We start from the raw sequence: 274,393 nt of genomic DNA, 5'->3' as shown, positions 1-274,393 counted from the left end.
GGTTTCTTTCCTCATTTTATTTCATTGTTTAAGCACTTCAGCCCCAATTGCTCCTATGATTACAAAACTGGCACGGAGAACAGTAAAGTTCCTTTAGAGGCATACATTTAGACAAAAAAGGATAGATCAGCGATGTTGATGATCAGAAATCAACTTAGATGTACTCTTGAATTTTCTTTTCATGATCTTGTTGTGAGCTATAAGGATCAATTATTCTGCTAATGGAAATTAGAGAATTATTCTCAAGCTAAACTGTAGATTCTCACTTCAAGCGCAATCATTGTTACAAAGTATCCTGACATTCGATTTTCCACAAAAAGTTCTCTATCTGAGACATGTTCTCGTTCTGCTAATTGGATCATGTGTAAACAAACATATGCTAATGACAATTTCAAGATGTTTTGGGTTTACTCCAGCTGCTCGGCTTGTCGAACAACATCTTATTATCCACACCAAACAACCTCGAAAAATTTCTTGCTTGTTTGTTTTAAGTTGAGCTGTTTCTCATGCTAATACAAACTCCTCTCTCTGTTTAACTCCACACGGTGGCAATATCCTTCATTTTGCAGTATGCTTGCAGAAAGGCTTTGGCAGAGAGTCAGCCTCGTATACGTGGAAGGTTTGCGAAGATGGAGGACACGTATGGTTGCAATGATCGAGCGATAGGAGGTCGCAAACTGCAGCAATGAAGTATAGATAAATGTACAAGTAGCTTGCAGCTAGTACTGCTTTCTAAGCACCCCTATGGGTAATGTGCGCTTCCGATATCATGTTATAAAGCTTGTTCAGAACTTTGAATTATATTTGTTAGAAATAAGCCTATGGTTATCGGCATCTCTTGCTATACCGTCGGTCTGTATCAATTAACATTTATCTGTAGCTATGTGACTAGTTTGGAATGAATAAGATTTGACAAAGTTTTGACCTTTCAAGTGATAGTGTTTCTGATGTGTGCGGTCTTTAACTGCTTATATTTCACAATGGTTCAACTCAAGATGCAGTTTCTGCAGGTTACAATCAACCATTTGTATCTTTGACATGTATGAAACATCCTATTCCAATCTTTTTTCCTGAGAGAAACAATTTATTCAAACACCGAACCACCCAGAACCTCTCACAGTCACAATCTAAGCTCCAAGTCGAGTTCTTGCAAGGCCTGGTCCTCGTGAAGTCTGTTCATCTGCATTGATCCAGTCCTTTGTGTTATGGAAGATCTTAAAGTAGCAAGATAACAATGAGGTCAGCTAGATATTTAGGCAATACCTTCTGCATGCTTTGTTCTAAGGGAGGCAGTGCTGCAGTAGGTTGCACTGCTTGATGAGAAGAGGAACACCAATTGCATCTTGCTGTGGCACCAGAACTGAATGCACTTTGTTTGATGTCCATTTCTGCTGTGTCTCCAAAGCCTCTATCTGAAGCTCCATAAAGCTCAAAAAAATTAAAACTGGGGAACTACAGCTCTTATTTTACTCCTGTTGATGTAGCATGTTGAGTGAAGCTTGACATACCATGATACTCTGGTGAAGCTCAAACAGTGATGATGATGATGATGATGATGAGGCAGTAGTAGTTGAAGAGGGAGATGATGCATATCGCATCTGTACTCTAGCAATATGCTGCTTGAACACAAGCATCAAGGAACTAAGAATTGGACAGAGAAAAGTAGAGATAATTGTCACCAAGAAATACCTTGTGGAGATCACAGTCAAATTGAGAGAGGCAGGTTGCTATCATTTGATTCTGTAATATGATCTTCTCTAATTGAGCCACACCAGGGCCTCTTTGAGGATGCTTTGGCTTGTCTGAGTTCTTCTTTCTCCTCCTACAGGACCCATATCTCTCACTTCCTAAGACCAGCTTCTGTGTGTAGTTTCTGCTTTCCATCACTTCACCACTCAACACCACCCTATCAAACAACAGAAGTATATATATATATATATATAGAGAGAGAGAGAGAGAGAGAGATAGATAGATAAAGAGAGAGGAGGAGGAGGAGAGAGGGAGGGACATGTAAGGACAATTGTTAAGGACTTTTTTTCTTTTTTCTAAAGTGAGCTGTCCCAAAGGTAATATATTATTGCATTGCTTGACTTGATTTTTGTGAATATCTTGATGTAATATACCTAAATTTCTCTTTCTTTACTAGAAAAGCTCATCATATTCAGCAATAGAAGGACCATGTGTCAAAGATGATCACAACTTTGAGCCCATGAATGCACATAAAATCAAGCTTCACAGGTTTGAGTTGCCAAAGATGATCCTACAGAATTCTTTTTTGTGATTAGGAGACAAACAAATTCCATAATCTCATGGTACTTGTTAGGCAAACACAAGGTGAGATCCTAAGGATCATTTTTAATCTTATTGTGACATATGGAAGTACATTGACTTAACAAGCATATGATTATAGTATCAAGAAGCTGCACTGGCAATTCCACAAACCATTTCAGTGAGAAATATCAATTATATTATCTCTGACCAACAGCACTTATATATATCACACTGCTTTATTTATAGACTAAATGAAGGATTCTACATGTTGAGTCAACCTCAAAACTATTATTTCTACTCAGAATTCCTGTATTACTAAATGCTAAAAACAGATCATCTACAAGATGTCGCATGCATCACCAACCTGAGGATCATCAATACCCTTTTGATAATGGTTCCATCTAAATGCCCAATAAACTACTTCCAAATACAGAATAATGATAGGACAGTGGATACACAAGATAGGGCAGGATGGAGAGGAGACAAGTAATCTCTAATCTAGATTATACCCACATCAAGTCCTAATTAAAGGATTAACAAGAAACTAAAGAAGAAGACAACAGAAGAATCCAAATCTTCTTACAGCTATAAAATAGATTAGAAGCCATATATGCCTGCTGTAAGCAAATTGCAAAGCTAAGTTGACCATAAGAATGCAAAATATAACCTTATTCTTTTATATACAGAATTTGGATAAAACTCAAGTAGCATACTTTTAGCACTAGTGTGAAAATGTACATTTAGGCAGATGACCAAGTTGATACCTCAACAATGTGTAGGTGAGAAATTGTCACCACCAAATGAAGTTGATCCCTTGCTATGAACATGCAATGATTAGAAGTATGTATATAGAATTTATAAACAAAGATGCTATTAAACCAATCTAAAGAAATTGTCTTGGAGAATCTAATTGAAGTGGTGAATTATATTTAAAATGTCATTACAAAATAAGTTATTAGTTTTGAAGCTAGAAGTTGACATGAACCCCAAGCATTCTTCACAACATTTAGAGTTCATGACTGCAGAGGATCCAATAATTGGGACTACAAGTGAACAAATATATTTATTCTATAAAAATAATTAATGTGATTAGAAGATATTGACCAACTTAATTGATGTTGACATCTCAACATCACCACTTATTTTTTAAAAAAATAATAATAGTAATAATAATGTGATTACTTGACTATTCTTGCTTACTTTGAGAGCAATAATCAGCCTCTCTCTCTCACACACACATTTTATAGTAAACAACTGTTCATTAAAATGGTATACAAATGTCCTGAAAACTTAACATGTCCTCTGAACCTAAACAAGAGATAGAGATGGGCCTGATGATGATGAATTATCATTGGAGTCTAATGGTGATTACACAAGAAAAATTGGGTATCTCAACTTCTCTGATTATAGTGTAAGCAGTAAAGAGAAATCCTCTGGGAATACCTTGAACAGTGTCTGGTACCAGCCAGAAGAGACATTTCCAGTCAATGGAGTTCCAGAAACTAGACAGCATGCTTTCTGGGTTTCTGTTGACAAGCATTACTATGAACTCTCCAAGAAATTAGAGCTGATGCATCCATGTTCATATGCTAGATTCACGAGTGCTGACTTTTCATTTCAGCTGATAACACAAAATACTAGTTCTTCATAGTTGCAATATTTCTCGGCAATAATTGTGTTCCAAAATTGACATGATGAACAATATCAGGGCATGAAGCTACCACAGTGCATTAACACTACAAGTTTGGTGCAGTGCCAACACATTTGTGGATCATGCAGCTTACAGAGTTCCTGAGATCCAAGTTTGGTGTTACTCCAATTGACATGGAGAGTGCAGCTGCAGCACTTGTATGCCTTCAGCAATAGGTCCCTTTCATAGCCTTCAGGCTTCTCTCTGATCAGGCTGGTGGAGGCTTTTCCTGGTCCAATGAAGCTTCAATTTTTGGATCGCTGGCAGCAGAAAATGCTGTACTCGTCGCCATTAAATTCATCTCCTCATTAGCTTAACCTGCATCCTAGAATCAAAGTTTAGTTAGTTGATCTGCAATCAATAAGATTTCCATGAATGTAAGGTTGCCTTCTATCTATCAATAAGGCCTCGGGGACTTCTGGCATGAACATTAGCTTCTTTGTTACTCCTGCAGTTATCTTTGTTATTATCATTGTAAGGCTACCTTTCTATCAAAATCCCTACAGTTATCTTTGTGTATTGATTCTGTAGCATGAACATTATCCAATTTGAAAATTGATAACTCTGGATAAAGCCAGGTATAATCCCGAATTAATGATTACTAGATCACCCTTAGAGAACTTTATCCTAGCACATAATGCCTTCAAGATCATCTTTGCTCCACTTTTGACAATGAGAAACAACACGATCTAATATGGTTTGGCAGCTCAAGACACATGATTTGATGAACACATTTCCTTTGACTTATCAAACATTTGTTTACAGGGCTTCTCTGCAAACTAATTACACTGATTTAGGAATTTCAATATCAATCCTGAAGTCCACGATGGTGAGCCTTAAAATCTACTGTATCTAGCTACACACGACAATGGACATTCCAAAAGATAATCTACTAATAAAACTCAAAAAATAGATCTCACATCATCCTTCACAAGTAACAGGAAAAAGATATCTCAGCTACAATCCAAAGACGGATGTTCTAAATTCAATGAAATTAATCAATTTATATTGAGAAAATGCAGCAAATGGCAATCAGTTGTTTACACAATCAATAAAGCTCAGAACACTTGCTTTAACATACGTAATGACGTAGGCATAATGGGATGACTAAGCATTTCCTCAGCAACCATTTTTCAGCAATCTCATCTACATATTGGGGTACCTTAACAAACTATAAAATCTCAAATCTATGCTTTATTCATATGCTAAGCCCACTACCACTTCTGACGCAAAATAAGCTGTTTCTAATACAAATGCGCCCTCTGATACTTTTTCAGGATCCCTAAGCCAAAAGTTCATATTTGAAATTTTCAGACTCATCATCAATGTCACACATCATCAAAGCATCGCCTTGTGCAGGTTCACAATCTTTAGCCAAATTCGGTGGCCTAGTGATACATGAAACATGTGCTTGTTGTTAAGTCTATCATTAAAAGTACCTTCAATACAATTACCAAAGACTGTAAGAAATGTCGATAACAACAGAAGAAGATTACCGACAAAGAAGGAAATGACCCATTCCACAAAAAGAGACCATAAGCTCGTATTTGTCAAAAAGTTCATTGGACTTGTGGATCTGATGACTACGCTACTAAACCCAGCATCCGAAATGCAAAAATTTTACGTCTTGCGGGAGTCTGAAAGTGAAACAATACGTCTGAAGCAACCAGATGATTAATATTACGAAGATGTAGTTCACAGACAAACCTTTAAGTTTAAATCACAAGCTTCGAACCTTTAAATTCAAAACACAAAAATTCCAAATGATTTCCAGAAAAAAAAGCAAACCTACATAATCCATTTCCAACATCCAGAACAATTATCTAACGTTTGCAGTAAAACATAGGATCGTAAAGAAAAAAGTCAACTCCTTCCCACGTATTGCAACTACGCCGCAGCTGCGGGCTTCTTCCTGGGAGCCGCTTGAGTGCCTATGAACAACCAATAGCAAGAAAAACATCAAACGACCTGCAAATGTATCACGGAAGCTGAAAAAAATGACTTTTTTCTAAAGGATCCGGATTGGTGACCTTCGCTGAAGTTGCTCTTGAAGCGACGCGGAACATGGCGGAGGTACCTCATCCTCCCAGTTCCCGTCGTCTTCCTCCGGATCGCCTTCACACTCCAGTTATCTAATCCAGACGAACCAAAAACCGATCATAAGAGATCAAATCCCCGAAACAAGAGAAAAATCCACATAAGCCAAGAGTAACAAGAACAGAAAAAACAAGGATCGAAGGGGTAAACGGATCACATTTGCGGATCCGGCTGGATGGGTAACCGCAGGCTCCACAGCGGCTCTTCTGAAGGTGGAAGCTGCGGCGGCCGCAGCGGACGCAGAGGGTATGGGTCTTGTTCCTCCGCTTCCCGAAGCTGCCGGTTCCCTTCCCCTGCAACCAATGAACAGGGATTCATTCTGGTTATACATCTAGGGATCGAGAGGCAACGACGGACAGAAGAGGAAGAGGAGAAGAGGCAGAGGCGTTTACCATCGGAGCTGCTCTCGGTAAAACCCTAGCCGCGAAGCGAGAGACCGCCGGGATGCCATTTGCTTCGGGATTTCATACGGGGATATCGGGTCAAACCAAGCCTGTGGAGCCCAACGAAGAGGCTCAAGGCGCATTGGTTGGGCCGAGCCGGGCCCATAATAAAGGATGAGTATTTTCTTTACGGCGACCCGTTCTACATTACCAGTCTCGTGTACCTGCCTTAGAAGCAGACTACAGGTGGGTCCCACTCTTCATCGAGATGCGGGAGACAAACGTGCGTCTCGGGTGTCAACCTCGAAGTCTGCGTGAGGTTAAAGTAAGCCATAGATCAAACTTGGTGTTTAGTCACCAGACTTGAATACCCGTTGGGCTTTCCCCTCTCGCCAACCTGCCATAGAAGCAGACTGGAGGCGGGTCCCACTCTTCATTTGTATGTTGGACGCGAGCACGCGCAGCTTCACAACAAAACACAGCAATAATAAGTCCCATCCTAAATCTGTTTGAGGTTAAACAAGCCATGAAAAGCCTCATGTTTATCATCGGTTGTATAGCTCAAACATAATCGATCATTAAAAATATGTAATCATCATTGGATATGCATAACTATACAAATGATTAGATAGTATGATGTAAAGTACTTGTATTATAAATTTTATTATCTAAAAGTCAATGCAAGAGATATGATCTCGGGATAGTGGTCACCTCATAAGAATAAATCATCAATCGCATGATCAAAATTCACATGGACCAAGACATCCATAATGCATATAAATTCATATTCAATGTTATTTAATTTATATTTTTAAAAAAAATATTAATAAAATTATATGTCTTGTGGCTTACTATCTAAATATGATAATTCAATTTGATATAGTCTTAGAATGTGATCATATTTATTATTGATACTAAAAAATATTATATATCGACTCTTGTCAAATACTATCGATGTCATTATGGAGGGTCAATCATTTCAAGAAATAATCGATTCATTTCTCCAATTGTGTAGTTGTATCGTATCATTATAATTTGAATTCGGTAAAGAAAAGTTACACATATATTGATTATAAATAATATTTAATATTAATTATTTATTATGCTAACAATATCTTATTTATATTTTTTTGCATTCGAGTGCGGCTATAATTCGGAGGAAATGTACTAAATTTAAGGAAGTATTGTTGTCCATGTACTTTCACTGTTAATGACATCTAGTGATTACGAACGTAAATGTTCACATTGATTCACATGAAAGTTTGTAATATATTATCATATAAATAATTGAAAAAATTAGTATATATCAACTACAACATGCGGCTAAGATTACGGTGTGTCGACACTTGAACAACAAGCTAGAGAAACCAGAGATTAACCCATCGACCTCTAATACTATAATGAAGATTTACAATCGATGTTAGAGTAAGTTAAAACAATGAAGAACCATGAAGATCCTCTATTTCATGAGGCAAGAGATCCTCCACATCCTTCGTGTTTTATTACCGAGGTAATAGAAAAAGAGGAAGCACATTCCTAACAGAAGGAAGATCACTCTTGATCAAAATTTGATAGAAGGAGTCGGATAACATCGAGCAAGACTACTCAAGAAACTAGAGACACACGATCATCACAATCATCCACTCAACATGTAAAGACAAAGAAGAAGACAGTAGCATCAACCACATTATTGAAAAGAATCGATTCAGGTGATGAGACACCTTCACAATTGCATTCAATAATTCGTTTAATCCAAAGATATGACAATAATGTTGACAATAGTGTCCAATCAATGATGGCGATAATGCTGGGGAGTTGATGGTTTCATTTATATAGTTTGAGGATGATGTATGGATTGAGAAATAGTATTTTACATATGCCACCTAAGATTCAGATCATAAAGCTCAACGAAATACTAGTTAAGTTTATATACAAAAGGGAAAGAGGAAAGTAGTATATGATTTTGAGCCGATGCGATAGAGCTTATACGACAAATATAAAGTGAAGCTCATCTTATTTACAATCGTCGTATTATGGAGAATATTATAACCAACGTCAGTACAATGATAGTTGATTATTCTTCTTTGAGCTGAAGTATGGTGATTGATCATACGATACAAAGCAATAAATCACTGGCGTAGAAGTTCCGGCATTATCCAATCTCTACACCAATACATACCATAATTATAATTATCTCATCAGTGCATTGATACAACAATGATATATGTAATCATCATTGGATATGCATAACTATACAAATGATTAGATAGTATGATGTAAAGTACTTGTATTATAAATTTTATTATCTTAAAGTCAATACAAGAGATATGATCTCGGGATAGTGGTCACCTCATAAGAATAGATCATCAATCGCATGATCAAAATTCACATGGACTAAGACATCCATAATGCATATAAATTCATATTCAGTGTTATTTAATTTATATTTTTTAATATTTTTAAAAAAAATATTAATAAAATTATATGTCTTGTGGCTTACTATCTAAATATGATAATTCAATTTGATATAGTCTTAGAATGTGATCATATTTATTATTGATACTAAAAAATATTATATATCGACTCTTGTCAAATACTATCGATGTCATTATGGAGGGTCAATCATTTCAAGAAATAATCGATTCATTTCTCCAATTGTGTAGTTGTATCGTATCATTATAATTTGAATTCGGTAAAGAAAAGTTACACATATATTGATTATAAATAATATTTAATATTAATTATTTATTATGCTAACAATGTCTTATTTATATTTTTTTGCATTCGAGTGCGGCTATAATTCGGAGGAAATGCACTAAATTTAAGGAAGTATTGTTGTCCATGTACTTTCACTGTTAATGACATCTAGTGATTACGAACGTAAATGTTCACATTGATTCACATGAAAGTTTGTAATATATTATCATATAAATAATTGAAAAATTAGTATATATCAACTACAACATGCGGCTAAGATTACGGTGTGTCGACACTTGAACAACAAGCTAGAGAAACTAGAGATTAACCCATCGACCTCTAATACTATAATGAAGATTTACAATCGATGTTAGAGTAAGTTAAAACAATGAAGAACCATGAAGATCCTCTATTTCATGAGGCAAGAGATCCTCCACATCCTTCGTGTTTTATTACCGAGGTAATAGAAAAAGAGGAAGCACATTCCTAACAGAAGGAAGATCACTCTTGATCAAAATTTGATAGAAGGAGTTGGATAACATCGAGCAAGACTACTCAAGAAACTAGAGACACACGATCATCACAATCATCCACTCAACATGTAAAGACAAAGAAGAAGACAGTAGCATCAACCACATTATTGAAAAGAATCGATTCAGGTGATGAGACACCTTCACAATTGCATTCAATAATTCGTTTAATCCAAAGATATGACAATAATGTTGACAATAGTGTCCAATCAATGATGGCGATAATGCTGGGGAGTTGATGGTTTCATTTATATAGTTTGAGGATGATGTATGGATTGAGAAATAGTATTTTACATATGCCACCTAAGATTCAGATCATAAAGCTCAACGAAATACTAGTTAAGTTTATATACAAAAGGGAAAGAGGAAAGTAGTATATGATTTTGAGCCGATGCGATAGAGCTTATACGACAAATATAAAGTGAAGCTCATCTTATTTACAATCGTCGTATTATGGAGAATATTATAACCAACGTCAGTACAATGATAGTTGATTATTCTTCTTTGAGCTGAAGTATGGTGATTGATCATACGATACAAAGCAATAAATCACTGGCGTAGAAGTTCCGGCATTATCCAATCTCTACACCAATACATACCATAATTATAATTATCTCATCAGTGCATTGATACAACAATGATATATGTAATCATCATTGGATATGCATAACTATACAAATGATTAGATAGTATGATGTAAAGTACTTGTATTATAAATTTTATTATCTTAAAGTCAATACATGAGATATGATCTCGGGATAGTGGTCACCTCATAAGAATAGATCATCAATCGCATGATCAAAATTCACATGGACTAAGACATCCATAATGCATATAAATTCATATTCAGTGTTATTTAATTTATATTTTTTAATATTTTTAAAAAAAATATTAATAAAATTATATGTCTTGTGGCTTACTATCTAAATATGATAATTCAATTTGATATAGTCTTAGAATGTGATCATATTTATTATTGATACTAAAAAATATTATATATCGACTCTTGTCAAATACTATCGATGTCATTATGGAGGGTCAATCATTTCAAGAAATAATCGATTCATTTCTCCAATTGTGTAGTTGTATCGTATCATTATAATTTGAATTCGGTAAAGAAAAGTTACACATATATTGATTATAAATAATATTTAATATTAATTATTTATTATGCTAACAATGTCTTATTTATATTTTTTTGCATTCGAGTGCGGCTATAATTCGGAGGAAATGCACTAAATTTAAGGAAGTATTGTTGTCCATGTACTTTCACTGTTAATGACATCTAGTGATTACGAACGTAAATGTTCACATTGATTCACATGAAAGTTTGTAATATATTATCATATAAATAATTGAAAAATTAGTATATATCAACTACAACATGCGGCTAAGATTACGGTGTGTCGACACTTGAACAACAAGCTAGAGAAACCAGAGATTAACCCATCGACCTCTAATACTATAATGAAGATTTACAATCGATGTTAGAGTAAGTTAAAACAATGAAGAACCATGAAGATCCTCTATTTCATGAGGCAAGAGATCCTCCACATCCTTCGTGTTTTATTACCGAGGTAATAGAAAAAGAGGAAGCACATTCCTAACAGAAGGAAGATCACTCTTGATCAAAATTTGATAGAAGGAGTCGGATAACATCGAGCAAGACTACTCAAGAAACTAGAGACACACGATCATCACAATCATCCACTCAACATGTAAAGACAAAGAAGAAGACAGTAGCATCAACCACATTATTGAAAAGAATCGATTCAGGTGATGAGACACCTTCACAATTGCATTCAATAATTCGTTTAATCCAAAGATATGACAATAATGTTGACAATAGTGTCCAATCAATGATGGCGATGATGCTGGGGAGTTGATGGTTTCATTTATATAGTTTGAGGATGATGTATGGATTGAGAAATAGTATTTTACATATACCACCTAAGATTCAGATCATAAAGCTCAACGAAGTACTAGTTAAGTTTATATACAAAAGGGAAAGAGGAAAGTAGTATATGATTTTGAGCCGATGCGATAGAGCTTATACGACAAATATAAAGTGAAGCTCATCTTATTTACAATCGTCGTATTATGGAGAATATTATAACCAATGTCAGTACAATGATAGTTGATTATTCTTCTTTGAGCTGAAGTATGATGATTGATCATACGATACAAAGCAATAAATCACTGGCGTAGAAGTTCCGGCATTATCCAATCTCTACACCAATACATACCATAATTATAATTATCTCATCAGTGCATTGATACAACAATGATATATGATACATTAGTATATTATGTCATGGGATCAATTTCAGGATTAGTCTGATAAATATATCAAATTCATATATAAATATATAAGATCGATGACCTCCATCATTCTTTTTAATGATAAAATCAGATATAACTATTAATCAATTATTTGATTTATTTGAATCTTAAATTTTAAATTATTTAACAAATAATATAATAATTAAAATTATTTTTATAAATAAAAAATACTTTAAAATATATCATAAAATTACTTCTCAAATCCTTAAAAAATATATACCACTATTCTTTCAAATTTAAATTATTTTTATTAAAATTATATTAAATTTATATCTATTTTTAACTTAAAAACTTTAATCAATTTTTTTTATTTTTTAAAAAATCATAAAACCACTTTCAATCTTTTTTATTTTTCAAACTGCCAGTGCATCTCACCATACATACACATGATATATCGATAAGTACCATACCAATAATTGGTTGGTACATCATTATAAACCAATAAGACAAACCTTGAATCAAAGATTTCTGAAGAAACTTTACTATCCCTAAAGGACATGAAAATTTCGACACATTATAAAATTCCTTCATTCATTTGTGTAATAAACACAGTTTTCGGCAAATGAGCAAGCGTTAAGATTTCAGAGCAAGCATTCAACAATAGATCATGATTAGCAATTTGATGAGTTCTAAGATCGGAGCTAAACAACTAAAAGACTACATAAACTAATATAAGACAGGGCATGACCACAAGGTTATCTTTTGCATTCAGCTTTACAACATTTGGCAGCCAGGCAATGTCAGAACAATCGTGAAAGGTCGCAGATTCTGTCTTTAAACTCCTCCGTGAATGGTAAGCAGTCGTCTCCTCAAGCAAGGTTCCGTATGTCCCAAGAATAGAGCCCACCTCGAATGACCTCATATGTCAACATCTCCCTCCCTGATAAAAACCAGACAATATAATTTCATTTTTGATATATGACAAAAATAAGCATCTAAAAGGTCACAAGTTCTTAAATTCAAACTCAGAACAAGGACTGGATTAAAAAGAACGTTTCCTTCCTGCATGATGACCATTCACATAGCATATTTGGTTCTACTCGACAAACATTAGTACCACGAAAACCAAATGACAAATTTTGAGGCACATTTAATAGATGGCACCGGAGTAACTTTTGAGGCCTTTAGACTATTATTTAATAAGCTCCAACAGAATCAACATTTTGAAAGGTTTTGAAGAAAACATGGTTATGGAGTATGTTCTATGTAAAAATACTAATCCTAGTTCTATGTTAGGAAGATGACATGACAAATAAATTCAGCTTTCAATAGACAAAATGCAAAAGGCACCCACGAATCAAGTTGGAGCAAAAACAAGAATTCCAGATCAGGGCCTGAAACAGATTCCCACAAATTAAACCATAGCGGCAGCAATTAATTGCATGTCAGGCTCCACGCTATTAGTCCAAATATCAGCAACTTCTACCAACCTAGATGATGATCAGAGGACTATGCAGATTTGCTGATTTATATGCTTCATATTCAGGTTACCAAACACATCCATTCACTGTAAACCATTATGTCAGCTTGCATACATCCACCTTAAAATTAAAAAGAAAAAATCCAAAAGGTTAAGAACTCAAAACACCCAACCCATCAGATGATTTGAAAAATAGGAAAACAAATATATCCCTTAAGACAACTAACATATAAAGATCTATAAAGAGAGTGTGTTCAATGCATGAAAATAACATGCCATTATCATCTTTGGTAAAAGCCACTTAACTAGTGACAATTTTTATGCATGAATGATATGGATTTTATGACCAGTGGGAATCCATTATCTACAATTCTATAGATGAAGAAAGAAATGAACAGTGACATGTGAAAGAGAAGAGTCCCAATAATTATTGAGCAATATCTGAAAAAACATGATTGTAACAAAATATCATATTTTTGCAGAATGATCATCCATAATATAGTATGCAGCCATGACTGGTGAAATGCCAATATGTTCTCCAATTTATTACCTTCCTGGGAGGTGTTCCTGGTTTTAACATATTCCCAAATCCCTTTTTCTTATCAGCTGGTTTAAGTATCTGAAACGAACAGGTCAGAGTGCCATCTACACTCATCAAAGCACCAGCATTATCAAATTCCCCACAATAGTTTGGGGCAGAGAATATTGTCACCAGTTGGCGCTTTGCAAAGAATTCATAGCCATCTTCCACAACCTGCCAAAAGATATTAACCATATGCATTACAGTTGGATTGGATTTTTTTCATTCAATAAAGTTTCCAGCAAGCGGATGGTTACTGAAGATCACTGTCCTATGATTCATCTGCTTCGATGTTAGCAATACTACATCGGAATCACATTTCTGGAGATACTAAATTAAGCAAAAGCATAACAAAAGTCTATCCTTTTCCAGTATGCTGTTTGTGTTTGTTTCAACAGCTAGGCAAAATGAATAGCGACCTAAATGAAATTTCAGTGTACCACAGCTAACCTGGTGGGCACGACAGATGAGATCTAGATCATGCTTCTGAAGAAACTCAGCCACCTTGTCAGACCCAAAAGTATAAGAGACACCTCTATCATTTTCTCCCCAACCCTCGATATCTTTGTCAGGGTCTGACCATAGCAAGTCACAAAGGAGACCTTGGTCTGGAATATCCACTGGACGAGCAATATTTCGGATCTGGTCCAAGCTCTTTAGTTCAGGAGATAAACCCCCATGCATACACAGTATCTTGTCATCAACAAGTGCAGCAACCGGAAGGCAGTTAAAACATTCCGTAAAAACTTTCCACAAACGAACATTATATCTCCTCTTGCACTCATCATAGAATCCATATATACGATTAATAGAAGCACATTCATGATTACCCCTTAACAGGAAGAAGTTCTCTGGGTACTTAATCTTGTAAGCAAGGAGTAGGCATATGGTTTCTATGCTCTGCTTACCACGATCAACATAGTCCCCAAGGAACAAATAATTTGCTTGTGGTGGGTATCCACCATATTCAAAAAGGCGAAGAAGATCAGCATATTGGCCATGAATATCTCCTGCAGTCACCAAAGTTAGTATGTTGAGATGGAGTTCTGAATTGGTACAATACAAACAAAAATTTGTGTTCCGCATCCTTATCAGGGAACTATCAATTCTCTAGGAGAGTAACAACGCAAGCACTAGACATGTAGAGAACAGATCAGGATCAGGCTGCAACTTCTTGTGAAATAGCATTTGTCCCAATTACATATTCTTATGAAAATAGCAGCAATAAACACTACAAAAAAATGCAAGGACAAAGAATCCCAATTAATTTCCAACAAGGCACAAAAATCGAGCAGACATCAGCTTTTTGACATCATTAAGGACACACTAATATACCAAGCTTTAGCACCACAGTTTTCAGTAGAGTAACTAAGAAACATAATACTACAATGGATCTATCAAATGATTGCTTGGAATCCAATCCACTCTACAGTCTAATTAAATGTTTAGCCACCACATAATTATTGCAAGTAGACCAAATTTTCTCCATTATATATGAAAAGGAAGCCTGTTAATATAATGCTTACAATCCTCAACACACAATAGCCACTGCTGTATCAGCAGCTCATCAACAATCATCTTATCGTTTTGAGTTCAAAATGATTTGTGCTCCGACTTCTGATGATAAACTTCTAACATTTCACAACCATCGGACAAAATGCCCGCGCATATCAAACCTTTCATTTTAACATGGATGATTACGTACTGACCTCTATGCCAAAGTGACCAATAAAGACTTGTTTGGACTAATTCAATTTTAAAAATAAATTAAGGTCATCACACAAAAAGACATCAAGAGAATCTCAACTGTATTATGCTACATAAGATCCCTTAGGCTCATCTTCTTTAGATCACATGATACCAGACAAGAACCTCAATTAGGAGAACCAGAGGCCAAACAAACTAAGAAAGGAAAGAGAACTCTATAGCCAAGATCACAGAACAATGAAGGGGAAAAAAGGATATGGTTCAGTTGGCTTTTTGTTTATTGTTAACCCTATCCAAAGCCCCTAACTAGATTATAAAAGGTATTTAAACTTGATTGATTCAAAAAGGTTAACACCTTTGGCAACTATCAAGTAGTGATTAGTATCGGTACCAGTATCATTTTCTAAAAACCTGGACTTTGGAATCCATTACATTCATTGCATTATAGAGACCATATAGCGACAGCCCATTAATCTCAAACTGAGAACAATATATAATATCGAAACACGATTGTGTAATACCTAGAAAATCAAGCATTATTAATTATCAGTTTTAACTTGGACCCCAATTCATAGCTAATGCAAAAAAAAGAGAAGCAAATTGTTATGGCCTGTTTGCTCCAAAGTTTGAACATATATGCAAAGAGAAAACAATTTATTCATATTGTTAAAAATGATATCTTACAGGAACTGCTTAGAGAGTAGCAGTAGGTTACCTAGATAAGAACCGATGTCATACTTTGCTAGCATGTCAACGCAGAATAGAAAAAGAGAAAACTACACACATATTAGCTTAGAAACTTCATGTTTATGGCAGGTATGAAGACATGTGGCAACCATTATGACCTAGTTGTAGCAATTGCGATTAGAACTCCAAGATTATCAAACTATTAGCCAGCGACTTCACCAGCGCGCCGAAGTTCCAGACACCATACAGATATCAACGACATGTGTCAAATGAAAGATATAAGAAATCTGACCAGAAGTCTTTCTTCGGCGCCATAAAAAATAAAACAAGTAGGAGCGGGCCGCATGGCAAAGATAACAAGAACAAGCCATTTCAACTACACATTAAGCAAGGATGACAGTCATGGCATCGGAATTCCTACTAAGATTTCGGTTATCAGGACCAATCAATCTTGGTCTCAGCGGATATCAAACCGAAAACGAAAAGACGCTCCAGTTCGAACGCGTAAGAAAGCAGAATAGGCAAAAGAACACATCGTGCCTCCGATGACAGAAGAAAAAGCAAAGGATTCGAAACCACAATAAAAATCAAATCTTGTTTTGCCAATTTACCGCAGATTTTGATGGGGGCCTCGAGCTCCAGCAGAATGGGCTGGCTGACAAAGACCTCCTTCGACGCGACGCAGAGCTGCCGGATCTCCGGGTCCGTCACCTGCGCATTCTTGACCGTCCGCCCGCCTTTGGTCTCCAGAAGTCGCCGTATGATATCATCCAGCACCGTCGCGTCCATCGGCATCGTCCCTACTCCTCCTCCTCCCAAAACCCCTCCCGAACCCTAATTCCCGCCGTCGCCCGAACGATCTATTGCGAAAGAAGAAGGAAGAAGAGGATCGAGAGCTCGCAATCGCTTCAATCCGGGGACAACGAAACCCTATCGGACTCTTGCAAGGTCAGAGGAGGGACTCGAGAAGAAGGGTTGGGTCCAATTAGAGCAAACTTCCCGCCTCTCCCGACCGAGATCGAGAAAAGAGTCGTCTTTGGAGCCCTAAATAACCCCACTCCGTCCCGACGTATAATACATGCCTTTTACATACCCCCTTTCCCCTTGAAACTGTTATAGTCAGGTGTTACGAGCACCTTCGAATCGTGATATATTATGATAACGCTTTAAGGAACGTAAAATTGGAGTTCATATAACGGTATGCACCTCCAAATCGTTATATTCTTCCGTTATCATGAAACAGTCACTTTTAGGCTGTTATATTATAGTATGTGCCACTGTTACAAACACATGACAATATATATATATATATATATAGCTAAAACTCTTAGTTATTTTTATACCTTGATATATTTTTAATTCAAATAAAATAATTTAACATGATATGAGTTTATTAAATGTTAAGAGTTGAATGGCAATTGAAATAATTTAAACTTACAATCAATAAATAATTCATCATGATGTATGAAAATACGTTTTATTATGATGGTCATGTTGTAATGATCATATTGTTTAGTAACAATGTGGAATTGTTGACTAATTATAGGAAGGAATTTTGTTGTTTTGGCATGCCTTCTTCCACCTCTAGAAGATAGGAATACTTTGCAGCCACGCAAAGAAAAGATGTTATATATATGTCTATGTGATATCATATGCTATTAGTGTTGACCATAATTGGAAAGTGTTAGCATCGATTTTGGTGGAGTTGATCTCAATTTGGAATAAAAGTGTGATATAAATAGTTGACTTAAGAAGTCGATCATAGAAGATGTCTAATAAATGAAGCTTCATCCAAATTCATGACGTGACTTGATTAGGATCAAATTGGGTTCGATCGTCCAATCTTAATTTGGATAATTGGTACAATAATAATAGCAACTTACTTTGTTTTGATGAATCACGCAAAGTTTGACCGAAAAAAATCTTTTCTTCTATCATTTGTGTTAGTGCAGCGGATTAAAACTTCGGTTTCAACAAATCTTTAGTACGATAAGAATGGAACTTGAAAAGCTAAACTTGAAAGCGTATTCTTAAAGTTGTGCAGCAAAGGTGATAAGGAACTAAAGCATTAAGAAGGTTTACAGTAACGTAAATAGCAATAATGAAATGCAAACCAGAGATTACATCGATTTTAGAGTAGTTCGGTCAAATGACCTACATCCACTTGCAATGCCCCTCTTCAATGAGGCTCCCACCTTCCACTAGCAAATCTCTTGAAATGGAAGGGCAAATACCCCTCTTACAACATTTTATAAGCAGTTCAACCTCTTACAAATTTTCAGCAAGAAAGAATGAGGAGAACTCTAGCAAATTGAAAACAAGAAAGGCAAAGACTCTTCTAAGACTTTTCTCTCAATCACTTGTTGCACAAAAATTGTCTTCTCAACTGAGACTTGAGGGGTATTTATAGGCCTCAAGAGGATTCAAATTTGGGCTCCAAAAATTTGAATTCTCTTATGTTCCTAGCGGTGCCACCGCCTAGCCCAGGAGGTGTCACCGCCCAGCTCTCGGGTGCTAGGCGGTGCCATCGCCTAGGCCAATTCAGCTCACTAGTTGGGCTCCAAACTTGGCCCAAACCAGTCCGAACTCGGGCCCAATTGGCCCTTACTTGGGTTATAGGATTAACACATAATCCTATCCCTAATTAACGTGCTAACTACGAATTTAAAGACATTTTTTAAGCTATTACAAAGTTCGTAAGTCAAGACTTCTTCCTGCGAGCTTCCGGCGAACTTCCGACGGTCTTCCGATAAACTCTCGGAAACCATTCTGCGGACTCCCGACAAGCTCCTAGACTTCACGATTTGATCTTGGCGAGTTCCAATGAGCTTATTCGGTAAGCTCCGATCTTTCTCGGTGAGCTCCGATCTTTCTCGGTGAGCTCCGCGAACTTCCAACGAACCTTCCGACGAGCTTCCGAAAAACCCTTCAACAAGCTCCCTACTCATTCTCGGCTAGTTCCGGCAGCATTCCCAATGAACCTTCGGACTTCCGTCGAACTCTCGAACTCCCAACGAATCCTTCGCGTTTGACTCCAGCACTTTGTTTCGCTTTATGTCTTTATCGTTATCGTAGTTAATCCTGCACACACAAACCAAAACTTAACTCCGATCTAGACAATTATTACAACGCGAATTGACATTATGTTGCCCGGCACGTCATTGGTTGGCGCTTCGTCTGATTCTTCGGTGCATCGTCCTCTCTTGCGGCTTGTTGCCCAATCGGCGGTTAACCTCCGCAACCCCGATATCCTTGGCGCAATTTCGCTCTCCTTGGCCCGATGCCCGACATCCGAAGCATTCAGCCATCCAATATCCTGACGTGATCTCTTCCGGCGCAACGTCAATTCCTCCTGCATTAATTGTCTAATCCTGATTGAGTAGACCTACATCACTCAAAATGCAATTTAAATCATAAACACATATAAAGTGGTTTCATCATCAAAATACGAGATTCAACAATTTGTTCAACTATCATTAACAATTATAAAAAATTAAGTTCCTTATTAGAAGAATATTTTCATGAAATATTATACTGATGTATGTAGTATGCACACTTAATATATCGTTATTTCTAAGCTAATTTGACTTTATATGTCGAGCCCGATCGATTATGGATAATGAGTTTTTTAGTTTGATTATAATACATGCTTTTATGATTACGTTAGAGATGGATGTGTGAAGTTTTGAGAAATGTTTTACTTAATTATAATGTATTTGGTATCTTATTTTAGAGCACCCATTTAAAACATAAAATGAATAGTTACACTCATTTTAGAGAAAATTAAGTTAAAGATATATATTATTCTTTTACTTTCATCAATTATATCATCTATTGATCTTCAATACAACAACTCTTTAATGTTCATAAGTAGTGTATACTATTTTTGGATAAAATTATTATTTTTGAATATACTGATTAGCCTATATAGTAGTGATAAATCGGTCTAAATTTTAGGCTCAAATTTCGTTTTCATCATTTACTTTTTATAAAAAAATTTATGTTATTTAATTACAGTATTCTTAATGAGATTTTAATTATTTTTATTAAATTTAAAAATAGCACAATCTTGTTAAATATTTATAATTTCAAATTTATGATTATTTTTATGACTATATATATATATATATATATATATATATATATATATATATATATATATATATATATATATATATATATATATATATATATATATATATATCCTAACAGCCGGAAACTGCTGTAACTACGAAGCCAAGGCGTTGTCTTAACCGTTGTCTCCCCTCCCCGCCACCTTCCTTGTTAAGCAACGAAAAGGGCGTTGGGTCGGCCCTCCATTCCCTTCCTCCAACGATGACGCATCGATTCCACGCTGTTCCCAGCCCTCCCCTCGCCGGCTGCTTCGATCTCGACTCCTTCTCCCCCTATTTAGAACATCCGCCCTCCACATTTACTCCCACTCCACGCCTCCTGCCTCCTGCCTCCGCTCCCGCTCCCGCTCCCCCCGATAACGCCTCCCTCGGTACGTTCCTGACCCTTGTCTCCCCTTCCCTTTCGGTTTCTTCTTCTCGCCCCCTTTGGTTCCGTGCCCTCGATCATCCCGTTGCCGCGGGCTTGGAATTGGTCCAGTAGCATTCTTGATTTCCGAAAACAGATGCCTCCTTTGCGTCAGAGATGCTGTAGGTCCTTGGATTCGACGGGAGCGGTCTCGACCTGAAAGACTTTCAACTGTTGCCAAATCGAAGACTAGGCGAAGTTTTGATGTTTTATAGTTGCTGACTCGCTATTGATTTATTATTTGTTTTTTTTTTCGTTTTTATATTGGTAGGTTTGCCAATTTCTTTCCAATGTTAGGTTTACATTTTTGCAATTACCAAACAGTTCTACCTTTTTCCTTCTTGATTACTGTTTCCAGCTTCTTGCTGCTAAATCATAGATGAACTCGGTATGCACAACTTAAACAGGTCTTTAAAAAAATTGTCGCCATGGCTTTATAATCTTTCTGATGCTTATAGTTAGCTGCTCTGATCTGAAACTGCTTATTCTAGTTGGTTGGTGTTTTGGTGGGTAATAGGAACAGATGCCAGTTCAGATGAAGTGTAAGTTACTATTGACAAATCAACAAATCTGATGTATCGAGCATGACACAGTATTGTCTTCTTCATAAGTCATTCGTATGCTTATGCACATTTGTCTTGTAATGTGAGGATACTGGGACAAAAAACCTTCCAAATATGATGAAAAGTAGTCTGTAGAAAGATAGAAATCTTCTCATAGCCATTTTGTCACTTTATAGGCTGTTAATTAACGTGATTCCTGTAGAAGTAAACCATAAAAATGGAGTTATGGCATCTTCTCTGCACAATCAAATGTCTAACTATACCCCCTCCCACCACCCCCCCCCCTCCTCTGTTTTCCTGCAAGACAAGTATTTGTACAAATGCATCTAACATGAATGGCATCAAGCATATATAACCAACTTCACAGGAATGGTTTTATGCAGAATTTCGATATTGCTTTACTTCATTTTGTTCATATGGTGTTAGTTTATATTTGTGGTTTTTATATTATTAACTAAAATAGAGAGATAGTGGATCAAGCACAGACCAAAATGTTTCATTTAATTTCTCTTCTATAGTTTTAGGGAAGAGGTTACATACACGCTATACCACTCAATTTTCTCTTAGTTATAATTTTTGTCATAAGACCTTTGGCTTTCAAATTGGGATATACAATAGAATAGCAAGTTTCTGTTGCAATTTCTGAAATTTAGATGTTCTCTTCCAATGGTAACTGTGCAGCGAGCAATCATGGAATGTAAACACTCTTGAATTTTATGTTACAAGTGATATATAATTTAAGTGGAACTGATTATTCACAAAGCAACTAGCGAGTTGGAAAGCTGTTATCAGTTTAAGTCAAGGTTTCCTCTATATGCTTGCATGATATTACTACTCTATGTGCAAGCTGAACCTTTCCAGCCATATGATTTAATTCTCAATTTCCTTGTTTATTTTCGTAATAAAATTTGAATCTTGTGAAATCTTGTCTTTGTAGTGCACAGGTCATTAATTATATGTTGTTTGGCATATAGGAAAACATGGAGCAAAATCTGGTGCTGTCGGAGCAGGAACCTTCTTATCATGATTTTAATTCCACTTCGACTTTTTTGCTACGCTGCTCTATTGATTCTAAAGGCACACAAACTGAGTTTGAGTGGACAGATTACAGTACTGCTGTTTTCAGGTTCACAGTGACTCTTGCCAAAACCTTTTTTCTGAAGAGGGCATGCTAATCTTCTGTTCTGATTAAATAAATATTAGATATTAATGACTTCTTTCTTTGCAACAAATTGCAATCAGATATTGACAAAGTGCATTCAAGGATGTCCTGTGTTTATCATTGGTTTATAAGATTTTAAAGAATAAAAGAGTAGGCACAAAATACATCTTATCTCCTTTTTAATGTGAACTTGTTAAATAAAAGAGGTTATGGCATGTTAATTGCAGAATACAACTTTCACCATCGTTTTTCATTAGTCTATACTTGCCATTTGTATCTGCAAATTTAAAGAGAGATTGTACTATTGATGATATTTTCTTGGCTAGCTATGATTCTAAGAAACATTCTTTGTCATCTTAGGATATTGCATTACCATTTAGTTCACTGGGCTGTTTTGTCTCCACTGAATTTACTGTTCTGCATACTCTTTTTGAACTTTTTGTAGGAAACTTCAAGAGTTTGATGATATTGATATTAATGGATACATCGATGTGATACGTGGTCATGAAACCTTAAGGCACCTTTCAAACAAAAAAAAGGTTTCTTCTCTCCATTTATCCAGTGATAATAGGTTTGCCTTAAAGATCATAAGCAAATCTCACATGAAGGTACTTTCATGGTCTCCTTTATGGTACTTTCATAGTCTCCTTTATGGTTCAGTTCCTTTCTCGGCTCATATTGGTTGCTTTATTTGATTTTTCCCAATCATTTGACTGTGTCATGTTTGCTGGAATAGTTGAACGTTGCTATTTTTGCTATTAAAACATTGAAACAACCTTTCAAAACAGCTTAGATGATGTAACGATTAGAAAAAAAGATATGTAACTTCATGATAGATATCTTGTGACAACTATGACAAGGAGTTGACTCAGCCACTCGACTAGTTGTAAATTGTGTTGTACTCATGTGAAATCTATGGTATATGATATGAGTAGATGGAGAGAAGAAAAAAAATAAATGCATTTAACTATTTATTTTTGTACTAGTAAACCTGAGTAGAGAACATTATTAAAACGTGATTAGGTACTAGTAAACCTGGGGAGAAGAACAAAATGCATTTATTTTTTGTTATGTTGCACTTGATCATATTTACCATTACGTAATAGCTGTTAATTATCTACACGATTCCTGCTATCTGGCACTTCTAGAGGGCCTTTTTATCAACATGTTTCTTGTTAACATAATGATTAGCCTTAATGCAAGGTTCATTTAGCACATCAAAAAATATATTGCAGCTGCAGATATGATGTTTATATAATAATTCTTGCAGGCCCTTTTAGAACTACTGCCAAAATATTATCACCATGTGAAGAAGTACAATAACACTTTACTTGCAAAATTCTATGGGCTTCATGTTGTTCAGCCACAAGGTGGAAAAAAGGTAGAACATGATATATCTGAGTTAACTTCTGGTCTCATATGATGATAAGAGTGTTTGCTTATTTTTCGTATGAATTCATCAAATGTTTAAAACTGCAAATCAGTTGTTAAAGGTAGGAAAAGGCTTTATAAAGTCCTATGGTTTTTTTTTACAGAAAATTTGATCCCGTTTAAATAAGTTGGATAGAGTTGATTTCTAATTTCTCATATAGCCTGAAAAACTGCAAATCATATTTTTGGGGCTTGATTGCACCTATTACTGAAAATTGTTTTAGTTGTTGCTGACAAGTACATCAGCAATGACAGGAAAGACTTATTTATATCCTGAGAATTACATTTGAATTTGTTACATATGGGCCCTCCATATAAAATCAACGAGTTAAACGTTTGACAATTAGACTTTACCTGCAACTTACGGCTTGCTATTCCTAAACCACCAATCTTTCTTTGAATTCACCCTAAGATGGATGGACTATTATATGAGGGAGAAGAAGATAACAATAAGGAATATTTTTACAACTATCCATTCTATTGTCTCTTCTGATCTTACCCTTGCAAATTACAGGGCTCTCATAGGCAAGAATTTCCTTGTTGGCAGCATTGTTTCTCCCTCACTGATTGCCAGACAGCCTGTTCATGTCATTATTCTTTGGAACACCATCAAGATGAGAGACAGGCATGCCTGTATTAAAAGGGAGGATAAGAATAAAAAGAAAGAAAAGTCATGCATCCATTTTGTTAGGAGCTAAGAAATCATTGCCATGCCATTATCAATAGTCAACATCAAAAAGCAATCTCTTATTGTAATTGACTAGCCTCAGCTTATTCTTTCTCTCTGACCTTGGCATCGGCAAGAAACTCTATATCTCAGCGAGATCTCCCTTATTGTAAGTTCTCTCTCAGTAGTAGTTTTGACATTATTGATAAAGGGGATCTAGAATTTTAATGTTTTGGATCTATATCAAATATACAAGAAGCAAATTTAAAACTGTCATGATAGGGAAATCTAGGATGCTGTTTGATCATCATGTACCCCTAGACTAGGAAAAGGATTTATGAGACAATCGTAAGCCTAGTTGTATTTTTGTAGGCCAAAGTGTCATGCAATTTGGAAAAAGAAGGTCTCTATATCATGTACAAGGATGTTGAAACGGGCATCTGTTGCTTATTAGAAAAAATGTTAAAGAAACAAATCATTGCAAGTTTGAGATAGCGTGATTACCAATAAGAGATATTGATTAAATTGGAAAATTCATCTAAGGAAATTTGCACATCTCTAAAGAGACATGTAACCTGTGACTATAAAGTGAGACAATAAAAAAAAATTTGAAGGTCACAATAGAGTCAGAGAAAGAGCAAAGAGATCTTAAATTTAAAACAGTAACATGCCATACATTTTTTTGTGCTAGTTAGTGTATTTAAGATCTTAAAGAGATCTTAAATTTACATCTTTTCCCTTTGCCTAAATAGTAATAGGGAAGAGGTGTCAGGGATTGGTGGAAGTGAGCAAAGTTGAAAACTGTGCACATTTTTCTCTAGTTCTGTTTGTTGATGTTTTATGTACTAATTAGTTGACCAGATTGTCTTGTGGAGCCTTGTCATACCATATATACCTAATCATCTTATTGAAAAGCCGACTCAGTAGTTTGAATATGAGAAAGGACAAGTGTGGCAGTACATCCAGTGTTTCACATAAACATTGAAAATATATTGTTAGACAATTTTTTATGTAGAACTTTTTTTAAAATTCGCCACTGTAGAGCTTCTCGATCCTACTGAAGGCAAGATGCAACAAATGAAAACCTTCTCCTTAGAGTGAACTAGGCGGTACATTCAGAAATCTTTGTTGTATTATTGAAGTCTTTTGTGCAAATACTAAAGCTTTATCTATCTATATTCAAAGGGTTAAATTCTTTTTTTTCTTTTTACACTAATGCTATACTAGGATATCGTTTCTATGCTTTATATATTTAGTGGTTGTTAAATAGTAGATCTAAGTTAATCATGTAACATGTTGCTCTTAACAGGTTCGCTTTGTGGTAATTGGAAATATTCTCCAGTCAGATTTAAAGATTCACAAGCATTTTGTTCTCAGAGATTCACCGAATAGCCACCATGTGCACAAAACGGGAGATGAGGAAGATCTTAATATGACTTTTCATTTACATACATCTCTTCGGCATAAACTTCTGACGTGAGTTTCTAAGTTTCTATGGCTTGAAAGATATCATTTCTTGACCAAATCATTTTTGTTAATCCTCTAGAGAACTTAAAATCTTCAATTTCATGATAAATTGGATTTTGTGTGGTTAATTGTATTTCTTCCACTGACAGATGTTAGTGATTCAGAAAGAAACATATTGTAATTCTGTGTAGTTAGGAAAAATTAATGAACTTTTACAATATATCCATCCATTTCTTATGTTCTTGTCGTGTTTGTTACCTTGGGTCAGACAGTGATGAGAATGCCACTCATGTGAGCTTTAGTATATAGGTCTGAGTCCTTTTATGATTATCGGGTTGATCATTGGATTGTATCTGTTTAAAGTCTTGTTATGATTTGGTGCTATGTCATCAATCAGGCATTTCGATAGCTTACTCTTGATGTGCTATACTCAATCACCATTCTGCTCTACTTGATGTTTCTTAGTTTGCTTAATCTTCAATTTCCTTGTTTCAGGCAATTAAAGCATGACTGCAATTTTTTGGAAGAAGCGGGCATCATGCACTACTCTCTCCTTCTCGGAATGCATATTTGTTCTGCACCTTTTGAGGCTATTCTTCAGGTTCACCACTCTTCGGCAAATTCAGCAGGTAAAAACATGTTGAATGTTGTCTTTCAATAATAAAAACTATTTAACTTGGGGAACAGGCTTCAATAGTCTCTAGGTGCCTCGATCCTCTTGATATGACCAGATATCATAGTCCAATGTGGGAGGTCTCGGATGTCTTTTTTCTTAAAAATATGCATTGTCAGTAGGATTAAATTCACATGCTTATCGTGATGATATCAGGTTTGGTTGAGTTCAGGTACCACCAACCATGCAGCACAGGATCCAAACCAAACGATGGACAGAAAATTGAACAGAGGCCTTATCCAGTTATGTCGGATTAGGATCATATCTAAAATAGAACAGAGGCCCCATCCAGTTACTGGTTGGTGCATCATTTTTACGTGGTCGATATATCTCGGGTTCAAATCCATGTTAGAAAAAAGAATCTTACATGTAGTTTAATTAAATTGAAGGATTTATATATTTTTTAGTTCAATCTGTGTATGAGTTAAAGTATAGAGGACTTATTTTCAAATGCACCAAAGAATATAAAGGTTGGATATGGAGGAAATAATGGATGAAAAAAAAATGCAATGAGGAAATGAAACTATATTGGTAAAATAATAATAGGAATGTTTAGGACCTAGAATTTTTTACTAAATCAGATTTTTTGGTTCAATTTCTTTACAAATTTCCATGTCATGCAAAATAATATTGGCGTTGGTATTTTTGAACGGGGGAATTATTACTAAGAAGTGCAGTGCATATTCCGTGCAGGCACAGATGATTGCGACAAGAGTTCAGATGGAGCTGAATCAGAGCACAGCCATGCAGATCAAAGTTTTCCATCAGATGGCGACGACTCATCCTCATCCTCTCCTACAGAGTAAAACACCTTTCTCTCATTGTTGCACTTAGTGGGAACACATCGATAGGTTCTCCGATTAGAACCAATATAGATTGTCGATTATCTTCTAGTTTATTTCTTCTTTGTCCATTGTACAACATATGCTCCATCGATGATGTGCCGTATCGATCAAATGGCGTTGTAATGCAGAAACTGATCTTTGGTTGCAGAACTGAAGGTACACTTGGTGTCAGGATGGCAGCCCGGGCGGTTGGCTCTCGGAAAAAGGAAAGCAATTTGGCACCAACAACTCATGCCACGGGAAAAAGTCAACTCAACAATGTGTTCCTCTTCTTGGGGGTAATCGACATCCTTCAACCTTACAGCATGCTTAAGCACATGGAACACGTTATAAAGTCTCTGCACGCAGACTCTCCGTCGGTCTCGGGATTAAATCCCAGAGCGTACTCGAACCATTTTCAGGAGTATCTCTCGAAAATATTTCCAGAAAATTTTGAAGTCTCTGATGCCAACATGCTTTAGAACTATTTGAGGCTCACCTGCAATGGAACAGCTTTTACTTTTGACTACAAAAGCTGTCATCAGACGTGGAAACACTTTACTTACTGTAAGAAACTATTTATGCACATGTAAACTATTTATGAACATATGGAACAGTTAGCAAAGCTCTGCAGTGCAATAGGTTTGCATGAGTTCGATTGTTGGAACACAAGTTTGGCATTCAATCTTTTCATGTCTTTGTTATTAGGTAAATAAAGTGTGCAAGATTTTGTTATAAATTGTTCAAATTTAAAAAAAAATTAAAAAAAAATATTTGAAAAGGTGGTTTCTTTTGTAGTTATTTTTCAAAGATTGAAAAATATCTATAAATAGATATTTGAGGGTATATAATGAATATATCTCTTTCATACTCTTCATCTTTACTCTCCAAGTGATTGAATTAGACATTCTCTAATTCCTTTTTGAAAATTCTTTATTGTTTGCTCAATACTAAAACTATTTGCATCAAACCGATAATAATCTATTGAGAAGAGGGTGCAAATATCATTTTTAAGAAAGTGTTTATACACGTTTCAAGCCTAAATATATTTCCTATAGTATTCTTGATCTTATGTTTGTTATTTGTTTCCATAGTGTTTTTATCCTCTTCTTTGTCATATTTTTTAATAATTTAAAAATGATATTTTGTGAGTTTATTCAAATTCACCATGATGGCTACAAATACCACCAAATTATTGAATTAAGTTTTTATTTTTTTTGGATCGTTTTGATGGAACAAATTTTACACGTTGATAAGACAAGATGAAGTTCATGTTGACTGCTTTGAAGATCTTCTATGTGCTTGATCCAAATCTTCAACTAATTCCTGATCCAACCGACGATGACACCGATGAAGTCAAGGCTAACTTTTTCGAACATGTGTAGAGGACACATTCTCAATGCTTTTTCGGACTAACTTTATGATCTTTATACAGTGGAACCATCTGCAAAAGCAATTTGGAATGCTTTGGAATTCAAGTATCATGCCGAGAAAGAAGGTACAAAGAAATTTTTAATTTCTAAATATTTTAATTACAAGTTTACGAATGACAAGCCAATCTTGACACAAGTGCATGAGTTGCAGGTTATTGTTAATCAATTGAAGGCTGAAAAAATCGAACTTCGAAAGGGTATTGGAAAAAATCGAACTTCCTAAACTTTTTCGAGTATGGGTTATAATAGCCAAGTTACCTTCGAAAGTGTATAGGAAGAAAATTTTATATGACTCTAAGGATATCACTTTGGAACAAATTCAAAAACATCTTCGGATCGATGAGGAATCGAGGATGAGAGACAAGAGTGAGAACTTTTTTTGTAATATAAAAACAAGTACTGTGAATTGGCCTAAGAATTCTAACAAAGGCAAACAAAACAAGGAGAATCATTTTGACCCCAAAAGGGATTAAAGAAAATTTAAGAAGCAAAAGAGTGGAGGCTGTTTTATTTGTGAAAAACCTGATCATTTTGCTAAGGATCATAGATTTAAAAAGAGCCAAAAACCGAAAGTCAACTCCGTTGAGGGAGATGATAATATAATCGTTACAGTGAGCGAAGTGAATGTCATATTTGGCAAAGTTTCTAGTTGGTGGTATAATACTTATGCTACCATCTATATTTGCTATGATAAGGCACTCTTCAAGACTTACAAAAAAGTCATAGAAGGACAAGAGATTCAAATGGGAAATGAAGTTCGTTCTAAGGTGATTGGCAAGAGAAATGTGGAACTCACTTTTACTATTGGTAAGAAAGTCACTCTTACTAATGTTCTTCATGTACCAGTTATGAGTAAAAATTTAATGAGTGTGAATCTCCTTAGTAAATCTGGAATTAAATTTGTATTTGAATCCGGGAAGTTAATTCTATCGTGGAACTTTTGTTGGAAAAGACTATTCCGCTGAGGGAATGATCAAATTATCTATTGTTGACAATGATTCTAAATTTAATAAAGATGTTGCTTCTATTTATGTTGTTGATTATTATTTATTATAACATGATAGATTAGCACATATTGGAACTAGCACCATTAGAAGAATGATTAAGTGTGACTTAATAAATTATAATTTTGATGATCTTAATAAATATAAAATTTATATTAAATCAAAGATAATGAAGAAACCTTTCAAAATTGTTGAAAGATATACTAATTTGTTAGACTTAATATATTATGATATACGTGAATTAAATGTCATATTAACAAGAGGAGATAATAGATATTTTATTACTTTTATAGATGATATGTCTAGATTCATATATATGTACTTATTGAAATATAAAATTGATGTTTTTAATGCCTTTAAAGCATCTAAATCAAAAGTTGAAAATTAATTAGGGAAGAAAATTAAAATTTCAAGAAGTGATAGAGGAGGAGAATACTTTCCTAATGAATTTAACTTGTTTTGCAACATGGCATAATTCATAAATGTTCAGCTCCTAGAACACCTGAGCAAAATGGATTAGTAGAAAGAAAAAATAAAACTTATCTAGAGATGATTAATGATATATTGTTGCATGCTAAATTATCTTATAATTTATGGGGGAGAAGTTTTATTAGTTGCATGTCATATTTTAAAAAGAATAAGATCTCTTCATATGAGTTATGGAAAGGAAGACAATCTAATATTTGTTATTTTAAAGTGTAGAGATGTCTTGCATATTGTAAGAATAATGATCCTCAAAAGACAAAGTTGGGACCTAGAGGAATCAAATGTGTATTTATAGGTTATACCTTAAATAGCAAAGCTTATAGACTTCTTAATTTGAAGTCTAATATCATAATAGAATATCGAAATATGGAGTTTTTTAAACATTTAATAATTTCAAGTAATAATGTTCATCCTCCAACTAGTGAAGACATCTCAAAAGGTTGGTGAGCAACCTAATATTCCTTTGATTGGACATCAATCAAGTTCACAAGAGGTTGGAAAGTAATCTCATAAATTAAGAAGAAGCACTCATGCATGAAAAGCAAAAACATTAAGATCGAATGAGATTGATTCTCAAAGTATTTTTTTTTACCTTGCAGAAGGAATTAATGAGAGAGTCTTAAAAATAATTCCTTTTGTTTTACCAATGAAAAATGATCTATTCACCAAACCTTTTTAAAATGGATGGGGCTAAAACTCATTGAATAAAAGATCCACCAATGATAGCAACCTTAACATTATGAAATGAGTAATAAAGAGTTCAAAGGTAAGAATAAGTCATTGACATATGGAGTGGTTCAATGCTTTGAAATATTTAATGAGTCTCATCTAAAGATATTAAAGTGCTGGTTGTCACTGAATTATGGTTGAGTTAATTATACTCTTAATGAAGTTCAGTCAAATTAGGATAAGTATCTCAAAGAGTGATAAATATACTATAAGAACTTCACCTATATGAACTTAGAAGTAGTACCGCTTCGATTGAAAGTTAGAGTTTTCTTTCATAAAAGTTCATAAACTTGGATGAGCACAATGTCATATTAAGGTTGAGCGAGATTTGATGAGGAATATAAGGATGTTGTATTTATGTGTGTGGTATCACTGGTGTTGTCATTAGGAATAACAAATTCAAAGCTTTTATGTTATTTGGGATTTCGACTTCACTTTGTGATGCTTACACTAAGATAATATTCAAATCGAAAGATATATTACTTTATTCATAAATAATATTTAATCACTTGGAGAAAATTTTAAATTTGAAAAGTGGGGGATTCTTATAAATTATTCAAATTAAAAAAAATTAAAAGATTTATTTGAAAATGTGGTTTCTTTTGTAGTTATTTTGGTAGTTATTTTTCAAATGTTGTCTTTTGAGAAAAATATCTATAAATAGATATTTGAGGGTAAATAATGAATACATCTCTTTCATATTCTTCTTTTTTACTCTCCAAGTGATTAAATTAGACATTCTCTAATTCATCTTTGAAGATTCTTTATTGTTTGCTCAATATAGATCTTCTATAGGCTTATCATATCCATTAAAACTATTTGCATCAAACTCATAACAATTTTATTGAAAAAAGAGTACAAATATCGTTTTTAGGATAATATTTATACACGTTTCAACCTATAGTATTCTTGATCTTGTATTTGTTATTTGTTTCCATAGTGTTTTTATCCTCTTCTTTGTCATATTTTTCTAACAAATTTATATCAAAAAAAAAATTTGATCGTTAGAAATCAAGCCATTTAGATTAGCTTACTGTTGATTATTTTTCTTTCAGGCTGCTCAATTTGGATGTCGGCATTAGATGATCTATCTACTCATGTAATCAAAATAATGTTTGAGCTTTTAGAAATGGAACAAATTCACCATTAATATTGGAATTAAAGATTACAATTCTTCGATATAGGAATCCAAAAAAATTTCTCAAAGAATAATAAAAATGGAAAAAGAAGAAAACATAAATTGCTGATCGCACGAATCACAACGGAGCAAGAAATCATATGAAAGTTGTCTATCTTCATCCCAACAGGAATCACACATCTCTCTACTCCAAAGTACAAAACCCTAATAGTCTGTGTCGGTGAAAGCTAACTCTCTTTTGTGCCACTTTGTTGTGTCCGATTACGTTTCCCAATAAGAAAGAGAAAGTACAGACTCTGCTTCGTTGCGTGCAAACCCACAGAGTAGAAATCTATTATTGAAGGATGAAAAGAAATAAATAAAAATTCATTGTTGAAAAGTAACCGATTATTATTATACGATAATTGAAATAAAAACACAAAATAACAATAATAAGACTTAATTATCTAAAATAGATTTATTTATTTATACCTTTTTTTAAATCCCAACTTAAGAGATAGAACATCATATTAGATTTATTTTTTTTTAATTTAATAAAAAATTATTTTGGATGATCACATAATAAATATATTCACAGGAATGAATATTAAAGTAAGTAAAAAAATATCCCAAGAGATTTCATTTTAAGAAAACAATTATAGGATTCTGAACTTTTTATCTTTATCTTACATTTTACTTCAGCAAAACAATCTTCACCTCCTCCTAATAAGAATCCCTCTCTCTCTCTCTCTCTCTCTCTCTCTCTCTCTCTCTGTGTCTGTGTGTGTATGAGAGTATCTCGATGGATGGTTACAAAGGAAACAACTACTGGGCGCGAGTGCAGTCCAGTGTGATAAAGTGTCGCCCAGCTTTTGCCTTGGGAAAAGGTGGTAAAAGGACAGCATGGAGAGGTGGCTTCGCAGAACGGGCCAAAGTGGCTTTCATGCACCCCACGTTGCTTGGAACTCCCAAAGTGCTCCACCGGGGAGGCGAAGCATGAAACCAGACATCCGTTTCCAATGCGAGACTGGGAAGATTTGAGGCTTCGTGATCTCTCTTTTTTATTGCCATCCACCTCCCACGGCATCGGGAAAGGAAGCCCCGAGTGCCAGCTTAACCACTTAGGGTTAGGGTTTCATCATCTATCTGCTGCTCTGAAGAAGACGATGACTGATACACATCTCAGAGTAGCCAACCGACCATGCATGGCGTGCTTCAACAACGTCAAGGAGGAGATGTCTTCGAGGCCAACAAACAACGTACGTACGCACTGGAACTCGGAGATCCAATCGATGCAGCTTCTCTTCAAGAACTAACTAGTCAAGCAAAATATACAGACGACACCTCGTGCTTGATTCGTCACATCTCAGTATCAGGAATAGCAACACCAGATGACATTTGGAAGACCAGCATCAAAAGGTAGATAGAGGTGGCTGGCTGATCCATGAACAACTGCAGCTGCTAAGATCTTGGAACTGTAACTTTTGACATGTTATGAATTATCTGTGGTACGAACAAATCGGGAACAGCCAGACACAACTCGTTGCCTTGCACAAGAAATGCATTCATATAAAATTAGGATCATGGAGGCACACATGATCCTCAAGAAGAACAGCTAAAACTTAGATTGCTGTTATAGCTCGAGTGAAGGTGTAATAGATACGAGGAACCAGAAATCTAACACTAGATCAAGGAGTAGACTTGAGAAGCAAACTCGGGTGATAAGTGGTCGGTACCACAAAGAGTTCCTTCTGCATAGGAGTAATACAGTTGAGTGAGGATCGAAGAAGCACTTTCACTTCACAAACAGAAACAAGGAAGAATTACTGACCAAATGCATTCATCAAAGGGCGTTCGACAATTGCGGCCGTGCGTAATGAATGCACTCATTATATGTCAAGCTCATCTATCCTTATACAAAGCTTTCCGTGAGGACATACATAGCAGGCAGGCATTCTTCCTCTTTGGCAAATACATGGAGAGGTTCCGAAAAATAGGCTTTTCATAAACAATATGGAGATAGAATGGGGTTACAGTGCTCTAACCATTTATTTACCTTCTTCATCCAAAAATGTAGACATGACAATCCATGAAACTCGGGAATAGAGACAACAAAGCAGGAATATCTATAGAAATAATTTAGGAGTGCGAGTTAGACAACTACAAAGTGGAATACATCCTCGCAATCTTAAAGGGCAAGAACACAAGAAAAACAAAATTCACATGCAGATGGTGTGCGGTTGTCTTTATTTCTAGCAAGAAAAGCTAAAACTCCCAACAAGAATGATTAATATATATTATGCACATAACCATTAGTATATATAATATATATTCATTCTTATCTGAGGTTTATCAAGGAAACAAAACCATTAGTGCATGATAATGATTATTTTTTGTTGAAGATAACTCATGGACTAAATCTGAATCGAAGAACACATGTTATCCTGAACACACAACTCTCATGGCAGAGCTACAAGAACTTGAAGCAATAAAGAGAAAGCTCAAAAATGATCCTTGTGTTCCAATTAAGCTGGTGGTCCTAGGGTTTTTTACATGCACCATAGAGAGAGAGAGAGAGAGAGAGAGAGAGAGAGAGAGAGAGAGAAGATAGCCTGCATGAAAAAGGACTGGCCTGCATGAAAAAGGACTGTATGTGAATCACAATATAGTCGATGGTTGCCACAGAACACAAGGACCACATCGAGCTCCATATTGATGTCAAAAACAATTTCAACAATAGAAATATGAATCCCTGATCTATACTGGAACAATTGGATGAACTCATCACTCGCTACTTGTATTCCCAGAGCTGGAATAGTCAATTGTTTGTGAAGGAAACCAAAGTCCTTTTAGGTCTATGGCAAGCCAACTGTTTGGTTTCAGAAAATACTTGGAACCCTAAACTAGAAAATGCTTCCTAAAAACTTTCATCGTTTGGATTGTGAACATCCTAATAAGTAGTGAAATATCTACAAAAGGTGTGGCTGTCTATCAAAAGATCCACCGATAAATAGATCATCGACTTACACCAAACCTTCTCCTAAGAGAGATCAAGTAACATCAAACACAGCAAGTCAACCGATGGATAACCAGTTTCGTTGCTGCAAGGGGAGGGGGGAATGGGGGGTAGTAGAGAAGGGAGCTCCCTTCAGTCCAAGCAAAGGCAGCATGGGATCCGACTCACCTCCCGCATCATTCACTCATGTGCCCGGCAAAGCCATCGTCCCTTTTACCGGGCATGTGGATGAATGAGTCGGCAGCTAATCACATCCCATGGCCACCCAAGAGTGGACTGAAGGAAGCTCTCTTTGCAGATCCCATGGCAACCACAGAATCCAGGGAGGGAACCAACTTCACGAGAGAAGAAGCAATGGGAAACTAAAGAGGATGGAAGTGCAGGGCCAGATCCACTGTCGGTGAAGAAAGCTGCAAGTTGCAAGACCAGTAAAGCGGTGGGAAGGGGGGGAGGAGAAGGGTGGAGACAGGGACACGAGACAAGAGACCTTTTCCCCAGCAGCTAGCTCACATTGCTCCACCGTGGCGATGTGTCGAGTCGCAAGACATGGGCGAGCTCTTTAAATAGCTAAGAATTTGGTTGACATCACATCGGGCAATAAAATAGCACCATAAAATACACGATGTTTACATTTCTTTGAGGCCTATAAATTATCACTGCAATTACATTTGGGTTCAAAATCTCAAATCATCATTAGTCCTTAATGTTTTCTTCTGTTTTTTTAGCCATTTATTATTCCTTGCTTTACAAATAATAATTAATATAATTCAATTTATTTAGATATGGGCAATCCATAGTGACTATATGGTTTTGTTGTATCCACATATAATAAATATTATTTAATAGAAAATAATTGAATGAGTATGAAGTGCCGGCAGAGACCGGTGAAATCCATTTCTATCATTGCCGGCACCGTCGATCGGGGAAAGGATCGACGAAGAGACAAATCGAGACAAGTGGCGAAACTGTTCCACGTTGGTTCAGGTGATGCTACTGGATTTTACTGAAAAAGATTAACGTGGACGAGCATGAGAGGATCAGTCGTCTTCCGAGTTTGCAGCTCACTTTGATTCCACCTGTCTGCCACAGTTGTTGGCTGGGAGCATCGGTTCCTCCTGTGCTCGTCGTCACAGGTTTAATAGTTGTCTATGTTCTCTTCCACGCTGGGGTGTCGGATCCCCCCCTACTAAAACCACTGATGCATCCAACAACACCGATGCCAAGTGGCAATGCTATGGGGTGGGTGGCACGGGGGAATATTTCCTATCAATGACATGGCGACACTTTTGACGCTGTATCAGCCTAATCTTGCTGTGACCTAAATAAATAGTTCACCCATCATCTTATCATCCAATCTTAAATGCTACTATTCATTCCCCTCGATAATCCATCATGAGACGTCTTTCTATTAGCTTTCAGAGGCTATAAAGCCAAAGAATAATCATGTTATAGAATAATCATTGGCTAGACCTCCTACTTATTATACTAAACTTTATATGAACTTTAATGATATTTTTGGGCCTGAATCATGTATCAAATTAGGGTGATTTCGAATTTTGTTTGGATCTTAACCATCATGTTCCGTACATGTTCAGTAGATCAGAATATATATATATATATATATATATTCTCTTTCGGATTTTTTTTCTGAATGGTACTAAAGAAAAAAAATTAAACCATCACCCCTTATTTCTAATATTTCAAAAATATTCGTTAAAAAAGTATCATATCTTCCGCTTAAATCCAAAATTTTTTACAACAATTGTTTAGTGTTTTGTGGATCGATTTTTATACATAAAATACTGTATACTATTTTATTTTAAAAACATCATATAGTATTTTTAATGTCCTAGTATTTTTGAAACAAAAACACAATATAGACAATATTTATGGATAAAAATAATCTAAGTTGACGAAAAAAGACTTTGAATTTGTATGGAAAAACAATATGAATAATTGTGGTGTATTTTTAAATTTGTTAAAATTAGAGATGGTGGTTTTAAAATTTTTAAAAAGTTATCATCTGAAAATTTGTTAAAATTATATATATATATATATATATATATATATATATATATATATATATATATATATATATATCTCTCTCTCTCTCTCTCGTGGTGATACAGTAGTTAGAATCCGGGCAGGAAACAGACCTGACACGCATCAACAGCCTTCTCACTGTTGCGTCCAAAGGTCACACAGCTCGGAAAACCAAGTCTCAGCTCGTATTTCCACGTACCCCTTCGCACTCCGGCCACGGCCAAACCCTCACCCGGTCCGATCACCCGTCAATCGTCGTCCGGTTTAGCCAAAGGTTGCGTGCATGATGAAGAACGAAGGGGACAAGAACTTACACGGTTGAGGGCGCAGCTATGCACTAGCCTTCACAGGGAAAGGACGAGGTGTTCTTCTTAAGATCACATCAGACCATCAATGGCGGGGGAGACTCGTTGAGAAAAGCAGCAGTTCTTTTCCTGCTTTGATCTCTACGCTTTTGGATCATATCAGATTCTCGGTGAAGCCTCTGCCAATAGTCATTTCAACGCAAAAAGCCAAAGAAAGAGAGGGAGAGAGGAGGGGGGAACTGACCATGTTGCGCACTCCACGTCCAAGCCAACCTTGTCAACCTCATCGTGGCTTCCCCATGAATAAGACTATTAATATGATCATGTATCGAATGCCCATATGACTGTTGCACTCTGATTTATGATTGAGGCTTTGAGATAGGCAGCTCTGAGAGTCCGATCTCGATGCTCGTAGCTTCCTCGAAGTTGGTAGATTTTATTCCTTTTGGCAAATTACATACATGTCCCTGCAAAATAGAGAACCCTGAGGTCAGTTTACCAATAGAATAATATCCACAGTGTACAAAAGTTTCTTTATTTCCTTACTGAATATAATGATTTTGAGAGTTCGGTTCTACATGAAAAATTGTGTTCTTAATCATCGCAATTGCCTTATGTACCTGAAAGATTTATCTTCACGATGCACGTTCCTTGTCTGGAGATCCGAATCCTTCAACAGGTGGTCTGACAGAAGCACTTTGGGGCAGGTGATGCAACAGAAGAGCTTCTCATCCAATAAATCTAATAGCAGCAGCTTTGGAGCTCTGAAGCTACTATACATGTCTCTCTTCGTTGTCATGCTTCCACATCAACAAGAAATCTCACACCGCTCCCTATAAAGAATGCAACAGAAAAACAAACAAAAAGACTGTGTTAGTGCATTAAATCACCTGCGGCAAATCGGCTGTGTCTACCTCTCCATGTTGGACAAACATATCCGATGGTGGCATAGGCGAAGAGATCAAATCTATATCTGTCACTGGTTGCCGAATCAATCACACTGCCAACCTAGCTAGATTGAATTCATAATCAAATACACCAACGGAAACAATCCACAAGTCGAAAGCCTAAAAGCTCAACACCAACACCACAATTGAACAACAGAACGTCGACCAGAACTTTAAGATACATGGTCGTAATATACTGCAAGTGCAAATTTGTGATTTCTGCATGATATTGAGTACGAGAATTATGATCTCGACTATATCGTGTATCACTGAGAGGCGTTAAGAAAGTGTGCCACAGCCTTGTCAGTATCATTAGTGTACATAGCCAGTGCCTCAGCCACAATTTTTTTTTTAGGAGAATCCCATCTCATGGCGAATACTATATCCTTCTACAAAATCTCTCGCCTGAAAAAGGATAAAGAACAATATGATTTCAGTTTATATATGCATCCTGAACATAACATGTAAAACACCTTACCGATGTCAGCTCTAGCTACCCATCTACTGTATTTAGTTCCTACGTTTAGGTTTAATTGAACAATGTACCACTCTGATGATTATGCACTCAACCACTAGAACAGATTTGAGAGAAATGCAGCATGGACAAGAAACACAGACACAACGAAGAACAATAAATAGGGCATGGGAGATTATGATGGAATTTTGATGTGAGAAATTAGTTTGCCCATGTAAACAAAATCTTCCTCAATTTCCTGTATAACTTTGGAGAAGAGACATTGTAAAGGAGACTGTATCGACATACCTTCACTGGATTGTCTCCACGATTCAATACAGCAAGTGATACAGCTTCAGGTCCAAGCCCTGAGGCAACATAGCTATCTATACTGGATCTCCTGCTGATGCCTTCAAAAAATTACACAAATAAATGAGTAATTCGATCTCTTTGTTAAATATAATGTGGGTTAAGAAGTTGACTAAAATAATAGCAATTAATGGATGGGTACAAAAGGTAAAACAGTTCAACAAGGGATCCAACCACATTAAGGTTTGGGTACAATATTTTTAACCTTCATCACAGAAAAAGAGTTAAATAAGGCAATCGTAATGAAACCAATGTTCTGGGGATAATAATCAACATGCTAGTGGTCAAGGTATATCACAACACATCCATTGCACCACTTATCAGGTTCTTATTATGATATCCACAAAAGGCAATGTTCAGAATAAAAATTCATAAATAAACATGGAGGTGTAAGCAAATATCGGCAACATGATGAGATCATATTAAAAAAAATACATTTATAATCCGATACCATTAAAGATCATTTTAATATTTTATAACCAATTTTAATGATATTCCTTAGATCCATAACTAAATAATATTTAGCATCAAACAAAGTTCTTACTGTACCATTGAAGAGGAGGAAGATGATGCAGATGCAGACTTTGAGGGCTGGTTTTCCAATGTCATTCTGCACTAATTCTGACTCTCTTTCTCAGCCTCAGCTAGTATTTGTCTCTCAAACCCAACATCAAATTGGAACTTGCTTCGAGGAACCTCTGGCATTTGTGGTGCTAATTGAGCCCGTAAAGTCGGTTGTTAATCAGAGATACAAATACTAGTAGAAAAATGCAATGATGTGAAATTTTTAATCAATGAAAAACAACACAGGAAATTTATATGAAAGAACTTTAACTTATAATACTAGGTCGGTTTTAAAATCAATTGTTATTACTCGGCCCGATGGGATAACTGATATATTAACAATAGTAGACCCATCAGTCAATTTAAATTTTTGCCCACTTCGGATGTGTGTTGCTTGAATACAAAACTAAATTTGGTGGTTTGATAACATAATTACAGCATGATAACTGAGAAATCAAATAGGCCCATTTACTAAACTAATATGGTTACATAATTACTTTTAATCAAATAATTTCATTTACTTGTTTGATTTCTCTGCTGTTCAAAAAATACAGATTCGACTACAATTGATCTTCCTCAACCCCCTCACTGCTTGAGCCGAACAGGGATCTCTCTTCCTTACTATTTTCTGTTCACTGATCCTGATGTATATGCAGGTACTGATTTTTGCATTACTGATTCACAGGGCACTATCATTCTAGAGGGCAGCAACGTGCACCAGGCTTCAAGACGTCTTCAGGCATAATGCTGGGCTATATGGGATGGACTTAAGAAAGCTTCCCAGATAAGCTTCCAAGAGAACAGAAATGATGGCAGAAACAATTCCAGGTGTGTAAAAAATTGAAGTTAGAGATATGGATAATCTAATTGGTAACAGTAGCTTCAATGTGTATAAGATTTTGGATCAGTAGAAACACTGTGACAGCCAATTATAAGAAAGCACATGCTATTAGCATCCAGAAACAAAAAGGAAATAATAGAATAAGTGGAACAAAGGAATATCATTTTACGATGATGGATATACATTCTAAACACATTTCTTTTTTTGATAGTTGCTATGCATATCTTGCAGTGAGATGATAACGATTATCTGACAATGGATGTAAATTTTTAATTCTAAATAAGAAGCAAAAGTAGCACATTTGGTCACCCTGCTGTGTTGGATGAATGAAATCTGTCTTGTTCTTCAACCACTCCGTTGACCTCCTCCTTTCATGTAGGTTTCAGACGCACTTAATTAGTGCGAAACCTTTTGACATGGTGTCCAACGGAGCCGATTAAGGACATAATTGAATTCCATCAATCCAATTAGTGAGCTACCAGATTGGATCTCATCAAGAAGATATGATCCTTGGAATTCACAACCTAAGTAAACATTTTTTTAATAAAAAAACTAGAACTCTTAATGAAATAGTCTAGTGAATCATATCTTAACCCCTCTCTTACACACCCATGAGTAACCTCTCTCCCTCTCTCTCTCTCTCTCTCTCGTTCTCTCTCTCTCTCTCTCTCTCTCTCTCTTTATATATATATAATAGAAATCTAAATCAACTCAAGATATATATATACATACATATATATATATATATATATATATATATGTATATATATATATATATACATACATATATATATATATGTATATATATGTATATATATATAATAGAAATCTAAATCAACTCAAGATACATATATGTATACATACATATATGTATGTATATATATGTATATATATAATAGAAATCTAAATCAACTCAAGATTATATATATGCATACATATATATATGTATGTATATATATGTATGTATATGTATGTATATATATGTATATATATATATATATATAATAGAAATCTAAATATATATACATACATATATACATATATACATACATATATACATATATACATATATATACACACATATATATATACCACTCATCACTTAAAATGATTCGAAACTTACAATCTATAATTGAAATCTAAATCAACTCAAGATTTTACGATTCTAACACTACGTTAATTTTACAGTTATAAAAATTTGGGAACTTTTGATACAACCGAAATGACTAATTAAACAACTTTTGAGTTTTCCTTTTTAATTTTTTTTCTCCAAACTTATGAATGCCCTGTCTGTTTGAATAATATGCATGCACACATGCGCACACATAAACTCGCGCTCATGCACGCATGCACACGCACGTGTGCGCGCAGACAGGTGGCCTATCATTGCAATTGCAGTCAGATCGATCAGTGGCAATACCAATTTACAACTTTCGTCTTTCCTCGTAGTCCTTCAAAGAGGATGATTGAAATCAGAGTTACGTCTCATATCAGGGAAACGATTTCTATAAAGAAATCAATTGTAAGCACTATTCTCTTAGTGAAATCGATCCGACGAGAAATCAGCCACAACAACGAAGAAGAATCAACCAATTAAGCGTGAATATCACAACAATAATGTCCGACCATCAGCAAAAGCTCATCATCAATCGAATCATGCTACTAGGGTTTTTAGAGCGGCAGAAAAAGGACATTTACCGGAGGATGAGAGAGGAGGAGCAGGCGAGGAAGGATGGAGGTTAGAAACCTCGCGGTCTGGCTGAGGAGCGACAGACCCGACCCTGCGGTACGGGGCGGCGGCGTCGGAGCGGAAGTCGCAATACATCATGAGGAAAGAAGCGGGGACGAGAAGGGGCTGACGCCAACTCCGCCTACAGGTCGAACAAACCCACCCTTCTTATGATGATTTATTGATGCGTATATTTCTTTAAATAGACTAGCAATTGTGATTTGGAAAATTTATGTAAATAATTATTGATTTTAGTATTTATCCCCTTAAAATTGGTTTTAATATAAATAATTAAACTTGAAAATTACATGTATATATGTATATATTTATATATAGTTAAAGTCAGAGACACACTATCCATTAAAAACTTTATTGACTCAAGAAAAATAAAAAAATATTAAAAAAATATTTTTAAACAGTTTATAGTAAAGAGTACTAAAGACATAAATTTTCTACATCAAACAACAACAACAACCAAGATAAAGTTGACACTCTGATGAACTAATGGAGTTCAGCACTCATTTGTTTCCACAGACAACCACAGCAAGCAGTCCCTCTGCATCTATCTACTCATCATCTGCCAAATTCGAGGATCATACATGAAACTTACGATCCATTTTAAGCTTTGTCAATCTTACTGACTAATACAACTCAGGTGCAAAGCTTTGTTCATTTTGAGCCCCAGTAGAAGCTATACACTGAGAGATTGAAAGGTGTGATACAAAAAAGCAGACCAGGAGATTGAAAGAAGTGTACAAAGGAGTGAGCATGTTAGAGATTTTGGAATAAGGAGAAAGGTAAAAGTCCCAAACTTGTGGAATTCTTTGGCAAATCACAAACCCCTAAATTGAGAGAAGGTGGAGGTCACATGAAAGGAAGGTTACAAAAATTTCCAGTAACCTTGTATGAATATACTGGGTGTTGCTCCACAAGCAGAGTTTGGAGTAAACCTTATCCAAGGCTCCTGTCCATGTCTGGGTGACTGATGGCCTTTGGTGCATCAACAATCTCATGGAGTGTTTCCTAGGCAAAGGCAAGAATCCAAACCATCAACAACACAATGTAGGGGGCATGGCAGGATATGATTGGTTTACTGGCCTATCCAATACTTGATTGCCAAGTTCAAAACCACTGCTTGACTTTCATGCAGACAGCTTGAAATTTCTTGTGCTGAGACCTCATTGCCTCCCCCACAAGAGGCTCATGCAAAACATGGAGAAGTTTCTTGAAAGGCACCATAACTGCTTTTATTGATTCCACAGTGTGTCAGGATGACTTTAAAAAGGACATGTGATGGTCTTTCCCAGCCATATAAATTGGAGTAGGAAGGAGTCCCCATCAGATTTGTCACATGTAGCATGCATTATGCGTGCCACTGTAGACTGGCTGGTGGATAACAGTGGCCTTTTGGTCTACCAGCAATGCCAAGCTGACAAATGTGCCGTCCCACCTATATTAAAGAACTTCAAACTACTTGTTAGAATACCTCAGAGGAAGATAGAAAGAGATTATCTACCTACAGAATCAAGCACTAGACAAAAATATGATGCAGCCAACTTAAAAGTCTCCGATCTATCTAGATAGATAGATATATATAGAAAGAAAGATGTCGAATATTTACAATGACCCAATATAGCACTCAGGTAACTCAAGAAAAGAGTTGAATTCGCTCGATCCTAGGAACTATATTTCTACTTTGATATAGCCCTGAAGCTTTGCCTTCATCACTTAAAACCATACATATACTAATGCATAACCGAAGGGGAAGAAATAAGAAACAACCAGACTTTTGCAAAGCTTTCATAACGTCAGGGCCTAAACCATGACTTGTGACTACCTCCATTACCTCCACCAGACAATTCAGAGGTCAACTGGCTCTGTGTAGTCTTGAAGAGCCAGGCGCTCAGATATTTCTGCCAGTGACTTGAGGTTGCATTTGATCAAGGCCTCCACAAAGTAGCAAGTCTCATCCTTGGTGTTCCCATCAGGCACATCCACTACGAACGATTCGATCACCAGCGTCCCAGGTTTCCCCTCGATGGTCTCAGGATGGGCTGTTACGATGGATGAATAGTTCTGCATAGCCACAAAAAATACAAGGCAGCTGATGGTCAACAGCAATTCATGAATTTTGTATGTATAATTCAATGTTTATTCCACATTTCCGGCGGAACCGCCAGATCAAACAAAAGAAGATAGATGATCAAGAGTCTGAAACATCAACCGCAAACTAACAATTCAAGAAATAAGAATGGTTTTTATCATTAAGCAATTTCTGTAGTAGCTCAAAGGAACCGATCTCTACCCGGTAATAATACTCATCCGAAGCAACGTCACAGAGTTGATAGCTAAGACACATTCTTACCTACCAAACATGTAGATGGATGAAGTGCAAACGAATCATAAAGCTTAGGCGGTGATACTGAAGTTGCCATTTAAGTCTTTGCTATATGTTCTTTAAGCAAAAATACAGCCAAAAGATCTTCACTACATGACAATGTTAGCACCAAAGTCAAAACTAAGGAAGAAATTAAGCTCATATGGGGCATACATCAAAATAAATATATTAATAATTCAGCAGTCTAAGATCACATGCCCCTTCCCTGACTGAGTCAAAAGGTCAGCAAAGATCCGTGCTTCCTCATTTGGGAACAGCAACTTTTCCTGAAAATACATGCTCCTCAGAAAGACAACTCTATGCTAATCCATCATTGCAAGAATTAAGCAAAGTCATGATATTATATATCATCGAGCACAAAAGCTTATCCAGATGCATGAAAGTCGTGATACTTTCCCATGGTGCTCATCGAGAAGCAAACAGATGTTTCATAGCTACATCATCGACAAGCTACATAAAATTCTCTCGATTAAGCTCAAATCTGGCTGCAAATTAATGATCATGATGTGTTTTAATCAGAGGACGCTCTTATTTTTAGCAGAATAGAGGTTGCCATAACAAGAACAGAATGTAACAAGATGCAGTCAGCAAGGAACCAGGGATGAACGACAGTGAGAATATCGACAGACCTTAAGCCTGTGGTCCCCTCCGACGATCTTAAAGCTGAGAATGTGCTCAGTGTCGTCGAGATGCTCCAACCTTTCAGTACTGGTGGTGGCAGGGAGCCCGGACTTTACATTCACCTCCCTCAACCTCCCAACCCCGAGATCCCCCTGCGCAATACACCTGCTTACAAAGGGCTTGTACTTCTGTGGTTCATCAAATTTCCTCACCAGAGACCACACCTATCAGCATAAAAGCAAGAAACAATAACTCAAAGAATTAAAGTTTATGGTACAGCTCTATTCGTTAACTAAAGATAAAACCTTTACCATCAAACCCCTGTCAACAACAAAATGAGAGAAAGAGAGAGGGAGGCCAATCAATCTACAGCTGTATTTTCCTCCTTTTTTTGGGCTAACATGCGACATGATTCGTTTATCCAACACCCCAACATCATTTTTTTGAGGAAATACGGGTTGATTACCTCGTCGATTAGGTTTAGTGTGGAAGAAACTCTCCGAATCCCACACAAACAAGCAAGACCTGGAACAAATACTGCATCCGACTCTTGGAAACTAGAAGATTCGATCGTTTACAAGGAAGAAAAAGACTATCCGTTTGCAGAGTTGAGCACACCAAAGACGAGTCACAGAGAGGAACCAAGAGAAGAGGGATCTTACGAGGTGGACGGGGGCTCTGATGTGCCTGACGACGGCGGAGCTGCACTGATTCTCTTCGGGCTCGTGGCGGTGGAACGCCCTCACGTGCTCAGCCGCCACCGCCCGGCATCCGACGCCGGGAGGGTGCATCTCGTCGGCAAGCCGCCACGGCCGCGCTCCCCTCCCCGCCGCGACGCCAGTCCCGGTAATCTCCACCATGCTGCTTGGATTCAACGCACCGTGTCGCACCCAAATCGAGGACGCTCCCCAATCGCCTTCAATCATTCCCTCTCCACACACATATATTATCCAATACCTTACTCCACTCAACTAATGTAACCTCGAGATCCAAATAATTTACGGAAAAGCTACCTGACGATGCTTCCTAGCTGGTGGCAAGGTGGCACAAAGGTAATTGTGTTCATCGCAAAGGGGTATCTGAATGTAACGTTTTCGTCCATTTCTGCCGCCAGATTCCGCCGCCACTTGATGTACAACTGACGGTGGCCGTCCCTCCACGCGTCCGGTGGGCCGACGATTGGACGTGGTGGGTCCACCTCTTCCCGCTAGGGTTGGGGCCACCATCAATTCCACTAAATCAGGAGTACTAGTAGCATGGAGCTCGTTAAGGTCGTTGAACTATTTCTTATTACAAGATAATTGATTCGCTATTGATTAATTCTCAGAATTATACCAATTAATCGATCCAATTTGAGAGTTTAATTATCATTATTGTATAAATTAATCATGTCCAATTCTGAGTTCCATCTTAGACAAAGATGTCTAAAAATTCAAGATGTCTAATATATCTCTGATTAAATTAATAAAAAATATAGAGAATTCGATCAAATATCAAAGTCAAATAATAATAAATGAAAAATCCCCTATAATATACTTATTTTTTTTTTATAGTGCATCGGCTAAATATTACATCAAGACTAATTACACACATCATACAATCAATCATTAATGAATCACGAGATCATGCATAAAATAATCATGATTATGGTTACGCGAAAATGACTTTATCGAGCCAATTTTTCTATCAATGTTATATTACCAACCATATGGAGCTGATTCGATATACTCATCGACACCACGTTGCTAATTTGTGAGATATCGACGATCGTGTTGGTATCACTTGCCATAGTTAAAAACTTTTTGCACAATTCTAAATTAATAAGAGGATTAGATGTCACCTTGTCACCACTAATACTAAAAATAATATAATAGAAACTTACCCCTCCCACTCTAAGTTGAATATGATTTTAATTTTAAAATTAAATGAGATATATATTTTTATTCCAATGCTTTTTCAGAGCCCACCAATTCATCATGTCGGATTGGTGGAACAAATTCCCATCCATTTTCTTACCCAAAACTATCAGACGGATGGAATCGATTGGACCTTAGGATCATTCGATCATTCTCCTTTGGAACGAGCACATAACATGAAACAAAGAAACGAGTAAAGTCTGGTTGCAGTAAAGTGAAGGAAGCTCTTGTTCTGGATATGGATCTAATTGACAGGTGAATAAGTGAACTACTTGCACCAGCATCTCTCTTTCGTTTCCGACGTGATATGATATGATCGGCAGCATGACATGATATGATTGATTGGCACTCCATGTTCGAAGCACCTCAAGTTTGCAGCATTTGATGGGGAAAAGGAAGGAAGGGTTGATTCATTAACCTATCGAGTCTAATTTCTTAGGAATCTGATTGAACTCTCAGTAAATGTTGCTTACGTGAAGAAAGAAGATGTCGTTGTTCGGCCTATGACAGCTTCTTTTCCTTCCCAATAGATAACTACGTTGATAACTCTCCATCCTCCATAATAATACATTGCCTCGCTTTATTTTATGGCAAAGATTTTATGTATCAAGGCTTACATCAATGACATGCGGTTCTTCAATTCACCCATAGCATCACTATTCTTCTCCTTGTAATCAGTTGATGTCATCCACGTAAACAAGGAGGTGATCCAACGATCTGGCTGAGAATTGGTCTCTCTCTCTCTCTTAGACAAATGCATGGAGAAGAATTCTGGTCCAATCTTAATCTGTCGATGCAAAAAGTTACAAGGAGAGAAGGATGATATTCTTGAACACATCATGATTCTCAGATATGGAAGAAAAGAGAGGATGAATTCTGACAACAAGGCACAAATCTGAGGCATCAAACAAGCATGGGAAGGAACATGAGATCGAAGAGGGCTGCAGTTTTTGGCTTCAGCATTCCCCACGGTGTATCTGAACAGGTAAAAAGGAAAGATCGATGGGCTTCATCTTGTATGCTTTTGCTTTCAGATTGGATGAGCATTTGCAGCATCAAATCAACATTGTTGTAATTGATACTCGTAGCATTCGACGATGTCGTTTGTACTAATTAACGGTATTCTGCTTGTTCAGTGTATCATGCTACATAATCTTCAGAAATCAACATCTCCTTGGTAAGATCATGCATGGTATTATCGTTCCCAGTTCTTGCGATGAGGACAAAACTTAAGCACTGGTGTTCATTTTACATCACTAAGGACAATGACACAATGCAAGAAAGAGAGAGAAGCAATAAACAAACATGCGAGTTCATTGACCAGAATTGCTGGGTTCTTATTTCATCTGATAAAGAGAGAGAGAGAGAGAGAGTAGTTTGGGATAGAACAACTGATCCCTATTAGAACTAAGAGACTAACGACAACCCAACAGTCTAATCCAGAGCTCCAATCTGGTGATGTTGGGACTCCGATGAGCTCGGAACCCCATGAGCTTGATGACATGGTGGCATCGGGAGACCAGCTTGGGCTTGAGGTCGGAACGCAGGCATTCTGGGAGGAATTCAGCTGTGAGCTGGGAACCAATAACCAACCAAACGGAGGATGTAAGAGCAAGTGTGGAGGGTGTAAGGGTGACGCAGCTATCATGTTCTATCAATCTTCTTGCTCTCCATGCAACTGGTCTCCAACCTCTCCTTCCCTTCGATCCTAAACCTCCGCTTCTTCTTGGTGAACACTCTGTCAACTATCGTATGTCTTGCTATATGCTTGATATCGTAGAATCTACAGAAAGTTCTCTTCGCTGCCGCTATAAACTGTCTCAAAGTAGCAGGCAGCAGCGCTCCTCCGGTGCTCAGTTTGATCACGTAGGCCACATCGTGAGGCCATGGAAGGTGACGTAAACGGGTCGAACTGTCCTTCACTTGTCGCACTTTTCTCGAGATTGTTAAAACACACACACACACACACATATATATATATATATATATATATATATATATATATATATATATAATAAGTGGGTGGTATTAAGATTATGGGTGGTGGTGGTTTCGATTCTAATTTCGACTCCAAATTGATGGAGATGAAGATGAAAAAAATTAAATTATTATCTATTTTAATAGAAGAAATTAAATTATTAAAATTAAACGAAAAATAATTTTTTTTATACTTCATAATAATAATAATAATAATAATAATATGTCGGTTTGGGAGTGGATTGATCACCACGTCTTCCCGCCAAACTTCGAATTCTCTCCCCCTCTCTCGCTCGCTGGCGGTCGGCGGTAATGGCGGCCCCGTCCACCTTTCAAGAGAGGCTTCGGCAAATGGAAGCCACCCGAACCCAAAGGCTCGCCCTTCTTCGGGTTCACCTCTTTCCTCCACTCTCCATCCTCTCCGTCCTTTCCCACCAACCCTAACCCTAGGTCTGATCGTGATGGCTCCAGACCGAGAAGGAGATCCAGATCGCCAAGTCCCATCTGCTGTCCGAGAAGATCGAGGAGCTGCGGCGGGCGGAGCGGCGATGCCTTCTCTTGGAGCGGAGGAACGCGGAAATCGCCCACCGGATCCTCACCAACAGGACCCAGATCGATGCCGTCGACGCCCGGTACCAAGCCGCCGCCCGCGAGTACAGGCATGCTCTGATCTTTACCCCTTGTTTATTGATTGATTCTTGTACGAATTGTACGTTTCGATGGAGAGGTGGTTTCGGGGAGTAGGGACTTGAAGAGCGCGATTGAGGAGCTGGAAGAGAGGGAGAAGGAGAGGGACGGGTTTTATGCTGCGAACAGGGCGGAGATGGAGGAGTTCAAGGAGCGGCAGAGGAGGTTCGTTTCGGACACTCGCGAAGAGGTGCGGAAGCTGCGGGATTGGGTCTCGGAAGTAAGGTTCTTTTGCTCCTCTGTTTCTAATCCTAGAATTTTGGTTGGATGTTTCTCTTCTCACAGCATTCCATTTCTCAGATTTTGTACATGTAGAGTTAATTGCATAGGAATCCGATTGCACTATCAGTGAATGGTGCTTAAATGAAGAAAGCATATGCCATTCTTCGGCCTATGACAGCTTCTTTCCCCTCCCAAATAGAAAACTAAGATGATAGTACTCCATCCCGGATAATAAACAGTCCATTTCACATTGATCAAACCTCCTTATGCATGTTATTTCTTTTGTCATTCGTCAGTTTGGGATGCCAATCTAGGGTTCCTTGATTCTTTTAGCATCAAGATGGCCTATTAAAATAAATTGAGACCATAAAGTTGATAATCTTCATTGAATTGAGCGATAAAAAAATATAAGCATGGTAGCCGCGACAAGCTGATATCAGAAGCAAAACATTTAAAATCTTGTGCAAATATATCCAGGTAGTCAAATTTCATGCCAATTTATTATGTGCACCATTGCATCTCATCCTTTCAGAACTTTTGTTAAATCTCTGTCCACATTTTGTGCCACATTCTGTGTACTTAGGAAGTCCAATGATAGATTTCATTGAGAAAGATGCCTGGTTGAAGAAAATGTAGTCCAAATCTTTTCATGATCAAATTTGCAATTAAACAAGGCAATTTCAAGTAATGTTTATTCCAGGTAAACAAAGTTAAAACACTTATTGGTTTGATGGCCCTCTTCAAAGCTTAATGGCAGGACAAAGCCATGCAGTCAAACCAAACAATTGGGATGTTTTCTCTTTCTTGGTATCATGGTAGGTAACTAGAACTAAATATATTTTTAATTTATTTACTAGAACAACAAACGAAGGAGCATTACGTCTAAAGTTTTGTATTTGTTTCATATGTCATACATCCTATCAGTAACGTAGACTTTTTCTACATAATGTATGCTATTGCAGCTCAAATCATCTCTGAAACGCCTTCAAGGAAATGATGGATATCTCAATAATGCTAAGATTGCTGCTGCAGAGGCGAGAAAGTCTGAACTTTTAGCTGAAAAAGAGAAGCTGGATAAGAATTTAGCTTCAAGTTCCCATTTGAGAACGTTGTTGCAGAAACAACTACATAAAATGTTGATATCAAAAGATAGAGAAAATAATTCAACTACATTACTTAAGGATAAAGCTGAGAAATAACGACGAGGGTTGAGGTTGGTGCCGTTATCTCTTTGCTGCTGTCAACTTGAACTAGAATTATGCTCTTTTTCATTGTTACTAGTACTTGATGCAGCATGTCATTCAGGACTCCAACCCCATTGCCATTTCTAACCTTTATTAATTCTACATATCACTGTTTGGTTTTTATTGCAAGACATGTTTTCCTGAAAACAAGAAACAATTTTCTCATTAAAATTGTTCTAGTACTTCCATATCATATCTGGACAAGTTAGCACATCATGCAAGAGAGATTAGAACTTATCCTTGGATTTTTTTTTTTTTTTTTAAGAGTATCAGTATATAGTGGATCGAGCTTGATATATGTCAAATATTCGTACTTTTGACTGCTTTGATCTTTTGACTAGATTATTAACACTGCTTCATCATGTTGCTGGAGCACCCTCATGCATCATTGTATCTGGTTTTTATCATATTTAACTGAATATCTAGTTATATTAATAATAGAGACTAATGTGCATATTGTTATTGTATAGAGCACTAAATATCTAGGCCATCTCATCCTGGCTCCACCTGACCATTAACTGAGAACCCTGTACATATCTGCTGAAGGAACCAATGTTGTCTACTCTTTTATTAGCTGTTTTATACACAACTATATAAGAATCAAACTTGTTCATAAGGTATTTGATGGCCTCCTGCTTTTGTTTTAAGTAAATTCTATTTCATCATGTTAGTATAACTATCAATCAGACTTGGGATAGTAACACGTTAGAGAAAACAAAACTCGTTTTTGACTTTGATGTTGAAGGAAGAGAAGACAAAACCTCTGGCTAAAATTTAAAACGTGGAATCATAAACACTTCAGAAGAAGACATGAGTCAAACGCTGTAGCATGGAATGATATTGTAGGCTAATAAACAATGAAGATAGTGAGAGCAGGTAGGATTTTTAATACTTAATTCTATGGTTAATTCATTAGTATCCTTCTGCGTGGAACGAGTTGTTCCACATCTCCTGCCCTGTCGGCATAGTTGGTCTCAGTGTTATTTGTACTTGCATAGGTGCAGTCTTATACTGTTTATTTCCAAAGCCACCAATTGCGGTGGTTCCACTTGCTCAACGTGGGTGACGACATGAATTGTTTTGGATTTACCTAAGATGTTGATAATTATTCTTTTTGTAATCTATAGTTTTTCCTTTAAATCAAGAATTGATTGTTACTGCTCTTCACGGATTCTTCTTGCTCTCACCTTCTGACCTCTTTATAAGGAATCTGAACCAGGTCATGGATGCATGATAAGGATCTGAATTAAATAGAACAAGCTTGAATGTCTTTTCCTATACATATGATATGGAGACTTAGCTCATAGGTTTTGACTCACTTGCAACCCTAACGAGTAGATCAAACCTAGTTTTTTTTGTTGTTGTGTCAAAAACCTAATTCATAAATACTCTAAATACTAGCACATTTAAATTAAATCCAAGCCTCATCAAGGCCTATGCTTGTCATGGCTTTTCCTGTTCGGCTGTTCTTAATACCCCAGTTTATAGATTAAATAGCCTGGAGAAGACTGTAAGGTCGTATGAATTAATGAATATACCCCAACTTGGTCAATATAGGATCATCTAAAACACATCATGTCCTATCAAAAACAATAAAACCTCATCTTCATAATAGAATGAAAGTGTTTTATGGCAGTGTAAGAACAGGAAGAGGTGAGAGCTCATGGGTGTGATGAGGTGTGGTTGTATTGAAGTGAGTTTATATATGTGTTAGTGGTTGTGAGACATACAAACCTGTTTCTTTAAGCACTACCAAAGCAGAAAAGTAGTACTGAACAATAACTTGCTACAAAAAAATTACTGATTTCATGCAAAAGTTTTGTGGATTGATAACTTCTTTTATCCCTTAAAAGCAGATGTTGCTGATATCTGCCAGCTGCATTAGCCCCATGAGGCCCTATCTTGGAGAGCCAGAAGAAGCAAAGCATACTCGCAAGATTTGTTGAGCTCCTCTCCATGCCTCCTTTTAGCAGAAGTCATTTTTGGGCTTCAACCACACATGGAAAGGTGAGGGGATACCTTACCTTGTTACAGTGGGAGTAGTTGCTCAACTCAGCATGTACTCGAACTCTGAAGAACGCTTAGCATTTAGGTTTGGAAGAAGAAAGAGAGTACATAAAATCTACCAAATGGTTCAGTGAGTAAACCTACATCAACAGAAAGAAATCATAGCGAGAAGAAGAAGAAGTCCTCTCATCCCATTTCCTCGACATTGTTGTGTGAATACCAAGGTTTTCTACATGAGCAAGAGAGGATATGTTCTTACCTTTGTTTACTCCTCAGGGATGACTTCAAGCGCTGGTCTCCATCTACCACAGCTCGATCCATGCCTGGAAGTCTGTGACCTTTTAAGCCTTCTTACGGCCTCGGCAATCGTCCTCTCTTCGCCTTGGGCGCAGATGGCTAGCAGCTGAGCTGCCTCCTCCTTGGTGAGAACCACCTTCACTCTGGTGACACCGTGCTTCTCTCTCTCCTTCGTGTGCTTAGATGCTGGAAGATACGTTGAGTCCCTGCTTCCGCTGCAAGTTTGCGTAGGTTGCTTCGTTTTCCGCAACCAGTTTAGAGGGACATCGAGGAGCAAATTGAGCCCTCGCTTGGATTTGTTCGAGGGCTTCTGTGACATCTTGGCTTCATGAAACAAGCAAGGCAAAGGCAAGAAGTTCCCCATGCAGAGAGAGAGAGAGAGAGAGAGAGAGATGATGGTGGATAAGTTGAGGCCAAGTACATATAATGGGAAGCCAAGTTTGTAATTCTAAAGGAAATGATGTGTAGAATATGTGAAGGTTGGAATGTGTTATCAGAGAGGCTCTAACAACTCCAAATCTATCATTAACGAGGAGATCATCCGCTATAGACGCTGCAGAATATTGTACTCAGTATTCTCAACCTGATACAAAATTTTCTTTTGAATATATACATGGAAACATATAAATTAATTGACCAGCTCACTAGTAATGGTTTCAAACGATTAAATTAATCTACATATACGGAATGGACAAAAATGCCCAATAATTCGTATCCATAACAGGCTTTATCGATCAACTCAGTTTATTGATAGTATAGAATAGATCGACGAAGAGTTAACAAGGCGAACCGATGTTGGGCCAAGACTCCGTTCCAGTTCAGACCCGACCCAACATTTTCTGTGGTCCGAAATCAAAGCTGCTAATGAGCGGCGCACGCACGCGCACTGTCCTACCGGGTACGAAGTGGGGTAGGTTCTGAGAGTAATCGTTTCTTTTCTCTTTAAACCCTAAACCCATATCGATCTTTTCCAAAATAAGTAAATAAACATACAAATCAAATAAGATAGAAATTTGAGTTTGCTTGGGAATCTGCTTGTGGTCTCCATCCAAAAAGCGATTATAAATACCCCGCGGAGGAAGCCCCCTCCCACCACAATTCCTGGTGGTTTTGGCTCTATCTCGCTCTCTCTCTCGGTTATACATAGGACGCAATCATTGATCTCCTCCGCCGACGCAAGATTTCTAAAAAGATCCTCTCTTGGAATCCGTCGATTGCTGCCGGGTTTGTTTCTTGAACCCTCTCTGGTAGGCTGTGACGGCGGGATTCCCGGTCGTTTCTTGGTTCTCTTTTAGATCGAAGCATTGATTCCTCTATGTTCTTCCTCTAAAGGCCCTATTTTCTTGGATTAGAGATCTCAAGGTCTCTTCCCTACTAATTCTACTAAGGTTATTCCAAAATCGATTGATCTTATGTAGATTGATCTTAAGAACTGGGTTTTTGGCAATCAATGGTTGTCTTTCTCTACGTGCTGTTGTGTTATCGTCGTTTTTATACGTAATTCCTTGTAAATTGTACGTGTTGTCGTGAGCACTTGAGGTCACGGTCTTTAACTAGTTATAATTAGTGTAAGGTAACTTTAGGTTATTTTTTTGTCCCTTAAGCTAATTTTTTGCACAATGTAAGTTTCGTTGTTCATGTGCGGTTTGTTCTTTCACGTTGTTGACCATGTAGTGACTATCATGTAGCGTTGATGTTTAAGCCACCGTTTTGTTTTTGGTTAACAGAAAATATGTGCAAAAGTAGTTTCTTAATCTTTTTTGTTTTAATGCATGAAGTTCTTATTGTGATCTTAAATTAATTCCTTTTCTATTCTGAAGTATATCCAGAATTAATTGGTATTCTGTTTGAACAGCTAAGAGCAAAGTTTCCAAATCGAAATAAAAACTCATCCCAAGAATTCGTACGAAAAGAAGGCAGAAAAAATATTTTGTTGATCCTCTATCTTGTTGGAGATTCACTTTCAGCATGGATGTCGCATATCGACTATCTTGGGGCAATGTGTATCAGGAGATTGAAAAAATGTGCACGAGTAATAGTTTAGTTCAGGTTTGTGCCATTTATTTCAACTTTTGTGGTTTCTTTGACTTTTGAGTACATTTTTTCAGTACCTTCTGAGATAAATCTATTAAGTTTGATAAATATCTGGAGCAACAGAAAAACCCAGGTTTGTGTCATCTGTCTTAGTTTCAGTCATTTGTTTTGAGCATAGTCTTTCGGTAACAAATGAGAAAAAGCTATTTAAACTTGTACAGATTTTTGGGTCATTTATTTGTTCATTACAACAATAACAACAAGTCTGGTGTCCAAACTATTTGGGGTTGGGTTATGGATAGTTGACCGCCATTGAGCTTTTTGTAAAAGAAAAATTAGCTAAACTAAGGTCGATATGAGGTTTGATTTTAAGGTTTAATATGGGTTGAGTGAAAAATTATGATCCTATCCCTGATGTCACTCTTTGCATAATCTATTGTATTTTTTTTTGTCAAACTACTCTATCAAAATAGTGAAGGGCTATTTCTGTAAGGTGTAGGATCAGAATCTTGATTTTGATTATTACTATTTGGATTTTGAACATATTGCCAGAAGAGAATTCATGAAATTTTATTGTTTTATAAGGGTGTTTATGATATTATAACTATACAAGGTTTTTTTGTGAAATTCTAGGCGACCTTCAGGGGCATGTGCAGAATTTTCCAAGCGAACTGACTTCTTCTGTGTGCCAATTATTTTTTTTGGTGGGACAGGCCGGTAAAGTTATCGCTGAGAAACTCGATCAGGCTGTGGGAGATTGGCTTGATCCTGATGCTTGTGTCTCTAATAAAGACACACAAGAAACTTATGAAGCTGAATCAAATGCTTTTGCGGATACACTAAATGAAAGTTCTGAGAATGCTTTACCTGTTGCTGAACCTCTTGCTGGCTGCCAAAATGATTCTCTATCAGATGATGAGGCCCTTAAATCTGCATCAGATCAAATTAATTCAATCAAGGAACTTGCTAGCTATATTTCACCAACTGGAGCATGTGGTATCTTTGCTGTTTGATTCTATGGTCTTTTCTTCTTTTTTCTCCTCTTTTTGTTCCCTTGCTTATCATATCCTTTGTCCTCTTCTGACAGATGTGAAAGAAAGCACTTCTATGTTACAGGATTTTACAACTCACATGGAGGAAAATGAATGTGAACAACAGATCGAAGATATTAAGTCACTTGTTTCTGAACAAGACATAGAAATTGGTATGTACTAAAATTTCTTCTTTTCTTGTTTTCCTAGCCCTTCTTATAAGGATGCTACTTGGAAAACTGTGTACCATGAATTGGATTATGAATTCTTATCCTGAAACCAAGTTTGCTTTTGTTTCTTTTATTGATTTTCTAGCAGAAGTTCTAATGGTTCAGCTTAAGGTTATTAGTTTGGGTGGTGCATGGGGTGCCATCTGGCTACTAGAATGAAACATATTGGCATATTGAGCCATGCTGTTGCTTGGCACATGTTGGTCTGGAGGTGGACTTATTGTGGGTGAAAAGGGGGAAAAAATGAGAGAAGAAGATAGAAGGAAAGAGGAAAAAAGAAACAGGGTCAAAAGACTGTTGTCTGGTCAGAACAGTTATTAGGGCCAGGTGGAGTGTCTCTCCATCATGGTGGTCTCTGGTGAGGTCCTGGCTGTGGTTGCCTTGTCAACTCTCGGTTGTAGTCTTGTCTCATGAAAATTGATACTGGAAGGACTGTGAACCAAAATAAAGGTTTGAGAAAGCCATCAATCCCTCTGAATGTTATTAAATGCTAGAGTACCCAAATTTGTTTCTGTGTGAACAATTAAATGTTCTTTGTTATGTTGTTCCCTTTTCTGGAGGTGAAGTTGCATGGCAACAAAACTGAAATTGTTGCTTTTGCCAACCATTTGGCATTTGCATTACCTTATCGTGCTTTTTCTCAGGGGTTTCAGAGAGCTCCCACAGGGAAGACATGTGGAACAACATGCATGTTCTTGATCTGAAATCTGAAGACTTCCAGGATGTAGATCTTCATGATAGCTGGGAGGATGATGATGAAGACTATGACCTTGTTTTGGCCTCGTATCATGAACCGAGGAAGATGTCATGCAAGGTAATTAGATGCTTGCATAGACAACAATCTATTTTTACCTTCTCTTGGCTATATGTTTAAACTGTTGCATGAAACATCATGGAACTAGTTAATCACCAAATCCATTTTCTTGTTTGAATAGTCTAACAGCGAAACCCAGTTTTTGTTTCTTGGTTTTATGTCATGACCAGCATATGTTGGCCTCACATTTTGATTGTGGTATTGGATTACTCAGGGCTGTAAAACCATTGTAGGTAAGGTCTTGCATTTCCCAGTTGATATTCTTCCAAAGATGTTTGTAGGTCTGTGTAATCCCTGTAGCTAATGTCATGCATCTCCAACTTACAGCTACTGATTACTTGGCTGCCTGTTGCCCTGGTTGATCTCTTTTCTTCAAATATCTATGTTTCTATACCAAGTGCTGACAAATATGTGACTGAATGAGACACAAGGATGAATGTAACATATGGTTAAATTTATTACCTTGAATGTGACCTAAACACCGTTTACCACCTTCACATCAGAACAGATCCTTTATGGACACGGTGGGACTTTGTGGACAGTCGGTCAAATAAATTGCACCGAGCCTTCTTGCCGTATTCTAATATTGGAAATCTGAACTTTAGTATTTAGAGAAGTTTTTGTTGTTGCACTCAGTAACTGATGTTTTGTCTTTCACAGAAAAAAGTCGTTGCCTTATTTATTTCAAAATTACGAATGTTGAGCCATTACAAGAAGGCTGGTACCTCCTGCCGTGATCTCAATGCCCAAAAGCAACGTGCACGAGGAGTCCGCTCATCATCAGATTCTGATAAGGGTTCTAATCGTGACTTGGAGTCTGAATGGGAACTCCTATAGATTAAACAGTCATTTCTTTCCACGTCGTGCCAGAAGATTGTCGTCTACCGTAGTCAATGATCGCTAGAGGAAACTTGATGGCCATATCTATTCACCAAGAAAAAAAAACATCCATTTTTATTAGCAACTACCTGCGCTGCTAAATTTTGTCCATATGAGTGAATATTTTTAGATGCATTCTTGTGTAAATTCTCATTATACATGGTTTCATTATGAAATGTGTTGATAGTTCTTTAGCAAAATCGTGTTGCTGCATTGTTTCTGTATGCCTATTTGCATTCTGGCAAAGCACAAAAGGTTCATTCCTTGTTGCTTCAGCAATCACCTCTGTTACAGGTGCCATGACTCAGGAAAATGCATCAGCTTCCTGCTACTGCCTTGCTTGTGTGCCATACATAAATAGCGACCGAGACAGATCAAACCAAGTCTCAGTGCTGTTCTCTAATGCAGCTCTCGATGGTTATTAGTGAGGTCTTATGCTATAATACAGTACATCATGTTTATTAGTTAGTTTATCGAGTTGGATGATCTAACAACATTATTTTGGACTGAAATATATTGAATCATCGGTTCAATCTCATCAATTTATGACTCGATTTTGACGAGAATGTCAAGTCTTAACTATTATCCATTTGGATTTAAGCTATAAGAATGCAAAAGAACACACTTATTAGTAACCATTGAATGGATGATACACAGACATCGAAAGAACACATGGATCCAAAAGCTAAGCTATTGACTTGGATTTGGTGGTGGAACTGTGGCCAATAACATGCACCACAGTAGATCTAGTTTTGTTGCAGGATTGGTGGATTTGCATAGGGACCTTTGAGCCAACCATTGGCTATGAGGCGATAAGCCGCTTCAGTCAAGTGAATCCCATCCCAGCTCACATACATCGATGGATCTGAGCACACATCCGAGCCTGGCTCGGCACACTTGGCCTCCAGATTCACATTATAGTCTCCTCTCCCACCTGCCCCGCAGCACGCCTTTAGAGCTCCGCCATCACTGAATCCTGCAACATTTCGCAGATCTTTAGCTTGCTGTGATGGCGGTCGCCAATGGAGACGAAGAACTCACCGTACTGTGTCGGACTGGTAATGAACTGAATCGTGGGGTCGAAGAAGTCGGCGTATCTGATCCTCGTCCATGAGTACCTCCGCTGCAGCCCGCGCAGTCGCCGGCGCAGCAAAGAGTTGTGGTAGGATGTCAAGTCATTGAACTTGTTCAAGCATCCGATGTCGGTGTAATCGTTTGTGTTCGATGTACTGTACAATGTTAAGAACATGGGGAAGCACCCGATCGGTAGCATTCCCGGCACCACGATCTCAGTCGCCCCATGGCCGATCAACCTCTGCACATTGTTGCCATGAACAACGACGATGAGCGGTAACAGCAGATACAGGTTTGTGATGTGCGATCGAGTACCTCAACACCGGAATGGATTGCGTGGATGACTTTGGGCACGAAAGTATAGACTTGTTTCAAGCTCCTGCCGGCAAAGATGGGAGTGTTATAGTCGTTCCCACCAAACTCTCCGACCACGAAGAGGGATTTGGTCAAGTACTCCTTGCATTCTGCAAGCGTCCATCGTCTCACATGTTCCGATAAGAAGAAGAAGAAGAAGAAGAAGAAGAAGGATGAAGATGGTAGGGAGAGAGAGAGAGAGAGAGAGAGAGATGAATCAGTTGGCACCTTGAGAAGAGTTGCAGAGAGAAGGCATCATCTTCTCGAACGACCTTATTTGGGTGCTCAGGGAGGCGTTGACCCATAGACCGCTGCTGAGTCCTAGCCGGTGGAAGAAGCGGAAGCCGAGTGTGGTGGCGGCAGTGTAAGCAAAGTTGGCGCCTTTAAGGAAGCTTTTGCCCTTCGCGGTGGATGGTGGAAGCAGCGGCAGCCCAAGTGCCTCGGCTGCGTCGATCATAATTGAGTTCTTAGTTACTACGCATTGCCTGTATGTTAGATTGAGTGCAAGTAGTAGCAGTAGTACCGATGAAATCTATGACTAGGCGTCCGTTGGAGCAACGGCCGGTGGGCCGGCCGAAGAAGCTCATGCCGTAAGGCAGCCCGGCGACGACGACGTTGCCGGTGTCGGAGAGCGAGTCACCGAAGCTAAATATTGCGTTGTAGCTCTGAGAGCCGGAGAGGTGGAAGCAAGGGAAAAGGAGAAGGAAGAAGAAGAAGATTGAGAGCCTCATTCTTAGCGCTGGAGTTGGTGAGCAAAATTGTGCTACGGCTTACTGCCTCTTATAATAAGCTTCGTGTCTTCTCTCTCTCTCTCTCAACTGCTGCAGGAGAAGCTACGAAGTGAGGTCCATTGTCGGACTAACGTGGTTTGCAGTAAGGGTCAAAGCAGAATCAAATTGAGCTATACTCTACATCCTTCTTTGCAGGATCTCCAACACTCTGCTCGCGGGAGGAAGACCACAAACACCTGATCAATGAACCATGCTTTATATTTCTTAGTGCCAGCTTCTGGATTCAATGATGAAGAAATATATCAAGCAAATCCATGTCCGATATGGTAGATGTAAGTGAGATGCCAGGCGGCGCGCAGTATAAAGCGGCTGAATGATTGCTTTGCTGAATCATTGAGATGTGAGGAGGATAAGTCCGGTGGGACACGAAGGGCAGCAGCTTGCTCTTGGCCAGCTGCATGTGGGAAGGTGCCGCTTTTCCTGCAACTGGCATCTTCCTCAACCATGGCATCATGATGAGGAGCCCCACCCACATGTGACCCATTCCGGAGAGAGAGGTGTCATCCAACAAGGAAGAAGAACGCAGAAGGAAGTCGAGGAGGAGTTGTCTGTGATCAATTCCTAAGGACTCGAGTTCGATCAGTTGGCTCTACCTATGAAAGATGAAACATCAACTTATTTCTTTTTGGAGAAAAGCATCAACTCCATCAAAGAAAGTAGATTCTTTGGCTACTTTATGATGTGGATCACACTTCGTTGCTGCCAGTTGTGCCTGATCTCTTGCTTTTGGATGTGTCGAGCCATTATTCGCTTGGTGTTCTCCTCGGGTGATTGATCAGCTCAGATACTGAGGGAAGCTTTTGTTTGTGTCACAGATTTATTACAAGCTAAACGAGAGAAGAGAGATGAATAGCAAGAAATCTACAGCAGCGTCACTCATTCACACACCACAGTCTTCCAATGGCAACTCGAGAACAGGAAAACAGGGGAAAGAAAGAAAGAAAGAAAGATAGATGAAAGCAGGATGTCGCTAACAGGGGATCTGCGAGGTGAACCACTCCATGACATGGAGAGGGGCCTTGACGAGCTCAATGGCCACCTCCACCAGCACCGTCACGCACAGACAGCAAGGGCAGATGCAAGACAGCAGCAACCTGCGAACCATGTCATCACCATCACCATCATCACTTCATCGAACTGTGAACCAACGAAACTAGAGGATGATGAGAGAGGTATCAGGATTACCCGACGATCCAAACGGCGACGCCGACGACGGAGACGAGGAGGGAGAGGAAGGCGAAGGGAAGGCCCAACAGCCACCCGAGAGGCCTGCACTCACCATCGCAACACATGCTCTTCCCCTATCGGTGTTCTGAATCGAACCACCAGCTTCAGATACATATATTACGGAGGAAGCAGCGTCAAAGCAAAGAAAGCCCAACACGTCTTCTCGGTCTTGAAGAAGACTAGTAGATTGCTTCCACGGCAAGGAACAGAGGCAGCTGTAGCAGATTGAGATGAGTTGGTGGCAAGTCGAACAATTGCAGAACTCCCAAACAGGAGGATGACACGGGTGAAGATAGTGGGATCACAGGAACTCTCGCAGCAGAGCTGATCCATACCCTCCTGTCTCATTTTACCCACATCAACATCAATTTCCCTCATAGATCGAATTTGATGTCTCAAAAAGAAAGCGAGTGTATGCATTTGCTTAAAGAAGTTGGAATTGGTTTTGTCTCGTAAAGGAATCTTTATTTCCAGCTCACCATATTTGTGTCGGTCAACCTTCAGAACACCCCACGATTTGACTCTCTGCAAGCCGTCGTCTGGTCAATAGGGCCGCAAGAAATCAAGATCGCCACACCACCGTATGTTTCATCTTTTTGATCATTGAGGAGAAGAGGGGAATAACTTCTGATTTACCCACCTGGTAGTGAACAAATGTGTTGTAACTGATAAGTCAGCATGGCCTGGTCCACGGGTTAATGTCGAAAGTCTTTTGTCTACTGAGGTGGATGCCGAGGTCAATCGGGCCCTCGCGTCGAGGTGCTAATCAGCGTTCCTTGGTGTGCCGATCCGGGCGTCGTGTATCCCGAGTTGCGTCTCTCCTTCTTCGGGGTGGTTGGTAGCTCGTCTTCGTGAGGTGATCACGCCCTCAGGAAGGGGTGCAGGTTGGCGTTGATCGGGATCCTGGTCGATTGGCTGCTCTTCTTCGTGCACTGGATGGAGATTCCCGGGTGGTTGACAGCTTGTCTTTATGAGGTAACCGTGTTTTTTTATAAAAATGGCTCTCGTCGGGATCACCCGACGAGGCTCCTCCGACGAGCAAGTCAGTGGAGTGATCAATTGATTTTTTCACATTTTTTTCTTCCTTGGCCAGATGCCGGCTAGAGGTCTTTATATTACTATACGTGGGTCGATCGTACGCAGATTGACGTGGTGGACGTGTCGAGCAGTGCCTTAGTATAGATTCTGACTTGACGTGTCTTTGGAGTCTCGAGGCGTGACGTGTCGAGCAGTGCCTTAGTACGGATTCTGACTTATCGTGTGTTGAGGTTCATGAGAAATAACGTGCCGAATAGTACTCTCGGTACCTCCTCGGGCACGATCGCTGAGGTTGCCCGACCACCGCCCGCGTGTTTCATGACGTAAAACTCGTGACCGCCACGATGAGGAAGTGGCAGTGGGGGCGCGGCACGTGCGCAGTGTGCCTGCGCCTGATGAGAGGGTGAGGTTTCTGATCATATCTCACCTCTCTCTCTCTCTCTCACTCTCTCACTCTCTCTCTCTTTATAAATAAATAAATAAATAAATAAATATATATATATATAGAGAGAGAGAGAGAGAGAGTTGTATGTATAGGTGTATGTATGTGGATGTAAATTTCTTGGTATTAATGGTTAAGAGATAAGGGTTGGTGGGGGAAGTCGTCAACGCCTCATCCGTCCATAAGCAGTATGTCCAACCATGGCAGCACTCCCATGGCTAACAGAACCGCCTGCTGCGATTTGGACACCATACTGGAGCTCGTCGGCATCTCCTTCAGCGTCTTCATCCTCCTCTACCTCGTCATCGTCTGCGCCCGCCACCTTTTCGTCCGGCGCCTGCGGCCCGGAGCTGCCGCCCACGATCGGCGGAAGCCGGCCGGGCTCGATCCCTCCGCCATCGCCGCCCTCCCTTATTTCGCCTACGGGAAAGCCGCTGATGCCGTGGAGTGCGCCGTCTGCCTTAGCATCCTGGAGGAGGGGGAGATGGCAAGAGTGCTGCCCAACTGCGATCACATGTTCCATGCAGCCTGCGTCGACCTGTGGCTACGGAGTAACTCCACGTGCCCGGTGTGCCGGACCGACGCCGAGCTGGGGAAGGCTGCCGCAGAAGCCAAACCAGGTGGGGGAAGCCAAACCAGGCCGCCGCCACCGGTGCTCCATGGCGGTGCTGCGGTCTTGCTAATGGGTATGTGAGATGCATGCATCAGAAGGAACTCGATAAGATGGAATGCAAGTTGTTTTAGAGTTTTAGTAGAGATGTAGATCTCTATTTTTCTTTCATTTTCTTCTGTAAGTATAAATATGATTGATCAGTGTTCTCTCTCTAAAAAAATCAATGAAGTGAAAACAAGTCTGCAATGGAAGATAGAAGAAGAGAAATGAAGAGAAAGAAAGAAATTTGCCAATAAATTGGTTGATTAGAATGTATTTGAAAGGAAATAATCTTTTGGTTGATTCAATTATGAAAGGAAAATAATCCTTTGATTGATTCCATGAGAAAATATAAACAATTCATTTGACTGATTTGATGTATATTTAGTTTTAGAAACTATATAATTGTAATTATAATTTCATGTCTTAATAATAAAATATTAAGTAGAGTATTAATGCATAGTTAATAGAATCTACTCGAACCCAATGGTCAAATCAAAAAAATCAAAAATTAAACTATAAAAAAGTTTGATTCAATTATTCTAATAAATGTGTTGGAAAATCAGAATGTGACCCGATCGATTTTTACATGAATAGAATATGCATAAAACGATTCAGTTTTGTAATATAACAAAATGTTACTTAAATATTTTTAACTTTAATTTTTTTTATTATTGATTTAAGATGACATTTTCATCGATCATAAAATTAGGATGATAATTTTCTTCCCATTATATCATAACTTCTAAAGTTGGATTGTATTTCATAATAAAAATATAACATGCTCTTTTTTTTTTAGAACTGATAATGAATTCCTGCTCATAATTAGAAATGGAAAAGTAAAACTTTCCCATTTCACTTAAGAAGTGTTAGATTCATTTCTATTTTTGTTAGTTAGTAGAATGAAAATTTTCTTCTTATTTTACTATCATGCATAAGCATTCTTTTTTCTAAAATGGGTTGCATTCACATCACATCATGACCTTTCAAATAACACATATCACGTATTCATACCAACTACATCTTAGTTACAATGATCGTTGAGTCTTCTTTAAGCTATTTTAGCTTGTATAGATGAGCTTTCGTCTATTATTTTAATTATCTCATTAGTAATTTGGATACAATATCATCGGAGCTTCTATTGTCCATGATCAATGCATAGATTTTATTAATAAAAATACATTAAGAATGAAAAATTTTCTTATGTCGAGGATCTTCTTGTTTTGAGATGAGTAATAATATATATTATATATTCTCTTTCTTCTTATTTGTTCCAGTATTATCAATATCATCAATCGTATCATCTTAGGTATCTTTTTTTTTTAAATCATATTTGTCATATGTAAGGTTGACAATCTTATCAGCATGACACTCATTGGAATAATAACTAAGCTCCCTACATATGAAATATTTTTCAATCATGGGTCAAGCATATAAATTGTTTATGGTAGTTTGGATATGCTTACCTTATCTTGTTACTCTTATGGTACTTGTGCATTGATTTATAGGTTATATTGACTGATTTTCTCTTATTTGTTAAGAGTATGTCATGTTATCGGAGTAGAGAATTGCTAGGTAATAATTCGAGGTTAAGTCAATAATATTTTATCTTTTAATACTATATTATAAGCTTCTATTATCTATATCGAAGTTAAAGATATTTTTATCTTTGATTATAAATTTTAATTTATTGATATATCTTATTGTTTGCTAGTCTTTTGACTCTAATAAATTATATCTGGTTAAAAGACATATAACTCATCAGTGTACTCGGTTACCGATTGAGTGCCTTGGATGTGATTACCGATGTATTTCCTTATCTTTTTCTATTATTCTATGATGTATCCCATTAAATTATTAAATTATTGTACCTCCTTTCAAGTTGTATGTAACAAACTTGTTTACTATCAAGATCACCCTAAGAAAATTCTCTACTACATAATTTCAATCAACAAAAAGCTGAAGAAGTATGGTTCTTGGTCTTAAAGAAAATCCGTAATAATACATATATGATTGATTTACGATGGGATTGGAAGATCTCAATAACCTTTAATATTTCGTATTTGCATGGCTACTTTCCAAATGAATTTTAATTATATATAAACATAAACTCGATTGGAATTTTCTTCAAATAGAGAGGATTAAAGTAGGAGGAGAAGAAGAAGAAGAAGAAGAAAGCTTTTATAAAAGAATTGACCAAGTAAATTTGAAGAAAAAACAAGCTAAATAAACTTGATCAAAAGCCTAGGAGCCTCAAATCTTTCAAAATATATAAATACTTAAAAAAGAAGTATACTATATTATTATAAAGATATCATGGTAATATACAAATAGGTACCAAGATTCACAATATCATGAAAAAATTATTTTTAAAGAGCCTAAAGTTATCTACTTATCATTCTTATTTTTATGTTTCTTTTAATTATTTGACATTCTTAGTTGACTAATTTTTACTACCTAGAACTAGTACAAACAAAAGTCTTTTGTAAAGGTCTATGGGATCATCGAGAAATAATATCTTTCGTATTATATTATAAAGATCTTCTCTCATTAGTTTGGCAGAATCTTTTGTAATAACATTTTTTTGATTTTATTTTGGTTTTATATTACAAGAACAAGCCAGTGAAAATTGACAGGGATTCGGGCAATTCAGTCGATAGAACTCTGAGATACATGATTTTTTTTTCTTAAGATCAATCGAGAGTGTACACTTACTGTCCTAATTAATTTGCTATTAATTCTTGGAATTGACTTCAGCTCCTTTGATCAAATTTATATATTTATTTATTTCCTGAAATTGATTTGATCAATTCATTTATAAAAAGTCTTCTTTCTTTTCATCCCACGTTATTCTGTATCACCTCTCCATCAATCTAAATTCCTCAAGCAGCGGAAGACATGATGCAACTTCCAACACCTTCAGCGAAGAAGGCAGTCCCTTCTCCGGTGAGGCCACGCCACGCGTGGCACCATCTGCCGCGAATTGACGAGTTGCATGAGATATGCGGCTGCATCATAGAACTATGACCACATCCCTGGTTTACTTAATTATTTTGGTTAATGTTTGGATGCATTGAATTCGTGTATGATGCTCTCTAGTTACTACAACATGAGAGTAGGTCAGGTCCGCAAAGGCTCAAAGGCAGGTTAAGAAGCAGTTCTCGGGCCTTCATCTGAAACCAGGTTAAGCAAACACACCAACCCAGGCATAAATTTGATACCGACATTAAATGGGGAACACTGTAGTAGCAAACCATTGGAATCTGACAAAACTAAGGTTTACACTGATACATTAAAAAAGTGCCACGACTACGAAAATGATCAACACCAGTGCGAATGTTGGCAATTTATGATCAGTTTCCAGCACTTACATGTTAAAACTTCTCTCCATGTATGTCGTTATGCTCCAGTTGCGTACAGACGAGCCCATTCTCTTGCTGCATTATCCAAGACGTACACAACATAAACAAAAGCATAAAACAATAATGTTCCAAGCAAACAATAAGCTGACCTGTTTCTACGGCTTCGGCTTCATTTGTCTTCCAATGTTTTGCAATATTCTCCGAAAGCGGGTCATCCGGGTTTGGAGCACTTAGCAGTGCTTGAATACTGGTACAAAACGTGAAACAAAGAAACCTCAAAGAATTGAGCGACTCAACCACAATGGTAGATTTGATTGGTTTTCTTTACAATTATTATCACTATTGAAACCAGATACCTTACAATCAAGCCACAAAATGTACTACTAGCATATTAAGTATCTAAAACATAAACAAATCAGTTTGTACATGCCCTCATAAAGATTAAATTCAAGTAACTACACCCATCAAGACAACAAATAATTACTCAAGTTGACTATCAAAAAACAATAGCATGAAGTTGCAGTCATCTTTTCCCCTCCCTCCTCTCTCCCTCGTCTCTCTGCTATGTCCTTCATCTTTTTGTTTTATTTTTTGTTTGTTTATTTTGTTAAATATGCCTCAGAGGTTATCTAAAGAAAATATAAATATATATGTCATTTTACATGTTATAAAAATGGAGGGATGCATGAAATTTTAAATTTAGAAAAATCACATACAGAATCTCTTGAGTGTGTGTGTGTGTGTGTGTGCACGCGCACGCGTAAGCACACACAAGTTCCTCTTATTTTTTATCCATAAATAAAACAATAAGGTAAACGAATAGTATATTTAAAACACAAACATAAAATATCTTGAAGCCTTAAAAAATAAGGTAAACATATAGTATATTTAAAACACAAACATAAAATATCTTGAAGCCTTAAAAAAAACACTGGTTAACAATGACCCACTTTAAGTTCTTTTCTTAAAGTTGATAAACTTTACTTTCATAATGACGAGAAAAAAACAGTTAACTAAGAAAAAGTGCTTTCAGAGAAAAAATAATGTGCTAAACACACCCCTGACCATGAAAATCATAAAAAGTTCAACAAGTTATGACTGCAATATAATAGCTCAAGTCACACGTGAAGGTCACCTCAGCAACACAGTCCGAATTTGTAGGGCTGGACTCCATTTATCTTTAAGTATATCAAGGCATATACGTCCAAGCTGCAAGAATCATTTTACCATTTCAATACACTAATAGCACCTCCAAAGCATGAACAGAGAATGATGAGATATCTGCTTGCCTTGTCAATATTCGGATGGTAGATTTTTGTTAGAAAGCGGACCTGTAACAGAGGATACCAGAACAGAATGAACAGAAAGCTCAAACTTCACAAAAGAATAGGCGAAACAAAAATCAGGGACTAATAGAATGAACAGAAAGCTCAAACTTCACAAACAGAAAATCGAAAGTAGTAACAGTAGTAGTCAATCCCACGTATCAGGGCCAATCAGATTGTATTAGCAGAAATTAAAAGCAAATGAATGTAAAACCAAAAAACTGCATGTAGGATATGATAGATTTATGGGTTTTAATGATATGGTCCTTTTCTTGCTAAGATCTGCTTTTGCAAAGAATCAGTTTCTGGGATCACATCTGATTGACAGCAGGCCCAAAGGTGATTCATCTTTTATAAAGTCTCTCGCCCATGAAATTTCCAACATGAACACCATGTTTGATATGAGAAAGACTTGAATGACCATCTTGAAACATTTGCCATCACCTTTCTATGAGCACATGCACACATTCCTACTACTAGCAGAATCAAGGGCAACATCACCACAATAAATTAGCTTACTGGTTTAGCACAAGATGAATAATGGGTGGGGAACTCTGTTGAGTTTAAACAGCAATCCTTAAAAGAGGTTATGCTTTGGTAGAACAAGGAATATTAAATAATTGCTTGTGTCTATTTCCAACTTCAGCTTGCAAAGAATTTCTTAAACTCCTTTCACAAAGCTAATGACCAACAACACAAGGCTAAACTAGAGTTCTTTATCCCTGATTCTCCATGCTTTTCAAATCCATGTAGAGAGCTTAATTTGCATAACGATATTTACACAAAACATTGCCATTATAAAAATCAGCTTTTATCTTAACATATAAAAAATAATAATTATAAGCTTTGTTAATCCTTGGCAACATTATGCAGTCATAATATTCTGGCTTCTTATACATGAATGGGCCTAATACAGCTAATGCTATGACTGTAAACTGTGCAGGAACTTACCAAATCCAACAAAGGGTTGAGATTCTATGAAATGGAAAGTTGCTAGCAGGTGAAGTCATCAAAAGACATCCAAGTAAATCATGTAGAAGTGCAAATAACTTACCAATTTACCATGATCACCAGATTTTGTATTCCAATTGTAGAGTTGCCCTTCAAAATCAACATATAGGCTACCTCTACAGTTATTATCAACTTCTCTAACTACTTTGCATGCCTTTGCAACAGTCAACATGATCTTCCATCCTCCTCATAAATACATAGAAATAGGGGGAATATATGTACCAAAAAGGTGACCTAAATGGCTCAAGCAAAAAATCTGGATGCCAACTTCGATTATTTAGCAAAGTCTTCATCAAAGACTTCCACATGCAAAAGTGATAGGTCCTTTCCTGACTCTAGTATTCTCCCTAGATTGACCCCCTTGAGACATTCCAATGCCATCTAAGATGTGTCTGAACTATATTGCATCAGAACTCTTACCTTCAGGACCAACTCTACCAATCATCAATGCAAGATCATGTCACAGACACAAATTTATTTCAACTTGGACAGCGCTTATCAATCATACTTGATGCTTGGTTTCATGCTAAAAATTCTGATGCTTCAAGTTCACATTATGCACCAACATACTCAATGGTAAAGAAATTTCAAGTTCATGAAGCAATTAGGAGAAAAATACAACAACAAATATGAACTTAAAACGGTAACTAGGTTTTCTAAATTTATCAAATTAAACAACCAAATGAATGGAAATTTTATGGTTTATTTAAATTTCATTTGTAGCATCAGAGTTTTTTATTAATATTGAACAAAGAATAGATGAGTGATTTTTCCCGATCTCTAGGTAATGAAATGTAATGCAAATATTTCTAACTATGCGTGAGCCATGTCTAGATATAGTGATGCTTCATATTTGTGAAGTTGGAAATTTTGAAATATGCAGGGAAGTACATTTCAACTAAGCAAATGTAAAGGGTGAACCCAGTGGACACCGTTCCCACCAAGGGCCTGGGAAGGATCAACATGTGTAGCCTTACCTCATATAGTTTATACAGAGGTGGTTTTTGTGACTTGAATCTTGGCCACTCGAGTTGCAGAGGAGAAACTTCACCATTGCACAAAAGTTCAACCTCGATTCAACTAAGTAAATGTTATTATCTTAATGCTATTGTGAAAGAATGAGTATGCATACAAGACAATTACATTAATCAACTACCAAAAGTGTTATTCTTGTGCACACAAACTCATTGACTAGTAATAAATTTAACAAAACAATCACATCGATGATGCTTGTACCTTGGGGGCAGCCATTGGGTACTCTTCAGGCAAGAACAATTCAAGCTTAAAAACACCTCCTAATAAAGAAATGATATAAAATAGGAGGAAAACAATTAACATAGCGCATGATAACTAAGCATAAATAACATATAATGTCTTTGAGAAGTTACTATTCCACAACTTAAATGTGAATGGATATCCAAAAAAATCTACAATTCACTACTTGAAACAACTTCAATCGCATGAAGACATGTTGTAAGCAATTGCCACTAAACTTCATCAAAAACATGCAGTAATCCACTAGAAAGTACAAATTTCTAATAAAATATAGCATAGAAAAAATTTCCAAACAAAAAATTCAAAGAATAAAAAAATACTGAATTGTAGTGTCAAACAAAAAGTAAATGTTAGCCAGTTTTAGAAAGATGGAAAGTCTGATTGACCTTAAAATAACCATTAACCATCCTCGGTTTACCAACTACTGCATCAACGCTCACTAAGGATAACCTATCAAAAAGTCTGGTTGATCACATATGTAGATGGACTTATCCTGATTAAGTCAGTTAAACATTTATGACACATTCACCCTAAACAAAAAACTAGAATTAATTTGACATAATAATGGTTTCCTTGGAATTTTCTCATCTAACAATTTTCTATCTCCATGCCAATGCAGACTGCTGTCCTCTAGCTATACCATCAACCCATCAACCAGCATACGCCCCTTTGGAAAGTAGTAAATCGATAAACAGAAGGTAAGTTACACTAGAGGGTGGCATCAATGGTAGATCTGACACCACAATGCGAAAAAATAATCTCAACTAAGCAGATATATTCTTGTCTAGATCTAATCCCATCCTAAAATACACTATTCACAGTAACACTTTCTAAAATTCATATACTTCTACTTTTTTCCTTGAACAAACACATGTGGCAGGACCCACAGCACTGCTCGTTCCAATTTAAGGAGGAGGAAGTGCCTCCCAAGATAGGACTACGTCAACTAAAGTCAAAAACCCGAGGTAGGCACACAAAATACCAGAAAATGGTATACAAGATTGATTTGAGTACTGAACATCCAAAAGAAATCCATCTACAGGCAAAGAACCTTCGTAAGGAGACTGTGCCGGGCCAAGGATCATCACGTTGAAGTAGCGCATGTTTTCTTCCGACGGAGATGCACTGATCCCAGGAGCTGCAACAAAGGACACCGAGATGAAGCCGACTAGGGAAAGAACAAACCCTAACACCCCAAACAATCTCCCCACAGGTTTCCAAGCAGATCAAGAACATCAATCCGACCAAGATATCATTAACACACAGAGATCGAACATTACCCGGTTCGCTGAGCAATCTCTGGGTTTCCTGTTCGAGCGAGGCGTCAAGAAAGAAAGAAAGAGACAAAGAGACAGAATCAGATCTTCGACGGAGATCTCGGAGGAAAAAATGGGAGATCGGAGCACAGATCGGGAGACGGGAAGAAGCACCTTGATGATCCTCGGGGGTAGATTGCTGCTCGCCATTCCCAATCGGAGATTAGGGTTTTGGGTCGTTTCTTGGAGTCGACAGAGGAAGAGGAAAGACGAGACGAACAACAGCGACCGCAACGAATAAACGAATGGCGGTTTATATATATACCAGAAAAAATAAAGAAAAAGAAATTAAAAAATAGCCTCATAAATAATATCGATTTACCGAAAGTGACCTCGGTTTTGCCTCCAATACTCATAAAAGGACAAGATAGGAATTTAAGATTAAAAAATAAGCTTAAAATTAAGAATTTTTTAGTGGTCTTTATCTCCTTCAAACAAAACATTAAGATTGCTTCCAAAATGTGGCCTTACAGATACCAAGATTTGCTTGGCGACGACGAGATCACAGCATGTGCTTGATTGGTGACCTCTGATCTGAAATCGACATGCTTGTGGAGCAGATCTTCTGTGGCCTCTCGCCGGTCTCAGCGAGAAGAGGCGGCACGCTCTGCTCGTTGCTGAAGAAGTTATGGGGATCCACCTCGCCCTTCACCATAGCCAGCCTTCGGAAGTTGTTCTTGAAGTACCTCTCACCCCACGCCATGGCCTTCCGGTAGCTCGCATTGCCCTCCTCGTTTCTTCCCAAGTCGAGGTCCCTGTAGTTGAGATACGCAGCTCGAGGGCGTTTGGAGACGTACGGAGTCATGAAGCGGAACATGCTCCTGATCCAGCCCAGATGCTTGGTTGACGCTGCGACGCCTTCATCTCTCCATGTTGAGAGGTAGAGGATGATGAAGAGATTCCCCTTCCTGTGTGGGAATGGGATGTCCGACTCCGAGATCTCACTCATCCTCCCTCCCCAAGGATCCATGTGCATGGAACCCGTAGCTCCCTCCTCGGAGAGCCTCGCCCAAATGGCTTCCCATCCACTCACCGGGATGGGCTCCGTGACGTAGTCGGACTTGCCTTTGTTGAAGTCCTTCGGCTGCAGCTCCCTGTTCACCAGAATCTCTGCAAGTTCTCCGTTCGTGTAGCCGGCGGCGTAGACTGCCGAGTCGATCCAGCTCATCTCTCTGCAGTCATTCCTCTCCACGCCCAGCGCCGGGAAGTGCTCGCCCATGTGTCGGAGCAGCCCATCGCAGTGCCCGAGAAACAAGGACTTGAACGCCGCCTCCACCACCCTCCGATCTCCTCTGTTCACGTGGACGATGTCAACCCTGAGGAGTAGATCCTCGTGGAGCTTGTGAGCAGTGTTCTGCCATCGGTGAACGAGCTCTATCGCTCCCTGCTCCATCGTTCGGCGAACGGTGAACACGCTCACAGTGGCAGGAACGTGGACGAGCTTCACCTTCCAAGAGATGATGATGCCAAAGCTGGCTCCTCCGCCGCCTCTTATGGCCCAGAAGAGGTTCTCGCCCATGGACTCCTTGTCCAAGATCCTGCCGTCAGCATCCACCATCTTGGAGTCCAGAATGTTGTCAGCTGCGAGGCCATACTTCCGCGACAAAGGACCGAAGCCGCCCCCGCTTAGGTGGCCACCGACGGCGACCGTCGGGCAGACACCAGCCGGAAACCCAAGACGCCCGCTCTTCTCTGCAACCTTGTAGTACAGTTCGCCGAGAGTAGCACCTGCCTCCACCCATGCCACGCCATGCTCGACGTCGACGGTCACCGAACGGAGCTTCTCTAGATCGAGCAACACGAAGCTGCTGGCCTTCTCGGATCGGTAGGACAACCCTTCGTAGTCGTGGCCCCCGCTCCGGGCTCGGATCGGCAGCCCGTGACTCCTGCAGCATATGACCGATGCTTGGACTTGGAACTCGTCGGCCGGTGCGACGATGAGGAGGGGCTTTGGCGTTTCAGAGGATGCGAACCGGAGGTTTTGGATGGAGGAAAAGAGGAGGGAGGAGTAGTCGGGGCTGTTAGGGAGGTAGAGGAGCTGAGACAAGTTGGTGGTGGGCGAAACGTGGGAGGAGAAGCAACGGAGGAAGCTTTCATGATCTGACAGTGAAGAGACTGAGAAGATGCAGAGATACGCAACGACAGAAAGCGAGAGATAATAGGAGACTGCTGCCATTATTTCCTCTTTCGCTTGTTCTTCCTCTTCTTATATATTGTCACTTTGTCATCCATGACCTGTAAAGGTCTCAGATAGGCAAGTGTTGTCAGCCACAACCCGTGACCTTTCTAATGTTGTTCATCTTGGCAGAAACCACACCGGTGGAACTCTTTCCATCATTGTGCGTCTGTGGATACCACCGGCGGTGTCTTTCTTTTCATTATTGGCAGAAAGTCGCATTCTCTCATACTTATCGTGCCCGACCCAATAAATAATCGATATGTTTGAAATGAAAAAGGAGATCCACGCGGATCACATGCCATTTTATTTTAGTGAGATTGATGAGAAAGAAGAGTGAATTATTTTATAGGACTTGATGGATCTATTATTATTAATTTAGATCTAAGCATTTCAATTGAGTAATACATATCCATTTTTTTTATATGTATGTGTATTTTGTTTGTATTGTGTATATAGAAAAATAGACAGGAGAAATCATGTCAGAGTTGTATCCATCTCATGGCCGAATAGAGAGCAGTGAATCGACTGAATCCTTGTTAATTTCCACCGGCTTCTTCTTGTATCACCTCTCCATCAATCTCGATTCGAGGGATGTGCCTGATACTTTCCCAGTTGCTGCCACCTTCCTTTCCGCAGCGCCCCTTGAGCAGGGGATGACATGATGCGATTTCCAACACCTTCAGCGAAGAAGGCAGTCCCTTCTTCGGCAATGACTGCATCCGAGGGCAGTTTGAGACGATTAACTTCTTCAGGTAGCGAAGACCTCGTAAGTTCGGGAGGGACCGGAGATTGGCACAACCGTTGAAGCACAGAGTTCGGAGGAAGGTGAGATCCTCAAATGCCTTTTCCTGCTCGGTTGTCAAGGAAGTTATCTCGAGGCAATTGTGGATTTCTAGATTTTGAAGGCAGGCAAGGTTTTTGCTAACGGTTAGTCCTGTGAGCAACGAGATGTCACCGACGCTGAGAGTTTGCAGCGATGACAAGCTGTCTTCTTCCTTCAGTGATACACAGAATCCAGCGATGAGCACAGGGCAATTGTAGATGCATAGTGATGAAACTATTGATCCAACTGGTGCCGTCCTGGTGTCATCAAAGTACGGTATCCAGAATCCATGATCCAAAACGGTTAATTCCGTAAGATTGCAAGGTAAGGGAGGCAATATCTTGAGCTTGTTGCAGTCCTTGATCACCACACTCTGGAGATGTGGAAAGAATCGTCCGTCTCCCAAAAACTCTTCGAGCTCGGGCATGCCATCGAGCACCAGCTCCTCCAGGCGTCTAAAAACCTCGCGACCAGGACCCAAGAGCTCCCAGCCAATGCTCTTCGTTGCATGCAACCCCTGTATCCAGAGTACCTTCAGCGAAGGCAGCTGAGCGAGAGGGGGGAGGGATTCCCAGCGCCTGCAACCACTTAGATAGATGATGTTGAGATCGGTGAGCCATTGGGTCTTTAACCAGCTGGGATATGTGGCACCTCTACAGCCCATGATCTCTAGCCTCTTGAGATTTGGATGTGGCCGAAGGCCTTCAAGAACTTCATCATCATCATCCACCACCTGATTCCTTTCACCAGATTGCCATTGTAACTGCAGAACACTAAGATGCTCTTTGCCGTTTAACATGGCCTCACTTGCCTTGTTCTTACTCTCCACATTCTCTAGATTCCTCACGTAAAGGGATCCTCGAAGCTCGTTCAGGTCCCTCAACTCTCTTATCGTATACCCAGCTTCGGTTCTAACTTTGAAAACTTGTAATCTCTGAAGGCAGGTCAGTCTCCCGATCTCTGCTATGTCGGAAATTAATTGATCAGCCGCAGTAAGATGCCGCAAACTTACCAGGTTCTTCATGTCCCGAGGTAAACCACGAAGCCTGCATCCGTTCAGGTTCAGCACTTGTAGATGGTAAAGCCTGCACAGAGATTCCGGCAAACACTGAATGGAAGTTGACGAAAGATTCAGGAAGCGCAAATGTATACACTGGCATATTACTTCTGGCAGATTATCCATCTTGCAGTGAGACAGATCCAATACCCGTATGTGTTTCAAATCCCTGAGGACATCTACAAGAAGACCATCATGGAGGCCCGACCGGAGGACTCCGCTGAAGGAAATTAGAGTGCGCAGGTTATGAAGGTGGTGGTGGTACACATCTTTAACCATGACAAGCTTTTCGGCCTTGATGGATAGGTGACGCACGGATGGTGGAATGTTGGTGGGTTCATCGTCTTCGACTATGATGCATTCATCTCCGGAAACAGACAGTGCCAGATCGTGCAGTGGGTCATGTATGCCATAGAGTGTGACGAATTCCTTATTCTGCACTTGGAAGAATGATCTGCGCATCAAGTCATTCATGTAGTCTTGTCCTGCATCCTCCATCCTCACATTCTTGTTTCGGGGTTGGATGTACCCTTGTGCCATCCAAAGGTGAATCAAGTCATCAGACTCGAACTTCCAACCTTTGGGGAATATGCTGCAATACGCGAAGCACCGCTGCAAGTGAGCGGGTAGGTTATAGTAACTCGGTTTTAGGATTGGTATGATATGATCCCAGATGTCATTTCTCACCAAAACTGAGTTCCATTCTTCGGCATCCATCTTGTTCTTTCGTAACCTTGCGATTGCCTTTGCTGCTAGAGGCAACCCCTTCAGTTGTTGAGCGACTTCGCTTCCAATCCTCTCCAATTTGAGTTGTTCTTCGTGATTCGCATCACGAAACGTGTGTTCCTTGATCAAGGACCAGCAGTCTTGATCTCTCAGACCCTTCAAATCGATCGAGTGCATCGTACCTAATGTCTCAGACACCGTTCCCGATCGTGTTGTCACCAAGATCTTGCTGCCACTTTTTCCTGCTTTCAGAGGAGCTAAAAGCTTATCCCATCTTTCCATCTCAGATAGCCTATTATTCCTCTCGTCATTCCACACATCATCCAGGACGAGCAGAAACCTCTTCCACGCTACCTGATCCTTGATCGCTGTTTGAAGCCGATTAAAGTTGGTGACACTTGGGTGCTGAAGATAATCACCGGATGATGCACATTCTAGGATCTCTCTCGTGAGCTCGGTATCATCGAAGCTATCAGAGACGCAGACCCACATCCTCAGCTCAAAATGCCGTACGATTTTAGGATCATTATAGACAAGTTGTGCGAGAGTAGTTTTTCCAACCCCTCCAATGCCGACTACGGGGAGAACCGAGACTGGTTCATCGTTGGATCTCAGCAGCAGTAGCAGGTCAATTAGATTTCTGACTTCGTCCTCTCGTCCGAACACCTTGGTACTGATCAGCGAGCTGGTTGCGCCTTTTCTGGTGCTTTGCTTCGGGCCACTACTGCAGCGATCCAATTTAAAGAGTGTGATGGTCTCGCTCACACAACAACTCACGTGATCCAACCTTTCGATTACGCTTCTTATTCTAGCTTTAGTGATCCTATCCCATGCCAGTTCAGGAGTGCCCGGGGGCCTCGAATTGCTACATGGTCTGGGAGCCGAGGAAGCAGCAGCTGCCTCCTGGTTGGAGGCGCTGCCGCCGCATTTGAAGCTAAAGAAACTTGAAGAAAGGAGGCCACCGGCTAGGGTGGCCACATCCCTAGCAGCCTCCAAGTTGGAGACAAGGAAAGCGCTCACCGGACTGCTGCTTTCACCGTCCAGTTGCTGTTGAAGGCGGCGATATTCTAACTCGTCGAGAAGGTCTTCGGCATCATAAGCGACGTCTCTGAGCTCCTTCATCCACCCGACCAAGCCGTCGGATTGGGTTTTCTCTGCGCTGCTGAGTACCGATCGAATCCTGAGCATCGCAACTCGCAGCTTGTCGAGGTCGTTGCCTATGCCGGAGTTGGCCGCCCATGTTTGGAGCTTAGAGGAGAGGAACTTGTCGAAGATCACTTGGATGAACCAGCCGCCGATGGTTATGTAGGATGGCACATCCATGCGGAGGGATCGGAATGGCTACAGTCACCACCACGCCAGCGAAAGAGGGAAAGAACTAGAGAGGAAGAGGGTTGGGATCGAGTCTGTCTTCCACAGCGGACGAAGCTAAGATCCAAACCTTATCCCACCGAACAAAGCATTTCGGCCTCTGTGCATCACTGTCGAAAAGATAAAGGTGGTGGAATGGTCAGCAATAATAGTTTCTTTGATGAATCCATTTAAAATCGGTTAATTTCATATTTTTCGTCTAAATATAAATTTCTTGACCTGTAACTGTTAAGGACTGGACTTTGGGGGCTATCAGACAAGGATAGAGGAGATTTACGTATTATAGTGTAGGAATCATGTGTAAATATTCATGTTTAGAGTTTTATTTGACCTTTAATCCTTATTTTATGTAAAATATTTATTGTTAAATAACAAGAAAATTGGTATCGAATTTAGATTTATTGTCATGTCACCATGCCACATCATCGACCATGTCAACGTTGACCACTGCAGATTTGAGAGACCCAATTCTGTATAAGCCTCGCGGTGAGTCGACTGTGTGGGCTCAATCCATACATTGGCTGGCTATGCAGGCTAAGTGAGTGGGCTAGTCCCAGTGTAAGCTCATGAGCAGTAATAAAAATATAATATAGATAATAAATAAAAATATATATAGAAACAATAGAATAGTGCAGCAAATCATAAAAATATAGAACGAACACTAGAAATCTTTTAGAGAATGTTAAATGGCAAATAAATTAAAAAAGAGATTATTAGATTACTCACGAATTCTATAGTGGTTTAGAATTGATGAGTTATGCATACTATATAAACTTAAATAAATTAAGATTTATGATATATAATATAATTTATCAGTTTACTTTTCAAAATGCATCATGGTTATATTCTATTAACCTTTTTTCTTCATATTCAACATGATGATGATACATATTATTTTATATATACGTGGATGCATGATGGTTCCATGAGACATAATAATGTTTAAGTAAAGAATATTATGTTGAGAGCAATAGACTAGTATTAATAGCAATGTTTGTTATACCGGATCGTACCGTCCGATACAGGCGGTACGTACCGATTTGATAGGCTAGCGATACGCGCGGACCGTCCGGTATCGATCCGCACTGTAGATGTAGCACTATAATAATGTTATGGTGCTCGGTACACTGTACCGTATCAGTACCGAGCCCGGGTCGAAACGTCGGTACGATACGACAGGCCCTAATTAATATGTTGATTTTTTTTTTGATGATTTTAGGACTAAAAGATTAATGGATCATTAGCGATATGAGATTTAGATATCCCATTTGTCAATATGATATTGTATTTTTATATATGATTTATTATATTGTGTAGATTATAAATTATATTTATTTCATGCATTAATCATCATTTGTGAAATCTTTTGCCTATTTAAGATTACCTTATCCAATATTATTACTGAATGTTATTATTGAAAAAAATATCAGAGATACACGACAATAGCAAGAAATAACACATGTTTTTTTTAGTATAAGTATTATTGAACTTTCGACTTAAGACATTTTTTATTAGTTTTTTTAAATCATAATTAAAAATAATTAATATTATTTAATTATATGCATGTCATATATGTCCATTTTTTTTTCCCTCGTTTTGTTACCTAATCGATCGCATCAATCTCAAAGCAGACAAAACAGAGAATTACCAAAATTACACTCTTCTGTAAATCCCCTCACATTCTAACGGAAGATTGCGCGGTGGCATATGTGAAATTTAAGCACTGCAAATCCATGCGCTTTGCCGTTGGATCCCAGAAACACGAATCATGAAGGAAACGAGAAGATATCTCCGCCTTACAGGTCTACAAATGCTTGCAACGATATTAGTGTTAATTGCTGTCATAAACATGCTGCTGATTGTTATTCCACGAACAACAGCCACAGCTTTAAGATTAGGCTACAGAGGGTTGGATTAGTAGTCGAGAAGGGAAATGCTGTGTTGACTTTGATAGATAGATTGAGATTTGCAGCATTGAGTGATGGAAAGAAAAACTGTATCGATCAATAATACAAAATTTTTGAGTGAAATAAATGTCGTCAAAGTCTGTCGGAGAAAAGAGAGAATCTGATGATGAAGCTAATGGCCGACGCCGGGGCTGGGGACGGAGCGCGCCATCTCCTTCGTGTCGTTTTCGCTGGCGCCATGACTGCTGCTCGGAGGAGGTGGTGGTGGGAGAACGCTCTGCATCGAATCAGCTTTCGAGTGAACCTTCCCCTTCCCCAAGTGGATCAGCTTCCGTGCCTGCGGAGTTGGTGCAAGAAGGAGAAGGTAGACGAGCAGAAGTGGCGTTGACGTCTTGTTGTATGAAGCCATGGAGGAGAGGTGTGTGTATATGTCTGTGTGTGCGTGTTAAGTCATGGTGTGGCCTTATATCGATGAAGGTGATGAACATCTCTCTCTCTCTCTCTCTCTGGGGATGCTGATGGAGAATAGATGGCACAACAAAGACAAAGAAGGGAGTGAGAGAATTGAGAAGCGTGGGGAGGTAGCTAATTGGCGTAGTCAAATGGATATGTGTTATCGTGGTCGTACCTCCGTTGTCTCAACCTTTCTTCCCCCACGCTCACTCCATTTCCAGTAGTCACACTTTGGAACTCATCAAACCAACCATTCAATTCATATTAGTTTAATCCAAAGTATTGGCATTTTCATGTAGTCGATATAATATACACTAAATAGATGCCAAGAAATAGCTTGCCTTTGTCCTCATTAGATTCAAGAAATGAGTTCACGGAAGGAACAAGAAGAAGCTCTTCCTTCCAAGCAAATGCAAGTTCATGTTCCTCATGCCTCTTCCTAACCACATAAATAGTTCTGGGCACAACTGTGGCGCAGATTGCGGAGTTGATTCAGCGTGGAAGACACCTCCGGAGGGAAGTGTTTCTTAATGATGGATGGAAAGGGAGAGACAAAATCCCCCCAAGTAATTAATTGTCCGACATCATTGTTCTAAAAGAAAGAAAATGTAATTGATCTTAAGAACGAAGGAACACATTTGATCTAATTAATCAATCACAATCACTTGCCTACGAGGAAAACTTATCCGGATTCCTTTACATATCATCATATCTGGTGTGTCCTGGAATCCACCGAAGCCTCATCATTTGGTGATGTGATTTCATTCACACATGCAGGTTTGGGAGGAAGTTGATTAGACCCCCCCCCCCCCCCCAGTTTGTGACATCAAATGGCCACATATGCACAAAAGATACGTAAGTGTCTGCACTGCACACCATCATCATCCAAAGTGATCACTATGCTGCCAACCTTATACTCTTCTCTCTCTGTCTCTCTTTGTTTGTGGAAACAGCTCACCCATGTTTCATGGTGTGGAAGGAGGAATATGTGTGGTATCTTTGTGGACCATGTGATCTCGACTCGACTCGATCCATGCCAAAACTATCCACATCTAGTGTTGAATTTGCATAACTTAGAATATAAGCTTAATTCATGTACTGGATCGAAACAAATATGTACATAATATCACCATCCATCGTAGTTATGGACATTTTATTTTGAGATCTACATGTGAATCGAGATGAGTCTAGCTCAAAATTAATATTAACATGCAAGAATCCCTGCGTGCTTGCATGCAGCCGAATGGACTTCATCGGCTGAGGTTTATGGGCTGCTGATGCCCCATTAATGGCTCTTTCTAGGTCCATTGTCGCTCCATTAGGTGGATTTCAGGCCCATTGTCGCCCCATGAGGTACCACCTCAAGGAGTCATCGTCTTCGTTCTCGGTTGTGGTCTCGTAAGAATGACAGTAATGGCGTAGGAGTGTCCGAGAATGTTGCACTAGCATACACAGAGAGAGAGAGAGAGAGAGAGAGAGAGAGATCATCGCCTCCTGCAGAAACTCTTCCAACGTTTCCACTGGATGCTTCTCCGTATCTCGATCAAGTGTAGGTGGTGTGTGTTTCTTGCCTCGGGGGTGGCGACTTCACCCGCCTGGAGGCATGTAACCCCGCCGCTGCATTAGCGCCGCCCATCTTTCCGTGTTGTGGTCCCCTTCTCCTTCGTCTCTATCCTCGCGTAGTCCCATGGCGCTCCCGCTCCGGGTTGGGCCCCTCCTCCCCTCCCCTGGCGCCGATCACGTGGTGGACGAGGTGGGTGTGTCGTGCTCCGTGGTCCCCCCCACCCCCCGGCCCCGACTCGACCCGGCACCGCTCCTCGTCCTCCGCCGTACACCCTGCGCCGTAAACGCCGCCGCTGGCTGGTCCCACCGCAGCGCTAGCGAGCCAACCCGACCAAGAACCACCCGCTTCGCCTCCGACGTCCGCCAGTGCCGGACCCACTCGAGAGGCGGCTGGGCCCCAGTCCCGCTTCTCCGCTCCAGTCTCATTGATTTGGCCTCGCAAAATAAAAGACGCTGTGCCGTCTCAGACAGGAAGTCGCGGATGACGTCACGAAGACGTCTTCTGCCTTCTTCGCTGCATGTACGCGGTTACGTTGCCAGCGAACTCAGATTTGGTGCTATCTGCCGTCGTCGTCACCCATCGAGCCTGCAGCTTAGGCTCTGATGAACAGGACTGCTTCCATCTGCGTGGTGTTCGGTGGCAGGCGGCGTCGCTTTTCAGTGTACCATGCGCCACCTCGAGAACCGGGAAAGCTCTCCTGTTTGACCGTGACTCACTTTCCCAGCAGCGTCCCACCCTGCGTTCTTGTCGTCAGGTGCGGATCGTATATCGAAATGGGCGAACACCACCTGCCGCTCCGCAGTCCCTCTTTTCAGCGGGCGAATGATGTCGTCTGCGGCCAGAAGTTGCAGTCACCGACTTCTGCCTCCCGATGCCGCTGCCGTTTTCTCCTCCGTCCCCTTCCCAGCTTCCGAACGTTCCACACTAAGTCTCACACGAACTTATTATTGTTGATGATAAACATCATAATGTGGATCCCAGTAGCCGGGTCGAATCGTAAGGCAGGTAATTGAGTGGGTGGTCCTAGTTACCTTTTTCGTAATTAATCAGAAAAGAAGGGGTGATAACTAGCAGCACCTGCATTTGACTCATCTCGAGGAGGAACCGGGAGTCGGACTCCTCCTGTTTCCTCTGACTCCGGACGTGCCCGCGGCCGCCCCCGCCCCGACCTCCTCAGAGCCCCAACCCCTTCTTCTTCTTCCTCCTTATTTCCATCTATTCTTCTTTGGGGAGCTCGCGACGGACGGGATCGGGCGACCGAAACACACCGTGTTGGGTCGGGGCCAGATCGATCGAGGCGCGGGGGGTTCAATCGTCCGAGTTGACGAGGTGGGCAGGGGATGACGTCGGGGACGAGGATGCCGACGTGGAGGGAGAGGGAGAACAACCGGCGGAGGGAGCGGCGGCGGCGGGCGGTCGCGGCCAAGATCTACACGGGCCTGCGGATGTACGGCAACTACAAGCTTCCCAAACACTGCGACAACAACGAGGTTCTGAAGGCCCTATGCGACGAGGCCGGATGGTCCGTCGAGCCCGACGGCACCACGTATCGCAAGGTCCCCATCCCTCTCCCCAATTTTCCCTCTCTTTTTTCCCCCTATGTTATAAATACCAAAATAATCGAAAGCCGGCGCACGCGCCGCTGCGTCGGTGAAGGTCTGGTCGGGATTGGCTTCCACCGGCGCAGGTTAGCGAAGATCGTCCGATCTGCGCGCCTCATGCAGCTCATTGTCTCATGTGACCTGGGGCTCGGTCTGGATCACATGGGCTTCCTTTTCTTGAATTCTTTCTTCACAAATGAATGAAGGTTTTAATTTCTAGGGATCTAATACCTACTCGGCTACCCAGAAGAAAAGTTTGCATCTTTGTATGTTCGTTTACCACCGGTAAAAACATAGTCTGATTTCATCCTTTTGAGACAGCTTATGCGAATGGATTTTTGCTTCGAGGAACATATGTACGCTGTGTCATCGTGTGTTGAACTCAAGTTCAGTAGCATCGAAATGGTTGGATTGTCCCCCTTTCTGTTCTTCAATCAATATAGCCCTGGTTTTTATTCTTCAAACAAGTCAGTCCTCTTTGGATTCTTCGATCTTGTAAGCTACATGTGATGTGCATTGTATCGCAAGAACCTCTACGGAGCACTTCCAAAGGCATTTCCTTGCTAGGTTTGTACTTGATCTATGTGACAACAAGTTAGCGAAAATTGTACAACTTTGATGAGTTAATTAGTGGTTAGCACTTCTTAGATTGATATTATCTAAGTTGCAACAATTCAATCGAAACAAGTCAAAAGCTTTTGGCGAGCATTTTAGAGCAATGCAGTCGCTCTAAAGTATTTAAAGGATAATCTTTGTTCCTCTTTATTTTTCCTTTGATTTCCCTCTTGTCTCCAAGGTTAAAAGTCATTGGTTTCCTATGATATTTCACAGTCAACACAGAACAATTAAAACCAATGGAAGAAGCCAAAGTGTTTCAGTGCCAGAAAAGGGAGGAAGAAGCTCACCAGTTTTGTCTTCAGCACATAAACAGCTTTCTCATCACTCAACTGTGATTTTGTTTTATTTATTTTACATCATATTTGTCATATATTATTTATTTAATTTAACTCCACGGTGTTTATGTCTTGCATTTACTTGTTTATGCCTCTCATCCTGGAAGATTGTGCTTCTGAGTCGTTTTACTGTAGTACTACTATCTGATGTCTGGAAGTTCTAGTTTAGCTTTAGATCATTGATGAGATCTTTGCAACTGAAAACAAATAAACCTGTGTGAGTTATTGTCCATTAAATCTATCTTGAGTTCTCAAACCATCGATCACGATCCAAGCATTCTATGTAGCATGCAGCTTATTTCATCTTTTGCATCAGCTGTGAATGTCTTTTGACTGCTAATTTGAGTCCTCGAAGGCTGATATATTATTTTCAGGTCTTCTCATGGAATTGCTTTGTCTCTAATTATGGGTTTCGCATTTTTTTATTGCAGGGGTGTAAGCCTCCAGCAGAGTATATGGATATAGTAGGTGGTTCAAATTCACACAGCCCATACTCTTCTAACCAGCCAAGCCCATGTACTTCATACAACCCCAGCCCCGCCTCTTCATCCTATGCAAGTCCTGCATCTTCATCCTACATTGTAGCTACGAACAATTCTATCAATGCTGCTGATGCAAACTCCCTCATCCCATGGCTTAAGAATCTTTCATCGGCTTCCACCAGTGACCTAACCAGGTTTCTACACCAACATCCTTTCTCCATGCATGGTGGGTCGATAAGTGCTCCTGTAACTCCACCACTGAGTTCCCCAACTGCTCAGACTCCCCATATCAAGTGTGACTGGGATGGTTCAAATGCTCAACCATCATGGACCAATACAAGCTACACTTTCCTACCGAATTCGACTCCACCGATTCATGGTCATCAAGTCATTCCAGATCCTGCTTGGATTGCTGGACTCCAAATCGAGACCGTGTCTCCTTCATCTCCCACCTTCAGCCTTGTTTCATCAAACCCATTCAGTTTTTCAGGTGGGGGGTCCTCGAGAATGTGGACACCAGGGCAGAGTGGTACCAGCTCCCCCGCCTTACCTGGTATGCCACACAATGTTGGTATTCAGATGTCCGATAGCATTTCTCAAGAGTTTGCATTTGGTAGCAGCGCCACTGATGATAACCCAATAGCGACATTGGTGAAGCCTTGGGAGGGGGAGAGAATCCATGAGGAATGTGGATCAGATGACCTGGAGCTTACTCTTGGAAGCTCAAGGACCAGAGCTGATTCCTGATTGATCTGAAGAGACTTCATACTCTGGAAACACTATAAGCTCATGTTATTATCCATTCTCTGATGTTTCCACAGAGAGAGAGAGAGAGAGGCACAGGAGACCATCTAATGGTTTCGACCAAACAGCCTCCATCCCTCTTTCAGGTAGTTGACATTTTTTCTTTTTAATCTTTTAGTTGGAAGTATTTAAATGCCACTATGGTGGATGCCAATTGACAAAATTGCTACTGCCCAAATGTGCTCTCCCACTGTGTAATCAATCTTCATTCAAGCTATCAAGAAACATTCTGGTTAAGTTACTCTGCTTCCTTTGTACTAATGCATATTTCCTTTGTGTTCTGGTTTCTCTCTCTATAGTGTTTACAACTATGTCATTAAAATAAGATGACTCATAATTAAAATAATGCTTTACTACTTAGTATACTCCTCATGCTACCCTGTGGATCTACATTAACCTCATTAACCTAATATTGATGTCATATTTGTCCTAATATTTCTAAATCTTTTCCATATCATATAAGAAGGAAAAAATGTTTATTAGTAAAAGAAATATATATTTATTTAAAGAATGCGGAAGGATAAGAGTAACTCAGGCTTATCATGCGGCCCACTAAGCTACCGCCCACTTAAGCTACGGCCCACTTCAGCTGGCCACGTTGCCGACATTCTACCTATTTAAACCGCCTCGTCCACCAATCCTCCGTGGTTCGATCCCTCGATCTCTCAAGAAGAGGGGAAGCCCCTGCGAGGATTTGAGGTGAGTTTGTGACTCTACTCCCTTTCCACCGCTCGATCGATTTCGATCCTCCGTTTCTAATTTGACTGCTTAATTAGAGCTTCAGGTTCTGTAATTAGGTTTCGTTTAATTTTTTTCCCCCATCGTGGATTTTGGTCTCCCGCGAGTTGTTTTTATGATTCTGGCCTATTTCTCAGTGAGTTAAGATTAGATTCTCCTTTTCCATCGCTTAATTATATTAGATCCTTCGTTTCGTATTCTATTCCTGTGTTAATTTCTGAGCTTCGGCCTCTAAATTGACAGCAGAGTTAGGGTTTCAGGTTCTGTGATTAGGGTTTGCGTGAGTTGTTTTTATGATTCTTGCTCATTTCATAGTGAGTTAAGATTCTCCTTGTCCATCGCTTAATTATATTAGATTCTTTCCTTTCCTTTCCGTTCCTATTAGGATATTTGTCCTCGCGATCCGCATGCACGGTGCTGATGGTTTCGAGGTTTTTGAGTGCCCAGGGTTTCGGACTTTGGTTCCGATGTTGCGAACGATTACTTTCTTGGGAATTATTTATGCTCCTTTTCTTGCAGTTACTGAAGTAAGATGGGGAAGAGGAAGTCGAGAGCAAAGCCGCCTCCTAAGAAGCGAATGGACAAGCTCGATACTGTCTTCTGCTGCCCATTCTGCAATCACGGCAGTAGTGTCGAGTGTCACATGTAAGTATGTTGCGATATTACATTCAATGCATTCTTTCACTAAGCTTTGCTCCTACCCTTTATAAGGCTCGTTTTGATGTATGCAATTGCACAATAGTGAAAAAAGGAACTGCAAATGGTAGGATCGTTCTCCCTCATAGTTTTTTAGGCAGAATGTAGATTATAATCTTTCGATCGACCTTTTTGTGCAGTGACATGAAGAACTTGATCGGTGAAGCCTCATGCAGGATTTGTCTGGAAAGCTTCAGCACTACTGTCACTGGTATGATTTATTATTATGATTATTATTATTATACATTATACAGAGTCACAGACTATATGATGTATGCTTATTATTATTATCAGACAAGAAAATTGTGGTTCTGCTCATTATACAGAGTCACTGACTATGTTGTGCACCACACTACATTAGGAAAACTTTCCCATGAAAACTCAAGCAGTGGATAGTTATTTTGATGTGCCGTTTCATTTTTAAGTGCTTGTTTTTTTGCTGATGAGACATTTGTCATATAAACCCTTTAAGAAAGTCATATGTATATTCTTAGAACATAGAAAACCAGAACTCAAAAAGAGGCTACTTAAAAAGACTATAAAGTTTTTGAGGTGAACCAATGAGCAGATTGTTGGTTCATCCATAACCTTGAATCTCCAGGTGCATAGCTCGACTCATCCAGTTTTGACCAAACTATGAACCACGGGAAGCAGGTCGATGGGAAATGTTTGTCTTTAGCTTCACAAAGATGATTAGGTTTGCCCAGAATTTTCCTACTGCAACGCAGAGATGTTGGTCCAATATATGGGGAAGAAAAAGGCATTTTGCAGTGCAGTGTAGTGTGTTCTTTTATCTTTGAACGTTCATCCATCTGACCCCTCTATCTTTTATCTTTATTTATTTATTTATTTACTGTGCAGCACTGACCGAGCCTATCGACATGTAAGTTGATGTCTATCGTGTACTGGGCCATGTGGATGATGATATTTCCAACCATCACGATGACAAGGATGATGATGGTTTTGACTTTTGCAGATACAGCGAATGGATTGACGAATGCGAAAGGGTCAACAATCCGGAAGACGATGGTGCTTGATCATCGTGGCCTGTGGATGTATATATGATGATATATACGCTGGTGTGTTGTACAATATGTCATCTCCCTGGGTTGTGTGCCTGATGATATCTGGGGGGGGCTTGCCTACGGATTATATATATATATATATATTGAATATAATAGCTTAATGTACAAAATCTGAGTATAATTTCACTTCTTCAATAAAAAAAAAAGAGTGCAACAACCTCGCACTCCACAACCTGAAGCAAACAACGCCCAAACTATCTGAAAAGATGCAATCACAGCTTTCATAAGCATCACGCATACCAACTCCTTACAAAAACAAATGTTATAAGAACAAGAACAAGAACCCCAAAAGATGCAGGGAATGATTACTAATAAGGGTTAGGGAAGCAAATACAAATGTTATAAGAACAAGAACCCATGACTGGAACACGCAATCAGATCACCAAACCTATGAGAACAGAAGAATCGAATTGCTTTGCCCAAGATTGGGGCTCTTGCCCACAATTACAAGAAACGCAATGTTCAGAAATCAAACGAAGACCCAAACATCCACAACATAACGAGTGGCGCAGGAACATTAGGGGATTAACGCGATCGATAGCGGAAAGAAGAGAGAGAAAGAAGAGGAGTAGGTTCGGGCCGAGGGACGTATCACCGACTGATTGCATCAGGCAAATCCGACGGCAGAGGGAGAAACAGCGCCAGTGTCATGCCACCTCACTCTTGAACGGTGAAACGCATCAGCAAACACCGCCAAAGCGCTTTTTTGAGGCGAGGAGCAAAAAGACGTATTTGCCCCTCTCTCTTTAAACTATTTCTCTCGCATCATCGATGCATCACGCCAATCCAACGGCAGAGGGAGAAGCAGCTCCATCATCATTGCACCTCACCGTTGATATGTAAAACGGGACTGCAAACACGTCGCAACTGTAATATATCAGTCATGAAGCACGCGTGTAGCAACGTACTGTGTTGCATTAGACGCGAAGGAACTAAAGATGATCGTGCAGTGCCTTTCATTGTTGAGAAGCTGTAGAAAGTTCATACTACGATGAGAGAGAGAGAGAGAGATAGGATTAACCCTCTGCTGTTGTGATGTACTCGGTGCAGATCGATGTCACCAGCTAAAAACAGCAGTGTTTCATGTGGAATCCTACAGCCATACTCGGAAACATCACTATCTCGACATGGAAGAAATCCTAGCTATTTCGGGACCAACCTGCCTTAGTAGTTGATGGAGGAAGTACCAGCAGTACCAACTCATCCTACTACCTGAGCCGAGAAGGCCACGTAAACAAAAGTATAGGAGCTTCCACTAACTCTATGTAGTCGTCGATAAAAGATTTGCCCATGATCTCTATCCCGACTTCCCAATGAGAATCGTCATATTCACTCGTCGTTGATACCATAGCTAATGAAAAGGTTACGTCCTCGCATTAATAATTAGTGTCCTGGTTCACCTCCCCCACACCTCCCTTTTGAATAATTGAAGAAGGGACCACTCCCTACTTGACTCAAAGCAACTAAAAAGACAGACATGGAACGCCGTTTCGATCGCCCAATATCGATGTCGGTCTCGGGACGACACACCGATAAGCCGCCTCCATTAATGGCCCATGATAAACTGGGTAGGAGGGACCCACACCAATCCTCATCCTTGTTGCCAAGGGCCCAAGTATAAAAACAAAGCCCCAAGCCAAACAAGAGCAAGCGAGTGAACACCACACTCTCCTGAATACTATTAACTTTCTCCTTCCCAATCCCCTCGAGTTCAACATCAGATGGGTCATGTCGAGATATCTCCTGACGTTGACCTGTCATGTAAGATCCCCGATGCGGTTTAGGAGGCACTACGAGATGACTCCATTGGTAAGGTGGTCTGTTCTGCTAGACCAGTTCGCTCTTTCCACAAGCAGGAAGCCCCAAGTCAAATAAGGGCAAGTGGAATCCCCAACATAGCTAAGGAGGTACTGCGAGATGACTCTCCCACAAGCACAACGGTCCATTATCCTAGACTAGTTCGCTCCCTCCATAAGTGGGAAATCTGGATCAAACAAGGGCAAGCGGGATCCCTAACATGGCTAAGGAGGCACTACGAGACGACTCCATCACGGGTAAGGCGATCCATCCTCCCAGATCATTTCACTGCCTCCATAAGCAGAAAGCTCTTCACACTAGCTTTCTATGCCAGCTTTTTATGCTAACTCTCTATGCTCATGCCTCATGCCAGCTCTCCATAATAATTCTCCACCTCAGCTCTTCGGGAAGGACTTACACTTTCAACATTGAACCAAGTCGAGCTAATTAGATATGGTAATCTAATTATATGATCATATCAAATTAAGAAAAGATTTCTTAAGAGATGATATTGATAAGAGAACCTCCTAGAGAAGAACTAACTCAGCAGATTATTAAGAATATAGATATTCTTAATCTCTATATTCCTGTGACAAATATAAAAGAGAGGAGATTGTGCATCTAATTCTTCATGCAGATCAACTCTACTATCACTTTTGGATTCGACGATGGTACACCTATAAATTAGATAAAGACTTTCTGAATGACATCAAGAGGTACACATCATAAATTTGATCTATCGTTATTTGATTTTAATTTCTAGCATTAAAGCTTTTTATATAATAGTAGCATTAAAGTTGAGATCAGAACTATGTTTTTGAAATCAAATACCTTAGATCCTATTTATTGGTTTTGATTATTATGCTTAAATTATACATGTATATTATTGATATATTTTTTTAGTCCATCATATTGCTTACTTGCAGGTAATTTAAGGTTTATTGTATTTGATCAATGGATCATCATTGACAATTTACTATCCATGTTAGTATCGTTGAATGTGACAACCTTCGAATGTTACCAACTTAGTCATGGATAGTGACTACATACATAGCGAAAGCACCGCAGGATGCAACAACCTTACGATGACTATGGTGGCTATGTAGTATCGTTGAATGCAGTGATTACAATGACATCGCATACCTCATGCAACGATCATGAAAAGGGAAAGAATTTGGGTTTTGATTTTAAAATTATGATTTTACCTTTATAAATCTTTTTATTGTTCTGCCCTTAAGAAATTATATAATTTTATTATATCCTAACAAAATTATAGTTTTACCCCTTCCAAATTAAGATTTTTTAACTTATGTCCTCAATTATAAAATTAATCAATATGATTTATTTTTAATTACATTTTTTTATTAGACCTTATCATAATTGTTTGATTAGATTTAGAGTATATTAAATAAGTTTTGATAAATTTAGGAAAAATCAAACTTTGATTATTATTTTTATTATTTTTTGACTTATTTAATTGGGCTAATTTAGCTTAATTTTAAACTTGTCTAATTAAATAGGATTGACCGATCTAATTTAGGGCTTCATGCATAATTAAAAAATAAATTATGGTCTTCTTTTATAATTTTCTCACATGACTTATTTTTACATATGATAATTAAACTTAAATTATTATTTTTGAGGGATTTGTTTAGTTATTCATATGTTATATTTATTTTTCATAAAGACATTATTTATATTTTATCATGATTATAATTATCATATGAGTTCTTATTATGTTGATTAATATTTAATAATTATTATAGTTATTATTGTATTATTATTAAACTATTTTGATGTAAATTAGATTAAAGGATACTTAATAAATATTATTTGTAACTTATGTCACCAAGTTTTATCTGATTGACAATTGTTCAAGTCACTGAGGATAATAGATATATGAGATATAAATTATAATAAATATTTTATCAAGTATTAGTCCTAAATGATATCAATAAAATAATTTCATAATTACATATATAATTATGAGATTTAGATAATATTAAGAGAGAATATACATAAATAAAAGAACTGATTACACTTAATATGATGATACTCGAGGGATCTAAGATAATATCCTCAATATGACTTGATAATACTATAAAACTTAAAGTATATCTTAGCAAGTGTACTTGCATAATGATATTACTAAAATATAAAATGATACTCTTATGGATATAATTAGGAATATGATGAGCTATTCTTTTATACCTAAGTGGGGGAAGTTCTTAAGATAATTATGTATATCTTAAATGGGTTCCTCATAAGTTGATTCTAACAATCCATTTGAGTTATGGACCGATATATTTCCTAAATAGAGATATATACATATTTAGAGTTATCTTACGTAGATGAGAATTTTTAATCCACATGAAAAAATATAGGATCAAATAACTATATTTTAAAAAATTATTTATTATCTAGAAAAATCTAGAGGATATAGATTTTATTGACTTGATCACAATATGAATATAGTAATATTTGGTAATATAAAATTCTTAGAAACTAACAAAATTAGTTGAAGTAAAAAATCTCAAAAGATCAATTTGGATATCGAAGAGATACAAATTGATATTTTTTTTATCATTTTCTATTCGAGATATTAGTATTACTCGAATCACTAAGAGACTTGATGATGATAAATAACAAAATAATATTGATGAACTCTCATATGATATTGATGTAATCTCTTGGAGGACAATCACAATAGGTAGTTTTGAGAAGATATCAAAGAGAAAAGAGATATGTCATTTCTAATAATTATATGATATATTTATAAGAATCAAATTATGACATAAGAATAAAAAGAGATCGATTATCATTTTCAGTTATAAAAAGTAACGATTGATATGTTGCGATGAAAAAAGAATGAAATTGATGAATCAAAATGAAACTTATTGAATTACCTAATAATTATATCAAATGACATGAAACTAGACTCGTGGTCAAATATTTTTCTCATAAAGAATATATCAACTATAGCAAGGTATTTTCTCTAGTTTCTAAAAAGGATTCGTTGAAAATTATTATGATATTAATAATTTATTATGATCTTGAGTTATATTAGATGAATATAAAAATAATATTTATAAATGAAGATCTAGATGAGAAAATCTATATGAATAAAAATTATGTGTGGATCAAATTTTTTTTAAAGTTTGATTTTCTGAGAATGTTTCTTATTCAATTTATTGATCCACAAAGCATGAACCGGTAACTATATCAAGCCAATTAGCTTCTAATTAAGTTTTACCACTAGTCTCTCTCGTGTCTACTTTTTCTTTTCTTTTTTAAGTAGAAACAAACAAAAATCAAATCGACTAAATCGCTGTTACGTGAGAATCATTTGGATTTATGCTTTGAGATAGATAGGATGACTTTTTTGTGAAGGAATAAAAGCATCACACTGTTCATATTTATTACCGTACATTTCCAACCTATCAGAAAAACAAGCAAAAACAAATAAAATTAATCCAACAAATCATCTTTATGCCTTTTTGTTAGCCATTCTCTCGTTTTCTCCATCAACACACCCCTTACAGGTTTATTCGCAACGCATGGTGGTTCTGCGAACCCATCGACTTACAGGATAACATTACTCACCAGCAATCACTCCGGTCAAATTGGTTCTCGCCAGGCGTCCCGATTCCTCGGGCACGAGGACCCATCAACAGTGCCCCATGTCTTATCCCACTCCAACAGTTCTACTTGGACACCGAATATTTCAGCCATTAATTCCAGCTTCAGTTCTCTCATGGACTGCAGTGGCAAGACGGCATCGAGAAGACGCCATTCTTGCAACATCTCATTTGGTAGGTAATATGCTGATCATATATAGAACTCACATGTACCCAAACACCAAAGGAAAACTGCACAGCTTTATTTGCGTGCTAATGCCAACAGAAAGAAAGAAGGAAAGATGCAAAAAGCAAGGGAAGAAGATAAGATAGATACATTTTAACTCCATGATTATGAAGACAAACCGAGAGCTAAAACCCTGTGTCCAGATGGAATGAGAAGGGATAAGCTGCTGATCCAACACCAACATCCACCTCCATCCCTCCATACTCACTCCCCGCCCACGCCGGACCGCCGTACAACCCCACGGAGTCGATGGTCCCCAGGAACTCCTCGTCCCCCTCCGCCATGGCCTGTCCATCGAAGGAACAACCACCGCTGCCGCCTTCCATCTCCAGCATCCTCTCGTCGCCCCCCGATCGAAGCCGGGCCCGCTTCTCCCCTGCCTCGATCGCGTCCGTGGCCGCCGCCGGCCCCCCGAGGCGGTGGATCAGCTTGGGGTCCCCGGCCACCTTGACCAGGAAGGCCAGCATCTGCCTCGGCCTGCGCTCCGTCTCCTGCACCCTCCTCCACATCCCCTGCACCGTTTCATCTATCCTCCGCTGCTCCTGTTTCAGCCTTGCTACCTCCGCCACCACCCTCTCCTCTTCCTCCTCGTTCTCCTCCTCCTCTCCCCCTTCCTTCTTCTTCTTCCCGCAGCTGCTGTTCCTCCGCACTATCTGCTTCAGCAGATGCATCTGTCCTCTCAGGAACGACGCGTGCGCGAACTCCCACCGATCCGGATCCACCTTCCGAAACCCCTGCGTTCAACAACATACAGACCGAGTGAGTTCGTGCAACGCGATGCTTCTCGTCACGGAATATATGCCGCGCGTGAGATTGTCCTCACATAAGTGTTGAGCTGGCGAACGAAGCTGGAAAAGTTGCTGTGCTTGAAGTGGGAGGGAAGGAGGGACTGCGAGAAAGCAAAGGGGTCGATGACGACGAAGCTGTTGTTGTCGCAGCCCCAGGCGATGACGGCGTCGGTGGAGGGGTCGTCCACCATGCGGTACGTCTTCAGCACGAAGGGGGCGGCAACCGGTCCTCCTCCCCCTCCTCCATGGCGGTAGCGTTGGTGGTGAACCGTGCTGCGGCTGCCGTCTTCCATGTCGATGCTAAAGACAACGGGGAACGGACTGCACGGACTTGATACCGCGGATGATTTGCCAAACACGGGAAGAGTAGGTAAAGAAGAGGAGGTGGTCTTGTAGTGGCGTTGCGGCCGGGGGGGTCAAAAGCTAGGCGACAGACACCGGTACGTCATCGGCCGCGTGTCCCTCCGTCCCGACTCTTCCATGACCCCGTCCAAGAAAAAGGAGACGGAGGAAGAGCAAATGACAAAAAGACAGTGAAAACACTTGACCTTTTTTTGCATCTCCTCCCCAACGAGTGAGGTCAAAACAGGGAGTGTGATCCCCTAAGTCGAAATATTTTGCGCCCTCGTTCATCTCTTTACCATATCTTTGCTTTTTTCTGACAATGGTCCGGTCGATGCCTTGTGAGCCAAAAGATCGCACAGTAGGTGGTGAACGCCGATTGCTCCACGTCCATGGCAGGGACAGAGCACACCGCGACCCACCACCGCTCTACACTGCGAGCATCTTCCCGTACCTAAAACGCTACAATGGCTTCAGCCGCCTTACAAGTGGACTTCAATCTCCGTGGTGCCTAAATGAATCGCCGTTTGCAGCGGTCGACTCCCGAGTGGAAGTGTTTCTTTCACGTCGTGGTGTAGCCAAACACACGCTCCCATCATGTCCCCTTTGTTGGGATCTTACATGGATTCGGGTTGTCGCTTTGGTGACCGCCAGCAGTCGGTCGGGTGCGACGGTCGCTCTCCGGGCCTCCAGAAGTCGACCGGCACATGCACGCACCGCGTGGCTTGCGGTGAGGGGCGCGACCACGTGGAGCGACTCATGCATTTATTACTGTCCTTATTATTATTATTACATTTTACGATATATCTTAATAATCTTCACATACGAATCGTTTAATATATATATATATATATATATATATATATATATATATATATATATATATATATATATATCTCAAAGGAACGGCTGAGATTTTATGATCCAAAATGCGGCATAATCGAGACGAGAGATCTCCCAAACTACATCGTCTAACTTACGACAATCAACCTGCCGTCGTCTTCTGAAGTTGATCGGTGTGGAGTTGGAAGTGGAGATTGGCATGAAGAGTCTTTTATGTATTTTGCTTGCTATTTATGTGTCTTGTCCAAGGAAGTCGGATCGATCTTTCTGACAGTCGAGGCATGCTGCAGGCATTGCTGTTCTGAGATGCCCGGAAAGGACAGCCGCGAAATCAGCAGCTGCCATGAACAAGAGTCCAGGTTAATGTCCTCCCTGCTCCTGCTAATGTAATGATGACATGAGGAAACAGTGCAGGTAAGTATAGTGGCAAAAGGCATTTTCGATCCTTTAAGAACTTTAGTGATGTCTGAGAATGATACTGTCGTTTAGGATTAAACAGTTGTGAGCGGTAGGGTTAGCGATGATGTTTGCAGAGACTCAACTCAGCTCGATTTGAGGTGTCAACAGCTTCCTCAAATTCCTCCGCTGCTCATTAACAGTCCCGAGTGTCGCCGTCCGCGAAGGTAACGTGTGGGATATTTCGCGGAGGAGTTTAGGATGAAATGACATAGGACGAATCGGCCATCGCACAAATGCCCTTTGCTGTTTGCAGTGACGCATCCGAAGTGGATTCCATCGTTATCTTCCTTCATCCGGGGATGCAGCCAAGTAAATCTGGTCGCCATCCGTGATGGATCTTGATTTGGCTTGCAGAACGCGGGCAGCCGGTGGGAACCGATGCTTTCTTTGTTGGGGTTCCCCAAGTAAGTTGGCAGTGCACGAGGCTCGTGTGATCTGCGGCGAGGAGTTGGATCCATTGTCTGAAGCATCGATACCATCGTTATGTTTGTATGCAGAATCTAAGGAAACAAGCAGCCGTGTGTCGTCAATTAATACTGCGCGGTTGGATAATCTATTCATCGGCATATGTTTCACGTTTTGGAGAACAGTAGTACGCAAAGGAAACCATCAGAACGAGTGAATAGAGCGACATATCAGAACAAGGCAGCAATATTCCAATCTTTCAGCAATCTTTTGCTGCCAATCTTTTCCGCATTGCATGCCGCCTGGGGTAGGGTGTGTGCACCACTGCTCGAATCTAACCGCAATTCGATGAGATCCGACATCCATGGAATGACTGTTAATTAAAATGGATCGAATTTTTCTTTTCAGGTATTCGTATTTATCCGATCCATTTAAATCATTCATGTTCACGGTCATCAAGATTCGTAACAAATCTAAATTGTTCTACACAACACACATGAATCCAATAAGAACTACTTTGTTCTTTTGACACACACAACATGACGTCAATTACTGCTGCTGGCTGATGGTTTTATTCCATGGTGTTCGCTTGGTAGGTTGTCAGATGGTGGATTGCAGTGGGCTTTGAGTACAGCCCAGGATTTTTTTCTCTCTTTTATTTCCTAAATCAAATCTTTTAACACTGCAGAGAATTAGACGAATTAGGGGGTCAAAATTATGCATCGGTTGGTTCTTCGTCGTTCGTTGATCACTGTCTCAAGATATATATACTTATCATATGGATATCATGGTGTATGTGGTCAAACCACTTGATATCATCGAGAGATCGGATCAAAATGGTAAATCTGATTTGATTCGATTTGGCAGATCAAACCACTTTGTGTCATATAGATAGATAGATAGAGAGAGAGAGAGTGTGGAAACGGGACTTGATATTGAGAGAGCAGAGGGAAACGTATGTATCGAATCAAAATGGTAAACCTGATTTGATTTGATTCAATTTGGTTGATCAAACCACTTGATATCATATAGATAGAGAGAGGGGGGGAAACGGAAACATATTTATCGCATCCCAATGTGAGCGTCGTATACGTCATATTTATCGGATCAAAATGGTCGACGCGATGTGATCCGATTTGGTGGATCATATGGGAACCGAAAGAGCCGTCTGAGAACGCCGGGACTTTGACTGTTGACTTCTTTCCCAATCACAATCCCAGTAAGATTCTCCTCACGGTTGCGTTGACTTCCATTTGCGTCGTTCCGTAGGGTTGACGGCAGCTCCCTGCGTTTTTTTCACTTTGCTCCCTCGATAAATTCCTATTTGCACAAAATTATGCTTATCTTGTGTTTCTGATAATGTATTTACTTTGCCCCCATCCAAATACATTTTTATACGTTTAATGCCACCCATAAATAATAATGTTTGAGGCTCTCTAAACAAATAGACGATTAGATTATTTCCATCCTAATTTTCTCATACTTTATAATTAATTCGTAAACAATAATCATGTCAGGTGGTGCGGTGGAAAATAGTTATTTGGGAAGGGTCTATATGCGAAAATGGATCATGGCGAGATGGTTGGTCTGAGGACCAAGACGACGGTGGCGGCGGCAGCGGCGTCCGTACCTTAAGGATTTTCTTCTTCGTCACTTTAGCTATCTGGCGGCTACGGGAGGGCGGCGGCGGAGCGGTTCTTTGTATGCACCAGGTTGGGATCTTTCTGCGGGCGGATGCGGGTTGGGACTTGGCCTCCCTCTTCGAGGTTCTTCACCTCTTTCCCTTTGCATAATCTTGTCGTCGGTTTCTCTTCTTCCAAGATTTGTTCCTTTCCTGTGGTTCATGGATAGCCCGCGATCACGGTTTCGCCCGCCGTAGCGCAAAATAGGCGACTTTTATGATTATTTATTTCGTTGACTACCCGTGAGTCCTTTCGGAAAAGGAGCGATTTTGACGTAATTTGAGCTTTGTTCATCGAATGCCTTTCGTCGTTATCGAATTTGATCTTCGCTCTTTTCCCCATCACTGATGCAGAAAGGGCTTTTTCTTTATTCTTCTTCGTTTTTTTTTTGCAAAATTCATTAAAAAAAAAAGGGGAGCGATTTTGATGTGGTTTGAGCTTTGTTCATCGAATGCCTTTCCTCGTTGTCGAATTTGATCTTCGCTCTTTTCCCCATCACTGATGCAGAAGGGGCCTTTTCTTTATTCTTCTATGTTTTTTTCTGCAAAATTCATAAAAAAAGGAGCGATTTTGTTTCATTCCGTATGTCCATGCTGAGATGATGGTATGATGACGACGGCGACAACGACGACGATGAGTCGTTTACTTCTGGTCATGGAATACGACCTCTTCTTTACCTTTTCCAAATAAAAATCCCTTCTTGGAATCATTTCCTGCTTTTTTTATAGGATTTCCGAAAGGTATATGAGAGGTTGGGATCGCATCTCCTCCTCCCACTGGGGTTTTAATTTTGTTTCGTTGTGGGTGGATTCATCTGGTGCAGGGCATCATTCGAGTCTTCGCTTTGGTGTTCTTCGACCCAATCGGTGGACAGAAGATTTTGATATGGAAGAGACCGGAGATCCGGAAGCCCTTCCTTCGTTGGTTTTTGATGGGATTCGAGGCTTTGCTGCCGGGATTTGATTCATTCGGTGTGCTAATTGGTGGGCAGTAATGGAGGAAGACGGCAGCTCCTGGGTGAGGAGGGCAAAGTTCTCTCACACGGTTTGCCACAGGTTAGATTCTGCTAAGCTGCCATCGATCCCATTGCTCGTCTTATCTGAAAGTAGTCTCGAATTGAGGCCGAGAAGGACCGCAGAAGCATCAAATTTGGCTTCAGTTTCGTTGCCGGTCAATCGAGGTGCAGCACCGAAGGCAACAGGCTCGATCACTCATTCTACTAGCTTGCCATCATTGCATTTGTTGCTACAGGATGGCCATCATGGAATAAAGACAGAGAAGTCGAGCTCGGTGATTCCTACTTCTTTGCACTCTGAGCAAGTACCTAAGACAGGGGCCACAAATTTGATTCTAGAATCTTTAATCTCTCCTCGGAAAAGCGATAAACATCCTAATTTGAAGCCGAAGGGTTTGAGTAGTTATGAGTTTTCGAACTTTGCTTCTCATCCTGATCGAGAAACTAAGGTGAAACCAAAGAATTTGAGTCTGGGATCTTCTGCCTTCACTTCTCAGCGTGATCTAGATCAAAGATTGAAGCCTAGGTGCTCCAATTCTGGCACAACATTGTTTTCTCGGCCTTCAATTAAGTCTCACCTGAATTCTCATTCTCAGAAGTCTGGTACTTACATGGATTGGAAGAAGTTTAAACCGAAGCAGAGGTCTGCGTCTCCTCTACCAAGAACCTCCATTTCAGATGTCTTCAGAGAAGCTAAGGCAAAGAAGAAGAGGTTCTCAACTCCACCACCTAAGAGGAGAGGATCAGATAAGAGTGCCTTTAGCAAGTTGTTTTCGAGAGAAGTCCATGATCATGTGACCTTTCACTCACCACCTCCCGAAACAAGTCCTCTACATCACTTCTCGCTAATGAAAGAGTCAGACAAGCATGAGAGTCAGAAGGAGGCTTTATGGACGAGATATTTCGAACATGGTGGGGGGAAGGTAAATGCTGTCGAAGCTCTGGAAGAGTGGATGGTTGATCTTTCTCAGTTGTACCTTGGGCATAGGTTTGCTTCTGGAGCTCATAGCAAGTTGCATCATGGTATCTATAAGGATCAGCCAGTGGCAGTAAAGTTTATCAGACAACCTGATGATGACGAAAATGGGATGATGACTGCTCGCCTTGAGAAACAGTTCACGAGGGAAGTCACTCTTCTCTCTCATCTCTATCACCGAAATGTGATTAAGGTACTTCAATTATTTAATGCCTCTGTTTTGGGTTCTTCTTCGGTACGTTATTATACCTTTGGATAGAATGCGAAGGCGCACAATGATCTGACAACAATTTATCTTGCTTTGGATACATCAGTTGTATGCTGAACTACAATTACTCCTGAATTTTGTAAAAGGAAGAAATGTTATTTAAAAAAATGCATGTAAAACAAACACAAAACTTAAGGTTTTCTCATGAGTTTTTTTTTTTGGTCTTGTAATTTGCATTATTAGTTTGCTTGTCAATTTCTCATAAGTCATTGTATCTGTTTCTATAGGATACCAAGTGTGGATCTTATTATGTGAACCATGGACATTATTTCATGAGACTCTGATTTCCTTCATTTGGTTGACCATGCTTCAAAATTGATTTGTGGTCGACCGTTTCTCGGTAGTTGACCCTTGAAATATATGTCCTAAAGGCCATGATCTTTGCACGCTCTAGATTTTTCTTACGTTCCTACATTTGTAATAGAAAATACTTTATATACGCTACATTCTCAACTTTATGCACATTATGAGCACTTTCCTAATTCTCCTTGAATCTTTATCAAGGAATAAAAATAAATGCTTGATGTAACACTACTTTCTGGCTTTACAGAACAAGTAATGAATGCATATTGCATGGTTTGTAAAACTTCGATTGAAAAAATATAATCAAAACAATGTCCAACCTCTGAAAGATTCGACTGCACTGCAGAAAACAAATGTTAATATAGCAAGGAGTTTAGTTGTGTTTGATTATGCAGGGATTATAGCAGACTTTTTTTTGCATTCCAGTTCATGTTTTGACTTCAGCTAGGTTCTAATGCCGAGTATATATCCTTTTGCATTTTCTCTGTTATTCAGATGTTCCGTGATGTCCATCCTCATATCTTATTGTATATTTTCTTTGATGCAGCTGATAGCGGCATTTAAAAAACCACCAGTCTTTTGCATTATCACTGAATACCTTTCAGGAGGGTCACTGAGAGCATTCTTACACAAACTCGAACACAAATCTGTTCCTCTACAGAAACTTATTGTGATCGCTCTGGATATTGCACGGGGAATGGAATATATTCACTCGCAAGGGGTTATTCACCGGGACTTGAAACCTGAGAACATTCTTTTTGATCAAGAATTGTGTGTAAAAATTGCTGATTTTGGAATTGCTTGCGAGGAGGCTTATTGTGATACTTTAGCAGAGGACCCTGGAACTTTTCGTTGGATGGCACCTGAGATGATTAAACACAAGCCTAATGGACACAAAGTCGACGTCTACAGTTTTGGGTTGGTCCTATTGGAGATGGCAACTGGAAGTATCCCTTATGAGGAGATGACACCTATCCAAGCGGCTTTTGCTGTGGCTAATAAGGTATAATTTGCGACTTTGATTTTTACTTTCAATTTTCTCATCTCATCCTTTGCACATATGTAATGGACCTGCATAATTATTATCATGAATTTGTTCTTGCAAGCCTGCAGTTATTTTTGTCAGGATTTGTGGCACAGGGATCATTAGGAATTGTCAAATGGGTTGGTTGATGATGTTTGTGGCTTCTTTCTTTCCCTTTTAGAGATTGTTTTCAGTTAGAACTGTGTGTGCATCCTGGATTCATCATCTTTCTTAATTAGCTTTGTCGTATGTTACCGCCGTGCATGGACCATGAATGTGGTGTTATCTATAGTTTCTGCTTGAATCAATGAGGAAAAATAAATGTTACCATGCTTGATGTGTTGTCCTACAATAAATTCATGAAACATCAAGTTTCTAATCTTTCGATATCCTTCAAATCTGATGATACAAATGGATGATAGAAAGATAGCAGTTGGCTGTAGAAACTTATACATTCCTGATATGATCAATTGGTATTTGTCAGAACTTGCGGCCTGTTGTTCCCCCTGAGTGCCCGGCAGCCTTACGAGCCTTGATCGAGCAATGCTGGGCGCTCCAACCAGACAAAAGACCTGACTTTTGGCAGATTGTGAAGGTTTTGGAACAATTTGAGTCTGCTCTCGCTCAAAATGGCACGCTTGACACTGTTGCAAACATGAACTGCGAAGATCATAAGAACCGACTTCTTCACTGGATCCAAAAGCTCAAACCTACACATGCTGATGGGTATGGGTCAGGGCTTCTGATCACCAAGCTTTCGCCTTCCATGCCCAAACTCTTGTAGCGCTTGCTCGGCTCGTGCTACTGGATTTTGTTTCTTCACCGTGTAATCAACTATCTTGTCTGTTTTAGTACCACACCGGGGAAATCTGCATGAGTGACAATGTACATAGATTGACTTGTTGTTACTAGGATCCCATCCGTGTGGGGAACTATCACTGATCTAACCAACCATTCCCTGCTTGTTTAAGTTGATATGCAGAAGGTTCTTGTGGACTCTCTTTCAGACTTCATACTGTAACTATATGTGTGCATATGCAATTTTGTGTTGGGCAGCTGTGGCTCTGCAACATACTAATAATACCCAGCTATGTTGAGCTTCTCAGATCATTTCGAAGAACATTGGCTTCTTGGACATGACTGGTTGATCCTTTTTGCTATATAATTTGCCTGCTTGACACACATCTCATAAGTGGAACCATTCGAGAATTCAGTTCTATCTGATGAAGAGGCTTTTTATGTAAAGCAAAGTAGAAACAGTGTGGAGGCAAGAGAGAAATGCATGTCCTTTTAAGAATTTACCATTCCTGACAGATGACAATATGACCCTACATATTTCATGGATATTTCGAATTGAAGTTGTGCAGCTAAGTTTATCTATGTAAGGAGGTAAGAACTTAAGCTTTTCTATATATATATATACATATAAATAGTACTCTGAAGATTTTGGACTTTAGAGGGAAAAGCTTCACAAGATAAGTAAATCCCAATCCTCAGCATGCATCTGATGTTTTCATTTGATCTGATCTGCGAAGAAGGTCCAAATCAGGTTAAGGTTGGTCCTTTACAACTCGAAGATCAGAATTCGAAGTCTCGAAAATAGTTTCTTTATATTCAGAGTAAAGTTATGTACATTAACTCTCTGTACATCTTATTATATAGATGAAAGCTTCATTTGGTACATTTTTTATTTTCTTGAAACTAATGGAGGACATGAATCATGGAGAGTATACTGACCTTTAAACCTTTTTGAGGAGAATGTTGAACCTTTAGCTTTAAGTCGAAGCTTCTTTTCAAGCATGCACGAAGGTTGAAGCATCTTCAAGCAATAATAATTGGCTAAACAAGTCTCTAATCCCAAAAGAGAAGGATACAGTCCAGCTGGTATTCTTATCATATTTCAAACCTACATGTTTTCACACATCTTACATATCTTATTCCTGGGAGATGAAGCTTTGATCTGCCAACAACAAACAATAGAGTTGGGTTAGTAGGTGTAAGTTGATGAAGCTGCATCCTACCGGCGATTAAAAGTTGCAGTCTCCACTTGGTCTGCACTTCACCTCACCTCAATCGAAGGAGCAAACAGGGGTCATTAGCTCTGAAAACAAGCAAGAAAGATTCAACAAAAGAAACAAAGAAGACATCAGTACAACAGAATAAAGAAAGAGGTATCCTTTGGAAGAACTAAGACGTACTTACTTTTGTACTCACCACCATCGTTAAAGCAAGGGATTGATGAAGGCGAAGCAGAGCATCATCAGGCCACGGTGTAACGTGATACGCAAGCAAAGAAAAGTGCATGCTTTTGAATGGAAAGGAAGGCACACATGCTTCGACTTCTGATCTCATCATGGTAGAAGAGCAACTAAAATATATGAGTCAACAGTGTGGCTGATTCCTCTCTCTGTAGCAAACCCATATATATATAAAGCGTGGGTAAGTGAGGAAAAAATGGCATTGGTTTCCTAAATTATGGAGTCAAAGGTGGCTAGAATCGTCACCTAAGAGGAGAGATTACGGAGGAGCTAATTACATATTACATTTATATTTGAACCCACATAGCATAGTCGTTAATTGAATGATAATATCTTCTTGAGTGTTGTATTGGGATTATTCGCTTATTTTTTAACTTTGAATCATTTCTAAGATGCGTGGTCTTTATATCTAGATTTATTATCACATGATTTACGACGATGCTATTATGGATTTTGTATGTGGATTCCCAAACGAACAAAAAAAAACATAAGATTTGGAATACATCTCATCCTTAATATTTTTTTTGTGTTGGGGATGAAGAGAAAGGAATAATCACTTTTGTTTTTTTATTCTTGTGATATGTGTATATTCTAATCTTGTTTCTTCTCTATATTGCAGGTCTTCGCTTTTTGCATTCATCAATCTCTTGATTGAGTCCCTTGTTCCCCTTTCTCTTGTTGTTCCTCCTAACAGTAGCTCTTATTTTGATCTCAATCATACGATGATCGAATAAATACTCACTACCCTATTGTTCTAAGTTTGAGCAATCGATTAGGCTACCTATTCTTCTTATCCCTTCGTTGTCGTCATCATCATCACCCATGAAGGGTCTCTCTCGATAGCATTTGGGACAATCTCCGCTTCAATTTTATCTCTATGATCTTATGCTCCACGCCTTTTCTCTTTCTATTTAATGATTAATTAAAAATTATCGATCAAAATTAAAATTAAAGTTTTAATTTGAATAAAATAAAAAAAATATCTATTTTGTTTACTGATTTTATATCAATCTAGTATATGATATCACATACTGTATTTTCTGTCAATAGTTTTAGAGAAAATAAATTTAATTATTTTATTTTTTATAATTACGAAAACTCAATATAAATTATGTATAATATCAACAACAATACTAAAGGCTTTAAGTACAAAAGGCGAAAGGTAATATGTAATGAGTGAAGTCAGGCCTATGATCTTATTGATCCAACTATGTTTACAGTCTGGAGAAATGTGCTTCAGAAAGAATATTTGAAAGGAGGGGGATTGGGGAGAACCAAAGATTACTCTTTAGGTTGCCAAAGCCTGTAATCTCTGTCAGTGATTCTTTCTCTCCCTTTCACCAGACATACACATAAAAGCTGAAGTGTCAACAGTGTTTCTTTCTCTCCCTTTAGGGAATCTCTGCTCTGCAGCTCGGAAAAAGATGCTGAAAAAGACAGCAGCTGACAGCATTGTCATAGATTTTGATATCGTTGTTGAATCTTCTCAGACTTGTGTACCATCTGAAAGCTCCATGTTTTAACCTACACCAAACACTGGTGAAATCCTCAGATACGCAGCAATCTGATAGCAGAGTCCTTTGCTTTCACTTGGAACAGGTCAAATGACAACTAAGATCTTGGCTTTCAATAAGGAAGAACATCTTTACATAGCTTTGATTGATCTATCCCATCACACAAAGAACCCTAGAGAGTGAACTCTCTTCACCTTTCCCATATTATTATTTAGCAGCTACTCATGCAAACATCCCCAAGCAACTCTCTGACTTTACTGTCTTCATCACTTGTACTATTTACATGCATGCGTCAAGCAGCAGCTAGTAAATCCATGTGGCTCTCGTAACCTTGGAAAGCCATGACGACGTCTTCCCTTCTAATCCAACCAAAAGTTTCACCGCCTCCTTCATGGATGGCCTCTCAGCCGAAGTGCACCGGACAGCCAAACCCATGGCTCCGATCATCTCATCTCTGTGCTGGCTGACCTGTCCGCTCATCGCAGGGTCGATCCACTCCTCCACGTGGCGCTCGCGGTAGCAGTAGCGGGCCCAATCCACTACGCCTCCGGAGCCTCCTCCTTCCTCGCCGTCGTGGGGGCGCCGCCCGGTCAGTAGCTCCGCCAGCAGCACGCCGAAGTAGTAGACATCGGTCCTCGCCTCCCCTGGTGTACGTGCATGGTAAATATCAGCAGATGCTAGGGGCATTATCGTCCGACAAGTGTCATAAGCACGCGTTACGGCATAATTGCGTTTTTTTCGGTACCTGGACGGACGTTGGCGACGTCGAGCACAAGGCGAGGCTCGCCGTCGCCGTACAAAACCACGGTGTCCGCCGTCAGCACTGCGCCGAGTAAACCGCAGCGGTGAAGGTGGCGGAGGCCCTTTGCGACGCCGAGGGCGACTCGATGACGCTGCTTCCAGCTCAAATCCCTCATCGCGACGCCCAAACATCTCGCGCCGGCGGTCGGCTCATACACAAACACCCACCTACTCTCCGACCTGCATGCCGCAACAAATCCGGCCACGTTGCGGTGCCTCGACCTGCCCAACTTCGTCACCTCTGCCCATCCTAACCCCGGCACCTCCTTCACCTCCCTGACCGTGAACCACCTCCCTTCACCATCGCTGTTGCTGACAGCTCCACTCTTGGCGTTCTTGATGGTCCTCAGGATGGCTTCCACCGTTGACAAAGTTCCGTCGAAAACCCGCACCTCCCAGACGACGTTACTGTCAGTCTCCGCCTTCTTTATCTCGAACTCTCCGCCTCGCCACCACTTTCTGGCTAGAAAGGTCAAGATAACGGAAAGGAAGATGATGACAAGAGCCGCAGCCAGAACCGTGACCGGGAACCACCACGGTGTCTTCGCGGAGGCGGCCTCGCATGGCAGGAGACCGGTCTTGGGCCCACCGCCGCAGAGGCCGGAGTTCCCGACCAGCGAAGCTGCCTCCACGGAGAAAAACGCTTCGGTCGCCGGGACACCACCGATGAGCCTGTTGTGAGAGACGTTGATCGACACCAGCGAGCCGGTCTTGCCCAAACTCGGCGGGATCTCTCCAGAGAACCAGTTCTCTGACAGGTCCAGGGCGCTAAGGACCGGTAGATCAGCGATGCCAGTCGGGATCTCGCCGGAGAGGTGGTTCTTGCTGAGGTCCAGTCTCACCAACCTCTTCAACTCGCCAATCGATTCCGGGACCGCACCAGAGAGTCGATTACCGCTGAGATTGAGATCCGATAGTTCAGTGAACAGCCTGAATCCCGCCGGGATGCCGCCGGCGAACTGGTTCTTGGACAGATCGAGGTGCTCGATTTCGTCACCCCCGAAGGACTCCGGCAGGGGCCCGGAGAACTTGTTTCCTGCGAGGCTCAGCATCCGCAGCGCCGGCATCTCCCACCGCAGGCGGCTAATCTCTCCGGAGAACCCGTTCCCTGAGACGTCGAGGTAGTAGACCGCGGGGAGCCGGGCGAATTCCAGCGGTATCTCGCCGGAGAGCTGGTTGTTCTCGATCCGGATCCTCTCCAGGGTGCGGCACCGGCTCAGACCTGGGGGGATGCCGCCGTGGAGTGCATTGGAGAAAAGGATGAGCTTCACCAGACGAAGCGAGTAGCAGAGGTGCTCCGGCACCCGGCCGGTGAGGTTGTTCGAGGAGACGTCGAGGACGGCGAGGTCGTCGTTTCCGAGGCCGAGCGAGCTCGGAATCGGTCCCTGGAACCGGTTCGACCACAGCTGCAGAACTTGGAGCTGCCGGATCGCCCCGAGCGAACTGGGGATGGCCCCCTCGAACCGGTTCGAGAATAGGTGCAGCACCTCGAGATTCTCGAGACGCACTACGTCCTCCGAGACCTCGCCGGACAGCTGGTTCTGGCTCAAGTCCAACGCGATCATGGCCGTCAGATTATAAACGGACGGTGGGATGGGGCCCGACAAGAGGTTCTGGTACAGGAAAAGGTACTGTAATTTCCCCAGGTTCCCGATCGAGCTGGGGATCCCTCCGGTGAGATTGTTGTACACGAGGTCGAGGTGCTCGAGCGCCGTCAGGTTCCCGATCTCCGGTGGGATCTCGCCGGAGAGGTTGTTGTACCCGAGATACACCCATCGGAGGGCTGTGATCTCGCCGAGCTGGGCCGGGATCGGCCCGGTGAGCTCATTGGAGGCCAAGGTCAAGAATTGCAAGCTCCGAAGCTCGGAGATGGAGATGGGGATTCGTCCTCGGAAGTAATTCCCACCAAGATCCAGGACCTTGAGGCGTGAAAGATGGAAGATTTCGTCGGGTATCGGCCCAGTGAGGAAATTATTGGAGAGGTCGAGCACCTGCAAGCTAAACAGTCCTCCGCCACCGCTGTCGGAGACCAAACCGACCGGGCCGGAGAGGTTGTTGTTGCTGAGGTTGAGGTAGAGGAGGGAGGGGGCAAGGCGGGGGAAGGAGAAGACGCCAGAGAAGCCGTTGAATGAGAGGTCCACGGCGGCGACGAAGGGGAGGGAAAGGAGCGGAGCGGGGAGCGCGCCGGAGAGGTTTTTGCCGGAGAGCCGGACGGCGGAGACGTGGCGGGAGGAAGAGTCGCACGTGAGGCCTTCCCACGTGCAGAAGGAGGTGGTGGAAGAGTTCCAGGTGGAGAGGGAGTGGAGTGGGTCGTCGGTGGATGATCGGATGGATAACAGAGTCTGGAGCTCTTGAGCTCGGGTTGATAATAGTAGTAGCAGCGGCAGGAGGAGAGTATGCAAAGCATAAGCCCTCATCTCTTTCTTTCCTCCTCTCTCTCTAACTCTCTCTCCTATTCGAGCGTGAAGAAAGGGATGGGTGAGAAGAAGTTGGAAACGAAGCGAGAATACATATAGACAGGAAAGGGTGTTGAATTGGGTGGGAAATGTCGATAATGGGGCTTGACTCAATTTTGAATGTGATGGCGTGTCACATGAAAGGTGGGGGAGGGGGGATGAGAAGGATGACACTTGTACTCACTGTGCATATGCTGCAACCAAACTCACGTGTCCTGTCCTATTTACAAATATTTGAACCCAACAATTAAGAAAAAAAATAGAAGGAAAAATAAAAATATTGAAGCGTCACACACTCATGTCTTATCAATGTGTTACGGCTTGTCACATCATGGAGAGGGAATGACAGATGATCATGATCTGATCATCATCATCATGCTTGTGAGTAGAAAAGTTCTGATCATCTCATCAGATTCACAAGCGGACTCTGCAACCCTATACAAGCCTCAAGCACGAAGACCTCCGGCCTGTTCAACCCTGGACATGGATGGCCTTCGTTCAAGGCTGCGAATCTGCCATGGCTCTGATTTCATTCAGTGCCTTCGGCAAAGAGAATATGCAAGGAAAGGAAGACAAGGGAAAGGTGGGAGACATCATGAGAGCCCAGATCTGATTGACTCTCGTACGCAGCCTTTTTCTGTACCCACACCCCTACCAGTCTCTTCCTTTCCCTCGTAGTGCTGTCTTAGTCACACCAAGCACGCTTGTTTGCCTCCTCCCTCACACTCTCCTTCGCTTTCCCTTTGGCCCTTTGCTCCTCCTGGTTCACTGGTTCCTCTTCTCGTGTGTGGCACTGTTTGTGTTACTGTACTATGTTTCAGTTTTCAAAGCATATGGGTCATCCTCTTCCCCAGTGAGCTCTCCTTATCTAGTTCAGATGTCCAATGAGCTCTAGAGTCGGTTGCTATCAGGAGGATTAGGTTTCTCTTACACAAATGCTGGTGTTTCCCAAAGGAGAAGCTGATACATTATTGTGTACAAAGGGTGGCATCCGCTGTTGGATGATTCAGGCATGCTGGTAGTGTGTGGCCACAGCACAAAAAAATAGATACTTAACAATGGAGGAGACAACTTGCATGTATCATGGATGATCTAGATTGTTTCATTAGAGTAGGAAAAATAATGGAAACAACCATTTTGCTTGCAAAGTAAAGCTGTGTATAGTAATTCAAAACATTAAAGTTTTGTGATTTATGCTAAGCCAGTCCATGATAACTTCAGAAGGTAAAATTGAACAGCAATAACAGTCTTTACTAAGTATCTAATGTTTCTACTTCATGTTTAATGATGCATGAAGAAAGACTCAGAAAATTACAAGAACATTGTATTCTTTATCTTGTAAACATATTATGGATTGACTCACCTGAACCTCTTCCAAACTCTTGCCAAAAAGGACTCAGATGATCTTGTCCCCTTGCTGAGATATTTCCAGGTGGTGAAACTGGACTCTGGCTAACAGAAGGATATCCGAGCTTCAGCAATATCAATGGTCCTTCTGCTGATTGAGCAAGTTCACCTGAGTGTGCACCCATGATAATTTATGGAGGAAACACCTGAAAGGCCTTCAATTTGTTCAGTTAATAATTATCCATGAATTTAGTAGCAAAATGGAAGTCAGCATTGATCCTCAAACCATATATTTATAGTTCAACCTTCTCTCTAGCTATTTTTAATCTCTGATGAAAGCTGGAATTCCAGCTGAAAGCTAATTATCACTTTACAGCAAAGAGACTATTATTTATTTTCCTCAGAGAAAGATGGAAGGGAGAACCCCCACCCCACATGTATATATCATTTCAAATCGATGAAAGGTTACAGAGTAAGAACCACAGAGCCAAGAAAGAAAGAAGCCAAAGGAAGAAAAAGTAAACAAAGGAAACACAAAATCACAAGTTTTTTCTCCCACAAAGCAAATTCCAGGTTAGCCAATTCACAAAGAACATCAGAGTCTTGCCATGGTTCATGAAGATTCTAATGTAACAGCATCACTAATTATGATTCAGACTGCCAAAAACTTGGCACCTATTTGCATGCAGACCAGAGATAAAAGATCAAACTGTGAACAACCGATGGAATCTAAACATATATATAAATGCGACCCACCTTTTGCCAAATTCACAGCTTGGCTCATCATCATCAATCTCTCTCGACTGCTTGTTGGTTTATTGATTGGCACAGAGTTCCACAAAAATACACCAAGAAACCCATCTGATGCCCTGTCCGAGATAATTACTTTAACTCAATCAAAGTGCAAGTATTTGTGTCAGATTTGAACTGACAAATCGATTCCGGAGGGTTTTCATCAAGCACGCCATCATATGCGGTCGATTCTCTTCTCCTTGTGCTCGACATTCAAAGAACGTGGAGAGGGTTTGCCAACTGTTGATTTAAGGGGAAAGAAAGAATACAAGTTCAACAAACGAAAGGGATATCCTGCCGAATTTTCATCGAACAACAAAAACCAGAAAGAAAGGAGGTACCGTCGATGTGAAGGACCTTTTTTTGGGCCGGAAATAAAGCCCTAGTGCAGCTGCCGGGGAGGGACCGGAACAAGGACGCGTGGAAATCGAAGGGGAGGGGAAAGGGAGTGGGAATTGCCGAGAGTGTCGCAGCGACATGCGACGGCCCTAATCCAAGCAATAAAAGACAAGATTAGCGTCGCTTAATCCAAGTTGTTAACGGCCCATCACAAGCCCAAGCAATCTTTGGCCTTTCTTTTAGGCAAGTAAATATGATTATTATGCCAAAAATAAAGACAAAATTGCATATATATATATATATATATATATATATATATATCCTTTTAAAACAGATGATTTTTATAATTATTCCTCTATATATAAGTAGACGATTAAATCGCCTTTGTAAAGGAAAAAAAAAAAATTGTCTAAGATAGTATACTATTAATAGTTAAATGCAAATAGCTTCATAATCAACAACACTTGATGGGCTTAGTGATGACCTGTTCAGTGGCCACAGCCTAAGCAGGGCAACATGGCCTTCTTTTGCATGGGAAGATCATCCTTCAAACTACTATCTCTCTCTGTATCATCTTACACCCTACAGCTTGAATTCACTTGCCCTTGAAAGCCTGCACAGGGGGGAATCATTTGAAGCTGCTGCTGATGGTAGCACTTGCAGAATCCATTCCCACACTGTAGGTTTTGTGTCATCCAGGAACAAAATCACCAACTGATATTATATTCTTGCTTCAGAAAAGCACTGCAAATGACTAATTGCAAGGCCTCAGTTTACCATGAACATGCTTCCTGTCACAAGAATCTGAAGCAGCATATATGGAATCTCAGAGTTGAGCAGAAAGTAAGAATTTGGAGTGAGATTCTCTACTCTGCTTCTGAAGCACAATCACCAAATCCATGAGTAATTCCTTAATACTCAACAAATCCAAAAGCAGATTCATTGAACACAACCACTCAGATATAGTTAGAGCTGTTCATTCAACACAACACAAAAGCTTTCTCCTTTGTAGGAATCTTAAACAGAGGGAAGAATGGTGCCAAGGAAAACACACGAGACAAGCCCTCATTAGAAACAGTGAGGTTCTAATAATTTCTTGCCTTTCCACTTGCCTAATCCACAATCCATCTTTTCTCTACCACACAAACTTTTTTCTTTCCTCGCTCTTATCTCTTCTTTTAGACCAGCCGTTGTTGCATCTCCATCCTCTCTAGAAGACCAAAGTCCACATACTAAGGGAAATGAATAATTGATATGGACCCCTTCCCCCCCTTTGTTCTTAATATTATTTTGGAGCAGATGGATGTGCTTGCAACTTTGCTTGCAAAGAAGGTGCATCTTGGCCTACAATCAAGACAACATGTATTACCCATTCAATTATGATCAACTTTTTTACTATTAAGCAAGAGGTATTATAAGCATCTCTTGCAATAATATGGTAGGAAATATGGAGACGTTTTGGCTCAACCTTTATAATTATGCATTAGACAGAGAGAACACCACTTACATACATAGTCAACCAACCTATCTTTTGCACAGTTTCCTATCTTCTTTCATGAAAACTACTAATTGTAATATCAGGTGAGCTTGATCAGTTCCTTGAACAACAGTTTGCACATATTTACTAAACTTATAGTCTCAATCATAAGCTACCTAACTTGTTAGCTTTCTGATATGATGTGGTGCCAACCTCAAGGACCTGAAAGGGAGACTAGAAATGCTGGCTAATCAATCCACTGGCACTTCTCTAGGTTGGGACAAGGGGCTTTCTTCAGTTTTAGGTAATCCAGTGAAACAGTTCAAAGGGAGCTCACATGCTTTGTGTCAGCTCAGGAACACTAATGCTTTCCTTTTGTTTTGCTTTGCTCAGGGAAAAGGTGTGCTAGAATCCCCTTTGGCTATGCTTCTGCTTTGCTAATGGATAAGAACTCAGAACAGAGGATATTCCTGCAGAATTCACATCGGTTTCTGAGTCTTACATGGAGCAGCAGGCTGTGGGAGTCGAATGAACTGTGAGTTAATGCTGGGTTTCTATGCCAAGTTATTTCCCCTGTGTCTTAATCAAGAGAATAAGATAACTGCAACCTAGCTTAGATGATGTCTCTTTCATGATCCACAACCAAGACAACAATGATCGTCTGCACTTCTTTCCAGAAAGTTAAGGTGTCAGATGTCAAACTGCTGATTTCTTTCATACGAAGAAATGACCGAGTCCCAGTTCTTACTGTTGGTTTATTGCTCACCAATACGGTCCGGTATATTCCCACGCGTATTTCTCGCCAATACCTTGATTGGAGTGCACACAAGGCTGCTGCAGAGAATCCAGGCACCGAGCAGCACCACCACCCACCCAGTGGATCGGAAAGGGGAGAAGACCGCAGGAAGGAGAAGAAGAGTATTACTGTTTGCGGCACGTGGTTTTCATGCAGATTCTGAAATTAACGAGGCAAGAAAAACAATAATAATTATTTTTTGGGGCATTTTTGGTTTGAAAAGCCATTCTTCTTAGAAGATGTCTTGTTTTCAGATATAATATTTTTAATCTAATTTAGAATATTAGTATCATCCTTTTCTCCATTTAGAATATTAGGAAAAAAATAATTAAAGAGATTATTAGGAAAAAAATATTAAATAAGAAAATTAAAAACTGATACATTTAGAAATAAATCAAGAAAAAAAGTCTTTTTAACTCAACCAAAAAAAAATTGACATAAATTGACAGAACTGAGTAATTTCCAGAAATTTGGATAACCAATGACTAAAAAAATGTCAATTTGTAATAGAATATTAAAAGAAAGGTAAGAAATCAACATCCACATTGAGAGGTATGATATTGCATGGTTGCATTAAAAGCTGCACACCAATAATATAATGAAGTCACTCTTATGCTTTTCTTTCTCTGTTGGGAGACCAGATTTTGTGGTGTACACGTCAACATTTATGTCTGGGCCTACTTACCTGCCACGTGGATGGATAGGTGTCACCAGTTCCTTGCTGCCAACCTTTTGGAGAAGCCCAATTAGCTGCCTTCTCCAATCAACCCTAATAATAATGTCTTCGACTTGCTAAGTTTAATCCTACCAAGTGATTTCCTCGGCAATTATCACCGTTCTTTTATTGGTTTCCATGCTCTATAAATGGACTCCTCTCCTGCCACCCTTTCTCTCAGCCCAAAAACCTCTCTACTTTCTCCTCTCTCTCTCTCTAGAAAAGAGAAGGAAGCAAGTCAAAGGACAGTACCTGAGCATGGTCCATATGGAGCCGTCCAGAGCAGCCAAGAGGCTGTGGCGCGTAGTGAGGGTGGTGCTCTACATGCTCCGGAAGGGACTCTCCAAGGACAAGTTCATGATGGATCTCCACCTCCTCATCGAGCGCGGCAAGATCGCCGGAAAAGCCCTCGGTAACCTCATGACCTTCCACCACCACGACCCGCGTGAGGACAGAAGCTTCATGTTCTCGGGCTTCTCGTGCCGGTCCACGGACCCCAACCTCTCCTTCTACAGCCCCATGGAGGTGGAGTTCAGCTGCAGCAACACGCCCGCGTACCCCTCCTTCCGTGCCGTCAAGCGAAAGAGCCGCCGCCGCCGCCGCTACTACGACGACGACAACGATTACGATGCAGCTGCGGTAGCGAAGGCATTTGAGATACTGAACTCCGAGTTATCGGATGCCGAGTCGGTCGTGGCATCCCCATCGCCGGCGCCGGTGATCTGGAGCTTCGGGAAGAGCCCAGCGGTGGTGCGACAACTGCGGATTACGGACTCGCCATTCCCATCGAGGGAGGAGGACGACGACGTGGACATCCATATCGATGAGAAGGCAGAGGAGTTCATCAGGAGGTTCTACGAACAGCTTCGTCTTCAGCAGAGGACTCCAAAGACGCCGGAATTCCAGCGCTACCGGCGTCAACCATTGATGGGGCGAGCCTGAGACGATGGTTCTCTGTGACCGATTCTACGTAGACAAGAATGCAATCTATGCTGCTTACAGCTACTCTGCTTTCAGTAATGAAGGAGATATGTATGTATGGAGGTGTACATAACTAGATGTTTTCCTTTTTCTTATTCCCTCTTCGGTGCATCAAACAGTGAACTCCTTTCATGCTTTGGTTATAGACCGAGCGTTCACTGAGAAGCTTCGTTCATGTAAACATTCCATTCTGTATTCTAGTAGAATATTTGTGGTATTTCCTTTTGTCTCTTCTGCTTCGGAGGATCTGCTGGTAGAAGTTCCATTTCTTTCAAGATTCCAGGCAGTATCAGACAATTCTAATAATTGGAAGGGAAGACACTGTCGCATAAGCCAAAGGCATCTGTTTTGTGGTGTCAAAGTGATTGGAAGTCATATCAAATGGATAAGGCCAACAGTCGTTCACAAGGATACAAGACAGTGGATTGCTCTACTGCACATGTGTGTATGTGTGCGCGCGCGCGCTAACAAGAAGAAGACGAAGGACATGTACACATCTCTCTTGAAGAACAATATGGTAGGCTCAAACATCTCGAGGTTCATCAGATCCTTCGTGGATTTCTTGATTGCTTGCTGCTTTTAAGCCTTCTTAAACGCTTGTAGAATTTAGAGAAACAAGATCTTGATCCGTTTCAAAGACACCAACTCTTGCTGAAGCATCAACATGTTCTTGAGAGACTTGTGCTTGTTCGAACAAGCTGTTCGTCTATCAGTCGTAAGCTGTGTTTAGTGGAAATGCATTATCGAAAGAGAATGACAGGCATTAGCCGCAAGAATTCAAAAGTATTGTAGTCATTTTCTCTGCATTAACCCCTTTTGTCCATCCTGGAAAAGGACATGATAATTTCCACTGATAACATTTATTGATCTGACAATGTCAAGAAACCCTACTGGCTAAGCAGGCATCTTTTCTGATGCATCCATGGATGTGACAACCTATACTAAATGAGAGTGAGATTGTTCAGCTATAATATTATATGTTGACCAAAGACTCCTGGTTGATTCATGTCTTTGGAGGCATTGTTCTTTTGCTACACACAAACTTGCAATATCATGCATAGTTAGCAAAAATCTCTTTTGCCATTGCCAATTCCACCTCTCTTGTTGCAAACAACAATCATGCATTCATGCACATCTGGATATGTGCAACCACCCCTCCAGGAAATATATATTCTTGGGAATCAAACACAATGATGCTCCCCCATTTGCAAGGCTTTTTCATGTGATTCAAGTTGGTTCTACTTCATGATGTATGTAGCATTAAATATATAATTGGAGGTTGAAGAACTCACAAAGCTGTTGTCTCCTTTTCATTGCCATTGCACTGATTTAAAATCTCTAGACATAGAATGGAGAATTGAAGTAGGTGGATTGATGATGAGAGCAACATGATTAGACTTGTCCATATATTTGTTCCTTGTTGAAAGCAAAAGACTTTTGGGACCATAAATCTTGCCTTTTTTGGTTGCTTTAACTTTGTACTGCATGCTTGCCCACCCCCCATGGCTAATGGACTGTTACTTTGTGAGAAGTTGCCATTACTTTTCTTATGTTAATCAATCACAAGTAGCTCACAATTTAGTGCACTAACATTAAATTATTTGATCCATAACACCACTAAGTTGCCATTACTTCTCTCTCTCTCTCTCTCTCTCTCTCTCTCTCTGTATATAGGCTACTTAATCCATATAATTCAAATTTCTAGAAGATCTCAAGTCAATTTCAAATTTTCACTTTTTTGGCAATATGTTGTCTTAAGATTAGAACAAGTCATTTTCTTCTTAGTGATGAGGATGACTTCTACCTTCCTTATTACATTAAAAAAAGAACAAAAAAATAAGCGGCTAATGAACAACAATGCTAGTAATTTCTATTTCCTTTTCTCTCTTTCTTTTTTTCTTTTTCCAGCTTCGAATATTCTTGTGCATGCACATATGCATTTTTTTGTTGTGATGATAAGGTTACTCCCTAATCTAGGATCTAAGTAGTAAAAAATATTTTTATTTTTGTGACGATAAACCTATATTAGTGGAAGACTCACACTAGAGCTTTTATTTTTTTTTCCTCTTTTTAATTAATAATTATATCAACTTGATTAAGAAAAGATATATATAATCCTAGATCTTTTATTGTATAATCATTTAGAGAGTCTATGACGTTTATATTTGTAATTTATAGTGTCTATCGAGTATTTACTGAAATGTCTACTTATGAAATCTAAAATTAAATATTTTTTTTAACTCGAATTCTTATATATATATATATATTTAAAAGATCAAAAAAGATTTCGAAGAGATTAATCCTTTATAAACAGACATATAAAAATATTATGACTTTAAATAAAAATAATTAAGTTCATGACACACATACAAGATAAAAAAAAAAAAACTCAAATTTATGCGGCTACAAAATTTATAACGTTTTGGGTCGATTCGCCCTGATAACAACATCAAAGTTTTAGGTTGGCTCATTGACATAATTAGTATTCCTCACTTTGATAGTATGCATGATTTGTAATGTTCTTGTAGTGATGTGATATTGCTAAAAGGATTTGCTACCTTTCTATACCATAACAACGTTTAACTTATGCTACAACTAAACCATAAAAAATCAAAGTTTTTCTTTATTATGTTATTTGATAGGGATTTCATTCGTATCTTCAATCCTTGTCATAGGAAAAAGTTTACATACAAACATGATAATTTGGCCCATAAACCAAACACATTTCAGCATTTTAATGCAAGAAAACAATGAGATCATGTTATAAAAACCGACACATTCCAATTGAGATAAACTCGAGAAAGATGACACTGATATGGGCCTAATATCGGCCCATTAAGGTGACCCAAGACATAGACAAATGGCCCAATTTAGTTATGGGCTCATGAGCATAATCTCGGCCCAATAACATGACACCGAGCGGCACGCCTATATAAGCAGCAAACGCTGATTCGTCGTAGGGTTTCGTATGTGTCAGCCGCTTCGCCTTCTTCTTCTCCGTCGCCGCTCGCTGTAGACAGGAGCAACAGAAAATGGCGGATACGAAGGCTGTCACCATCCGGACCAGAAAGTTTATGACCAATCGCCTCCTCTCCAGGAAGCAATTCGTCGGTCCATCAATTCCTGCCGTCTCCTTTTCTTCGATTTTCCGTGGAAAATGCCCCATCTCGATCCCTTATTGATCTTTCTTCGATCGGTTTCAGGTCATCGACGTCCTTCACCCCGGAAGAGCCAATGTCTCCAAGGTATGCGATTTCTCCATTTGATGCCTCTCGTTTAGGGTTTGGTATCGACCCGGATTTGTTCGCCGATTTCCTTTCGTCGAATTCATTTGTTCTGTGCTTGGTGATGTTCTAGGCTGAGTTGAAAGAGAAACTGGCGAAGCTGTACGAAGTGAGGGATCCCGACACGATCTTTGTGTTCAAATTCCGGACGCACTTTGGAGGAGGGAAGTCGACCGGCTTCGGTTTGATCTACGACACCGTGGAGAACGCCAAGAAGTACGAGCCCAAGTATCGGCTCATTAGGGTATGCCTCCATCTCTCCGATCCATGCCTCATCGAACTATTTTAGTTGCTTGTTTGTTGTTTTGATCCGTGGTTGCTCACTGAACTGTTTTTTCTGCCCTTAGTCGTTTAAGACCTTCTACTTTGGAATTTCTATTATCTCGTATCAGTTGACATTATTGTTGTCCTATATGGCTTGGGCGCTTTCGTGGTCAAGAAATTGCTCAACTAAGTACACTTCCTAAGTGGGCGGCAGTTTCCTTGTGTTTGGGTTGGATGATTTAAATTCCACTTTTAAATTCCTCCAAGGAAGTTGATTTTGATCATGTACAAGTTGCCATCTTCTCATGTTTCCCTATAGCCAACCATGCCCTGAGGTTATGCCTTGTGCTAGAGTGTTAATATTCTTGAGATACAAAGCAAAACATATTTGCATTCTTGATTGCCCTTTTTCACTTATAGCCTTTTGTAATGCTTACATACTAGATTTTCACTTTTTTACATGCATATCATTTTTTTTCTTGGTAATGCTGGAAGTCATCATTCATAGGATTGTTGCAGTATTTTTTTTGTTTTGGTATTTACATTCAGCAGTCATGGTTAGTCATTCTTTGTCATACTTGATGTACTGAACATAAGATTGCTAATTTTAATTGAATTTGTTCCAAAGAAATGGACACCTGGTGAATTTGGTTGTTAAGATGGATTGATATGTTTTACGTCCAGATTAGGGTAATTGATCAGATTGTTTATCTAGGTCTTTCTCCCTTTATAGAAATAGGAGCTATCACATGGAAATCCCCAAACCTATATATCTACATTATCCTATAAACTATGATCCAAATGGTGTCTTTGTTTGTGCTTTTGAATGCTCATTTCATTCTCTAAAAACTGTTGTCGGCATAGTCATCTCAGCTACGTGATGAATGTCTTGACTAGTTCAGAAGTATCTCCATACGTAACTCCTTAGGTTTTCGGTAATTTGGTTTTTAAAAGCGCTATGCGCTAAGGTCCCAAAATACTCGAGGTGTTAGGCGTTCTAGAATATTAAAAATATATGGAGGAAGGTGAGGGAAGGAGAGGGTGGTAAACAAAGTTGCAAACGAAGGCGGTGGCAATGGAGGAAGCTATGGACGAAGGCAACAATGGCAGAGAAAGTTGCAGATGAAGGCGGCGGCGATGGAGCAAGCTACGAACGAAGGCGACAATGGCAGGGGAAGTTGCAGACGAAGGCAGCGACTACAAAGGAAGCTGTGGACGAATGGATGTAGGGTTTCACTTGGAAGACAAAATGGGTGGGTGGGGGGGGGGGGGGGTGACTTGCTTGTTCAGAACTAGGCACAAACCCAGACACGTCGTCACTCGGGTGCTCACCCAAGGTGCCTCGTTTCAGGCAAGTGACCGGTAGCACTTCATCAAAACGCTTTACCTGGAGGTTTTGCGAGGTGCTACACTGATTTTTGCTTTCAAAATAATGGGTTGTTCCTTTGGTGGACCAAAAGTCACCTTGATAATATGATCATATGCCATGTCCAAACGAGTAGGTGCTTACCTGTCATATAGGTTTTATTTTGTAACTATGTGTAATGTGCACTATTTTATGGTTAAAGCTGCCAGAATTTTTTTTATTTCCATGATTCGACTCTGGATATTATATTTGACTATGGTGTCTTTGTCTACTTAGCAGGACGACAATGTTTTTCTTGTTAGCAGGACGACAATGTGCAACTATGCTTATTTTTTAACTATATAACACAACTATTTTTGTAACTTTGTTTCTTGTCTTTTGTTGGTTTTTCTTGTTTAAGTACTATGATTTACTTTTTGCAGTGAATTTAGAACTATTTTTGATCTGCGTATGGTGTTTTGACAGAATGGGCTTGCAAAAAAGGTAGAAAAATCAAGGAAGCAGATGAAGGAAAGGAAGAACAGGGCGAAGAAGGTCCGCGGTGTTAAGAAGGTGAACTGTCCAAGCTTCTCAACTTTTTACAGTATACATCATTAGAAATGTTTTCTGATAGATCAAGTATTAGACTTGTACTATTATAGGTGCAGTGGACCAGCAACTGACAAGTCTTATGGTAGCTTGTTACTTGTTGGTGTGCTGTGAATTTGTTTTTTCTTTTTCTTTTATGATGTTCTATATAGCTTGCTACTATTCCGCCTAACTAAAGATGTTCTCATTTTACCCCATCCAGACAAAGGCTGGAGATGCTGCCAAGGCTGGTAAGAAGAAATGAGGTAATCAACTAGTCTCTTTGTTTTTTTTTTCCACCTTGGTTTGGCTAGTGAACACCACATGCAAGGATTTATTTTTTGGCAAGATACTTTTTTGAGTTGTCTCAGAAGGATGATTTGTTTGTTTGATGTAAGAACAAATGATGTCAAGAGTTTCATTTCCTCGAGGCCTCTATTGAGGTCCAATCATAATCTGGCTTTAAAATTGATTTTAGACCACCACTGATGTCACAAATAGGTTCTAACTCTCGGGAAATTAATTTGACCAAAGTTGGTACCGCAAATAAAGAGCTTGATCGGATTGAGGTAGACGTGCACTCTTTTTGTCGGTGTGGTTCACAACGTATCATACTGGTTTTAGAGATCTCGTTGATATGAGCGTCAGCTCCTTTGTATGCTAGTTCATCTTTTTGTATTCTCCAAAGTGTGATGTTCGAAGACATTACAAATGCATTTTAATTCCTGTTTCCTTGTGCTATCCTGATTGGTGCCTCCCATAGATTTAGAACGCATGACAACTTTGTATGTCATGTTTCCATTCTTATCAATAGGTAAAGTTAATCAATAGATTAATGGGCATTTTTACCAAAAAAAACCCCTAATAATATGCTTTTGTTGGATGGCATCCTTTTTAATCTAAGGGTTGCATTTTTTTTTTCTCCAAAAATTGTGATAATGCTATTGAATCTGGTTAATTTGGTTTTTTTTCAAGTCGATTCAGGTAGAATCTTTTCAGTCGGATTCGTTATATTCAAATTATATCTAGGTTATATTTGAGTCACATTCATTCCAAGAATTTATTAAGTTTTATAGAAATTTATTTTAAATTTATCATAAAATAAAACAATTAGTAATTTTTAATAAGTAATTATTTGAAAAATATCTTTTAAAATATTAATATTAAAATAGGTTAGGTCATCAAATTTAAAATATTTTAATTCGAATATAATTAAGTCAATATAGGAAATTAGAAATTGGAAATATAGAATTTTTATTATTTTTATGAAGAATTTATGATAATGTTATATAAAAATTAATACATTTTTAATGTGTTATGCGAATGAGTGTAATTTTTAACTAAGTCTAACAATTATTTTGAATAATTTAAGATAATTTTATTTTATGATAAATTTAAAATTTTTATATAGATTTAATATATTGTTTAGTATGTTTTGTGAATGAGTGTAATTCAAACATAATTTGAGTATAACTCGAACTTGATAGTGTTTTCGGGATAATTTAGGATATTTTTATATAAAAATTAATATATTTTTTGGAATAACAGAGGGAGTCGGGGAGGAGGTGACGAAGTGGGAGAATGAGATAACGGTGTAGGTGGAGTGAGATGAGGAGGAGGAGGAGACGACATCGGTGAAGTGTGAAGAGGATGAGGAGGGGTGATGGAAGTGGACGAGAGCGAGAGAGAGAGAGAGAGAGAGAGGGAGAGGAGTCGGAGAAGGTGAAGGTGGAGGAATAAGCTATGAGGGAGAGGAGTCGGAGAAGGTGATGTCAAAGTGGGAGGAGGAGGAGGTGGTAGAGGTAGAGTGTGAGGAAGTGATGGAGTGGGAGGCGTGAAGGTGAAGGTGGAGGGTAATTTGGAAAAGTAAAAGAGTAACCTAGCAAGCACACTTAATTGAATCAATCGAATAGTAAAAATTTAGTTAAATGGTTCAATTCATTTAAAAAAAAAATTGATTCAATCTTAAAAAATTAAGTTAAAACATAATCATTAATTTTTTATGATTTTATTGAGGGTATTTTGATCAAAGATTAAAAAAAAAAAACAAACATAATCACTCTTTGCATTTGCTTATTTCAGGATTCAAAGTACATGCTACATATGTAGTCGCTACCGTTCTCCTGATGGCTTCTTGTTGTCGACCTATATATCAGTAACACATGTAGTCAGATCAATTTACAATAATTTCATGTCGATATGAACTAATAACGAATGATGTGATATAGATATATTTATGTACCTTTATGACATGCGTACATATGCCTTTTTTGTTCTTATTTGTTGATTGGTTTTATAGGTCAGGCAAAAATTGATGTATGTGACGGACTTCCATCACGCACATGAAACGTCACATATCTTGCAAGAATATTATAAATATGCAAGAAAATGTGACTCAGATGAGCCTCCCAATCTTCTGATTTAATCCCACATGTCGAAGGCCCAACAATACTTGAGCCCAATCAAATCACGGTCCGCACGCACACGTGTACACGAACACGAGCTCTTCCAACTGATATATCACAATCATCAAAGAGGGAGGACATCCTGATATATTATCACCCAAACAAGCTTTGGTCAAATATCTTGTTCTGTTCCTTTCCTCGCATCGCATGACTGGAACACTAACCTTTCGTACTTTGCTTGGTAGAACAGTTGCACCACAAACACTTTGGGTTCTCACGAGAAAGGAATCAATCACTGCATGGTTAATTGCCAATTTAATTCCACTTGATGCAAAGTAAAATCTTGAAAGGTGGCAATGCATTCTGTCATCCTGCAAGAAGAAGAATGTATCTTAGTATTCCTCTTCCACTGTTTTCAATCCAGGTTTTGTTCATCGGTGCAATGAAGGTGCTCATCGGTAGCATTAAATGTCTTTATGCCTAATCCTAAAAGTATATGCAAGTATGATGGATTGGAGATGCACCAAAGGCGTTAGGGAAAGAGAAGCAACCCAAAGGGCGGATCATTTGCAGAATCCACAAAGGAAACCCATGTTCTATTATTCTCTCCACCACCGCACAATTGTTCCTGCAATTTCTTTATGGGACCGAATCTGGTGAGCCCTCCATGCCCTTTCGAGAGAGAGACTGTGAGAAGAGAGAGAGAGAGAGAGAGAGAGAGAGAGAGAGAGAGAGGCATTAATGCCTTTAGGAGGGAATGAACAGGCATGGCATCCTTTTCCGTCTCCTGTTGGGGAGGGACACACACACACATGTACACGTTGCAAATGCTGTGTTTGGCTCAAGATTGAAGATGATCTAAAGGCATCCATTGTCCCAGTAGTCCATAAGGATTCTTTAATGATTGGAAAGACAAACGCACCCTTCGCTTTATCTAAAGCCTGTTCTCGAGTTTAAACCACGGGAACTAAGATTCATGGAACTGGAATAGGTTCTTCTTCATACTCGTAGATGCATAGATCTTGCTGCAACTGCGTTCTGGGTCAAGTTGCAGTATAAAAATCCAACACCATGCATGAAGTCTGTGGTACTTTCACCAGATTTAGGGTTTATCCAACTAACAAACACCCTGCAATAGAATACTTGGATATCTCTTGATAAGTGCCGACCTTCTTTTGAAACAGGCAGGCAAATATATTTGATATCTTTCTTGATATTATTTATGTGGAGGGAATGTGCAGACAGAAGCAAGCAAGAAAAGGCATTCCTGTCACTTCACCTCAAACTGTTTATGCTCAGTGCAGCTAAGAAACTACGAAGAAACTTCGACAAATCTCCCTTTCATGCACGTCCAAAGCAAATAAAAATGGTGGAAAGAGACCACCATGCACGTTCCCATCTCTCTCTCTCTCTCTCTCTCTCTCTCTTCAATCGACTAAAGGCAGATAGATACCAGCAATCTACTTACTTGACAAGAAAAAGAACCGAATCTGATTCCTCCTCAAGTAGTCTTTAGCATGTTTAGGATGTGCACATATGCCAGGGGGCGCATTAGGGTTAGGGTTTTCTTTCTACAGGTTGTAGTAACTGGGCAAGCATGTAGAACATCACTGGGGAGGCAGATGTATATATAAATGGCTACTAATTACTATTCTATGATCTTTCAGAAATTATCCAAATATTAAGGTGTAAAGAATATTCCAACAACAAATTTAAAGAAAAAATTAATACATTACATAATAATCAAAATCATATAAAGAAAAAGGATAATGAAGTGAGTTAATACATGAGATGAACCTCTTTACCATTTTAATTAATAGCTACAATTAAGTTTGAAGAAGTAGGAAAAAAGACTATCCACTCTTCACTGCCCAGAAGCCAATTTTGACAAACAATTACAAGAGCAAGCAGTTGTTTCAGAAAACCTTCTTCTTCTTCTTCTTCTTCTTCTTTTTCTTCTTCTTCTTCTTCTTCTTCTTCTTCTTCTTCTTCTTCTTCTTCTTCTTCTTCTTGTCTTCTCCATTCCTCCTTTTTAATATATAAGGAAAAAAATTGCACATGAACAACAAAGCCAAAAACAAAAAACAAAATCAACATATTAGTAATGGTTACAATTAAAACAATCAAGCACTAGCATTAGTTGATGATGATTTGCATGCAGGGAATTATTCCAGGTGTGTATCCTTCTTCTGGCAACAAACAACAGCAGCTTTCCTCCTTGTTTTCTGCTCTCCCTCTACTGACCTGAGGCTTCAGCTCCTTATCCAAATCTGCAACATGTTCTCTTTCACTCCCTCATGCTGTAACCGGAAGAGTCTTAGCCGCTGATGAGAGTAGCGATGATGCTTTGTTAGGTTTCCTGGCTTATCCTCTTCTTGGTCATCACCCATGATGATCCGGGTTGGCAGGAGACCAGTATGAGTACTGCCATGCTGTCTCTTGAGAGATTGGAGTTGAGGTCTCCTGCAAGAGAGAGTATTCCAAAGTCAAAAAAGTAGAATATATTTGGCTATATTACTATCATATTCATATAGAAGTTTCACCATGTTCTTTTCTTCTTTAGACCAAATAAAAAGAGAAGATATATTCTTGAACCTATTGTCTAATTTACTCAGGATATTGCTACAGTACTACTAACATAGTAGATGGCAAAAGGTAATCAGAAGATGAACAAAATTTTGACTTGACTTTGGCAATAGATATTAAATCTGTGGACAAGAAAAGTAGGAAAGTGTCTTTTGTTTCCTTTTCCTTTCTCCTTTCTAAGTTAAATATACAAGAGTGTTGACATGTTCTTCAACACTGTGAGGGTTTAGTGTGATGGATACAGAGCCAACCAACAAAAGTTCCTGATTCAATCTTAGTTGCATGCTTAGGTAAAAAGATAGAAATGAATCAAACTGCTTCCTTGTCTCACATTTGTTACTTGGAGCAGTAGATCTTATCTTCGACTGGTTTTTGGTCTTAGCTGCAAGTAATTTTGATTGATGTTTATACTTACTCCTTTAATTCCAGCTGAGGTGCAACTCATAATCAGTTCTTCCAGGCCAGATGTAGATCTATGATGGTCCTGCTTCTGTTTCTGTTCACAATTAATTTCCCAACAATGTAAACTGTTAGTTCTTCTCGAGAAGTAATCATCTAGAGGAAGACCGACACACCCAACATTCACAAAAGAGAAGACAACTAAGATTCCACTCATAAGTTTTATCTCTCGTTGGATTCTAATATAAAGATTTACTGAAATCAAAAGAACGAAGCATCGGAGGCTGGAAGAGATCAAATCTACCAAACTGGATTGCCATACCAGATATTTATCGGGTTGAAGAAGCATCCTCGGGACTTGATACGGGTCTTCAAGAACGATCGATTTTTGCTGCAGCGGAGTCGGGACAAACTTGGAGATGGGATTCATAGGCGGCCTTCTGCTGTGGAAAGCCGCAGTAGCGGTTGCCATCCGCCATTGCTGCTGCTGCTGTCGGGCCACATTATGATACGGTGGTGGTGGTGGTAGTCTAACATGGCCCTCGTGCTCTGCGTGCTCATCTGACGCCTCTCCCACGACCACCTGTTGCATGCACGCTCGTCAAACGGTTGCAGCTCAAATCCTTTTCCCTTTTCCCAACTCTCTACTAGTGTGTTTGTCTTGTGTAGTTTTTGGTAGGGAAGGTGGGAAGAAGATAGTTGGAACAGTGCACTTATATGAATGTTGCGCATACGTGCATATAAGTTGTGTTGCAGATTATTGCTCGATCGATCATTTAAGTTTGGTCGATTAAAATTGCATTTCAAACTCAAGAAAATGGATGAACAGAATGAAACATAAGAACCGATTCAAATAAAAGCTTGTGGAGAGATTACCTCATTAAAACCTTCTGCGAAAGGAGCAAAGCTAAAGTTATCAGGCTTCACGTGCTGGTGCCTCCCCATGGAACTGTACAGGTACTCGTCTCTCTTGCTAAGAACCTCACTATCCCTTCTTTGGCTCATCCCTTCCACGGCTGCTGCACTCTTATCTGACCACTGCCTCGGCTGGATCTGGTAAAACACCTTCGATACCACAAGCTCCCCATCCTTCTCCTCCTCTAACTCCCCCAAGTGGTATTGGTGCATGACCCAGTTGGTCTTCACAGGCTTCCTGTGCTTCCCAAAGTTGGTGTACAGGACCAGTATCTTCTTGCACCCCTTCTGCGTCCCGTTGACCATGACAGGCCTCGTCTTCCCTGTCTTGTGCCACCTGGTCTCACCCCTATGAAGGTCACTCTCTGACTGGATTTTCCTTCTCTTCCTTGTTCCTGTGGTGTAGGCCTTGGATGGCCTGTGGAAGAAGTGCTTGCTCAGGCCATCCCTTGTCACCCCTGGAGTCGAGGCCAAGAAGACAGTGAGGTTAGGTATGACCCATGGAGGAAGGAAGCTCAAATTTTCTTGTCAGATACAACTATATTGAGAGGTGAGACCGAGAAGGGCAGAGAATTCAAACACACTGAGAGAGAGAGAGAGAGAGAGAGAGAGAGAGTAAAAGACGTAAAGTAATACTTGATCTAACCTGGGAGCTTCTCAGGGTGGGTGTAGCAGATGCCATCTTCGCCTTCAATTGTGGGTATGAACTCATCTATCAGGGGGTGGGATCTTGAACCTTCTTCTTTAACCTTCGCTTCTAGGTACTCTATCAACTCTTGATCTGTCGGATCGAACTTTACTCCGGCAGGCAACCCAACCCAGTCCTGCATCATCGACCATAATTGTAGGAGATGATTCATCCATCAGGCATTGCTTGACGTTGAAAAGCTTAAGGGAAATGCAGATAAATCGTAATTTCCATACCAGATTCCGATCAAGCTTGTGGCCGCAGCTAGGACAGCGTATGGATCCACACACCGGGTGCTCTCGGAGCTTTGCGTCGATGAGGCTGGAACTGCTGACTGAACCTATAGAGCTCGAGTTCATGGCTACCTCATGAGCATCGAGATTCTATACCTTCTTACTTGATGTTGGAATTGCTGGTAGGGTTTCAATCGACTGTAGATGGTCATTTGGAGTCGAAGCACACCATCGGTATGTTCCTGCAACTGAAACATAAGGAAGACATGCATAGAGGAGGCAATAGACAACCCACCAAAGGAAGAAGAGAACTGATGGGGGGAGTAGAACAAAAGTGACAGCAATTAAAACCAATCTGAGATTTAATTCAGGAATAAATTAAAAGTTGAATTCAAGAGGAGGAAAAAAGAGAAAGGAAGGAGAGATGCTAACTAGGAAACAAGAAGAGTTCAAAAAGGGAAGAAACAGTATGTGTTCTTGATCTATAGAAGATCTTCGCAAGAGATCAACATCCTAGAATGCCTTTTTTCTGCTTTGACTGAAGCCTGTGAGGAAATCAAGAAGGTTCTCAAAGCAAACCCACACCCACTCTCAAGAACAGCTTTAGACCTATATGCTACATCAAGCTACCTCTTCCACACACACACACACACACACGCGCACTAACAGAGAGAGAGAGAGAAAGAGAGAGCTCCACACACCTTTGGATTACAGTGGTTCAGCTACTAAAGCAAAAGCAGGGAACGGCGTCCCACAGCTGTTTCTGCACATTCCGAGCAACCCAAGCTAACTAAACATGAAAGAAACATGGTGAACAGAACTTAGACATGAAAAAGTTAAAGGCAAACCGGACACCTCCCAGTTCGTCAAGAACTAATGGCGGAATATGCACCAACAAAATAGAATTATGTTGCTGAATGAATATATAGACGGTAGGGGGGTTTGGATCATTGATCTTTTTGTCGCATGAAATGATGGAAATAGAATAGTTTCCTTCCCCTAATAATGGAATCCTACAAAAAGGTGGAGATTGAGGGAAGATAGCTCACATGGGTCTTGGGATGCGCAGATATGATGATCCTTTTGGTGGACATCAAAGCAAGGAAGTCTGCACCTTGCAGAGAAGAGTGTTGATGAGATGAATCTATAGGTTGCTTCATGCCCAAGGCAAAATGAGCAGCAGGACACTTGATGGAACCCTAAATAAAATAATCTTATTATGACACACATATATATATAATATGTCAGAATCCAAGCAGTCTTCAGCTGCACCATCTACCATTTGTATTATACTATTCAGACGTTATAAAACCATTTACCAGCACAACTAGAATATCTGAAATAATTATGTAGATATATACAATATGTTATGCTTTATTCTTGTGTTTAGGTTGATGCAATGAAACTTATCCGAGCAGTGTTAGAGATGAGCAGTGATTGCTTGTCAGTAAGCTATTGTATCGAAAGGAAGACAACTTCAGATCCTGATATCAATTGTCATTTATTGCTCACACTTAGATGATTTAAAATTCCGACTAAATTGAAGAGAGACATCAAAAGATTTCGATGGTAATGATTATGATTGAAAGTGTCATACAAATGATTAATCTAAGAAGTTTAATTTTCGATGTGATTTTGGTATAAATTTTATGACTGCCACGTCATCTTCTCACAACTCGGTTTAAATATAATTAATAAATTATTTTAAAATTTGTACACGTGAGCCTGGTCAAACCTCGCTTGACCGCCAATCGGACGGTTCGGACCCCATCAATCAAGCATTCTATCCCATCCACAAGATCCCGGTGTGGTCAACAACAATGTCGATTTAATGCGACCAATCAATACTCGATCAATTCATTTTGTCTGTGCGTTCGACCATAACAGCAGAGCAGCAAAAGGACCGAGAGGAATGCTGAAACCAAGAACTCCGGCCCTCTTCGGTCTCATGTTTCCTCCGTGCTCGTTTGATGGCTCAGATCTGTGTCTTTTTGTGAGAATTCATTCTGATCTCTTTTCTTTCATACTTGAGATTCATGGTACGTGTATCGGCTTCATGTTGTCGACGTTGAATTTGACGTCGCCGTACCGGTCTTCCTCGGAAGGGTCGCGAGGCGTGGACCGGACGAATGCAGAATCTGTGTCTATGGATATGGCGACGTGGGAAAAAGTTCGACGAGAATAATCTGGAGCTGGGCGGCGATGTTATCGTTCACGACTGTGACTGCGTCGAGCTACATCTAGTGGAAGAGTACTCTCTTGTCGTGAACTCAAGCTCGATCAAAAGATCATGGGTGGTGATGGGGTGAATGGCTGGGTGAGCTCTCGTCGTCAACATATACGGCGGCTGAGGGTTTCTGAGCCATAGTAGGATTAGAAATACATATTTCATATCGAGCTCGACTCCCATTCTTACTATGATTAGGTAAACATATTGCTTCGACTAATAACAGAGACCAATGTATCACAATGCTTATCGTGTAGAGCACTACTACATATCCATGAATCAATCTAAGGTTGTCTATTTATTGTTGACACAAGCATGTGAGTACAAGTATATACATTTCATATATATTTGTCTTAAACGATATCAATGGTGTTTGCATGATGATTATCTTCTTGGTGTGAAGATATCTGCACCACCATGGGAAGCTCTAAACCTTCTCTTGGACTGAGATTTCTGGTGGAACGCCAAAGCACCATAAAGCTTCGGCGCAGGACTGCTACCGATGTGCCGGTCCCGTTCAGAAGCAAGACGATGGTGGAGGTGCAGCCCGTGCAGAGGAAAAGTGCCCAGAAGCAGTCCAGGCTGAGGCTGTCACTCTCCCTCTTGTCGTCCAGTGGGGAGGAGTTGGACAAGGTAATGGTGAACCATTTGTTTTCCAGCTCTTTCAGTGTCCCGTTCTCTTCTAGTTGTAGTATGACTTCGGAGAAGTCGTCCGCCAGAAGAGAATGTATAGGGAACACCTGTGTCGGAGAAGAAGATTGATATGAACAGAAGTGCTCGGTTGGGGAATGCATATTCCTAAAGTATCTGTTAAAATGCTTGGTTAAGAAAAATAAGAAAGCATCTCTATCTGTCGACGAAATGCATGATTGCTAGGATGCCATCTCAACCATGTAGCATAATTGGATCAGCAGAGCAAAGTAGTAATACTCACAAAGCCGAAGCCTCCGAGCCTGTGTGTCTCCCCAATGACACTGAAATCTTGATGCTGGGAGAGGAAGACCCTGAGATACGGCGTCTCGAGGTAGGCCGCCGTGATGTTCCCACTCTTGAAGGCTTTGACGTATTCTTCTGGTTGGCCAATCGTCTCAATTCTGCTCTTGTTATAGAGCAACACTTGCTGAAGGTACTTGAGAACGAACGAGTCTCCATCACAGCCAACCCTACTGCCTGGTGGCACCGGTTCCAGCTTCTCAATGATTAAAATGGAGCTGAGGTTGGCCGTGAAGCTGGTCGTCAAGATCAACACCACGACAAGCCAAACTATAACCACTGTTTTCGTGTAATAGCTATAAACCCTATCTGCACGGTGAAAATAAATCGAGTTACAAGTTAAACAGACGAAGATGCTATGCGACGGCAGGCGGCTCCGGTTTTGCTCACCGTGGGCGAAGAAGATGCTGGAGAGGATTAGCCAAAGCGTAGCTCCGAGCTGCACCCACGGAGTGCCGTGGAACTCGGGGTTGCTCTCGCGCTCCAGGTACCAGACGACGCCCGCGGTGTAGACGAGGGTGGCAAGGATCAGAAACCACACCTCCTTGGTGAATGGCTTCGTGAGCATCCATGGCGTGTGGTTAGGCTTCACAGGGACCAACATGGAAAGGCCGGATGAGAGGAAGGGCTCAGTAAACGTAGCATTCACTGCCCGCTTTGCTAGGATTGTGATGTCCCCCACCACAGCATCCACTTCCTGCAAGAATACCTTTCTCGCATCAGAATTGATATCATGAGAACTGCTCTCTTTCGTCTGCTTCCACGTAGTTTCCTTTTATATAAGAAAGTCTTACGAAGTCGTCTCGGTCGACCTTCTCATTTTTAATGATCTATATAAGAAAGTCTACGAAGAAAGAGTCAAAGTCAACAGAGATGTGTCTGGTACCTGGGAAGGGACCTTATTAACGAGATCATCATAGGAGCCATTGAAAGCTTCGAACTCATAAATTAGATCATAGTTGAGGTGTTTCAGAATCTCCCGGAAGACATCCATGCAGAATCCAGTAGGCTGCAGCTTCCCATCTTTGTCATACTCCACCTTAACGAATTGATCGAAGGATGTGGCATTAGGTATTCCAATCTTCAACGTTCCCCATCCTCCTGGGATCTTGTCTGTGCCTCCCGGCCAGAAAACTGGACGCAAGACATCTACTACTCCCCCAGGGCGGCTTATGTCTGCTTCGTTCTCAAAGAAACCATGTCCTTCTGACCAAAACCCTAGGTCCTTGTAACTCTTCCCTACTACGTTTAGCACACGAAAGGTCGAGTGGCCTCTCCACTCAGGTAAAAGCCCATCTCTTGTGAATTCTATAAAGCCGCTCAAACCAGGAAAGTTGGTCGAGAGGATACCTTGTAACGTTGTGACACTTCCGGTCTCAGCCTTAGTTGCTATTGCTGCTGCTGCGTTGGCGATAGCGTGCACTGCATCATAAGCTCCGACTGCATGCCTCCCTGGTTCGAAAAGATGCTCCCCTTTGAGCTTGTACTCTTGCTTGAATCGATGCCGGAAATCAGAAGAGAAGGCGTGGTAGGAGCTGGTGGTGGTGTTGAAGTAGGTGCTGATTCCGATCACGCCTTGCATGTAGGAAGAGATGAAGGAAGGGGTGAGAGTGGAGTCGAGGAGGGCGGTGACGTCGTCATTCACGATCCATACATGATCCTTGGCCATCATTCCCATATCGTTTGCCTGCTGGAACAATTCCACGGTCAGCTCTAGTGAGGATCGGATGAGGACGAACACCTTCGATAGGTGTCGCGGAATGCCCGTCAACGTTCGGCGGATCATATCGGTTGCGTTAGAGACTGTGCGCAATGGTGGGAAGGCTATATGGTAGTCGATCTGTGAACCACTGTCTCGAAGAGCATCGGAAAAGAGAGCGAGGACTCCGGAGGAACTGCCATATATATCTTTTTCGTAGATGACGATGACTCGCCTCCAGTTAAACGATCTTATGATGGCAGCAAGACAGCGCACCTCGCCAGTGGCTGGATACGACATCTGAACCACGAACGGCATGGTCGATGACCAGGTTGGTGTTGCGGAAAGAGATAGTACCGTTGCGACCTCGGGCCATGTTCCAATGCCGATGATTGCATCCGCTCCCCAGCTAATGAGATCTTTAGCTGCAAACCCACAAACGCACGCATGCATGCCATTAGCAACAAAGAAGCAGCTAATCCATGACACAAGCGGAATCAACGTACTACCTCTTGTGATCACTTCGAAGGGATCGCTGCTGTTTAATTCGCTGACACCCAGAAAAATTGGCGATGAAGAGGAGTTGAAATGTTGGGCTGCGATCTCCATCGCTACCTTCTGTTCCCTTCCGATGCGTAAAGTGGTGTTGACTATCGCACCAATATTAATATTAGCTGCTCCGGTTAGAAAGAGAGCTGTTGAGAGGAAGAGGATCGAGAAAAACAATTTCTGGCTTCCAAACATTTTGGCAATGGTGATGATCATAGAAAAAAAAAGACAATGAACTCTGAGGAATATATCATGGAATGACGGAGGAAGGATCTAGGAAAGTAGTATGTGAGAAAGAGACAGGATATCAAGTATTTACATGATAGAAAACATCAACCAGTAAATTACATACACAAGTTATATGGTCGATCATATAATTGCAAGTTTCTATTTTTTCTGCAGCTTCCTCGCAAGTGCAAGCTTGGAAGAACATAAATACTTGACATTGAAGTTTATGGCGTGAGACAGAAGTCACCATACAATTCAGTATCATCTGGAAGATTGAATTTTTCTTGACAAGAAGCTCAAATCTCAGCCTCGGATGGACGAAGAAGAAGAAGAATAAACTGCACAAAATAGGCTGATAGATACACCTGCAGATTTTTTTGGACACATGGACGAAGGCTTAACACCGAAGTAGTTGACTTATGCAGGCTTATCACCGCAAGTATGCCCGTCATGTCAGTATCATATGGACTATCGGATTGCTTGATACGAAGCTTAACTGCTGACTTCGGACAGATAATAACTGCTGACTTCGGACAGATAACCGGAAGACAGCAGTTTGGGGAATTCGAGCCACTATATGCGAGCCTCTTTATCAAATTTTCCTCACAGTACCTACTTCTTTGCCTAATTCCCAATATACCTAAGATTTGTTAGCCAATCATTTATACATTGTTCCCCCTCCCTTTCCTTCCCAATTTTCTAGCCCTAGTTACAATATATATATATATATATATATATATATATATATATATATATATATATATATATATATATATATATATATATATATATATATATATATATAGGTATTGCTAAAAACACTATAACTAAGTACAAAAATATTATGAGTTTTTTTCAGGATAAGTCCTATACTTGGTATAGGATTCATAAATATTTTGCAAATATTTTTTCATCGGTATACATGAGCAAGTTTGATAAGTATTTTTCTAACTTTTTTTTAATCCATTTCCCTTATAGACCTTATAGTATTTTTTAAAATGTCCTAAACACAATCTAAGTCAAATTATTTGAAAATCTATTTTCGTGTTTATAGCAGTCTTATTCATGGTCAACGAATCGAGAATAAAAAAGAGCATAGTGAAGGTTTCTGCAGAGAAAAATTAATATTATAATAAAGAGTTTCTGCCGAGGAAGGTTCATCATTATCGAGGCATTTTGCTTGTTCTGTGTATCATGCTACATGATATATGGAGATTGAAAGGCTCGGTTTCTCTGGAGGGTTCGCATGCTGCCATGGAAGCAAAATGACAGCCTTGGTAAATCCATGCATATTTTTGTTCTCAGTTCTTATGATGAGAAAAACATTGGTGTTCATTTCATATCAGTGAGGACAAAACGACACAATGCATTAAAGAGCTACAAAACAGGATTTTCTGTATATAAAGAGATATAAACAATGCAATAAAGAGATATAAACAGGACAAAACATCTGATCTAAGTTGCACACAAGTGAGGCCATCGACTCCAAGACGCACTGCAAGGAAGTAATAAGACTTGTGAATACGAGGACGACGACTCACTGGGACACTAAAAGAAGTCATCCCTATACCTATTAATACTCAAAGCTTAACGCCTAACTTTCACGTTCCCCATCCCGGAAACGTATCCGTGGCATGAAAGGGTGTTTTGCTGTTGTCGGGACTCCGGTGAACTCGGAACCCCATGAGCTTGATGCAACGGCGGGCCGACTTGAGGTAGGAACACAAACATCGGGGGGGGGGGGAGGGGAGGGATTCCACTGTGAGCTTGGAACCCGTACTGCCCAACGTAGTTTGGATGATAGGCCATGGCACCTCTTTGATACCTCTTCTTGCTCTCCGTGCAACTGTTCTCTAAGCCATAAAGAACAGAGTCGAACCTCTCGTTCCCTCCGATGTTATACCTCCGATTCATCTCGTTGAACACTCTGCTAATTGATAGACTGTCGTATGCCGCTTGATGAGGGTTCCCATCTTGTTCCACTACCAGTTCTTGTGCAAGCCTCGTCAGGCCAAATTCTCTTCCGCTTAATCCATCGCAATTCTTTGCTATATACTTGATGTCGTATAATGCACCGAAAACTCGCCTCGCTGCAGTTATAAACTCCCTCAACGTAGGAGGCAGCGGCGCTCCTCCGGTGATCAGCTTGATCACGTAGGCCACATCGTAGAGGCCATGGAAGGTGACATAAACGGAGCCGTAGCGTCTATCAAAGAGCTTGTTGCGCAAAACATTGCTCCACTTGTCGCCATTGATCCCGTTTCGCCGGTTTCCCTCGAGGTCGTGGCCGCTCCGGCGCAACAGCTCGAGCGACTTAGGCGACGAAGGATGCACCAAGGGATCGAAATCAGAGAAGTTGAACTGCCAGCAGCAGCCCTGCCATGGAGTGCTGCCGTTCTCATCGAATAACGTGATTCCGAGCTGTATCAGCTTCATGTTGTCGACGTTGTATTTGACGTCGGCATACCGATCTTCCTCGGAAGCATTGGGAGGCGTAAGCCGGATGAATCCAGGGAATTCTGTATCTATGGCAGCATAACGAAAAGATCGACGGAGATCGACTAGAAGATCGAGCTGGGCGGCGATGTTTTCGGTGACGACCGTCACTGCCATGAGAAATCTTGATCTATTGGATGGGTGGTGAGTCGTCCTCATCCTCATTATACATATATATATAAGGGTAAGAAGCAGCGAATCATCCGACTCCGACTCAGAATCGGATTATCCGACTCCCTACTCAGAATCGGATCATCCGACTCCGACTCGGAGGAAGATCGGTACGTTGCGACTCCGACTCGGACTCCGAGGCATAGGCAACAACCTCGACAAGCTGCAAGTTGCGATGCTCAGGATTTGATCGGTACTCAGCAGCGCAGAGAAAACCCAATCCGACGGCTTGGTATGGTGGATGAAGGAGCTCAGAGACGTCGCTTATGATGCCGAAGACCTTCTCGACGAGTTAGAATATCGCCGCCTTCAACAGCAACTGGACGGTGAAAGCAGCAGTCCGTTGAGTGCTTTCCTCGTCTCCAACTTGGAGGCTGCTAGGGATGTGGCCACCCGAGCCGGTGGCCTCCTTTCTTCAAGTTTCTTTAGCTTCAAAGGCGGCGGCAGCGCCTCCGACCAGGAGGCAGCTGCTGCTTCCTCGGCTCCCAGACCATGTAGCAATTCGAGGCCCCCGGGCACTCCTGAACTGGCATGGGATAGGATCACTAAAGGTAGAATAAGAAGCGTAATCGAAAGGTTGGATCACGTGAGTTGTTGTGTGAGCGAGACCATCACACTCTTTAAATTGGATCGCTGCAGTACTGGCCCGAAGCAAAGCACCAAAAAAGGCGCAACCAGCTCACTGATCATGTTAGCGTGAACAACTTTGAGCCGTGACCTCGGCGCCGTCGCGGTTTAGTTCGGGTCCGGATAATAGGGGATCACTCTGGTCCGATCGGGACAGGGTAGCCGTTTCCATCGGGGGAGGAATCCTCGCTTGGGCGTTTAGTGGACGACTTCCGACGATCACCTGCACAAAGGTCGGGTCGGGGAGCTCGACCCGACCCCTCCAACAATCAAGTTAGTGGATCGTTAGAAGGAGTTTCTTTAGCTAAGTTCCTCTCTTTTCTCTCCCTCTCATGAGCGAGGATTTTTATAGTGAGAATTACCGTTGTATGATGTGCCTGCCTGCAGGGAGCGAGATCGTACTTCTGATAGCGTCTGATATTACCGTTGAAGTGGGAGATCGAGCCTAAGCAGGGTGTTAATGTACTTCAGCAGGCATTCTAATCCGTGTTGACCGGGTGCTTCATCAAGTTGACAGAGGCGTGATGTGTCACCCTGATGTAGCTGACGTCACGTGAGTCTTATCGCAATTATTACCCTCATCGGATCAGTACCAAGGTGTTCGGACGAGAGGACGATGTCAGAAATCTAATTGACCTGCTGCTGCTGCTGCTGAGATCCAACGATGAACCAGTCTCGGTTCTCCCTGTAGTCGGCATTGGAGGGGTTGGAAAAACTACTCTCGCACAACTTGTCTATAATGATCCTAAAATCGTACAACATTTTGAGCTGAGGATGTGGGTCTGCGTCTCTGATAGCTTCGACGATACCGAGCTCACGAGAGAGATCCTAGAATGTGCATCATCCGGTGATAATCTTCAGCACCCAAGTGTCACCAACTTTAATCGGCTTCAAACAGCGATCAAATAGCAGGTAACGTGGAAGTGCAGCACAAGGAATTCGTCACACACTATGGCATACATGACCCACTGCACGATATGGCACAGTCTGTTTCCGGAGATGAATGCATCAGAGTCGAAGAACCTGAATGGGTGCAGGCTTCGTAGTTTACCTTGGGGCATGAGGAACCTGGTAAGTTTGCGGCATCTGATCAATTAATTTCCGACATAGCAGAGATCGGGAGACTGACCTGCCTTGAGAGATTACATGTTTTCAAAGTTAGAACCGAAGCTGGGTATCCGATAAGAGAGTTGAGGGACCTGAACGAGCTTCGAGGATCCCTTTACGTGTGGAATCTAGAGAATGTGGAGAGTAAGAACAAGGCAGGTGAGGCCATGTTAAACGGCAAAGAGCATCTTAGTGTTCTGCGGTTACAATGGCAATCTGGTGAAAGGAATCAGGTGGTGGATGATGACGATGATGAAGTTCTTGAAGTCCTTCGGCCACATCCAAATCTCAAGAGGCTAGAGATCATGGGCTATAAAGGTGCCACATATCCCAGCTGGTTAAAGACCGAATGGCTCACCGATCTCAACATCATCTATCTAAGTGGTTGCTGGCGCTGGGAATCCCTCCCCCCTCTCGCTCAGCTGCCTTCGCTGAAGGTACTCTGGATACAGGGGATGCAAGCAACAAAGAGCATTGGCTGGGAGCTCTTTACATCGACGAGTAATCAACCCTCCTTCCTGTAACTTTTTACATCGACGAGTTATCACGCACATGTCAACATCCAAAAAGTGAGAGAGAGAGAGCAGCAGCATTCATCAGTAATTGTTTGTAGCATTCATCGAGGCATTTTGCTTGTTCTGTGTATCATGCAACATGATATATTGAGATTGAAAGGCTCGGTTTCTCTGGAGGGTTCGCAGGCTGCCATGGAAGAAAAATGACAGCCTTGGTAAATCCATGCATAATATTGTTCTCAGTTCTTATGATAAGAGAAACATTGGTGTTCATTTCATATTAGTGAGGACAACGACACAATGCAAGAAAGAGAGAAACAGGATTTTCTGTATCATCCGATCAAAGTTGCACACAACAAGTGAGGTCATCGACTCGCACTGCAAGGAAGTAAGACTTGTGAATACGAGGACGACGACTCACTGGGGACACTAAAAGAAGTCATCCCTATACCTATTAAAACTATAACCCCTAACTTTCACGTACCCGATCCCGGAAACGTAATCCATTGATGTGGCATGAAAGGGTGCTTTGCTCATGTTGGGACTCCGATGAACTCGGAACCCCATGAGCTTGATGCAACGGCAATAAGTTGGGCACCCCATAAGCTTGAAATGGCAGCACCGGGAAACCACCATCATGAACTCGAAACGGGAGGCCGGCATGAGGTTGCAATGCAAGCATCGTTGGAGGAATAGCGCGAGGAGCTTGGTACCGGTAGTGACCATAGTATGCGTGAGGCGCTTGGTACCCGTGGTGACCATAGTAAGCGCGAGGAGCTTGAAACCGGTGGTGACCATAGTAAGCATTCGCATTCTCCCTGTCGCGGACCATGCTGTTACTGAAGCCATAGAGGACGGAGACGAACCTTTCGTCCCCTTCGACGTGACACATCCGCTCCATCTCGATGAACGCTCTGCCAATCGTTACACTATCGTGTGCTGCTTGATGATGGATCCCATATGCTTCTACTCCTAGTTCTCTTGCAAGGCTCATTAAACCAAAAGTTCTTCTGCTTAATTGCTCTCCTATGTACTTGAGATCGTAGAAATGGCCAAACGTTCTCCTCACCGAAGCTATAAACTGTCCCAAGTTATCAGGCAACGGCGCTCCTCCGGTGATCAGCTTGATCACGTAGGCAAAATCGTACAGGCCATGGAAGGTGACGTAAACGGATTCCTTGTCTCCGTTGAAGAGATTTTGGCGTAGAAGATTGCCGCACATCTCGCCGCTGATCCCCTCTAGCAGGTTTCTCTCGAAATTGTGGCCGCTTCGGAGCAACAAGTAGATGGAGTCATTCGACAGAAGAGGCCGCCTTGGAAAGATATCGGAGAAGTTGAACTCCCAGCACCAGCCCACAGTGCTGCGGTGATAGTCGAACAAGGTGATTCCGAGTTGTATCAGCTTCGCATTGTCGACGTTTTGTTTGACGACGTGATATAGCGCTTCTCCGGAAGCATCGGGAGGAGCGGAATCGACGACGCCCGTGAACTCCGTATCTATGGCGATGTAGCGAAAAGATCGACGAACCTCGACGAGGAGATCGAGCTCCGCCTCGAGGTTACCATCCGAGACCGTACGTCGGATGATTGACGTAAGCGCTGCCATGTAACGGAAGAATCTCTCGCGCAAGAAGATTATTGAGTGTTGGGTTTGGTTGAATTGCCCGGTGACCTCTGCTCATTTTATAGCTGCCCCCTTCTGGGATTGACTCCATGAAGAGGATGATGCTGATGATGCAGATGAAGATGCAGCAGATCGGACTGCAATAAAACTATTCTCTTTGTTTCATCGAAATTGCACATTCGATATGTACTAATATTGGATTCCAGTGTTCTTGCAGGAGAAGAAATCCAAGTCTGGAAAGAATTCTTCTGTGAAATACAGCAATAGTGAATACTAGTGTTGAATCATTCTATTAGTGCCAAATCTATCTATCTTTAGATTCATGGAAGAGGATGTGAAAGGATATTGCGAGTGCAATTGGGAATTTTCCAGTGATTCTTTTGAGATGTAAGTGAGAGGATGTATCAAGAGCACTTGTAACTTTGTCTCATATGATAAATGATAATTAATTTTCCACATGAACATGAGAATAGAATGTTGATTTTTCTTTTATTTTTATGATTTCTCTTTTGCAACAATCCATGACCATACTTGTGTTTTATATATACATATATATATATATATATATATATATATATATATATATATATATATATATATATATATATATACTTCAAAATCAAATAATATTCTTCTCAGGAACAAAAAATAATTTGCAGGGAATTTACCGACGACGTCGAAACTAGATAAAGAAATAGCAAGTTATGGAAGTAGGAGAATAATGCTTTAAAAAGAAAAAATATGTCTATTATCAGTGTTATACTATTACTTATCTCATTGCCTTCTAAATGGATTTGTTCTTTAACTTAATATGCAAGTTTCTTTGTTCTCCAAAGGAAACTATATTTTCACATTCACCAATCTATCCAACAATATAATGATTCAGCATACAGTGGAGGAAGTTGAAATATCAGATGCTCCACATTTGCTATAATCTTCATAGCTTTATAATTATGGTTTAAGTTCATGAGATTTTTCTACATTAATCCTAAGATGAGAAGGAAGATTATCTATCTATCTATCTATCTATCTATCTATCCTTTCAACCATTCGAGCACAATGCGAGACTTTTTTTGTTTTTAGGAAGATTTATCATATGATACTTTTGGATTATCTCTAGTCAAAGAAATATTAATTTAAGAATTGAGGCCATGCATGATGATAGTTAACAATTGGATTAGCCATTGACCTTTATATCGTACACAACATCTTAACAATCGGGCACGTCTCCTTAAAGATCGTATGTCTCCTTAATGACATGCTGAAATATATTAAGCGTAAGAAATGATTATGCATATCATTCGATCATAAACATGATGAGATGTATTAAGCGTCAAAATCTATTGATTCAAGTTCATGATTAATATCACAAACGAGAATGAGACATATTAAGCGTCAGAATCTACTAATTCAAGTTTATGATTAATATCACAAATGAGAATGAGATGTATTAAGCGTCAGAATCTACTAATTCAAGTTCATGATTAATATCATAAACGAGAATGAGATGTGTCAGAATCTACTAACTCAAGTTCATGAATTATATCGCAAACAAGAATGAGATATGCCAGAATCTACTAATTCAAATTCATGATTAATATCACAAACGAGAATGAATCTATGAATCTACTAATTCAAGTTCATGATTAATATCACAAACGAGAATGAGACATATTAAGCGTCAGAATCTACTAATTCAAGTTTATGATTAATATCACAAACGAGAATGAGATGTATTAAGCGTCAGAATCTACTAATTCAAGTTCATGATTAATATCATAAACGAGAATGAGATGTGTCAGAATCTACTAATTCAAGTTCATGAATTATATCACAAACGAGAATGAGATATGCCAGAATCTACTAATTCAAATTCATGATTAATATCACAAACGAGAATGAATCTATGAATCTACTAATTCAAGTTCATGAATTATATCACAAACGAGACTGAGATGTGTCAGAATCTACTAATTCAAGTTCATGATTAATATCACAAACGAGAATGAGATGTGTCAGAATATACTAATTCAAGTTCATGATTAATATTACAAACGAGAATGATTAATATTACAACTTATTTGACAGCCTGAACGAATAAATAATGGCATTGAATGATCGATCAAGAAGCTGAGCCACCCCAGTGGACAACACAGATGTGAACAGTAAACATGATAAGAACCTTCACAAGCTTCAAGCTTCATCGTGCAAAGTCCGACGATACAAGCATTCATGAAGCCATCTCACAGCAGCCCACTGGAAAATCTAACATGAAAATGGCTTCTGTATTAGTTGCAAGAGAGCTACAATTACTTGGGACCTCCAAATCGGCCATGACTAGAAAACATTTGCAATCCTTTTGATAAAAAAAAAGAAATAATAATAACAATAATAATAATAATCTGAAGAAGCTGCTGCCACTGGTGGTGGTGGTGGAAGATACGGATTGCCTCGTGAATTTGCATAACATCGTTAGCTGGTGCCGACACCGAACGTAATCATGTAAAAGTGACCTACATATTCTCCTGCACCTTGCTCATTGCATGTAACAACCGGCCTTCTGAAGCAAACCAAAATTAACATTAAAAAAGGAGGAGGCACAAAAGTGACCTTCCTTCCGGTGCCATCTTCAGGCATAGTACATGTACAAACTGTTCATAGCAGCACAGGCTATTGAATTTTCTGTCGGGTGCCATGCTAAATGGAGTAACTTTGTTGTGAAATCAAATGAATTTCCATTGGCATCGACTCCTGGGCTTTCTGCTCCTGTGACAATTCAACACAAGCATGGGACATCATAGAACGAAGAACGCACTTTGAAATCCATCATTTATCAAATAATCTAAAGAACAAAAACCATAGTGCATAAGCACTAACCTCGTCTGACAACACGTGCAAAGCTGCTCAAAGATCTTGCCGGCCTTGAGGGGGTTTGCACTTGTCGCCTATATGATTTCGTTCACAGAAACAGAAAGGGGAGGAATCAGCTACACCAAATGGTTCAATCATAAAGCAAAAAAAATGAATCAGCAAATGAATACTCTGTTCCATGAATCCACCGACATAATTAGATCATATTAGTTCCATAAACAAACTAGAACAAAGGTAGAAAACACATGTGTCGCTCTAGTTCTTGAAAGAACATTGAAGAAACCGACAAATAACTGTGGTGACATCGCTATTGAATGTTCAGTCTTAGCAACAATATATGCATGGTACACCAACTGTGGTGGGCGTAAACTGCCACTTCAGATGTGGCATACCTCGACCATGTTGGATTGGATGCCTCCCAGATGACACTTCAGCTCCTGGCCTTTTGGCTCTTAGCCTCTGGCCTTCGGGCATGAAGAGTTCTGGCTGCTATATCACACACCTTTCACTTGACCTTCTGGGTAACTTGGAGATGAAACTAACATAGACGATATTTCCTTATAGCAACATAGACAAATGACATCCTGAATATATAAGAGTTTCTTAACTTAAACCAATACTGTCTGATGCTAATATACTTGCTAGGCAGTCAAAACTAGAATGTAAAGTTAAAATGTTTTCTAACAGTTTTTGCTCACTTACTCAGTTAACAGTTCGTACACTACAAAGCTTCTAAAAGTACATATCCATGTGCACTACCAGCAATAAAGGACCAAGTTTTACAGTAAGCTAATACCTTGTTGGATTTTTACTGGCCTCCAAAGTTGCTGCTTCGTTGCTTCCAGGAATACAGCCAAAAACACGGAAAAGATTGCTGCAATTACAATAATTATTGAGCATCAATGGATACAAAACTGCAAATAAACAGTGTTAAAACCAAATATTTGAAAAAATATACCCATAAGAACCAGTTGCCACACGTAACCCATCGCCACTTAGGCAGCAATCAAATTTGTCAAAGATCGAATCATTCTCATACAGATCACATAGCTGCAAAGCAATGATAACTACGGTTACCAAGATCCATCCATGTTAATGTACAGAGTACTATTATCTAGACTGGAGGAAGGTCAGCTAAAATTACAAAAGAAAAACAAACTCACCTTAGGCCTTAAATACTCGTGAATCTGAAAAGTTGCTACAGGAGCAGACTCCATGTTTATGTCCCATAGCTGATCGATAAACAAGAAAATTATATGAAGCAAGAAACAATTTGCAAAAAGGAAGAAGGGGACAAGAATTAAAATTATGATGTTCTTTTCTGAACAATCAATGGAGAACAACAAAATTGAGAGATCAGAATACCATGCATCAAGAATGTCATTCAATAAAGCACAGTACCTTTTCCACAAGCCTGTGCCGTACCCACCTCACCTACACTTCTAATGGTTGGAGGTAACACGCGCTACCCAGCTTCATCAATGGTAAAGGCTTGGTTGGGCTTTTAGGATTTTGAGTTTGAAAATCTCCACCCAACACTGTTTGGGTTCAGGGTGAATTCAAACTCCAAACCCTGAACCAAACCTGAATTCAACCGGAACCTAGTCTATACCTAACTAATTGACAATGTATAATGTATCCTATTGCAGAATATTATTTACTATCATTTTTATTCAAAAATTTATGGGTTTCAATTATACATAAATATACACACGCAACCAAGAAACCTGACACAAACCAGCCATTCTCAGACTGAGATTATCACAAACAGAGCCTAGGTTGGTCTAGGTTAGGATTGAGGAACATAAGCGTTGGATTGGGCTAGGACTCATTCAATCAGGATTTAGGATTACTCTACCACTGTGGAACCATGATCTGAGTTCCTCACACAGATGTATGATGAGTTTTGTATCCAACATCACTATAGTAAGCAGTCCAGCATATCAAAATTGTGAATTCAATCTCATTAATGCCATCAATCAACTAAAAGATCATTACATCAATGGGGCCCAGCAGATATTAAATGAAAGAAAAAGGTTGATACCAGAAATCATAGCCACAAAATCCCACATACTGCAGGTACTTGAACACTTATAAGCGATTAAATTTGAGATTTGAAGCTTCTCAATAAAGCAATAAGAGAAAAAAACCAGTAAAAGATAAAAAAGAGGAACCTTAAGAGTCATGTAATCACGACTAAGGATGTGTCTTCCGTCCTTTGCAAATCTAATATCCGAAATTGAGGCAATGATCTCTGTGAAAAAAGATCTTGAACCAGGAGCCTCCCGTTCCTCAAACCTGTTGATAGTCAGTCACTAGCTATACTAACTGACATCAAGAAATTGAGGCTAAAATTTATCTTGAGACAAGAACATTATCTTTAAGACTCATTCTGCCATCGAAGGAACTCAACACACACACACACACACACAAAAAAACTTACATCTTAGAATGTTTATCACATAATGCTGACTGCCGCAAGTCAATAAGCCGGATTGAGCCCTTTGAGCTACTATATGCTAGCATGTTACAATGGGTTGGATGGAATTCAGCAGACGTTATCACCTCTGAAATGTGACAGAATTTACAATTCAAAATGAATTTATCACTGAAAAATTTATAGATAAGGCAAACTTAAAGCGCAAACGGATAAATTAGGAGGGACAATAAAAATAAGGTGGTGCAGAGAAATTTTATTAGAGAAATAGTGTTGGTGAGATTAAACACCCAATGAGGAGCTGTCTCTTACAATTTCCACTGAATAAAAAGTCCCAAGCAAGCATCTAAAGGATCTTAATATTGCCATTTCTTTACCTCCAAAAAGTCATACTCTCAAAATGACATTAACAAAGTGACATAGATGTTGAAGCTGACCACACATCAAAACCGTTCTCTTAAAATGAGAAATCTGCAGTTTGTTACGGTAGGTCCAAAGCTGACCTGGGCCAACTAACTAAAACATAACATTAATCGATAAATGTGTGTGTGGTCATTTCAACGAGAGTACTATAATAGAAAGCCAAAAGTACTTCAAATTATTGTCAAGCAAAGGTAAATATCTTTTGCATAGATTGCATTTTCAACCAGTTAGTGTACTTAATGTTCCATTAATTTAACCATAGCTTCAGTCTATGTTTACATTTAACTTGGATAGTCCTGGCTGCAAGTTTATTCAGGCTAGCAACTAAGAACTAGGATTTCTTTTTCATTTTACCTTTTTTTAGCTTTTAAGGCCTTAAATTGCTATGTCAAATAAATGTGAAGCCCTTATACTAATAGAATGGTGATCTGAGGCCAGGAATTGTTATAAAAAGTACCAACTGGTGAAGTGGCTTCTTGTTTTAAGATAGCTTCTTGAAGAGCCATTTTAGAATCATGAGAATAATGAAGTCAGTTGATAGTAACTTTGACTGTTGTTGATATGTCTGTTTCTGTAGAAGCCAGTTACAAAATGAATTATTTTTAAATATACAAAAAAATAGATGAGTTCTATTTAAACACAAAAGGTCCCTTCATAATTGGATGAAACAACTAACAGGAGGCCATTATTGTCACATATTCATTTAGGAAAAAATATGTTCAAGATTCACAGAACAGCTAACTATGACTCAAAAGTGATACTTAAGCTCTTAAAAATGGAAGATTTAATACTTCCAATAAAAAAAGTGATACCAGTTAGATCCTCCATATTTGCAGGCTTCACATCAACAATATTAAAGCTTTGATTGCTGATTTCCAAATTCCAAAGGTTTATTCGCAGATCATCAGCTGATATAAATGTCTCACCATCACTGGATGGAAGAAAGAAAATCAGCATTTTGTTTCAACAAGGCTCAAAGCACAAGTGGACTTTCAACCATATATAACCACTAGAGAAAATTCTAAAAGAAGCCTCCTGTTTTCATCATATCACAGAATACTTATAAGAAGTACCAACAAAACAATATTGCTGACTTAAATATGCAAAAGCTTCCACAGTTCATCAGGAAAACAAAGAGATCCTATTCGTGAAAGCATATATGCAAAATCATCACCTGCTATTCTTTGTTAATAATTTCATGTTTGCTTGCTTCTGCTGTTCAGAAGTATAATGAGTTCAAAGAAGTTCCATCTTCAATAATAGAGTTTGAAAAGCTTTTACAAATGAAACTACAGAACTGTCGGCACAAACAGGTAAAATAAGTTTGTTGGACACAAAGGCACTTTCTTGTAATTAGACCAGGTTGGTGGCAAGTTAGGTAGCCAATTGATTCACCATGTGTCAGAAGTGTTCAAAGCAACTTGTGCAGTCATTTGCTCATATTAGACAAATGAATCTGCCATCTTTATTATGAGCCTTGGTCTTAAGAAATACTTGGTATAGGAGCATATTTCACTTGGTAATATTAATATGAATTACTAGTTCAATTGCTACTTTATACAAAGCATATGGTCATCACCACATATCTTCTCCCGTTTCCATAAGAGTTGGCTAAGTTGCAGATATAGCAGATGGCATCACCATCACTAAATTCATCGGTGGGGCCATAATTAAGTCATAAAAACTTATGCATGATACGTAAAAGAAACATCACAAGTACAAGAAGTGCATTTCAGCTAATAGAGTGATTCAATAACCAGGAGACTAGAATAACTGGAAAATATATGATTCACCTGTTATTTGAGATGGAATTTATATGGTAATCATGAGCATGGGCATATATCTTCCGGCATCTAGCAGTGAGACTTGTCTCCTGGCACGTCACCTGTGCAAACATATAGAGAGTGACCATTTTCATTGAGTTAGCATAACAGAAAACCTGAATTCACATGACAAAAAGGGATGCAAAAGAATAAAAGAAGCAATCAGTGCATAAAATGTTGGGGAAAATGCAATATGTAGCGACAACAAGCTAGTCAATTTATTGAATGCATACAAAATTTCTTAGTGCCTTTTTATATATATATCTAGGCGGCAAACAATTATTTGTATGTCCAATAGTCTGGGTTAAGCACAACTACCACAGGCAGATGCAGTGATGGAAACCCTCCCGGGGGGAAGGACAAGTCATTGCTTGAGTGACTGTCGTGCCCTTCATAACATCCACCATTTGGAAGACATCTTCTAGGAGTCACACTTGAACTAGCAATGCTGCCGTTTTGTACGGCTTTTGAAGCATCCATGTTCATCTCAGAAATCTTCTTGACTTTTTTTTCTTGGACCTGTAGGGATTCAAGAACAGCTAATATTACAGAGCACCAAAAAGAGAAGGAATCTAGCAGGCCATAGTTTCAGAAGGGTTGAAGGACAGTAACATAATCACAGGTTTGAACAACTATAACAACAAGACATTAACAATAACACAAGCATTTCAAGGCAACCCAATTCAAGTTCCAAATCTGCCTTTATCATCACAGTCCTAACCTGTACTATCTTGAATCCTATTATCAGAAATATCAAGTTCATTTTATTGAAAAATCTCTTGTAATTCAGTAGATGTTCAAGACTAGTACCTTTTTTTAACTGAAAGCAGAGATTTTATAATTTTTATATTTTATGTGTATGTATTTTTCTATATAACAGTCAAACTAATGCTTTTGATATCCTACATTTATATGAACAGAATGGTTTTAGAACACAAATATTGTGATATATCTTCTCTCTAAAATATGTTTCTTGTGTTTAGGGAAGACACAACAAGTAATGAATACAAAGAAGTCAGGAAAATATTGTTGCAAGAAAAGAATGAAACATAAACAACAGATAATATAAGAACCTAGCCAGAAGTTTAGAAACAAAGTATTAGTGAATCAGGGAAAAAGCACAAAAGCATCACTAATGAAAGGACATCAACTCTACCAGAGGTTAGTTTCACACTAGGCATATATAAAAATATCAGCAAGTTGCAATGAATTTAAATATGATTGTACTAATAGAGATTTAACAAAAAAAAAAGTATAAACTAAACACCCCTGTAAAGACAACCTACATTCTTCAACAGCCATAAACGGTATATATTTCCAAAACAATCTACAGTACAGCCATAAACAATATCCAGTCATGCAGGTTTTCATGATGGTGGATTTGCAAACCATTAAAGTAAAACACAAAGTATATATGCACCTTCGTCAAAAAGCCAAGAGGTATGATGCCAAAATCAACAACAATAAAGTGAACTCACAAAACTTGATAGACATTAACATTGCTCAGAATTTCAATGGAATGCTAACAAGTCACTTGCTGTCTGGCTTGGTTCACCATGGCTAGCGTATGCTATCCTAGGATATCACTCTGGAAATAACGGTCAATAGCAGAAGCCAGAAATGGTACAATGAGATAACTGAGAAACTAATAGAAGAAATAGAAATGGACATATATAGAACTTCCTCTAGAATAGCAAGAATCAAAGGAACAGATTTTTTGGATACAGTCAGAATTTTACCAAGTACATGTAATATTTGACTTGAAATAGTAACATCCCACATAACTCAGAATATGAACACAAATTTACAAAAAGAAGGGAAACATTAGTGATAAGAATAATAAAGAAAGATTACAACATCGGTTCGAAAGTGATTAATATCTACCTTCCAGTACTTGATTGTCTTGTCATTAGTAGAAAGAAGAAAGAGTGCACCATTGGCTGTTTGGCACCATTTAATCTTATTAATCTTCTCCTCTATCTCCAAGCTTTTAAGATAGTCAAACTGAAATGTGAACATGAAAAATCTTTATCAATGTTCTATTAAGATTACAGGATCATGTTTCAGATAGTAGTCATTGAGAATAAAGCACCTCAGGTTCATGGCTTTGAAACTCTGTTTTGTAGCGAAACTCAGGGTGTCTAATAGTTGGATAATCTTGCTTCTCCAGGTCTTTTCGGGAGCCATGCTACAGATTCAACACATAGAAAATATGAAAAACAAAGGAACACAAATAAACAAAACATGCTCTAGCTTAAAGATAAGGCAACTGACGTACACTCCTAACATCAATCCTTTCAAATAGAACAACACGCCCTCCTCGATCGCCAGTGGCCAGATGGTCTCCGGATTTATCAAATTCAATAGCTGAGATAATATCAACTGCATATAAAAATAGACATTAATGAAGTCAGCTAACATTGCATAGGATTCGACAAAGCCAGAGGATGAAGGGAAAAAAAAAATACACACAGTATGAAACACAAGAACATGGACAATTCCTGTATTCTGGTCAATCAAATAACATCATACATTAGGCAGTCCCTGTATAAGAATGCTAGCAGGTTCCATGTACCCTTTGGAGCCTAGCGTGATCAGCTGATCATCAAAAAATATCACTTCAACAATAGATACTTATGCAAAATATAACCAATAAAACTGACTCATACTCTTAGAAATGAGAACCTCCGTCTTCCAATAAGCTCAAGTCACACATGAGTATACAATTAGAGGGCCAGTCTTGTTTCCACAGTTAAAATCACTCCATTGTAACCTAAGTGAACAGGGTTTGGATTATGGAAACAACCTCTCTACTGATAAGGTTACTTGTATCCCTAAATCTTGCACTGGACGAAGCCCCATGCACTAATCTACACCTTCTTTTAGAGTATATCTTACCACCTGAACATGTATAACCTTTTCAGTCTCTCACTTCAAGATCAAATAATCTGCTATGGTTTGAAAGCAACACGAAGAAGAATTTTGGTTCAGCCAGCAACACGACAATAACTTTGCAATTGAAAAAAAAATTTGACAAAGCTATGACATTTAGCAATATTAAAATGATGACACAAATTCCATTAAGTTGTTTGTCATTTATTCATCATCCCTGCAAACTGAACTGCCAGACTGTGCTCAAGAATGGTATCAATTAGAGCTGTTAGACATTGTAAAGAACTGAAGCATTTTCACTCTAAGAAGGTGTAGGAACATTATGTGAATGAGAAACATCCAGCGACAGAAAAGGGCATAGTTTCTTCTCTTACCTAATCATTGATGTCGAACTTGGAGAAGTGATGAAAATTACAAATTTCCCATAGTGTTATTTATGACACTGTTACGTGCTTATCAGAAACATGCAAATGTGAAAGTTTTAGTTCACTTCCAGAAAAAATTTCAAACAACAGACCATATCACTGGCTTCATCAGTACATTATGCACTGGTTAATTATGTCCGAGTTCCAACCAATATAGAATAGGTTACATTTCTGGTAAAAGAGAGCAGCCATTGTTAACACACACGGAAGAAGATAGAGAGGCAAGTCAAAAATAACTAAATAGTCTAATTAAAATAGATCAACAGCTAATAGATAGAACTCACCCGTGACTAATCTGCCAATCCACAAAAACTACTAAAATTCGACCAAAGCTTTTAACAAGGAAACATAGTGGTAATCAACAATTTCACCTTTATCTATAGAATAGTTGCAAGTTCACAAACAACAACAGAAGCGAGAAACAAGGAATTCATTAAACAACCACAAGAAGTAAAATATTCATGCAAAAAAAGAAGAAGAAACATATTTTTTTATATTTGGAAAAGTAACAGGTTCCAATCTTTCCCGCAATATGATGGAGAGACCTCAATAAAATAGCATTCCCTGCGGTTGTCGCGGGACAAGGCGCTTCCAGTATTTCTCATAAGCCATTCTATCGGGAAACACGGAAAACGAAGAATGGCAACTCCGAAAAGAACACGTAAACCTGACGAAACCCTAAGCTGACCCCGCATCGTCAAGAACCGATCTGACAAAGGGTAGGGAAAGATCGTACCTTCCTGGACCTCCTCCCCCGCCGCCCTCTCCCCGAACACCTGCGAGAATTTCCACTCAAGCGGCTGCGACAGTCCAGGGGACAAGTCCTCGGCGCCGTTCCCCTTCATCTTACTCCCAGAATTCCCGCGAGATCGGCCCTCTACAGCGGCATCAGCGATCCGGGCAGCTCAGATGCGTCCAATTCGGATCCAATCTCCTCCATGAAGATCTCCAGCGATTGGCAAGTCCACAGCGGCGATCCACACGTTAGAGAGAAAGAAATCTAGAAACAAAAGCGAAGAACCGCTATCTCGCTCGCTCTCGCTCTTCTTCTTTCGCCCTAACGAGGCCAAGTGTGCCTTCTTTTTCCCTTCTCTATCAAGCTCTCAATCATTCACATGGAAACACAGACCGATCTCGTCTTTTATGAAGTGGATGAAAGCCCAGTCCAGTATAGAATAAGGCCGACTTCATCGGGCCTTAGAAGTTGCCGTTACCACCGTATTTCGATCAACTTGCCAATATAATTTTTCACCCTTTTTTTCTTATTTATTGAGGAAATTGGCATTCGGCTAAAAACCGTTATACGTACGTATGCACGTATTATGTTTCCCTCATACCAAATCGAATGAAATAGTTCCCATCCAATTATGTCCGTTGAAAGCCCAAATTGAGCCCATTTAGTTAGTAATCGGTCCATTCCCAGCCCGAGTTGACAATCAATGGTAGTTACATACATACCTCAAACCAAATCAAGAAAGATAAAAGAAGTATAGTTTGGGTTCGGAAACTTTGACCACATCCAAATTTATATACCATGAAATTGGTGTGCACACAGTCTCAGATCCAAAATTGGATTATGTATCAACCCGAAATTGTCCGAAACAGTTCCTTTGACCGACTGCAAAAGTGATGACGACGTGGGTGTCGGAAGGATAAGGGATGGGCAAGCAAACTCCGCGTTAACACCACTCGCATGGCTGTCCGTTTGACTTCTGCATGCATGCGTTGACCCAGGAATCAGGAAGTCGAGGACCGTGGGCTGACGACATTTCCCGACGCTGCATCTTCTTCTGCTGCTAACGGATGCTCGCCGACATCGCGGAGAGACGGTGAGTGATGATGACAGAAGGGAAGTGAGTCTTTCTTCTTGTCGAGCGTGACTTTGGAGGAACAGTACGAAAGAAGAAGACTTGTTAGGGCAATACAGGTCAACCATTTCGGAGTTGTGATACGAACAGAAGCACTGAGAGATGGATTACATCTGAAGGCATGAGCACCAAGAAAAAGAAATGGATTTGACTATCCGCAAAGGGCAAAGCAGTTGCTCTGACATATTATATGTCATTACAGCAAACTTTTGATCATAATCTACTTCAGAAAGATGGCAATCTTTATTATATGTCTAAGAGTTCTTCGGTTATGATGGACGACTACGTTAGATGAAGGAGACATCTATGAATATCATGGTCAAACAATGCAGCTCTTATATCGTATGCTGTTCGAGTTCGATTGCAAAAGTCAACTCAAATGTACATTTGTTGCGTCGCTATGCACAGTGACAAACATTCACGTGTGATCATCATCCCTGTGCTGAAAACTAGCTTGTTGTTATTGACCATGGCAATTGTTGTCCACCTCGTTGACCAGCGACTTGCACCAAAAGTTGCATACCCTTTGACTCGTATCATAGATTATCATAGCTAATAAAGATTGGGGTTCGGTGGTGTGTGCAACATACTAAACCTAATATGTTTGATGATTAGGTTTCTGTATCAAGTGTAATTTAAATCAAGTTGCACTTCTCGTAATGTGGAGGGTGGGTTCAATAATCATGACATCCGCAATACAAGAGTTGACTACACTAAAAATGGCGGATGTATACTTAGTAAAGCCGCAGACATGCAACCCAATGATATGGGAGGAGAACAGTACATATTAAATATTGGGATGACTTCACTCCCCAATTGTGGGCTATACTAATTATTATTGTTGGACAATCTTTCGGTATATCTGGACTATATATATCAAGGTTAGGTTAGACTGGAAGAAAAGAAATACTTGAGACATTAAGAGGAGCAATACAACACCACATATATAGCACTCTAAGACTATCAGGTTAATGAAAAGATATTACGAGGAAGAATCATAATGAAACAGGACCAAAGCATTTTATTCATAGATGGCTAGCCAGCCTCATGATTGTATACATTGAAGATGTATATATGAACTTCCTGTGAAAGTATTCTATGGAAATGCAAGGCTCTAATCAAAAGAGGTGGTGTTTCTTCACCTCTTCAAAAACACAGTCTTCCCCCAAGATAAATCAAAAGGAAAAGAAAAGAAAATTGAAACCAGCAAAATCATGAGAGGATAATGAATGAAGTGGCTGGCTCTGCAGCAAACATTATTTCTCTTGTATTGCCTTCATGTTCTTCATGAAGTCCTTTATTCTCCTCAGTGCAACTTCCAGTGTTTGCTGGCTCATATTAGCAAAGCATACCCTAAACCAGCCTGCTTCCGAACAGTGGCAGGAAGAGCCTGGGGATATGTTAAGCTTCGCCTCGTGCACTATCAAGCTCCAAAGTCTCAGCTCTCCTTCCCTGGTGGGCTCTTCGAGTAATGGTGCCAGATTCATCCAGCAGAAGAGCCCAGCATTCCCTGGCAAGCACTCGATCCCGGCATTCTTGAGACCTTCGGTGATGAAATCACGCCTATTCTTGAGCCTTTCTCTATTTGTCTTCAGGTAGTTCTCGGTGAACCCTCTATCAGCCAGCATCGAAGCCAACATCCTCTGAGTCTGAGACGAGACTAATGTGAAGCTGGACATCCTCCTAGCAGTCGTCACCACTCTATCGTTGTACGAGTAAATTGCTCCCACTCTAAATCCAGGCAGGCCAAGATCCTTGGAGAGGCTATACACGATGTGGACTCGGTCACAATCTTCGTAGCCGCGAGCTTCGACAATCTCCGCGACGCTGACGAACTCATCGGAGGAGAACACGGAGCCTGAGTAGATCTCGTCTGAGATCAAGTGGATGTCCTTCTGCGTCACAAAGTCTAATACCTCCTCGAGTACATGCCTTGCGATCGCGGTGCCCAACGGGTTCGATGGGTTTGTGAGGAGAAGTCCTCTGACTCTAATCTTCATGCCTTCTGCTTTCACGTATGCATCTTCTAAGGCCTGGAGAGTTACTTGGAATCCATTTGAGCTGCTACAGTGGACCGGAATGATACGAACACCAGTTCTCCATCTTAGATCTCTGTCAAACCTGGATTAGAAGTGGTTTTCCTGTTAACCTAATTAAGCCAAGATTAACAAGCGGCACCGTGAGGTGGCCGTAGCTCTTACCCAGGATAATAAGGTGTTGGGATCAGCAAACAATCTCCGGGATCTGCTGAGATGAAGGTGAGTAGCTCGTTTGCGGCGGTTGCACCTGCGGTGAGGACGATGCGTTCGGGATCAAACTTTGCCCTGCCTTCTCTTATCTGTTCCATAAAAGTTGCCATTTCCTGCAGACACAGTTGTAGTCGAGCGTGATTCTCTGAAACAATTACGAACGGATAAGCAACACAATCGTTCCCAGGTTATGCTTATTGCCTGTCTAAAAGTTTGTAGACCATGGTAATCTTGAAACAAAGCGTTTTCTCTGAAGCCGGAGATACCACATCCCAAGCCGGATGCTCCCGGGTGCTGGTATAAATACTTCTCCAGTAGATCAAATGAAACCTGAGAAAGGCCACAAGGGCACAATCAGGCAAGAGAAATGAAGACAACTTCTTCTTATGCTAAAATGAGTATGCATCAGTAATAGCTTACTTGGTTCTCTGCCAAACCCATCTGAATGACCCCTGCAGGGTTGCTTGCAGCATCAAAAGGGTCTTCATCATAAGCTTTCCAGCCAGCAAAGTAAGGGGAGTCCTCCCCGTGGGTGTTGGAAGTTGCCACTTCTGAGAGTGGCACACAGGACTCAGCACCCTTAACCATTTGTTTGGAGTTCCAAGTTAGGGTTGCCGAGGGAAATGAACGAAGTCAAAGCAGAGCCTCCCGAGAGAACTCCCCATTTATGAGTGCCAAAAGGAGTCTCAAACTCTGAAACAAGGACATAAAAATGCAAGGCAGCCAATGATTGCCAAAGGGTCTGGCAAGTTCAAAGTCTTATCTTTCGGGACAGCTGTTGCCCTGCTGCGGTTTAATAGAAGCTTCTTTTTTATCCCTCATTTTCCATGATAATTTTTGCCTAGAAATGGAGACAATGGTGTTCGCATTTCTACCTTATATACTATTTTAAGCAAAATCACTTAGTCAACCCATATTAACGCAATGATAGATCTGTGCATGGAGGAATATATCAATAAGATGAAGCATGCATGCTCCTCCTAAATGACCTAATCCCTGGGATCAAATTAAGAACCTAAACTTAGCTTGTGGAGGTGTTAGGTCGTAGATTGCATGGGAAAAAATCAACGTATCCTCGCAATAGATTAGGATGACAAAAGAGACGGCCACAATGGAAATCCACCACATGTTAGAAAGTACATATTCTTTGGTCATAGAAAAAGATGTATCATCCAATGGCTCACAATACATTCATTCATTCTATTTTTTGCTCATCCACTGTCGTTAAGAAGAGGAGTCGGATAACTTTTCGCCTCGAGATAACCTTCATTCTGTCTCTACAAAGCGTAGTGATACGTGATACTTAGTTGATAGATAGATAGACAGATATCAGGCTTGAATCCATGTAATGTCATGAATGCAGTTTGATGTAGTACCTCAACAGATCACTGCAACATCATACGATGGCTGGATACTTCAATGTATGAAGAGGTAGGTGTACTCCAATATGTCATGCTGACTTCTTCTACGGAGGTGATATTTGTGGTCCTTGTTAGAGTTCAGTCAACAAGACAATGAAACAATACAAATCTCCCGAATTCAACCAGAAAAGAGTAGCAAACTGACACAAAGAAATATTATATTTAATGCCTGGATCTGCCCTTCTCGAGGGATCCCTCAGAGAACCAGCTAAACCAATACCAAGTCATTGACTGTGAACCATGAGCAGTGACTTTAATAGGGGCTGCATGATCCTCAACATCACTACTTTATGTGGCTGTTGGAAATATGCGACCTTCAACTCATTCTTTATCGAGGTCTGACAATTCTTAAGATGTTTCAACACATTCATAGCCAGATATATATTGTTTGCCTCGATTTTTCTGCTCATCTCATCCTGCAACAATTGGCATCTCAACAACTGCGTTATCTAAGATGGTATCTGTGTGGTGTCTATCTATGCCGATTAATCACTTCATTGGCCTGTTGATGTCTACAGCAATCAATTCTGATGTCATGCAGTGATCTACTTGGATTAGAGGCTTGCCAAGATCTAGTTGGTGAAGTTTGATCATCAAGTGTTAGGATTATTAGGTTATGTTTTTGTCAGCCTTTATATAGCTGTTAAAATCAATGATGGTATATATGCTTTGTGGAAGGTATCGATGGCGATAATTGTATCCTTTTCATGTTGTAAGAAAACCTTTAAAGACAAAGTTTTCAGCTTGCTGCCTTGTACAATTCTCATCAATTGTGCGCATGAACAGTTTGGAGATGTTGTTCTTGAAAAGAAGGAACATGCCAAATTTTCCTATTCAATGAAAATGGAATCTTCACATAAATCTTTAAATCCTTCTTTATCTCAATAATTTTGCCAAGGAGATCTCTTGGGTGTGCATCGAATCGGACATTCTCTATGCTAGAGGATCTGTTTGGCTAAATGTGAGAATCAAATCGAATGAGAGACTGAGAAGATCGAGTCGGTGAGTATAATGTCAGTGGCCAAAATAAGTGGAGGAAGATGAATGCGGACAAACATCTCATTCTAGCAAGAGATGCTCTCTCAATTTAGTTCATGAACTATGGCCACTCGTTTATCTGCGGCTGAGCCAATGCAATCTCCATGGTTGGAAGAGATATGCTCTAAAATAATGAAGGCACCGCCACCACCACCACCGACTGCCATTAAGAAGTGGACGAGTATATTAACTCTCGTTAGCAAATGAAGCATGAGAAGAAAGAAAGAAGAATATGAGAGCCAAGGATGGAATCCGTTCTCCATCTTGCTCAGCAGAACAGTTCTCCATCTTACATCTCCACATTGATCGAAGAACATTTTTCCTGTGTTCACTGTCGAGGAGCAACATCATATAGTCTCGGATCACGAAACAGTTCCTAGTGCTGCTAAGTTTTGTGGCTTCTGCAGTTACTGTCTAAAGAAGGGCATCATACTATCTTGTGCAGTAAGGCACACCGAAGATGTTATTAGAAGATTACACTTATTTGTAGATTCCTATCATGTAGATGTAGTCAGTCTATTCTAAATATATGTCAAGCTAAAGCTATGTAGCTGCTGCGAGTTGCCATCACATTGGTTTAACGACTACGTACATGCCATTGCATGCATCGCAAGAAACACTAGCAATTGCATTAGCAGACAGGAGAAGATTAATTGGTGAACGTGTGATGAATAGATGCTTTACGTAACTGGGAAAGATCTTGTGGACGTACGTCATTACCATCTCATGCAACTGCACATGCGATTTGCAAGATCACATGCACACAAAACAATGACGCGTGCTAATATTCCTCTCTTGTTGGAACACATGAAGGCAAGCAAGGCCATATGCTTGTTGCGGGCGTACTTGCCATGAAATCTGAAGCTGAGGCTTCGTATCACTTCAGAATATTAATTGGGAGGAACAACGAATCTGAAGGAAATGTAGGGTTGTCTCTGTGTTCCTTCTTCCTCATGACATTTTATATGCTATTGCATCAAAGAATAGATTGACTTGGATTCTTTCCCCTTCTTATAACCCTGGGATGTGTGGTCTCGCCATAAGACGCGTTGTGGCATAGACCGCCGTCAGAATCCTCATGCCCAAAATGCATTATAGGTTGCTAAATGGTCAAACGCAGTATCAATCTCAAAACCCAGCTAGATTTCAGCGCACAATTGCAGGTATGTTCTTAACAACTTGATTTGGAGTTGCATTAGTGTTCCGATTAATTCTTGTGAGCTTTACATTTTGTTTGCGCCCCTTCTTTTACATAATGAAACAAGATCTGGTGAACTGCATGGAAAAGAGCTGGGAAAATATAATTCAAATCATAATTGTAATTGATTTCAGTGGGATTTCAGGGCCTCGTTTAAATTGATGATGTACTGGAATCCAAAGCCCACGGATGAGAAGAATGTAGTCCGTACTTTGGGCTGTCCAATCGATGTGTGCACAAGAAATTGTCATGTATTTTTCCTTGTCTTCTTCCATTGAATCCCAAGCTAGCATGTTCTTTCTCCGTCTCTTTCATTTTCTCACGTCTTTGAACTCAAAAACAATTTTTTTTCTCAGCGGGGAATCAGAAACACTCTGAAGATTTCATCAGAAGAAAAAGAAAATGTTTTGAGGAAATCTAATCAGATACTTGGAAATCTGTGTATAGCTTAGCTGTACAGAACTGAAAGCCCACCGCAAGAAATTAGGAAGATGATTCAGTAAGGTTCTTCGGTCATCCATTCCCTTCTGGTGAATGGAACACAAACCAAAGCACAGATATACACGGTTGTGCGTCGAACGGTGTGCCCTGTGATAGGCAGGCAGGCAGCCAGCCATTTTGGCATCTCTGCGATTGTTCTCTGCAGGGATGAGCATATCATATGCACTTGTGTCTTCTGCCAGTTTGCACCACATTTTGATGCCATCTCTTTGTCAACAATCTGCACCAGTCTTACCACTTGTATGTGGATGAAAGGATCCAACTTCATGTTACCTTTCAGTGGTAGTTTATGGCACAGAATCGATGCAGCAAAAGCAGACATATAGACAATTCTTAGATTGTTCAGTAACCATACAGGTTAGAGGCATTGCACAATTTTCAACTGCTGATGGCTTGTGATGCTGTTCTGTATCTCAAGTATTCTCATCTTTCGGTGATCGGAATCAGTTCTTTGGACTTGTGACAACCAAAAAACCAATACTGGGGGTCACAGATTCACAGAATCGATTCTTGATCATGGAAGCATGGAGAACAATAGACATGCATAAACATCACAGACATTGGAGTATACTATGAACATCTAACAAGCTTGCTGATGCTAATGAGTTTGTATCTCGCAAATTCCACAGTAGGGATGAAGTAACAGTGGCGAACTAGTCATCCGGCATAGTGGACTTGTCATGCTTATCCTCTCAGCTCGTTAGATGTTCGCCACTGTTTGTGATGTTTTGGGTTACCATCATTTCAGATAAGACTACAAGACGAACAACTCAAGTGAGTCCATGGAAGCCAGTTGCAGTCAAGTGTCATGCGGGTTGGTGTTGTCGAGTGGATCTATATTTAAATATATGTATGCGATGAGCAAAAGAATAGGATTGCATCAAACCAAGTAGCAATGCACCATGTCTGGTTTTATGCATCTCAATTATCAATCCAATATGAACTGAATCAGATTCCATGCGATCCATCAACATGTAGAACAGCAATTTGTGGATCCATCGACATGCTAGCCATTGAAGCAAATAAGTGGTTAAGTATAATGCTTTGCTTCGACGCTATCATGATTATAAATTAATGATATCATGGTGCTGTCAGAGATCTATAATTTCACCACGTAAGACTGTTCCACCGCAACACAGATCCCATTTAAAGAGAATAGATATAGCACTTTAACCACATCATTAGCATTAAGATTTGCATGAGTGGGTTAGTAGTCAGCACTCAGCAATGGAAATCTCTGGAGCGACACCCGAGCCTGCTGCGCTATATATTCCACCGCACCAGACCACCATGCACACAGATAGAGAGAGAAGAACAAGACAGCGCCGAGTGGTTGGAATATGTTCTTCGTTTTTGTGTACCCTCCTAATTCCATGTTTGTCTTTCTTTTATGTCGTTTCGTTTGAAGGAGAATTTATGAACCATGGATTGATGGATTCAGAGGCTGCTGCTTCTTCTTCTTCTTCGTCTTCTTCTTCTACTTCTGTCTCTATTTCTTGTGTTGTATGAATCCAAAGGTTTCTTTGTTTCATGCTCAAACATTCCTGTCGAGTATCTAAACACACAACAAGATTTCTTCAGTTGAAACAGTAAAAAGAAGAAGAAAAATCCCGACTTTGGCTTCGACATGGTTTGAATTCTCAGACTGCAAGTCCTCTTCTCAGTTGATTCCTCTGCAGCGCAAAGCCAGCCAAACACAAGAAAAAGGAAGGAAAACTGCATCAAGATCTCACCTTTGGGGAGGAGAAACCGGCTGTGGCTCTTCTTCTTCCTCCAAAGAATGCAGGATTCGACGGCGTCGGCGGCAGTTCAAGCGGCAGGGCCTCGGTTTCACGAGCAAGAGCAGAATCTGAGGTGCCCCCGGTGCGAATCCACCAACACCAAGTTCTGCTACTACAACAACTACAACCTCTCGCAGCCGCGTCACTTCTGCAAGAACTGCCGCCGCTACTGGACCAAAGGCGGCGCCCTCCGCAACATCCCCGTCGGCGGCAGCACGCGGAAGAACTCCAAGCGCTTCAACGCCTCCTCTTCGTCCTCTGCTGGATGCAGTATCAAGCGATCCAATCCTCCTACGCCCCTGCCTCGCCTCCCTGACCTCCCCAAGCCCGAGCCCTTCTCTGTTCTCTACCCGCCTCTCGACCACGACCGCCACTTGCTCGACATGGCGGGAAGCTTCAGCTCGCTGCTGTCATCCGACGGGCACTTGGAAACCTTCCTGGGCAGCATCCATCCGGCGGGCGGCGGTTGCGCTACGTCGTTGCCGAGCTCGAGCAGCGTGAACCGTCGCAGCGTTCGCGTTCAGGGGACGGAATCGCCGAGCCCAGCCGGCGACATGTCGACGCCAGCTGTGGAGAACGTCGAAAGACTGGAGACCGATTCCGAGTGCTGGTCTGCGGGGTGGACAGATCTTTCCATCTACAATCCAGGTTCGAGCATGCAGTGAAAGAAGATAACTTGCAACATAAAACTACAAAGATCACACTTTTTCTTGTTCGTATAGTCTTCTTTTAATGCAATTTAATAGATATGTTCATACGGATAGATACATAGTGATGAAGAGATGGATTTCCAGGTTCCATTTCCCTGTCTAATCTGTTCGATCTTAGTGAGATTGGTTTTGAGAGTCGAAGTTTTCTGTGTTGTGCATGTGGTTTCGCATTGGTACTCTGATTTCTTCAGAGGAGAATGTGGATGGCTATTTGGTTCACAGATTAATGATGCCGTGAAGGACAATAATCTCCAGTAGAACAGCCAGTGTCTGATGCATTCAGAGTCATATCCTGCTGCTTTTGCACCAACAATAATGGCTGATTCAACATCAGAATCCTAAACAAGGTAGCTGCTCAAAGTCTACTATGGCTCTTTGTTCCCAAGTTGGAGTGCAAAATTGGCCTAATATGCTTGCGTTAATGATAGCTGACTCACATAGTCATACGAGTAATATCATTATAACATGATCCTGCTGGCACTGCACATCAATCCCCATAATTAGATGTCAACATTGTTTCATATGCCAACAATTGAACAAACCAGAACAACATTGTTTTATCTCATCCCACTGCTATGAAGAAAGCTATGATTAGATACAACTATAGAGAAGGCATTAGAGCTACACTGGCATCGAATTTCCTTATCTATGTTTTCTTGATCTTATTCATTATCCTCCATGTGTGAGGAGGCATCACAGTTCTCTTGACAACAAGTAGTGACCAAGAATCAAGAATCTTTGTTGTGCCTCCTTTTACTTCCTTTGCCTGGTTCTTCTTCACTACGAAGAACCTGAAATTGAAACCAAGAACAAGCTACCAAAAAAGTTAAAGCATCCTCGCAAACTGACATAAGATTCTTGAGAAAGAAAGGATGAAATGCCGCATGCATGCTTGATTATGCTAGGAGAAGGCAGAGAGCATCCAGGAACACCAACAAGGAGATATCCATGCCAAAGCTGGGTTTTATCTTGGATCAGAAATAACCTGCATTCACATGATGAAGATAGAGATAGATTCAGAGATTATAATTGTCTAATAATATTCACAAGCTGTGATGAAAGTGCCATTCAGATTCACAGATATGAATTGCTAGATTCTGATGTATCTAATCTCATTGAAATGGGAACATCCTATCAACTTTTTGTCTGCAGAATACAAGATCATAAAATATAAGTTTAAGTTGGGGTTCTGATTACATGCATCGAGATAAATCTGTGAACATGGCTTTGTGATACGAGTACAGCAGCACAAATGAAGCGTCCACAGGGTGAGCATGCAACATCACATTGAGAAATGGGAATCACATCAATCAATCCTTCATACAATAAAGATCCAACAATTTCTGATGTTTGCAGATGCATAGGCCTAAAAAATCTGAGATTATGGTGACAAATCGAAGAGAGGAAGATGCATGATAAAATACCTAAAGGAATCACCACCACCCATACACCACCTGGGTGCATCTGTCCTTGAGCCACCTGAAGCTTCTCCTCAGGCTCCCCTTCATCTTTCCCTCCACAGCGTAAGCCTTGTATCCCGCCACCCTCTTCTTCCTCTGTAGCTCGGGGTCGCTGAGGCTCCATCCACTCCTGGAGGAAGAGGAACCAGAGGCGCTCTTCCCCTTCTTGAGCTTGATCTCCTTAGGGGCCTGGTTGCTGCTGTGAGAGGAGGCGTAGGATGCGCTGTAGCACCTGAGGTCCTGAGGGCCAGAGAGAGAAGGCTGAGGCCTGCTCTCATAGACCTCCATCTCCATCCTCCCATCCCCATAAGACCTTGACCTGTAATCCTCCATGGAACCAAAGGAGAGACTTTTCTACCACTTTCTGATGTATTGATAAAGATTGGTGTTGGAGAGGATCTGTCTTCAGAGTTTCTCAACTGGGAGAAAAGCTGAGCTTTTCTTCTTCTTCTTTTAGCTGCTTCTGCTGCTGCTTCACTTTACCATCTTTTTGTTGTGCGTTCTGAGTCAAAGGAAGCAAAGTGGGGTGGGGGAAAGGGGGTCAGAAGTGTGATGAAGGGAAGGTGGTACAAACAAACAGATGCTCTGAGAGATTATGTTGGAGTTAGTTGCCCATGATTTGAAGCATGACATCCAATGAGCTCAAATTTCTGGTTAGTTGCTTGTAATTGTTAATCAAACGTGCTTCATTTGACTGGAGAATCTAATCCAGTTGTCCTTTTCTTAGGCAAATCTAATCTAGTTGTCCTTGTTCTAGGATTTCTGTTGCTAGAAAAATCTACTATGTTATGCAAAATATATTACAATAATGCAGCAGAAACATTCTCGTTGCTGTACTCTTTACTGAGAAGTATATATATATATTGTATATTATAAGTGCTTACACACAGAGGAAACCCATCGAACACAATTTAGGAAGCACAAACTGTGGTAATAATCAACACAGCCCATTTCATTTACACAAGAGAATGCCACAACACTGGCTTTCGGAACTCTGATTGATTAAGAGGAACAGTGACATGCTTGTCCTACTTAGCCTCTCTGACTACTTGCACATGGATCTGTTATGTGCCCACATCACTGGTCTGGCCATTCATGTCCTGTTTCTTCTCTTGTGTGGTAGGTGTGACTAATCCTTGTCCTCTGTCTACCTTGGATCAACCTGTGGTTGTTGTCGGTGGCATTTTCCAAGAACTGCATGTAGTCCTCCACTCTGAGGAGAGAACACGAGCGTTGATGTCCAACCTTGTCTCCTCCTTTCATTGATGTAGATGGTCTTTTCCTATGGTCTTCTATGATCTTTATGTTAGGAAGAAGAAATGAAGGCTCATGGTGGTGATGCATCACAAGCAAGACCAACTGATTCACGGTCTGGATTTACCAATCAAGATCACTTGGATGAGAAGCTCATAATTGGATGAGTCGAATTCTTTTGTTTCACACGCAAATGAGCGATCTACAACAAAAAGTACAAATGATATTTATTTCATGAACGAGAAAATAAAAAGAAAAAGAAAAATTCAAGTGCTTTGTGATCGTTCACGAATCGCAAAGCATCACGTTCATTAATGTAATAGCCTTCTACTGCTTAGCACGATCGCTAATATATTGAACAGTCATTCGTTGTTAGATTTGTGATCGTTCACTAATCTCAAAGCTTCGTGTGTGTAAGTAACTACGACTGCTTGATCACATGATCCCAGTTTTATTGAACCTATGTGTGATCGTTCGCGCATCTCAAAGCACCGTGTTTCCCAGTGTGGTATCCAATCGGACATAATCTGCCTTTATATTGAATCATCCTTCACCGTTAGATTTATGATCTTTCACGAATCGCAAAGCAGAGGGTTCCCCCGACGACCTATTTATAGAACCCCCCTCCCGTCGCTTCTGAATAGCCGCTCCTTGTGGTCTTCGATCCGGTCAGTGGCGACCCGATCCATCTGGTACTCGTCTCCCCCATCTCCTCTGCTTCCTCCGCCGGATGGTACGAAGTCCCTCTCGATCTGTGATCTTGTTCACCATTCCGCTCTCGAGTTCTTTTAGGGTTCTTGAGATCTCCCGTGTTCTCTTTTCTTTTTCTTCGCCTTATTCTTCTGATGGAATCGTGTTAGGCACCGAAACCGGTGACGAGCCCCGTCCCCGTCCAGTGGTACCCGGCGCTCTCCGCGCTGTTGCTCGTCGGCGGCCTCTTCTTCACTGCCTTCTTCTTTATGTAAGCCCTCATGTAGACCCCTCTTTTTCGTCTGTTTCTTGATTTCTTTCTTGTTGATGCAACCTTTCTTGATTTCTTCTTGTCTCGATGTTAAACTGTAATGTCTTTCTGTATCACGCTTGTGCATTTGGAGTCATTAAACAAAGATTTGAGAGTAATATGAGAGTCCTGCACCAAATTTACCAAAATTAGTTGAGAGAATCGATTTTATGTATACGGGCTACAATCTTCCGCCGATGATGGTTTCGCATACCATAGGGTAAATATCCGAATCTAGCAAAGGATTTACGGTTAGATGTTTATTATTGGATCTTGTTTGTGCTGTAAGCTTTCATGGAATGCGTTGTGCGCTTGTTGTTGACTGAGAGTCTCTTTGTATTGTTTGGCTGCAAGATTTCTTTTGGGATCTTTATTAGATAATTTTTTGACGATATATAATATGTAGAGCGTTACTTGGTTTATTGGAGAACTTGTGAAATCTAACATATGACCTTTGCCTTTGATTCAACAATATGACAAAGTGAAAAAAGATTGAAGTGGATTTTCCTCGGATTGCAGTACTTAGTCATCATTGTGATTCAGATAGATATCACCTCAGTCACATATGAAATGTATAGATTGATTCTTTTCTTATAGAACCAGTAGATTCATATGGACCCAAATTTTATTTTATGTTACTTTTTATGTATACAACCCCGTGGTTCTAGTTGCATTTTGGTCATTTGGCAATGCTGTAGTGAAATATTATTTCACTGCTATGGGGCTGCAAGAGTGCGATTTCACATCCATTCCCTTTTCTGTTCATAATTTGTTTGTTCACTTGCTAATCTTAATTGGAAGCTCCGCAAAATCATATAAACCGCTCCTTTTAGTCTTCATTGTGTTTTTTCTTGGTGATTTTGAAAAGAATGTATAGGCGTTGTTCAGGTTGCTCTTGGTATATTATATTTTAGTTGGATTAATTTATTTCTTGGGAGAATGACTAACCAAGTTATTCAGAGAAAGGCAATTGTGTTGAAGATATTATGGTCATAATCGTCAAGTAAAATTGCTGGTAATCGAGAATATGATCAGCTGAGATTTGATGTTAAACTTGTAGCATCCAGATCTTCATAAGGGAAAACAGGAATGACATGTGATGCTAAGAGTAGGTGGAATTCGATGACGTTTTGGATAGACCTGTTTTGAGGTTTTTGTTTTAAGATGAATCTGAATATTCTATTGTTGAGATAAAAATCCCTGTCTTAGAGCAGCATTGTTGTGTTCAAGGCAGTGATTGCTTTTGCTTCCTAATTCTTAGGAACTATAGTGGGCTATAATGAAGTTTGCTCCCTAATTTTCGATCCACGAACGTACAAAGAAATAAAGGAGGTAGTAGCATAATTTGTAATTTCCCAATAGTTTTACTGAGGAATTTAATGGCGGGTTGGATTTGTATGTAGGGACAACTGAGTTTCTACATGATCCATCTGATTAAAGGACGACTACATATGACTTATTGTGTCATTGACTGTACTTAATTATAGGATCAGTACTTCAGACTCTTTGAATCAGGTCGTGACAGATCGTACTTCAGCAACTCTGTGTGCCTGTGGACTAACAAGTTCCTTGATGAGGTGCTACCAGGATGATGTTTTTGGGTTAGATCCACACTAGAACCGCTGGTCAACCTTGGGCTTGTTTCCTTGCACGTTGACAAGGACATCAAACCATTTCAGTAGAGAAGAACACAATGTTCCAGTAGTCCCACATTGATAGTTGATTGCTAATTGAATAAATACATTTAGCTATATGAGACTACTGTCGCATAAGATATCTTCAAATGCAACATAGTTGATATCTTAATATTTGATTTCGGGACTGCAGTTCAGAGGATGGAACAGAAATTCCCTATAATACTTTCATGTTTAGGTTTCGATTTTCAATTCTTATTGGGTTTGCCTTTCTTATCATTGCTATTAACAAGAAATCTTGCTAGCACGTCTTCAAAAATCAACCTTGCTATACCTTTATCTATGATTAGGAACAATTGTTGACTTAAGTAATTTTCTAACCAGGTGTTACAATTCAACACTTCATATGAAATTTTAGAATATAATCAGACTTAAGTAATTGTAGATCTTACTAGCCGTATGGTTTTAGAATATAATCAGACCCATACTTATATGAAATTGAAGCATGCAATTGACAGATTGGTGTATGAAGGAGATTTCTACTTATTAATTAAAGTAGAGTTTGTGAATAGCGGACCCTGGTTCTTCTAAGAGTTTGTGAATAGTGACCAGTGTTCTGTTCAAATATGAGGTTATGACACATTGAAGTGAAATGGCTTTTTTTGTAATAGCATAAAGTTCAACCATCTTTGAATTGTTTGTCTTCCCAGAAATTTATTTCTCATGCAAATTCAGAAATTATGTATATCATGAGTTGGATTTGTTTGATTGAAATAAACATTCAGGGTGTGAGGTATTACATGGGAGTAACTGTAGTTCACAAATAGCCAGTGTTAAATGTTAAGAACAGTTTGTTTGGCTTGATAATCAATTGTAAAACCAGCCTAGTAAAAATAACCTTGACTACGAGGGGCTTTGTTGTTGATCTTGAGGGAAATGGAGAGAGTAGTATTTTTGTGCTGTGGCAACTGGAGTTTATGCTATGAATGAATAACAATCTTGGTGAATAGCTGTGTTTTGATTTAAAAATTATTGCTTAAGAGACATGGAATCGAGGTTTAAACTTCCAAACCAATATTGATAGTACAGGGTGATACTCATATTGGACCATATTTTGTGCCAATACAGTTTGATATCAGTCGGTGCCAAATGTTAACTCCTAAAAACCTATATTAAATTTTTTTATATTTTTCTTCAATAATGAATGAAAATTAATTTTTTAAAACCTATTATGAACTTTGTATCAAAAACACATGAAAAATTTTACAAATACATGAAATCACATGCTACTTTATTGCCCAAAATACACAAATTAATACCCAAAGAATTTGCAAATACATGGATTTTATCATGATTAATGGGGCAACTACTATCATAGAAACAAATTTCATGTTGCCCAGGTTCATGATTTCATATTTTAATTTTAAAGAAGGCACAAATGATATGACATATATATTGATAGATTACATGCTATTATTGAATTATTCTTGCAATAGTAGGGTATGAGACCCTCATGCATGTGGGTAACATTATACATTTACTTGAATGATCTAATATATGTACAAATTTCTATAACATCAAGATATCCTATCAATCTCATATGGTGGAGACTATACCCAAGGGTTGCAACATGGATTAGTGTTGCATTAGGAGATTTATGGTTGAAATCAAATTCCTCTGTGATTGCCTTACATATATCTCTCTCCTTATCTGGCATATAACAATTATCAATCTTGGTACATGAGGAATGTCATTGGATGGCCTCCTATTGAAAGAGTTGAAGAAACCCCAATGCCCTTGCTCGGGGTTGGGATGGGTGGGTTGACTGTCACGACCCGGCTCAATGGGATGATAAGCCCATTAACCTAATGAGTCCAAATTATTAGCTTAAAGTGCTTAAACTCATCTTAACAATAGTGGATCATTATAAGTCAATCCCAATCTTTATGTACTTCTAATGTGAGACTAAATCATAGTGTTACAATCTCAACACTCCCACTTAAGGGCTCGATGCCCTCATCAGGGCTCAATTTAACTTGGATCAAACTTTAGCATAATGGATATGAGGTCTATTCTGATGTTGGTTCTATGTCGCAACATGCCCTCTAGCCCAGTACACAAGTAATTCTTTCCTTTTCAGGCCACTCACCATCCCATGAGTCACGACTCGGTTTGATGGGATAATTAGCCCATTAACTTATTGAGTTCAAAACATTGGCCCAAAATGCCTATGTCTGAGTTATCAGCATCCTCATTAAGTCTTTAAATATTTGTCCACTTCTGATATGGAATTAGAACTAAATCAGGATGTGTGACACTAACTGCCTTATATTAGCCCTCTGGTTTTGTTGAATGTGATGGATCAGCAGCATTAGTGTGGTGGTGCTATCATTGCAAAGGTTGAACTAGGATGAATTGAACTGATTATTTTCTTATGCATGTGATGGTGCTATGATGATGCATGAATGACGACAGCAAGTTCGGGTCCTCATCAACATTGTCCTCTTTCGTAAGTGTTCTTTGTGCATCCATCATGGCAGAAAATCCATGGCCAAATGTTTCTCATTGGATGCAATTGTTGGCAGTGCTCCATGTGACATATGTGCTTCCATTTCAGATTCATTTTCCATGATAGCGGTGTACAAATGTGCTTTAGCGTCATATATTTGACTATATCTAACAAGAAATTAGCTTTTTGAAACTAAATTGATGCATATATTTAAAATAATAAACATGAATCTAAAATAAAACTAAGCAATGCCCCTTTATCTTGCTTTGTTGGGTTTGAGTCTATCTTGCTCTGGAGAAAAGGGTCCAGATTTCTCGAGGTTGAAGCTTAATTCGTTTTAAATTGAAGCTTGATTGAGAAAGATCTAAGAGTGAGATCCCATATATTTATGTTCTGTGATGTGTATTTAGTCATCTTTTTTGTACGAGAAAGTTAAGATGGATTATGTTTTTTTATTTATGTTCTGTGATGTGTTGACATCTTGGATTGCGTTGAACAATTTTGGGAAGCACTCAAAGCTAGGATGGATTATCTGTGACATACAGTACTAGTATATTTTGGTTGGGAACTTCATTCTCTCTTGCTAATTATACATGGCACATTTCAGCTATGAAGCTACTTCATCCACTAGGAACCGCAGCCTAGCAAAGGAGGTTGTGATTGCTGCTGTGGCATCCACTTTCTTGGTAAATTTAAAAGAACAGATGGTCTTTCTTCTTTCAATTATTAACTGGTGAGAATGATTCAACTGATCACGGGTCCTCGTCTGCTGCAGGGTTTCGGATCTTTATTCTTGCTCCTTGCTACTGGAGTCTACGTTTAATTCTTGGTAACTTGGTCATGCATTGTTGAATATGAGCGGTGCTGAGACTTGGTTAATAGACTTGTAATGACAGTAGAGACGTGATTTTATGGTTTGGTAACCAAAGGGATTGTAGTAGGCTCGCATGAGATTTTTGTTATTGGTTTAGGTTCGTACTACTAAAGCATGACTTTTTGGTATTATTTTTGTTGGTTTTCTTTTCTTATTCTTGTTTGATTTCTTTGGGAGATGTTCAAACGTTACAAAGCATAGGCGGACAATATTCAGAAGCATGCCTAAGATCTCACCAACCTATAGATTCATCTCATCCTTTGCCTTGATGTCCAAAAGGATCATCATATCAGCGCATCCCAAGACCCATGTAAGCCCTCAGTGCGATGCTACATAGAAATGAAAATGGAAGAGGAGGCAGAGTGGTGCCCAAGGAGATGTACAAGTAGCACTGCACTTTTTGCTGATTGCAATCTAAATCCAATGCCGACATCCCCTTTGCCACAGGAATCATATCTTCAAAGCATTCATTGTATCGTATCGTAGCCATAAGAAGCAGCAAAGCTGGCATTCTAATATAATGTTCTTCCTCCTTCCTCTTTCAGAAAACTACCATGGGGAATGAACCCATGGCCATAGTAGAATTGCCTTTACGGTGTGATGACGTGATGCTTACTCTTGGTTTACTTTCTACATAGACACAGATATTCACATGGAGATGAGCAGCCATGAGAAAGTGAAGACTTGGGGTTGAGCCACTTCACTGTAGTGGCCTGCTGTAAACAGAAACCTAATCTACCTTAATTTGGAAGAAGAAAAAGAGGAGGAAGTAGTAGGTTAACCTTTTTAAACAATTATTTGCTATCATGTGTATGGATGCGTACACAACAACCTTCAAGTAAAAAAAAAATCTAATTAACCTTCAAGGAGAACAAAACTGACTCCTCAGGTCCAACAGAAAATGTCCTTGCATCTTCCAACCATTGTGAACAATTGTCATAATATTACTACAACCACAAGCCGTAATGTTCTAATTATTTGAAGTCAGACATGGATTTTGCCTATCAGTGAGATTTGCATAACATAATATCTCTAATTCAATCAAGAGTATTAATACTTTTTATTACTATTAAAATGTTCTTATATGTCTTGCTAGTTGTTATATCATCACTAGTACTAAATGACTCATCTCACCAAACCATCATAATCATAGATTGCCTTTGAACATATTCACTGGTACTAGAACATTTCTTTTTCTATATATTTTTTGAAGTAATACCTCAGCAATCCTCATTTCAAATATACAATTTTTTGGTACATGTTTTTTAACCATCCAGCATTTAAAACTCACAAAGTATGACTAGCCTAACAACCTAGCTTATCATAAAAAACTACCATAAGCCTTATATTTTAAAATTAAAATTTTGAGCTTTCCACCGAGCGTTATATCTAGCTATTACAAATATTCACAAAATTTCTTATATTTATATATTTTTTTCAATCTTTATAGGCATGATCTATAGTAGTGATTGTCATTTGAGATTTCTCACATCACCATCAACTCTCTCTGAGATTGTATTTGTACCCCTTTACATTGTACAAGGAAATCCATTGTTACTCTCCCCATCATAGTTCCAACCGAAGTCCACATTGTATTAATATTATTCTACCTGATGCCAAACCTCCTATTTTTCCATCCAACACTTCTTTTACATCTTACTTTAAAAGCCTTTACACTGTTTGCTTAAAAATTTCACCATCTCATTCTATAAAAACTACTATATTTCTTCTCTCTTTTCTTATCTAATACAAATATTTAAAACCAACAATCTACATTGATTCACCCATCTTTTTTTAGCAAATCTAATTTTATACATGTTACAAGTAATTTTATCAATTTCGTGAAAAGAAAAGTCTACTTGACTGATTACATCCACCCTTGTCAGCAATCAAATGCTCCTCTCTCCTTGAAGTGAATATTAATTATTATGAGATCATAAGATATGCATAATCTAATATCAATCCACCCCCTCTTTGTTCCTCTCCTATCTATAGGCGTCATCCACTTATTTATATTCACCATGGTATTCCTATATGATCATTCAAATATACCTCAATGATTAATTTTCAAATTAAAAGTATCCCTTAAAATATTTTATTTAAAATTTTCTCAGAATTTTCGTTTGGTGTAATCATATAGTTCAATCTTAGGTGCATAAGTACTTATTTACGTTTAAAATATCTTATTCTAATGCAAATTTTAATGCTATAATTCTATCCCCAACTTTCTTTACCTCCACAATGGTATCCATTTATCCTCAAGATCCTTCTCTACAATAATACCTACACCAATTATATATTTAACTATTAATAGATCAAATTTTATATTTAATAATATCAATCCCCTTATATTTTTTTTCAACCCAATTAGCCTATTATAGACATATTATGTTAAATTTTCTTATTATCATCTAATACCAATCCTAACCTTTCCTGAAATTTTCTTATATACCATATTGTTAGTCGAATTTTATGTTTTGAACCAACTACTTTACCTGCACCAATATAAAACAATGGGAAAATCCTTTCCTGTTTTGCATCATATCTGGATATTAATATGACCTTCCAACCAATCTCCTGGTCCATTTTTTTGCATTTAGAGACACCCATGTGGTAAAATTGCCTTGTGTCACTTCTAGATAACATTCCTATAGTAAAAACAATTTAGATCCATACTAATGAATTTTGATGAAATTTTACTGGCTGTTAGCGGCCTACTATAACATTCAAGCTTGAGATTGGCAATTTACAGTAGTTACAACTTTATCTACTTTCAAAAATGCAAAGACCTCCAACAAAAAGGATGAGAAAAAAGAACAAGCAAAAAAGATATAGAAGAATTCCAAGGCATAATACATGTGGTATTGTGGAGATACCAAACAAACACTTGAATGGATCAATTTTCTAGAAGAAACAAGAAAGCTACAAATCAAACTCTACCGACTATGTCAAAATTGTCAATTTAATGTGAGACATGTCGGCCATATTATATGAACATAGGTGTTACTAAAATGCAACTACTATAAGAAAGTAAAGAAACACTCAGACTTATTTATTTGGTTCAGATTACCTCATATGTAATGCTAAAGTACTTTAAGTACCTTGAGTTTTTCACATAAAATATTGAAATGTGAAGTTCCACTTGATTATTTCCATTGAGTTCCACTCCCACTCTCCTCTAACAAGGTTTTACATATTTGTTCAGTATTTGTGCAAATGCAAAACAACATGTATTAACACACAAGAGGAAGTAAAGCAAATTCCACATTTTTCCTTGCGGTAAATTTTTTGGTCACTTGAGCTATGCATAGTGAAGTATATTACTGTTCATTATAATCTCGATACCACTGGGAAATATTACTTTGATGATGTTGAGATTTATTTAAGCTCCCAAGCTAACAATAAGAACAAATTAGACAATCAATTTCTTGATCGAATTAAAATAGGCAAACCCATACTTTGTCATACAAAATTATTAGAACCCATAAATTGCCTAGCAAACAACTCTGAACTTTATTTAAATGGGAAAAGTACGAAATTGCTCTAGGGTTCTGAGTTCCAATGACTCTTTGGCTTATATGTATCCTTGAGATAGAGAGATCTATCTAAAATGAATCAGAGTACCCTCCAAACTGAACTCTTTTCAAGCATAGATGATTTGAACGCTGTCTCCTTGGTTGCACGGGCTAAGCATATAATTGATAGGACATTTATTAACACACTAGCCTTCTAGATATTTTTTGTATAAATCCTTCTCTAAATTAAGTTTCCCTGGATCAAGACATTCACATCAAATTAAAGGGATGATATCAAATTCATAGCCAATTACAAGGTGCTGCATCATCTACCAAATATCTTTCTTAGTTGAAACTCGTGCTTGCATCCTATATCATACTGATGGAAGCAATTTAGGTGATTTTATAGCAGTTTTGCTCTATAAAATCAATCATATATGTTAATCATGGCAAAGCTTTACAATAAATAAACATCATCATAAAGAATTTAATTTCTATATACAAGGGGGAAAAACCTATTTATAACATATGCATGAAACTATAAACGACTTACTTAGGAAGTATTCACTTTCCCCATCGGAAATATCCTTTGTCAGTATGACATCTCATTTCAAATACTAGTTTCTCTCTTGTAGCATATTTCACATTATGCCCTTATCATATATCAAACAGTGAGTTCTCATCAAGCAAGTGATTTAGATATGTCTACCAAATGGTATTCATTAACCGATAGCCGCTTAGTTGAAGAAAACATGTCTGAGTGTGAACATTAATGGCATTTCTTGTTGAAAGAGAGTTTCATTCTGATGACCATGCAAGAACTATTCCCGAATCAGAATCCGTTCTGATTCCTTATTTGCGTATGCAAAGGGTTGGAAGAAATTACTAGTCAGTAATTATTTTATCATTTCTTGCATCCGACATTAGAAGAATCATAAACAAAAAGCAGTTGCTACCATGTCTCATGCAATGACCATCTTGAAATCAAGATCTGTTCTATGCTCATACTTACAGGCAAGGGTTGGCAGCTCCTATTAGGTTTAAACTCGTAAGTTAACATTTCACCGATTAGAACACCTTAATTACTCTCTTTCTTGTTGGGAAAGAGCCATGTAAGCGAACACAAATTGTTGGGAAATTACGACTTCTTGTTGTTGTTTTTGTTCCCAATAAATCAAGATTCAAGATCGCGAACTCGAAAACGTGAGTAGGGAGGAAACCCATAATAAGAAAGGGAAGAGAACGGATCTCACCGCGACAAGAAGTCGGGATCGGACGGGAACCAGGCACTCCGGAGCGTAGCCCCGCGATCGGAGCGAAGGAGAACCCCATCGAGGACGCCAACGACTACGAGCACCGCGGGCCTCGACTCCGTGCAGCCGCCACTGCCAACCTCCCCTGGCGTCGAGGTTCTTGGGTCGGAAGGTATGGAGGGATTCCTCGAGCGGCCCCAGCGTAAGACGGTACCGATCCGCCGGGGCCGGCAGAGAGGAGGAGGAGGAGAATGTGGTGGGAGGAGGCGGTTTCCTCCGTTTTCTTGATGACGTCGTTGTCGTCGTCGATGCAATGGGATGAAAGGGGTGCGGAGGGATGCGGTGGCAATTCGGTCACTAACACATAGTCGTAGTCGCACGGAGAAGTTGAAGCGTGAATCTTGAAGTCTTCTGGAAAAACGGGAATCTTAATGCATCACGGCCGGAAGGGCAATTTCGTCGCTTTATTAGAAAATATTAAGAATATTTGGGATTTATCCCTCATTTTGTCCTTGTTTCGGCCAAATTACATTTATAATTACATGCTTACTCAAATCATTAACAAAATACAATTGTAAAATTGTTTTTCTGTGATTTAACTACATTGATCCTTTAATTAATCCTAAACAAAAGAAAGCTTCAGTTGAAATAATGGAGGTATTCTAATCCATCAGGATCTATTTTTGAGATAATAATCAGAAATAATCCATAAATACTTGAAAATTGTACTGATACTAGGAAAGAATCAGGACATATTTGATTCTTCATCATCATCATCATATATATTATTTATATGCTGCATTCTATGTTATCTTCTGAATGACTTCCTCCTTTGTTCAGGACTCCTATCACCATCTGCGACAGAGACTCGCTTCATGAAATTGATTTATGTACTGTGGTGTGAAGCTTTCACTTATAATAAATTCATCTGAACGTTGTCTCCTGCTGGATTCAGGGTGACGAATCTTCTGACATATTGCATCCTCTGTATATGCTGGAAGCTTAATGAAGCTACACAGAGTACTGTAGCATCGATGCATGATGGATCTTCTGCCAATCAATTCCCATCATCTGTAGACATCAGTCGAACACAAATAATGATGCAGTGACCACCATCGTCCTGGAGAAACTGAGCACAAGGTTTCAGTTGCATTTAAGAGCTCAAAGGTGGATGGACCGAAGCAATCACTAGATGCCATGAGCTGAGGTTAATACCATGATCTATAACCATTATAATTGAGAGGAGAGAGAGACCAATGACATAGTTGAGTTCCATTCTCAAGTATATGACTTTCCTGTGGTTTACACTGCGACATGTTGGTAGTATATCCTCAAACAATCACGAGAGAGAGAGAGAGAGAGAGAGAGAGAGAGTCTAGCATGGTATGCAGTGTCTTGTAGCTGGGAACCATCACCCATGGATATGGGGACACCCATATATATGAAAGGTACACCTGTTGGACTTACTCTATTAATCATTGCGCCTTATACCTCATGTAGATCAAGAATGAGGGACATTTCTTTTACGTATCCACTCCCTCTGTCATACAAATTGATTGCAGCAGCTTCCCACAGCAAGGAAACATTATCCAGAGGTGAGTTCTATGAACATGAAGCAGGTATAGGTTCATTAGTCCATTTCAACTACATACTTATGTCTCCCAACAGTTGCGTGTTCGAGAGTGGTAACTCTTCCTCTAAAACATGTGACGAGTGGTATAGCATTTGGAGCCGAAGAAGAGAGATCTTTATCCACAGCAGACAGCAAAAGATAGAGACATAAGACCACTGTTCCTCTTTTCGCTGCAGAAAGGCAAATCCAGAGAGTGGTAACTCTTCCTCCAAAACATGTGACGAGTGGTATAGCATTTGGAGCCGAAGAAGAGAGATCTTTAGCCACAGCTCTAACACAGCAGACAGCAAAAGATAGAGAGCTGCTAAGACCACTGTTCTACTTTTCGCTGCAGAAAGGCAAATCCAGAGAAGATGAGCCAAGTTTGGTCAGGAGGCTATTCCTGACCCTTTGCCTGCCCTCTCAATAAATGCCTGTTGGCAAATAGCGAGAGATGCCATACGGAGAGCTCTATTCGTATCTTACATCTCTGATTAGTTGCTGGCAAGGAAAGATATATCTTTCTTTTTCCCGTGGGATTTAGCAGACACTATTTGCAGCATCTTGGAATGCCTTTCAGCTTTCGTTGTTCTCGTTTACCTCATTAATGGAAGTTTTTCCCCTTCTCAATCCTTTTTAGTTATGGTGGCTCATTTGTTTGTATGTGACCATTGCACTCTGCCTTGTCTATTAATCTCCATCTCACTTGTGGTACAAATCAGTGCCCAGCTACGCTTGTTTGCCCTCCTTCCTTTCTCACCATGTCTCCCTTGGACTTGAACCAAGTATGTGTTATCCCTATAGAAGAGGGAGGTCACCTCCCTCTCTACACACTAGCAAATCCTTCTTCTTCCTTCTCATGTCCCCATCTCTTCGGTGTCCGCCACGATGAAAGAGGAGGTTACTACTGCATCGGCCATCACCTCCATCAGCCACAGCAAGAGGTAAGGTGCTTTTGCACCACAAGTACACCTCGTGACCTTGTGATCTTTGATGGCTTACGATCACAACACCGCGTTTCCTTTCTTGTTGTAGCCCGAGGAAGAGTTCCAAATAGCTGGATCGAGCGATGAGTACATGACACAACGTCCTGCTGACCCCAGCGATGGCATTACAGAAGAAGAAGAACCGGCGAGGCCTGGTAAATGGATGTCGCCTAAGATGTGCTTTGTGAGGAAGACGATGAATTCGACTCACATCGTAGTAAGCGAACCGAGAGGAAACAGGCTAGTTTCTGAGTTTAGTACATACTATGGAAGTAGCAGCTCTCCCGGTGGCATCATCAGAGTCTGCAGCGATTGCAACACAACCAAGACTCCTCTGTGGAGGAGTGGACCTCGTGGCCCCAAGGTGAGCACCTCTTAATCTACTAAACGGCCATCTATAGATCTCTCTCTCTCTCTCTCTCTTCAGTTAATAGCACCCCTCTCTGTGGTGCAGTCGCTCTGTAATGCGTGTGGAATTCGACAAAGGAAGGCGAGGCGAGCGATGGCAGCAGCGGCTCTAAACGGCGGACTAGTCCCGGCTGATGCTCCATCTCAAGTGCAAAAAGAGAAGGAATTAGATGTCGATCGAACTCTCCCCTTCAAGAAACGGTGCAAGGTTGACACTGCCAGCAGTATGACTGCGACGAAGCTTTGCTTTAGTGAAGCTAAACTAAGCTCGAACAGGAGCTCTGCAATCAAGAAAGTCTTCCCGCAAGAAGAGAGAGATGCAGCGATACTGTTGATGGCTTTATCATGTGGCCTTATTCGCAGTTGAGCTCTTATGCATCAATGAAGTGTATATTTGTGATGGTGTGAATGCTATTTACGTATGTGTTTGCCCAGTGATAAGCTTGTGGAAGAAACAAGCTCTTAGGGAATTCTAAAGGACTATGCTTGTTCTTGAGGAAACCTAATGGTGTCTTGGTATGATATCACATCTTTCTTTCTCCTGAAGAACTGGTTCTCACTACAATGACTCATGGATTTGGAAGTAATTTGCTGCACAAACTACAAATTAATATTGAGCTACAATAACTCTCGTTTGTCAGTATGGATGAGAGAGTAGACATTCAGTCGAACACTGAACTAGAGAACTTGTATTCATTGCATGAACAAAAATCAATGAGCAGAAGCTTAAAAGAAGCACAATCCAAGCACACACAGAGCCATGCACTGATATGCTATGAAACAGGTGACAAAAATAGTGGTTGGAATGTCTGAATGCCACCCTTATACTGACATGACTAGTATTCATGGTTGAAACAGTGGCAAATCACAAGCATTGCATGATGCCGACCACCCGTTCGACGCAGTGAAAATAGAGGACTAGTTGTGCAAACTTAGTCAACTACTGTGCTCTGTCCGCGGACGTTGGGGTCAATTGCTAAAGGACGCTGACCTCCTGTTCAACTTGGACATCCCTCTTGCTCTCTTCAGAGCCACTGCAAGCTTCTTGATCTCAGCCTTCTCAGGAGTGTCACCTCCTTCAAAGTCCCTCGCGGTATCCTCTCGAGAGACCATTTTCTCATATCTGTAGGGTGTTCCAACCTCTTCCTTCTCCTTCCCTGCTTCTTCAAGGTCAAGTCTTTGGATAATAAAGGATGACCTGGAGGAAGCCTGCGACCAAGCATCGTCGTTGTGGCATCGTTCGTCGGCTCCGGCATCGATCCTGCCTGATTGATTGGCTGGGTTGGCTTCCCCCGTTATGCTCGACGAGAAGCTACCATATGATTCTCTTCCTATCATGTCATCGATCGAACAGGTGAAGACGGATGCCCTCCTCCCGGAACTGCTGCCGCTTGTTGGAGTTCTTGGAATTCTGTCAGCAGCCGGAGGTTTGTGGCTACCGGTGTCTTTCCCCAGCACTAGCTTCTTGAGTTTACTGAGAAACTTCATCTTTTTCTGATTTCTCTGTCTTGTCGAGGAGGAGACGTCGGGGGAAGCGTCTTCAGGTTCCCCAGTGGATGCTTGCGATGAGTACGAATACTCCGAGTCGAAGTCCATGGAGCTTAAGCTCTTCGCATCGGCACCCGAGTTGGCGTACTCCAGTATGAGCTGCTTCGCCTTCTCCTCCGACCGGGGACTCAGATTCTTGCTGAGATCTCTTGCGACTGTCTTCCCCGGCGGCGGCTGATAGTTCCTCAGCTCATACCTGAGGCAAGCGTTGACCCATTTAAGATACACAAGTTGTTCGACGTCGGTGCACCGATCTGTTTTGAGCTGTTCGATGTCTTCCATCAATTTCGCGTTCGATTCCCTCAAACAGTTGGCTTCCTCCGATGCATCTGCCTGCAACGGAGTGGAAATTGGTTCATGAACCACGAAGAAACAAGAATCAATGAAACAATCAAATCGGGTGCTACCTTTGAACTCTCAAGTGCGACCGATGCCGAAGCTTGTGATGCCTCCAACTGTCTCACCAAATCCGAGTTCTCCTCTGCTAGCCTCGAGTTGATCGTTTTGAGCTCGACAGCCTCATCTTCCAACTCCTTCAGCCTCTTGTCTTTCGCTTCCTTCTGCTCTTGACACTGCAAGACGCTGATCCTTTGATGAAGGGAAACTATTATTTCCTTTGCCTGCTCTCCATCCGATTTCAGCTTCTTCTTCAGGATCTTGATCGTTGCTCTTCCAGCCTCAAGCTCATTCATCGCCCTCGAGTACTCCATCAGCTGATCTTGGAGTCTCCGGTTGTCGGCCTGTAAAGACTCGATCTTTAAGGAGTACAGCTTAGCCTCTACCAAGTTGATCTTTAGTTGGCTCTCAAGCTCTCTCACGGCGGCCTCTTGCTCTTGCATCCCGTAATGCTCCAGCAGCTGGAGCTCAAGGCTCCTCTCATTCTCCTGGAGGGACCAAACCAATTTCCTAAGGTTTGCTATCTCTTGCTCCATTGCGTTGTGCTCTTTGATCTCCAACTTGTTAGGCGCGGAGGTGTTGGCGGCAATTTCCGGGTCCTTCCCGGTTGCTCTGAATTCTTTCATAACGATATCGTTGAATTCCGACAAGAGAAAGCCCTCACCGTCGCCGGAGCTCTTACTGGTCGGGGACAACAGGACGGTGGTCGTAGTGGTTGTAGTTCTGATGGTGATTCTAGAAGTGGCATTGACGATCTTGGCCAAAGAGTCTTCCTTCAGTAAAGAAACGGACGATTAGCAAAATAGAGACGAATCGCGGACGAGCTCTGATCGCAACAGGTCTTAAATCTTACGCTTTTTGGAATACGAAGCTCGTCTTTGAGGCCAACGCTAGAACTGGCAATGGCTTGAGACTCGGCACCTGACATCAGCAAAGACAGATGGAAATCACCACCGGATAAAGGTAAAGACCATATTTGATTCTTAACCTCAAAGAGTCATCGCGTCTTTTAGATCCAAAAGAGATAAAGATCGAGTTTTGACGAGACGGGGAATGGGCGGACGAAGAACCTGAAGAAAAACGAGGACGGGAAGCCATGGGAGAGGGGCGGCGAGCACGTGCACGAGAGCGGAGCTGGACGAGGACGAAGCCGGCGAACGAGAGGGCAACAGTGACGCCGAGCTTGATAAAGAGGGGACTCACGTCCCGCCTGCCTCTTACCACCAACTCCATCCCGCTGCCACTTCGTCTCCGCCGTCCTCTCTACCAATGCAACCCAAAAGCCGACTCCTCCGGGAAGAAGAACCCGCAGCCTCCGCCGCCGCATCCACAGACAAGCACCGGTCACGAACAGGGCAGCCAAATAAAAGCTGATCGAACTTTCCTCCCGTAAAGAAGACGAGGGCAATGCGCATGCGGGGGAGAAAAAAGGCGGCGCCTTTGGATAGCCACCATCTGCTGCCCATTTTCTAGATCCTTAGCTGGCTGCAGGGTGGGAAAAGATCAAGGCAAGATAAGGAAGAAATGGATAGACATTCCAATTCCTTCTTCCTCCTCCTCCTCTTCCGTGGGCAGAGCTAATCCGAAGGGAGCAGAATGGGAGGTGACGCGGAAAGATCGCTCCACTCTTCGTTCCCAACCAAACCCTTCCTCAAAACCTCGACTGCTCGACGCCAATCGCTGAATGCTGCGTCGCACAGCGCGCACGTTTGTGGTGCTGTCTCTATTGATTTGACTCGTTTGTGAAGCCAAGTCTTAAATGATTTGACTCAAACATCTTAAGTCAACTTCTGTGCAAAGTTTGACCAAGAAACAGGCTTCCATTTGTTTGGTTTGGTAACAATCTCGACAAGAACGAGAGAAGCTTAACGATTAGCGATGGAAATGTTTTCATGAGAACAGCTAATTTTCAGCGAGAAACATTTTTTTGTCTCAGCTTACAAAAAAGGATTTGGTTACACTTGAAATGAAGAACAAACTTAATTTAGGACAATGAATTATAAAAAATATAGAAAGTCCATTGCAAAAATAATTACTGGAGCTTTACTTAAATTCTATCATAGAAGAGGAAAAAAAATGTTTCCTAATGTTAGGATCCTATGTGATAGTACAATTGATCCTATTTGATAAGATAATTTATTCTTTAACTTAATAGGTCTATAAATTACATATAGAACATTCATCCAATCTTTTTTGATAAATCAAAATCTCCTTCCATTTTTTCTAAATCAAGGCATTACTTATAACACTACTCGGTTTAAATAAAGAAGATACTATATATCATAGTTCATCATGGATTCTCTCTCTCTCTCGTGATTGAGGATATATTATAAATTAACAAGAAACCAACGTTTAACAATATAAACTATAAGAAAGTCATATACTTGATAATGAAACTCAGGTATTGTTGACTTCCTCCTAGATTTTATACCTTTGTAGGTGAATCTAGTATTTGCTACTATTGAAAATATAGTTTTTTTTTTTCACCAACACCAATGCGAATGCTAATCTATCGATCGAGAATATCACAATTCAATTTTGATAAGTATACTACTGACATAATAAATTGACCTATGCATTCCGTCCGGAATGAGGATCAAACTAATGATGAGCTCAATTATAATAAAGTATAGGCTCAATGATTTATTGGGATCTAGGAACATGAGTTATGGTAACTCGATTAAATAATTCATTGGGATCTAGATCATTTAGCATTTCTTTGTCCATATGAATTCATTCAAACTTTTTAGCGTTAAAAAAAAAGAGGAGACATTTGTCCCCGAGATAGGAAATTGTTCATAGCCATCAACCTACCTATTGGACCTCTCTAATCGACTTAGGAGGTCACATCTCCATGATTGATTAAGCTTTCTCTATATTAGCATTAATTCCTTGGTTATGCATGATTTACCCAAGGAATTTTTTCAAGTTCATATAGTTTGTGAGATTGAGACACATGTTGAACTATTTTAGTATCTAGAACGTCTTGGGTTGGTTAGTTAGGTGCATGCTGGTCATTTTACTTCTGACAATTATGTTATCCAACATAAACCTTGATGTTCCTCCTTATTTGATCCTTGAACATCTTATTAACCATTCTTTGGTATGTCTTATTTGCATTCTTGATACTAAAGGGCATGACTTAATATCAATATGTTTATCTATTTGAGATGAATGATATATCTTGAAGTGTATGACTTAGTGGCATAACTAAGGATATGATTTAGTGGCAATATCTTCAAGAGCAATTCGTTTTCTATTGTATCCCAAAACGTCATCCATGAACATTCGTAACTCATGGCCCGAGGTGGCATCTACCAGTTGATCAATTTTTGAAATATGTCAAAGTAGAGGATGTTGGCCAAACTACCTGTGTCAATCATATCCCTCTTGACTATAACATTAATCATCATGATAAAGATGACCAAAGAATTATCATGATTAGGGTTGAGGTGCTCCACCTCCTCTTCGTTGAAGATTATTCTGGGTTACTCTCCATCTGTCAATGTTTCTCGATCGTAGCTTAGGCCTAGGCTCTTCGACCCCCATAAGTTATCTCCTCCCAAGGTGGGCCCACCGACTATCACATTGTTATGCCTTTCAATGGGTCTCTCGGGCTCTAGGGAGGGCTCTCTTCTTTGGAAAAATCGACCAAGGTGGCCATGCTAGATAAGCTTCTCGATCTACTCCTTAAGGTTGAGAAAATCTTCCGTGTCATAACCATAGTCTTGGTGGAAATGATAATACTTAGATTTGTCTCTTTTTCCTATGGTAGATCTGAGGGGATAAAGGTTTTGGAGCATTTCTTTTTCTTAGATTTGTTGAAAGACTTCAGTCTAAGAGGATATATTAAGATGGGTAAGGTCAGCTCGTGGTCAAGAGAATCCCACTCGATCTATTGCTTTGCATTAAGATGCCCTAGTTGCTGAGGCAAGGGGGTGCGTTCTAGCCTTGTGTGCTTTTGAGACCCTTCATGTCTCTATGCCATCATTACCTTAACAACTATATATTAGTTGACATTTTGCAGTATCTTAGCCATGCTAGATAAGCTCCTTGATCTATTCTTTAAGGTTGAGGAAATCCTCCGTGTCATAGCCATAGTCTTGGTGGAAATGATAATACTTAGATTTGTCTCTTTTTCCTAGGGTAGATCTCAAGGGATAAGGGTTTTGGAGCATTTCTTTTTATTAGATTTGTTGAAAGATTTCAGTCTAAAAAAATATGTTAAGATGGGTGAGGTCAGGTCATGGTTGAGAGGATCCTGCTCGATCCATCGTTTTGCACTAAGGTTCCCTCGGTGCCGAGGCAAGGGGGTGCGCTCTAGCCTTGTATGCTTTTGAGACTCTTCGTATCTCTATGCCACTATTACCTCAATAACTATATATTAGTTGACTCTTTGCAGTATCTTGAGCATCATTATTGATTCTCTCTCATGAATGTTTGGATTAGAATTGCTAAGTGAGTGTCCGTAACTCCTCTAGCCTCATTGGTGAATCTGGTGGCGAACTTTACCAATAGCTTGCCCTTCGCCCGTCGGATGCCAAGGAGGGGCGATAGTTAGGCATCGAGAGCAGACATTCTTCACAAAGTACTCCTTAAACTCTTTTACAAGTTGAGTAAAAGAATTCATCTAGAGGGGATTTAGGCTAGTGTACCACTCTCGGATTGTTCCCCTATGGGTTGTGGGGAAAGCTCAGTATATCAAGGCATTGGATATGCCATAGAATACCATCTAAGTGGGAAACATTGCCACATATTCCATCAGATTAGTACCTCCATCAAAGACTTCCAAATTGGGGAGTTGGAAGCTCAAGGGAATATACTCCTTTTGTATCTATCTTTCATCATGCGAAACTCACAATGCATGTCCTCCGAGCACTAGTCTATTTATTGAAGTAATGCATGTAGAGTATATTCAGAGTTTGTTGATTGATCCATAGACTTAGAGAGCATCGACTATGAATAGTGCGATCTATTAAATTTGATGATTAGGGATCTAGGGACCCCCTCGATTAGGGCATCGATGGGCCAAGGCAGCTCGACGACCACTTGAGCTTGGGTTGACCAAGGAAGTTTTACGGGAGTCTAGGGTCTCATTGGCTACCGGGGAGGGGCTATATCATCCCTACTGAGCCAATTGAAAAAGTATGAGAATGATTGACTATATCATCCCTATTAATGTATAAACTAGTTATGTGAGGTTTAGGAAGACCTTGCCATCGCCACAAGGGTGAGAAGCAAAGGTCATTAAACAACCACCACATAGGAGTTTGGGTAGAGGTAGAGGCATTGTGCATCGAGAGTATCAACTACTGGCCTCTCTACGTGGAAGTATTATGGGTTAGTGATGGGGCATCCTCGCTCGAATGCTCTTAATGGGAGTTGGTGGTGTGGTGCTCCTATGATTTTTCTAACATCAAAATAATAAAAAAATACTGATAACACCTCTATCAACCAGACTCAATCTTGAGTCGTGTGTACAAGAGTCTAGAAAGAGAGTTGAGGAGATAAATTAGGTATTTAATGATGGCTGACTTGTAAGAAAACTAATGTCAAGTTGGGGTACCTGACTTGATCTTTTCAATGCTTAAGTTAGGGTCAAAGTGAAAAGTGGAGTCATAGGTAAATAATAACTGACCTAAGTAACAATGAATTAATGGGCTTTATACAAGGGTAGGTTTGAAAAAATATTCTGTAATAAGGGTATAATATTCTCTTTGGGTCCTATTGCCACGTCTCTTGGGTCCCATCTCTTATACTGATCAGGCAACCATATGGTGATCTACGACTCAGGGGCAAACTCTCCTCCTATTATTCCTTTAACTGGATCTACTCTAATAAAAAAAAGAAGAGGTACATAGATCAAAATTTACTATTCATCCGAGGACTATATACTAAGATCTATAACAAAGGTATTGGGGGAGAAGCATAAAAAATGATTTGACTAATTTTGTGTCAAGTGAAAACTGAACTCCAAAGTACCTACTATGAATTTTTTTTCTAGATTGCCTAAGATATTAAATAACTATGAATATATTTGGGTGATTATTGATCGATTTATTAAATCTATATATTTTTCCTATTAATAAATGATATTCACCAGATAGATTAGTAATATTATATACGAGAGAAATTATTCAATTGTATAGAATTCTAGTTAGCATTATGTTTGATAGAGATATGAGGTTCACATCAAAGTTTTGAGCAAATTTATAAAAAAATCTAGAGATTTAATTAAAATTTAGTATACCTTTTTTCCCTTAGACAGATGGACAATATAAGAGAACAATTCAAACTTGATGGTAGTTAGGACCTTGGTGGTAGTTGGAAAGTATATTCATATGATCAAATTTACTTATAATAATAATAATAATTCTACTACTTATATGGCTCCGTTTGAGGTTTTGTACGAGAGAAAATATATATCACATGTTTATTAGGATGAGATTGGAGAAAGAAAACTTCTTGGATCACAATCGATTCAAAAGAATGCTGAAATTATAAAAAATATTTATTAAAGACTATTGTTAGCTACAAAAGACTTATGCTGACTAAAAGAGAAGGCACTTATAATTAAAAATAGAAACCATGTCAAAGTGTCACCCACTAAATGTGTGATAAAGTTTGTTAAAAAGGGTAAATTAACTCCTAGATTTATTCATCCTTTTGAAATTTTGGAAAGGAATAGATCTCTAACCCCTCGATTGGCATTGCCTCCGGCACTCATACGCGTATATGATATGTTTCATATTTTTATGCTTTGAAAACATATTAGAAACCATCTCATGTTATTTATGACCAATATTTGAGTCAATAGATGATTTTACCTTTTCAAAGTAATCGATTAAGTTATTAAAAGAAAAAGGAACATGTCTTAAGGAACAAAACTATGTCTCTCATAAACGTTGACCAAGAAGCCACTTGGGAGAGAGAATCAAATTTAGGACCAAAATTTTTTTTTAAGGGAGAGGATATAATCCCCTAAATGTCTTAAATTTGGAATAATTTTAAAATTAAATAAAAATAGAAATATTTTATCTTAAAGGGTATATTCTATCCTTTTTTTTTAACTAAATTTGATAAGAGAATTTCTAAATCTAAATAAACACATTTAAGTTTAGTAAAAAAATAAATTTAGATTAATTAAATATTAATTTTAAAATTTTAATTAGAGACCTAACCAACCTATTAAGATTCTCTCATCCTCTTCAATATATATGGATAGATTATACTTGTTAGTGAGACGACTCGATCCAAATAGAAAGACATGAGACGTCAACAAATAGGTAAGTTGCTTCGTCCTCTCCTAATTTAATAATTTTTATTTTAATATTAAAGATAAATAATCTATTTTAGGATCAGTATAAATTTTCTAAAATTCTTTTATTACTTGTGTCAATGGAAAGTAATACATGAAATATAAGGTTATAAATTATTTAACAACCCAACTATATACTATAAATCTGATTATACTGTTTGATCTAACTTAATGTTAATTTTTTAAGGCTGCTTCTGTATTTTAAATTGTTTAACAAAATTTTTAACACGGATTTATAAGTTCTTTATTATTTTAATTCATGATAAATCGTTTTAGGATTTAAAAATCATGTTTATGTCTATTTAAATTATTATGCATGTTTCTTGCTCGACGTTCAGAGAGACCTTTTACGAAATAAAGCCTGATTCTTTAGAACAAACCCTGGGCTTATAACAATTTTGTGATTAGCGAGGTAGATGATTTGATTTTGTATAACTTTTGATTAGTTCAAGGTTGCTCCTCTTATTCACTTATAGATTGATTCACCCTGCATTTCATCTTGACATGACTCTTGTGTTTGAGTTGACCAATTCCACGTGTTTTGATCTTTTCAATTCACGCGTACTTTTGAAGTCAATCTTCTTTAATTTTCTCTTTTGTTGACTAAGACTTTTTATTCTAATGTATTTTTCCAATAAATTTCCAAAAGAAAAATTATATTCTCTTATATATATATAAATATATATTCGATCACTCTATAGTCCTACAAATTATTCATGTTTATAATTTTCAAATAAAAATACATAAAAATAAGATAAATTTATTATCAAATATATGTACAAGCAAATAAAAACGACAAACGATTCATTGACAAAGATATTATATGTATACAATAATCACCCATGAGAATATGATCAAACGAAAAAATAATAATAATCCCACAATGACATGAGGTGAGGCCTGACAAGCTAGGGATACTCGTAGCACCGAGCTTTGCGATGAGGTTGGTGAAGACAACACGAGACAATACTAATGGTTTTGTCCTTCACTTACGTTAATTCATAAAGTTATCTCATGTGCAAAAGATTCCATCAAAGTAATAAATGTCATTATTAAAAATAAAATAAATCATAATGATTTTGAAACTATGAGGATCCAATATAATTTTTTTTAAAAATAAAAATCACAACACTAAAGAGACCTAAGAGAAAAATATGTAATTAGCTCATAGATAGCTTTATTGAATTATATATTCCAAGTGTGATCGTTATGTAAAATGCAGCGACTAAGTATATTACATGCTCAGTGCAAGCTGCATAGCAGAGCGATCAAGAATACTAAATGCCCGGTGCACAGCATTAGACTTTCTCTTCGGGAGAGAGCTCATTGGTTTTGGCAAGAGAATAAGCATGATCGACGACACCACCGTCCTCCGTCTCCCGATATATGAACAGCCCATAAAACCCACCCACGGCGACGGATCCCGACAATAGCCAGACGACGACAGCCAGTACCAGAGGCATTATCTCCGCCACCCGCCACGAGAACGCGAGGATGAGAGCCGTCGAGAGGGCCCAAACCGGGAACTTGAGTCGCTCCCTCCCCTCCAGTGGCAGCTGTTCCATCTTCTTGAGGCAAAAGAGGAGCATCATCAAGTCAGAGTAGGCGAACACCACGAAGGCCAGCGTCGGGGGATCGTGGCGCGATCGGTAGGCGACGTCCGCCGAATTGACGGTGAGGAACAGGAGGGCGATGATGGTAAGGAAATTGAAGCCATTGGCATCAGCCTCCGGCGGTGGTGATGCTGGTTGCTGCTCTGGCTCGCGCTCTGTCTTCTTTTCCGAAACTGGTAGCTCCATGGTGACCCGTGTCTTGTTTTCCGACGCTGGTAGTTCCATGGTGACCCGTGTCTTGTTTTCCGACGCTGGTAGTTCCATGGTTGGCATACATATATGCATATATATACTATTCCGGTCAACGCAACTTGAACTTCCAGGAAGGAAGGAAGTCAACATTTTTCCGAACGCGTGACGATATTCCAACAAGAAGTAACCACGAAACAATCGAAATTAGCCACACGGAGGAGATTCAAACAACGAGTTTTAGCAGTAGACGAAGTCCAAGACACGGCGCAAGACCAAGACGAAGTCCAACGAGTTTTATAAAGAACATACTTCTTTATGAGATTAAGAAAAAGGATCCAGAAACCCTAAGGCGAAATTGCTTGTGCCGTCCATGGGGAAGCAGAGCGAGATTTCTTGTACAGGCGAAATTACTTGTCCGACATTAAGAAAACCTCAAAGAGGGCAATTTTTTTGGGTATAACATGAATCTTTTCGCTAGGTCTAGATAAACATACCGTAGATCGGAGAAAAGGGGAAGCGAATCATACGACTGTGACGCCCTAACGATGATCCCAAACGCAACTAGGGTTTATTGAGATACCAACAGAGACGAAGAGGAAGAGGAGGACTGGCCGCACCTTGGTTGGGGCGTTACACGCACGCTGATCGTCCGCAAAAAGGCCTCTCTAAATGTCGGGAGGAGAAATAGACGATAAAGAAGAAGAACCTGGATGCTTGTAACAGAGTCACGGCGGATCCGAGGGGTACGACCGGTGATGCAAGGAGGAAGAGGACGTCCACAGGCGCCCGGCGATGACGCGAAGAAGAGAGGGAGAGAGGAAGGCGGCGAAGAGGAATATAGAGAGTCGACGATCTCACGAGACTCCCACCCGATTATGAGGTATCGGATAACGACTCCAACATCATCATCAGATCCGAACCGATTCAGATATCGAGGCTTCGGATTCGGGCGAAGAGGAATATAGAGTCGACGATCTCACAAGACTCCCACCCTATTAAGAGGTATCGGATAACAACTCCAACATCATCATCAGATCTGAACCGATTCAGATATCGAGGCTTCGGATTCGGGCGAAGAGGAATATAGAGTCGACGATCTCATAAGACTCCCACCCTATTATGAGGTATCGGATAACGACTCCAACATCATCATTAGATCTGAACCGATTCAGATATCGAGGCTTCGGATTCGGGTGAAGAGGAATATAGAGTCGACGATCTCACAAGACTCCCACCCTATTATGAGGTATCGGATAACGACTCCAACATCATCATCAGATCCGAACCGATTCAGATATCGAGGCTTCGGATTCGGGCGAAGATAATCAAATAAAATAACCATATCGGACTTGCTTCGTACCCGATCCAGTAAGAAATCGGGTTTTTTTGCTTCTTTGGATGAGCTCGGAATTAATCCCAAAGTAGCTTTAGGTACATAGTTTTTTGTTCCAAAGAGAGAGCGCAATTAGTCGCGGATGATACACTTTAAGCTCAAACCATGATATGCACTTTCGACCTCATATTTCTTATACAATATTGTCCATACACACAAGTATTTACTTTTCATACACGAGTATCAATTTAGTACATTTATTCTTATTTTCCAAACCATCAAGCAAACATAGTGGAAATCTCTCTTTCTCTTTTTTATTCGATGAAAAAAAAATAATTTTTTAATCTTCACATACATACATAGATATATATTTTTGTGTCAGGGACAACGACGTCGTCCACCATATCCATAGTAACCTCCACATTCTGGCGGATATCTGTAGGCATTTGGATTGTGCGAAGTTTGATTCATTGCGTCCTCTGCACAGATGCAAAACCATTGAGAAATCAAGAAGCAAAAAAATCCATGGTTCCTAACAACAATATCAAACTATTCTTTTATCTCATTTTGGATCTCCTCCGGGAACTACGAATCATTATGCAACCAAGTCTAGAGGTGAAGCTATTAAGCATGTACACTAAAAGAAAAAGGGGAGAAGAAACCAATTGGTGATACGAAATAGGATCGATAATTCGGGTTCTGCGTAATCTTCGATCACTTTATCCTCATCCACCATCTTTGGACGATGACTACGGCGAGAAGATGAGTGTTTACTTACTTGGGGTAACATCGTGAGCCAAGTTTCTGGCAGCAAACGCCGGAGCGGCGACGAGGAGGAGCGAGACGAGAAGCAGGAACAGGAACAAGCGTACACAGCGTGCCATCCTCTTCCTTCGCTGCCTCAGGGTTTGTTGAACTTTAATCCTCAGGCAGCAGTGGCATTTATAGGTAGGCAGGCAGCTGATGGGCTTCATTTCATAAACATTTTCTTAATATTATGTATAGTGTTTTTCTTAAACCATTGATCTTAGCATATAAACTGATTGTTTGTATTCTAATGGAAAATGCAACCTTGGAATGACTGAATCAACCCGAAGACTTCGATCCTGCAGCCTCCACCTCTGACTTACATATTATATTCATGTAAACATTTCGAGGAAGTAAGTTAGATCGGTCGATTGTGAACGTGGTCCAGCTGCATGGAGTTGAGAGTGTCAAAGTAATTCCAAAACAAGTCAGTGGTACTCCGACAGAAGAGAATAATTAAGATAGTCTAAGGAATGAAGCTGTCTCATTCATTATGGCTTGCTTGACAACATTTTGATTGATGAACATATTAATCAAAGATAATCTAATTAATACCAAGCCAAAATTGATGCAAAGATCCGCATCACCTCGCCAGTTATTTGTTGTCTCATAGGAAGAAGAAGAAGAAGAAGAACGTATGGAGAAGGGAAGTGCTACCCGAGGCTTTCATGAGACTTTTGACGCTGCAGTCAAGAAACCTCCTCTCTCTCTCTCTCTCTCTCTCTCTCTCTCTTTCTTTCTCTCTATTTCCCAAGAAAAGTAGCGTTATTCAACCTGGAAACCTGCAATCGACGGAGAAGAATACAGTTGATGATAATTAACAAGCATCAAATGGATGTTCTATATGCTACATTCAGGGAAGAAGCCACTTAATTCAAGTCAAGTCAAACTAAGTGCATGATAATTCATAGTATGCTATGAAAACTAGACCTCGTAAGCTAATTTGTCTGTTTCTGCAAGTCCACGCTCCACACAACGTATTATCACGTCTACTTGAGCTACTGATCCCTATCAATCATTTACGAGTTCATGCACATATGTGAGAATCTCTTGAGGCCACCCATCAATGATACTTGGCTTTGTTTTATTTCTCCTGTTCAAAGAGAATCTCTTGAGGCCTTGACCAGATGGACATGCCCATCTTCTTACTCCATTCTCTCAAGGAAAAATAAAATGTAATCAATCTGCTTTGCGAGTTCTATGCTCAAACAACACTCATCAACTATAACCCATAATATCCCACTGACAAACGTTTGGAATAATAAGAACATTTTATAAGAACAAGTGGCGTTGACTAAGCTTGTTAAGAACAAATGAGTGATTGGATTAGTCTTAACTGTTTCACCCACACTTCCATTCCATGGTCACGTTCTCCATTGCTCTGTAGTCAGAACCATAACTCGTTCTTTGATTGCTCGCCCGATATCTCTGTATAAAAACAAGTGGATGTTTTCTTCTCCTTCGAATTCAACTCAATAGCTCGTCCCTTTGCTTAGCCGTAGCCGTTGAACTCAGTTTGCTTCCACGGGAAGTACCAATCAAATGGTGCTTCAAACACTCATCCTTTTAGCTTGCATGGCCGCATCGACGCACCAGTCCTTCCTCGCTTCTGACTCCGCGTCCAACTCGACGTCCTCCGCCGACGACGACGTGCTCGCTCTCCTGTCGTTCAAGTCTCTGCTATCCGATCCCGGCTCGGCACTGTCCTCGTGGAACAACCACACGTCTCATGTCTGCGACTGGCACGGTGTGAGATGCAGAGATGGCCGGAGAGTCACAGCCTTGAGGCTGGTCTCGCTCGGCCTCGCCGGTCCCATATCGCCCACCATAGCCAACCTCACTTCCCTCAGGAACCTCCACCTCGGAGACAACCAGTTCAATGGAAGCATCCCACCTGAGCTGGGAAACTTGGGTCGGCTGGCGAATCTTAACTTCAGCTATAATTCTCTCTCAGGTGAAATCCCAGCCACGCTATCTCGCTGTTCCAGACTCCGGACCATCAGGATCGATGACAACAATCTCGAGGGAAAGCTCCCTGCGAGCCTCGCTCGATGCTCCAACCTCAGCGTCATTTGTTTGTCAGGGAACCGCCTCGTCGGAGACATTCCTGCAGAGTATGGATCGCTTTCAGAACTTTTATGGCTCTACCTTAATGGCAACAACCTTACAGGAGCCATTCCAGCAAGCCTGGGGAGCAGCTCCTCTTCTCTCACCCAGATCATGCTGTCCAATAACAGTCTCACCGGAAAGATTCCACCTTCTCTTGGCAACCTGTCGTCCCTCACCCACCTCTACCTCTCCAGCAACAACTTGGTAGGAAGCATACCGCCATCGCTAGGCAACTGCTTGAATCTAACCTATCTTTATCTAAGAACAAACAGCTTGGAGGGGAATATACCAGAAAGCCTGGGCAGCCTCACCAGCTTAAGAGTTCTTGATCTTTCCGTCAACAAGTTATCCGGTACGATCCCTCCATCTGTGTACAATCTATCGAGGCTCGGTTCTTTGAACCTCGGGATAAACCAGCTCGTAGGAACCATTTCGCCTGATATAGGCCATGCTCTTCCGGGACTCGAATACCTTATCCTTCAGGGGAATAGATTGGAAGGTTCAATACCACGATCATTAGTCAATGCTTCTGAACTCTACTATCTTGATCTTTCTTTGAACAATTTCAATGGAGTTGTCCCAGCAGATTTGGGTCAGCATCATAATCTAGCCGTCCTGAACCTCGAGGGGAATCGGTTCAAGGCAAGGGATGCCACGGATTGGAGCTTCCTTGCGTCTCTGTCTAACTGCACAGAGCTTACATGGCTGTTTCTGTCCGACAATGATCTTGCTGGCAGATTTCCTGCATCTGTAGCGAACCTCTCTGCGCAACTCGAGTGGTTGTCTTTAGCAGGGCTTCAGATATCAGGGGCCATTCCGCCGGAGATAGAGAAACTCCGTGGCTTGCAGCAGCTTGATCTCAATGGAAACCTTCTGAACGGCAGCATCCCTAGAGAGATTGGATCCCTTCGCAACTTGACTCGATTATACTTGTTTGGGAACAAGCTCTCCGGCCCCATTCCTGAGTCACTGGGGAACCACACGCAGCTAGAAGTACTCAACTTGGGAGACAATCGATTGCAAGGAGGCATACCGCGAAGCTTTATCAACTTCAAGCAGTTGAACGAGCTGAATCTTTCTCGTAACCAGCTCGGTGGCGCCATTCCCGGAGAGGTCGTCAGCATTACTTCTCTCACAAAGGTGCTTGATCTGTCTCATAATTCTCTGGTCGGTCCCATTCCAAGTGACATCCAGAAGCTGAGGCTCCTCGTTCTGCTCGACGTTTCTGAAAACAAGCTTTCTGGCCAAATTCCTAGTGGTCTTGGAGGCTGCGAGACCTTGAACTACCTTTACATGCAAGGTAACTTCTTCCAGAGTACCATACCTTCGCAATTGAGCAACTTGAGAAGCCTTCAGAGGCTCGATGTTTCGCGTAATGAACTATCTGGCCAAATCCCCGAATTCTTGGCTGGTATCAGCAGTCTCCAATATCTCAACCTTTCCTTCAACGATTTCGATGGTCCGGTTCCAACAGAAGGTGCCTTCGCCAACGCCAGCGAAGTTTTCGTCGATGGGAATCCCAAGCTTTGCGGGGGTCATCCGGCGTTACGCCTTCCACCATGCCCTGTCGACTCTTCTAACAAAAGTAGAATGAGAAGTGTCGCAATAGGACTCGCCAGCTTGATCCCCTGCTTTATTGTTCTCTCCATCATCATTCTCATGTGGAAGACGGCGTCGAGCAAGAGATCTCCGCTCGAATCTTCTCCGAGAGATCAGTTCAAAATGGTGTCTTACGCAGAGCTGCACAAGGCGACCGACGGGTTTTCTTCCGCCAATTTAATTGGCACCGGTAGCTTCAGCTGTGTGTACAAAGGAACTCTGGAAGGCTACGAGAAGGGAGTTGCAGTAAAGGTACTGAACCTGGAGCAGAAAGGAGCTCTGAAGAGTTATCTGGCAGAATGCGAGGCCCTGAGAAGCATCCGGCACCGGAACCTCGTCAAGATCCTCACTTGCTGCTCCACCATCGACCGCAGCGGAAATGATTTCAAAGCTCTCGTGTTCGAGTACGTGCCCAACGGGAGTCTAGATGATTGGTTGCACCCAACGGTTGGCTCGAATCGTGAGACGAAGCAACTGAGCCTTGACGAAAGACTGTGCATAGCGATCGATGTCGCGTCTGCGTTGGAGTACCTGCATCGTCACCATGGCCAAACGCCAATCGTTCACTGTGATGTGAAGCCGAGCAACGTTCTTATCGACGACGACATGGCTGCCCACTTGGGTGACTATGGGTTGACGAAGTTCCTCGCCGAGTGCAACGCTGCATCAACGGGGAATCCCAGTTATTCCCTCGCATTGAGAGGATCCATAGGTTACATACCTCCAGGTACTAATATCTTGGTTTCTACTTTTCACATCTGCTTGCGCACGTACCGATACAACCGTGTTTGATCTTTTGCTGTAGAGTACGGGATCGGAGGGGAAGTTTCCGCGCATGGAGACGTGTACAGCTACGGAATACTTGTGCTGGAGATGGTGACAGGGAAGAGGCCTACCGACGATATGTTCAGGGACGGTCGATCGCTTCGCAGCTTCGTCGAGGCGGCGGCCTTCCCTGACAGAGTAGTGGAAATCGTGGATCCTGCGATACGATCGGCCTTGGAAGGTAACGATCGCGCAGCGAATTGTGTGGTCTCCATGGTCGAAGTTGGCCTGCTCTGCTCGAAAGGAACACCGCAAGCACGGTTGGACGCGGAGAGTGTCACGACCAAGCTGGTCGCGATCAGAAGTGCGTACCTTGGGTTGGGATATGGCGAAGTGTGATGATAATGGAATCTAGGCATTGTCATGGAGGGGAAGATTTTTCTTATGACGACTATATGTACATAAGTGTATACATCAAGGACAAAGAAAGCGTCGTGTAGTTGACCTGTGTCATATCATGAGCTCCTTTTCCTGGCTCTGGTGGAATTTGTGTCACGACGAGTGATGGAAGCGGTTGCTGTGGCTGGCTTTACCCGCGAACCATCCACACGACCCTGGAAAAGAAAAAGGAAGGAAGGAGATGCACACATCCACCACATAGAAGAAATTGGATCTGATAATGTTATAAAATGAGTTTTTGTGTCAGCAGCATCGATCAATAAACGTTATAAAATACTGGATGAGAAATCTTATGAGAATGTTACAGCTCTGCCTCATCTGATGAGAAATCTTTTGGGATGCAATATCAGAACAAATTGGAAGAGGATTCGTACAAGATGTTGATGAAGGAAGGCATTTATGATAAACGGGTATATTTCATTGTTTTGCGACAACTCTTAACATAAACAAAACGATAACAATCGGACCAAGCAAAACCACGCCACACACAAAAAGGGACTGAAGCTGTACATCCCACCGTAACATGATTTCCAACATACGAAAGAGACAAAGAGGAACAATATGCACGCCACACCGGTAATGATCCAACTTAGCTAAGGAGGATTGCAGCACAACTTACTCCATAAAACAAACAGTAAGGGTGTGTAAGACTGTAGCCAAACTTATCCGCTTTGAAGAATTTAAATTACCACTCTGACAATGTCACCTCCTCCATCCCACTTGAATCGACTTCTCTGTGGTTTTGAGGAAATTAGACAAAACAACATTGTCAAAATCAGAGTCAAATCTGGATCAAATTTTAGAGGGAAGAGGCAAAAACAAGGAGATGAAAGAGTAAATATCAAAATAAAAATAAGAAAAGAATCTTCAAGTTACGGTTTTAATCTAATAATACAGCATTTGACATCCAGTAAATTCGATATGGTGCCAACATACCTTTTATCAAGAAATTAAGAAAACCATATTGATGACATATCAACCAATGTGTTCTGGTTAAAGTGATAAAATTACCAAACATTAACTACTGGCATTTAAAACCTTGCTCCATGGAACAAATCAATAGGAAGGATGTGTTGGTAAACATATAACATTGACCCCCCCACTAACTAATTATGATAAAGCTTGGTTATGTGCAACGTATGTGTTAAAAAATGGTTTCCCACCTTTTGAAAGAAAGTAGGTGCTGTCTTTTAATCGGAAAAGGAATAAAATGAAACGCATGGACAAAATTTTGGTTGGCAGCATTGATAATGCCCTCAAGTGCATGATGTCAAAGCCTCACTACAGAAACCAGGTGCGTTAGAAGACTCAAAAAGACATAGTAGGATCACCAGATTTCTTTCTTACTTGGGGTAAGTGTGGATGTCTACTTATTCGCACCAGTACATTCAGAACAACACAGGATCTCCCGTTCTGCATTCCAAAGATGTGTTGGGATAAAATCATTAGGAATAGTTTGTTTTGGTATGATCAGATTTTTCATCCTTCAATCCCTAATCCACCAAATACAGTGTACTGATCAGAGCCTTGGACCATTTTTTAGCAGAAGATGGAGGGATGACAAGTATGAAGGACTGTGGTGATTTAAGGATGTACAATATTTAAAAGATGAAGGTTGGAGTGGTCAAAGGATGAATGACGATGGAAAATGGTCAGATAACAAAGTGTGGTGGCCGAAAATCATAGGACGGTGGTGGTTGGGAGATGAAAGGTGATAGAAGTTAATGATAGACAGGTCACTGTAAAAATTTAGTACCTAGACAAGAAGATCAACACCACAATATATATGAGCAGAATGATAGACAGGTCATACCACTACCATCTCTTGATGATGTAAAGGATCTGTCATTTCTAATTCCATCCTTGCAGCTTGCTTGGATCAACTTATGTGCACGTGATGATTGCAAGTTTAACTTTCCATTCGTGGAAGTTGGCAGAGAATGACGTCGAGGCATATTATATCTTTCTGCAGAATCAGATCCAACCCTCGGTGAAACTTGTCCTCTTAGCTTTGCCTTAGCTGATTCAGTAGTTGCCATATAGCTTGGTAATCTTGGAGCATTTTGCGAGGCATTCTCTGCAAAAGGTTCTGGCTTTGGTGGGAAAGAAGCCCTTCTCTTGCTACTCTTCTGGATCTCATTGCTAGTTGGCTCATCTTTCAAGCTTAACTCTCCATCACAGTTAGAAATACTCTCTTCTTTGCAGATTTCTTCTGGGCTATGCGGTTTGATCGCAGTACTGTCATCTATTACTGCATTCTTAGGCCCACCTGATGCAACGGACTTTACAGCAGCAACTATTTCAAGCTTACTGTCAATAGACACTACACTATCTTTTTTTATCTTCATTGAAGAATGCTCATTAGACACTTGTGGAGCATCAGATAGTGAGTTTGTCACCTTTCTCGGAGTGCAAGTTGGTTTCTGATTTTCAGATTCTGGCTTTTCAGCAGGCTCTTTTTTAGAATTGGATACCTTTCTCAAACTACGCTTGACCTTTTCAATTTCAGATTGTGGATTTTCTACCACAGAGTCAGCAGGAGGGCTTAGCATTTTCCTCGTAACACGTTTATGCCTTTCTGATTCAGTCATGACATCAACCTTTGCAGCCACATTTTTATGAACATTTGATTTTAATCTGACAGATTCACTTTCCACAGCACTACTGCATCTCACCCAAGATTTCACATTGACAGACTTTTTTGATTGAGGAAGTGGATACCAAAATTGTGAGGATGTCCAGCGCTCCAGCCAACTGAAGACTGAATTTGGTTCCACTGGATCATAATGAATCTGAACAGGCTTTGTAACAGGCAGAGCTGAGAGTAGCTGTGGAAAGGCAAATAAGTTATTTGCTTGTAAAACTAGACAGTAAACCTGGACAACAGATGGGCATTGGCTCACATGAACATAAAGTGCATGAATATCTTGAAAACTGTGCTTTCCATTCCCAGAATATTGATCTTAAGTATAAGAAGCAAATCAATGTGTTTGGAGAATGTTAAAGAATTGATTCGCAGAACGTTATCATATTATTGTAATACTAAAAGATTCATAGTTTACCTACCTTGCAAACAAATTGATTCGCAGACAGCTGCATCTTCGAGAAATCCAACTTCTTATCATCCTACAAAAGAAAATCAACATACCTAAAAGAAATAAGATGATAAACCATGAAAGTATAGTTCAGCCCGAGTGAACATCACATATCGAATTCATGTAGAAAAACTTCGTTGCTAAATGGCCAAACCTTTCAGAGAATAAAAACTACTACCACCACCACACCATTTCAGCAGAAATGTTTCATTAATATTCACAATACAATCCCCATTGCATATACAACATGCACACATGTCAACCAGTCAGAGGAATTCTCTGAGACAAAAGAATCTCACAGTATGTGGAAAAAAGAGTTATCCCTCAACAGGAAAGAAACCAGAAATGACTCATTCTCAATGGATTATCATGACCAATCTCACAAAGTGTTCATCTTCTTGTCAGAATAGAGCAGTCAGATACTAGAGTTTATCAATAATTGAAACACTACCAGACAGCAAATAATTAAAATGAAAGCATATGTGGGAATTTACGGAATAAACAAGACACTTTATAAGTTAAAAAACATAAAATAATTTTTTGAGATCATTTCTGTCATTAGATGCTTACCACACTCTTCATTTGAGGATACTTTGTTCTGACTTCAAGGCCAATACCTGAAAGCCTGACTCTCTGACCGCGAACAAGAGCTTGAAATCTGACAATACCCCACATGCAATGCAGGGTGGTAACTGCTTGACGCCTCACTAGGTGCCCACGAATTAGAGCCTGCAGTCTTATGATGCCCTTCAATGCACAGAACACCCTCCGTGACTGCACATAAATACAAACACTCTCTTCCTTGAATTCTCCTGTGTGTTATTTAGTGTGCATATAGAACCCATTTTTAAGAAATTAAATGAAGAATAAAATGGTCCCAATAATAGTATATGATGCCAATGTTACCAAAGAAGATGCAAACACTATTTCCACAAGAATTACCTGATAACCCCTGAAGGCAGCTTGAACTTTTGTAGCAGCACGCTCTTCCAAGGCTTTGGCTCGATTACTTGAAGCTTGATGTACAACAATTTCTTGGCTCTCCACCCTAACTGCTCCAGTAACTAAAGTGGAATCTGTCCTATTTTCTGATGATGGACCACTTGAATTGTTGCTTACAAGAACTGGTTGAGTAATCACCAGAGATTTCATTGTGACATGAGATGGTTCTCCCCCAGAAAAATGCTCTTTATCAACACCAGGTTTCTTCAAAAAATACAAATGAGGATCAGAAGATCAATTAGTGATGAAGCACTCAAATATAATAGATTTATAAGATTCCCTGTCGTACTTAATGCATTATAATAACTTTGGAAGTAAACAAAGATTAAATGGTCAATTTAAAGAAATAAGCGAGGAAAACTTTAAATGCAACCCCTCTAACTTATAGACATATCTTCAGTTATTTCCAAAAAAATTTGGAAGAAGAATTTACTTTTTTGAAAATCTTTTTTGAAAATCTTGACTTTACCTTGGATGACTATGATTTGAGCTAGTTCAAAGAGATGTAATGAGAAATAACCTATCCTAATTCATGGTATTGGTGGGGTTGGTCGTGTGTATGGTTTAGGAGATTAACACGTCCAAGGTCACCTTACTCGATAACCATGTACCATACTATCCCCTCCATTTTGTTGGAAGCAACCCCTTGAATTGTCTTAACTGAAAATAATATGAAAAGACAGATACTCAGATTTCTGCACATAGGCAGTGCAACAATATATATTGTGCTTGATGATATACCGAATTTCACAGTGATGTAAAAGGAAATGCATCAATTAAAGTAGTGATGTTATAAAAGGAAATATTCCTTAAGTCAGTGCAGGGATTTGGAAAGACATTTATACTTGAATACATCAACATTCTCTACTACCAGGCAAAACTTCCACAGGAAGATAGCCAACCATGTAATCAGTAAACAAGTCCATCGCACACCGAATAGAAAATTAATATGTTCAATAATTAACCAATAGATTCTCAATTCCATACCAAACCATCTTTCCCTTTTGAAGTATGAGATCTAGATGATCTCTTTCCAAAAATAACTGCTTTAATCCACTTTGCAGGAGATTTTCCCATCACAGAAATCTTTAGATGCTGTTCCCCTAAACTCGCAACTGCAGAGAAATTGCACAGTAACTTTAAGACAAAGGAAAAAAAAATCCAATCATGTTATAAGAAATACAAAATTGATCTCATCAGTACATACTAGCTTTGAACATGTCACATGTAGATAATTTTAATCCTGTTTCGAAGGGAGCATCAATCCATCATATTATTTTGAAGGACGTGGAAATGTATCAGCTCATTTACAAAATATACTAAAACAGCAAAGAGATTTCAACGCGCAGATTTAGTTGGGAATCAAACCTCGAAAGGAACATCTAAGCATAAAATAATGGTACGGGGACTACCCCACATGAACATAAAAATAACAAAACCAAAAGGAAACTTAAACCTCAGTGACACAAACATAAAACCCTAATCTCCTCCTGCATCAGAGCACGAACACAGAACCCTAACATGCATGTCCATCAGGATCAATCTACAACGAGAATCCTCGCACCGAATTCCACAGGCGCAAAACCAAACTCATAACCAATAATCACCAGCGAAAAATATCTCAGAACGCGCAAGAAGTGGCTCAAGCTACCGATCCCCAGCTCCAAGTCCAATGTTCCTCGTAAGAAATCAAAACCAGGAGAAAAGATTCACATCGAAACGTAAAAGATGAAGATCAAGAGGATCCGAAGCTCACCGAGGAAATCAATTCAAGATCAGAGGCACATTTCGCAGATCTATGAGCAGATGAACACCCCCGCGACTGCGTTGCGGAAAAGGCAAGCGAAGAAGGGTTGGTGAGCGAAAGAGCGAACAAGTGAGCGAGAGATGGTACGAAATAAGACCAAAAGCCAAAGAAGACTACAAGATAGAAGGCGGTGTTATCGGTAAAGGAAAGACGCCGTTAGAGTACATCAAAAACGGCGTAAATGTGACCGCTTCCAGGTTGTGCGACTCAGCTGCATCGTCCCAATCAGCGTTCAGGGTAGATGACTACCAAACCTTTTGAACGACCAACCAATGAAAGTAATTTTACGATCGAACCATTCTGAACCCTGTTTGATATTTACATGAAATCCTCGTTCTTTTTGGACTTCCAGTGTGCTGATAGGCCACTTAACCCCCGGCTGTCACGGTCTTTAGATTTCATCCTAAATATACACCCTCATATGCATCAGTTATTTACGGTTCCGCCCTCACCTTTTACAGTATGAGAGTCCATCCCTGGCGTCCGATGGTTCTCTGATGGATATCAGCCGTCCGTTCTACGGTCCACCGAATTAGCCGGGCCTGGGGTCAGTCACGTGGTCGAATCATGGCCCGGACGAGCCATGATTGCCGGGTGTCGGGTGCAGACCCGAGTAATTGTGATGTTGCATGAAGTTTCCCGGGTGGTCAATGATATCAGCGTTGTCACACTGTTATCGCCCACAGACAGTTCAAGTTCAGAGAGATTGACTGATACTTTGCTTTCGTATTAATGGAAGAAACATACAACAGCCTAGAGTGAGCCTCTCTGACAGGCCACCAATCTAACAAACATGTTTTATTCTTCTAGCTAATTTGTTCTGGTTTGTATGTTTCAAAATTTCTTCTGAGCAGAGCTCAGATGAGGAGACAATGGCCATTGTTAGGGTTCAGATCACAAGCAGCTGGCATAATGTTCATCACCTCACGGTCCTGCTAGCTCAAATTTTGTATGAGGTTGAAGCAATGGCCTCTTCGACCGTCATGTAGAAGCATTCTGGTCCAAAGAGCTCCCAAGCCCCCGAGTGAGACAGCTTCTGTGACACTTCCCCAACAGGATTTGCTAGCACCAGCTGCAATTTTTGTAGACAGGTTACACATGGTTAAGTGGATATGATGACGACGATGATGATGGTGTTACCTCGAGAGATCTTCTGTCAAGTGTCCTCTTCAGTTCTTTGAGCGATTCAATGCCGCTTATGTCGATATTCGTCACAGCTGTGCCAATTTGGTAGCTCATGATCAGTGTACAAACACTAGATTGAAGTTTCTCTGGTAAATTTTGAGCGCTTCACCGCCACTTACCAGCCATGTCTAGTATGATGCATTTGAGGGGGCTCTCGTTCGAGTTAGTAATCCTCTCTTCTTCTTCTCGAATCCATCTCAGGATCCTGCACGCCAATTGCTGCATCAGGGAACAGGTGTTGTTGCAGACGGTGGCAACTCTTTGAACTCACGCCTAAACTAACCTTTCTTGCAGATACACCGAATTGGTGAAGTAGACAGGGGACTCGATGCCAAGGATTAGAAACGAAGGCATCCTTTTGGCATCTTTGTACTGTGCCAGATCTCTGTAGCTGTTTGTTCCCGGGATGTTCCCCATGACCGCAATGTTCGGCCGAGTGGCATGAAACAGAATCTTGAGAACCGATATGCCCACCTGCCGAACAAATGGGAACGCTTCTTTTGGTTTCCGCAAGCAGAGATTGCTGTCGAGCGAAGAGCGCTTACCGAAATGCCGAGGCCTATCGGCACCGAGAGGAGGAGAACCCCGAGGAAGGCAGTCATGCAAGCCAGGAAGTCAAACTTGTCCACCTTCCACAGCAGTATTGCACCTCGGACGTCGATGAGGCCGATCACCGCCGATATGATGATCGCCGACAAGATGACGTTGGGGGTGTAGTGGAACAGCGGCATGAGAAGTAGCATGGTGAAGAGCACCACAGACGCCATGATTATGTTGGTTGCTGCTGTTTTGCAACCGGCGTTGAAGTTAACGGCGGATCGAGCGAACCCACCTGCATCATTCAGCAGGAGCTTCCATGATCAACTCCGCATGCTTCTTGCTATGTGTTTCTGCTTCTTCGATCTTACCGCTAGTGACATAGCATGAGACACATGAGCCGGCCAAGTTCATGGATCCTACGGCCACCATCTCTTTGTTACCATCGATCTGATAGTTCTTCATGGAAGCAAATGTCCTCCCCACGGCAATTCCTTCCTGTGTATCCATGGTAAGCCTCAGCTTGTTAGTTTGGAGAGAATTAATGGATGATCCATTGATCTAAAGGTTCAGAGTGATACCGTGAGAGCCAAGAGCCCAGACACTATTCCCGTTTTGAGAGCAAGACTCGAGTGAGGGCCTTTGAAGTGCAGCATGCTCACTGAAGAAGGATTCACCCCTTCCGGTAAATACCCAATCTGTTTCACATCGATAACTTAGAACAACGAGAACTAATAACTCTCTACCTATATCTATACATATTTAAGAAGATGACTCTTACTGTTGAGATGCCTTTCTCATGGGATCTGAAGACGTAGGAGATGATAGTGGATATGATCACTGAGGTTAGAGGAGCTGCTGCCGATACCCAGAAGAGCTTGGGTCTGACAGTGCTCTGATCCATGTGAGTTCAGTCAGTTCAGATTGCATAAACGACTCAATAATGCACAGAAAGCAACAAGCAGAATCGAAGGCATCGATGCCGGTGTTTTGCAAGACTAAGAACATTACTATTAACACCCCACACAAAGTGGCTTATATAATCACTGCCTGGTTTTGGTCATCAGCATCCTCTTCAGGAATTCATTTTAATGAAAGAGGTGTATCGATTACTGGGATGGATTGACAACTTACTATGTGTCTTGCCGTCAGTAGGAGAACCAGGAATGAGAGACCCATAACTACTGCTTGCCATGACCACTGCTCGGACAGATAAATATAAGTTGATCAAACAGTAGAATCTTAGTAATCTATCATCCAAATCTTCCAAAAATCCTTTTGTTACCTCTTTCCTATTGTCGAAAACAGATTTCAGGACTGGAATGATTGCCATCTTGGTAGTGAAGTGCACTATTCCAAGCAGCCCTTTCAGCTGTTGAAGCGAAACGAGGACGGCCGCGCCGCCCATAAATCCAGTCAACGTTGGTTTCGATAGAAAATCGATTATGAAGCCCAACCTACAGAAAACAAGTAGCGATTCTGAGATTGTGTTAGGAGAAACTTCGACTGTATCTACGCCGCAAACCCCAAGAATTAGATGTAATCGGAGCAAAAGTAATGTGGTTTTATTGTGTTTTACCTCAGCAAACCCAAGCCGGCTTGGAAGACACCAGCAAAGAAAGTAGCAGTGAAAGCTACTTCAAGGTATTCTTTGGTGTCCTCAGGAGAGACCACATCTCTCAGCATGGATCCCATCACTAGGGATGCAATTGATAAGGGGCCACAAGCAAGATCTCTTGAGCTCCCGAGAACAGAATAAATCAGTGGTGGCACGAAACTGGAGTCTGCAAGGTCCAATTCGATCTAAGGTCAGTGGTATTCTCCATTACGGTGGCAATGCAAGAAAACGCGAATGGCTTAAGCTTTTTTTATCGTGTTGCAGTCGATGAGTTCCGAGAAGTGTAGAAATTGGACTCACAAAGGCCAATTATCGGAGGCAGACCTGCGAGCTTAGCGTAGCTAATTCCCTGTCGCAGAAAACAGATAGATAGAAAGAGTTACGAGTTACAAAAATTCGAGTTTCCTTTCCAAATCCATTTCCTAACTTCATGAAAAGATGCGAGTAAAGACATGATCAGCAACAGAGCTTTTTATCGAATAGACACAGTCACTTCTACTACCATGAAAAGAGAAAGAGTCGCGTGCAGGTCATACTTGTGGGATAGCCAAACTAGCAATGGTGATGCCTGCGACCGCGTCGGACTTGAGAAGCTTGAGGTTGTAGTGAGCACCCCAGTCGAAGATGGGAAAGAAGTACTGGAGAGCTAGAACCACCTTCTTGAAGAAAGGCTTGTTCTTGAAACGATGGAGCGGATCATCGGGGAAGAAGACCTCGCTCAGACTATGCCTGAAAGAACGAAGGCCAGTCCTATCTTGTAGCACGGCTACCTTGTGGACCTCCATGTCCATCATGTCTGGTGTTGGCATGCGGGGAGATGCTTCAAGGTCGGTATCATCTGCGAAACACTCCACTCTTTTAGAGCTTGCAACCATGTCTGGAGGGGAGAAGGAAAACAAATCAAGAGATCACCCCCGGAAGTGGAACGAAATATGTTACTTATAGATTGAAGGGGATCGATGTGGGTGATGGGAATATATGTGTGCTCATTATTACATTTTTCTCCACGAAGTGATCAAGAAAAGACTTGAGTAATCGGCGGAAAATGGAGGACATGTAGAATATTACTGTATGCACCCTTACCAACGAGATCAATATCGTGCATGTACTTACTGAACACCCATAGCCATGTCTTCTCTGTAAACCATGCTTCTCATCAGAATCAGAGAGCAGTTCTCGGTTGCAACAGAAGAAACACATCGGTTCATTGTAGGTATTCATGTGGAGAATCGACACTGCTCTTCACACAATCATGTCATGATTTTGGTTATTGTACTTTTTCGGATGATCCTTGATGAATCATGGGTCTCATTTGATACAAGCCAATGCTAATGTATTTTACCATATTCTCCTTCTCAATCTAATCTTCGATCGACTCTCAAGTAGATTCTCAAGTTCATGGACGGAAAGGAAAGAAGCCAGAGCGTTTCTACGTGACTCCTTTCACAAGCAGAAAAAAGAAAAAGGCCATAAAGTAAAAACATCAGTCGTCTTCTTCACTTCCTACCTTAACTCCACGCAAATGCCGCATGCGTGCACAGAGACGCAAATGAACGACAACAAAGCGTTTCTAAGCAACTCCTTTCACGAGCATAAAAAAGAAAAGGTCATAAAGCAAAACCTCATTCGTCTCCTTCGCTTCCTACCTTAACTCCACGCCAATGCTGCATGCATGCAACAAAGCGTTTCTAAGCAACTCCTTTCACAAGCATAAAAAAGAAAAGGCCATAAAGCAAAACCTCATTCGTCTCCTTCGCTTCCTACCTTAACTCCACGCCAATGCTGCATGCATGCAACAAAGCGTTTCTAAGCAACTCCTTTCACAAGCATAAAAAAGAAAAGGCCATAAAGCAAAACCTCATTCGTCTCCTTCGCCTCCTACCTTAACTCCACGTCAATGCTTCATGCATGCATGCAACATTGGCGTGGAGTTATGGTCTTTTCTTTTTTATGCATGCATGCAACATTGGCGTGGAGTTAAGGTAGGAAGCGAAGGAGACGAATGAGGTTTGGATTTATGTTTTTTTCTTTTTTATGCATGCATGCAACATTGGCGTGGAGTTAAGGTAAAAAGCGAAGGAGACGAATGAGGTTTTGTTTTATGACCTTTTCCTTTTTATGCTCGTGAAAGGAGTTGCTTAGAAACGCTTTGTTGTCGTTCATTTGCGTCTAATGCATGCATGCTTCCAGGTTAGCATACCTTTAGCAACGTAAACCTAAAAGCAGAAGCTTCGCTGCAGATGCCGTCGACGCTTCCTTTGGTCGCAGGACAACTGGCCGGGGATGCGTTCGGTACGAGAACTGGAAAGCAGGAGGTGGAGAGATATAGAGGGAGAAGAAAGGGGAAGAAAACGAGAAGAAAAAGGCATTGCTATTGCACCGGGTGGTGGAAACGGATAGGATTCCGAGGTACGCGGCGAGGGGTAATCGGTGAAGGACGGGCACGCAGCTCACACTGGAATTAACCTTTCAAATCTCCAGCTTCAATGGCTGCCGTTGCTCCGGCCATCGCCCTCACCTCCCGTCTTCTCTTCTCTCAACCATTGCAGGAATCCGACCATGTGGCCCGTCTCCATCCATCCGATTCGACGGTGCAGCTTTCATTGGCTCATCCTTGGCCACCGTTGGATCACAATCCTCAATAATAAATATAAATACATTCGTATATATTTCTCAAAAGAATAAATAGTTCCATATTATTTCTCTAAAAATATTGAATAGAGTTTGTATAGTATCCCTCAATATTCCAACTCTTAAAATATTTAAAAAATAGAGTAAGTTTGTACATCTTATTTTGGAGGTTTTATATCATAATTATTGTGTTTTTATCTTTATGATTTCCATAACATAAAACCAAAAGAATGGAAAAAAAAGGGAACCATTGGATCACATGGGCCCCGATGTATGAATATATATGTATATACATATAAGTGTATATATATATATATATATATATATATATATATATATATATATATATATATATATATGTATGTATATATACATATGTATATATATATATATACATACATATATATATATATATATAAATATATATACATATATACATATGTATACATGATAGGTTATTTCCCATAGTGTTATTTATGACACTGTTACGTGCTTATCAGAAACATGCAAATGTGAAAGTTTTAGTTCACTTCCAGAAAAAATTCCAAACAACAGACCATATCACTGGATTCATCAGTACATTATGCACTGGTTAATTATGTCCGAGTTCTAACCAATATAGAATAGGTTACATTTCTGGTAAAAGAGAGCAGCCATTGTTAACACACACGGAAGAAGATAGAGAGGCAAGTCAAAAATAACTAAATAGTCTAATTAAAATAGATCAACAGCTAATAGATAGAACTCACCCGTGACTAATCTGCCAATCCACAAAAACTACTAAAATTCGACCAAAGCTTTTAACAAGGAAACATAGCGGTAATCAACAATTTCACCTTTATCTATAGAATAGTTGCAAGTTCACAAACAACAACAGAAGTGAGAAACAAGGAATTCATTGAACAACCACAAGAAGTATAATATTCATGCAAAAAAAGAAGAAGAAACATATTTTTTTTATATTTGGAAAAGTAACAGGTTCCAATCTTTCCCGCAATATGATGGAGAGACCTCAATAAAATAGCATTCCCTGCGGTTGTCGCGGGACAAGGCACTTCCAGTATTTCTCATAAGCCATTCTATCGGGAAACACGGAAAACAAAGAATGGCAACTCCGAAAAGAACACGTAAACCTGACGAAACCCTAAGCTGACCCCGCACCGTCAAGAACCGATCTGACAAAGGGTAGGGAAAGATCGTACCTTCCTGGACCTCCTCCCCCGCCGCCCTCTCCCCGAACACCTGCGAGAATTTCCCACTCAAGCGGCTGCGACAGTCCAGGGGACAAGTCCTCGGCGCCGCTCCCCTTCATCTTACTCCCAGAATTCCCGCGAGATCGGCCCTCTACACCAGTGGCATCAGCGATCCGGGCAGCTCAGATGCGTCCAATTCGGATCCAGTCTCCTCCATGAAGATCTCCAGCGATTGGCAAGTCCACAGCGGCGATCCACACGTTAGAGAGAAAGAAATCTAGAAACAAAAGCGAAGAACCGCTATCTCGCTCGCTCTCGCTCTTCTTCTTTCGCCCTAACGAGGCCAAGTGTGCCTTCTTTTTCCCTTCTCTATCAAGCTCTCAATCATTCACATGGAAACACAGACCGATCTCCTCTTTTATGAAGTGGATGAAAGCCCAGTCCAGTATAGAATAAGGCCGACTTCATCGGGCCCTAGAAGTTGCCGTTACCACCGTATTTCGATCGACTTGCCAATATCATTTTTCACCCTTTTTTCTTATTTATTGAGGAAATTGGCATTCGCTTAAAAACCGTTGTATGTACGTATGCACGTATTATGTTTCCCTCATACCAAATCAAACGAAATAGTTCCCATCCAATCATGTCCGTCGAAAGCCCAAATTGAGCCCATTTAGTTAGTAATCGGTCCATTCCCAGCCCGAGTCGACAATCAATGGTAGTTACAGACATACCTCAAACCAAATCAAGAAAGATAAAAGAGTGTAGTTTGGGTTCAGAAACTTTGACCACATCCAAATTTATATACCATGAAATTGGTGTGCACACAGTCTCAGATCCAAAATTGCATTGTGTATCAACCCGAAATTGTCCGAAACAGTTCCTTTGACCGACTGCAAAAGTGATGACGACGTGGGTGTCGGAAGGATAAGGGATGGGCAAGCAAACTCCGCGTTAACACCACTCGCATGGCTGTCCGTTTGACTTCTGCATGCATGCGTTGACCCTGGAATCAGGAAGTCGAGGACCGTGGGCTGACGACATTTCCCGACGCTGCATCTTCTTCTGCTGCTAACGGAGGCTCGCCGACATCGAGGAGAGACGGTGAGTGATGATGACAGAAGGGAAGTGAGTGTCTCTGCTCACACTGGAATTAACCTTTCAAATCTCCAGATTCAATGGCTGCCGTTGCTCCGGCCATCGACCTCACCTCCCGTCTTCTCTTCTCCCAACCATTGCAGGAATCCGACCATGTGGCCCGTCTCCATCCATCCGATTCGACGGTGCAGCTTTCATCGGCTCATCCTTAGCCACCGTTGGATCACAATCCTCAATAATAAATTTAAATACATTCGTATATATTTCTCAAAAGAATAAATAGTTCCACATTATTTCTCTAAAAATATTGAATAGAGTTTGTATAGTATCCCTCAATATTTCAAAACTCTTAGAATATTTAAAAAATAGAGTAATTTTGTATATCTTATTTTCGAGGTTTTATATCATAATTATTGTGTTTTTATCTTTATGATTTTCATAACATAAAACCAAAAGAATGGAAAAAAAGGGGACCGTTGGATCACATGGGCCCCGATGTATATATATATATATATATATATATATATATATATATATATATATATATATATATATATAACTATAATTTTTATTACTGAAACGCATGGACACAATTTTGGTTGGCAGCATTGAGAATGCCCTCAAGTGCACGCCAAAGCCTCACTACAGAAACCAGGTGCGATAGAAGACTTAAAAGACATAGGATCCCCAGATTTCTTTCTTACTTGGGGCAAGTGTGGATGTCTACTTATTTGCACCAGTATGTTCAGAACAACATAGGATCCCCCGTTCAGCATTCCAAATATGTGTTGCGATAAAATCATTAGGAATAGTTTGTTTTGGTATGATCAGATTTTTCATCCTTCCATCCCTAATCCACCAAATACAGTGTACTGATCAAAGCATTGGACCATTTTTTATCAGAAGATGGAGGGAAGACAAGTATGACGGACTGTGGTGATTGAAGGATGTACAATATTTAAAAGATGAAGGTAGGAGTGGTCAAAGGATGAATGACGATGGAAAATGGTCAGATAACAAAGTGTGATAGCCGAAAATCATAGGACGGTGGTGGTTGGGAGATGAAAGTTGATAGATGTTGATGATAGACAGGTCACTGTAAAAATTTAGTACCTAGACATGAAGATCCACACCACAATATGTATGAGCAGAATGATAGACAGATCATACCACTACCATCTCTTGACGATGTAAAGGATCTGTCATTTCTAATTCCATCCTTGCAGCTTGCTTGGATCAACTTATGTGCACGTGATGATTGCGAGTTTAACTTTCCATTCGTGGAAGTTGGCAGAGAATGACGTCGAGTTATATTATATCTTTCTGCAGAATCAGATCCAACCCTCGGTGAAACTTGTCCTCTTAGCTTTGCCTTGGCTGATTCAGTAGTTGCCATATAGCTTGGTAATCTTGGAGCATTTTGCGAGGCATTCTCTGCAAAAGGTTCTGGCTTTGGTGGGAAAGAAGTCCTTCTCTTGCTACTCTTCTGGATCTCATTGCTAGTTGGCTCATCTTTCAAGCTTAACTCTCCATCACAGTTAGAAATACTCTCTTCTTTGCAGATTTCTTCTGGGCTATGCGGTTTGATCCCAGTACTGTCATCTATTACTGCATTCTTAGGCCCACCTGATGCAACGGACTTTACAGCAGCAACTATTTCAAGCTTACTGTCAATAGACACTACACTATCTTTTTTTATCTTCATTGAAGAATGCTCATTAGACACTTGTGGAGCATCAGATAGTGAGTTTGTCACCTTTCTCGGAGTGCAAGTTGGTTTCTGATTTTCAGATTCTGGCTTTTCAGGAGGCTCTTTTTTAGAATTGGATACCTTTCTCAAACTACGCTTGACCTTTTCAATTTCAGATTGTGGATTTTCTACCACAGAGTCAGCAGGAGGGCTTAGCATTTTCCTCGTAACACGTTTATGCCTTTCTGATTCAGTCATGACATCAACCTTTGCAGCCACATTTTTATGAACATTTGATTTTAATCTGACGGATTCACCTTCCACAGCACTACTGCATCTCACCCGAGATTTCACATTGACAGACTTTTTTGATTGAGGAAGTGGATTCCAAAAATGTGAGGATGTCCAGCGCTCCAGCCAACTGAAGACTGAATTTGGTTCCACTGGATCATAATGAATCTGCACAGGCTTTGTAACAGGCAGTGCCAAGAGTAGCTGTGGAAAGGCAAATAAGTTATTTGCTTGTAAAACTAGACAGGAAACCTAGACAACAGATGGGCATTGGCTCACATGAACATGAAGTGCATGAATATCTTGAAAACTGTGCTTTCCATTCCCAGAATATTGATCTTAAGTAGAAGAAGCTAAACAATGTGTTTCAAGAATGTTAAAGAATCGTGGAAAGCAATAGCATCAAGTTTTTGCACAAAAATATGATGAGCTAAAGTTTCCGCTTAAAATTGTAATATTATCATATTATTGTAATACTAAAAGATTCAAAGTTTACATACCTTGCAAACAAATTGATTCGCAGACAGCTGCATCTTCGAGAAATCGAACTTCTTATCATCCTACAAAAGAAAATCAACATACCTAAAAGAATTAAGATGATAAACCATGAGAGTATAGTTCAGCCTGAGTGAACCTCACATATCGAATTCATGTAGAAAAACTTGGTTGCCAAATGGCCAAACCTTTCAGAGAATAAAAACTAACCACCACCACCACACCATTTCAGCAGAAATGTTTCATAAATATTCACAATACAATCCCCATTGCATATACAACAACATGCACAAATGTCAACCAGTCAGAGGAATTCTCTAACGACAAAGGAATCTCACAGTATGTGGAAAAAAGAGTTATCCCTCAACAGGAAAGAAACCAGAAATGACTCATTCTCAATGGATTATCACTACCAATCTCACAAAGTGTTCATCTTCTTGTCAGAATAGAGCAGTCAGATACTAGAGTTTATCAATAATTGAAACACTACCAGACAGCAAATAATTAAAATGAAAGCTTATATGCGGGAATTTACAGAATAAACAGGACACATTATAAGTTAAAAAACATAAAATAATTTCTTGAGATCATTTCTGGCATTAGATGCTTACCACACTCTTCATTTGAGGTTACTTTGTTCTGACTTCGAGGCCAATACCTGAAAGCCTGACTCTCCAACCGCGAACAAGAGCTTGAAATTTGACAATACCCCACATGCAATGCAGGGTGGTAACTGCTTGACGCCTCACTAGGTGCCCACGAATTAGAGCCTGCAGTCTTATGATGCCCTTCAATGCACAGAACACCCTCCGTGACTGCACATAAATACAAACTCTCTCTTCCTTGAATTCTCCTGTGTGTTATTTAATGTGCATATAGAACCCATTTTTAAGAAATTAAATGAAGAATAAAATGGTCCCAATAATAGTATATGATGCCAATGTTACCAAATAAGATGCAAACACTATTTCCACAAGAATTACCTAAAAACCCCTGAAGGCAGCTTGAACTTTTGTAGCAGCACACTCTTCCAAGGCTTTGGCTGGATTACTTGAAGCTTGATGTCCAACAATTTCTTGGCTCTCCACCCTAACTGCTCCAGTAACTAAAGTGGAATCTGTCCTATTTTCTGATGATGTACCACTTATATTGTTGCTTACAAGAACTGGTTGAGTAATCACCGGAGATTTCACTTTGACATGAGATGGTTCCCCCCCAGAAAAATGCTCTTTATCAACACCAGGTTTCTTCAAAAATACAAATGAGGATCAAAAGATCAATTAGTGATGAAGCTCTCAAATATAATAAATTTATAACATTACCTGTTGTACTTAATGCATTATAATAACTTTGGAAGTAAACAAAGATTAAATGGTCAATTTAAAGAAATAAGCGAGGAAAACTTTAAATGCAACCCCTCTAACTTATCGGCATATCTTCAGTTATTTCCAAAAAATGTTGGAAGAATAATTTACGTTTTTGAAAATATCAACTTTACCTTGGATGACTATGATTTGAGCTAGTTTAAACCTAATTCATGGTATTGGTGGGGTTGGTTGTGTGTATGGTTTAGGAGCTTAACACGTCCAAGGTCACCTTACTCGATAACCATGTACCAAACTGTCCCCTCCATTTTGTTGGAAGCAACCCCTTGAATTGTCTTAACTGAAAATAACAGGAAAAGACAGATACTCAGATTTCTGCACATACGCTGTGCAACAATATATATTGTGCTTGATGATATACCGAATTTCACAGTGATGTAAAAGGAAATGCATCAATTAAAGTAGTGATGTTATAAAAGGAAATATTCCTTAAGTCAGTGCAGGGATTTGGAAAGACATTTATACTTGAATACATCAACATTCTCTACTACCAGGCAAAATTTCCACAGGAAGATAGCCAACCATGTAATCAGTAAACAAGTTCATCGCACACTAAATAGAAAATTAATATGTTCAATAATTAACCAATAGATTCTCAATTCCATACCAAACCATCTTTCCCTTTTGAAGTATGAGATCTAGATGGTCTCTTTCCAAAAATAACTGCTTTAATCCACTTTGCAGGAGATTTTCCCATGACAGAAATCTTTAGAAGCTGTTCCCCTAAACTCGCAACTGCAGAGAAATTGCACAGTAACCGTAATACAAAGGAAAAAAAAAATCCAATCATGTTATAAGAAATACAAAATTGATCTCATCAGTACAAACTAGCTTTCAACATGTCACATGTAGATAATTTTAATCCTGTTTCGAAGGGAGCTTCAATCCATCATATTATTTCGAAGGACGTGGAAATGTATCAGCTCATTTACAAAATAATATACTAAAACAGCAAAGATATTTCAACGCGCAGACTTAGTTGGGAACCAAACCTCAAAAGGAACATCTAAGCATAAAATAATGGTACGGGGACTACCCCACATGAACTTAAATATAACAATACCAAAGGGAAACTTAAACCTCAGTGACAAAAACATAAAACCCTAATCTCCGCCTGCATCAGAGTACGAACACAGAACCCTAGCATGCATGTCCATCAGGATCAATCTACAACGAGAATCCTCGCACCGAATTCCACATGCGCAAAATCAAACTCGAAACCAATAATCACGAGCGAAAAATATCTCAGAACGCGCAAGAAGTGGCTCAAGCTACAGATCCCCAGCACCAAGTCCAATGTTCCTCGTAAGAAATCAAAACCAGGAGAAAAGATTCACATCGAAACGTAAAAGATGAAGATCAAGAGGATCCGAAGCTCACCGAGGAAATCAATTCATGATCAGAGGCACATTTCGTAGATCTATGAGCAGATGAACACCCCCGCGACTGCGTTGCGGAAAAGGCAAGCGAAGAAGGGTTGGTGAACGAAAGAGCGAGCGAGTGAGCGAGAGACGGTTCGAAATAAGACCAAAAGCCGAAGAAGACTACAAGATAGAAGGCGGTGTCATCGGTAAAGGAAGACGCCGTTAGTGTACATCAAAAATGGCGTAAATGTGACCGCTTCCGGGTTGTGCGGCTCAGCTGCACCGTCCCAATCAGCGTTCAGGATAGATGAATACCAAACCTAACGAACAACGAACCGATGATTGTAATTTTGAGATCCAACCATGCTGAACCCTGTATGGTATTTACATGAAATCTTTTTGGACTTCTAGTGTGCTGATAGGCCACTTAACCCCCGCTGTCTACGGTCTTTAGATTTCATCCTTAGTTTATACACTCATATGCATCAGTTATTTACGGTGCCGCCCTCGACCTTTTATAGTTTGAGAGTCCATCCATGGCGTCCGATGGTTCTTTGATGGATCTCAGCCGTCCATTCTACGGGCCACCGAATGAATTGGGTCTGCGGTCAGTCACGTGGTCTTATCATGGCCCGGACGAGCCATGATTGCCGGGTGTCGGGTGCAGACGCGAGACATGGTCAATGATATCAGTGTTCTCACATTGTTATCGCCCATAGACAGTTCAAGTTCAGAGAGATTGACTGATACTTTGCTTTCGTATTAATGGAAGAGACATACAACAGCCTAGAGTGAGCCTCTCTGACAGGCCACCAATCTAGCAAACAAGTTTTTCTCTTCTAGCTAATTTGTTCTGGTTTGTATAGTTCAAAATTTCTTCTGAGCAGAGTTCAGATGAGGAGACAATGGCCATTGTTAGGGTTCAGATCACAAGCAGTTGGCATAATGTTCATCACCTCACGGTCCTACTTGCTCAAATTTTGTATGAGGTTGAAGCAATGGCCTCTTCAACCGTCATGTAGAAGCATTCTGGTCCAAAGAGCTCCCAGGTCCCCGAGTGAGACATCTTCTGTGACACTTCTCCAACAGGATTTGCTAGCACCAGCTGCAATTTTTGTAGACAGGTTATTCATGGTTAAGGTGGATGTGATGACGACGATGATGATGGTGGAGACTTGGTTACCTCAAGAGATCTTCTGTCAGTTGTCCTCTTCAGTTCTTTGAGCGATTCAATGCCGCTTATGTCGATATTCGTCAGAGCTGTGCCAATTTGGTAGTTCATGATCAGTGTACAAACACTAGATTGAAGTTTCTCTGATAAATTTTGAGCGCTTCAACGCCACTTACCAGCCATGTCCAGTATGATGCATTTGAGGGGGCGAGAGTTGGTAATCCTCTCTTCCTCTTCTCTAGTGTATGTATGCATGCATGCAGCATTGGCGTGGAGTTAAGGTAGGAAGCGAAGGAGACGAATGAGGTTTTGCTTTATAGCCTTTTCTTTTTTATGCTCGTGAAAGGAGTTGCTTAGAAACGCTTTGTTGCCGTTCCTTTGCGTCTAACGCATGCATGCGTCCATGTTAGCATACCTTTAGCAACGTAAACCTAAAAGCAGAAGCTTCGCTGCAGATGCCGTCGACGCTTCCTTTGGTCGCAGGACAACTGGCCGGGGATGCGTTCGGTACGAGAACTGGAAAGCAGGAGGTGGAGAGATATAGAGGGAGAAGAAAGAGGAAGAAAAGGAGAAGAAAAAGGCGTTGCTATTGCACCGGGTGGTGGAAAGGCATAGGATTCCGAGGTACGCGGCGTGGGGTAATCGGTTAAGGACGGGCACGCAGCTCACACTGTAATTAACCTTTCAGATCTCCAGCTTCAATGGCTGCCGTTGCTCCCGCCATCGCCCTCACCTCCCGTCTTCTCTTCTCCCAACCATCGCAGGAATCCGACCACGTGGCCCGTCTCCATCCATCCGATTCGACGGTGCAGCTTTCATCGATTCATCCTTAGCCACCGTTGGATCACAATCCTCAATAATAAATATAAATACATTCGTATATATTTCTCAAAAGAATAAATATTTCCATATTATTTCTCTAAAAATATTGAATAGAGTTTGTATAGTATCCCTCAATATTCCAAAACTCTTAAAATATTTAAAAAATAGAGTAATTTTGTATATCTTATTTTGGAGGTTTTATATTATAATTATTGTGATTTTATCTTTATGATTTCCATAACATAAACCCAAAAGAATGGAAAAAAAGGGAACCGTTGGATCACATCGCAGGTCAAACATGGCCACTGATCTCAGTCCCAATCCTAACTCGTACTTCACCACTGACCTACGCGTTTTTTTCTAACTTCTTTGTGGCTACAGCGCAACGGGCCCCTCTGTAAGCTACAATCAGGAGTCAGGTAACCCGTATTCCACATTTAGATGCAGTTGGACGTCTTCATACAATTGCCATTGAGTTGAATCCAACAGTTGACCCAATTCGTAAGGGATGATTTTGAGCCAATCACTTAGAAATTTATTGTTGCTCGTTATATAATGACCAACATTTTATTTCTTTTTCTGTAATTACATAGGGCTTTTATCTAATTAGATAGTACAACGTTATATATATATATATATGATGATGTTGATGATGATGATGATGATGATGAAAGTGTCTTCTCTCCATCGACGTCGATCTGGCACTCGGGCAAGTGGCTCAGAAACCAATTTCGACGGCGATGGGGGTCGTCACGACATGCGTACCAGAATCCCACTCAATTTTGCCTCTTCCGTAGGGTCTGCTGGTCTTGTCTAAAGACTCGATGCTGATGTCGATGTCGAAGGTGTCTTCTTTGTCGGGCCCAGAGAATTGAAGCTCCTGTTTCGAGAGCTCCACTGCGATCCCTGGCGGCGCGGTAACTCTAGCACGGTAGGTCTCCGCCGATCCATCGACGTGCTTCACGGTCCGAGAAACTTTGATCACCTCGTCGGGAGAAAGAACCACCGAGATGGAAGGGTAGTTCAAGTCCCATGGATTGATATGCTTCTCCGCTTCGCACTGGACTCCGCTCTCGTGCCACATTAGCTCGACCATCTCGGTGGTGTACCCTAAGGAACAGAGGTATTTGGGGTAGATAGCCGGATCGATCTCGTAAACCAGGCCTGGATCCAGAGCTCCCGATGGATTAACCTGCCCGGCGCCGACGGCGAAGACGTTGGCGGCTTCGTTGGTGTACTCGTCGATGATGTAGTTGCCGTCGGAGTCTGTGTCCTTGGCGGACGTTATGATGGCTGAATGGATCGCGGAAGGACTCCAGTTTGGGTGGCTGTTCTTGATCAGCGCCACGATGCCAGCGACGTGAGGAGCTGCCATGGAGGTGCCACTTATCATGTTGAACGTGGGGTTCGACGGGGTTGCGCTAGCATTAGGTCCGACCATGAATGGCCATGCCGCTAATATGTTCACGCCAGGCGCTAGGACGTCCGGCTTGAGAATGTTGCCATTGTTCGGTCCCCTGGAAGAAAACGAAGCTACGGTCGGAGATGGCCGCTGCTCGAAAATCGTGCCACCGAAGATGATCGTTGCTGTGCTCGAGCTTTTCTGTGATTTGAAGTATGCAAGGACTTTCGATCCGTCCTCGTAGCTCAGATGAGATACTGGGAGGACGTGAGCCTCGGCACTGGTAGTGTAACCATCCTTTTTTCGGTTCATGATGATCATGGCGGCGCCTCCCGCTTCAGAGACCGCCTTGCCCTTGTCGACCTCCTCTGTTTGACCAGCAGAACAAAGAACGATCTTGTCACGCACGTCGATGGTCTTAAGTGATTCGGCGGAGCAGTGATCCTCGCCAGGGTACACGATGGTGCGCATGATGGATGAATCGAAGGAGTCAGGTTGGTAAGCAGACTCGCCGGCGAACTCCTCCCCGTTTCCAAGCTTCACCTTGGCTCTTATTCTCCGGTCGGTAGAGGTGGCGCCGACGGTCAAGACCCACGGCGCGTCATGGTGCAGTGTGTTGAACATGGGGCCTCCGTTGCCGGCGGTGGTGACGGGGACGATACCGTGACGCAGTGCTGTGAGCGAGCCGAGTTGAACGGCATCTTCGAAATAGTAGCTCGTCGCGGCAGTAGTTCCCAAAGACATTGACAGTATGTCGACCCTGTCCTCGATAGCTTGATCGATGGCAGCTAAAATGCCAGAGTCGGGGCAGTCCACGTCATCAAAGCACACCTTGTAGATGGAGAGGTGAGCTTTGGGTGCGATCCCGGAGGCCTTGCCGGCCGCCATGCCAAGGACCTCAGCACCTTCGACGAAGTTGCCAGCTGCAATGCCAGCCACATGCGTCCCATGGCCATGGTGATCGATGGCGATGACCTCTTCACCTTCAAGAAAACCCCTGGCCCCGACGATCTTGTTGTTGCAGGTAACACCACTCAAAGGGATGCAAGACCCTTTGAACTTCTGCGGCGGAGCCGGCATTCCGTCGTCGCCAAAGGAGGGATGGGGCCAGATCCCGCTGTCTAGCACCCCAATGACGACGCCTTTGCCCTCGTTCCCGGAGTCCCAAGCCCTCCCCGTCTGGCTCAGCCCCAGGAACTGCGGTGTGTGGGTCGTCGCGATCCGATGCGTCACCTCCAGTCGTGCATACACGAACCCCTCCATGGATCTCATGGCCGTCGCTTCCTCGGGCGTCAGCTTCGCGGCGAACCCACTGATGACCTCGCGGTACGAGTAGATGAGCCGCCGCTTCCCGGAGTCGAGAGTGGTGTTGGGAAGGAAGGACTCGTGCCACTGCTTAAGCTCATGCCTGGTGAGCAGACGTGCGCCTTCGGGCCTCTTGACATGGACGATGTAAGTCCTGAGGCGGTACGACGTCGTGCTGTCTCCTTGGTCATCGACGACGGGAAGAAGCTGGCCTTGGCTCACACGAAATGCCAAACCGTTCAACAACAGGAAGAGAACGCAGCACTTGAGGACGAGTGGCCCGCGGTGCTCCATTGCAACGGTGGAGAAGGAAGCTTCCGATGATTCCACGTGCGAATTACCTTATCTGCATGGAATTCATTGCATCATGCTTTAATAACAAAAGAATAAGTGAAACATAATTACAACAGCAACTGCAGGAAAAGTCTTTGATAGTAAATCATAAATCCATTTTAACTTAACGGGTCGGGTTAGAGAGTTTATTCTGCCCGACTTCCCTCGATCTCTACACTCCATCATCGTTCTCCTCTTTCTTCTTATTATGAATTAAGAAGCTCATTAAAAAATAAAAAATAAATAAAATTCATATTCTTACTTGAGGAAACGGACAGCCACTGCTACGCAGGACTCTGCCTGAGGTGGGATGGGAACTGAGAGCTGCATGGAGCTATTTATAGCAGTGAGTCTTGTAAGGATAAGGACTAATGGAGCTATTTGCTTCAACCCTCATCTCCTCTTTCCCTCATTTCTCGTGCTCGTGATAAAGAAGAGGTTAAGTCAGGTTGAGATACTTCCTTCCTGGACTGACTCTATGATGGATCGATTTGTAAGGACCCCTTTAGATTATAATATATATATATATATCTCGTGATGGAGAATCGCTACCATCTTCTCTCGTGAATGTGATAAAAGAAGAGAAGGAAAAGTTGAAGACGTCCTCACTCCCCCCTCCTTTTCTCGTGCTGGTGATAAGGAAGAGATGGGTAGGAGGGAGTCGTGTGTGTGCTATATTGGAATCTGCTGTTTTGGTTGCACTCAGCGGTACGCTTTAAGATAAATGGACTCCGATGTCAGAATTTTCGGATCCAAATACGAACCCGAGAAAGGAAACTACGGGTACAAATCGGGTATCGAGTTGGGTCTCGGATCTTTACAGAATGGATCGACGAGTCGTGCTCTACTAATTGCTTAATGAGATCCGATAATTGAGACTTTACCTATGTTGTCAAATCGGATTCACTGATCAATTTGGTTGTCTATTCAACTTGGTGAAATGGACTGGTTTTAACATGTCTTTTGACTGTTTGTTTTCAGAAGAAAAAAATATGTGAAGAATTTGAAATTTAAAATTGACAGAAATCTTTGGATGATTTTTCTTCAAAAAAAAACCTTCATTTTTCATTTTTTTCATATAGCATCCTCAAATTTTATTTTTCCTATATAGTACATCTAATTTCTATAATCTTAAATATATCTTCTTTCTTCTTGTTTGTCATCATTATCGCCTCTGCCCTTTCTCTATCTACTCAATGGGACGGAAATAACACCTCCTCTGTAAGGCCTCTATTCCACTACCTCAATTGCTAGGCCTCCACCTATGCCACACATAGCAGAATAAAAGTAGTGCAATGAGTGGGGAATGACCAAAACAAGTTGAAGTGATATGCACAATGAGGCGAGGAAGACGAGACCTTGTGGTGATAAGCAAGAGGCAAAGATGATGGGAACTACGATAGATGTTGTGGTTGCGACGGGCAAGTAAGGGTCAAAGGCAACGAGCGTGATGACAAAGGGACCACGTGGCCTCTTGATGGAGGCATTGCTTCCATCCCACGAAGCTAAGCAGGGATAGAGGCAAAGGGTGACGGTACCAATGACATAAAGGCGATGATAAAAAAGAGAAGGGAAAATAGGCAAACAAGATTATAAATATTAAAAATACTATATGAAAATAGAGGTCACTATCTAGAAAAAACGAAAATGGCACTTTCGCACTGAAATTGCCCAAAATACTTCTAAAGCTGAAAACATTTATATTTTACTTAGATTCTAACAAAAGACTATATTGACATACAAAACCAAATGGATAGTATAAGTTAATTCATTTTAGACATTGAAAGTGGTGTGAAGAAACATGTTAAAGCGGAATAATTCTTTCCCTCTTTTTGTGTATTAAAATAGATTTCTTATCAAAATACTAACTTAATATCCAAATGAAAATATTAATCAGCACAACATAAACAATAGAGCAAAAATTAATCACACAATGAGATCAAATCTTTTTAACGTGGAAAATCCAATGTGGGAAAAATCACGGGATCGTAGTCCATCTCAAACTTCCACTATCAATAATAATGATAACATGTTTACAATAGGTCTTATGAGGATCTGAATAACATCAAGAGTATCTTTGTTAGGATGGATCTTTGATAGAATTCTAGATCTCACAAAATGAATATCACATGAAAGTACCTTAGAGAGGGTAAACTGTAGATCAAAACCGTTAGGATTGTAGAGTTTGCTGCAAGGATTCTTCACATAAAATTTGGGTCGAAACTGACAACGTTTGGCCACCGATCGGGAAGCAGAAATCTCATAAACCTAATCTTTCTCTCTCTCTTTCCTCTGCACGTCGCCGCACGCTCACTGTCCAATCTCACAGCGCACACTGCAATATCTGCCATCACCCAACAGAAACCTCGTATAGTATTATTGTTCTTATGATCATCGATTTAATAAAAATATTTTTTCTTTACATAATCTTTTGACAAGAGATGTTGGTATCTTTGTGATCTTTGCTAGCTGACATGTTCTGTGGGCAATGAGGATCATCATCGTGGGAGTCGAAGGCAGAACAAATAGATGAACATCATCATCGTCGAAGAGCAGTGACAGGGAGCTGAACTCCTTTCGATGGACTGCTGTTTCCTCCTCCTTGACGAATACTGCACTCTGTACCTTCTGCAAAGATTTCCATGCTGCGATGTTTACCTTCCTTCTCCAATTTGTGTACGCAGTATCTGATGAACTACTGAGCAAAACTGATGGAGAAAGGGATGAACGCTGACAAACAAATCCAACATAATATATTAACGAGGAACTGAAGCGTAGTTCTCAAGCAATCACATGAGACGGTAGAAAGATACGGAGGCTTCGTAGTGCTAATAAACAAATCCAACACCACCCACTGGAGTGCATAGATCACAGTACAAACATATACACGAGGAACTCGAGCAGAGTTCTCACAAGCAGCATATCAAATGGCACACCGTGCCTTATTGATCACAGGAAGCCACGACACGCTTCGAACACCTGCACTCACACGGTGCTGCTCTTCTTCTTCCTGCGGCCTTGATCCATCAGAAGCAGCAGCAGAGGCACTCGAGGCAGCACTCACAGGTCTCGAAGCAGCAGAAGCAGCAACAAAACGCAAACAAACTGCCAACACCACCAAAGTTCTAACTTTATATACATACATATGACAGAAGAATCAAGAGGGGGCAGAAGGAAGCGTGAAGATGGTGCCATGGCAATTACCAGGCGTAGAGACAGCCCTTCTCTTCGTGCCGCTTCTGGACGTGCTCCATGTACGATATCTCCTGCGCGCTGGGAGCGTCCATCTTCCCTCTAGGAGACCAACACACAGAAACAACAAGGGAGGATGAGACTGGTGCTGCGAGTCTTCACAGATTTAATTTGCTTGCTTGCTTGTCTATCTTGGAGGTCTTTCTTTATTGTATCTCTGTAGTTTATCTATATTTCCCAGATCTCTCTCTCTCTCTCTCTCTCTCTCTCTCTCTTCTGCTGTCCGACAGCAACCGTTGTGGGTCGGGCATGCGTAGGTAAACGATTCCAGCTTCTATTACCTGTCACATGGAGGGTGGAGAGAGACAGCTGAACCAATGCATATCCCATTGGAGCAGCAATCAATGGCGAAAGATGGGGACTTGATTGTTATCTGTCACCCATATTTAAAAGAAGGATTCAGAAGCAGTTGGGTTACATGATTGCTCCATGGCCTATATGATTGCAGTGATATTTGGCTTGCATGTGTAGTGCATGTAAAATATATATATATACATATGGTCTATGATGATGGAAGATTTTTAGAGACAGAAGGCTTCATCAATCCACAGAAATAACAGTGTTTCAGCAAATGATCTGTTCTTGTGTTGATGTTATCTCGCAGGCCTCATCTGAGACATTTACTGATTTATGTAATAGAATCTGTAAGATGCACTTTTAGCCTTTCCTTTCAAAGTTCCAAGGCCAAGAAACCTAGTCTGAAGAATTGTTCCAGCGCAATCATTTCATCAGTGACAAAGCTGTCATTTTTGGATCATATACTTGGTGTGTTCTTCTTTGGCTATGGTTGCAAAACTGACAAAAGGACATCAGAATTTTCTATCTTGTAAATTTGAGTACAAGGAGATCAGACTGAACTAGTCATAGGTCCTGCCATTAGTGTCAAAGCAGCCATTGGATCAGTTGCAGAGCTACCATTCCAAGACCCCCTGAGCTGATCTCATACTGATGCCGGCAGTCTCACTTGGTAGGGATTTGATCCCATTATCTTTTCTAGTATGAGGAGCAAGGAGGGTTGCCAAAATAAGCTTCAAGGACAGGGTGGAGAGATCTTGGATCTATTCTGTCATGAGTCCCAGTAGATTATTGTCAGAGGAAGACAGTAGAGAAACTCCAGCTTTCAGGTCCATCCTAAGCTATGGCTAATGGCTCCTAAAAATGAGACACAAAGCCAAAGCATTAGATGATTTCTAGCAAATGTTCAATGTAATCTAGTTAGAAAAAAAGGCTCTCCTTCTCTATCCTGTGAAAGGAATACAGCAATTCTGAAAAATCTGTTTGTTTACATTGTCAGATTAAGCTTGAAGTAGGTGATAAAATGTTGATTACCAATAGAAAGGAATGATCCAAACATGAGGTTTGCAGCTAACATCACAACATATGATCAGATAAACCACAGATAGGCAATTCCTAAATACAATGATAGCATTTCCTTTTCTTCCTTCAATACATGCAAAATTGTCAGAATTGATCTTGTACATGCATCATCAAAATCTTGGTACAGCATTTTCAGAGAGAATCTATCTTAGTCTGTATCATGAAGAATGAGTGTTCATTTCTCCAATCATAGCAAACCATATAGCATCAAATAGAAATAAGCAATTCTTATGTGGTGCATGGACAACCATTATGTTGAAACGCAACAATCTTGACAGAGAGGACTGTTTCAGAAGTCAGTCCAACTAAGAAGAAAAGCCCATGAAGCCTGGATAACATATTTGTATGAGCTAAGATGAGAATGGTAATTGGAAGGTGCAATAGGCTACACTTTTGTGTTCGGTTTGGCATTGTCTTGCACAGCTAAGATGTATTCTTTCGGTATCTGAGTTCACTCTCTGTTCTGATCTGTGTACCAATAATTGTGCAGCCAGTGCTGTGTCCTTTACTAAATCATCGCCTCTGCACGGAGTACACGGCTTGCTGGAGAATCATGTGCAGCTTCTCCGATGGTACAAACTGACACCATCGGAATTCAGCTCATCAACGACTTCATCCGAGACTAGGTTTAGATTACAAGACTGAAACAGAGCTAAAACCAAGCCAAATGTTTGCTTCTCCGTCAAACGTGAATGGAAGACAAGGAGGAAGCTCGGAAGCAGGGGATGGATCACATGGAGGCGACCCGCGTACGCTGCAGAGGCGAGGGTGACGTGACGTCCCGGCCATGGAATGGAACTACCGAGGTGATGATGGTAAGTAATCGACGCACTCGAACAATGCCGCTCTCCTTTCTCCAAAGGCGAGATAAAAGAAGGCCCGAAGAGGACCATATCCGATAAAAGCAGCGGTGCAAAGATGAGAACGGTCAAAGCGTGCAGTACCGCCTGCGTTGCCGTATTCCATTTCTCCTGCCCTGTAAAGGGGGGCAAAGTGCTTTGGTGATTGGGATGTGTTCTTCGAGGGGCACGCAGCAGCAGCGCCCACTTTAATCCTTGTGCGTGAGCTGACGCCACTGACATCCCCAGCTTTTCCTTTTCTCCTTTTCACAGTGGTGGATCCTCACTCGCATGCCATGCATGCATGCATGCGTCCGGTATCTGTTTCCTCTTCGCTGCTCACATCCTTTTTCCTTTCTTTTATGGAACCCTTGTCTTCTCAATTCAATCCCTTCATCTTTTCTCCTTGCAATCTCGTCCTCCATTAAATCTGACAGGATCCGATGATTTAAACTACGATAAATGCAGCCGTATCAAGATATGGAACTCAAATAAATCAACAAGTACTGCATCACCATGGATTGTCTCCGTTCTTTACGTCAAAATGACTTGTAATGCTCTGGATTAAGATCACTTTTTCCAAGGCTTGGGAGAGAGAGAGAGAGAGAGAGAGAGAGAGATGAAATGTGATCTTGGAAATCACAGACACAGGCTCGAGTGGTAGCTCTTGTTCACGAGGCCCCCCATAATGCTCGTCCAGTGCTGTTAAAAGCAACGTCAAAACCCTGGCACTGAATCAAAAGTGTGTAGTGTTACTTTCACGGAAAAGAAAAGAAGAGAGAGCGCTCCGTGGTCTTTACTTCCATGCCAATTTTCCACCTACCACCTCTACTAAATCCAAGCAAGACATCAACTTCTTCTCTCACCTGCAGAAGAGTCCCTCCACCCCATTAATCTTCGTAATCTTACAGGTTTAGTTAGTTGCACCATATCAGCAATGATGGCTATTATGGCGCGTCGATGATCGTAAACATGAATATATATCCGTATATGAAAGAAATGCATGTGGTTGTATATTCATATTTAATTCGCGTCACTCGTCTCTTTCCTCGCGCATGCTTTCGAAGCGGGTCTTCACCTCATCTAATCGACGGACATTCTCTGCTGTCGCTGCCTCGATCCTGAAGCCCATATCCTCCTCACTTTGTTTCTTTATCCAGCACTGCGCTCTAGACCAGAGCCAGGGGCCACTGAGAGCAAGAGAAAGCACCAGGAAAAGAGCTCTTGCTCATGGAGTCGTGTTCGCGAGCACAGCAGAAGGGGAAGCTTTGCTTTTGGCGACGGATGGGATCTGAGTTATTATAACGCCATCCGGCGAGTTCGAAGCGTGGAGGAGGCCTTATAAAAATACGAGAAGAAAGGATTCGGAAGGAAGAGAAGCGCACGCCCTCCCTCTCCTCCTCTTTCTTCAGCAGCAGCAGCAGCAGCAGCAACGGAGGATAAGAGTTCTCATCTCGGCATCTCTTCGCAGGGATCGTAGACACCAGGTTTGCTTCTTGTCGCTCTTGCACTCCTTTCTCTTTCTTGGTGTTTTTGGATCGATGCTTAGTTTTGAGCTTCGTCTTAGTCTCTAAGTTTCTCTCTAGTACTTGGTCTCAGCATCTGGGATCTTGGCTTAAACGACAAGATCTTGGTCTGCAGCTGGACTGTAGCTATGGTGCGAGAACATGGAGATATTTATTGTTGCTTCAAGTATGTCCACCTTAGAGCCATTTTTCTTCGTAGAAGAATAGTCATTTTGGAAGAGCCACTGTGATCTGTTTCACTTTTGGTTCCCCACTGCCACACCTCACTCTTCTTCATGTCCCTCCCTCACTCTTCCTCGGGTGTTTCAAGGGAATAAAGAGAGCGGAGAGTACCAAATGGCCCTTCCTTTTCCCTTCCTTTTAGCAGTAGCGCAAAGCAAAAGGTTCTCTGGGGGTAAGCCGACATCGCTCTCTCTACCTCCATGGCCATCTCATGATTGCCCTTGCCGCTCTGTAGCTCTCCCTCGCTGCCAACGTGAAAGTCCATTCGCTGCCAGTCTGTGTTGCGTGTGAGCATGGAGGTATCGGGAGTCATCTCGTCGAACCATCATTCACGCTCCATCTTCTTAGCCCGAGGTTATCCACAGTCACTTGGCAGCTACCTTCTGCGTTTCCTTTCCTTTGCTGACCGCACAGAACTCCTTTTGATGATTGGTTCTTTTCGATCCGGCGTATCTTGTTTGCTCTTTCGGGGGGCCTCAGCGGCCGCGGACGTAGCTCGAAAGGACTTGTAATGGTCGGCACGCTGGTAGTGCGAGGTGCCGCTCACGGCCGCCTTTTAATGCTCTCCATCTCTTTCTCTACATCGATCACATCAAGTCCTATGAAATCTAGCCTGACAGCTACTAACGTATTAGATATCAGAATCCACAAACCTCTCCTCCACTTGGCTCGCCAATCGAGGCTACAATAAAGCATCGAGTCCAAATCCTCAAAGCTGAATCTGAAGCTGCATAACGAGATTTAATCGAGTTTAGTCGACTGCCTGCTTGCAGTGAGAACCGGCGTTAAAACAGCTCGCTTGTGCACTGTAGAGACTCCATGGCTACAGCACCTACATCTGCTGCTATCGATGGGGCAATGGGGGACGACTGCCGAACGCGACGCTTTGTCCTTCGGGCATTTAGGAACGCTCTTCTCTCCTCCTCCACTGTGCTCCTTGTAGCCCAAATCCAAAGCCCATCACGTAACGACGTCGCTGCGGTGTTCTGCTACCATCCCCATCGAGCCCGACACCAAGACTGCGACGAATCCATCCCAATGTGCTCTTTCTCCTACCCACCATCATTAAATTACTAGTTTGTGAGGTTGCAAGTTCTGGCCGTTCCAGCAATGGTGCTTTGTTTGTTCTGTAGACAAACCTGTAATGCTTCGACCGAGGCCTCCTATGCAAACAGTGATGGAATATGGGAGGAGGGGTTACCATGTTCTTCTTTCTGTTTGACTCTGCACCTCGTGGCAGCCGCTACTGGCAACGTATCTGCTGCGTTTGAATCATCCTCTCCTCCTGCTTCCCAAATTAGACTGAGCCCCTGCTCCTAGGTTGGCCCATGCCGCCTAGAGAGTCAAAGAAGCCTCACGAACTGTAGAACTGCACTTCTGCAGAAGATATTAATGCATCGGTTTATCCCTCATCTGCTGCTGCTATCACTGCAAAACCTTTACTATATGCGCTTCTTTAAACTCTCTGCTGCTCTGCTCATCCTTGCCTCCCACTGTCTCTGTTCTGCTATGCCCAGGGGATAGATAATGCATGTGGATCCGTAGGGGCGCGCGATGCTAGCTGATGTAGGTAGAGAAGGCGCCTGTGTCCGTTCTTCGTCATCCCCTCGCGCCGCCGCGATGCCCAGCCGGCAGATGACGAAGGAGCTCAAGGGGGTGAAGCCCATCGTCTCGAAGAAGCAGCCTCTCAACAACAGCATGAACCAGCAGAAGCTCGAGAACGGGTGCCTGCCGCATGACATTAAGAGTGTTAGACGCCGACGAGGAAGAGGGAGGAGGAAGGCGGTGGAGCGAGAGGTGAAGCAAGAAGTGGAAGTCGGACCAGAAACCGTTGCTCCTCCGGTCTCCAGTAAAGGCGTCGTCTTCTGCCGGCGGCCAGGATTTGGACAGGCGGGCACCAGGTGCATTGTCAAGGCCAATCATTTCCTTGCAGAGTTGCCCGATAAGGACTTGAATCAATATGATGTAAGTCTACTATTCACAGCATCAGCGATTTCTTAGTTCCCAAGCATCCCTGAAGTTGTTACCTTTGATCATTTGCAGGTGACGATTACGCCGGAAGTGAGCTCTCGGAGTATAAACAGAGCTATCATAGCAGAATTTGTAAGGCTGTACAGGGAGACCGACTTGGGTATGAGGCTTCCTGCTTATGATGGGAGGAAGAGCCTTTATACGGCTGGGTCTTTGCCTTTCACTTCAAAGGAGTTCACGATAAAGCTTTTGGAGGAGGATGGAGGGATTACTAGGTTAATTGCTGCCCCTTTCTCTTGTTTCTTCATGCCCTTTGTGTCATTTTCCCGCATTGTGGCGGCTCTTTACTTAATCCAATTTTGTTGTGAAGAGAAAAGGAGTATAGAGTTGGGATCAAGTTTGTAGCTCATGCTGACCTTCACCATTTGCGTCAGTTTATTGCTGGACGACAGACTGATGCTCCGCGACAAGCCCTTCAGGTTCTTGATATTGTTCTAAGGGAGTTATCAAGCCAAAGGTACCGTTTCTTTTGAGAATCGTGTTGCTTTTAATGTGTACACCTTGTGATTGCTGAAAATGCTATCTTGTAGGTACATATCCGTCGGAAGATGCTTCTATTCTCAAGATATCAGAAAACCACAAAGGCTGGGTGATGGCTTGCAGTCATGGTGTGGCTTCTACCAGAGTATTAGACCAACCCAGATGGGCCTCTCGCTCAACATCGGTGTGTATTTCTTGCTCACGATATGATTCTTTCTTTTTATTTTTGTTCTTTCTAATGGATTGGTTTATATCGGATATCAGATATGTCGTGCACCGCATTCATCGATCCTCTTCCGGTGGTCGAGTTTGTTGCTCAGATACTAGGGAAAGATGTATCATCTAGGCCATTATCAGATGCTGATCGTATAAAGGTATACTTCCAGAATAATTCCAGAATATGTACCCAACATTTTATCATCTTCAAGTTATTTATTTTTAGTCAGGGAATGTTCATCTGAATATAACTTGCAAATTGGCTTGTAAACAATTAAATCGTTTTTAAAGATTTTCTGGCAGAAACTAGAGTGTAATGCCTTTTGGTGATTTTTCGATAAAATTTATATACATATTTAACTAAGAACAGCTCTGCATAATTGGTGATGTCAAGCAGATAAAGAAGGCTTTAAGAGGTGTCAAAGTTGAAATCACTCACAGAGGAAACGTGCGGCGGAAATATCGAGTTTCCGGGCTGACAGCACAACCTACTCGTGAACTAATGTAAGCAGTATAATTCCATATTCTATTTAGTTTGTGCACTTACCATTTCTACTAGAATGTACATGACTACTGTTAGTGAGCCATATAGTCTTAAGCAAAAGAATTTCTCGGAAATGCCTATTTTTATAACACATGATACACATTTTACTGTGTACACATGAAAACTAGCCTTCTGGTAATTTATTTGAATGTGATTTATTTCAATTAATACATGCAAAGTTGCCATGAAAATTGGTGCATAATGTTTCAAAAAGTTCCTTGCCTTGATTATTATATAATTGTAATTGAAATCCTTCTATTTGTTTTTAGAGTTCTGACTCTGCTATTTCAACAGTTTCCCAATTGATGATCAGATGAATATGAAATCGGTGGTTGAATACTTCAAGGAAATGTATGGGTTTACAATTCAGTATTCTCATCTTCCTTGCCTTCAAGTAGGAAATCAAAAGAAGGCAAATTATCTTCCGATGGAGGTGAGTGCAATCAGTCATAGCAGAGTCTATCAACCAAAATTTTAGATCTGATTTTATTCATAATATGCAGGCTTGTAAGATAGTTGAGGGTCAGAGGTACACAAAGAGGTTGAATGAAAAGCAAATTACTTCCTTGCTAAAAGTTACATGCCAGAGACCCAGAGAACAAGAAATTGATGTTTTGCAGGTTAGTATATGTGATGGTATCATGGTAAAATCCACTTCTTCTGTGAACGTTATGCTGGGGATTAACCTCTGGGCCTTAAAGAGGACTTCATATAATCTCCTCTAAATTGTTTTAACTATCAAATGTCATCCATCATTGCTACAAGAACATTTTCTAATACTTGGTTGGGATTATATGGGAAGCATATATGTATATGGAGTTTTCAAACTACACTAGTAACCACCAGTAAAAAGTATAAATAGGATTCTTGCACTGACCATTCACAAGTGTAAAAGAACTAGTTGAGTGCCGAAACATTTGGTTTCGAAAGATCAGTTCATAACTGTTCCCATTCTGGTACAAACTGATCATGCTGGCCGAGATGTGACTTTTGCTTAAGCCAGAAATCTCTCACATTTGTGAGTCAAGTTACCATTATGCTGGGCTTTGATTACTTATGACTATTTGTTTATATGCTTATGACCATTTTAAAAGTATGTGCTCTTCTTTTAAACTATTGTTATGTTCTATTTCCTTTGGTCGATATCAAACATAAAATGTTACTCAAATTGTTATGAATCTTTGCCCTTCATCTACAGACAGTTCGTCAAAATGCTTATGGACATGATCCCTATGCGAAGGAATTTGGAATCAACATTAGTGACAAGCTAACCTCAGTGGAAGCTCGAGTACTTCCTGCTCCATGGGTAATATATTGCTTCAACTACTTGATGGAATTGAATGGCTATTATCATTTTTTCTTCTTGTGCAATCAATTGTCCATGACAACATATTGATTTATGCAATGTGCATTATGAAGCTGAAATACCATGACACCGGAAAAGAAAAAGAGTGTCTGCCTCAAGTTGGTCAGTGGAATATGATGAATAAGGTACTTGTCGAATTTAAACGTCATTGTGGTTATCATCTCCAGATACTTTATGTTTCCAATTATGATCATACCCTTCATGTCCAAAATAGATGTTTAGCCCCCATCAAGGTGAGAGTCCACTGGACAGTTTGATTTGGAAAGTTCTAATTGAAAGCAATATCGGAGAAAATCCTCACCCTTGAACTCTAGAATAAATTTCTCCAACTTCGTTTCCACTAATATCTGTTAAATGAATCAATGCAGAAAGTGATCAATGGATGCACAGTAAATTACTGGGCCTGTATTAACTTCTCTCGAAGCGTTCAGGAAAATACCGCTCATAGTTTTTGTCAGGAGCTAGCACAGATGTGCCAAGTATCTGGCATGGTAAGGTTTCATTTTTCAATTTATTATTTTACTTTATAATTTAAATTTCTTAAGTGGATGTAAACCAAAGAATAGTTTGGCCAAGTATCTTATGTGTATTATGTAATTAATCTTGAGATAGTTAACATTTTTGGAAATGGTCAAGGGAATGTGGACGCAATTCTCATGGTTCATACTCCTCAGGAATTCAACCGTGAACCAGTTATCCCAATATATTCTGCAAGGCCTGACCAAGTTGAGAAGGCTCTAAGACATGTATATAATGTCGCAACCAACAAGCTCAAAGGAAAAGAGCTTGAGCTTCTTGTAGCCATCCTTCCTGATAACAATGGTTCTTTATATGGTATGCATCCAAGCCTTCTCATCCATTGGCTCCAACCTTTTTTTGCCTATTGCTTAAATATGGTACAGTAATGATGGTTGTTCTTCTATAGGTGATCTTAAACGGATATGTGAAACTGATTTGGGGTTGATATCTCAGTGCTGCCTAACAAAACATGTGTTCAAAGTCAGCAAACAGTACCTTGCAAATGTCTCACTCAAAATTAATGTCAAGGTGCCTTTAAAGCTTCTTGTCATCTTCATTAACAGACTGCCTGAAACCCTTGAGTACATTTTCAAACACCTTATGGAGCTTTTATGATATACCTTATGTCGATTGCAGATGGGAGGAAGAAATACTGTGCTCTTAGATGCTATAAGTTGGAGAATTCCATTAGTCAGTGATATACCGACCATTATATTTGGAGCAGATGTGACACATCCAGAGACTGGAGAAGATTCTAGTCCATCTATTGCTGCCGTAATTAAAATTATAATACTTTGTTTAATTTTGCCCGCATATTTCTGCAGTTAGTGATATGCATTCATAAATTTTTTTTTTGATTTCAGGTTGTTGCCTCTCAAGATTGGCCTGAAGTTACAAAATATGCTGGACTAGTTTGTGCTCAGGCTCATCGACAAGAACTCATTCAGGATCTATTCAAGACATGGCATGACCCTCAACGTGGCACAGTTACAGGAGGCATGATCAGGTTTGTATCTATTTCATGACAAGGAGACTGCCCTGTCACTAGTTTTCCAAAAAGGTAGTTGGCTGTCTCTGTGGCTGCAGTTATAACTATCTATTCAGGAGCGAAGACTTTATAACCGCAGTTATTAATAGGAACGCTGTCAGTTGTTAGGAATTTAAACCAATATAACATATTCCAGTGCTATTAGTCTGACTTTTAAATATGATGGCAATATCTCATATCATAAATTAAACACGCTATAAAAGTATTTGCTCAAAGCTCATGCATTAAAGCATATCTTTTTAAATATTGCAGACAAGGTTTTTTGATATGGGTCTGATACTGCTTTTGGGTATCACTGAAAGAAATATAAAAAATTAAATACTGATTATCATCAACCTATATAGTCCAGTGTCGGTCCTTGTTCGGACTGGTAAGGCTGGTTAGTATGAACCCATTTGACCAATTTGAAGCTCTGAACTCAGGAACAGGAAGCAAGCTAGATATCTATGTTATTGATACTATAACAGTCAATTTTCTTGTACTTCTATTTAGTCACATACATGACTTTCAAAAAAAATTTAGGTTCCGCTGTATCTATCGATATCTAAATTTCATTTAATGCAATTTTGTAGGGAGCTTCTAATATCTTTCAGGAAGGCAACAGGACAAAAACCATTAAGGATTATCTTCTACAGGTAGTACATCTTGTGTCTATCTTATAGGGAATGCTCACAGTTAATTATCTCTTTCTCAGAAGTTAATCAAATTGTTCTCAGCAAACATTTTTTTTACTAATATCAAATATTTTAGGTACTATATATCAAGGTTCGTAATACCGTACCGTACCGATGTTTCGATCTGGGCTCGGTACTGGTACGGTACGATATACCGAGCAGTACACTTAGGTGTGTCGAGTACTGTAGCTCTGCTACAGTGCACTCGGACCGGTAATAGGTGGTCCGCGTACCGGCAACCTATTGGATCGGTACGTACCACCCATACCGGGCGGTACAGTTCGGTACTGCAGACACTGCTATATACTATATTAGTAGAATTGGTTTTCTCATATTGATTCTTTCTCACTTTGCAGGGATGGTGTCAGCGAAGGACAGTTTTATCAAGTCTTGCTATACGAACTCGATGCCATTCGCAAGGTTAATAAGATCTAAAGTGTTTAAGCTAAACATATCCCTCAGAATACTGCTGCTTATTAATTCAGTTTTGCAGGCATGTGCATCTTTAGAACCAAATTACCAGCCTCCTGTGACCTTTGTGGTGGTTCAAAAACGCCACCATACAAGGTTATTCGCAAACAACCACAAAGACAGAAGTAGCACAGACAAGAGTGGAAATATCCTACCTGGTAAGGACTGTCTTCTCCATTATTACTGAACCATGATTGTTGATAGAGATATGAATTTAGTAGGTTGCCAAGGAAAAATTAGCGATATTGGTAATAGTAATTGCATTCTTTAGGGCTAGATTACTGATGGTCTGATGTGGCAGGCACCGTGGTTGACTCTAAAATTTGTCATCCTTCTGAATTTGACTTCTACTTGTGCAGTCATGCTGGAATACAGGTAGGAAAATGCCAGAAGTTTGTCATACTATAGTTATTAAGCTTTATAATCTTTCCAAGTCTTTTGATTATGAAAATGATGCATTGGATGTATAAGCGACTCGGCAAGCTAATGCTAAGAAGATTTTATCTTGCAAACCTTTTCAGTAGAAGATGTGTTTGGTGAAAGCACACAATCTTGTTGGATATTATTAAAATTTAATGTTGTTAGGACAACAATAATCTAAATCATCATAGAGATGATGAAAAAAAAAGCCTGTTCTCACCATAACAATTTCTTACGAGTTCTATTTTGGTAGGGTACTAGCCGACCAGCGCGTTACCATGTTCTGTGGGATGAGAACAATTTCTCGGCAGATGAGATGCAGACTCTAACAAACAATCTCTGTTATACGTAAAGACATTCAGATAAAATTTTGTTTTGTGATTTATTTTAAATAATTCGCCTAATTTACTGGGAATAATATGTAATTTGCAGGTATGCTCGATGCACCCGCTCTGTCTCTATCGGTATGTCTTACTCATATTGCTTATTGTCCTAAGACAGTAACATAACTAGATGTAATATCTTGATCTTTGCATTCCAGTTGAAGGTTACTTTTCTGTTCCCTCATTCTTATTTTATGTTCTTATAGAATTCCCATCAAGTTAAGAGAATTTTTGATTGGTTTTCTGTTGCTTGAGTTGAAAATTTTCAACTCTCAACTAGATAAGGTCTTTAACTGCCTCTCTACTGGATATGTACTTGAAAGTTCATATCAGATTGGCTGCTAACCATGAAATATTTGTTGATCCTACATAGGGCCTTCTTAATCTTGTCTGGTGTCTTACCATAGCAGCACAATAGTCCATTATCAGATTCATGTTCCTACGTGCAGTAATTGATGTTCAACAAGCAAACTGCAAAACAAATGCATCTTCATTCTCAGCACCTACGAATCGAAATAGACCAAGAAAAACATGTCTTCTTTTGCATTTGACAATGAAGCATGACACTTTGCTTTTCTATCGATGATGACAACGCTAACCAATCTCTATCATTTGCTTTTCTATCGATGATGATGGAACAGTGCCACCTGCATATTATGCTCATCTGGCTGCCTTTCGTGCCCGGTTCTACATGGATCCAGCGGTATCGGAGAATTCAACATCACGAAGCGTGTGCCAGGGGAACGATTCCCCTGTGAAGCCCCTGCCTGCTTTGAAAGAGAAAGTTAAGAGGGTGATGTTCTACTGCTGAGAGGAATGGTGAAGATATCACTTTGTAAATCCAAGTTGTATTTATAGTGTAGAGACTTGCTGATGATATCCCTGTATAAGCCATGAATTTGTGCAAGGAAATGCTGTATACTACTTGTCAGTCAGTCAGTCAGAAATGTAATACATGTGTGATATATCCCAATCCGATCTTTCCATTGGTTATATGTTTTGTGTTTAGATTCAAATTTTAGCTTTGATTCAGGTTTTATATCAGGCATCAAACCATGCTATATATTGATCTATTATCGCCAGATATCTGAGGAGACTGCTTTAGTTGGCAGATTTTGGACTCCCATGTTTTCGTTGCCAAAATCAAGAGAACACGCAACAAAGCGTCAAGCACTGAAGGGGTGGCTCCCGCGATTCTTGTTGTCAGGGTGTTTTTGTTTCCGGAAACAAGAAAACACATAGCAAGGTGTTCTTATTCCCCGATCTCGTGCGGTCTGTGGGCGGCATCGCACCAGCTTCTCCTCCTCTACTCTTCGCTGAGCACTGCGATGGCGAGTTCGTGGTCGCGGGCGCTGACGCAGATCTCGCCCTACACCTTCGCCTCCGTCGGCATCGCCATCTCCATCGGCGTCTCGGTCCTCGGGGCCGCCTGGTGAGACGACGATCAAAACCCTCCCTTTTACCCGCTTTCATTTCCAGATGTTATCGTGTATTCTCTGTTTTGATTGCTTCAGGGGGATTTATATCACCGGGAGCAGCTTGATTGGTGCCGCGATCAAAGCCCCCAGAATCACCTCGAAAAATCTCATTAGGTATGTGCTATTGCTCTTCAATCATTCATGATGTATGTTGAACCGAAGGTTTCCATGGTGACTCAATTTCCCCTGCTCGGTTTAAGATTTAGGTTTTGATTGTTAGCAGAAATCGCTTTATTTTTCTATCGATGACCATAAATCTAGATTTTATCTTCAAAAAGTTGTGAATTTTCAGGAATTCCTTTACAGGCCAAATAAGCAACAGTAAGAGATTATATTAAATGAGTCTATAATTCTGTATTTCATGGAAAATCCACTGGTACTCTATACTTGCATCAAACCAAAAAAAAACAAAGACTTTGTTGTGAGATGCTTACTAGAATACCACATGAAAAGTAAGGTCTCCGAACCTGCCTAACAGATGATCATCCTGTTGTGAAAGTTGTGTGTGATTGCACTTTTCTATACTTTGGAAGATATCCCAGCCTAATCTTCCCATTGAATTATGAATGCTACTTATGCCAATTGACTCCTTGAACTTCGGCTAATGTCTCAATGAAGTCCTGTTATTAGCTTTACCGTAAACCATGGTAGAAGGCAGACCTAGCGGCACAGAAGGATTTCACATACTAATTTGAAATAATTATTAACAAAAAAACAATATTTGACATCACCATCTGGTTGGCAAATCAAGATCAGTCAAGTTTAACATGCTTGAATTTTTTTAAGAAACTACATTGAGCATGCTTGATAAGCTTTCTTGCTTACATTTATACTTGGTAAGCCAATGTGTTTTCATTTATCATGGTCAATCCTTTAAAGGTCTATATGACATACCAGCAGGGTAGATTAGTACGATGCTGTGTTTGGATGCACCAATCAGAGAATTGGTTTTGTATACCGTCTAAAGTTACATGGTCGAACCTGTATGTGCCAGTACTGGTCCATTGTCTGGATCCATTTTTTTTAAGGTTAAGGTTTTTGTACATCTGGAGTTTTTCTTTTAGGCTTTTCTTATAGTTGATAAGGAGCTTTTGTGAACATGTTTCCAATCTGTCATGCACGTTTTAGGTCTGATCTTTTGTGCATGTGTCCTGGAAGTGGAAATATTCACAGCTAATATTAAACTTTTTCTGTTTATTATTTTTCATCAGCATAGATATGCATAGACAGTTGGAACTATCATTTCCATTTAACAGTTCCTCCATGCCTTTATTTATCATATTCCTTTGGTATGACTGTCATGATTAACCTTTTTTGCATTTGAGGCTCTCTAGTAGTGTTGATATGAATACATGGCATTTTCAGTGTTATCTTCTGTGAGGCTGTTGCTATATATGGAGTTATCGTTGCAATTATCCTACAAACGAAGTTGGAAAGTGTGCCAGCATCGAAAATATATGATCCAGAGTCTCTAAGAGCAGGATATGCAATTTTTGCTTCTGGGATTATTGTGGGTTTTGCAAATCTGATGTGTGGGTATGTTATACATCATTCAATTATATCCATGTGGTGTACAGATTAAGGAGAAATCAGAAACTTCTTCAACTGATAAACATGTTTTCCTTGAACAGGCTTTGTGTAGGAATAATTGGAAGCAGTTGTGCTCTATCCGATGCTCAAAATTCAACACTTTTTGTGAAGATTCTGGTCATTGAAATATTTGGTAGTGCACTTGGGTTATTCGGCGTGATTGTTGGAATTATTATGTCATCGCAAGCAACATGGCCAGCAAAATCAACATGAGCTGTTTTCGTCAGGGCCAATGAGCTTCATTTGTTCCCCGAAAGATCAAATCTGTGCAGTATATCTCAATCATGATCAGCACTCACAACTTTCTTCATCAGAGGTACACTTAATTCCTCGGAAATTACTTCTACTTTGCTTTCTACCATCATATTTAGTCCAGGATCTGCCTTTGTGAACTGGCATGTATTATTGCACACAGGTTTTTCTTTTCTCCTTTTTATGTTCATCTAAGATAAACAATTGACACGGCAGAATCCCCTGTTTACATCTCATTCTGAATGCATGCAATTTACATCAGCTCCATATCTTGTTTGAGATCATCCTCTTTTTGCAAGTTTGTGCTGTACAAGTAAACAAGGTAGCATATCATCCGGTTTAGTCAAGAATAACTATTTGATTTCAGTAACTCAGTCATCTCAAAGACAATTTTTATTCTATTTTATCAATTTTTTCAAGATTACGATTCGGTCTTCTTCTATTTTTCATTTGAGCATCAAAGAGCAATTGTGTCATCTCAACATAACTTGAGCAGTTCAGCTCAAGTTGGTAATATCCTTCTTCTATTATACTGTTTAGCTTAGTAAAAGGGTTCGACAGGCTCTGAGTCCTGTTTGATGAAATGATCAAATCTGGCCTATTACAAAGAACACTGTTTCCGTCATTGATGAGCAAAGAATTCAGCCAAACTTGCCAGTTTTGTGCTGTCCTTTGCTGGGCGGAAACATCATCAGCCCCACATTTGGACATTACTCTCGTCATTGATGAGGGAAGGCCTCTCGAGTGCAGCCAATCTATACAAATCTTTCTTGGAATGACACTGACAGATTGCTTCTCTCGGCTGCAGATCTCTATATCTATCCCTCAGCTGAAGTTGCAGTTTCGTTTCATCTTCTGCGAGTTCCATTCCGTTCCTCCTTTGATCTCCACAATCCCGGCCGAGCTGCTCGTCTTCTTCTTGCTCAAATTGACCAACCAAACAACCATGAGCTGCAGCAATCAGACGCCTCATTTCGTCTTGGTTCCCTTCTTTGCCCAAGGTCACATGATCTCCATGCCCCGTCTTCTCGCTGGCTTGCAGATTCGGCTCGCCGAGCTCAGTTTCCCCTGCGCTGACGCTGGATTGCCGAAGGGCTGCGAGAACTTGGACCTCCTCCCGTCGGCAGAACTCATGCTCAACTTCTTTGCAGGGTTGAGCATGCTGCGAGAAATCCTTGTCGCCCTACCTCCGTGGGCAGTGGCCGAAGCCAAGCTGCATCATCTCCGATTCATGCATGATGCATCCCGTGGACGAGGGACGTGGCTCACGAGTTCCGAGTGCCTCGTTTGGTGTGTTCCATGGGCCCTCCTGCTTCTTCCTCAGGTGCAGTCAGAACGTGAGTAAGCACAAGTCCGGTGAGCAGTCCGCTGACCTATTCGAACCTTTGCTCGTGCGCGACCTGCCTCACAAGGTGGAGGTGGTAAGAGACCAGTCTTTGAAGTTCTTTAGCTATCCAGGATGGGAGAAGCATCATGACGAGGCGATGGAAGCTGATGGGTTGGTGATGAATAGCTTTCATGAACTGGAGGCTTCGTACATCGACAGCTACCAGGCGGCGCTCGACAAGAAGGCTTCCTGCTATAACTTTCATCGGCTGCCTTTTAGTTCTGCAGTTAGTGGGGTTCGGTCCCTGTTGAGTTGGGCTTTGGGCCGGATTTATATATCTCACCGGCTTCCCTACGTAGCTCGGCCCAACAGGCTCAGATTTCTCCGAGCCCATATATATATATATATATATATATATATATATATATATTATAGTAGAAAACATATACCGATTTGTTTGGGGATTTAAACGCAAAAAAGAATCGCATGAACATTCTAAAAGGCGAGAGATAAGCTCGGAAGAAGCAGCCGGCGGACGCGGGAGGGGACATGTGGTCGCTGACGGCGAAGGTCCAAGGAGGCAGAGGACAGGGGATGCCGCACGACTATTTGTAGCGCATTCACGATCTCCAGCTCCAGATTCTGCAGAAGACCAACAAACTCCTGCGCCTTGAAGCATCCCGACGCCTGAGGTACATGCCCCCATTCTAAAACCCTAACCCTAGAATTGCTTTCTTGGGCGTTTGTTCTTCGCGTGCTCGGCGTCCTATTCATTTATCGTGTTTGGGCGGTGTTATAGTTTGTTTTATGGAATGTTGAATGTTAAAGCAAGGAAGATAAGATTTAAATTCCAATGCCATTTTTTGTTCATGGCGACGGCTTATGTGGGTTGTGGTTGCGGTAAGGATGCTCCGAGAGGAACTGCAGGTTCTTCAGGAGCCTTCTGCCTATGCCGATGAGGTGGTGAAAGTTACGGGGATACCAGAGAAGAAGGGATGGAAGGCGGGGGACGGGTATCGAAGGCATGAGAAATCAAGGAACAAGGCCAGAAGGTTGTTATCTACCTGTTGCACAAGTTGATATATGATTTATGCACATGTTTAGTCTCTATTTTCAAAATACATTTGTAAGCATCGGGGTTCTTTTAGTACATAAAATTGATCAAGCACTTCTTCTGCTGATATCAGTGATGTTGGAGAGTAAATCTGAAACCGAGTCTTATAGTTATAGCATCTATGATGATGATGGAAATTGCAAACGACAAGGATGAAAGTCTCAAGGCCTTTTTTTTCTGGTAGCTCTAATTTCTTAACTTTAAAGTTTCTTTAGTGCTTCCAATGAATCCATGTAGTTGCTTGTTAAGATCATGAAATGAAAATAATAAAAATGAAAATTTTATGTATATAGTAGACTTTCCCTCTTCCGTAATTGTCAATAGAAGTTGGAGGCTAGTTATCCGTTAAAGAAGCAAAACACATGGTTGAGTTATTTCTGATATTTGACTTATGTGCTGTTTTATCCAATCCGAACATGTATTCTCCGTGTTTGTGAATCATATGCTGCTATTGTTGCTATTTATTTTATTTTATTGCCTTCTTTAACGCTCTTGAGATATTGCTGGGATTTCACCACACCCTTAACTTGAAGCTTCGGCAGAAGCCCATCTAGAAAAAATTAGAAGTCCCGTTGGAAAATTGTTAGCAAAGCTCCAGCTGATCAGAATAGGGGAAGTAAAAAAGCAGAAGCCCTGTTAAAGTTCATAGTAGAAGCAAGTCAAATCTCAACAAGGTCCTTGCAGCAGAGAATCCAAATGAGAACATGGTGATATCATGCTCTAATACTTTTTTGAGCCGAGTTAGAAAACCTTGATACGGTTGTGTTTGTGCCTGAAGATCAATAATTTCCAGTTAACACATGACCTGCTAATCATGATGTTGTTCATTTATAGCAACTTTTATCTTTAAGGATGATTATTTATCACTTACATCTCAATGTTTCAACGATTACAACCGTAGTCACCATCATGGAGATTCTTAAAAACAGTGGTTTTGCAATGAGTAGAGTAAGAATTTTTTATTCTGTTATTTATCCTGTTAGATAATACTACCACATTGTTGGACTCAATTGCGAAAAAATAAATCAGAGATATTGACATCTATTGTTGATGTGAAGAACGAATCAAGAGGGTGATCAATGCAAAAGGCCAAGGTATGATGTTAACTACTGATTTAAGCCTGAGGTATGGTGTCACGGTAAGGTTACTCTTTCACGACTGAAGTACTTATAGTAACTGATAGCTGCAGCAACGGATGAAGACACTACGGATGGTGAGGAGCAGACCTGTAAGAACAAATTCTCACTTTTGTGTTTTGTGCTCATTTGAGATACTAAAGAGACTGTAGTTCCAGTTGGAACAGAATTTGTCAATTAGAACCGATTTTGATGGTCTTTTTAAACTGGTTTCTCTTATCACATTATGGAAACATATTGTTTACAATATGGAATTCTGCTTGCTGAATTTATTTGGCAGGGACTGATTATGGATTTATATGGAATTTATATGTAGAAAACATTTTGCTGAATTTATATGGAATTCTCAGACTATTAGGACTGATTGTGGATTTATATGGAATTTATATGTAGAAAACATATTGCTGAATTTATATGGAATTCTCAGTCCATTATGGAAACATATCAGTTCAAGGAAAAGAAGGTGGATGCCTGGTTGTGATGCAACTGGGACTGAAGCATCCAAAACTTGCATTTCTATGTTGCCAAAGCTCATCAAATTCAACATTCCCTTATTCTGATTCCGGTCTTGACTGTCATGCTTCATTATGTGGTTTAAAATTTTGTTGTATGGACAAAGTTTGAGCCAGTTTAAAGTTTGATTCTACATCTATAGTTTGTAGTTTGTATATTAGCACTGAAGGGAAATAGCCTAAAATTGTACTTTTGCTGATTGGAGTTTCTCTTTTTTGTTCTTGAACAGGAGTAAATGACAAGTGATCAATATAAACCACATCCTCTATTCTAGTATGGCATTGGAGTCTCTACCTTTGATTTGTAATACACTTTCAATGAAGCTTGATGATTTTATCGACACTGCACCGACATAAATCCACTGGAATTTAGTATTACATGTTGTTGGTGTTTAGTGCAGGCTCTACTCTGGTGCTGATTTGGAAGCTACTTAGTGTTACAAGTTGTTGAAGCACCTCCTCAGAACACAGTCGTAGCTGCCTCATCTAGGTTGGGAGTTAGAACAGAGAAAAGCCATTTTAGCACATCTTGGAGTTGCTTGTAAGTGAACTGTTTGCAAGTCATTTTGAAGAATTGCTTGTAAGTGATCAAACAACTCATAAAGAAGTACTGATGTTAATGTATAATGTTCAAAGGATTCTTTTTGGGTGACATGTCATGCCTGTCACATAAAACCTCAAATTCTACTGGTGGGCCTCCTCTTCTGAGAGTCAACATGTGATCTAGATAAAAGGTTTGGCAACTCCCAATACAAAAGCCTTGCCTATATTGTTCCCACCAACTAGTAGTAGATGTGTACGCAATATATCCACTCCCTGTTGCTCCCTCTGACCATATGTACATAGTTAGCCATATAGGCACACAAAAGGGCATCTTCCTTCACCCTTTTATGGTGTCAATCTCATTAGAAGTCGTTGACTTTTGGTCCATTAGCTATATATGACCCTCATCTCATCTGCTGTGCAGAAGTCTACCATCTGTCCTAAGCAAATATGTGGTTCACTCAGTCCAACTAGGGTTCAGGGTTCACTCACCCTTAAAGTGGTCCTAACTCATTTGGAATCCTTCATGTGGGTGGAAGCCAATCCAACTAGGTTTTAGGGTTAGGGTTTAGGTTTGTTATTCACAGTTGACTTGAAGTGTATAACATGACCCTTGGGACCTACTGTCAACATTGATTTGACATCCCCTGGTAACTCATGTAGCAACAAGCACCTCAATTTCAATGCCACATTTGATGTTGGAGAAAATTTGAGTCAGTTAATATGGTTAGTAGTATAGCATTTTGGTATGAGTGCTTTTTAATCATAATAAAAATAACTTTTAAGCTATTTTTTTTAATATTAGGGATCTTCTAGATTGACTTTGAAATGACAGGATTGAGACCTCAATCCTGTTGACAGGAATCTATAGCACAACATTAGGATATGTGTATGCAAACCAACCTGATCAACTATGTGTGTATGAACTAACTTGAATGTCCTGTGATTAAGAAGAGCAGCCCAGTGAACCAGGATGCCCTATCTCATACACATTCCTCTCAGTTCATCAATAAGTTTCTTGCAGAAGCTCATCATCCTCTCCTCTCTGGGGTTGCAGAGTGGTTCCTTTTAATATTATCCTGGTGTGGCTGTAGGACCTCATGTTTGGACCAATGACCTTTATCACCTGCTCCACATCGAGGGAATATTCAGCCTAGCTGTACTCCTTTTCCACCTCTCATGGCTTGTCTCATGCATGGATACACCATCTCACCAGTGAATGAACATGTTTCACCACAACTAGGGTTTGCAGAGAATTCTCAATTCTTAGCCTACAAGTTGCAAGAACTTGATGTGCTCTACTGATTAATTAGCACTTTTAGCTATGCTTTAAGGTGTCATGTGCTTGCAGATATTTGATGTGTGAAAGAGAAATCCTCCAAGTATCATATCCCCTTTTCCAGTTCCAGAGCATGGGCTGTGAAGAAGAAGCTAGAGAAGGCAGCTTTCGGTCGTGGGGTAGCAAGAGCACTCAACTCTGCCACTGTGCCGTGGATCACTACACAGTCAAACACCCTTTCATCCACGCGAAGGTGCAGCCGCCGCAACGCGTGTTACAAGATTCCTTGTAGGGCGAGGCTGGCTGGGCTTCAAATCTCGCGCGCCTATAAGTAGGCAACCCATCCTCCATGGGAGCCGCAGCATAAGAGAGAACGATCTCCTCCCTCCTCGCTTTCCGAAGCTCTTCTGGACTCGCAGAAACCAACATGGTGTGTGTTAGTAGGTTTAGCAGTCTCTCGTCGTGCCATTTTAGCTTCCTTTCTTTGCACCTCATCCCCTTGGATCCATCTCTGCAGGAAGGAAAGATGAGCCCGGCTGTCGCTGATGCAGTTGACTACAAGGGATTCCCAGCTGACAGAAGCGTCACTGGTGGTTGGGTACCTGCCGCTCTCATCCTAGGTTTGTCGTACGACTCCTCAGCTCATACAATAATATGATACATAATCCGGTGTTTCTTCTTTTCTTTCTCTTATTGAGATGAATGCAAACGGCATCTGTCAACCAAAATGGTCCAAAGTGCAGTTCTCTGCCTTCGCTACGACCAAAAACTCTCTTGGGACCAACTTTGATGGAGACATCTGTGGCTAAATGATGATGAGCCATTCCAAATTCGATAGTAAAGAGTCCAGTAGATACTGAGATCTCTCTATTGATCTGTTTCGCTGTATTGACTACTGTGTCATTAAGTTCGTCGTGCTCATCATGAACATGAACATGAACAGGCCAAGCATCGGCTAACTTTCTCTATCCATCTTTCATTACAGTGATCGAAATATGCGAAAGGCTGTCGACGATGGGGATCGCAGTCAACCTGGTGACATACTTGGGCGGCACGATGCATCTCCCGAGTGCAGAGTCGGCCAACGTCGTCTCCGACTTCCTCGGCACATCGTTTCTTCTCTGCTTGCTTGGAGGCTTCCTAGCCGATTCATTCTTAGGCCGATACCTCACCGTCGCCATCTTCGCGTTGGTCCAAGCACTGGTAAGACCAATCGTCCCTTCGCATTGCAATGGGTCACATGAACTCGCCAGAGAAGATGATTCGACGTTCTCTTTACGTGTCTTAGGGAACAGGAATGCTCACTGTATCGACGAGTTTGCCTCGGCTCCGGCCACCGCCCTGTAACACTTCTGCTACGAACAGATGCCAGCGAGCAAGTGGCTTCCAGATGGGCATCCTCTACTTGAGCTTGTACCTGATCGCGCTGGGGACGGGAGGGCTCAAATCAAGCGTCTCGGGCTTTGGGACCGACCAATTCGACGAGAAGGACGAGAAGGAGAAGAGCCAGATGGCGTACTTCTTCAACAGGTTCTTCTTCTTCATCAGTATCGGCAGCCTGCTCGCAGTGACCGTGCTTGTATACATCCAAGATGAGGTGGGCCGCAGCTGGGCGTACGGCATCTGTTGCATCTCCATGCTGCTTGCCGTCATACTGTTCCTGTCTGGCACGAAGAGATACCGATACAAGAAGAGCTCAGGGAGTCCAATTGTGCACATACTGCAAGTGATCGTGGCCGCCTTCAGCAAGAGGCAGCTCAAATACCCTGCAACCATCGCCTTCTTGTACGAAGACAGCCCTGAGATCTCGAGAATACAACATACTGACCAGTTCCAGTGAGTCTCTGCTGACAAAAATAGATCTTGATTGCATCCTCTTCCTCCGAACATTCCATGATCATATTCTCGTGATGCACCGCATTCGACAGTTTCCTCGACAAGGCTGCGATCATGGCGGAAGGGGATAGCGACGTCCATGGTGAGACCTCAACTGTGAACCGGTGGAGGCTATGCTCGGTAACGAGAATCGAGGAGGTGAAGATGATGATTAGACTGCTCCCTGTGTGGGCTACGACCATCATGTTCTGGACTGTCTATGCTCAGATCATCACATTCTCCGTAGAGCAAGCGACAACCATGGAGAGATCGATCGGGAGCTTCCAAATTCCAGCGGGATCGCTGACAGTCTTCTTCGTGGGTGCCATAATGGTCACCCTGGGCATCTATGACCGAGCGATCATGCCTCTCATGAAGAAATGGAAGGGCAAGCAAGGTATTCACAGCTTGCAAAACGTACATGATTCGCTAGAGTAGCAATAGTTCTGATATCTGCCTGTGTTTTGGATAGGCTTCACCAACCTACAAAGAATCGGTATCGGTTTGGCCTTCTCCATCATAGGAATGGCGGCCGCAGCAGTCGCGGAGGCGAAAAGGCTCTCGGTTGCACGGCGAGCAGGCGAGGTTGCTGCTCTCAGGGGCGCGACGCTGCCCATCAGTGTTTTCACCTTGATCCCGCAGTTCTTCCTGGTGGGCGCCGGAGAGGCGTTCCTCTACACAGGCCAGCTCGACTTCTTCATCACCCGGTCGCCGAAGGGGATGAAGACGATGAGCACCGGCCTCTTCTTGACGACGCTCTCCTTCGGCTTCTTTCTCAGTAGCTTCATGGTCTCGGTGGTGAGGGACCTGACCGGTGGCAAGAACGGGCAGGGATGGCTGGCAGACAACATCAACTACGGGAGATTGGATTACTTCTACGGGCTTCTGGCTGCACTGAGCACGCTTAACATGGGAGCTTTTCTAGTTTGTGCTAGGTGGATCAAACAAGAGAACCCTAAGCAAGGGTTGCAGATGGGGAGTGCAGCGCTGAAGAGTTCATCCATGGAAGACACGTGCTAGTGCTAATATAATCTCAATCAGCTTGTATTACCGGCAGTCTGTAGTATTGCTGCCGTCCATGGATGCGCTTTGACTTCTTAGATCTTCTTTGTTGTTCTACATCCAGCAAAACACAGTCTTAATTAAAGATTGGGTTGCAGAAGACGATTGTAATTGTAGCGAGTTCATCTATAGAAAAGAAGTGCTAAGGCAGCCCCTTATTGCTACTTTCTTCCAGGGTTTTGCATCTCTTATACCCGCTGCAATGGCCTCTCTCTCTCTCTCTGTCTCTCGATCTATATAAAAGCAAACTTTGTTGAGAACAATATATGGTGAGCATTCTTGCAATTAGTGCTCGAGTTTATCGTGAGAACCATCATGTTCTTGGGATTCTACTTACAACAGAATCCTCGTCTTTAGAATACACTTCCCGATGACTCTTGAGGACTCCTCGTCCTCCGTTAAATCTCCTTTTGTTGGATCATGATGTGAGAAAAGTGCCAATGGTTGAGTGGGGAACGACAGATGGACGAACATTACAAGCTCAGCATCTTTTCGGTGGGGAAGAAGAATCCGCATGAAGAATCGTTGACATGGTTCCACCCCAATCTTATAGCTTATCTTGACTGAGAAAGCCTTGCATGCCCTCCACTAGATTCTGATAAGCTCATCAATCATTGCTCCAGATGAAGTGCTCCGTTCTTGGCAAAACGTTGGAGGAATGTGTGTCTTCGATACTATTGTGGCCCGCACATTGATCGAATCATGTGAGGATGCCTTTTAACGTGTGGATTATACGAAAGATTCCCGTGGAAGAAGTTGAAAAGAGCGTGGAGATTAGTCCTCAAATCATCAAGTGCGATTGTTCGACCGACATGTGAGATCTCTTTTGTGTTACTTGACTTTTCCGAATCCCACAAGACACAGTTTGACCGAGCAGACGATGGATGGCATGCATCAGAGCCTCGTTAAAGTTCTTCAGATCTAAACATGCATTTAGAATAATAATATACATCGCTTACGATCTCGATTCGATTTTCCATACTCAATTAGAATTTACTCGAGTAAACTAATGGGTGATCCGCAGCGATCAGCTCTGCGACACCCGACCATGGTGGGCTCAAGTCACTCAAGAACAGCGCCGGCGGAACGGACGGCTGACACGATGAGGAGGTCTCCTTGCCGACGGGTTTCAGTGCTCGAGCTTTGACCCGCACCGGAAGCTGCCGCTTTCGTCCTTGGAAGCAAGCTGCCTTTGCAGGTCCCGATGATCCGCCGACGATGTCGGCCGCCGATGAATCACGCCCCGTCAGGCGCTGAACCAACGCCATGAACTCGCCGGCGTCCGCGTGGATCACCGTGGGCGACACCAGGTGGATGACGACGGGCTTGCGAATCTTGCGGGACTCCTCACGGATCACCGGCGGCTGCAGCTCTGCGTTCCGACGAGATCTCATGCTGTCCGTGGCTTGCATGTTCTCGATCATGTCCACAACCTATATATTTACCGCAACAGCAACGCATGAATCATATCGTATTCCTTCCTAGAAAGTCAACTTTATTAGGAACCGACATTATCTTCATGCCATCACCAAAAGGGTGAAGCTTTCATGCTTGTTTGTAGCGGTTGTTCGTTGCTTGTGTCGCAACGGTTGGCTGTTCATCGTGGAAGTCAACGAACGCATGAGGGTGGACTAAGAACATGTGGTCGTCCGAACAGGTGGGAGTCAAGCTGAGCTACGTAGGTGAAGAAGCCTTCAGGATTGAATAGAACAGATTTAATTTACTTATTTAGATCGAAAGTTAGCAGTTAATATAATTAATGCATTGGGAATAAGACGTCAGAGAATTCTTAACTGAGGCATCTTATCCCCCTCATAGAAGAACGGTCGGAAGGCTCAGTCAACTCCACGCAATTGCTCTGCTAAGACTGAGTCTTAGAATTCAAACATGGTCATCACTGTCTGCTTCATTTCAAGGAGCTCTTCATCAATGGACAAACCCATTGGATACATGTGCTTGTGGACCTTGTCAATGGATGAAGAATGGTATGACAGGAAGCTACAGAATGAAAGATCAAGTAGAATTTCTCCTATTCAACCTTGCATACATTCAGATTTCAACATCATACATCTTTTGTAGGTCTGGATTCTGAAATCTGGTGAAGGTGAAAGATTACAAGATACAAGAAAAGGAGAAGAGAAAGTTGTGAATGAACCGATGATAGTGTTTGCATCTCCAAGAAGATTTTATCTGTCATTACTTGGCCGCTTGTTCGAGTATAGGCACATTGTTCCACTTGTTTTTCCTTCCATTGCTCTGCAAGGGAGGCAATGAAAAGAAGCTCACGGTGGAACTTCCACTCCTGATCTCTTTCAGAGCCCGCAATGCCGCAATTGTGCTCTTCATGTACAAACTCTCCATGTATTCAATCTCCTCGAGCTCTGGAGCTGTTTGCGGCAGCGACGAGCTGGGTTTTGATTGCTTATGCTCTCCATTCTCTCTATCGCAATCGTCCGTGGATGTCAGTGGTTCGTTCTTAGGGAAGAGGTGGTCCAGCATGGTTTCACACTCCTTCACAAGTTTGTTTAGCAGGTCAGTGGTAAAGAAGGGCTGCTGCAGCACCTTCTGGATGAAGGGTTGCCGAATAAGTGCTCCGGTTCTCTTGTCATACTTCTTCAGTATCTTTACCAGCCCTGTTCATCCACCACAAAGCACAATCAGCCTCTGTGAGAGCTGGAAGAAAAGCTGACATGAAAAGTTCTCTCTGAAAAACATAAGTATGAGGTTATTTATCAATAAAAATTTGACCTTGTAGTATTCCTGGAGCAGATAATTGGTGCTGGCCGATCTAATTCCTATTATATTCATTTTTAGGACAAGGCCCCAATTCTTCATTCATTAAGGTGCTGTGAATCTTCTGTTATATTAGAACCATTGTTAATTGCCCCAATCTTCGGTTGTTAATTCTTCATTCATTAAGGCCCTAATGTTCCACTGGATAATTGCCTGCCCTGCAATATTCATCCATCATTATCTTACATAGGCTGTCCTAAGACTGAATCCTGCTATGATTCTATAAACTTTCTTTACCGTATCATTGATGCTCTCCAAGACATCCATGGCACGTTACAATATAATAAAATACAGGGAACCCTAAATTCCTTTTGTGTAACCACCAACCAGCCTGTAGACAAAACATAATAAGCAGCTACTGGTTCAACTTAAATTTGCTTTGTGGAGTTTGGCAATCCGCATATGATAGTTCTAGAGTTTAAAATTCAACAATATACAGAGGTTTCAGTTCTCTACTCGACTCACCAATCCGTTAAATCCAACATGAAGTTAGTCATGTTTTTTAGCTCAAATGGTTTTTACCAGAAATGGATTTTACGAGAGTAACCCGATTAAAAAATGAGTCAAGTATAGGGATGGGAAATTTAGCAATCAAGCATTACATGTCATTTTCCGGTGATTGTGTCAATCCGTGATGCTTAGATTCTGTAAATGAGACAAAAAGACTCATTAACACAAACATCGACCTTCCCCACACCCTCCTCAGCTCAAGTGAAGAACAGTAACTTATACTGAGCATAAGCATGATGAGTGTAACTAAGTTTTTTTGTTTTCGCCTTGAAGAAGTCAGTGCCGAATGTGCGAGACATGAATATTGGAATTAGATGGAAGTCATCCTACTTCTCTCAATCTCTTCTGCCATTATGCTAGTTAGTATTGTTCCAAGACTTCATTAAATTCTACAATTAAGAATACATGATTATGTAGCACAACTCACTTGAAACTGAAAAGAGATTAAGATGTTTACTTTTTTAGTGCAGAAAAGAGGCTAAGAACTAGAGCAAATAAGTTGTCAAAGATGAGATTAAGATGATATACCAGTATAGTTGAGGGCACTGTAGTTCTCGAGGAGGACTATCTCTCCATGGAAGTCCACAATCTCCTTCCTTACTTTCATCAGCTGCTCATCAGAATCCTTTGAGACAGCCTCGGCAACTCGATCCTGCAGATCCTGCAAAGCGACATATTGATGGAGATTGGACTCGGTAACCCGCACCACAATTTCCAAAAGCTAAAGAACAAGCAGAATGGGAGCTCTAATCGGATACTTAACAAACTAGAGGACAGTAGATAAAGACCAATTTGTGTCCCTGTTTGGATCGAGAGGAAAGAAAATGAAGGAAAACTTGAATCTTTCAAGACTCCAAATCTCTGCAATCGATCTCGGGAGAATACACTCTCTTGAGATCTGTAATCAGAGGAGAAGTATCGAAACCTCGTTCTCCTACGGGCAATCGCGTACCAAGATGGCGTTTTAGAGTTCGGATTAGGCACATATCTAACCATCGTTTATAGCTTGCAATTTGAAACCAAGATCAAATTTTGGCACCCTAATTGGAACAGGGAAAGAAAAATGAGTCGCTTTTAATGATCTATAGGAACTAGAATGCCTGAAACGAAGAAAGAAGGAAAAGAAAAGGAATAAAGAGGAGACCTTTTGGCGAATGATGTACTCCTCCTCCTTCTCCACGAAGAAGGTGTTGAACTTGTCGAGCTCGGCCTCGAGGAGCCTCACAAAATCCTCCTCCTCCCGGGTCACTAAGGAAGCGGCGCGGCCGGTAGCCGCGCCGTCCTCGGCCACCTTGGGCCGCTTCGCAGGCTTATCTCCGGCGGCGATGAACTTTAGGCGCCGCTTGAGGTCCTTGTAGGAGAGGAACTTGTCTCTCCACTCCGGCAGCGTCTCCTCTATCTGATTGCTGAGGCTCTTCCCGAACTTCATCTCCAAGATCCAAACTTTACGCTCACATCCACGACCTCCCTATCTAGCTAAGCGATCCAGAGGCAATGCAGGGAGATCAAGTCGCGGGGACAGCAGCAGGAAGAGATGCGTCAAAGAAGGAAGAGAGAGAGAGGAGACGATATCGAGTGGGCCGAGGGATTCGGCAGAGTAGATAAGAAGGAAGAGCAAGCGAGGGAGAAGGGAATATACGAGGAGGCAGAGCATATCTTTGGGTTTTATTCCCCTCTCTCTCTCTCTGCGCTTTCGTCGGCCATTGATGTCGTTGTTATCGTTCCTTCATGCGACAGGTACAGGGGGAGAGTGAGGTTCACGTGTTTGTTCCCCGGCAGGGTTCACAAAAGCTACCAATAGTTGATCCGGAAACTCGACTCGTACTCTCTTAAGGTAACATTTGTGGTTAGTTTACTCGTTGGTGATTCTAAAATCTAAACGACAACGGTAGCATATCTGGTCTGCTGTGTATTTACGTGAGTACCCTTTAGTGTGGGTGGGATCCACGGCTTTTATGAGGCCGAACAGTGTTCCCTGTCTTGAGGGAGACAGATGCAAGTGCATGGCGGTGAAGTAAATCTCATTATATATATATATATATATATAACTCGAATCTACAAACCAAGTGGAATATGCCACGTATATAACTCGAATCTACAAAGCAAAACAACATCATTTAAAGTGTGGTGATGGATGGCTTGGACGCTCCACCTGTGACTAGTGTCTTGCCTTCTCTATTAAGGATCAATTAATTGAATTGGAATCAACAAAAGGAAGTAAAAGCAATGAAAAGGCTGAGGATAACATCACTCGAAACACGCAACCGAGTTTTGTGGATGAATGACACGAAGAGAAATAATGTTGAACTCGAGTTTCTATTAGTCATCATGCTTTTGGATGAATTCGGATAGAAAAATAATGCCTAAATTCTAGACTTAAATACAAAAGATAATTCGTTGGATTCAACCTTTTTATATCGGCATAGTCTTTTATCATTAAAAAAAAAAGAAGATCCAACTCCAATGGAATAACTTAAGAACTATATTATATTTTTTACTTTATTATAACAATATTAGTTTTTTTTTCTAAGAGTATTTAAATCTTTTTTTTTAATAGTAAGAATGTAACAAAAAATTATTATTTTGTTGTAATTGTTGTTTTTCTTTATCGTAATAATGTAAGAGAATATCAATGTCACATCTATTGTTTTTAGACGACAAAAGACACATTTATGTGCATTAAAGAAGGTGACGAATGGATGAGCATTCCATTGGCATATTCCATCCTTGGATACTTTATTCTCCTCACGTCATCGGAAGTCATCTACTTACTATATCTCTAAAGGCATATTCTTATTGTCATGTTGGATTCTCTTCAATCTCTCTCTCTCTCTCATGGAGTCAAAGGCCACCATGGATTCATTCAATGGAGTACATATGACTGTCTCGATCTCACAATACTTGTGATCTCATGGTATTTTACCACCATCCCTTGTCTTCCTAGTGAAGTTTTTCGTGTATATCATATACTTTCTTTTCCAAATACACATTACATTCATATTCATAAGTTAAATTTTTACTTCGATTACTATATAAGTTATATATTAAGGTTATATATACATATATATACATATATGTATACATATATGTATATCCAATAAAAAAACTGTAATCCACGTACGATTGGATCAATGGATGCTCAATCTTGCATCCATAATGAAGCCCAAACGGGGCCCATACATAGTTATTTTGGAGATTGTTCTGTTCATGAAGAGTTCAACACTGCATCGATATCATATTGAATCAGATTCGAAAGTTTTTGTTAAGCTACTTATCCAAAGATCTAAACCTGTATTACAGACTAAGGTGCAGAGGGATTAGGTTTGTTTTATAAGACCTATATGTTACTTAAAGTTAGTATATGTTTAGAGGATTTAATTAGTATATTTAGTCAAAGAGTATTCGTTATATAAAAACAAACGTACTTAAGGAGACTATTTTGTAGTACGATAGAGGATCATTAGATTGATGTATAAATGTTAAGGATAATTATGTATATCTTTCGATCATCAAAGGAATACCAAATGAAGATAAAATATCCGGGACTACCCGCATATTATATCTCCCTTTATTTGGATTGTTGATCATCCAATTCTGGGTCTTATTGGGTTAGAATTGGATGATTAGTAATCCTATAAGTGGATAAAATTTTTTAGACTATATCTTTAGTTGTATTGGTCTAAGATTTATGGTTTATTGGATTTGACCTCTAATCCCTTTTCTTTAGTTCTTCAAATAAGAAAGATTTTGAGAAGGAAAAGTATCAAAAGTTTTCTTCGATTACTTTATTCGATTTCACAACATAAGATTGGCTTTATGTCCACTTGTCCTTCGATTATATTATTTGATTGATGAATATTTTGAGATTTATGCAAACACCATGAATAATTTAAAATAAAAATAAAAATACTATTATCTTATAAATACTTTTGAGTGATCATAAGATTATTATGTAGAGTTCAAAAATTATTTGAGAGAATATACAACTTGTAATTTGAGAGAGAGAGAGAGAGAGAGAGAGAGAGAGAGAGAGAGAGTCAAATGGCACTGCCATTTTCGCCATGAAAGTAGGAGAAAGCAGCATGTGTTGAATTGCATCTTCCCAAAGCCACCGTATACAGACAAAAGCCCGAAGAATGTAAAGATCATCCCGAGGCCAAATACAGACATGAATGCATGCATATGTGGAACTGCAGCTATCTTCTTCGTCTTCTTCTTCGTCTTCTTCTTCTTCTTCTTCGTCGTCCTCCATGTGCTTTGACCTCTGAAAATTGCAAGGTGGAGAGGGCGCCAGCAGCACTGCATCTTCTCCCTAACAAAGTGCATGCATCTGTCTCCTTCCTCCTCATATATTTTCTTTGCTGATCGGTAGAGTATCATTAAAAGGAAGAAAATTAAAAGAGAAGTAAATAAATCGGTGATTTAGCACGATAAACTAATGCTTTCCCCTCTCACCACTGGATTTGCGAGTAGAATTAGGGTTGTTGCCATGTTTCCATTTGGGTAGGGAGGATAAGCATGGAGTGGGAGAAGTGGACACACATCACATCACTTGTGATACACGCCAATGGTGGAGGAAATGTCATCGCCCGCTCTCCAATTCTATGACGACACTATATTCCTAATGGATGATATCACTCGTCACTTAATTGATCTGTCTAACTCGTTTCGATTCCAATCTTTCATACGAAAACATATAATTCATAATTGAATTTTTAATTATTATTCATACTTCACCATCTTTTCGTAATTTACGTAAGGGGGTGTGTGTGTCATTTTCCATCTTCACAAGGATGGATGTATAAATAAAACTTTGGTAGAACAGCAAACCCATTTCTAACTTAATTTCCAAAGTTTACAAGGATGTATGTGCAAAAATGCTGAATTCAGGACTTTTTTGACATATAAATTTCAAAAGGGTAAATATGCTATTTTAGTTTTATTTGGATGAATACAGTACTGCCACGTGGCCCATTCCGTGCGGGTTCAGATCGGAATGCGGTCGGATGCAGTGTATGGTCATGGGTGGCAGAACACGTGGTCGATACATCCCCCCGGCCCGTTTCCCTTCCCGTTTCATCTCCCTTTCTGCCCCCTACCTTTTCCCCGTCTCTGTCGCTTCCCCCTTCTTTTATGTGCAGCCGACGCCCCGCTCCTCACCCAACCCGATTCCTCCCTCCTCTCCCTCGCTCCGATTTTTCCCCCCTATAGATCGACCGATCTGTGCGGGGTTCTTCCTCTGATGCGCTCGGCGGTCTCTCTGGACCCGGCTTCGCTGTCTTTCTCGTCGATTGGCTATATTTCGTTGCTGTTGGTTGTGGTGATCGGGTTCGGCTCCTCGGAGTTGCTCCTCCTCCTTTCTCAGCACGCATGGCGGCGCTCGTCAACCGCAGAGGTAATCCATCCTTTTGCTCCTTGTTTGCTCCGTGAATGGACGATGATGCTTGTCTTGAAATCGATGGATGGGTTTTGCTGCGTGATCTGTTGGGTCCTTGGTTTTTCGGTGGGATTTTCTTCGTGTTGACGGATTCCGGCTCGCCCTCTTGGGTAGGAGGGTTCTTGTAAGTTTTGTGGATTTCGGCTTTGTTTGAAAGTGGAAACCTTGATACACAGGGTCGGATGCCGTTGTTTGCTTTCCTTTGCGACATCATTGTCCAATCCCTGCTTAGTTGTCTATTCTTTTTGCTTGCGTTTGGTTCCTCTGGGGAACTCGGTGGTTTTTATTGTGATTTGGAGAGCAGATATGTGTGTTACCGAACTTAGGGGGCCTTAACAGAAGATCTATGGATTTTTGGCTATAACTTTGGGGAAACTAATTTGTTATTGGATTATGCTTGCTTTTTGGATCTACCATGATCTTCTTTGATTTTAGGGGTTTCACGAGGATGTCGCTTGTGTCCTTGTTTTGATTTCCATCACACAACTTCTGAACTGATCACGTCCTTTGTTTCTCGGCTTTGCAGGCCGCGATGATATATGCCCTGGTGGCCCTCTCTTCTCGAACCTCGTGGATTCGAGCTTGCTTCTGTCTCTCACGCGTAACGTCGATGTCTATTGCCCTCCTCGTAAGAGGCCCAGGGTCACTGCTCCGCTCATCTTTCGAGCAGGAGAGAAAATCGCGGATGAGAAGCTGCAGCGTTCGATCGACACTCTTCCTGAAGAGTGCCTCTTTGAGATCCTCAGGCGGTTGCCAGGAGATAAAGAGAGGAGCAACTCCGCTTGCGTGTCTAAGCGCTGGCTTATGCTTCTGAGCAGCATCCGTTCTTCTGAGATAGCTCAGAAGAAGCCTAGTGTCGAATCTGTGAAGAAACCTGTGCCGGATCTGAATAAAGATTGTGCTCTGGATGAGCATGAAAGTGAGAACAATGGTTATCTCACCAGGCGCTTGGATGCAGAGGAAGCTACCGATATTAGACTTGCTTCTATTGCCCTTGGTACCTACAGCCGAGGTGGGCTGGGCAAGCTTTTCATTCGAGGAAGTAATTCCACTCGGGTCACTGATGTGGGGCTCTCTGCAATTGCTCATGCTTGTCCTTCCCTTCATGTTCTATCCATGTGGAAGGTACCATTAATCACTGATGCTGGCCTGTCGGAGATTGCCGATGGATGCCCACTGTTGGAAAGGCTTGACCTTTGCCGGTGTCCGCTGATCTCGGACAAGGGCCTCATGGCTGTTGCTCAGAAGTGCCCCAACTTGATGTCTTTGACAATCGACTCATGCTCAAGCATCGGTAATGAAGGTCTTCAGGTTATTGGTCGTTGCTGTCCAAAATTAAAGTCTGTTTCCATCAAGGACTGCCTGCAAGTTGGTGACAGAGGAATTGCAAGCTTGGTCTCTTCTGCATCTTCCTTGGAAAGGCTAAAACTTCACACCTTGAACATCAGTGACATTTCTCTTGCTGTTATTGGTAATTATGGAAAGAATGTTATTGAGCTATCTCTCATTGGGTTGCAGAATGTTGGCGAAAAGGGATTTTGGGTTATGGGAAACACTCTTGGCTTGCAGAAGTTGAGGTCCATAACTATTACTTGTTGCGGCAAGCTGACTGATAGAGGCTTGGAAGCTATTGCAAAGGGTTCCCCTTTCCTGAAGCATCTCTCTGTTCACAAGTGTTACTACCTTTCTGATGATGGTTTGAAAGCTTTTGCTGAAACAGCGAGGGCACTTGAGAGTTTGCACCTTGAAGATTGTAACCGGATTACTCTTATGGGTGTCACTGCTCTTTTGGCATGCAATTCAGAGTTAAAGTCACTAGCTTTGGTGCGATGCCTTGGCCTCAAAGATTTAACTTTTTCCCCAACCCGGCTGCCATCATGTGTGTCGCTTACGTCCCTGACCATCCGAGACTGTCCAGGTGTCACGGGTGCTAGCTTGCAAGTGGTGGGGAGGATCTGCTCCCAGTTACAGAAAATAGACTTGAGTGGACAAGCCGGAGTCACTGATGCTTCGCTCATCCAATTGATTGGGAGTTCTGAGGTGGGCTTTGTGGAGGTCAATTTATGTGGTTGTGTTGATCTGACAGATGACTTGGTTACCTTGCTGGTTAAGGCACATGGAAGTACACTGAAGATGCTTAATCTTAATGGTTGTAAGAAGATTACTGATAGAAGCCTCCTAGCTGTTGCAGACAGCTGCTCCATGCTTGATGACCTGGATTTGTCATGTTGCTCAGTAAGTGATTACGGTGTGGCAGTCCTGGCATCAGCAAGGCAGCTTAATCTCCATGTCCTTTCACTTTCAAGTTGCTCAAAGGTCACTCAGAAGATTGTGCCATTCTTGGGAAACCTGGGGAAGTCTATGGTGGGACTGAATCTTCAGAACTGCAGCTTGATCAGCACCCATGGGATTGTTTTGCTCGAGGAGAAGCTATGGTGGTGTGATATCATATCCTAGATGAACACCAGGGTAAAAGTTGGTACAGGGATATTTCTTGAGAGTCTATTTATCAAGCTTTCATGAGCTCCGAAAGCAGAAACACATCGTGAACAGCAGCAGTCTGTTTCTGTTTGTTTTTGGCTCATATCCTCTGGTCATGGACCTGTGGCTGATTTCATTTTTGCAGATGTTCTTCAAAAGAGAACTCTGTTTTTGGGTGTTTGGCAGTCATCGACTGGCTGGATTTCCTCTATTTTGGCTTCAAGTCTTGGAGGTCACAACCATATCTGGTATGGGTTTAAGTTATTCACTCATGGGTGTAGTCATCGGTTGTGGTAGATGTTTTCCATATGATCCTGGTTAGGTTTTAATTACCAGGGAACCCTCATGCAGTGCGTCTCTGGTGTTTTAGCCAAGTCATATTGGCAATATTTGTGGGCTGAACTTGAGTCCAGAAGTTTCAGGCTGGTCACTTCTTTCCGTCGTTCCACTCTGGGTTTTATGCTTTCTGAGTCATTGGAGTCTGTTGTCTGCTTTATTGTCTTGTTCGGTTGCTTTTGCACAGTTATTATCGGATGCTTGCGACTAACAGGATTTGGCTATGGCTGCATATAGTTGGAGCATGCCGTGACAACCTTGATTGGTTGTTTTTTCACCAAATCCCCACTTTTGCAAGCTGATGGAGGACTGAGATCTTTGCGACCTTTCTATAATGAATAAACTTGTTTTATGGATACGTGATCCTATTTGGTGTTCTTGGCGTACTGGTTGATCTATGTTTGTGCATCTTGGTTCTTCTGTAACAAAAGACTGGTCATGAGGAGTATGATGCTCTGCCTCTGGTTGGCTACGTACATATGTGGTGATCAAAATCTGTAACATCTTTACCTACGGTGGATGCTATCTTTTTGGGTTTTTCAGTGGTGATGGAAGAGGAGGATCCACCAGTGTCTATTCCTGTATGAATGATGGCTCTGTTTTGTGTGGCCACCGATATCATGACGTCTCCGGTTGTATTCCTCAATGAACCAAAGGTAACAGTCGATGCCATTGTTCTTTTCATTTGATGCGTCTCTCTGTGGTGACTATACTTTGAAGTCTGAACTCAAGAATTCATTGCTTTTGTGATCTTTGGTTGACTTTGATTCGTCTACTGTTTCTGCATTGTGTTTTGTGATGGATTTTAGTTTGTTCATGTCTTCACCTGTTTCAAAAAATTCTCATATATATATATATATATATATATATATATATATATATATATATATATATATATATATATATATATATATATATAATCGATAGCTCACGAAATTAGATCCCTTATCATACATGTTAATTTCAAAGTAATGCAACCAAAATCTTAAATTGATTTGGGATATAATCTTATGTGATTTTCTTAGAAAATATTCACATTTTGGGTGTTTCCCAATCGGTACCCTCATTTTTTTTCCCAAATACTATCTATAATTTAAAAATACCTAAAATACCTCAAAAATTTTCTCATCAAAATTTTCATATTTTTTTACTATTTTAATGTTTTCATTTGGAACGCTATAGTAGTTTTATTAAGATGTTGAAAAACTCTAAGCTATATCTATTTGGTTATCATTACTCGTAAGTCATTATAATATCATATTTTTATGTTTGTCGTTGGTTTAGTTAAGATTAGGAGTTTATTTTTATCATTTATAGTGATTTGTTGTGATGATCAAAATATTATAACAGGCTAAAAATACTATAATAGGCCAAAATACTATATAACAACCGAAAAAAAATTTGAGAGGTAATTTGAAATTTCTTTTGAATTAAGGGTATTGTTTGAGAAAAATCAAAATAGGGCTATTGTTTGAGAAATATATAAAACGTGGGTGTATTTTAGGAAAATCACCCGATAATTTTCATGCGCAAATTCGTTACAAGAGAAAACCTATAAGGATTCAAATCGCCCGCCCGCTCTCCCCCTCCCTTCATGGCTTCAGTTTCAATCTCCTCCCCGTATCTCCTATCCTTCTCCCCGCTCGTCAACAGGGCTTCCTCGGCAGATTCGGTGGCAGCCAGAGTCGGTCTCCACCTCCTCCTCCACCGGCAAGGGCCCCCATCTCCATCGCTGGTTAATACATCTTCCACTTCTTTCCCTTTCTGTCTACCTTCTCTGATCTGCCCATTAGGTACTTCTCCGCCTTTTCTTTGGTAGTTTCCTTGGTCGAGGGTACCACCTGCTGTGCGATACTTTTGGAGGCAGCCTCTATTCTGTATTTGGCTTCCCACAATTCTCTATTACTTCACTTCTCGCTCCTGGTTTATAGAATGATGCAATCTCATTGGTGTATGTATATGAACTACAATTGAGGCTTTCTTTGAAATTGATGAAAGTATAGGCATTCTATTAAGAACTATATTGGGAAAGTAAGAGTTGCATTTTCACTCAAATCTAGCATATGCTTCCTTCTTAAATCATAACTGTAACTTTCTTGTGTAGGGTTCTGCTGGAAGTCCCATATTGCTTGGTTTCCTTTTGTACCATCATAACATATGCATAAATCTCATGCAGTTTATTGTCATTAATTTGCCTTTTGTCCATAGCATCATAGTATCACGGAGTTATATAGTACATAATACATAATGTATTGTTTGTGTAACACTTTTGATTAGTTCTACATCAAAAGTGATAGGATTAAGATTGACTTTTATGATGATTCAATTTAAACATTTTGGTTAATGGTTTGGGTCAAAACAAAGTTGATTGGTTAGTTAACCCATCAAACCTGGATCATGATATTTGGTATCAAAATCAACTACTAGGATAAAGTTAGAGGATTTGTCATGGCATTGAGTCATCATTGAGTTGTCTCATATGCGTCATGCTTGAGTGGGGGAGATTAAAATACCCTTGATAGTCTCACATCCAAAGTGAACAAGACTAACATTGACTTATATGGGTCTGATGAGTATGTTACTATTAATTTTAATTTAAATATTTTGAACAGTGATATGAACCAAATAAAATTGATATATTGGTTACAATAAGGGCCCAACTTTGGTTGGTGTCCTTATTGATTCTTATTCTTTTCAAAATACACAGCCATATTAGCTAGACACTTAGTCATTTTTTGGGTTCTGAGTGGTTGCATATCAGACTCAATGGAGCTTGAACATTACTTTTAAAAAGCAATAGCTTTTAATTGTATTGGGTTGCCCAGACTCAATTCCTAATTGCCTGTTCTTTTCTTTCAATGAACATTACTGAAAAGGTTTGCCCAGGTGAGCACACTCTTACGGAAATAGTGTGAAAGTGAGAAGATATTCTTCTTTTCTGTTGCATGCAAGAGTGACTTTCCATATTCTTATCCTTATGGTAGTATGTGCAAAGGATTTAAACATCGATCAATATGTTCTGGTCTGTCCAAATATATATCTTCTTTTTATATAACTGTATCAGCAGTACTTCAATGAACCATCCGTGAGGAGACTTGCTTCTGCAACACAGTATTATTTCTCTCTATATCAGATGCCTTTCCCTACAATTTTCTTGGTTGGATATGGGAAGCTGTCTGCGTTTTCAGTAGTTCCTATATAGTATTTTATATTATTTGCCTTTTGTCATCTAACATGCTGTCATGCGACTATATCTTTACATTATGAGGTCGAAGCTCCATGGAGATGGCCTGTTGATGGTGACAGGAAGGTGCTCTCCTCTGCAAGCCAGTAGTACAGTTTCCAGGGGACAAAACATACCTCTTAAAAGGCAGTAGAAGCATAACTGTGAATTCTGAGCTACATTTGTTGATATTGTCTCCATACTAGTAAGAAATAGAGAGAAGACTCCACGCTCTTGACACTGTGGCCTCTCGCCCATTTGTGACCTCCACCACCATCAGGTAAACCACCCAACTTTCTGCATGCATAATACCTGTTTACGTTGTATTGCTTTAATAATAGTACGAATTTTATCCAGTGTTGATGTAGCAGAGAGTTCAAATAGATTGAATGCTGTAAAAAAAAGTGATTTAGTTACATTTATTGGTAAGCTTTTCATATTTTGGTGCTCTTATATATGTCAACAAATTCTTTAGATTTCTATGATCAGGTCCAACATGATGAATAGATCAATTGATGGATTTAATCCAGCTAAATTAAGGATAATTTATATTTCAATTATACGGTCACATGAAGATTTTGATTTTGATTTTGATTTTTTGTTGCACAGAGGAGATTAATCAGTACTCCTGAGAGAGTTGACCGTTATTTGGTGATCTCTTTCACTATGTTATGAATTTTATTTGTACATAAAGTCATTAATTTTAGGATTAGACCAATTGATATGTAATGCGAGAATTGATCGGATCAAGAGGCGGTCCGATTCTTGCAAGTATTAATCGATTTCGGTCTTGTCCATATATTTGTTCTTATTTGGACGTCTGCTGTGTTGCAAGTGTTCGCGTGTCGCGAGGAGACGGTGAAACCAAGTCACATTGGCCGACCTTTTTCTCTGACGCGTCTCCTCTGCTCCTTTATTCCCCCCCGACAACAGGTGTCTCTATTTGCGCCGCATGATCCAAGCAACTCAATCATGCAGTGTACGGAGGCACCCAAAAGATCAAAGTAAAGCAACAAAGATCTGCGTTTTCTCGGATGATTGCCTTTAAATAAAACCGGAGGTTGATTCTTTTCTGCCGCTGCTACTTGATCTGTCCTTTGTCTCGCATGCGATGCTCCTCCTTCGCAGCGCTTCGTTGCCTCTGCCGAACTCGTCGTGGGTGGCGGCCGCAGCCCATGAGTTAGCTGTGGGGGTGGGGGAGCTGGTGGTTCCGCCGCTCACGAGGGCCCGCTCGCTGGCCCACCTCATCACACCTTGCCTCTCCTCCTGCACCAGCGCCTCCTTCGGCGCCTCGCCCTCCGCTTCGTCTCCGTCCGCGAGGCGGCGGCTGGTGCTGCGAGCGATGTCCGGGGTAGACCATTCCCCCAGTTTCCGGGCGGCGCCCCTCGCCTCCCGCGGCTTGCCTTCCCCGCTGGATATAAAGGAGGTCATCGAGGCAACTCATTCGAGTTCCCCTGCTTCTTCTTCCACATCGGAGCTGGACGAAAGCGGCGTGGTTAGCGATGCTTGTACCGGTGGTGGTAGGACCTGCAGTGGTGGAAGAGGTAGACGAGGAAGTGGAGGAGGAGGTGGTGGTGCTGAAAATGATGGAAGCGGCGGACTCAACCCCTCGGATTCTAACTATGGGAACGATGGAACGGACGCGTACTACCTGCAGATGATCGAAGCCGACCCGGGGAATTCTCTTATGCTCGGGAATTATGCCAAGTTCTTGAAAGAGGTGCATCTCACCATGGCTTCTCTTCTCTTCTTCTCACTACTCGACCTTGTGCAGCTTAAAGACGAGTAGAGAAGGGTGTGGCTTGCATCTGAGATCTCTGACGTCGGTGATCTCCGCTTTGGCTGAACCATTGCAGGTTCGAGGAGACGTGGCCAAAGCGCAGGAGTACTGCGAGCGGGCGATCCTGGCGAACCCGAGCGACGCCGGCGTGCTCGCACTCTACGCCGATCTGGTGTGGGAGACTAGCCATGACGCTCCTCGAGCTGAGACCTACTTCCGCCGAGCCGTCCAAGCTGCTCCCGGCGACTGGTAACTCCACTCCTGCTCTTATTCCTTTGATAGTAAGAAAAGGTTTACCAGCCCAATCATGGGACGCAGACAACACGACCTCTAACATAGTGTTCTCTGCCACTGCAGCTACATCTTGGCTTCTTATGCCAGAGTCCTGTGGGACGCCGAGGAGGAAGAAGAGACGGAGTAACAGAGAGCAGCAACCAGTCTCCAGCTGCTTCATAGAGACCACAGCCTTCGCCTCTCTCCGTCATGTGGTCTGTCTCTCTCATGAAGCAACACCTGACTGTAAATTTTGTGTGAGGTATCTTCTTAGTGCTCAGTGTCGTTACTACAAGAAAATATATTCTAAATCTCCTGTTTGTAATAAGATCGTTCTGTCTTCTGCAATGTAGAATAGAATAATAGAAATTAATCATGATGTTTAGTAAGTCAGAATCCAAATCGAATCTAGGGTCAATTTTAGAATCAAAATAGAAGATTCCGATTTTGATTCTAATAAATAAATATATATATATATATATAGTCGATCCAAATCAAAATCGAAATTGAACCATTCGGGTCGATTTTGATTCAATTTGTAATCAATAAATCATTATAATTTAATTTAGTTCTAATTCGAATCGAAACGTTTGGAGACTACTCATATAATACTAGAATTAATATCGATCTTTAGTTCGAGTGCAGCAGCCACTCGAACCATCTTTATTGCTCCAATCAGGAGGGACACATCACACAAGACAACAACGAGTGTAATTGGTGCGACAGTGTGCTCCGGACTCTTCCGTAGCTCAAAATATCTTTAGAATCTTTTCGTATAAAACATACTTGGATCTGTGCCCAACCCATTTATTCCATTTTTAAATTGAGTTGACTTGATTGTCTTGGTCAAAATTAATTATAAAATCTCTCCCCGGTAGATTTTGTTCGGCACTTATTCGTGTCCCATCTTAATCTAACCTAACTTGAGTCACACCCACCTATTGATGGTGCGCTATTCGATCACCAACCCAACAATAGGATCCGAATCCAACCCGTTATTTCAAGATCAGGTAAACCACTCAGTTTCAGATTCAGATTTAGGTGGATCTGACTTGACGACACTCGTTCTCTCCACATTGCTATTAGAGCTCGTCTATTAGTCGTATGAGGGTCATCTTTGTCCACTCAATCTTATTTAGTTATCATATTTTAGATAATTTTAATCATGTTCTAAGTATTTTTACTTTAGTGACTCATAATATAAGAAGTTATTATCATGAGGATAGTTTCTATACCTAAATCATAAATGATATGAGATGGTGAGAAAATTATCATTATATTCTATAATTAGTGTCATCTTCATCAAACAAAGATGATGAATAGTATTCTTAATTTTACCTCTTGTTTAATATTATTTTAAATTTTTATTGAAACTATTTTTTTTTTCAATTATATCATATTATTCTATTTTTATTATTTATTTGCTTCTCTATATCCTAATGTAAAGTGGTGCGATAGAGGATGACGAACCAAAGTGGTGGCAGAGCACGAGGTTCCTCCTCAGAGTGCGGGATCTATGAGGGGTGAGCCTCGCCGTCCGACACCTTTGGAGCATGACCCGTATGTCATCCTCGAGATGGGCGAACAAGTTTCTTGATTCCGATCACTCTTATTTTGAATGCACTATGAAGGTTAGGAAGGGACGTCGTGAGACAGCTCGACTTCAACACTGTGTCAAGCTGCAAACTTCAAACTGCTCTTTACGCCAACATATCCGTGCAACCATGCTTTATGCATCGAATCCAAGATTGTCTCTCATTTGAATTATTTTGTAACAGAATGGACGATTTATGTGAAGAAACTTTTTCTAAATGATACTCTTATTTTTATTTGATATCTTTTTTCTTCTAATACCTTATATGTTTATCACTCATCATTTATGTCCTACAATTTTTGTTTCATCGTGATCGTCTTTCGCCTGTTATGAGGTCCCACGCTTGAGTCTCGATGTTTTTCCCTTATCACTTTCACCTGATTATTTTGAATTCATCCCTTCATATTCGTCTGCTCCCCCGACTCTCCCCCCAATCTATTACATCGATTCAATCAACATTTGCGGTTTCATCTTCTCTTTTGGTCATCCTGCCCTTAACCAACTTTTGAATTATACCCATATCTATATCGTGAAAGCAGGATAGTTATATTCATGATATTAAAAAAAAAGAGAGACATATAACGAAAATCCTAAAAAGAGAAATTTTTTTGAAGGGAATCACCTAATAGAGTTTACGCCTTATTGATATATATACTACCACGTATATGTATATATATGTTTACAATATAATCTGTGTTTTAAAATGAGTTTATGCAGAAACTGAAGACGGCAGCAGTAAAGCGTAACACTAATCCTGAATGGAAAGAGGAGCTCACATTTATCGAGGACTCTGCAATTCCAGCGAGACTGGTTAGTTTCTTCCATGTTTTCTGCTGCTACTCATCAGTCTGCATTAGGTATACTGTATTCTTGGCATACGGATCACTGTTCCTGAACCGAACTCCACTGTTTTGCAAGTGTTGTTTGGAGAGAAGGTATCAGATGATAACATTTTGTTGGAAACAAAGATTCAAGAATCCAAATCCTTCACTGTATATATATATATATATATATATATATATATATATATATATATACATTCACTCCCGACGATCCCAAAATCATTGATACAATAATCCTTGTCGATTTCTAGTTGAGGACTACATCAGTAAACCAAGATTAGAATATGGTGCTGTAGATATTATGAGCAAGCATCAAAGTTGAAGAACTGATCAAATAAAGCTTTTTCTTCATCACAATCCTAAAAAATGATAGAATTGCAAAGAAGAAACAAGAGTTACTTGGTCTGTTACATATCATCATCTTCCATTGATGATACTACACCACTTAACATAGAAACGAAAAGAAGCACTAGTAATTGATTGATATGTTAGATATATAGATACATAGATATATATCAACTTCCATTGATGACTGCTACCCCCAAGTCCTGCTTGAACTTAGTAATCTGCATTCAAAGAGTTCATTAACTTGGTGGGGTTTCTTTGATTCCTCCTGCTTCATCGGCATGATAAGGCAGGAGCTGCTGCCTGCTTCACGAAGCGGCCCTTCATCCTCGGTCGCTTCTCTGCGTTCAGCTTCCGCACCTCGTACCTTATCTTCTTCGAGAACAGCCTCGTCCGCCGCTTCTCCCGGTACCTCGACACTCTTGCCTCCCTCCCTCCATCCACCGCCGCCATGTGACCTGCCTGTTGATACATCCCTTGCACCTCTCCTCCGCCTCCTGCGTCCGCCACCTGTGACAAGATATTGGCATGTAAGAGGACGGATCACCCGATAAATGAAGAGGTCGGAGCCAAGCACGGATGCAGTATCTTACCAGGAAGTCCGCCCATGCATCACTCGGGTCGAACTGTGGCCGCTCGCCGTCGGTCCACGGCGAACATCCGTTGGACGACCAGGCAACGATGACAGCCTCGTAGTCCAGCCTCAGTATCGGCCTCCTCTTCGTTGCTGCCTCCTGTGATGGTTTGTGGTCTTTGACTTGGACCGCCATCACTGCCGTCCGGCTGTCGAAGTCGAGGTCCATCGTGTCCTTCGATAAGGCGATCTCCACTCCGAAACCACAGGCGGCGTCGCCATCCTCCACCTTCACATGCTCCATACCGTCATCCTCCAGCGTTGCGTCCGCTAGGCCCAGCCCGTCGATGCAGAACGAGTGGTCGTCGAGCCCCCGACCGAGCAAGGCCTCCATGTCGGACGCGAACTCCGCAAGGTCCAAGTCCGACGGACGGAAACCCGCGAGGCCATCGGCGGCGGAGGCGTGAGCGAAGTCCGCTAGCTGCAGGGCCGGCTTCACGTCGTCCTCAGAAGGGCTGCCATCGTCGACTGGATGCTGGGAGCAGGACTCGATAAGGAGAGGGTCGAGGGTGGGCACGCAGTGGAGGAGTTGCTCCTCCTCGTTGGATTGGTTCTCCTCCGTGGACATCGTCTCGAGGTCGGGCACGAGGGTCTCCACTTTGGCCGCCGCGAGGGCTCGCCCCGGCTTGCCGCGAGGAGTTCGCGGCTTGCGCTTGAAGCCATGCAGCCACGGGGGCATCGAATGATCACCCGACACATCATCCGTCGGGGGCGAAGAAGAGGAGGAGGATGGCGAGGAGCAGGAAGCGGTATCGAGACGGACGCGGCGGTGGCGGCGGGCGAGAGGATTGGCGGAGTGGACTGAGGCATCGCAGGACTGGCAGAGAAAGGCGTCGTCGGCCTCGCAGAACCACCTGGCGCGGCGACGGAGGCAGCTGTCGCAGGCGCGAGCCGTCCTGGCTGCCACGGCACCGGCCGAGCGCTGCTTCTCGGCGTAGCTCATTGCTGGAGGAGAAGTCAATTGGAGAGAAGTGCAAGGAGAGTCATGTTGAGAACCGAAGTAGCCGCGGCAGTTATTTGCGTTAAAAAAGGGTGGGGAAGCGCTTTTGGCGACGTGGCGAACTGGCACAGGACGAGATGCGGCTTCCGGGGCCCGCGTGCGGCTTAACTCGAGACATGATTGGCCGAGATGGTGAGGGCATCCGCTACCTCGGAATGCTATTGGGCGAAAGGTCCATTGGCCGGATTCCGCGCGGGGCCCGCACGCCGTGGCGGAGCCTTTCGATCGCCCGTCGCCGTCACCCTTCTTCCTGAGGAGCTCCGTCCACCTATCTCAAGCGAGACAGGGAACAGGGAATCCCCGTCACTGCTTCCCAACTCCTTGTGAGGGGACTACATGGCCCTTGTCTCTGCCTTCTCCGTCGGCAACGATTGCTCGACGCAACCACCTCTCGGCCCTTCTCCGGTCCCCCACGACCACTGCTAGCTTTGCCGTCGGGATCTGGGAAGGTGAAAAGATTTCATGCCTCCTTTTTTACATGCCATCGGTGTAGCGGGCAGCAATATGGACCTGATCGATTTCATGCACCGTGAGCTTGGAAAAGAAGAAGCTATTGGATGCTTCATGTTGGGGAAACTTGAAGAGCACAGAGTACAACCTACGGAGTCATGTCATCCATGGATTTGCAGTATGTCCTGCACAGAGTATTGGGTATCTTCGTGTCGCATAACTGTGTCCCTGAAAGAAGTCTCAGATTACTCGTTAGAAAAGAAACTTGAAGTTAAAAAGTGTACCATGTGTTGCATTCATCTTTGTCCATAGAACACATTTCAAGCGTGCATGGATGATAATATGCTTCATTGTAAGTAAACTTATATAACAAGAAATAAAAACCTTTTGTTTCGAGTACAAGATGACTAGTAGTAAAGATAGATCAAGAACTATGTATCACGTATTGACACCACGGCCAATCAATTTGATGTCTTTATCCACTGGTACGAATGAGATGGCTGCCCCACCAGGAAAAGATGATCTCGTTCCTTCCATACGTGGTTGATCACCAAGGGAGGAGGAGCAGATGCCACTTGTATGAACTGTAGAAAACCACGCAATGCAAATCTTCTGGCACTACGAGGATTCAGATGGTTAAAGGGCAAGCTCTTTGTTCGTGTGGTGTGGCTGTCAGTGATTCATCAGCTCATGGTGCCCGTTAGCTCCCTGTTCTTATACAGCCAACTCAACAGAAGAGGCCAGCAGAACTGCACAATTATTACTTCCTTTGTGAAGGCTGCATCATTCACAGACCAGACGAGGTCGGAGAATGTGGAGATCCGAGCATGAATATGGTGTATGACAGCTGCATCCTTCTTCATTCTTGTGGGTCTTTCAGTAAGAACCTTGTTCCTTCTTCGCTATCAGCTAATAGATGGCCACAAGGCCACAAGAATAGCAAGAGGTCTGCGGTTGCCCACGCAGTCTCAGGAGGCCATCTGAGGCATGCAGTGTTCTGACCAACCCTTGGATGCAAGCATTTCCATGGGAATCCCTACCAAGTGATTGGAATGGTGAGCCAAAAGAAGTAGAAGAGAAATCATTTAAAAGCTGAAGTTCATACCAGAACTAAACATGCTATGTCTAATAGCAACATGTGCTAATGTATAAATCATAAAGGGAGGAAGATTGGGTGCATGTTGAAGAAAAAATTTCAAGGGTTTTTCTTAATTGAAGTATGATCTAACCCAAGGATGAAGTTGAGAACCACAAGAAAAGGAGCCAATTAGATTCTTTTTCCAAGTTTAGACTGAATATGTCGATGGTTCATCCTTCGACAATCAGGATGACAAGATCAAATAGTCTCAAACCTTAAAAAATAATGTATTAAAACATGAATTATGAAATAAAAAATCACAAACTTTTGCTGCAAGAGAAATACAAGAAAGTGAAAAACAAGTAATCAGGAACAACTCATAACATGCTGCGCTTGCAATTTGTAAATGAGTAGCTGAGTTGATAAATAACCTGAAAACATGGTGGTCCATGGCATATAACACTTGCGTCATGATATAATAATTTAGGTCAGGGCACTCTTACAAATTTCTAAGCTATCTCCTCCTTTTTCTTTCTAAGGAAATGGAGAAATTATGGAGACATTCAAAGGCCTAACCCTCATATGAAAATTTGGACTCTAGTATTTGAACTCCCCGAGAACAAAGATTTCAACACTTGAACTCTCCTTTGGTTGAGAGAAGTTTTTGTGTTGCTTGGCTGAGACTACCAAGTTGATCAGTTCAAAAGATGCAATAATTCTTGTCTGTAAATAAATATATGTACCTTATGAATTTGAAGCTCACGGACTCAAATAACCCTCTGATGGAAGTGTGAAACCAGAGTCAATATCACAGCCCATATTCACTGGTGGAATATGGTCTGAGAGGGACCATATTTCACTCAATTTTCTTATTCAAGAAAATTCATGTTAACTGAGAGGGACTTCGTCTGTTGTTATTGAGAAATTTTGCATTTATTTTGGTGTCACTAGATTCTCCATTTCGGTAGGAATAACCCACTGCTGTCAATATCCATACTTACCCCAATCACTACAGCCCTGTGGTGACTCCAAGAGCCAAGACAATGTCACTTTCAAAATTGTTAAGCTACTTCTTATTACATTACATTTCTTTCCTGTGCATAAATTACAATTTAAAAACTACCAATGAAATCACATTCTATTTTCTTAATTGTAATAATTATTAATATATCAGCTCTGTGCTAAAAAAATGATTGCATGATTATTTGCCCTGCTTGAATGGGGATGGCAAATGGGACAGAGGTCAGTGATTTTACTCATATCATTGCATCTGGTCACTTGAAAAATTGGTCTAGACCCCTCCTAGCTAAAGAAATAATCACATGAAAAATGTTTGGAATCAGTTTTTTTTCTTGATCAGGCTGGCATAAATAAATTTATAAAGGGATAAGTTCAAGGTGGAGAAAAGTGATATCGACTTGATCTGACTATAGAAATATATGCTATGATCTCTTAACTATTCATCAGCCAAAGCTAGTCAGATCTAATCCCATGGAACTAATGAAACCAGTGTAATGTGCTTCAAGTTGAAATTGCCATCCTTACCTTCAACTTTATTTTCTGTGATATGATAGCTAAAACATGGAACAACAGAACAGAGTCAATATACATAAGGACTGGTTATCTCTAACAATGTGGCATTGGTAGTTACGTGATCAGTTGGCGCAGAAGACTTTATTGTTGAATTTTAATTTTGCACTAGTAACTATTTCAAAATTATCTATCTATTCATCCTCCCTATAATCCCCAACCATACAATT

At 40.7% G+C, this 274,393-nt stretch overlaps 41 protein-coding genes, 2 long non-coding RNA genes, 1 other non-coding gene and 1 pseudogene across 63 annotated transcripts in view; 17 read left to right on the top strand and 28 right to left on the bottom strand.

Annotated features, from left to right (window-relative positions):
* Positions 1 to 932, top strand: part of LOC103982280 (uncharacterized) — a 5,235-nt gene extending 4,303 nt beyond the window's left edge. For both annotated transcript variants that reach the window (XM_065180137.1, XM_009399168.3), the window contains exon 5: positions 570 to 932. In XM_065180137.1, coding sequence (XP_065036209.1) covers positions 570 to 689 — 120 coding nt within the window. In that variant the 3' untranslated portion in view covers positions 690 to 932. The remainder of the gene's footprint in view (positions 1 to 569) is intronic.
* An 18-nt stretch (positions 933 to 950) lies between these two features.
* Positions 951 to 5,807, bottom strand: LOC103983317 (protein SPEAR3-like). Of its 2 annotated transcripts, XM_065180139.1 has the most exons (7): positions 5,669 to 5,807; positions 5,458 to 5,598; positions 3,715 to 4,286; positions 1,690 to 1,906; positions 1,509 to 1,616; positions 1,264 to 1,412; positions 951 to 1,180 (listed from the first exon to the last, which is right to left on the bottom strand). In XM_065180139.1, the coding sequence occupies exons 3-6, from the start codon at positions 3,747 to 3,749 to the stop codon at positions 1,281 to 1,283; spliced, it is 492 nt and encodes a 163-aa protein (XP_065036211.1). In that variant the 5' UTR covers positions 3,750 to 4,286; positions 5,458 to 5,598; positions 5,669 to 5,807; the 3' UTR covers positions 951 to 1,180; positions 1,264 to 1,280. The 2 variants fall into 2 exon arrangements, with proteins under 2 accessions (XP_065036211.1, XP_009398817.2); XM_009400542.3 differs by lacking the exon at positions 5,669 to 5,807 and having other exon boundaries at positions 3,715 to 4,279; positions 5,458 to 5,593.
* LOC135671851 (large ribosomal subunit protein eL37z-like) lies at positions 5,620 to 6,569 on the bottom strand. The gene is made up of 4 exons (XM_065180140.1): positions 6,451 to 6,569; positions 6,216 to 6,351; positions 5,992 to 6,093; positions 5,620 to 5,892 (listed from the first exon to the last, which is right to left on the bottom strand). The coding sequence occupies exons 1-4, from the start codon at positions 6,451 to 6,453 to the stop codon at positions 5,849 to 5,851; spliced, it is 285 nt and encodes a 94-aa protein (XP_065036212.1). The 5' UTR covers positions 6,454 to 6,569; the 3' UTR covers positions 5,620 to 5,848.
* Positions 6,570 to 12,515: 5,946 nt separating this feature from the next.
* On the bottom strand, positions 12,516 to 17,465 carry LOC135671850 (serine/threonine-protein phosphatase PP1 isozyme 6). The gene is made up of 4 exons (XM_065180136.1): positions 17,017 to 17,465; positions 14,462 to 15,021; positions 13,982 to 14,185; positions 12,516 to 12,891 (listed from the first exon to the last, which is right to left on the bottom strand). Exons 1-4 carry the CDS (start codon positions 17,198 to 17,200, stop codon positions 12,877 to 12,879), a joined length of 963 nt encoding a protein of 320 aa, XP_065036208.1. The 5' UTR covers positions 17,201 to 17,465; the 3' UTR covers positions 12,516 to 12,876.
* A 3,189-nt stretch (positions 17,466 to 20,654) lies between these two features.
* Positions 20,655 to 28,385, top strand: LOC135586887 (phosphatidylinositol 4-phosphate 5-kinase 10-like). Its single transcript, XM_065181177.1, has 8 exons — positions 20,655 to 20,909; positions 22,482 to 22,633; positions 23,115 to 23,277; positions 23,940 to 24,050; positions 26,077 to 26,243; positions 26,730 to 26,863; positions 27,601 to 27,709; positions 27,901 to 28,385. The coding sequence occupies exons 2-8, from the start codon at positions 22,488 to 22,490 to the stop codon at positions 28,211 to 28,213; spliced, it is 1,143 nt and encodes a 380-aa protein (XP_065037249.1). The 5' UTR covers positions 20,655 to 20,909; positions 22,482 to 22,487; the 3' UTR covers positions 28,214 to 28,385.
* A 15,940-nt stretch (positions 28,386 to 44,325) lies between these two features.
* On the bottom strand, positions 44,326 to 46,720 carry LOC135671849 (abscisic acid receptor PYL3-like). The gene is made up of 3 exons (XM_065180135.1): positions 46,450 to 46,720; positions 45,796 to 46,011; positions 44,326 to 44,844 (listed from the first exon to the last, which is right to left on the bottom strand). Exons 1-3 carry the CDS (start codon positions 46,711 to 46,713, stop codon positions 44,629 to 44,631), a joined length of 696 nt encoding a protein of 231 aa, XP_065036207.1. The 5' UTR covers positions 46,714 to 46,720; the 3' UTR covers positions 44,326 to 44,628.
* An 8,488-nt stretch (positions 46,721 to 55,208) lies between these two features.
* LOC135671848 (uncharacterized) lies at positions 55,209 to 59,272 on the top strand. Its single transcript, XM_065180133.1, has 6 exons — positions 55,209 to 55,361; positions 55,993 to 56,186; positions 56,885 to 57,167; positions 57,259 to 57,375; positions 58,077 to 58,246; positions 58,907 to 59,272. The coding sequence occupies exons 2-6, from the start codon at positions 56,106 to 56,108 to the stop codon at positions 59,081 to 59,083; spliced, it is 828 nt and encodes a 275-aa protein (XP_065036205.1). The 5' UTR covers positions 55,209 to 55,361; positions 55,993 to 56,105; the 3' UTR covers positions 59,084 to 59,272.
* A 455-nt stretch (positions 59,273 to 59,727) lies between these two features.
* Positions 59,728 to 62,901, bottom strand: LOC103982285 (signaling peptide TAXIMIN 1). 4 transcript variants are annotated; one of them, XM_065180132.1, is made up of 7 exons: positions 62,530 to 62,901; positions 62,018 to 62,438; positions 61,077 to 61,937; positions 60,782 to 60,997; positions 60,515 to 60,663; positions 60,167 to 60,440; positions 59,728 to 60,101 (listed from the first exon to the last, which is right to left on the bottom strand). In XM_065180132.1, exons 3-7 carry the CDS (start codon positions 61,282 to 61,284, stop codon positions 59,872 to 59,874), a joined length of 1,077 nt encoding a protein of 358 aa, XP_065036204.1. In that variant the 5' UTR covers positions 61,285 to 61,937; positions 62,018 to 62,438; positions 62,530 to 62,901; the 3' UTR covers positions 59,728 to 59,871. The 4 variants fall into 4 exon arrangements, with proteins under 4 accessions (XP_065036204.1, XP_065036203.1, XP_065036202.1 ...); XM_065180131.1 differs by having other exon boundaries at positions 61,077 to 61,374; positions 61,461 to 62,438; positions 62,530 to 62,900; XM_065180130.1 differs by having other exon boundaries at positions 61,077 to 62,438.
* A 1,287-nt stretch (positions 62,902 to 64,188) lies between these two features.
* LOC135672674 (RING-H2 finger protein ATL39-like) lies at positions 64,189 to 64,915 on the top strand. The gene has a single exon (XM_065181176.1). The coding sequence runs from the start codon at positions 64,242 to 64,244 to the stop codon at positions 64,743 to 64,745; it is 504 nt and encodes a 167-aa protein (XP_065037248.1). The 5' UTR covers positions 64,189 to 64,241; the 3' UTR covers positions 64,746 to 64,915.
* A 2,972-nt stretch (positions 64,916 to 67,887) lies between these two features.
* On the bottom strand, positions 67,888 to 73,238 carry LOC135671847 (ubiquitin-conjugating enzyme E2 36-like). The gene is made up of 8 exons (XM_065180129.1): positions 73,107 to 73,238; positions 72,957 to 72,984; positions 72,728 to 72,814; positions 71,638 to 71,696; positions 69,355 to 69,396; positions 69,201 to 69,274; positions 68,215 to 68,312; positions 67,888 to 68,140 (listed from the first exon to the last, which is right to left on the bottom strand). The coding sequence occupies exons 1-8, from the start codon at positions 73,140 to 73,142 to the stop codon at positions 68,103 to 68,105; spliced, it is 462 nt and encodes a 153-aa protein (XP_065036201.1). The 5' UTR covers positions 73,143 to 73,238; the 3' UTR covers positions 67,888 to 68,102.
* A 115-nt stretch (positions 73,239 to 73,353) lies between these two features.
* On the bottom strand, positions 73,354 to 75,306 carry LOC135671846 (tetrahydroberberine oxidase-like). Its single transcript, XM_065180128.1, has one exon. The coding sequence runs from the start codon at positions 75,166 to 75,168 to the stop codon at positions 73,495 to 73,497; it is 1,674 nt and encodes a 557-aa protein (XP_065036200.1). The 5' UTR covers positions 75,169 to 75,306; the 3' UTR covers positions 73,354 to 73,494.
* A 227-nt stretch (positions 75,307 to 75,533) lies between these two features.
* LOC135671845 (putative disease resistance protein RGA3) lies at positions 75,534 to 79,258 on the bottom strand. Its single transcript, XM_065180126.1, has one exon. The coding sequence runs from the start codon at positions 79,098 to 79,100 to the stop codon at positions 75,708 to 75,710; it is 3,393 nt and encodes a 1,130-aa protein (XP_065036198.1). The 5' UTR covers positions 79,101 to 79,258; the 3' UTR covers positions 75,534 to 75,707.
* A 4,939-nt stretch (positions 79,259 to 84,197) lies between these two features.
* LOC135671844 (protein BZR1 homolog 2-like) lies at positions 84,198 to 87,153 on the top strand. The gene is made up of 2 exons (XM_065180125.1): positions 84,198 to 84,628; positions 86,058 to 87,153. Exons 1-2 carry the CDS (start codon positions 84,413 to 84,415, stop codon positions 86,853 to 86,855), a joined length of 1,014 nt encoding a protein of 337 aa, XP_065036197.1. The 5' UTR covers positions 84,198 to 84,412; the 3' UTR covers positions 86,856 to 87,153.
* Positions 87,154 to 87,514: 361 nt separating this feature from the next.
* LOC103982290 (transcription elongation factor 1 homolog) lies at positions 87,515 to 89,541 on the top strand. The gene is made up of 5 exons (XM_009399181.3): positions 87,515 to 87,611; positions 88,170 to 88,295; positions 88,487 to 88,557; positions 89,208 to 89,229; positions 89,323 to 89,541. Exons 2-5 carry the CDS (start codon positions 88,183 to 88,185, stop codon positions 89,381 to 89,383), a joined length of 267 nt encoding a protein of 88 aa, XP_009397456.1. The 5' UTR covers positions 87,515 to 87,611; positions 88,170 to 88,182; the 3' UTR covers positions 89,384 to 89,541.
* Positions 89,542 to 95,088: 5,547 nt separating this feature from the next.
* LOC135671843 (heat stress transcription factor C-2a-like) lies at positions 95,089 to 96,386 on the bottom strand. The gene is made up of 2 exons (XM_065180124.1): positions 95,916 to 96,386; positions 95,089 to 95,826 (listed from the first exon to the last, which is right to left on the bottom strand). The coding sequence occupies exons 1-2, from the start codon at positions 96,171 to 96,173 to the stop codon at positions 95,218 to 95,220; spliced, it is 867 nt and encodes a 288-aa protein (XP_065036196.1). The 5' UTR covers positions 96,174 to 96,386; the 3' UTR covers positions 95,089 to 95,217.
* Positions 96,387 to 99,561: 3,175 nt separating this feature from the next.
* LOC103982292 (serine/threonine/tyrosine-protein kinase HT1) lies at positions 99,562 to 104,210 on the top strand. The gene is made up of 4 exons (XM_009399184.3): positions 99,562 to 99,695; positions 100,435 to 101,795; positions 102,721 to 103,176; positions 103,682 to 104,210. The coding sequence occupies exons 2-4, from the start codon at positions 100,605 to 100,607 to the stop codon at positions 103,979 to 103,981; spliced, it is 1,947 nt and encodes a 648-aa protein (XP_009397459.2). The 5' UTR covers positions 99,562 to 99,695; positions 100,435 to 100,604; the 3' UTR covers positions 103,982 to 104,210.
* A 2,835-nt stretch (positions 104,211 to 107,045) lies between these two features.
* LOC135671842 (leucine-rich repeat receptor-like serine/threonine-protein kinase SKM1) lies at positions 107,046 to 112,841 on the bottom strand. Its single transcript, XM_065180123.1, has 4 exons — positions 112,707 to 112,841; positions 112,330 to 112,605; positions 107,715 to 111,779; positions 107,046 to 107,613 (listed from the first exon to the last, which is right to left on the bottom strand). The coding sequence occupies exons 3-4, from the start codon at positions 110,185 to 110,187 to the stop codon at positions 107,273 to 107,275; spliced, it is 2,814 nt and encodes a 937-aa protein (XP_065036195.1). The 5' UTR covers positions 110,188 to 111,779; positions 112,330 to 112,605; positions 112,707 to 112,841; the 3' UTR covers positions 107,046 to 107,272.
* A 3,018-nt stretch (positions 112,842 to 115,859) lies between these two features.
* On the top strand, positions 115,860 to 116,890 carry LOC103982295 (uncharacterized). Its single transcript, XM_009399186.3, has one exon. It carries the CDS (start codon positions 115,951 to 115,953, stop codon positions 116,632 to 116,634), a length of 684 nt encoding a protein of 227 aa, XP_009397461.2. The 5' UTR covers positions 115,860 to 115,950; the 3' UTR covers positions 116,635 to 116,890.
* Positions 116,891 to 119,634: 2,744 nt separating this feature from the next.
* Positions 119,635 to 122,636, top strand: LOC103982296 (small ribosomal subunit protein eS24z). The gene is made up of 5 exons (XM_009399187.3): positions 119,635 to 119,780; positions 119,877 to 119,918; positions 120,031 to 120,201; positions 122,053 to 122,139; positions 122,378 to 122,636. The coding sequence occupies exons 1-5, from the start codon at positions 119,706 to 119,708 to the stop codon at positions 122,417 to 122,419; spliced, it is 417 nt and encodes a 138-aa protein (XP_009397462.2). The 5' UTR covers positions 119,635 to 119,705; the 3' UTR covers positions 122,420 to 122,636.
* Positions 122,637 to 126,633: 3,997 nt separating this feature from the next.
* Positions 126,634 to 130,499, bottom strand: LOC135671841 (NAC domain-containing protein 75-like). 3 transcript variants are annotated; one of them, XM_065180120.1, is made up of 8 exons: positions 130,430 to 130,499; positions 130,082 to 130,143; positions 129,384 to 129,622; positions 129,106 to 129,283; positions 128,421 to 128,917; positions 127,867 to 128,127; positions 127,561 to 127,641; positions 126,634 to 127,022 (listed from the first exon to the last, which is right to left on the bottom strand). In XM_065180120.1, the coding sequence occupies exons 3-8, from the start codon at positions 129,504 to 129,506 to the stop codon at positions 126,942 to 126,944; spliced, it is 1,221 nt and encodes a 406-aa protein (XP_065036192.1). In that variant the 5' UTR covers positions 129,507 to 129,622; positions 130,082 to 130,143; positions 130,430 to 130,499; the 3' UTR covers positions 126,634 to 126,941. The 3 variants fall into 3 exon arrangements, with proteins under 3 accessions (XP_065036192.1, XP_065036193.1, XP_065036191.1); XM_065180121.1 differs by having other exon boundaries at positions 129,384 to 129,628; positions 130,430 to 130,487; XM_065180119.1 differs by lacking the exon at positions 130,430 to 130,499 and having other exon boundaries at positions 130,082 to 130,417.
* Positions 130,500 to 131,924: 1,425 nt separating this feature from the next.
* LOC135672673 (glutamate receptor 2.7-like) lies at positions 131,925 to 135,058 on the bottom strand. Of its 2 annotated transcripts, XM_065181175.1 has the most exons (5): positions 134,809 to 135,058; positions 133,487 to 134,724; positions 132,991 to 133,297; positions 132,542 to 132,909; positions 131,925 to 132,347 (listed from the first exon to the last, which is right to left on the bottom strand). In XM_065181175.1, exons 1-5 carry the CDS (start codon positions 135,041 to 135,043, stop codon positions 131,961 to 131,963), a joined length of 2,535 nt encoding a protein of 844 aa, XP_065037247.1. In that variant the 5' UTR covers positions 135,044 to 135,058; the 3' UTR covers positions 131,925 to 131,960. The 2 variants fall into 2 exon arrangements, with proteins under 2 accessions (XP_065037247.1, XP_065037246.1); XM_065181174.1 differs by having other exon boundaries at positions 132,542 to 133,297.
* A 1,605-nt stretch (positions 135,059 to 136,663) lies between these two features.
* Positions 136,664 to 137,689, bottom strand: LOC135672244 (putative CCR4-associated factor 1 homolog 8). Its single transcript, XM_065180702.1, has one exon. It carries the CDS (start codon positions 137,687 to 137,689, stop codon positions 136,664 to 136,666), a length of 1,026 nt encoding a protein of 341 aa, XP_065036774.1.
* A 2,772-nt stretch (positions 137,690 to 140,461) lies between these two features.
* On the bottom strand, positions 140,462 to 141,598 carry LOC135672243 (probable CCR4-associated factor 1 homolog 9). The gene has a single exon (XM_065180701.1). It carries the CDS (start codon positions 141,596 to 141,598, stop codon positions 140,462 to 140,464), a length of 1,137 nt encoding a protein of 378 aa, XP_065036773.1.
* A 2,284-nt stretch (positions 141,599 to 143,882) lies between these two features.
* On the bottom strand, positions 143,883 to 153,594 carry LOC135671839 (serine/threonine protein phosphatase 2A 55 kDa regulatory subunit B beta isoform-like). Of its 2 annotated transcripts, none has more exons than XM_065180117.1 (14): positions 153,224 to 153,594; positions 151,449 to 151,552; positions 151,263 to 151,358; positions 151,055 to 151,174; positions 149,486 to 149,689; positions 149,141 to 149,232; positions 148,160 to 148,278; positions 146,931 to 147,054; positions 146,662 to 146,785; positions 145,651 to 145,719; positions 145,446 to 145,537; positions 145,284 to 145,361; positions 144,494 to 144,561; positions 143,883 to 144,382 (listed from the first exon to the last, which is right to left on the bottom strand). In XM_065180117.1, the coding sequence occupies exons 1-14, from the start codon at positions 153,330 to 153,332 to the stop codon at positions 144,246 to 144,248; spliced, it is 1,536 nt and encodes a 511-aa protein (XP_065036189.1). In that variant the 5' UTR covers positions 153,333 to 153,594; the 3' UTR covers positions 143,883 to 144,245. The 2 variants fall into 2 exon arrangements, with proteins under 2 accessions (XP_065036189.1, XP_065036190.1); XM_065180118.1 differs by having other exon boundaries at positions 149,489 to 149,689.
* Positions 153,595 to 155,479: 1,885 nt separating this feature from the next.
* Positions 155,480 to 157,209, bottom strand: LOC135672672 (1-aminocyclopropane-1-carboxylate synthase 7-like). Its single transcript, XM_065181173.1, has 4 exons — positions 157,025 to 157,209; positions 156,806 to 156,934; positions 156,557 to 156,717; positions 155,480 to 156,476 (listed from the first exon to the last, which is right to left on the bottom strand). The coding sequence occupies exons 1-4, from the start codon at positions 157,190 to 157,192 to the stop codon at positions 155,612 to 155,614; spliced, it is 1,323 nt and encodes a 440-aa protein (XP_065037245.1). The 5' UTR covers positions 157,193 to 157,209; the 3' UTR covers positions 155,480 to 155,611.
* A 2,931-nt stretch (positions 157,210 to 160,140) lies between these two features.
* LOC135671838 (dof zinc finger protein DOF3.1-like) lies at positions 160,141 to 163,344 on the top strand. The gene is made up of 3 exons (XM_065180116.1): positions 160,141 to 160,226; positions 160,407 to 160,512; positions 160,618 to 163,344. The coding sequence occupies exon 3, from the start codon at positions 162,543 to 162,545 to the stop codon at positions 163,206 to 163,208; it is 666 nt and encodes a 221-aa protein (XP_065036188.1). The 5' UTR covers positions 160,141 to 160,226; positions 160,407 to 160,512; positions 160,618 to 162,542; the 3' UTR covers positions 163,209 to 163,344.
* A 390-nt stretch (positions 163,345 to 163,734) lies between these two features.
* On the bottom strand, positions 163,735 to 165,284 carry LOC103982302 (uncharacterized). 2 transcript variants are annotated; one of them, XM_018824327.2, is made up of 2 exons: positions 164,678 to 165,284; positions 163,735 to 164,044 (listed from the first exon to the last, which is right to left on the bottom strand). In XM_018824327.2, exon 1 carries the CDS (start codon positions 165,044 to 165,046, stop codon positions 164,687 to 164,689), a length of 360 nt encoding a protein of 119 aa, XP_018679872.1. In that variant the 5' UTR covers positions 165,047 to 165,284; the 3' UTR covers positions 163,735 to 164,044; positions 164,678 to 164,686. The 2 variants fall into 2 exon arrangements, with proteins under 2 accessions (XP_018679872.1, XP_065037244.1); XM_065181172.1 differs by having other exon boundaries at positions 163,735 to 164,238; positions 164,678 to 165,279.
* Positions 165,285 to 172,744: 7,460 nt separating this feature from the next.
* LOC135671837 (uncharacterized) lies at positions 172,745 to 177,094 on the bottom strand. Its single transcript, XR_010512865.1, has 2 exons — positions 176,753 to 177,094; positions 172,745 to 175,755 (listed from the first exon to the last, which is right to left on the bottom strand). It is a non-coding gene; the product is annotated as an uncharacterized LOC135671837 (long non-coding RNA).
* Positions 177,095 to 178,620: 1,526 nt separating this feature from the next.
* On the top strand, positions 178,621 to 180,287 carry LOC103983326 (protein CYTOKININ-RESPONSIVE GATA TRANSCRIPTION FACTOR 1-like). The gene is made up of 3 exons (XM_009400549.3): positions 178,621 to 179,308; positions 179,400 to 179,714; positions 179,805 to 180,287. Exons 1-3 carry the CDS (start codon positions 179,126 to 179,128, stop codon positions 180,123 to 180,125), a joined length of 819 nt encoding a protein of 272 aa, XP_009398824.3. The 5' UTR covers positions 178,621 to 179,125; the 3' UTR covers positions 180,126 to 180,287.
* Positions 180,288 to 180,615: 328 nt separating this feature from the next.
* LOC135672671 (protein CHUP1, chloroplastic-like) lies at positions 180,616 to 183,160 on the bottom strand. Its single transcript, XM_065181171.1, has 4 exons — positions 182,766 to 183,160; positions 182,556 to 182,598; positions 181,714 to 182,475; positions 180,616 to 181,639 (listed from the first exon to the last, which is right to left on the bottom strand). Exons 1-4 carry the CDS (start codon positions 182,933 to 182,935, stop codon positions 180,728 to 180,730), a joined length of 1,887 nt encoding a protein of 628 aa, XP_065037243.1. The 5' UTR covers positions 182,936 to 183,160; the 3' UTR covers positions 180,616 to 180,727.
* A 7,013-nt stretch (positions 183,161 to 190,173) lies between these two features.
* Positions 190,174 to 191,850, bottom strand: LOC103982304 (uncharacterized). Its single transcript, XR_010512864.1, has 2 exons — positions 191,443 to 191,850; positions 190,174 to 190,949 (listed from the first exon to the last, which is right to left on the bottom strand). It is a non-coding gene; the product is annotated as an uncharacterized LOC103982304 (long non-coding RNA).
* A 2,522-nt stretch (positions 191,851 to 194,372) lies between these two features.
* LOC135672242 (receptor kinase-like protein Xa21) lies at positions 194,373 to 197,951 on the top strand. Its single transcript, XM_065180700.1, has 2 exons — positions 194,373 to 197,400; positions 197,479 to 197,951. The coding sequence occupies exons 1-2, from the start codon at positions 194,508 to 194,510 to the stop codon at positions 197,835 to 197,837; spliced, it is 3,252 nt and encodes a 1,083-aa protein (XP_065036772.1). The 5' UTR covers positions 194,373 to 194,507; the 3' UTR covers positions 197,838 to 197,951.
* A 326-nt stretch (positions 197,952 to 198,277) lies between these two features.
* On the bottom strand, positions 198,278 to 203,909 carry LOC135671836 (protein IQ-DOMAIN 31-like). 6 transcript variants are annotated; one of them, XM_065180110.1, is made up of 8 exons: positions 203,751 to 203,864; positions 203,202 to 203,237; positions 202,982 to 203,109; positions 201,935 to 202,198; positions 201,563 to 201,766; positions 200,964 to 201,023; positions 199,711 to 200,725; positions 198,278 to 198,631 (listed from the first exon to the last, which is right to left on the bottom strand). In XM_065180110.1, the coding sequence occupies exons 2-8, from the start codon at positions 203,212 to 203,214 to the stop codon at positions 198,600 to 198,602; spliced, it is 1,716 nt and encodes a 571-aa protein (XP_065036182.1). In that variant the 5' UTR covers positions 203,215 to 203,237; positions 203,751 to 203,864; the 3' UTR covers positions 198,278 to 198,599. The 6 variants fall into 6 exon arrangements, with proteins under 6 accessions (XP_065036182.1, XP_065036181.1, XP_065036187.1 ...); XM_065180109.1 differs by lacking the exon at positions 198,278 to 198,631 and having other exon boundaries at positions 198,674 to 200,725; positions 203,751 to 203,867; XM_065180115.1 differs by lacking the exons at positions 198,278 to 198,631; positions 203,202 to 203,237 and having other exon boundaries at positions 198,674 to 200,725; positions 202,982 to 203,097; positions 203,751 to 203,893.
* Positions 203,910 to 204,741: 832 nt separating this feature from the next.
* On the bottom strand, positions 204,742 to 208,016 carry LOC135672241 (probable sulfate transporter 3.4). Its single transcript, XM_065180699.1, has 13 exons — positions 207,678 to 208,016; positions 207,442 to 207,490; positions 207,103 to 207,307; positions 206,809 to 206,980; positions 206,658 to 206,723; positions 206,305 to 206,418; positions 206,105 to 206,221; positions 205,895 to 206,021; positions 205,532 to 205,818; positions 205,270 to 205,460; positions 205,106 to 205,191; positions 204,942 to 205,018; positions 204,742 to 204,873 (listed from the first exon to the last, which is right to left on the bottom strand). Exons 1-13 carry the CDS (start codon positions 208,014 to 208,016, stop codon positions 204,742 to 204,744), a joined length of 1,962 nt encoding a protein of 653 aa, XP_065036771.1.
* Positions 208,017 to 212,521: 4,505 nt separating this feature from the next.
* LOC103982305 (protein IQ-DOMAIN 31-like) lies at positions 212,522 to 217,462 on the bottom strand (annotated as a pseudogene).
* A 2,367-nt stretch (positions 217,463 to 219,829) lies between these two features.
* Positions 219,830 to 222,732, bottom strand: LOC135671835 (subtilisin-like protease). The gene is made up of 2 exons (XM_065180108.1): positions 222,584 to 222,732; positions 219,830 to 222,334 (listed from the first exon to the last, which is right to left on the bottom strand). Exon 2 carries the CDS (start codon positions 222,280 to 222,282, stop codon positions 220,000 to 220,002), a length of 2,283 nt encoding a protein of 760 aa, XP_065036180.1. The 5' UTR covers positions 222,283 to 222,334; positions 222,584 to 222,732; the 3' UTR covers positions 219,830 to 219,999.
* A 2,320-nt stretch (positions 222,733 to 225,052) lies between these two features.
* On the bottom strand, positions 225,053 to 225,736 carry LOC103982307 (uncharacterized). Its single transcript, XR_001977559.2, has 2 exons — positions 225,526 to 225,736; positions 225,053 to 225,426 (listed from the first exon to the last, which is right to left on the bottom strand). It is a non-coding gene; the product is annotated as an uncharacterized LOC103982307 (transcript).
* A 2,957-nt stretch (positions 225,737 to 228,693) lies between these two features.
* LOC135671834 (protein argonaute PNH1-like) lies at positions 228,694 to 238,684 on the top strand. Its single transcript, XM_065180106.1, has 23 exons — positions 228,694 to 229,276; positions 231,055 to 231,502; positions 231,581 to 231,783; positions 231,879 to 232,025; positions 232,099 to 232,232; positions 232,313 to 232,422; positions 232,662 to 232,768; positions 233,103 to 233,241; positions 233,312 to 233,428; positions 234,007 to 234,114; positions 234,228 to 234,299; positions 234,543 to 234,665; positions 234,849 to 235,008; positions 235,100 to 235,221; positions 235,330 to 235,467; positions 235,557 to 235,699; positions 236,314 to 236,376; positions 236,772 to 236,835; positions 236,909 to 237,044; positions 237,188 to 237,261; positions 237,560 to 237,654; positions 237,739 to 237,770; positions 238,331 to 238,684. The coding sequence occupies exons 2-23, from the start codon at positions 231,092 to 231,094 to the stop codon at positions 238,498 to 238,500; spliced, it is 2,868 nt and encodes a 955-aa protein (XP_065036178.1). The 5' UTR covers positions 228,694 to 229,276; positions 231,055 to 231,091; the 3' UTR covers positions 238,501 to 238,684.
* Positions 238,685 to 238,852: 168 nt separating this feature from the next.
* Positions 238,853 to 245,752, top strand: LOC103983332 (V-type proton ATPase subunit c''2). 2 transcript variants are annotated; one of them, XM_009400554.3, is made up of 5 exons: positions 238,853 to 239,121; positions 239,204 to 239,281; positions 240,533 to 240,703; positions 240,799 to 241,073; positions 241,818 to 245,752. In XM_009400554.3, the coding sequence occupies exons 1-4, from the start codon at positions 239,018 to 239,020 to the stop codon at positions 240,968 to 240,970; spliced, it is 525 nt and encodes a 174-aa protein (XP_009398829.2). In that variant the 5' UTR covers positions 238,853 to 239,017; the 3' UTR covers positions 240,971 to 241,073; positions 241,818 to 245,752. The 2 variants fall into 2 exon arrangements, with proteins under 2 accessions (XP_009398829.2, XP_065036177.1); XM_065180105.1 differs by lacking the exon at positions 241,818 to 245,752 and having other exon boundaries at positions 238,924 to 239,121; positions 240,810 to 241,047.
* LOC103982309 (protein NRT1/ PTR FAMILY 6.2) lies at positions 245,501 to 250,031 on the top strand. Its single transcript, XM_065180103.1, has 7 exons — positions 245,501 to 245,639; positions 246,993 to 247,350; positions 247,438 to 247,540; positions 247,906 to 248,123; positions 248,209 to 248,756; positions 248,849 to 249,192; positions 249,268 to 250,031. Exons 2-7 carry the CDS (start codon positions 247,348 to 247,350, stop codon positions 249,813 to 249,815), a joined length of 1,764 nt encoding a protein of 587 aa, XP_065036175.1. The 5' UTR covers positions 245,501 to 245,639; positions 246,993 to 247,347; the 3' UTR covers positions 249,816 to 250,031.
* An 812-nt stretch (positions 250,032 to 250,843) lies between these two features.
* Positions 250,844 to 251,281, bottom strand: LOC103983333 (uncharacterized). Its single transcript, XM_009400555.2, has one exon. It carries the CDS (start codon positions 251,279 to 251,281, stop codon positions 250,844 to 250,846), a length of 438 nt encoding a protein of 145 aa, XP_009398830.2.
* Positions 251,282 to 251,863: 582 nt separating this feature from the next.
* LOC103982310 (SPX domain-containing protein 1) lies at positions 251,864 to 254,822 on the bottom strand. Its single transcript, XM_009399205.3, has 3 exons — positions 254,305 to 254,822; positions 253,689 to 253,821; positions 251,864 to 252,490 (listed from the first exon to the last, which is right to left on the bottom strand). The coding sequence occupies exons 1-3, from the start codon at positions 254,587 to 254,589 to the stop codon at positions 252,054 to 252,056; spliced, it is 855 nt and encodes a 284-aa protein (XP_009397480.2). The 5' UTR covers positions 254,590 to 254,822; the 3' UTR covers positions 251,864 to 252,053.
* A 3,443-nt stretch (positions 254,823 to 258,265) lies between these two features.
* LOC103982311 (EIN3-binding F-box protein 1) lies at positions 258,266 to 262,098 on the top strand. Its single transcript, XM_009399206.3, has 2 exons — positions 258,266 to 258,555; positions 259,124 to 262,098. The coding sequence occupies exons 1-2, from the start codon at positions 258,531 to 258,533 to the stop codon at positions 261,052 to 261,054; spliced, it is 1,956 nt and encodes a 651-aa protein (XP_009397481.2). The 5' UTR covers positions 258,266 to 258,530; the 3' UTR covers positions 261,055 to 262,098.
* Positions 262,099 to 262,322: 224 nt separating this feature from the next.
* LOC135671833 (uncharacterized) lies at positions 262,323 to 268,526 on the top strand. Of its 4 annotated transcripts, none has more exons than XR_010512863.1 (5): positions 262,323 to 264,917; positions 265,473 to 266,357; positions 266,494 to 266,666; positions 266,775 to 266,952; positions 268,175 to 268,526. XR_010512863.1 is itself a non-coding variant. In XM_065180102.1 (4 exons), the coding sequence occupies exons 2-4, from the start codon at positions 265,749 to 265,751 to the stop codon at positions 266,836 to 266,838; spliced, it is 846 nt and encodes a 281-aa protein (XP_065036174.1). In that variant the 5' UTR covers positions 262,323 to 264,917; positions 265,473 to 265,748; the 3' UTR covers positions 266,839 to 267,066. The 4 variants fall into 4 exon arrangements, 1 of the variants encoding a protein (XP_065036174.1); XR_010512862.1 differs by having other exon boundaries at positions 268,149 to 268,526; XR_010512861.1 differs by having other exon boundaries at positions 268,138 to 268,526.
* A 918-nt stretch (positions 268,527 to 269,444) lies between these two features.
* LOC135671832 (zinc finger protein CONSTANS-LIKE 16-like) lies at positions 269,445 to 271,117 on the bottom strand. Its single transcript, XM_065180101.1, has 2 exons — positions 270,065 to 271,117; positions 269,445 to 269,981 (listed from the first exon to the last, which is right to left on the bottom strand). The coding sequence occupies exons 1-2, from the start codon at positions 271,046 to 271,048 to the stop codon at positions 269,745 to 269,747; spliced, it is 1,221 nt and encodes a 406-aa protein (XP_065036173.1). The 5' UTR covers positions 271,049 to 271,117; the 3' UTR covers positions 269,445 to 269,744.
* Positions 271,118 to 274,393: the final 3,276 nt, after the last annotated feature.

The sequence above is a fragment of the Musa acuminata genome, chromosome BXJ1-4 (genome assembly GCF_036884655.1).
Source record: "Musa acuminata AAA Group cultivar baxijiao chromosome BXJ1-4, Cavendish_Baxijiao_AAA, whole genome shotgun sequence".
NCBI classification, from domain to species: Eukaryota; Viridiplantae; Streptophyta; class Magnoliopsida; order Zingiberales; family Musaceae; genus Musa; species Musa acuminata.
The sequence above is the reverse complement of the archived record's forward strand: the minus strand, read 5'-3'. Positions and strand labels throughout refer to the sequence as shown.

What these genes read in the sequence shown, in the direction of transcription:
- LOC103983317 (XM_065180139.1), bottom strand. Translation starts at nt 3,749, where the DNA reads ATGTCTCTTCTGGCTGGTACCAGACACTGTTCAAG. An exon ending in TTGACTGTGATCTCCACAAG is followed by an intron (nt 1,617 to 1,689) that starts GTATTTCTTGGT and finishes GTGTTCAAGCAG; the next exon opens with CATATTGCTAGAGTACAGAT. An exon ending in AGCTTCACCAGAGTATCATG is followed by an intron (nt 1,413 to 1,508) that starts GTATGTCAAGCT and finishes ATGGAGCTTCAG; the next exon opens with ATAGAGGCTTTGGAGACACA.
- LOC135671851 (XM_065180140.1), bottom strand. An exon ending in ATCCAGCCGGATCCGCAAAT is followed by an intron (nt 6,094 to 6,215) that starts GTGATCCGTTTA and finishes CGTCTGGATTAG; the next exon opens with ATAACTGGAGTGTGAAGGCG. An exon ending in CAAGAGCAACTTCAGCGAAG is followed by an intron (nt 5,893 to 5,991) that starts GTCACCAATCCG and finishes GGTTGTTCATAG; the next exon opens with GCACTCAAGCGGCTCCCAGG.
- LOC135671850 (XM_065180136.1), bottom strand. Translation starts at nt 17,200, where the DNA reads ATGCCGATGGACGCGACGGTGCTGGATGATATCATACGGCGACTTCTG. An exon ending in GGCCCCCATCAAAATCTGCG is followed by an intron (nt 15,022 to 17,016) that starts GTAAATTGGCAA and finishes TGGTGACTGCAG; the next exon opens with GAGATATTCATGGCCAATAT. An exon ending in TCATCTGTCGTGCCCACCAG is followed by an intron (nt 14,186 to 14,461) that starts GTTAGCTGTGGT and finishes ATCTTTTGGCAG; the next exon opens with GTTGTGGAAGATGGCTATGA.
- LOC135586887 (XM_065181177.1), top strand. Translation starts at nt 22,488, where the DNA reads ATGGAGCAAAATCTGGTGCTGTCGGAGCAGGAACCTTCTTATCATGAT. An exon ending in CTCTTCGGCAAATTCAGCAG is followed by an intron (nt 26,864 to 27,600) that starts GTAAAAACATGT and finishes TATTCCGTGCAG; the next exon opens with GCACAGATGATTGCGACAAG. An exon ending in TCCTCATCCTCTCCTACAGA is followed by an intron (nt 27,710 to 27,900) that starts GTAAAACACCTT and finishes CTTTGGTTGCAG; the next exon opens with AACTGAAGGTACACTTGGTG.
- LOC135671849 (XM_065180135.1), bottom strand. Translation starts at nt 46,713, where the DNA reads ATGATTGAAGGCGATTGGGGAGCGTCCTCGATTTGGGTGCGACACGGT. An exon ending in TCAGAGCCCCCGTCCACCTC is followed by an intron (nt 46,012 to 46,449) that starts GTAAGATCCCTC and finishes TTATGCTGATAG; the next exon opens with GTGTGGTCTCTGGTGAGGAA. An exon ending in GAGGGGACCACAGGCTTAAG is followed by an intron (nt 44,845 to 45,795) that starts GTCTGTCGATAT and finishes GTGGCTATGCAG; the next exon opens with AACTATTCATCCATCGTAAC.
- LOC135671848 (XM_065180133.1), top strand. Translation starts at nt 56,106, where the DNA reads ATGGATGTCGCATATCGACTATCTTGGGGCAATGTGTATCAGGAGATT. An exon ending in TTCACCAACTGGAGCATGTG is followed by an intron (nt 57,168 to 57,258) that starts GTATCTTTGCTG and finishes CTCTTCTGACAG; the next exon opens with ATGTGAAAGAAAGCACTTCT. An exon ending in TGAACAAGACATAGAAATTG is followed by an intron (nt 57,376 to 58,076) that starts GTATGTACTAAA and finishes GCTTTTTCTCAG; the next exon opens with GGGTTTCAGAGAGCTCCCAC.
- LOC103982285 (XM_065180130.1), bottom strand. Translation starts at nt 61,284, where the DNA reads ATGAGGCTCTCAATCTTCTTCTTCTTCCTTCTCCTTTTCCCTTGCTTC. An exon ending in TCTCTGCAACTCTTCTCAAG is followed by an intron (nt 60,664 to 60,781) that starts GTGCCAACTGAT and finishes GGACGCTTGCAG; the next exon opens with AATGCAAGGAGTACTTGACC. An exon ending in TACCAGTCCGACACAGTACG is followed by an intron (nt 60,102 to 60,166) that starts GTGAGTTCTTCG and finishes GAAATGTTGCAG; the next exon opens with GATTCAGTGATGGCGGAGCT.
- LOC135672674 (XM_065181176.1), top strand. Translation starts at nt 64,242, where the DNA reads ATGTCCAACCATGGCAGCACTCCCATGGCTAACAGAACCGCCTGCTGC.
- LOC135671847 (XM_065180129.1), bottom strand. Translation starts at nt 73,142, where the DNA reads ATGGCGAGCAGCAATCTACCCCCGAGGATCATCAAG. An exon ending in GAGATTGCTCAGCGAACCGG is followed by an intron (nt 72,815 to 72,956) that starts GTAATGTTCGAT and finishes CCTTTGTTGCAG; the next exon opens with CTCCTGGGATCAGTGCATCT. An exon ending in AGCCGAAGCCGTAGAAACAG is followed by an intron (nt 68,141 to 68,214) that starts GTCAGCTTATTG and finishes TGGATAATGCAG; the next exon opens with CAAGAGAATGGGCTCGTCTG.
- LOC135671846 (XM_065180128.1), bottom strand. Translation starts at nt 75,168, where the DNA reads ATGGCAGCAGTCTCCTATTATCTCTCGCTTTCTGTCGTTGCGTATCTC.
- LOC135671845 (XM_065180126.1), bottom strand. Translation starts at nt 79,100, where the DNA reads ATGGATGTGCCATCCTACATAACCATCGGCGGCTGGTTCATCCAAGTG.
- LOC135671844 (XM_065180125.1), top strand. Translation starts at nt 84,413, where the DNA reads ATGACGTCGGGGACGAGGATGCCGACGTGGAGGGAGAGGGAGAACAAC. An exon ending in ACGGCACCACGTATCGCAAG is followed by an intron (nt 84,629 to 86,057) that starts GTCCCCATCCCT and finishes TTTTTATTGCAG; the next exon opens with GGGTGTAAGCCTCCAGCAGA.
- LOC103982290 (XM_009399181.3), top strand. Translation starts at nt 88,183, where the DNA reads ATGGGGAAGAGGAAGTCGAGAGCAAAGCCGCCTCCTAAGAAGCGAATG. An exon ending in AGTAGTGTCGAGTGTCACAT is followed by an intron (nt 88,296 to 88,486) that starts GTAAGTATGTTG and finishes CTTTTTGTGCAG; the next exon opens with TGACATGAAGAACTTGATCG. An exon ending in CTGACCGAGCCTATCGACAT is followed by an intron (nt 89,230 to 89,322) that starts GTAAGTTGATGT and finishes TGACTTTTGCAG; the next exon opens with ATACAGCGAATGGATTGACG.
- LOC135671843 (XM_065180124.1), bottom strand. Translation starts at nt 96,173, where the DNA reads ATGGAAGACGGCAGCCGCAGCACGGTTCACCACCAACGCTACCGCCAT. An exon ending in TTCGCCAGCTCAACACTTAT is followed by an intron (nt 95,827 to 95,915) that starts GTGAGGACAATC and finishes TGTTGAACGCAG; the next exon opens with GGGTTTCGGAAGGTGGATCC.
- LOC103982292 (XM_009399184.3), top strand. Translation starts at nt 100,605, where the DNA reads ATGGAGGAAGACGGCAGCTCCTGGGTGAGGAGGGCAAAGTTCTCTCAC. An exon ending in ATCACCGAAATGTGATTAAG is followed by an intron (nt 101,796 to 102,720) that starts GTACTTCAATTA and finishes TCTTTGATGCAG; the next exon opens with CTGATAGCGGCATTTAAAAA. An exon ending in CTTTTGCTGTGGCTAATAAG is followed by an intron (nt 103,177 to 103,681) that starts GTATAATTTGCG and finishes GGTATTTGTCAG; the next exon opens with AACTTGCGGCCTGTTGTTCC.
- LOC135671842 (XM_065180123.1), bottom strand. Translation starts at nt 110,187, where the DNA reads ATGAGGGCTTATGCTTTGCATACTCTCCTCCTGCCGCTGCTACTACTA. An exon ending in CGTCGCCAACGTCCGTCCAG is followed by an intron (nt 107,614 to 107,714) that starts GTACCGAAAAAA and finishes CACGTACACCAG; the next exon opens with GGGAGGCGAGGACCGATGTC.
- LOC103982295 (XM_009399186.3), top strand. Translation starts at nt 115,951, where the DNA reads ATGGTCCATATGGAGCCGTCCAGAGCAGCCAAGAGGCTGTGGCGCGTA.
- LOC103982296 (XM_009399187.3), top strand. Translation starts at nt 119,706, where the DNA reads ATGGCGGATACGAAGGCTGTCACCATCCGGACCAGAAAGTTTATGACC. An exon ending in TCCTCTCCAGGAAGCAATTC is followed by an intron (nt 119,781 to 119,876) that starts GTCGGTCCATCA and finishes GATCGGTTTCAG; the next exon opens with GTCATCGACGTCCTTCACCC. An exon ending in GAAGAGCCAATGTCTCCAAG is followed by an intron (nt 119,919 to 120,030) that starts GTATGCGATTTC and finishes GTGATGTTCTAG; the next exon opens with GCTGAGTTGAAAGAGAAACT.
- LOC135671841 (XM_065180120.1), bottom strand. Translation starts at nt 129,506, where the DNA reads ATGAACTCGAGCTCTATAGGTTCAGTCAGCAGTTCCAGCCTCATCGAC. An exon ending in ACAAGCTTGATCGGAATCTG is followed by an intron (nt 129,284 to 129,383) that starts GTATGGAAATTA and finishes TCGATGATGCAG; the next exon opens with GACTGGGTTGGGTTGCCTGC. An exon ending in TCGCAGAAGGTTTTAATGAG is followed by an intron (nt 128,128 to 128,420) that starts GTAATCTCTCCA and finishes TGCATGCAACAG; the next exon opens with GTGGTCGTGGGAGAGGCGTC.
- LOC135672673 (XM_065181174.1), bottom strand. Translation starts at nt 135,043, where the DNA reads ATGTTTGGAAGCCAGAAATTGTTTTTCTCGATCCTCTTCCTCTCAACA. An exon ending in TTAATAAGGTCCCTTCCCAG is followed by an intron (nt 133,298 to 133,486) that starts GTACCAGACACA and finishes GTATTCTTGCAG; the next exon opens with GAAGTGGATGCTGTGGTGGG. An exon ending in GGCTCGGAGGCTTCGGCTTT is followed by an intron (nt 132,348 to 132,541) that starts GTGAGTATTACT and finishes TCTCCGACACAG; the next exon opens with GTGTTCCCTATACATTCTCT.
- LOC135672244 (XM_065180702.1), bottom strand. Translation starts at nt 137,689, where the DNA reads ATGGCAGTGACGGTCGTCACCGAAAACATCGCCGCCCAGCTCGATCTT.
- LOC135672243 (XM_065180701.1), bottom strand. Translation starts at nt 141,598, where the DNA reads ATGGCAGCGCTTACGTCAATCATCCGACGTACGGTCTCGGATGGTAAC.
- LOC135671839 (XM_065180117.1), bottom strand. Translation starts at nt 153,332, where the DNA reads ATGAAGGGGAACGGCGCCGAGGACTTGTCCCCTGGACTGTCGCAGCCG. An exon ending in GTGGCAACTGGTTCTTATGG is followed by an intron (nt 145,362 to 145,445) that starts GTATATTTTTTC and finishes TTGTAATTGCAG; the next exon opens with CAATCTTTTCCGTGTTTTTG. An exon ending in GCCAGTAAAAATCCAACAAG is followed by an intron (nt 144,562 to 145,283) that starts GTATTAGCTTAC and finishes GAAATCATATAG; the next exon opens with GCGACAAGTGCAAACCCCCT.
- LOC135672672 (XM_065181173.1), bottom strand. Translation starts at nt 157,192, where the DNA reads ATGGTTAAGGGTGCTGAGTCCTGTGTGCCACTCTCAGAAGTGGCAACT. An exon ending in GTCTACAAACTTTTAGACAG is followed by an intron (nt 156,718 to 156,805) that starts GCAATAAGCATA and finishes CTGTGTCTGCAG; the next exon opens with GAAATGGCAACTTTTATGGA. An exon ending in CCAACACCTTATTATCCTGG is followed by an intron (nt 156,477 to 156,556) that starts GTAAGAGCTACG and finishes CTTCTAATCCAG; the next exon opens with GTTTGACAGAGATCTAAGAT.
- LOC135671838 (XM_065180116.1), top strand. Translation starts at nt 162,543, where the DNA reads ATGCAGGATTCGACGGCGTCGGCGGCAGTTCAAGCGGCAGGGCCTCGG.
- LOC103982302 (XM_018824327.2), bottom strand. Translation starts at nt 165,046, where the DNA reads ATGGAGGATTACAGGTCAAGGTCTTATGGGGATGGGAGGATGGAGATG.
- LOC103983326 (XM_009400549.3), top strand. Translation starts at nt 179,126, where the DNA reads ATGTCTCCCTTGGACTTGAACCAAGTATGTGTTATCCCTATAGAAGAG. An exon ending in TCCATCAGCCACAGCAAGAG is followed by an intron (nt 179,309 to 179,399) that starts GTAAGGTGCTTT and finishes TTCTTGTTGTAG; the next exon opens with CCCGAGGAAGAGTTCCAAAT. An exon ending in GTGGACCTCGTGGCCCCAAG is followed by an intron (nt 179,715 to 179,804) that starts GTGAGCACCTCT and finishes TCTGTGGTGCAG; the next exon opens with TCGCTCTGTAATGCGTGTGG.
- LOC135672671 (XM_065181171.1), bottom strand. Translation starts at nt 182,935, where the DNA reads ATGGAGTTGGTGGTAAGAGGCAGGCGGGACGTGAGTCCCCTCTTTATC. An exon ending in AGCTTCGTATTCCAAAAAGC is followed by an intron (nt 182,476 to 182,555) that starts GTAAGATTTAAG and finishes TCTTTACTGAAG; the next exon opens with GAAGACTCTTTGGCCAAGAT. An exon ending in TCGCACTTGAGAGTTCAAAG is followed by an intron (nt 181,640 to 181,713) that starts GTAGCACCCGAT and finishes ACTCCGTTGCAG; the next exon opens with GCAGATGCATCGGAGGAAGC.
- LOC135672242 (XM_065180700.1), top strand. Translation starts at nt 194,508, where the DNA reads ATGGTGCTTCAAACACTCATCCTTTTAGCTTGCATGGCCGCATCGACG. An exon ending in CATAGGTTACATACCTCCAG is followed by an intron (nt 197,401 to 197,478) that starts GTACTAATATCT and finishes CTTTTGCTGTAG; the next exon opens with AGTACGGGATCGGAGGGGAA.
- LOC135671836 (XM_065180109.1), bottom strand. An exon ending in CTGCCTTCAGGGGTTATCAG is followed by an intron (nt 201,767 to 201,934) that starts GTAATTCTTGTG and finishes ATTTATGTGCAG; the next exon opens with TCACGGAGGGTGTTCTGTGC. An exon ending in CGAATCAATTTGTTTGCAAG is followed by an intron (nt 200,726 to 200,963) that starts GTAGGTAAACTA and finishes GCCTTTCCACAG; the next exon opens with CTACTCTCAGCTCTGCCTGT.
- LOC135672241 (XM_065180699.1), bottom strand. Translation starts at nt 208,016, where the DNA reads ATGGTTGCAAGCTCTAAAAGAGTGGAGTGTTTCGCAGATGATACCGAC. An exon ending in GCCTCCGATAATTGGCCTTT is followed by an intron (nt 207,308 to 207,441) that starts GTGAGTCCAATT and finishes TGGACCTTGCAG; the next exon opens with ACTCCAGTTTCGTGCCACCA. An exon ending in CGATAGGCCTCGGCATTTCG is followed by an intron (nt 205,461 to 205,531) that starts GTAAGCGCTCTT and finishes TTTGTTCGGCAG; the next exon opens with GTGGGCATATCGGTTCTCAA.
- LOC135671835 (XM_065180108.1), bottom strand. Translation starts at nt 222,282, where the DNA reads ATGGAGCACCGCGGGCCACTCGTCCTCAAGTGCTGCGTTCTCTTCCTG.
- LOC135671834 (XM_065180106.1), top strand. Translation starts at nt 231,092, where the DNA reads ATGCTAGCTGATGTAGGTAGAGAAGGCGCCTGTGTCCGTTCTTCGTCA. An exon ending in GTTACAGGAGGCATGATCAG is followed by an intron (nt 235,700 to 236,313) that starts GTTTGTATCTAT and finishes GCAATTTTGTAG; the next exon opens with GGAGCTTCTAATATCTTTCA. An exon ending in ACAAACAATCTCTGTTATAC is followed by an intron (nt 237,655 to 237,738) that starts GTAAAGACATTC and finishes TGTAATTTGCAG; the next exon opens with GTATGCTCGATGCACCCGCT.
- LOC103983332 (XM_009400554.3), top strand. Translation starts at nt 239,018, where the DNA reads ATGGCGAGTTCGTGGTCGCGGGCGCTGACGCAGATCTCGCCCTACACC. An exon ending in TCGGTCCTCGGGGCCGCCTG is followed by an intron (nt 239,122 to 239,203) that starts GTGAGACGACGA and finishes TGATTGCTTCAG; the next exon opens with GGGGATTTATATCACCGGGA. An exon ending in ACCTCGAAAAATCTCATTAG is followed by an intron (nt 239,282 to 240,532) that starts GTATGTGCTATT and finishes TGGCATTTTCAG; the next exon opens with TGTTATCTTCTGTGAGGCTG.
- LOC103982309 (XM_065180103.1), top strand. An exon ending in ACCTGCCGCTCTCATCCTAG is followed by an intron (nt 247,541 to 247,905) that starts GTTTGTCGTACG and finishes CTTTCATTACAG; the next exon opens with TGATCGAAATATGCGAAAGG. An exon ending in GAAATGGAAGGGCAAGCAAG is followed by an intron (nt 249,193 to 249,267) that starts GTATTCACAGCT and finishes TGTTTTGGATAG; the next exon opens with GCTTCACCAACCTACAAAGA.
- LOC103983333 (XM_009400555.2), bottom strand. Translation starts at nt 251,281, where the DNA reads ATGATCGAGAACATGCAAGCCACGGACAGCATGAGATCTCGTCGGAAC.
- LOC103982310 (XM_009399205.3), bottom strand. Translation starts at nt 254,589, where the DNA reads ATGAAGTTCGGGAAGAGCCTCAGCAATCAGATAGAGGAGACGCTGCCG. An exon ending in AGTACATCATTCGCCAAAAG is followed by an intron (nt 253,822 to 254,304) that starts GTCTCCTCTTTA and finishes GTCGCTTTGCAG; the next exon opens with GATCTGCAGGATCGAGTTGC. An exon ending in CAGTGCCCTCAACTATACTG is followed by an intron (nt 252,491 to 253,688) that starts GTATATCATCTT and finishes GTGGATGAACAG; the next exon opens with GGCTGGTAAAGATACTGAAG.
- LOC103982311 (XM_009399206.3), top strand. Translation starts at nt 258,531, where the DNA reads ATGGCGGCGCTCGTCAACCGCAGAG. An exon ending in GGCGCTCGTCAACCGCAGAG is followed by an intron (nt 258,556 to 259,123) that starts GTAATCCATCCT and finishes TCGGCTTTGCAG; the next exon opens with GCCGCGATGATATATGCCCT.
- LOC135671833 (XM_065180102.1), top strand. Translation starts at nt 265,749, where the DNA reads ATGCTCCTCCTTCGCAGCGCTTCGTTGCCTCTGCCGAACTCGTCGTGG. An exon ending in ATGCCAAGTTCTTGAAAGAG is followed by an intron (nt 266,358 to 266,493) that starts GTGCATCTCACC and finishes GAACCATTGCAG; the next exon opens with GTTCGAGGAGACGTGGCCAA. An exon ending in CAAGCTGCTCCCGGCGACTG is followed by an intron (nt 266,667 to 266,774) that starts GTAACTCCACTC and finishes CTGCCACTGCAG; the next exon opens with CTACATCTTGGCTTCTTATG.
- LOC135671832 (XM_065180101.1), bottom strand. Translation starts at nt 271,048, where the DNA reads ATGAGCTACGCCGAGAAGCAGCGCTCGGCCGGTGCCGTGGCAGCCAGG. An exon ending in ATGCATGGGCGGACTTCCTG is followed by an intron (nt 269,982 to 270,064) that starts GTAAGATACTGC and finishes ATCTTGTCACAG; the next exon opens with GTGGCGGACGCAGGAGGCGG.